This window comes from Polyodon spathula, chromosome 18 (assembly GCF_017654505.1).
Source record: "Polyodon spathula isolate WHYD16114869_AA chromosome 18, ASM1765450v1, whole genome shotgun sequence".
Taxonomy (NCBI): Eukaryota; Metazoa; Chordata; class Actinopteri; order Acipenseriformes; family Polyodontidae; genus Polyodon; species Polyodon spathula.
This window is the reverse complement of record NC_054551.1, coordinates 22216303-22497749: the sequence shown is the minus strand read 5'-3', so window position 1 is coordinate 22497749 and position 281447 is coordinate 22216303. Positions and strand designations below refer to the sequence as shown.

The 281447-nt window shown below is 37.7% G+C and overlaps 11 protein-coding genes across 25 annotated transcripts; 5 read left to right on the top strand and 6 right to left on the bottom strand.

Annotated features, from left to right (window-relative positions):
- The first annotated feature begins 14851 nt into the window (after positions 1-14851).
- LOC121331107 (oxysterol-binding protein-related protein 9-like) lies at positions 14852-74892 on the top strand. Of its 8 annotated transcripts, XM_041278303.1 has the most exons (24): positions 14852-14965; positions 18687-18737; positions 27120-27198; positions 37841-37917; positions 49640-49735; positions 50496-50543; positions 52810-52839; positions 52952-53002; positions 55622-55660; positions 57532-57625; positions 58502-58606; positions 59708-59867; positions 61459-61571; positions 62793-62911; positions 65656-65741; positions 67048-67219; positions 68166-68250; positions 68763-68873; positions 69185-69248; positions 69550-69690; positions 70049-70127; positions 70443-70534; positions 73113-73248; positions 73688-74892. In XM_041278303.1, the coding sequence occupies exons 1-24, from the start codon at positions 14855-14857 to the stop codon at positions 73760-73762; spliced, it is 2214 nt and encodes a 737-aa protein (XP_041134237.1). In that variant the 5' UTR covers positions 14852-14854; the 3' UTR covers positions 73763-74892. The 8 variants fall into 8 exon arrangements, with proteins under 8 accessions (XP_041134237.1, XP_041134238.1, XP_041134239.1 ...); XM_041278304.1 differs by lacking the exon at positions 55622-55660; XM_041278305.1 differs by lacking the exons at positions 52810-52839; positions 52952-53002.
- Positions 74893-79446: 4554 nt separating this feature from the next.
- On the bottom strand, positions 79447-101484 carry LOC121330705 (nardilysin-like). Its single transcript, XM_041277430.1, has 27 exons — positions 101324-101484; positions 100598-100789; positions 99130-99391; positions 98185-98266; positions 97191-97344; positions 96449-96522; positions 95989-96084; positions 95298-95420; positions 94746-94803; positions 94360-94472; positions 92528-92600; positions 91636-91756; positions 91264-91321; positions 88086-88172; positions 87628-87747; positions 86477-86528; positions 86039-86189; positions 85495-85622; positions 84979-85141; positions 84398-84429; positions 83924-84062; positions 83647-83694; positions 83127-83178; positions 81891-81975; positions 81596-81686; positions 81040-81156; positions 79447-80438 (listed from the first exon to the last, which is right to left on the bottom strand). The coding sequence occupies exons 2-27, from the start codon at positions 100786-100788 to the stop codon at positions 80214-80216; spliced, it is 2895 nt and encodes a 964-aa protein (XP_041133364.1). The 5' UTR covers position 100789; positions 101324-101484; the 3' UTR covers positions 79447-80213.
- A 9109-nt stretch (positions 101485-110593) lies between these two features.
- On the bottom strand, positions 110594-144562 carry LOC121331047 (ras-related protein Rab-3B-like). Its single transcript, XM_041278171.1, has 5 exons — positions 144280-144562; positions 143051-143275; positions 123057-123175; positions 117802-117926; positions 110594-113051 (listed from the first exon to the last, which is right to left on the bottom strand). The coding sequence occupies exons 2-5, from the start codon at positions 143273-143275 to the stop codon at positions 112864-112866; spliced, it is 657 nt and encodes a 218-aa protein (XP_041134105.1). The 5' UTR covers positions 144280-144562; the 3' UTR covers positions 110594-112863.
- A 1557-nt stretch (positions 144563-146119) lies between these two features.
- Positions 146120-160595, top strand: LOC121330944 (hippocampus abundant transcript 1 protein-like). Its single transcript, XM_041277943.1, has 12 exons — positions 146120-146364; positions 147810-147905; positions 150324-150386; positions 151076-151203; positions 151466-151580; positions 153009-153227; positions 156191-156304; positions 157094-157165; positions 157391-157503; positions 158145-158242; positions 158642-158814; positions 159785-160595. Exons 1-12 carry the CDS (start codon positions 146284-146286, stop codon positions 159989-159991), a joined length of 1479 nt encoding a protein of 492 aa, XP_041133877.1. The 5' UTR covers positions 146120-146283; the 3' UTR covers positions 159992-160595.
- A 1416-nt stretch (positions 160596-162011) lies between these two features.
- On the bottom strand, positions 162012-174153 carry LOC121330562 (spindle assembly abnormal protein 6 homolog). 3 transcript variants are annotated; one of them, XM_041277169.1, is made up of 17 exons: positions 173936-174153; positions 172229-172289; positions 171613-171692; positions 171286-171390; positions 170337-170508; positions 170144-170221; positions 169536-169655; positions 168766-168957; positions 167771-167965; positions 166619-166708; positions 166255-166434; positions 166057-166138; positions 165548-165684; positions 164679-164744; positions 164202-164305; positions 163059-163141; positions 162012-162707 (listed from the first exon to the last, which is right to left on the bottom strand). In XM_041277169.1, exons 1-17 carry the CDS (start codon positions 173998-174000, stop codon positions 162628-162630), a joined length of 1890 nt encoding a protein of 629 aa, XP_041133103.1. In that variant the 5' UTR covers positions 174001-174153; the 3' UTR covers positions 162012-162627. The 3 variants fall into 3 exon arrangements, with proteins under 3 accessions (XP_041133103.1, XP_041133104.1, XP_041133101.1); XM_041277167.1 differs by having other exon boundaries at positions 162015-162707; positions 164679-164831; XM_041277170.1 differs by lacking the exon at positions 164679-164744.
- Positions 174154-175059: 906 nt separating this feature from the next.
- Positions 175060-181350, top strand: trmt13 (tRNA methyltransferase 13 homolog). Its single transcript, XM_041278328.1, has 11 exons — positions 175060-175206; positions 176120-176166; positions 177085-177151; positions 177417-177479; positions 177579-177648; positions 178251-178357; positions 178898-179065; positions 179376-179448; positions 179537-179611; positions 180164-180575; positions 181174-181350. Exons 1-11 carry the CDS (start codon positions 175060-175062, stop codon positions 181346-181348), a joined length of 1404 nt encoding a protein of 467 aa, XP_041134262.1. The 3' UTR covers positions 181349-181350.
- Positions 181351-181627: 277 nt separating this feature from the next.
- On the bottom strand, positions 181628-188273 carry lrrc39 (leucine rich repeat containing 39). 5 transcript variants are annotated; one of them, XM_041278331.1, is made up of 9 exons: positions 187316-188273; positions 186381-186608; positions 185132-185237; positions 184039-184195; positions 183039-183175; positions 182739-182884; positions 182123-182275; positions 181898-182034; positions 181628-181720 (listed from the first exon to the last, which is right to left on the bottom strand). In XM_041278331.1, exons 2-9 carry the CDS (start codon positions 186506-186508, stop codon positions 181656-181658), a joined length of 1029 nt encoding a protein of 342 aa, XP_041134265.1. In that variant the 5' UTR covers positions 186509-186608; positions 187316-188273; the 3' UTR covers positions 181628-181655. The 5 variants fall into 5 exon arrangements, with proteins under 5 accessions (XP_041134265.1, XP_041134264.1, XP_041134266.1 ...); XM_041278330.1 differs by having other exon boundaries at positions 186381-186590; XM_041278332.1 differs by having other exon boundaries at positions 186381-186584.
- A 105-nt stretch (positions 188274-188378) lies between these two features.
- LOC121331266 (dynein light chain Tctex-type 5-B) lies at positions 188379-190152 on the bottom strand. Its single transcript, XM_041278544.1, has 2 exons — positions 190057-190152; positions 188379-189653 (listed from the first exon to the last, which is right to left on the bottom strand). The coding sequence occupies exon 2, from the start codon at positions 189628-189630 to the stop codon at positions 189028-189030; it is 603 nt and encodes a 200-aa protein (XP_041134478.1). The 5' UTR covers positions 189631-189653; positions 190057-190152; the 3' UTR covers positions 188379-189027.
- Positions 190153-191486: 1334 nt separating this feature from the next.
- Positions 191487-200748, bottom strand: dbt (dihydrolipoamide branched chain transacylase E2). The gene is made up of 11 exons (XM_041217662.1): positions 200675-200748; positions 199538-199655; positions 199144-199219; positions 198254-198435; positions 195403-195530; positions 194118-194361; positions 193546-193712; positions 193252-193329; positions 192759-192950; positions 192364-192435; positions 191487-192183 (listed from the first exon to the last, which is right to left on the bottom strand). Exons 1-11 carry the CDS (start codon positions 200723-200725, stop codon positions 192016-192018), a joined length of 1476 nt encoding a protein of 491 aa, XP_041073596.1. The 5' UTR covers positions 200726-200748; the 3' UTR covers positions 191487-192015.
- A 1294-nt stretch (positions 200749-202042) lies between these two features.
- rtca (RNA 3'-terminal phosphate cyclase) lies at positions 202043-214086 on the top strand. The gene is made up of 11 exons (XM_041217724.1): positions 202043-202497; positions 202597-202697; positions 203478-203621; positions 206740-206863; positions 207331-207389; positions 207669-207810; positions 209865-209989; positions 211372-211430; positions 212821-212915; positions 213265-213369; positions 213661-214086. Exons 1-11 carry the CDS (start codon positions 202453-202455, stop codon positions 213757-213759), a joined length of 1098 nt encoding a protein of 365 aa, XP_041073658.1. The 5' UTR covers positions 202043-202452; the 3' UTR covers positions 213760-214086.
- A 7756-nt stretch (positions 214087-221842) lies between these two features.
- On the top strand, positions 221843-279969 carry LOC121330913 (dual specificity protein phosphatase CDC14AB-like). Of its 2 annotated transcripts, none has more exons than XM_041277878.1 (16): positions 221843-222004; positions 227765-227855; positions 228528-228603; positions 234815-234907; positions 242343-242422; positions 255826-255892; positions 258636-258698; positions 259658-259745; positions 261007-261237; positions 267297-267435; positions 269561-269720; positions 274842-274942; positions 275908-275955; positions 276944-277069; positions 277823-278207; positions 279587-279969. In XM_041277878.1, exons 1-16 carry the CDS (start codon positions 221887-221889, stop codon positions 279614-279616), a joined length of 1896 nt encoding a protein of 631 aa, XP_041133812.1. In that variant the 5' UTR covers positions 221843-221886; the 3' UTR covers positions 279617-279969. The 2 variants fall into 2 exon arrangements, with proteins under 2 accessions (XP_041133812.1, XP_041133813.1); XM_041277879.1 differs by lacking the exon at positions 221843-222004 and adding an exon at positions 226354-226802.
- Positions 279970-281447: the final 1478 nt, after the last annotated feature.

The following is a 281447-nucleotide window of genomic DNA, read 5'->3' as shown; positions in this document are numbered from 1 at the left end:
AAATGCAACCACAATAGAAAGGTCTTGGGTATTTAACATTAACCAACTGTGTGTATGATCTGTTACATTAGAGAAAACTCAGCGTCTTTGAAATGGTTAGGTGAGCTCATCCAAGCAAGGCTGGCAGGTGAGAGAAGGTTGCAGTGGAATACCACAGAAAGTTTTTGTTCTCACACTGATTGGGTCACAGTAAAGCTTCCAAGGAATCTTCTCCAAAGTGTTTAAGCAACAAGTTGGTAATGGTTGATTTCAGGGTCAAAGAATTTTACTGATCCTCATTTACCCTAATTGAACAATTGTAATTTGATATTTTCCAACTCAAAGGCTGCACAAGAAAGCAGTAACAGAAATTAAAATCAAAACATATTTAAACTACATAAGGCACTGGTATAAGGCATTTCTTATACCATATTTATGACAAACATGCATTAAAAACAAACCTCATTCATAAAACATTCAAGGCACATTTTATTGAGATACTTTACTTGTTTTGATGAATAAGGTTTGGTGTCAATGACTGCTTTTATTAAATGTGATTTTGGTTTATATATCTAATTTCACAGAATCATGAAGGCAGGGACAGCACACTTTTAGTAGATTTTTCTTTTAACTCGGGAGCAACTCAACTCATTGGCTTCATGTCCGCTACAGGATTCGGAGCCATTTGATGTACGTAGGTATAGTTCTGTGGTTCTCTAGTCTGGGTTCCAGCTGTTGCTTTGTTGAGATCCTCTCACTACAAAGTGGTTTAGTAGGCAGATAGACTGGCTACGCTGGACTATCGTTAATACAGCCAGAGAAAGCAAAAATAACTAAGAAAAAAGAGGTATATTTTATATTTCTATTTCATCACTAAAAATATATACAATAAAACTTGACAGGCTAATGCATAAGGTGTCATTTAATGTGTGTCATTTAAACTTGACAGGCTAATGCATAAGGTGTCATTCAAGGTACCATCTGGTAATATCAGCAGCTGATTAGAGACTAAGGCAGTACAAGGGTAGAAAAGCAATAATTAAATCAGGAGTTTGGCACACAGATCAAAGAAACTGTTAAGGGTGTAGTGTCCTACAGTTTTGTTCAGGTTTCCACTACAACACATTGGGGTCTGCTCAATATTCCACCATTCCATAGTTTACCCTTCTGTGCCCTAAGACTCTCGCGTGCCTCCCTGTAACTGAGTTAAAAAGGCATCTGCTAATAATGCAGCAGCATGAGGTGTTTGATGTAGCTCAGGGGTGGAAAAAATATATATATTTTTTTTTTTTTTTATGAAATATCTCAAACTATTTTTTAAATCTGTATATGGTACAGATTTATGATTGTTACACTGCAGCTTTAACCCTTTAAGTTACAAGGCACATGTATGTCCCAAAAATAAAATGATCTTTGTTATTTTTGCAATGAGGTGCACGAAGCAGGGTTCAAAATGTACCGACAGGTTGGATCTGGTCATCCAAATTTTCAGTTTCCTTGTGATACTTTGTGTCAACTCCTTGTGTACCTCAAGGGGTTAATAAAACCCAACATTTACAGACAGAGTGGCAGCAGATCAGTGACAGGCCTGTTACGAGGAGCAACGCTGTGCTCTTGAGATCTGAGGACAACATCATAAAATAACTATGCAATCAGCTGAGGACATCAGCTGGGAAATACAGCAGATGACAGCAAATCAACTGAGTGCTGTTTTAAGGGCAAGAAAGATGGATTTCATTTTATAATTTAATAAGACTTAAGGTTTTATTTCATAATTCTGCAGCTGAGCCCAAGGCAAGGTGGACCAAAGGATACTGTGGGGCTGAACAAACTCCCCAGATTCAATGTGAAGTGAAAGTCTACAAAACAAGTTTACAGAAAAAAAGAAAAGTTGTTATGGTAACAGGAGATAAGATGTTTTAAAAGTCCGTGGAACAATTACATACCTCACATGACAGGGCACTAACCGTCCCAAGACCCCAGGGCAACAAACTATTCCTGCAATGTTAAAAGGCATGATAAAAAATAAGGCTGAAAATCAATCTGATAGTCAGGGCAGGCACCTGCAGTTTAAAAGTTTACTACAGAAAATGAATTGCAAATAGCTTTCTCATTATTCATCTTCTGAAACATCATTACTGCAGATGTTTCTGCTGTATGAATAATGAGCTGTATGAATAATGAAGGCTACTGAACAGTCCTCTGAATTTATGGCTGAGATTGGCACTGATATTTCAATTACCTAGCCAATTCCCTTTCATTATCATTCACTGTCCTATTACCAGTGTACTGTATTTTATTAAAAAGAGGGCCTTTTCTTTGTGATATACTGTATGTATTACAGACGTGTTCCCATAAAACAGAACGTGTTATATGTATAACACATAACCCCGTGTTTAAAATATACAACTTGTGGGACTCACGGAATAATCAAATAAAATACCTTTTGGCTTACACAAGAACCTTGTGTAAAACTGAATCTGGGCAATACAAAAACTGGGTTAACTGACAAACTTTATGGTGTGGTTTTGTTAAAGCAATTATTATATTTATTTGTAACACGTGTGTTTGACTGTGCACGCCAATTTAGCAAATCAACATAGTTATGTAAATCACGAGCACGAATACATCCAATTTTTCTAAAAAAAATTATAAAAAGAATGACAGTGTGTTTACCGCATAAAATGAGTTGAACATCTGAACTGCATGCTGTTCATTAAGGGTTAGCTACAAACAGTGTGTTTTTTCCAACTAATTTGTACATGGATAGGCAAAGTATACAAGGCTGAGTAATACTATAGTCTGCAGAATTTTAACCCTGTCATCAAAGCATTTCACATAGCAGACAGTAGCGAAATCATTTCATTTGCACCTTACACAGTAGCTACTTGAACACACTTGTAAAATAGACTACAACAGGAAATGCAATCATTTTTAAAATGGGTACGGTTATTTTTATCACCTGGACTGCAAAGGTAGAACGGACAGACATAATTAGACATTACCTAATGAATTGCTATAGTTGCTGTGGTTAGAATCCAATATTTGAATAGCTGCAAATGTTCCAATGTATTGTGTAGCTGCTTTGCGAGTTACAGTCCGGTATAACGATACTGTGTTTGCTTCTGAATCCATAAAGTTGATTGTTAAGAACTGCTCAAGTGACAGCAGAGTTGTAATTTGTCACTGCATCTGCTAATAAAATACATGAGAAATTATCTTGTCAGAGTTTGTCCAGTTATTAGAGAGACATACGTCTATGGTATGAGCTTCCCTCCAGTCGTGTGGTTGTTTCAGATAATTTTCAGTTATTTGTTGACCGTGCAAAACATGCACTTGTTCCAACGGTATTTCTTTGTATTTCAAGTTTCTGCACAGTTTACCACCCGTCGCCACCATACCGTCCTCTTCGGTTTCACTGCTAAATTTGGGATTATAGAAAGCCCAAAACATTGCACAGAAATAAATGAAGAATGCAGCCATCACGATGATCATCAAAGTGTAAGATTCCATCATTACTTGAGTTACCACAGGAGTCATGATTAAGATAAGGGATTACGGGAAAAAAAGGTTGCTTTTTTGTTTTATGTTGTTATTATTCGGTAATTTTAAGCATAAAAGTGAACAACACTAAGAAGAGGGACTCCTTTTCAATTGACATTTTAGCCAAAGCGTACAGTACCGTTGCTCTTTTCAGTACAAACGAATCCATAAACTAACTTTGTCCAGTACTGTTCTAACAGACCAAACCAAAATGATGTGTGAGTGTGCGCGTACGCGTGTGCTCGAGCTGTCAGCAACCACGCTCCAGGCGTAGTGCGAAAAGGCATTGTTCCGCATAATACTGTAATCACTTACATACCGTATTCTTTTCTGCTGCATATGTAAAAGTTTAGAAAAATAAAAAGTCCTGTCAATTACACTGCCGATAAGGTGTAGTGCTGTATCTAGCACTGTGATTTAATGTGTTGATCTTAACTTGTCCTGTGCGGATATTTATAGTTCCCCAGTGATTAAGCGTATCTCCTATGTGTTGTGAAAATCTGAAAGGATGTTCTTCGGATTCAGCACTTTTCACACAGCACCAGCCAATTGCGGTTAAGTGCCCATCAACCCTCTGGAGTGTCAGTCTGTAAGGTCTGCAGGCACTCCAAATGACTCAAACTGAATTGCTGCACAGAGATGCTGCTTTTATAGTGCTAAGTACGTACATGGATTTAATTTGCTTGACAAATTAATCCGTTCTTTAAATTTCTTCTGGGTCTTCCACGAAAATATGTTATGTATTACATAAATTACATGGATGTGAATGGGTTGTATTTGGTTGCGCAGTAATGCACGTGCCATTAAAACGTTTCCCAATAGTTTATTTGACAGGATTTGGAGGTGATATTTCTTGCTGATGGCCAAAACCAGTCTGACACTAAAATAAATTATTTGTAGTTTTCCGAACAATTAGTTTATATTTTATGAGTTCCCTGCAGAGTGCTCATTAAATCTGACTTTTAAACAACAAAGAATACATTTCCCTACTGCCAATATTTTTTTAAAAGTGTTTAATTACTAACAAAATGCAAAACTAAGATACAAAAGTAAGAATGCTTTCAAAAATAGACACATTAATAGTTTATATTTATCAATTAACAAAATGCAAAGTGAGTGAACAGAAGAAAAATCTACATCAAATCAATATTTGGTGTGACCAACCTTTGCCTTCAAAACAGCATCAGTTCTTCTAGGTACACTTGCACACAGTTTTTGAAGGAACTCGGCAGGTAGGTTGGCCCAAACTTCTTGGAGAACTAACCACAGTTCTTCTGTGGATTTAGACAGCCTCAGTTGCTTCTCTCTCTTCATGTAATCCCAGACACACTCGATGATGTTGAGATCGGGGCTCTGTGGGGGCCATACCATCACTTCCAGGACTCCTTGTTCCTCTATACGCTGAAGATAGTTCTTAATGACTTTCGCTGTATGTTTGGTTGTTGTCATGCTGCAGAATAAATTTGGGGCCAATCAGATGCCTCCCTGATGGTATTGCATGATGGATAAGTATCTGCCTGTACTTCTCAGCATTTAGGAGACCATTAATTCTGACCAAATCCCCAACTCCATTTGCAGAAATGCAGCCCCAAACTTGCAAAGAACCTCCACCATGCTTCACTGTTGCCTGCAGACATTCATTCGTGTACCGCTCTCCAGCCCTTCGTCGAACAAATTGCCTTCTGCTACAGCCAAATATTTCAAATTTTGACTCATCTGTCCAGAGCACCTGCTGCCATTTTTCTGCACCCCAGTTCTTGTGTTTTCATGCATAGTTGAGTCGCTTGGTCTTGTTTCCACATCGGAGATATGGCTTTTTGGCCGCAAGTCTTCCATGAAAGCCACTTCTGACCAGACTTCTCCAGACAGTAGATGGGTGTACCAGGGTCCCACTGTTTTCTGCCAATTCTGAGCTGATGGCATTGCTGAACATCTTCTGGTTGTGAAGGGAAGTAAACATGATGTGTCTTTCATCTGCTACAGTAAGTTTCCTTGGCCGACCACTGCGTCTACGGTCCTCAACATTGCCCGTTTCTTTGTGCTTCTTTAAAAGAGCTTGGACAGCACATCTGGAAACCCCTGTCTGCCTTGAAATTTCTGTGGGAGAGACCTTGCTGATGCAGTATAACTTCCTTGTGTCTTGTTGCTGTGCTCAGTCTTGCCATGGTGTATGAATTTTGACAGTAAACTGTCTTCAGCAACCTCACCTTGTTAGCTGAGTTTGGCTGTTCCTCACCCAGTTTTATTCCTCCTACACAGCTGTTTCTGTTTCAGTTAATGATTGTGTTTCAACCTACATATTGAATTGATGATCATTAGCACCTGTTTGGTATAAATGTTTAATCATACACCTGACTATATGCCTACAAAATCCCTGACTTTGTGCAAGTGTACCTAGAAGAATTGATGCTGTTTTGAAGGCAAAGGGTGGTCACACCAAATATGGATTTGATTTAGATTTTTCTTCTGTTCACTCACTTTGTATTTAGTTAATTGATAAATATAATCTATTAGCATGTCTATTTTTGAAAGCATTCTTACTTTACAGCATTTTTTCACACCTGCCTAAAACTTTTGCACAGTACTGTATATATGCATGTCCACTTTAAAATGGTATTCCTCGGTGTGACATTTGCAACGATCCTTTACTAATTGGTTACTGTACTTTTACATAACGTGTATAGTTCATTTGCGCCACCTACTGGGGTTGTAGTCTGTGGGCGGTGAGCTGTGTAGACATGGGTTAACTAGTGGGCTAAATAAGAAAAGTTGCTGATTCTGTGACAGGTATGTTATAGAATGGAACTGTGGAACGAGGCTATACATGGTCTGAAGTGTCATCGACAGCAACATACCATCACAACATTAATACAAAGACACATTAAGAGGAATTATAGCCAAGTAGGGCCTATTGGTTTATGATTGATAGGAAGGGTGGAGTTAGTCCTAATAATGTCTTAACTTGATGCATGATGTCTGTATAGGACTAACCAACTTTGTGTAACTTTTTTTTTTTGTAGAAATCACATCTTTATACAATAAATCATTTTCTATTAGTTTTCAGTCCTTTTTTCATAACTTTGTTATAGACTGGTCCCTTTATTAGAATTTGGCAGCTTTTGTAGCCCTGAAATGTTTGAATTGGATTAAATAAACCAAGGACTTTGCTTGTTGTTTGTTTGACCGTGTATCCTTTAAACAGACATTACTGGGTAGGCGGGTACATGACTTGAAACAAGACTGTATCCAAACTTAACCCTAAACTAAATACACCTGCAAATACAAGTGATGGGTGGGAAGTTTAGTTTGGGAAGTGTTAGTTTAAGACAGAGGTATGGGGTATCACCGCTATCTTTTCAATAGCAAAGTGTTTTATATTGATCTGATGTAGCGTTACTGGTAAGTGTATTTACAAGTGCACTGTGTTATTCAACAAGTTGCTAATACTTTTCAATTTCTGGTATAGCGAAACAGAAATCCCAGTAGATAACGGGATTGCCTTCAAATGCTGTAGCCTATGAAACACATCGCATACTGTAGCAGGTAAAGTGTACAGTACATAGTGGCAGTACTTACCTGAAGTTACACACAGCCTCTTCGGGAACCCCTCATCATTTTGGGCCAGACAGTTTTCCGCCCAAACCCACAGAAGCGCAATGCCAGTGCAGCCCTTTTTATGGGCTCAATGCAATAGTTATTTTACCCAGAAAGCCACTGGGAACCCAAGTCGTGCTAATCGCTTGATTTTTTTTGAGAATTGCAAAGCATGTAACATGGTTTATTTAGATTTCCAGAAAGCTTTTGACAAAGTCCTTCATAAAAAATTAATTCTCAAACTGAAAGCAGTAGGGATTCAAGGAAATGCATGTACAAATGGATTAGGGAGTGGTTAACATGTAAAAAAGTACTGATTAGAGGAGAAACCTGAAAATGGAGCGAGGTAACCAGTGGAGTGCCACAGGGATTAGTATTTGATCCCCTGCTCTTCTTAATGTACATTAATGACTTAGATTCTGGTATAGTAAGCAAATTGGTAAATTTGCAGACAACACAAAAATAGGAGGAGTGGCAAACACCGTTGCAGCAGCAAAGGTCATTCAAAATGATATAGACAGAACATTCAGAACTTGGCAGACACATGGCAAATTACATTTAATATAGAAAAGTGTGCTGGGATGCTTCAAGAAGCTGTTTGATGAGATTTTGGGATCAATAAGCTACTAACAACCAAACAAGCAAAATGGGCCGAATGACCTCTTCTCGTTTGTAACCTTTCTTATGTTCTTATTTTCTTATAATGCTAGACACAAAAAGCTAAGCATAACTGTGGGACACTGCAGCTTTAAAAGTACTGTGCCTCTTTTTTTGTTTTGTTTTGTTTGTTTTTGTTGAATTAACGCCAGCGTTAACAAGCATGAACAGTTCTGTACTTTTCAACCAGCATGACCAACAAAACCTGTTTGTTTGCCATTTTGTTTACAATTTTGCAAAATAATATAAACACTTTGCTTTCTACAACTGGCTACAGCTTTCTTAAATGTGGCTGATAAAGGGTTTTATTATGTCCTGTTACATTATGTGAATTTTTACCTTAACGGTCCATGTACATTCTGGCCAATCGTTTTTGAAATCAGAAAGCGGAAAACCAGAAAATTACTTGTTTTTCATTTTTCAATTTCTGAGTTTAAAATACAAAAATGGATTCAGGCTTGTTTTCCCATTTCTCATATTGGTTTTTGGAACAAAATATTTGAAACTGAATAATCTGTAATATAAAAATAAATAATAGACTGTAGGGACGAAAAATGAAATCAATCTCCAAGAGTTGGTGATAAAGAAGGTAGTCTTTATTCAAGCAGATACTGTAAAGCTACATCTTAGTTGGTATTTATCTTGGCAAGAGATCAGCATGAAGTTTTAACATCTACTCTCATGTAATGGAAATCATGAAGATCCAGAGACTGCTGTGAATAGTGCAGCTGGCAACAAGGGAAAGACCATGCAACAGCATGGCAAGACAGCTGACAGGAGGAAAGAGACCCCATTTGGGCTGGCAAAGGTTAGCTACCCTTGTCAGCAGTATCCAGCTCTATGTTTTCAAAGATAAACAGGATGCTGGAGACATCCGCCCAAGGCTTCTAAGAAATTAAAGAGAAAAATACCACTAGAGTCTGCGAGAGTGGGGGCGGAAGGTGACTCAGCATTGGATAACACAGTTAACGACTTAGGAATGGAAAAGAAACGCATATGAGAATGGAGAGTACTTCACAAAAGACTAGTTCAAGATCTGCAGTTAGCAAAGACATGGCACTCCAGGTTTTTGTCTGAGACTGGAGCAAGGAGACAGTGATCAGAGGTTTGAAGATTCATCAAGGGAGAATGAAATGCTTGAGGGTGAAAGGACAAAGGCCTCGCATTGATCAGTACTTCTTACGAAGTCTGTCAAGTCAGTCGAATGAAATCCAGAGACAGGAAGCAAACCACAGTTCACAGGATATCAGTACCTTTGTCATAGATGTGAGGAGGACTTGCGTGAATATAACTAGTGATGAACCTAATGATCCTTGTGAACTCGGTCAGATGAACTAGCTTAAGAGAGAAAAGAACCTCAACGGGCACAAGCCTGGAGTTAAATGGCCAAGAGCTTGTGAGAAAACTGCGTGGGACACAGTAAACAAGGATCTCTGTTTTACTTTGGAAAGGTTAAGTGGAACAGTTGAAAAGAAGCTGGATACATTTGGGGACATCATCTGCGCATATGGAAGCAAGAGATTTGGAGTTGGAAAAAAAAGGAAGGAGAAAGTACAAACTATTTCTGGAAAGTCTAGACAGCAGCAAGAGATTGAACGCTTAGAGAAAGGAGGCAGTTGAGGAAGCAATGGAGAAGAGCAGAACAAAGTCAGAAGGAGGGACTCAATCTGTTACAAAGGATCATAAAAGATAAACTTGCAACACTGTGCAGAGCTGAGCACCTATGGAAACGCTACAAAAAGAAAGAGCGTGAGAGAACTAACTTTTATAAAGATCCATTCAAATTTGTAAAGAAGATATTTACCAATGAGAAAAATGGCACACTAAAATCATCTAAATTTTAGATTAGACACATACAGATTAAAAAAGACATGAGCCTATGTCAATTCCTTCAGACATCCCACCTATCAATCCACCTGAATACCAAATGAAGGACTGTGTACCTAAGTGGAAAGAAGTAGAGCAAGCTGTGAAAAAAGCAAGAGCATCATCATCTCCAGGGCCTAATGATGTTCCGTACAAAGGGTACAAGAGTGCTTCTGGAGTTCTACAAATCCTGTGGAAATTGATTAAATTGGCATGGGAAAAACAGGTTATACCAAGAGCATGGTGCCGAGCAGGTGGAGTCTTTATGCCAAAAGAAAAAGATTGTACAAGCATCAGTCAGTTTGGTCCTATTTCCTATTAAATGTAGAAGGCAATATTTTCTTCAGCATTATTGCTCAGGGATTGTCAACCTACCTATTAAAGAACTGCTTCATTGACACATTGACACATTGACACACGTACAAAAAGCGAGCATTCCAGGTTTCCCAGGATACTTAGAACACATTAGCATAATCTGGCAACAAATTCAATCAGCTTCAAGTGATGTTCTTGGATTTGGCTAATGCATATGATTCAGTGCCACATGAACTTCTTTGGGCAGCATTTGATTTTTTTAGCGTACTGATGGCAATAACAAATTTAGTTAAAAGCCTACTTTGGAGATTTGCACTACATGGCAATGCCTAGAAGTTGGAATAATGGCAGGATGTACCATTTCTCCACTGGCTTTTACCATGGCAACGGAAGTAATTATTAGGGCATCAAAATGGGTAATGGGAGGAGAGCACTTGGCTTTTGGAATGCGACTACCACCAATTTGAGCATGCATGGATGATATGACAACCATGTCTACAACAGTAGCCTGCACTAATCTGTTACTGGGTAAATTAACTAATAACATTGTATGGGCATGAATGCAATTCAAGCCCACAAAATCAAGGAGCATCTATCTCTATAATTAAAGGTAAAGCACTAGATAAAAGGTTCTACATTAATGGTGAGGCAATACCAACAGTGAAAAGTCTTGGGAGATAGTACGATAGAGATCTAAAGGACACAGTTTGTGTGGGAGAAGTTAGTCAACAAGCAATAGAAGGGTTGAAGAGCATAGATACCAGCGCTTCACCGGGCAAACTGAAACTCTGATACTTTCAGTTTGGTCTACTGCCAGGACTGCTGTGGCCACTGACTGTGTACGAGGGTTCCTTGACAACAGTTGAGAAGCTGGAAGCTTTAATCAGTTAATATGTCAGGAAATGGTTGGGAGTTCCACGCTGCCTCAGCAGAGTGGGACTTTATGGTGAAGGAATACTGCAGCTACCAGTCTCATCTCTAAGCGCGCCAAGGTCCGACTGGAAATAACATTAGTAGATTCACGTGACAGATGCATAAGGGAGGCAGCACCAATGTTGAAAACTGGAAGAAAGTGAGTGGCAAAGAAAGCTGTGGAAGATGCTAAGGCTGCCCTTTGAATCAGAGATATTATAGGGCAAGTTCAGCATGGAAGAGTGGGTCTTGGTCTCAGTTCAGCTGCTCCTACATGGCACAAGGCAATCCCAGCTCAACGGAGGAAGCTTGTAGTCAGCGAGGTGCAAAAGCAAGAGGAGAGGATCAGGCGTGTAAAGGCCATTTCCTAACCCAAGCAGGGAGAATGGATGAGGTGGGAAAGTGTGGAACAACGCAAGATCGGCTGGCAAGTCCTATGGACAATTGAACAGAGCAGGAGCAGTTTCCTCATCAGATCAACATATGATGTTCTCCCATCACCACAGAACCTAAACCTCTGGATGGGTGAGGATCCCTCATGTCCTTTGTATTCATCACCTTCAACATTAAGGCACATATTGACAGGATGTAAGATGGGTCTTAGCCAAGGGCGGTTTACTTGGTGCCATGACCAGGTGCTGCAGTGTTTGGCTTTAGCATTGGCAGACAAGTGTAACCTGACCAATAAGTTGCCACCAGTTCCATCAAAGCATTACATGCAAAAGACAATATTCCTCTGTCCAGGAGAGCAACCACCGAAAGGTGTTAAAACCAAGCCTCGCTCAGGACAACTGGAAGCTGCTAGAGACTGGAGAATGCTGGCCGATGTTGGTCAATAGCTTATTTTTCCACATAAGATTGCCACTGCTATCCTTCGACCAGACATTGTCTTGTGGTCTGGATCAGCACGACTTCTTCACATGGTAGAGTTAACCGTGCCATGGGAGGATGCTGTGGATGAGGTGTATGAGAGGAAGAAACTTTGGTATGCTCAACTAGCTGCTGAAGTGGAACAGCGAGGATAGAGTGTCCGGGTTTACCCAGTGGAGGTGGGTTGTCAAGGATTTGTGGCACATTCTACAACCTGGTTTCTCAGAGATGTCGGGTTCAGTGCCCAAGAGTTGCGTTGCACAGTGAAGAACTTATCTGAAGCAGCAGAAAGGAGCAGCAACTGACTGTGGTTGAGACGGAAAGATTCTGGCTGGGAATCTCAAGCACAATAGGAAAAAAGCAACGCTGATGTACTAGTAAGTAAGCTGGGTTGAACTGCGTGGGGGACAGAAGGGGGTGATGCTGGGACGCCAGAATCACTGTCGAGCACTTCTGTGGTGTTGTGGGCTAGTCGCCGAAACACAGAGGATGGAAGGTGCCCACTTGACCCCAGAGATGTACCCTACTTAACTAAATCCAGATGGTTGTCATGCTGATGCGCTGGGGAGACCGCACTGTGGTTGATCCCCGGAGCCAGCATTGCAGCCGTTGTGTGGCTGAGACCGCATGTGGTTGATCCCTGGAGCCCGCATTACACTTCAGCTATCAACAACAGAGAGAAGGATATCTACATCATCAGATGAAAAGCAACGCAAATGGATGGAGATGCAGATGGATCAAGCTGATCCCTGCTACCAGCATTGCTTACTTCAGCAATCATTATATATATTGTAAGGTACCAGGGAGGGGGTTAAAATCCTTCCCTGCTAAAAACCTTGTGAGAATGCACATTTGGGTGTTATGGGGTTTAATTGTAATTGTTTTAATGATTTAGTTAATCCTCGGCACCTGATCGTAATTATAAATTAGAGACAGGTGCAGGGTATTTGCAGCCAGACTGATCGGGGCTTAGTGAAGAGCCCGACTGCGTGTGTGTCCAGTCGTATTGAAGAGAGTTGAGAGAAGCCCAGTTTGGTGTCAGCAGGTAAACGGCTTAGCCGTCCTGTGGTTTAGTGAGGAACCAGTCTATGTTTAGTCAGAGCTCCAAGAGGGAGCTAGGCGTTTGTTTTGTTTTCATTTCTGTGTTTATTAAAAAGTGCGCGTCATAAAAAATCAATTTTTGTGTCCTGGGTCTATCTTAAAGGGGCAACGAACTCCGTGAGTGCGATATATATATATATATATATATATATATATATATAGATATATAGAACTCTATATATATATATATATATATATATATATATATATATATATATATATATATATATATATATATATATATATATAATCATCTTTATGCTAGCCATAGTCTGTGGTCAGATACTCATTTCTAGTACCAAATCAGAGTATTAAATGTGTCCCCTGCACTACTCAATTTTCTACCAGCTGAGCTATATCATCCCAACAGGCTTGTTCTCAAAAAAGTCTTCTGACCCAAAGAAGGATTTCCTGGTCCTGAAAAGCTCAACTGATCTCCAGGTGAACTGCATCAATAGTTAACCTGGCAGGGTGGAATCAAACCAAGCATTTTGCTCAGATAAATCTGTAGTGTATAAAACTAAATGAAGGGGCACAAATTATCCAGTCACATTGTAATATCAGTTAATTTATAAATGTGCATTATAATGTCATCTGTATTCATAAATTAGTTTTGCAGGAAGGTAAGACTGTTGGGTTCACTGTGGGCTTGTTTGGGTTCAGTTGAGAATCACTTATAAGTGAAGAAAGTGGTAAATAAAGGGTCCGCGAGTAAATACTGTGTCAGTTTGATTAACAGCACCACTGGACACATAAAAAGACCAAAGGAATGGACTCTAAATGCCTGCTTTTTTATGTTAATACACATCGGCAATTCTCCGCTTTGCCACCTAATACGCAAAGCCTCAACCATTATAAGCACAGCTGTTAAATGTCTTCCACAATTGCACAAATAATACATGATTTGACTTTTTTTCAATGCAACAAAGATTGTTTATTCACTTGCACCAAATATAGCCTTTACAAATTTTACATATTCACAAAATGGTGTTCTGTTTCAATTTTTCATTCTAAATGTATCATCCAATATCCCCTCTTCCTATTGATATGATTCACAGGAACAGCGAATTATTGAATTGCTATACGCACGTTAGAGACGAAACTTTGTTTCTAGTTTTATCATCGTCATGTTTTGAGATATTAATAATAGCTTGCTTATGCAGTACCACTCAAATAGTCGTGTGCTGAAGCTTGAAACAAGGAAACCCCCTGTCCTGGATGACGGATGACACTACTGTGGAAAGACAAAGAGCTCTTTCTTCTACCACAAGGGTGTTATATTACATTACATATAACTTTGGCTGGTTTGTCTACCATACAGATACCACTCCAATATGACTAAGAGATTTGTTTTGCATTTTTTAGAATTCATAAATTCCTTTACCTACTCACTGGAACACAAAAATAGAGTTTGACGGTGTTAGTACTTTACATTTAGTGAAATGGCATTGGTATATATGTGTTATATCTCAAGGCCACATAACCAACAACAAAAACAACTGCAGTACATATCTCACTTGTATTAGTATTTTACAGAAGTAAGTTATTGTGAGAAGATTCTCTAGTTCCCTGCACCAAGGGGTGTCCATACATTCCGGCCAATCGTTTTTACATTATAAATCGGAAATCGGAAATCTGAAAGCCATGTACATAGCACGTATGATAGCACATTTGTCCAGGGCGCTCGCATATGTTTAGCCCTTTTCACGGTTACCAATTTTTCCCTAGGGGTGCATCCATAGACATCGATATCAATGTATTGATGCAGAAAACGTCATAACACCGGGACACATTCGATACGAGTAAAGCACGCTTCAGTACTTTTTTTAATGGTCTATTATTTATTTTTGTATGACAGATTATTCCATTACGAATACTTCGTTGCAAAAAGCAATATGAAATATTCTCCCTATATGTCTCCCTTTGACACGCCCTCTCCAAGATGCACTCAGTGACGTTTGCCATGCACGTCTCCTAATCCGCCCCGCCCCCTGCTGCCTCGAACTGAAGTTTAAAGATGGCGTCCATCATGGAAGGGCCACTCAGTAAATGGACTAACGTCATGAAAGGTTGGCAGTATCGTTGGTTCGTTTTAGATTATAACGCCGGTCTGCTATCTTACTATACGGTAAGAATGCTGAGCAAATATAGAGAATCGGTATTGGCCCGGCCTGTTGAGCTGTCCTTTATAGCTTTTTTGTAAGTGTGTTACATAACTGCTTGACCTAGGGGAGGCCTGTTGCCAGGAGTTGGGAATCAGCTGGGGGGGGGAAAGGGGGCGGGGATTGAGATCGACGACAAATCTAGCCACTGGTCGCATAAGTTTGTCTTGGGGTAGCCAATAGGAATATAGAGAGGGCGGGTCTTCGTGATAGAATTTGGGATGCAGCAGGTCCAAGGCATGAGCTAGTGTTCTGGCTAAATGTTTGCTGATGTTAGAGGATTTTGTTTGATGTCGTGCAAATGGTTTGAATTGTAATGCAGTGGTAAACGCCTTTCTCCAATATTACCTGTACCGCATTTTTTTTAACTGCAATAGTAGCCGGCAACTATCGCAGGCAGTTTTGTTTTTCTAGACTAATCGCAACAAATTCAGTACCAGCCATGGTTAATTTGGTTTTATGTGTTATGTAAAATAATAATAATAATAATAATAATGTGATGGTTCTGTTGCACAAGAGACCCGTAAATGAGTCACTACTACTACCGTAGACGATTCAATATACAGAAAAGTGGAGTTTATTGCAAACAAAAACAGATACACAAAGTGCAGGCAAACTTGTGTTATCGGTGATATTAACGGTGAACTGATATTCAAATACTATTCGCTTATAGTTACAGCATTACATGACCCAAGTACTATAGCCCCTCTGTGGCATATATTGTATATTTAAACATTTGTATCCCAGCATTCTACAGGCTTGTTGGCAAGGGAAACACCAATGAGCCCTGTGCAGGACATTGATTGATTGAGTATGCAAGGCCCATACTTGAGAAAAGACTTTACCCTGAAGTTTATCTCCTGAACATTTTCAACACCTGACAAACTGAATCTGTGTACTAAATTGTTATGTCAGAGGTCTCTAATTTTTCCAGTGCCAATGACAAACTGCTTAACTGTATTAGTGAGGTCTAACAGCCCTTCTCTCATTGCAGGAATGTTTTCATGGTTGGTTGTTGTAGGGTAGATCAGTTGGGTTTTATTTTGTTTTCAAGCTTATCCAGTTGTGACTGTAACTTGGTAGGACATTCTTTAGCAATAGTTTAAAACTATTGTTGCTTAAAAGTATCAGTCAATAGGGATACTGTATAAGGAGGTGTCTGCCACTCTAGAATAATTAATAAAATTGGTAAGGACATTCTTTAGCATGTATTGACAGTTACTGACGTGCTTGTTTTTTCTAAACAACTAGTGGTGTTTGCTGTGCTTTGTTCAGTAAGTTGCCAGCATCAAAGGTTTATGTATCTTGTATGTCCAAATCAACCAGGATCACCTATCATTAGAGACATTGTAATTTTTATAATGATAAAATAAATTGACAGTGTTAGCCATCTGTACAGCTTGTAGCTACTAAGTGATGTCAATTATTTATGTTCTCCAGTTTAACAATTTGGCGATTGAGAATTTTGAGTTATGGATGTTTTTCCATAACACAGTTATTCTATACTACTGCAATTTCCAGACCTATGGACAGGCTGAGGCAACAAGCCTGTCATTTATCAGTAATTCTAGTTCTCAAAAGAATTTCAAATTCTGGGCTAGTCTACCGACCTTCAGTAACTGCAGCATTTGCAGTTGTCATGTGGTGGTCATGAGCAGAGTAAAGCCTTGCCAAGCCATGCTGTTGGTGGCTGAGTTAGCAACTATGCTCTGTATCAATACCAGGGAAAACTAAATGTTTATGCTGTGTAATTTTGTTTTAGTTCCCTGTCATAATGATCGGGGTCTGCATATTTTTGTTTGCCAAAATGCCTTTGTGCATTATTTTCAGAGGTCAGAAGTTTAAGCTTGCTGTGACTGTAACTGATTGATCTGTGATTGTGAGATCTCTGTACCAGTTATGTATGGTTTATTATCGAAGCATCAACCCCCAGTTGTCACTGAGGTGTGTGCCAGGCTTTTCTGCCCTGCTGTCCTGTTCTAGCCCTCGATCTCTGGTATTCTTTAGCACAAGTTATCGAGAGAATCAGTATCTGGAGATCTATAAAGGCATTCCCCAGCACCACAGTCCAGTAGTCAAAGTATTGACGTGGCTCGGAAAAAACACAGATCTAGCTGCACTATAAATTCCCCACCACCACCTGCAGCACTGCTAATCCCTATTGCTTGTATGGAATACACTTCCATACTGTCATGATCATTTGGTGAATCGGAGGAGTTATCCTTTAATAAATAAATGTATTGCACTTTTGATTTTTCATGCTACAATTTGTGCCATTTCCTCTCTTAGTGGCTGGGTGAAAAATCTTAGTTAAAAACTATTTACTGTGTGAGTAAAATATTAAAAGCTTAAATTCAAGCACAGAAACACCCTGGGGTGGGTTATAAGCTTGTTCAAAAACAAAAAGTTGCAGTTGGACATTTTGAGCGTATCAAGTTGTTCCTTGGTGCAAAAGTCCAATTGGTCTGGACTCAATCTTCCAGTACTTTCCATGACTGCAAAGCCTGACAACAGCTGAAACAGGTATCGGTTATTGGATTATGAGATTCCACGCGCAGCATTTGTGGAATTTTTTATCAAAGAATGGTGTGTTTTTTGTTTGTTTTTTGTCAACATTTGATTGCCTAGATATGTTTGTGTGTACAGCATGTGTGTACCGGTACTGCATATGGAAAAGACTGAATATAAAAATGACTTGCTGTGAGTAATACTAACATATAGGGTATTTGAGTTGCATGTTTAATGATTAAATTATTCTTGGGAAAACATAACTAGATTTAAATACTAAACTGTTACCATCCCTAGTAAATACACTCAGCAAGAATTGCACAAGGACTTCGAGATGCTTGTATAAATGTAAGTGTTAAGATCTGATTACACAGGGAGTAGTAGTGGTAAGCAGTAAACCGTGCGGTTTTCATATTACACTGGTGGCGGGAAACCTTGCGGTATATGTAAATTCATTATCACATGTTACTGTTGAGAAAAAATGAATAATTGATAAAGGAAGTCAAGAAATAAAGATTAAATATATTTGTGTACGTGTCTATTAAAAAAAAAAAAAAAGCAGTGTTTCACCTATGTAGCATTCTCCAGAGTGACCATTATATGTATACATTACATTATATACAGGTCCAGCGGGAGGTAATGTTACTTTAGTTGAATGGAATGCAATTAATATTTGCTTTGAATACAGATAACTTATCTTTATTTTTATACAGCGCCTTTCATATTGGACCACCATCACAAAGCGTTTTACAAGATACAAGGCTAGGGCTTGTTAACTACGCATCAGCTGCAGAGTCACTTACAACAACGTTTCACCCGAAAGACAGAGCACAAGGAGGTTAAGTGACTTGGCTGAGCTGGGGATCTCTTGGTTATAAGCCCGTTTGTTTAACCACTAGACCACATAGCCACTTGTTTTACTTATCTAATGCAGATTTACTTACTAGAAATGCAGATTGATAAGTACTTGTGAATAGCTGCTTGAGGAAAGAAAATGGACAGGTCATCAGCTGGCTGACCAGATTTCACTAACAGGTCTTGCTAGGGGGGGGGATTGTTTATCTATCAGCGGCCTTGTGTCTTATATGGAGCCCTGAGCCTCGCACTACTATATTGTATATCCCAGTTATCTCTGGTGGAATGGTCCTGATTTTTTTTTTTCTTCTGTTTCCTTTCTAGTCCAAGGACAAAATGATGAGGGGTTCCCGAAGAGGCTGTGTGCGACTTCAGGTAAGTAATTAGGTACTGTACACTTTACCTGCTGCAGTATGTGATGTGTTTCATAGGCTACAGCATTTGAAGGCAATCCCGTTATCTACTGTGATTTCTGTTTTGCTGTACCGGAAATTGAAAAGTATTAGCAACTTGCACAGTGCACTTGTAAATACACTTACCAGTAACGCTACATCAGATCAATATAAAACACTTTGCTATTGAAAAGATAGCGGTGATACCCCATACCTCTGTCTTAAACTACTGTGTGGTAGTTAAACTCTTGATTGAGGATCTTGAATAAATGCAGATCATCCCTGTTCTGTTTTAAGTAAGCATCTGTCTTTCTAAAAGACTTTGCCCTCTAATTTAGCGTGTTGTACTTCAGTCTTAACCAGCTGTAAAAGTGGGTGTAGCTTTAAAAAACAAAACAACCCCCCCCCCCCCCCCCCCCCGCATATATAAAACATGATAAAGCAGAAATTGTTGGGTTTTTTTTAACCTGTGTTTGAGACGTTAATAATGTACATTTAATTAAATCCTCTTATGTTTTTAGTTTTGTATTTATTAAAAATGCACATTCATTTTAACTTCCAGCATTGAATTACAATGGTTTAATGCATAAAGATTCCATAAGTGATGAAGTGGTTATGATTTTTATATTTGCTTACCTTTTCCAATTATTGGTTAACATGCTTTGATAATTGGCTTCTATTGTAGCCCAGTCCTAAACAGAATCCTAAAATTCCTTTCAGTTTGGAGCAACCCCTTCCCATGAAGAACAAACAAATCAAAAAGATTGATGTGCCCAGTGTATAAAAACCATGGTGTAACATGTAAATGTGTTACCATGGAAACAGGCTTGTTCAGACCTTGGCCACACAGCTTCAGTAGGGAATAGGAGGTACTTTGTTAGCCTTTGACGTGACCTGGACAACCTGAAGTGTATGATGCTTCAAAACTACCTACTTTTCACAAATACCACCAAGAGACAAAAAACAAGCTGTGGTGTGCACGTGCACAGTAATTGAATTCCACAGAGTGTAAATAAAGTGTTTCGAGCTGGTGTGGGTGAAAGGTACGGTTTTTAAAGTTAGATTCCAGTAATGCGCCTCTGTGAGTGATTTTATAATTTATGAGGCACTGCAAAGTGTTCAGAAATCAGGGAAGTGACCCCTGTTCTAGTGTATCATATTTTTAAGCTTTAAAAAAAAAAAAAAACCTTTTTTCTGCCTCACATAAGTAAACTGTTTTGGTTCACATTGTCATTTAATTCAGTATTCTACTGATTTGAATGAAGGCTGTATTTAGAGCAGTTGACCACAAACAGTGATCATGTTTATGTACGGTAGCTTGTGATGTTGACTTCTGCAGTTTGGATTTTCCTTTCACACAATTTAAGCCCAGACATTAAGGCTCCTCCGGACTTGTCCATCAGTCTTGGCGTGTCCTCTGATGGGTTTATGCAAGATCCACAGCCTCGCCCTGTGGGGCTTGTGTAACTTGCAGGAATTGCAGAGTCATTGTACCAGCGGAAAAAAGGAAGGAAACCACAAGTGACACTTATTTCTGCTACTGTCAGTCGAGCGTTCTTGAGGTCTCTCAAAAATAAAAATAAAAACACAGTTGTCTGGAACAGCAGCCATCTCAAGTGAGTAGCCATTTTAATGTACCAAATTAACAGATTGCTTATGAAATAAAGGGGAAGTTAATTTAGCCAGTAAGTTTCATCCTTAATTATTAAACACTTCAGTGTTGAATTTAGAAACAGCAAGTACAGTTAATACATTCAAGACAATGGGTCATGTGTTGAAGTTATTGCTTTAACAGTATTTAACTACAGTATGTACAGTGCAGTTACTTAGCTGTGCTAATTTGTTTACTTGAATGATTGTATTCTGTACCAATCCCATGTATGTCTAATAGATTGTTATTTACTCTGGGTAACTGAGTATGGGACAGCTGAATATTCCTTTACTGTGAAAGGTGGTTTTGCACCAGTCAACCAGTTATCAAGACCCATTATAAAATATCTGTAAAATAAATATATAAATTGTATTTGTACAACAATAACCAAAGGCAACGTTTGATATTTGGTGTAATGATTTGTTAAACTTTCCAAGCTGAGTCTGCTAGTCTGAGATCCAGAGTAAATGGCTTGCTTTTTAATTAAGGAATTGGCAGATGTTATTTTAACAGACAGAATAGGCCAGCCAGGTGTGTGTGTGACAAGATGTCCTTGGCTGTTGAGTCCTAGTTTAACTTTATAAATTAACTTTGTCCTCTGTAAATCATTGGGATGCTTTTCATGCAAGGCGCTTTACAATAATAATAATAATAATAATCCATAGTTACGGTGTTACAATGTGATTACCTGATTGGATACTTGATGTGTATGATGTGTTATGAGATCAAATGGTCATTTAGTGCGTTTCCAAACCTACCGTAAAAGACACTTTGTGCTTCTGGTCTTGTCACACGATACATACAGTGCTTCCCTTGTATAATACAGCCGTAGTTGTTATAGCTACAATATTGACCTTATTGTGGATACAGGTTCGTCAGTCTCTATACTGCCTTAGGACTTATATCAGCAATACTTTCCCGAATGACCTTTTAAATGAACCCAAAGTGAGACTGGTAACATAATCCAAAGAGGATTTACCTGTTCTTGGATGGTTATCAGCTCGCGTCCTGTACGATTGTATGACTGCCTTTGCTACCTTTTACATCGTTAGATCTGGATCTCATTTACTGGGCTTTAATCATTTACTTGATTAAAGCTTTACGGTGCCGCAGAGTTGACAACACAGTTTTGACCTCTGAAAACTTATCTGTGCTAGAAACGTCTGCTGGGACAACTGTGGGATGCGCTAAAGGATTCGTACACAAGATTAAAATTCAAGACAGCATTGCTTCTGTAGAACAAAAATTACGACAGTTGCCGTTCTCGGTTAGAAATGCTGTCTCGGACGAATTACAAAGTATACTAGAGACAGGCATAATTGAAAAAATTCGATGCATCACCAGGGGTTTCTCCGATTTGTGGTCATTCAGAAGAAAACGGGAATTTGCATGTGTGTGGACTTGCAGGAACCTAATAAACCTGTAGTAGTTGATAGCCATCCCTTACCACACATAGAAGAACTCTTTACTGAGTTAGGAGGCGCTACGGTCTTCTCTACAATAGACCTTGCCAGCGCTTACCATCGGGTTGTTCTGCATGAAGACAGCCGAGATTTAACAGCATTCATAACACATGATTTCGATATTGGATTAACATCAGCGCCTGCTGTATTTCAAAAAATGATGGCAACAATCTTGCATGACTTGCCAGGTGTACAAAATTACCTGGACAACATCATTGTTTACGGTCGCTCCGCCGCTGAACACAGTGTTAATCTGCGTACAGTTTTACATGGTTTACAAAATGTTTGATTACAATTGAATACAAACAACTACAAATTTAATCAGACAAGCCTGCACTTCTTGCGACATATCATTTCAAAAGACGGTCTACTTCTTGATACCGACCATGTCACTGCTATAACTGATGCATCTGCTTTTGCCGTTGGTTACTAAAGGTATTGGTCGTGCTGGAATGCGGATTGCTGGATGGAAGGCTCGTTTTTTGTTTCACTTGTGATGTGACATACCGACCAGGATCACAAAATTGTACTGCTGATTGTTGGTCTAGCAACCTATAGCATTGAGAACTAGGCTTGTTCATTTAGCTCATGAAAGTCACCAGGGCATGGTGCGCAGTAAACAGCGCTTCCGAGATTTCTACTTGTGGCCAAAGATGGACATGCTTGTTCAGTCAATTATGTCGCCTTGCCTATCCTGCCAGCTAAACAACAGAACAGCAAAAACATCTGCCGCTCCGCTTCAGCCAGTCCAACGACCAGACGGAGCTTGGCATAAAGATGCTATCGATATAGTGGGACCTTTTGAATGTGGAACCTGTGATTGCCACTGTGCAATAACCTTAGTGGATTATTACACATGATGGCTTGATGTAACATTTACTTCACGCATTAGCACTTCGTTCCTGACTTCAGTTTTTAGCCAAAAAGGAAACCCTCACCATACTGTTACTGATATTGTTTTTCTGAAAGAGAGAGAGATTCAAAACATTCGCTAAAGTGTTTACTACCTACAATCAAACGGAACCCTGGAGAGATGTAATAGGGTACTTAAGGAATGATTACTGAATACAGAGAGAGAACGTAAATCTTGGAAGCCAGTTGTGACTGAATTTCTACACAATTACGGAGATACACCGTACACAACGACTGCTACATCTCCTTTTGAAGTACTATACGGTCGGAAAATGCGAACCAAGTTGAACATCTTGCCGATTTGTGAATGATTCCGACATGAATCAGCGTGTACAGGCACTGTAGTTAAGAACCAAGAAAATAGTAAGGCTTACACGGATGCGAGGAGGAGAACTGAAGGTCTTCAAGCAGGGTGATTGTGTACGAGTTAGGAAACCTGAACATGTCAACAAGAGAACTACTAAATTCAGCGATCCTGTGAGAGTACAGAGAAAGATCAGACCAAACACTTACGTCTGGGTGATGGCAAAACATAGAACGCATCGCACTTGACTCTGTATACGAAGACGGCTCTGGATCGCAAACCGAGGTAACCAGAGCAACAGAACAACTTGACGCCGCTCTTACTAGTCCAGATAAAAGCAAGTGCATACGGAGAATACCGGCGTGGCAAAATGACTTTGTTAAATAGTATAGACTTTCAGCATAAGTTTTAAAAAGAAAAAAAAATTACATTGCATTTTATGTTTTCATGATTTCATTATTTGAATGCAGCGTGCAAGCCTTTTTCAACAGAAGGGGAAATAGTGTTATATGATAATTCATTATTTAGTTTCAACAGTAGATGGCGCAGTTAAGGATATGTGTAGGCATGCTTAAAAAATACTGAGACGAGTTGAATAAGAAGGCGCAGCAATAAAGACGTTAGAATTATACTGCTTGCTTCCTGCTTTAATCTTCTGCTGAACACCACACTACCTCTAAGCCAAATAGGCGTGTTTCTGCTTCTTACACATATTATCGGAGAGTAAATGACATCTTCAAGCAGCTGTAGCGACTTATTTCCAAAATGTAGTTTTGTTATACTGCTGTCATTTTACAGGAAGCCTGATGAGCTGATGTTTTCATCACTGGGGTGGTTATTTGTTATGACGAGTTCCTCATACATTCCACACGGGGGCAGCAAAATGCTGCCTTGAACAGTGTTTTTTTTTATATAATAAACGTACCAATGTGGAGGACTGACAGATTTTTTTTTTTTTAAATGTACTGTACTGAATTGCAAAAACAATTCCAATAAGTTTAGCCATTTTTATCAAGTGCTTATTCCCGGAACTGAAATATCTCACTTAAAACATTACCAGCATTGATATTATGAAGACCAAGCTAAACGAAGCTTTTCAGCCTTGGGTGTGATTCTGAATTATTTATTTCAGTGAATGAATCTGTGATTCTTCTGTAGCCGAGTAAAACAACTGATTCCTAGTTCTCTTATTTATAATCGCCTACCCCTCAAACTGCAGATACAAGAAGCTATAAACACTGGTAATGTACACTATTAAAATCAGACATAATGGAATAACAACGTTGATGTAGATGAACTTAATAAGTGTCAATACTATAATCGCACACTACACCCTTTCTTTGGAGGGAGATCAGTTGTCCCTTTGTCACACTCATGGAGATCTCCAGTAGTTTTATCTGACAAACAATTTTCCATTCTGATAGAGAGATGCTTGGTTTTTACCCAGCACGTTTTGAATGTCAGAATGAAGATAAAGCTTTGCCTGTATGTGACAGTATGGCCTTGGCTACAATCCCTGTCTGTAAATTTCTAAAACATCTTGCACGGTATCAAATTGTATCAGCTCACCGGAATTAGTTTTTCCAAAGGGTTTTGCAGAACAATGATATGAAATATAAATAGCTGACTTAATAAAGACAAGCTTTTAGTCTGCATGAAAGATGGCGTACTAGAGGCAATCCACCACCACACCCTGTACTTTTAAAGGGTTTAGTGCACACATTCTGTTGTCTTTTTACTCCAGCAAATTCAAACTAATTTGAAATGATCAGATAACAGATTTCATACATTTTCTTTCTATAATGAGCAGTATGAAAAGCACATAGAGAAGTTTACACCCCCCTGGTAATTATTTCCAATTACTGCAATTGTTTAGGTGTTTGTATACAGGTAACATTAATTAAAAAAAAAAAAACTTGCTGTGCTATGCTTTATACAGCTGCATGCAGGGTAGTGCTCGTGTGACAACCTTATAGAACCAGGTGCCAGGTAACTAAAATAACCAAATGCATTACCATCCCAAGTTGTCTGTTGCTAGTTTAATGTAATGCTTTGTTTGTGAACAACCAAGTCTAATACAGTTGAAACCCAGCAGCAAGCAGTGTAAAGTATACCATTTAAAACTACTGTTCAAATCTCAACCCTGAGATTTCCTGAAGGGCATTTTCTTTGTTTACTGAAGTTTTTTTTTTTCTTAAGGTGTTGCTTGATTGCCTCTGTCCATGATTTGTAGCTGCCATTTTATTCATGCTGGTGTAGGAAAAATTGTGTTTACAAAGCATGCTGGTCAAGTGTTTATTGTAGAACAATGAGAACCACCGTAATTAGACCATGGCAAATCTAAATACTGCCACCATTTAAATAATAAACCATATATTTTGCATATTTTTAAAGACAAAAAAGATGTTGTATTAGAAATGTGACCTTGGAAATTTCACTGAGCTGTCTTAGAGTTGAAAGCAAAGCCTGCTATTTTCTACAGATGTGAAAAACAGTAGAATTTGGTTAAATCAATTCCATCTTTTTTGATTGTACATTGCTGAACAACTACTGAAAGAGAAACTCCCCTATCTGCTATCTTGCCTTTCCGGATGCACAGGAGCTTTCGAAAAGGTTGTGAAATCTTAATTGTAGCACAGCACGCCTTGTAATACTGTATGTGGTTGAGGAGCAGCAGAAATCTGCGCTTTTACAGGAGAAATGACATCATCACTCATCATGTTTGAGCAAAGGTTGAACTTGCATAACCACTAACAAATGTTTTGTTTAAATTCACAGAGTAGTTCTGTATCCCACAGCTAAACCTACTTCAATAAGCCAGGTGGACCGGCAGCAAAGTCTGCTATCTGATAAAGTAATGTGTGCATTTCTAAAAAAAACGGAAATTAAATGGGGAAAGGGTTTCCGTGAAACGGAAAATGACAGCTTTTAAAATGGAAAGCGCTTTTTTACCGGCCATTAAACCTAATTGTGGAAGTTGTTTCTTCTCATACAGTATCACACTTCCACTTATCGAATGCTTTTAGAATGACCACTGTAGCTATTGCTGTTTTGGGATCGTTATCCTCTCTGCTAGGTATGATTGTTATAACTGATGTGGGATTGAACACTCCTGTGTTACTACTCAAATCAAAAATGTTCTGGTAGATGTTAGTGAGTTCTAGTCAATGAGGAACTCCCCCAGAGTTATGACTCGCTATTGACTAGCAGATTTCTGATGTTAATCCAGCTATAACTCATCTTGAAATAAGAAGCATGTAAAATGGACTGAGCAAAGAGTCTAAAAGGAAATTAGTCATGTGTCGAATTTCTTTCCATTGTGCTTTAATATTGGTTTTCAGAATGGCGCATTCTTGACTTTGGGGAAATTATTTTTGGTCGTTAACACTGATAAGGGCAGCTGCAGCAGCAATAGGATGTCTAGCTGTTAAACACAAAGCCATTTAGTTAAGGCTGTAAATCTGCGTTTCAACCTGCTTTACCATTTAAACTAATCAAATACTTGTTCAATCTATATAAAAAGATCTAGCTATTTTTAGCAAATGCTATAACAGTATGTAATCTTGGTAGATTTACACCACTGTACTTTTGAATGTAAAAATAAATGCGTACAGTATTACAAATTTTAAATCAACAGTTTCAACTTTTTTTTTTTTTGCTTTGATTTTGACATTAACAATATATGCCCTAAGCCTGTACACTCTGTTTTCCTAATAGGATTTGTAGCATGGGATTTATTTTTTAAAAGGTGCAATGTCAATATTAAATGCTTGTTAAAATATATTTTGTAAAATGTTAAAGGCACAGTAAGTGGCTGAATGCTTTCTTCTCTTCCCTTGATCTTTCTTTCACTTGGTTTTCTTCTCTCTTCCCCTTTCATCAGGAGCTGCCTTGATTCTTAGGGTGGCTGGCTCTGCAGTGTTTTTCTCCTGCCTCTGTTACTTTCAGTCCATTACCTTGCCCCCCCTCCCCCCTTCCTGTGTGTGTGCTGATGACGTTTCAGTCTCTGCTCAGGCTCTCTCCTCTCTTTCTCAGGGAGCTGTGATTGGTATAGATGACGAGGACGACAGTACCTTCACCATCACAGTGGACCAGAAGACCTTCCATTTTCAAGGTGAGCTCACCACCGCTTCTTCCTTAGCTGCCACTTGGAGTGTCTGCATCCATCAATCGGTTAGACCGGTACTCTGATGCACACGCACTGCTTCTCTCTCCCTCTCCCCCCGACCTTTGCAAAAAGGAATTATCCATCTGTTTGCGTATGCCTCTCTGTGCACATCCCGTTATGTATATGTGTAGGCATATGCTGTATCTGTAAACTGCACAGGGCAGGGGACAGTATTCTGGATGCAGACTGCAGGTTTGTGCTGTGTATAAGTGTGTGTGTTTATGGATGCAGCAAAGCTTGTGGATCAACAGGAGATTTTTTAATTAAGAAGGAACAGGACTGGGAGGCACGTTGCCTTTCTGCTGCAGACAGCTGGGCACGATCGTTTTTGCTTTTGATTTCTGAACTTTGGGAGATGCGCCCTGCTGCCTGAAGCTTCACTGCAGTACTGGCAGTGAAAGAGGGTTCCCTCAGCTACCCGGCGACGCTGGACTCGGAGGCAGCCGGATCCCATTGCCTGGCTCTCCACTGGAGCAATGCTTCAGGGACTCTTCTTCAGGTGTCTGAGCTCCATCCCCTCGCCCAGTCTTCCTCTCTCAATCACCTGTCTCTTCATTGTCATCCTGTCCATACGCCGCTCATGCCATCTCCTATTGCTATGTTTCGGCATTGCATGCTGTGGTTCTACGGTAGGAAGGGTAAGCCCTTTTTTTTCCCATTCTTGGCTTTTTCTCAACGACCCTCTCCACCACCACACCCCACCCTGCTACAGGAAAGAAGAGTCATCCCCTACCGTCAAACAGATTTTAGTAGCCTTTTTTTTTTTTTTTTTTTTTTTAGCTGTCAATATTTCTGTAATATGAAATGTAAAGCTTTCGAAGTTATTTATCTTTCAATAGAGGGTGTCCTGATGATAGCTAGCAAGCAAAAATTGACACTTTATAGCTCAGGTTTATTGAGTTTCAGAATCTTCTAACAGACCTTGGATTCGTATTTCTTAATGTCTGCTTTGCTGTCCCGAATATTCAACTTCTTAATATTGTTATGGCTTTAAACTGTTACAGCCAGTAAATGGTGTTGCTATAAAGATGCAACCAAATGGAGAAATGCTTTAATCACTGTTTCTGTTTGTTTAGCATACTCTGTCTATGCTAGCATGTTTAGAACTGTTTTTGTTTTTAAATACTAATTTGCTCTGTATGAAACCTTGGAACCAAAGCCTCTATATTGAATTTGCTGCCAGGAATCCTAGTGCACAATTATCTGTATGCAGCTTGCTGATTCTTCAGTCATTAAGGTACTGGATTGAGTCCACTGGATTATAGATTCTGGCATTTGATTTTCCAACTTTAGTTGTGGTCTTATTTTGTAATAATGAAAAAATCCTTCCTGCAGTGCAAGGGGGCTTATCTTTCTTTTCTTAATTTTGTTTGTGCTGTGGTATTAGACAGAACAATTAAGATTTGTTATTAATGTAAAATGATATGAAGGATAATTAAAGGCAATTCGCATATCGAGTATTTCATTAATTGACAGAGCTGGGATTTGCACTTATGAGAGCGTTGGTTTGACACACGCTGGGTAATGATGAATTTTGATGGGAAGAAAACCTGTGTGGGGGCAAAGTATACTTCAGCATCATAAGGAAGTTACAGGGGCCCAACACCCAGGCCTGGGTTTCCAAACTATTCTGCTCTCATTTGAAAATTTAATTTGAACTCCTACCAGTTTTCAGCAATTCTGTTTCTAATCTGATCTGGTTAAATGGCTTCCCTAGAATTACCAGGCCAGAACTCTCAACAACTATTAACTACAGACTCAGGTGGATCTTTTTGTTTGTTTAATTTGGGAATTCAATTAAAAAAGTACAGCTGTGGTATTTCACTGTTCTTTGGCAACATTCAATCAAATTTCTAGTGGTGCTATGTTTGTGTTTTTAAATTGAATAGGGCCCTAAAAACAGGTAAACAGCATGAAGAACTGCTCTTTGTTTTGATTAAATCTACCCCTAAGTTCTATAGGTTCATAGTGCATCACTCTACTAATTTGCTTAGACTGTTGCAATTTAGTTTCTCGCAAGATGAAGGGGATGTACTTAATACTAACAGAAAGGAGAAGGCTGCATTTTAGTCTTGTCTAAGGCTCTGTTTTAATAGATTACATCATTTTGTATGTATATTGTCAATAAAAAAAATAAACTTGATTTTAGTATTCCTAAAAAAAATCTAAACAAGAAACTTGTAAAATTTTATTTTATTTGTAAAATATTGCCTTTTTTTGTTTTACCTTTTTTAAAAAAAAAAAAAAAAAAAAACATTTTTAGTTAGTACACCATTTAAAAGGTCAGTTATATTGGAACAAGCCCTGCCTTTATGTTCTGTCTCTTAAAAACACCAGGCTAACTGGAATAACATCTGCGGTCCAAACTTTTCCTCAGCTTCATTACCCTGCCACTTATTTGAATTCAAATGTTGACCCATCGCATGTCTTCTAATAAGAAAGAAGAAACAATTCACCTCATCACAGGATGAAATAAAGATACGGGGTGCATCTGAAAGGACCCTAGTTGGATAGCTAACTGGAGGAGTTCTGTTGAATCGTTATTTCAGGGATATAAGCAGTTGAGTAGCTCGGAGATTAAAGCACTATCTGGATTGAACTGGATCCAAGATGTTTTCTTTAGCACAAGTTTTGATTGCTTGCATGCATTTTAAATGAAAGGTCTGTGTTGACAGGCTGGCTATATTCGCTAAAGGAAATGTTGTTTTGTACTTTGTACCAGAGGGAGCGATCCTGGATAGATTTGTTTGTTTGTATTATGCTGCATAAAAATTTATGGTGTCTGCAGTTTGCATGGCAGTTTTGCAGCTAAGAACATTTCTCGCTGTTGTACTACAAAGACCTTTTTAGCACACGTAAGTAATCTTTCATAGAATATATTCGCCATGGCTGCTTATGTAGTACACAGTTGCGTATTATTGATTAGGGTGAATTACAGTACTATGGAATACATATTTTCACCTTTGCAGGGTTTGTAAATAGTATTTTTTTATAAGCAATGGGAAAAAAAAACTTCCAGTAAGAAAGTTATTGTACTACGTTTGTAATTGGATCCAACCTTTTGTAAGTGTGTGTGTGAGACTCAGTCTGGAAACAATAAGATCAGCAGCAAAGTCAATATGTTGCACACTGTCCTGTAGATTTGTATTTGGTATTTAAATTATAACTTGCACAACATACAGAAACGCAAACACTGCAGATTTAAAGGGATGACCTGCTTGTATTTGTTTTGCCGCTGTGTTCCAGGGAAGATGGCTCCTAACCCTTTCCATTACCTTTCTGGAAATATATGTTTCCAGCAGCAGATCATTTAAGTAATCGTGCAGAGATCTGTATGATTTTGCGATTTGCAAACAGTGTTCTCTTTCCTTTTGGGTCATTTTATAAGCTGTGGAAAATGGGGAAGCAGTCTGCACGCTGCCTCAAATTAGGAAGCAATTCACAGGACCCTGTTCAATAAATACCTCGATACCTGGAAGGTCTAACCATTGACTACTGCAGGGTGTGAAAATGACCCTAACACAAGTGTCTGTCTATCGCATTGTACATGGTGAGTGGGAACTGCTTTTATATATTTTCACATCTTCTCCAAACTTTTATCGCAGACTTTTTATCTTTATCATCAGTTTTTACTATATTTTTAAATACAATTTTGAACCTGTAGATTAATGTTCAAGAGTACGTGTGCACGTAAATGTGTGCACTGTTTTTTTTTTTATATTTTTTTTGTTATATTGTATAATTTGTTCACAGTGGCTAAATGTAACTCTTATTATGAAACAACAAATACTAATGCAAAGCGCAGCATTCTAATGAAGCTTGACATAGAAAGTAGGAGTAATCTGATATTAATGTGCAGGAAATCATTTTTGTTGGACCTGCTTATCAGGAAGGGATAATGCTCTATCTTTCCCTGGTTACCAGATTCCTGTCTTCTCAGTTTTCTTTTACACAACAATTTTCACAGGAGAATACTTTCTCAGTGCTATAAAGGGTAGAGCGCTATCTCCAGGGCAAAAGTGCAGCATGACTTTCTATGAATAGAGGCAGCAATAAGGTGTAATGTGTTTTCTGAATAGGCCAGTTCAATTTGAATGGGAGCTTTGTATCACATCCTTGCTTCAAGAATGTCAAGGACAGATGGCTTCAGATTTAAAAAAAAAAAAAGCCGGGGACAGCTTATTTCCTCTGCGAAGGCAGGTCTCTTAGGAGCTGTGAAACCCTGCTCTTCCCTTAATAAAGGGTACACTGGAATGGGGGCAAAGCAGTGCAGTAGAGAGATTTGCAATTGCAGTTTAGAATTTACTGTGACCTCAGATGTCCTCTTATTTGGACCACTCCTGCAGGTCTCTGATTAAACTTATTTCTACCCCACAGGGTAGATTAAAATGTTCCCTGTTGCCCTGATCTTTATAAAATCTGAATAAAATACAAAAGTGTCTGGTCACAGATTCTCTGATTTAGTCTGGCGCCCTGTCATTTAAAACACGGAAATATGTGCATTCAGTTGACTCAAAATATTTTTATTTTGTAAGTTGTGATTGTAATTTTTTCTCAGTTTCTATTTTAAAGAGTAGATCCTATCTTGCTCCCGAATAACCAGATTCGCTGTGGTTAATACTGTACCCCCCCCCCTTGGACACTGGGTGGCTGAAAAACCATTCTCGGAATCGAATATCACTTAAGCTTTGACAATCTAATGTCTTGCTTTGTGTCTGACAGAACCTTCCAGCAGAGCAGCTTGCAAAGTGTCACTTCCTATCATTCACTGAGAGCCAGAGAGATGCTGAGAGTCCCAGGCTGTGAAGTGTGTTAAGCACATTGTAGGGGTAGAGCAGTGGATAGGTATAGCATGCTGTCTATTTCGTAATCTCCTGCCCTTGTTGTGCATTCTGATTTATGTTTCGATGAATAAAACTGAGGACAAAATATTTTTAGTAGGCTGAGATTTCCTTTCAGGAAATATATATACACACACACACACACAGTGGCTTGCAAAAGTATTCAGACCCCTGACCAATTCTCTCATATTACCGAATTACAAATGGTACATTAAAATTTAGTTCTGTTTGATATTTTATTTTTAAACATTGAAACTCAGAATCAATTATTGTAAGGTGACATTGGTTTTATGTTGGGAAATATTTTAAAGAAAAATAAAAAACTAAAATATCTTGCTTGCATAAGTATTCAACCCCTGTGCTGTGGAAGCTCCCAGTTTGCACCGATGAAAGAAATTGCCCTAACGAGGACACAATTACCTTACCATTGGCCTCCACCTGTGAACCATGAAAGTTCCTGTCACATTTTCTGGATAAAAACCCCACTGTTAAAGGATCAATGGTAAGGCTGTGACTCTGAAGAAAAATTAAGACCAAAGAGCATTCAACATAAGTTAGAGATAAAGTAATACAAATGCATAGATTAGGGAAAGGGTACAAAATAATATCCAAGTGTTTGGATATCCCAGTGAGCACAGTTGGATCAATAATCAGGAAGCGGAAGCTGCATCACACCACTCAGGCACTGCCAAGAAAAGGCCGTCCCTCAAAACTCAGCGCTCAAACAAGGAGACTTGTGAGAGAAGCCACAGAGAGGCCAACAATTACTTTGAAGGAGCTACAGAGTTCAGTGGCTGGGAGTGGAGTAATGGTCCACCATTCAACCATATCAAAAGCTCTGCATAACACTGGCCTGTATGGGAGGGTGGCAAGAAAGAAGCCATTACTCAAAAAGTACCATCTGAAAGCACGTCTGGAGTTTGCCAGAAAGCATGAGAGTGACCCAGCTGCGATGTGGGAAAAGGTTTTGTGGTCAGATGAGACCAAGATAGAGCTTTTTGGCCAAAACTCAAAGCGCTACGTTTGGCGCAAACCCAACGCTGCCCATGCCTCAAGACACACCATCCCTACAGTGAAGTATGGTGGTGGCAACATCATGCTGTGGGGATGCTTCTCATCAGCAGGGACTGGGCATCTTGTTACAGTTGAAGGAAGAATGGATGGAGCAAAATACAGGAAAATACTGCAAGAGTATCTTCAGTCTGCTAAAAAACTGAAGCTTGGGAGGAAATTCACCATCCAGCAGGATAATGATACCAAGCACAAGGTTAAAGCAACATTGGAGTGGCTCAAGAACAAAAAGGTGAATTTACTACAGTGGCCCAGTTGAGAATCTGTGGTACTAGTTGAAAATTGCGGTCCACAAGCATTGTCCAACCAACCTGAACAACCTGGAGCAAATCTGCCAAGAAGAATGGGCCAAAATCACTCCGACACTGTGTGCAAAGCTGGTACATACTTACCCCAAAAGACTTAAAGCTGTTATTGCAGCGAAAGGTGGCTCTACCAAATATTAATATGTGGGGGTTGAATTCTTATGCAAGCAACATATTTCAGTTTTTTTATTTTTCTTAAAAATCTTTCCCAACATAAAACCAATGTCACCTTACAAGAATTGCTTTTGAGTTTCAGTGTTTGAAAATAAAATATCGAACAGAACGAAATTTCAATGTACCATTTGTAATTCAGTAATATGAGAGAATTGGTCAGGGGTCTGAATACTTTTGCGTGTGTGTGTGTGTCCTACAAGGGCGGTAATCCTGTGTAAAGGATTTGTGCACATTTGATTAAATGCTGGTCAGCCTTTGCTAAGGGCGTGCAGAAAACAGGAAGGTATGTTAAGCTTTTCATTGTCTCGTTAGTGCAGTACATCGACACTGTGCAGTCAGTTCAAGTGTCTTACAAGTGGGATGGCCAAACTTTTGTTCATGGGGGGAGAGGGAGGGAGGGGGTTAAACCCGCAAGGGTTGGTAAATTATTTGACACAACTAAATACCACTGCTTTTGACCATGCTTTTGAAAACCAAAATCCTCTAACCTTGTATTGGAGTATCTTTTAGTTTAGCCCTTTTAAAACCAATAACTAAGTGTAATGTAAATAACAATAGTCCTAAGTAGCCTTATATCATAATTGAAGTTGAGTTTAGGAGTCAGTGGGCTGGATTCAAAGCTAGCTCTATATTTTCCTTAATCCATACATGCCATTGCTAGAAACATGTAGGCAGAAGAGTGTTACTGTCACATATGCCTACAATGCCAGGATTATATAGTGGACATCCTGTGCCATCCAGAAATCTGTTTTTTGGGTTTGTGAAAATTTGTATTTGTCCTCATTTCCTCCCAGGGGAGGATAATAGAGAGAAATAGGTACAGCAAGTCATGGTTATCTACATTTTATAATGATCTTGATCACAGTCATTTTACAGCCATGGTGGCTGACATACCTGTCTTTTACTTTTGAATAGTGTTGCTATCATTATGAGCTTGGGGGGAAAATGCAAGCCACTTCTGTTTATACATCATTTAAAATTCAAAACCAGGGGACTAGTGTAAAACAAATGATAAATATTCCCAAAGGATCTTTCAGCAGACGCATTCTGGAAGCTGTAAATAGTGCTTTAAACTGTAACATAATGCTCATAGCTGCCTGCCACTCTCCCACACTGCTCTCTTCTGTGCAAACACCAAGGAGAATACAACTGCCAGTTAAAACGTTACAGTAGGTCACTGATTTTAACATGCTTTACATTTTGTTTCTCGAGAAAAATCTCTTTACTGCTCACTGAAGGAAATGCCTCCCATGAATCTTAAGGATTGCAGAATTATATTTGCATTGCTGGTTTTAACACCCCATATGAAATCCTCTGAGAGGATGGTGATGCTGTGTTGGTAGAATTGTACAGCTGTTCAGAGAGGGCATGTAGCCTCCAAAGAAATACTGGTAACAGCAGAAGAATTGTTGCGTCTTCAAAAAACACTCCAAATCTCATTCCAGCTCTTGCTGTGTGCTCTTTGTAGGTGGTTATGCTTTTAAACTTCTGAGTTTCAAAAAGTCACCAGGCTCTGACAATTAAAATGAAAAATTAGTCAAAATGAATCTTAAACAACAAATACACTAGTTAATGCTTTACATCTGGTACATGAGCTAAAGTCCCACTTGAAGTCCAAGTCCACTGTATACAGTAGCTGATAATTGACCTAGCCCACTTTATCTTGTTTTGTCACCATTTCCATAGCAAACAAGCAATGTATTATGATATCATATAAGTCTGGAGGTACCTGTGTGAGCTTGTTTGCTTTAATTGCAGGGCGGATATTTAGGGAGTGTCTTAAAGGGCTAGATAAACACACACACACACACACACACACAATACGGTATGGAGGTCCGGTATACGGTGAGGTATGGAACAGAAACATTCCTAATAATTTCAATCAAGCTGGCCATACCTGCACAGTATGGTAGGGACATGTTGGAGAGGGTATTTAATCTATTTTAGAACTGTCTTGTGGTATTGTAACTGTCTCCTATTTTTAAGTCAGTTTTATTACAGTTTTATCTGGAATCGCAGGGAGGAGTAACTTGTTAGCAGTAGGAGGATCTGGAAATTCTACTACAGTGTCTACACCAAGAGTTTGTTACTTCTTGTGTGTAAATGGCTTTAATCCTGGATTGTGTTTGTCTGGTATTTGCAATACTAGTAAGGATAGCATTGAATTTGTGTTTTTTTTTTTTTTGTTTTTGTTTTTTTTTTTTTTTCACATGCGGTACATCTCTGGGAATAAGCTGCAAAGCTTGTGGGCTTTTCTTGATTAAAACAAATATGAAATAGTGTACTCATGATAAAAAGATTTTGATCTTTGGCTGCTTAGTTTGGCGGCACTTTATGTGGACAAGTTGCTTAACATGCGCAGTTGCGAACACAAGTTTTGTTATATGTGTTGTGTAATGCTGAAAAATGATCCTACTTTAACATCGCTAGCAGTATGAAGAGTGGACTACATTCTGGGCCAGTGTTGCATATTGGGTTCTGTATATGTAATAACAAAATGCACAGTTCTGTGGTATATTTTTTTTCTTGCCCATTGGGATTTATGATTGGTAGTTGCTTGGTGTATGCTGTTTTATATAAACTTTTATGCAATGTATAATTTTTCTTATTTCTGGATGGTGAGGAGGTAAATGCTTTGATCTGGAGGGGTCTACATTTTAAAACTACACTGCAGTTTTGCTGCTATTTTTATACTTTTGAGATTTTATCTCAATAGCCAGAACAGATACTGAGTTTGCTGAGAAAACCGCTTGTCTAATTTTGATGAAACTTGGTAAGGGCATTGTTTTAGCACAACTTTTTGAGAGTATCATAATTTGGGAATATGTGCACATCGCTGTCTGTCTGTACAAATGTGTGTCATGTGTTTACATGTACAGGTACATACTGTGGATGGCTTTTAACTTGGGATATGCTGTGTTGCTTTAAATGTCAAGTCCTTTCCCCACCCCATGCAGAAGGCACACAAGGCAGGCACTGTTTGAGGCATGAGACCATGCTGCTTCTCAGCAGGGGTATAACCTTGTGATGATGAGGTTGTCCCGAGATGATGTTTATCACTCTGTGGAAAGGTGTCATCTTCCTGGAGGATGTTAAAGTGGAAGGAGAGACTGTTTCTAATGAATCGGTACATTTTCAGGAGACTGCAAATTGGACCATTGTCAAATGCTTCCCATTTCCAAACTAGTATCAGTCTTCACAAGAAATAAGTTGTTGTACTGTAAGCAGTTACTATGAGTATCGGTAATTATTCCCTATTTTAACATCAGACATTTAGATCTGTTTTCTGTACAATGGATCTCCAGATCATTCTGCAAAAATCTGAAATTCATTTTTGATTACAGGGTGTGCCACATCTCAATTACAGTACATAGACGAGATCATATTAAAATAATAAGGAACATATTGTAGACTTATATATTTGAAAGCAGTTACATTACACTTGTGAGAGATATATATATATATAATATATATATATATATATATATATATATATATATATATATATATATATATATATATATATAATATATATCTCTTTATATATATTAGAAATCTCCTCCAGTGAGAAATCCCATCGAAGGAGAAATGAAGACAGCAACTCCCGTTTCAATTAAGTCCACAGCGCAAAGGAATTCTTAATAAAAGCAAGTCTTTACTTAAACATATTAAAAACCACAACAACGGCTTACGCGTTTTGACCCGTAGGTCTTCCTCAGAGCACAATAGCTATCTTAAAAAATTTGTTGTTTGTTTTTTGTTTTTTTTGGGGCTAAAATAATGTGTCCAAGATTGGCATGGCGTAAGGGATAATTTCATTGTACCATAAATGATGAACGGGTACATTAACAAATATGAGCCACAGTAATCTCATATGACAGCAGCACGATTATCTGTTATTTATTGTACATGTTACAGAGATGAGGAGATAAATGACGCAGCTTTGTCCTGGCATTACAAGAGCAACAACCTTGGCGCTTGAGTTCGTTCTCCTGCTCACTGCTTGTGGCGTGTCTGTATAGCCAGCATACTGTGTTGGATGGGGGCAATGAGGTTAGAAACGCACAAACATGCTTGGCTTTTACTGCATGGGATCTGAGCTGCACAGCTCGGGGCATGAGGACTGTGCAGCTTACACTGAAGCAGTCCAATTCTTCTGTATTGATTCCACCTCTAATTTCATTTATTTTCCTGCAGCTCGTGATGCAGACGAGAGAGAAAAGTGGATCCATGCCTTAGAGGGCACTATTCTCCGGCACACACTTCAGCTGCGGGTAAGGGCCTGTGTTTACCATTCCTGCATCCTGCTGCTTCAACAATGAAGCCTGTTGCCTCGCAGGTACAGTTGTTTTAGAGTCTTTAATATCTGTACTGTAATGTGCGTGTATTTGTGGAGGCTTGTAGCTGAACAACATGTTCCATATATAGATTCACCTAAGCCTGTACCAATCTAATTTGGTATAGTTTGCTATCTGCTGTCTGTTATTGGCATTGGCTAGGTTTTGAAGATTCAGATTCTCGGGTAGCATGAGGAAATATATCCTGTGCTGTAGTATTGTCCTTGAGATTTGGACGGCTTTAGACAAAGATTGATATCTACATTGTGGTGTTTATCATTATGTTATTTAAAAAAACAAATTGTACAACAAAAAAGAAACACAAGTGTTGGAAGCCATTGTAAAGTATTGTACACCACGCCTGACTGATGTATACACTGACTGCCTTTCAGAGGAGTTATCCAGATTTGGTGTCTGTTTTATGCAAGTACAGTAGCATATGAAACAGTTACATTAAAATTGTTACCTTTTTTAAAATTGTGTAACCCAATTACACCACTGTGCAAATAGAGTAAGTCTTGCATCAGTTACAAAGGAACTGTCTTCCATTTGGAGAGTTGCGTTCTTTTTCATATGCTGTATCTACTCTGTAACGTGTTTTTAAATCTCACTAGTTGCACATTACACAAAGTGAAACCTTTTCGAATAAAATCACTTCAAAGCATAGCTGTAATGCTGGCGCTGCAGTTTCAACAAGCAGTCGGACCCCGTCCTATTGCTCAGGATCACACCTGCAGTAACGGCTTTCAGAATGAAGGGCAGTGAATGGCTGATGCTGTTATACCTTTATATAGTTTCAGAGGTTGTGTTTTTTTTTTCTGAAGGAGCATGGTATTAGAGATGACTCATGCCCTTCTACATGCGGCAGAAAGGTTTCTTTCAGTTTTTCTGCCATTATACTGGCACAGAGAGCTGTGAGTTGTGTAGTTGTAGGGAGGGGATATTCAGCTGCACTCCAGAGAATGGATAGGAAACCACTGCAGGATCAGCTTGATGCATCTCTGAAGTCCCAGGTACACTTACTGTTCTGTGTGGCTAATGGGTTAAGTTAGTGGATTGTTCAAAAACTGCTATTTTTAAAGTTGCTTAAGGTGTAATGATACAGACCAGGGCTTGTTGGATGTGAACGGTACAGATCTTTGGAACTGCTCATTGAAGAGACCGGGCTGTTCGGGTGAACAACAGCTACACAGTTCAGAAAAACAAGGTGAACTGGTTCAACAAATTAGATTGTTTTAAATCGTTTTGGCCTCGCAAAAGAATTATTTTTAATTGTCCTGTATTAATTCTAGATCATACACATTAAAATAACAAAATAATTGTGCTAGTTTAAATATTTCTGCAAGTATAACAAGTGTTTTATAATAATAGATGATCGATCATGGATTTAATGTTTAAGACATTAAATCCATATTAGTAACCAGAACTGACACTTTACCGAGGTCACACCTAAGCCTTCAAGCACTCTGTGTTTATATACATTTAAAAGGACTTTTCAAATGCCTCATTTTTTAAAGATGAAGCACAACTGTTGGAACAAGAAGTGGTGTGATCTTGGTGAGTATTCTTGTCAGCTTTGTAGTTCTTTTTTTGAACGATTTGTTACTGCTCGGCGCCATATTTGTTCTTCAGCATTTCCAATGCCCAAAAAACACTGAATACGACCTCGGTGTCCTCCTAGTTAGTTATAGCCATGTGTGCAGCCCAATCTAAACTTTACAGGATCTGCTCTCTGGCTTTCTGTAAATAAGGCAAAGTTACACAAATTCTTCACTCCTATAGGTTTATGTTATCTAAACCTTAAACAAGACTCTATTCAGACTGACATGCCCCTCTCTATCATTTAATAAATACAAACTTGGGAACTTCTCGCCCTTTTAAAATCCCTTTTAAAAGCAAAAAAATAATCACAAGTCTGCCGTTTTCTTCTGTTAAAGATCTTTTGGTTCAGTTTATAATAAGTATAGCACAGTGGATGAAAAGTTGCTGCTGTTTCCTGATGCCTAATCACTTCACGTATTGCAGTCCGATGGCAAAGTTACCAGGATGCAGCAGTTTAAGGTATCTATAGCATTGTATTTGCAATTCACGTGAAGAACCAAAATATTCTCTGTGAAAGGGAGGACCAGTAATAATGTTAATAAAGCTAATAACAGGCAACAAGAAAATTGATTTTGAAATGTTAGTAATAAAAATGTAATTTTTAATGTTCTTGCATTTCAACTACATTGGACCCATTTGCTCTGTATAGAAAGGTAGTTTAGCAGCTTATTGAATTTGACGTGTTGATGTGCGGTTCGACCATATTTAGAGAATTTAGTTTTGGTGCATGTTGAAACAGTGAGTGGTTCTAGTGTGTTCGGGCACATTTCTGTTGTAGTTATACACACAGTAACATATGACATTGAAAAACACGAGTAACCAACTGTACAGTATAACTAACTGTTTCAAGTCATGCAGATAAAATAGCATGTGGGTGTCAACAAGCTCCTTAATGCCCAGAATAAAGCAGGAGTTAATGAAAAGTGAAGGATTGATTCTTGCTTTTTGTCTGCAGGCGTGTTTGATTTTTTAATAAACACCTTTTAAACTAGAAAAGCCATTCAGTAGTGTAAATGTACTGTAATAAAGCATTGATGTGTATATGGAGAACAAACAGTGAATATAAAAGCAAGTAATCTATGGATACTAATGCCATTGTCTCTTTGTTTTGTTGGCCTGTGAATTTCAACAGTTGTAAAATTATAAAGCAAACATTTGAAGATTTTAGCATATGGCTGTGTTACTGTAAAAGCTCCATCAATACTGATGCATTTGTTTGCAATTAGATTTACTGTTCCTCAGAAAATGTAAGCGTAAAAATTTGAAGCTCACACCACGTTACCCGTGCTGCCTTGTATAATGGTGCTTGAAGGCTTGTATCTTGGTGTCATTCAGTAAAACTGAAACAGTTGAGTTAAGAAACGCAACATGGACTTTGCATAATTATCAAACTCCTGTTCTACAAGGGAGCTGGGCATTGTTATATAAACTTGATTCTTGAACCAGGTACAATCCTTAACAAAGAGGCGTAGAAATAGATTTAAAATCAAATGGTGCGGTGACTGGATTACATGCTGTTTTTATAACCGTGCGTAGTAATGCACACTTTTGTCTCGCAGCTTTCTTTGGTAAAATTGTGAAGCATTTTTTCCTGTTTGATATGTTATGGTATTTAATAAAGAGATTGGTTTTTAATGAGCATTTGTGGCAGGTATTGAACTTTTATCAATTCCCCTTACTGTAACTGAAAGTAACAACATGGAAAGTGCTTCCTCTTTCCAAGAACAATCTGTCCTGTACTGTGTGTTTAGTCTTGGCAGCAGGTGATACAAGATATGTTCTAATTGGTGGAACACTTAGAGGCGCAGTAACCTCCTGTTTTAAAAATGTTTTTTTTTTTATATATTATTATTATTATTATTATTATTATTATTTTTGCATAACAAATTATGTTATGTAAAATAAATAAATAAAGCAATCTCCATTTAAAAAATGCTAATCCTCTTTTTTTGTGTTTTGTGTTTTGCTTCCTGGCCTATATTAGCCTACCAGATTTGAACTTGTGTGGAAGATCTTATTCTTAAAAATAAAACGTATTTTAGGTGAAATGTTAGAAATCTTTGAACAAGGTTTGCTAAACTGAGGTTTTGTTGATGAAAGAAACATGTAGTAAATTAGGAATATTTGGGTGGTAAGGCAGTTTTATGAAGGTATGCTTTAAAATGCAGCAGGAAAAACGGAGAATGAATACAGCCAAGATTATAGGCTAAGCAGAAACATTCGGTGAACAGTAAACTGCACACGTGACTGTTATTACTGCTACAAACCTCTTAAAATGTGTAGAGCTTTTCACCAAGTCAGATCTCTTACTGCAAGTGTAGGCAAGCTGTAGTCAAAAGCATTTTGGCATCATGTACGCACTGGGAAATCCACTACAGGAAATAGGCAGTCTCATGACGTCAAACTTGAGCCAATCAGGGCGGGGATTGCTTTTCTCCTTTGTGTTCTGCACACACAGCTTGGCCAATGAGGTGATCTGATGACATATGTTTCTGCTCCGTGCAATCTTTTTTTTTTTTTTTTTTTTTTTAAATAAGGGAAGTGTTGGCTTCCTTTTAATAGGCTCTACAGTGTTGTTTTCATTTAGTATTTTGCTGTTAATTGCTCAGTATTTGGGTTGAGAAAGGAGAGCAGTGACTTGCTGTTGTCACTTTCGGAGGAGCTAGGAAGCAGAGGTTTAATCTTGCCTGTAATTCTTGGAGAGGCATGTCCCACAAAGATGTACGTCCCGTGAGTACCACGTCGGTGCAGGCATTAAACAAGGGGATGCAGGGGAAAATGGGTCTGCTCAGAACTAGGGGTCTAGTTTAAAATATTGATTTGAGGCAGTGCCAGGGAAAGTAAATAGCTTGTAAAGGGAGCCTTTTGTTTTGTAGAGCATTTGTGACATTTCTTAGACTGCATAGCTTCTGTTAGAAGTTTGCTGAGGCAGAAACATCACCACTGTGCACTAAGAGAGAGGGAGAGAGAAAGAAAGACAGAGAATAGGCCAGGGGTCTGCGTAATGGCCAGGTTTCTTTTTGTCCTTTTGAACTTTTGACATTGCTTTTGTACATATAGGGGGCTCCACAAAGGGTCATGGTTTTGAAGATCCTGGTCCATTACAGAACAATATTATTAGAGGTCCTGAATAATTTCTTTCTTTTTTGGTTATCGCTGTATGTATTCATGTCTTTGATTTTCTGTAGATTTGCTGCTGTGGAAAGTGTTCAGCTCAGTTACTGGACAGTTGAGGTCAGCGCAGAGATCTGTTGCACAAAGTGCTTCTGACACAGAGTAGCTGTGAGCCTTGCAGTTACTATTTTTTGCAACTGTGTCTTCTGTAAACATTCTTCATGGTGTGGAAATCAGGAGTTGAAATTGATTATAGATTATTTGTAGTAGGGCACACTTTGGTCAACTGGTGACTGCCAGTCTGCATTTTGTTATAATTAGTGCAATTCATAATAAGAACATTTTGCAGTCAATAACCAAATGCCAGTATGACTGTTTCTAATTGAAATTCTTAAGAGTAATGCAGCTGTTATTTTCAGAACCATAGGATATGTAGACCTGAGGAGTTTCTGTAACCAGCAAATATGCAAAGTGTTGGTGACTGTGACCTCCAATAATTTGGGGAACTTGTTGTGGAGTCTTGCGTATTTTTGGTTTCTGGGTGAAAGACAATATCCTAAGATTTTATTCACTTTGTAGGATTAGGAGAAATGCTACTGTGATTTATAACAGCAATAAATCATACATTTTAATAGCATATTAAATATAAAATCAGCAAGTATTAATATGTTACTATTTACATGGAACAGTTTTGCACAAAATGTATTTTATTTTCACTCCCAAGAGTGTCTTTGGAGATGGTCAGTGGCACAATTTTAAAGGGGGTCCGAGGACACACAAGTTAATTCAGTTACCGATTTTTAATAGTCCACACAATGTTCTCACAATCATACAATAAGCAAAATCAAAGCTATTGTATTTTTGCCTTTAGGGCGTGTCTGGAAACGAGAGGTTACTGACCTGGTCTGTTAATAAACCACAATGTATACACATTGTGTACAGTGTTTCCGTGGCTGATGTGACTATAGGCATGTACAATAGACTAGATGCATGCAACTTTAAAACTATACTTTTATTAGTGATCATAAAAAATACACTGGCAAAAGTGGAGGTAAACAGATATCTGTAATATTGTACAATACATTGACAGATTGTAACGACTTAACAGCAGGACTAAAGGAGCTCAGGGGATCAAACAGGCCACTTCAGCTTTTAAAGATTAGTCCAACTATACAGTAATCGTCCGTCTGTCTGTATGTCACGCATCAAGAGAAGTGCTGATCCAATTCTTTAGCGCATGTTATTGAGTATCAGAATCTAGGGAGATGCAATATAGTTTTGTGTACAACCTTGTAGAGCCACACTTTTCATATGGATTTGTGGCACAGCAGTCTGTCTGTAGTTTTGTCAGATTTTGCTGTACTTCTTCTGTTGGTCTGAGCACACTCTTAAACTCAGGGGAGACGTTTAAGGATAACAGAGATGTTTTGGACTCCTGTGTGGATTGTTTGTGCACTGGGCTTGCAGTGTTTGCAGAGAACTTTTAATTATCAAGCAAATCACACACTCATTTAATTTGAAGTTTTAATGACTCAGAGCAGTAGTAGTGCTCCTTATGTTTATTAAATGCTTAATAATGGATCCAGCGGTTGCAAGCCACTTTGGATCCTTGCTAATAGGCAGTCTGGATGATTCCAGTGCCTTTTACAGGTTTAACAGCATTAATACCTCAATACAGTAATACAGGTATGGTTATCACATACCCAGCCCTTAGGCTAGACATGCAAACAGCTAAAGTGCCCACTGCTAAATCCTAAAACATCCAATATATCACTCTGCAAAGCTAAAATGTAAATCCTGTATCTTATAGGAATGCATCACTATAAATGAGATATGAATTCAAAATTGTTCTTACCTTCCAATGTATGGAAGTGTAGTTGTAGAATACAACATAAAAACAAGAGCTATCTTTAAAGGTAGACTTCTGAATACGACCAAACAGCAACCAGCTTTTTCAGAGATCCTCAGAGCATGGACCACCACCACCACCAACTTGTAAGATCACGTCACGTGACACTTGACTGGGGTTTTACCTCTGCTTTTATAGTTTTTTCTCCATTTAATATGGCAGAAGACCCAGTTAAATCTAATTATTTGCCCTGTTTTGATAGCTTATCTTTAAGTGAACAATATATCTAAAAAATACCAGTGACTCCGTTTTCAAAATTATTAGAATGTGAGCTCATGGTTCACTATCTTCCATCCCTCCTTTCTCTAAAAATTAGGTGAACTGGAGTCCACAGGGTCCTTGCTACCAAATACAGTACAAGTATATGTGTATACTATATATATAGAGAGATGTTTTATAATATGTAACACCAGCTCTATTTGATTATATTAACCTTCGACCTTTGATTATATATCCCTCTTAGCAGCATATTATGTTACCTGTTCAGTGTGTTGTCAGTGGGCCAGATTAACTTCATATACATATTAACAAAATATTGGACAAAGACTGTAGGGGATTATCATAAGCCTTTGAATACAACTGCTAAGCATACAGTGGCCAGTCCAGTTATTTTCATTTAAATGTACGCTATAATGAACATGTTAAATATAATAGCCTCATATTAACTGTACCATGCTTGGACAAAGCCTGACCTCTCTCTGTTTCTAAAACATCCCCTGCACAAGCAGGTATTAGACACCCTGTTTACCTGCAAGGCTAGTTTTTTTAATTAATATGAAACGCTACTGCAAGCTCTTTTCCAAATTCACTGCATTTAGTCATTTTTGGTTGGATTCAAGAGACGCCTCTGGCTTTTCAGATAATAAAAAAGCTTACATCCTAATTCTTTATATTCTTTTCTTAATATAATGAAGTAAATACTCCTGTCTTTCTTAAAGTACCTTCCATTGGTTATCAAATATTGGTTGGCAAATCCCGCTTTTAAGAGCCAACACTGAATCCTGCTTTGAGGTGCCAAAGACTAAGCCTTATCCTTTGAAGGTCTAATGCCCTTCCAGAATTATACTGTGTATACCAAAAGGTATTTCGGTAGTTAATTTTGCACATTATAGAAAGGCCTTGGATTCAGAACTGCTGATTTATCAGCAAGTCTCGCTTTGGCTTTCCATGCCCTGCACTGCTCTGCTACAAGCAGGTAAAGAAGGGGTCACAAGTTACTTTCCTTCAGTAGGAAACTGAAGTTATTAATTACAGTTCATACTGTATTGTCTTGCTTCTTTTTTTAGAACATAATAATTGTACTATTTCAGTCTTTTTAGAATATCTGTTTTTATCTCAAGGACTATTTGTAGATCAAGTCTTAGTACTTAATCCAAACATAACTGTAAATCCATTAAACTATAAGGCTTGTTAATGTTGAGAAATATAACGGCATTATTAAGACTTCTGTTGTTATTACTGTTTTTGTTACACTAAAGCCCCAAACAGGCAAAAACACTTGTTAGTTTGTTTATTTACTTCAAATATATTATTTCTCTTCAGTGTTTTTCATTCTGTTTGTTCCTTATTAGATCAAAATACTTTTTAGAACCTCTGTGCTGAGTTGCAATAAAATCAAATAGGTATACATCGCTTTTTTTTTCAGTTTTAAACATTGTTTTGTCTATAGGGGTTACTTTTTTCTTTTTGTTATGATCTTCAAGTTAATTAAATGAAATGCCTGCTTTTGCCAAGGTTAACACAGACTACCGTGCGCGATAGTGCTTATTAATTAAGATCGGGGACATGGTCAAGCTTTTATTTCTAACATTTACACTTGTTCAGTTATTTCAGATCCTTGTAACCTGTTCATAATTTGCTGCAGTATTATTTATGTTGGTTATATATTCTTTTAAAACACAATTACAGTATTCTTCACTTGTTAATATAAGAATAAACAGGAGTATGGAGTTCCACAATAGTCTCATAGACTAACACAGAGTACATTATAACAATTTTTTTTTCTGAATTGTGTGTTTTAACAATTTGTTTATTATTATTTCTGCTGACTTTATATTGTTTTAAATACATTACAGTCATTACAATATTTGTTGCAGTTTCACAAATGTTCAAGGTGTATCCCAAAGATAAGCCTGCTTCCAGTAGCTGTGACAGTCTTGGGTCAGTTTCTGCTCTCAGTGAGTCTGTCAAAACCACCACAGGTGCGGGTGACAGTCTTTAAAAGCCCGATACCTACAAAAACTTAAATCTTATTAGCTGGGCTCCCATCTCTACATTCTCATTCCCATCATTAGTTGGAAGGCTTCAAATAAATTTAAACCATCCATCTCTGCCACATACACCTTTCACTCAAAAAAGGTGCTTGCACCTTGCACAAGGGAAGACAGGTTTTAGGGTCACTCCATGACAGTTTAAAGGCAGAAAGGGTGCTGCACACTAATGATAAAATGACCCCATGGCTTGTTATCGCGTCAGACGAACATGGAACACGGATTAGGCCTAATTCTTAATGCTGATGATCACAGAGAGCCGAGTCATGCCATTACATTACACAAGGCATAATAATACGATACTAGCACTAGCGGTAAAGAGGCATTAAATACACACTAGGAGGGTTGGAGTTGCCTCCACCAGACAGGTGGACTCTTTTGAACTGTGGTTCAGGAATAGTATACTGTAAGCAGCTGCATACTGTAGGTCAGCTTTTCTACACTGCGGCAGACCCACCAGTGTTCTGCAGTCCTGACCGTTAAATGTGCATGTCAGCTGATCAGTGTGAGCACTGCAGCAAATTGAGTTTGAAGTCACAGGGTATCAGCTGGGAGTGATGCATTCACCTTGGTGTCCTGTTACAGAGTGCTCTCAATGGAATTTGCTAGTGCTTTATAATTAGTCTGTCTTCCCTGTAACTGCGGTCTCTGTAATACTTCACTGATGGTTTTGATGTTTCACTTCTGGTATTGAAGTTTTCCATTTGCACTTTTCAGATACAAAGTACTATATTGGTGTGTTTGATTGTATAATACATACACACACACACACACACACACACACACACACTTTTTTCTTTTTTAAATATAAATTTGGCGCTTGCAATGTTGTTTGCTCTGTTCCTTCTTGGGTGTAGCTGATCTAAACTGCTTGTTTGAGGTTTCGGTAAAGATGCCATGGTTTCTCCAGTGTGCTTCAACTAGGAGGTAATTGAGTGGTTGCTGTTATTTTTGGCAACCGTAGCAAATGTGTTGCTTGTCACAATGCATTGGTCAGCGCAACCGCTGTATTGAATGATAAGCTGGTTGTACTGGCACCATCTGCCATGCCCCTTGTGAAGTCACCGGGATCCTTCTGCTTCCCTATTACTGTTGCTGAGTAGTTTATATTTGTGTTAATTAATGGTACATTAACTGTTAATGAAACCACATTAATCCGTTGCGTATCGTCCCGACCAGGGTAAGGTATATGTAAAGTTGGATAAATGACTCCTGTTTTAAGTACCATTATACACAGCTGTAACAATTACTATATTAACACAACTATTGTTTTGAGATTCAGCTTTTAAGGGAGCTCCCCTAACTCCCTTGTTTGTAAAGAGACAGGGTATTAATGCTTGTGACAGAGTAGCCGTGTGAGTGTGTGAATTCTGAGTGACAGGCAGGGGGTCGAGACTGAGGTTGAAGTTGATACGCCCCGCAGGCGAACAGAATTTATTTACATATCAACAGACTGAACAGCTCCCGTGACACTATCAGCACGGAGTTCATACAACACAGTATACGAAAACTTTGGTGGGATCTGCAGTCTCTGAACTAATCTTCTGAGTTCAATAATAAACGAACTCCGGTCACTAGCCCTGGCTGTCGGCGGTTTCGACTTGCTTTCTCACTCTTCGGTATCCAACCCTGGCTGGTTCTCTCTCACGCTCGCTCGTTCACACACACACACACACACACACACACACACACACACACACACACTGTGCTGAAGAGCTTGATCATGGCAGATAAACAGTTAGGGCAGATTTGTGACTGACGTGTACACTGCGGCTTACTATAATTTGTTTAAATTGCAGACAAGGGGGCTCCCGAGTGGCGCATCCTCCACTCCGCGTGGAGTGCAGGATGCGCATTATAGCCTGGACGCCGTCGGTTCGAGTCCAGGCTATTCCACAGCCGACTGTGGATGGGAGATCCCAGGAGGCGACGCGCAATTGGCCAAGCACCGCCTGGGAGGAGGGAGGGTAGGTCGGCCAGGGTGTCCTCGGCTCATCGCGCACCAGGGACCTCTGTAGTCTGGCCGGGTGTCTGTGGGCTTGCTTGTAAACTGTCCAGAGCTGCATTGCCCTTCGACGCTGTAGCTCTGAGTTGGCTGCATGGTGAGTCTGCAGTGTGAAAAGAAGTGGTCGGCTGACGACATACACTTCGAAGGACAACATGTGTTCGTCTTCTCCATTCCCGAGTCAGCGCAAGCCTAAAAATAAAATAATAGGGTATGCCAAATTGGGAGAAAATAATAAGATAATTGGCGACCTACTAAATTTTATATTAAAAAAATTAATAAATAAATAAAAATTGCAGACAAGGGCATTTTCTAATTTTTACATGCTACTTTTTTTTTCTTCTAAGTTCTACATAATTTCAGCAGTTTGTGTGCCAATCCATACAGTCTATACAATTGTAAATTTGCGGTGTCCAAAATTGAATTCCCATGGACTAATGCTTGTTTAGCAGCCCTTGCTGCTATCCCCATTATGTGTTTTGTATGTGCATGTGTATTTACAGTATAGATAACAAGCTGAAGCGTGTGTTAATTAAGCTCAGCGTGAAACGGACATGGCTCAGAATGCTATACAGTAAGACTCTTATTTCCACACTGCAGTGTTTTTTAAACCATGTCTGTTTTTTAAATCCTGTCTGTTATCCCTATAGAGTAGAGGAAGCCAGTGAAGTACCTGAGGAGTAAAGGGATAAATGCAGTGGAACGCTTGTCATCTCTCTGAATGGAGTTTGATGCCTGCCTCTTTGTTTCTTTTTGCAGGAGGCTGAAACAGAATTTGTTCCCAGCGTTCAAGATTTTGACAAGAAGCTCGCTGAAGCGGATGCCTACTTGCAGATTCTGATCGACCAGTTAAAAGTAAGTATGTTTTACACGTTTCATTGTTTAAAACTGGATAAAGAGAATGTCCACAAAGGGAGGCCCCACCCAAGACTCACTGAAGCAATCAGTAGCATATGTTATACAATAATAACATTGTATAAATATATCTATTTTATACATTAAACATTGTAAACAGTGTTTAATGTAATTACTGGAATCTTGATCTTAATTGCAACATAACTTATATAACTGACATTGTACTGAAATAGATACTTGATTATTTTTACATTTTACTTGATTTATTTTACTACAGTTAACCATATTTGAAGAACATGACTGAAAAAATGTAAGACAATGCAATATTTGTGACCACCATTGTGCACGCACTTATATCGGAAAATATATTGTCATTTTGAAGGTTGTGTTTTATTAATTTTACAGTTACCTGCAGTACGTTACATTTAAGTATTAAAATAGCAATTGATAATATAAAACCTGAGTGCATGTGTTGCAGACAAGAGACACACTACAATGCACACAAGCGCAGCGATGCGCAAACAAGCCTATGGACATGCGCAGTACGCATTCTAATCCATAGAGGTTAAAAACTGCACACGTTCGTAGCTGAATCAGCTGAGGTTCCATGTGGGTTGCTGACCACACAGTTGACAATGCAGACGTGCACTCTCCCTCATTGCACACTGTATCTGATTTGGAATGCCTGTGGGTATTCTGTGCTTGAGTTCTGCATCCAGCTAAAAGTCTAAAACAGCCAACCTCCTTTTTTCACTTCCAGTTGTTTGATGAAAAGATCAGCAACAGCAAAGAAGATGAGCAGAGAAGAGTAAGTCGAACTAACTTCTTTCTCGTGGCTTAAACTTTTTTTTTTAAATTGGCCTTGTTCTTTCTTTTGCTTACTGAACAATATCATTTGAATGTGACCTTGCATTGTAAACATTAACTTCTGTCTTAAGTGTTTGTTAGTAATTTAAATTGCTTCGCATAGCCTGCATGCAAAATACTAAGACTGAGTAGGTGCACAGATAAGACTGAGCAGTAGACCATTACATTTTAGGGTTAAAGAAACTGGTTAGTGAATTGGCAATGGGGACGTTAACCTATTCAGTGCTAAGTGTCTTTATAGAAAGAGTACCCCTAGGATAACTAACTAAATAGGTTCAGTGTCTTGCACTGAAAAAAGTTATAAAAACGAACTTGGCTATACAGTCAGTTGGTTTCACATATCCTGATTAACACGAATCTTGGCTTCTCCAATGTTATTGCAGCTAAGGTAGACCCTGATTAGCACTAATCTTGGTTTAACCAATGTTACTGTAGGTAAGTTTAGTGGTAATCAGGATCTGTGAAACCAGCTGAATATGTTTTGGATAGTTTTACTGAGCTGCTGTTGGAGTTTTACTTCCTATACTACTAGATTGGTCTTCAGTTTTGGCGTTAGTCGGCCTTTTACCTGTTATTTTGGCATCTAATTACAGTAGTGATTCAGTGTAGTGACCCGATGGCTCCCCAAGAGTGGTTTTTCAAGGGCAGTCAGGCATTTCAGATTCACATTTTATAATTTGCATGGATTGGGTACTGGTCTTCCTGCGGTGATGGTCAATAAACAACTATAAGATGTCCCGTTGATGTCCCATTGCTGCACAGACTGAACACTTCCTATTGAAGTGGTGCGAGCAGAAATATTTAAACTGCTTGAACATCTGCAACATCAACTGATCACATCGCTTGGCTCCAACAACGCATCAGTTCTTTCCTCAGGATGCTCTTTTTTAATCAAACTAAATATTCACTTCACCTAATGTTAGCAATATTAATATAATGGCCTGTTTCCCTTTCTCAGTGTCTCACTCAGTGTGAATGGGATAACCAAGGAAAGCCAGTTGGATATCAGTGTGAAAACACCAAGTGAGACTTCTAGTCAGAGCATTAGTCAAAGAAATTCTTAGTTATTACCTCAATCTTATCCAACATCCGCCTTGCCTAACTTACTTACCCACGAATCAGCAAGACAATCATTCTAAATTCTCAATCATTCTAAAAGTTCTGTTTTAAAACGCCATTTAAAATTAAGAAGCAAATTTAAACTTCTTACCACAAAAAGAGAGTCAATTTCTAACCCAAACAAAACCCAGTTCTACCTCGTGCACCATGCAAATGGCTAAACAGCAACAACAAAACCAAAAGCTAAAGCCATGCATTGTTCTCCAGAGACTGGTAGCTTGCTGACATCCACTCTCGAGTTTCTGGGTGTAAAAAAGAAGCTGGCTCGGTCGTGGGATTGGAGGACGCCCACTGAACCTTTAGTTCTCCTGAGATGTGTGAGAAATTGCTGCGGTGTGAGTAAAAAATGATTGGGCATTCCAAATTGGGGAGAAAAAAAAAAAAAAGCTAAAACCATGTAAATTTTATGTGTAAAAGTAATGTAGCCATCGAGTTTTTTTTTCACCATATAAATTGACAACCTGTGCTTGTAGCTTCCAATCCTTAAGGCAGCAGAGAAAATGATTTCTGTGGTTGTAGCTGGCAGTAATTTCTGTTAATACTATGGAATAATGAGTCTTGACAATCATTGCATTTGGATGGCTCTTAACACAAACAACTAACATTTCTTAGCTATTCTTTGGAAACATTTGGCTGAGGGAGATGTAAGCAGCTGGTCGCATTTTCCATATATGAGTCACACCTTTTTCGAGGTGCATCGTCTCCATTTGACTGCTGTGTGGCACCAAGATTTGTCACAGTTATACCGTAAACAACAGTGCAAACAAAATATACAGACTGAAAATACATTCTGTTTCAAGGTGGTTTTCAAATACAACGCTTACTGAGAAAAGCATGTGGCTGTAGGTTCTCCTGTATTTATATTCTTAAGTTTGTTCCTTAAAAGGATTGTACTGAAATGTGCATGAAGCCATCACCCATTTTCCTGCCAGCTTTGAATAGCCTGCCTTTCAGAATTTACAACTAATGCAAACTAACAGGTGTTGAGATAACCCTGAAGTCATGCGTCTGGTTGAACAGCGTAATAAAGCCTAGTCGATTTTCATCGTAATACCTGTGATGTATTGCTCTCTCTTCATGTTTTACAGAAAATTGAAAACCTAAAGGAAACCACTTGTGTGAGTATCCACTGAAGCAAGCTATTAATTTCCCACCCGTGTATTTATTTATTTATTTTAAAACTGTCAGTGCTATTTTTTAAAGTAACATGCCATTTCCTATATTTTTCAGGGCATGGTAGAGTCAGTCAAACACTGTATAGTGTTGCTGCAGATTGCCAAGGTAACTTTATTATTATTATTTTAAAACCTGTCAGTTATGTCTGCAGAAGGGATACGACCAGCACAACTAGTTTCGAGAGAACGGGTTTCAAAATGTTGCTCAAATGTTGAAACTTTAATGTTAAATGGAAATTAACATTATCCCTCACATTGCCCATTATTCCAATTCCGAGATCCAAAGGGCTTCCCCAGAGCTAATTTAATTCAGTTTCTACAAGAAATTGACTGGGGATCCTTATAACACTCTGGGTTCATTGTGGATGCACAACTATGTTGCTCCAATACCGAGATCCATCCAGTTTTTCTACTTCAGCTGTCTCTACCTTGTCTGTTGGCCCCACCTGCTGTCACTATAGTCTTTTAATTCTGTTTAATTTGAAAGGAGGAGATTCCAGTTTAATGTTACAAAATGAGAAGGGAAGCAGAAGGGCGCTTGAATAATTTTGTTGCTTGATTGTTTTCTAGTTTTTCTTGTTTCTTCTCTTTCAAACCGGATAAGTTAAAGACTGTTATCTGCTTTGAGAGCATGCCCAGTCATACGATTTCTCTGAAATCAGGAGCCACAAGCAACAAAGCCTTCTGCATGCATGACCAAAGGCAGTCGGGCAGTTTGAGACAGCTGGAGAGTAAACATGACTCTGTAGATCTTGATATTTGAAGCCACAGAAATCAGAACTTCTCAGAATGATAGTAAACCGAAAAAAAGAGAATGGGGTGGTGGGCTTTAAAAAATACACTATACACACTGAATGTGCATAACAGTACTGGGTTTGATACCTGAATTCAAGGTGTTATGGTAGTGCTATAACATTTACAAAGGGGAATATGATTGAGCATCAGGTAAATGGTAGATAAAAATTCACAGCAAATATATAAAAGCAAATGAAGAATTATAAACATTTAAAGTACACAACTAATTAATCAAATAACACAACACATAGCAACACAGAAATACCCCAGAAGAGCCCCAAAACAGCCAGCGTCCTTTCCTGATGTCCTGACATGATTGCCGCACATGGCTCACACCAGCAGGGAAGATGAATATATATAAAAAGATGTGTAGATATAAAATATGAATCAATATTATATTGATACCAAAAGGGCATTTCAGCCTGATAATAGAAGCAGAGTAACACATTCTAAAACAAAATGGACTGAGAAGGAAGTTTGATACAGCACAACAGCAGAGACTGTGGGTGAAGCATGTGTTGCCAAAAACAAAGCAGGCTTGTGACAGTAAACAAAAGAAACTCCTGCATATTCAGGCAATAGGTCTGTTGGGTCAAACTCTTTTCTCTTCCCTGATCTGATATTGCAACAAACAACCCTCACTTTGCTTTTAACTTTTAAATAACTGAACAAGATGGGCAGTGGATATTGTCTGTGCAAATTAAGGCGTGGGTCTGGGAAGGTGTGACATTCACTGAAAGGGCTTTGTTTTATTTTTATGGATTACTTAATTTTACAAGATGCTTGATTTTTACGACGTTTTCTTTGTTGAACAGGAGCCATAAATAATGCCACTGCACTGAATGCAAAATTCCAGTTTGGGATTTAAATTTTTGCTGAAAATGTATGAATTGCTCTGCTTTTATATGATTTGAGGAGGGTGGTTGTCCATTTGTTTGAGGTGTGTTGTGATGGGGGAGTTGGCCTGGGCATGCGGTGCACAAAGCTGTTGACTGATAGGCCTGCAGAGAAGCTTGTATTTGCAGCGGCAAAACTGTGCAGCTAATGTGTTTTTTTTTTTTTCTTGCACTAAACAAATCTTGTTTATTCCTTGTGTGTCAAAGTCCTTCTGTTGTTGTTGCTAAGCCACCAGATGTACTGTAAATGTTTTTGCTTGATGTGACTTTGTCTGTTTGCGAGTGCACTAACTAGCCACCAGCTCTTCCTGTTAACCAGACTTGGCATAACCCTGCTGTATGGTACAAGTTTGTTTTTGGATGTGTTGAGGTATTTCTGCTCTTGCTATTTCAGAAAAGCTGCTGTCCCTGCTGCACAGACATGTCTGCAATCCTGCTGAGTCATTGTTTGTTTTTTCCAGACATGTGCCAAGTATCAATACACAATCAATCATTATTTATTTTATGTAGCGCCTTTCATAAGAACATAAAGTTTACAAATGAGAGGATGCCATTCGGCCTATCTTGCTCGTTTTGTTGTTAGTGGCTTATTGATCGCAGAATCTCATCAAGCAGCTTTGTGAAGGATCCCAGGGTGTCAGCTGTTTGTGATTTGATAGTGAGGAACAAGTATACAATTTCCTTGCCAAGATATTTTTGCAAGGCAGAATCCCCATATGAAATGAGTGTTTCTCGGAGGGTCCTTGCACCTTGAAATCAAATGCCACTAAAAGGAAATAAGTTGTTAGACTAACTCCTTGAGTGTTTCAGTCCACCCAGTCAAGCAACCACGAATAAAACCTACGTATTTAACTTGATTAATTTTTAGCCAAGAGAAGAAATATTCCTTTTTGATTGTTAACACTGCAAGATATTTCCAAGTAATGAAGTCAAAAGCAAACAAATAAAAATGAAACTCTAATATTTTGACTTCCTCAACTGAATTAAAATCTGGATAACAACGTAAAATAATCTTTTTCTTTCCAAAATTAAAGGACCAAAGTAATGATCAGAAGCACCCAAATGGATTTATAGTAAGTTTGATATTCTGTAAACATTAAACACACTCTCTCTCCTCTCTCCTTCCTCTTGTCTAACAATTCGTTTGACTTGGAGGCACAAAGCTGTCTTCAGTGATTTGCAATCCAGCTCCTTTTCTTTGCTTTGAAGTCTGCAGTCATCTCCTTGTCCCATGTCCAGGTTTCATTTCCTTCTTCCTTGGGTTTCAAGTTGTATGGGTGCTGGGCTACTTGGTTCTGTTTTGGTCTTTGCTGAGCTCTTCTGTCTTCTGTTTTTGGGGAAAAGTAGTTTTTATAGTCTGGTATGGGTTGTGGTTGTACCTGGTTTTAATGAAGGGGAGGTACAAAGTGAATGCATATGTGATTTCCAGTTCCTATTCTCCCTCATAGTGCCATGCTATTTTCTTTCTCTGCTGTCTCCACTAGGCCACACTGCCTCACAGTCCTTGGCTTTAACCTTTAGGCCGCACCTTCTCTCAGCCACTATTGCTGCTGTTACAGAATCACACTGCATGCATGTTCTGTTCTAACCACTAGGCCACACTGACCCCCATCACTCAACTCTGAGAAAAATGTGTTTTTTTTTTTTTAATTTTGGTTACAAGAGGGGGTAAGTTGGGAGAGGGACTTGCCTGGAGATGCTGTATACCCACTCCACAGAGCTTTGCAGGTGTACATCATGTAACCCTGAAATAACAAATAGTATGTAGATATTAAGAAGTTTAATGCCTTAGTTAGAACACAACCCACAGAAACATGCAAGCAGTCTTGGAGATTGGATTTCTGCCTCAGGACTTTCACAGCCAACTTTCAACAGAAAGTAACATATGCTTGCTCTTGCGTGTGTCACTCATTGTAGCACAGAATCCAGGTTGAGCTGCAGCACTCTGCTGCTTTGCAGTTTCCTGATTTAAATGTTTCTGCTGAAGCGCTGTGGCTAGCTACAGGATGAAATCTCTCCTACTGATATTTTTCCCGGTGCATTCCTTGTTCAAAACGAAGGAATTGATGGCTGCCAGGTCCAGTAGAGATTACAACAGGCTTGTATATAAATAGAATACTGCAGGTTGTATTCAAAATAAAAACATACATTGTGAAAGGCTTTCAAAATGACTGCTTTGGCGGTTTTAGGTGGGTTGGATTATAACTTCCTTATTTTCGTGATCCTGCCTTTCAAATCCTGTCTGAGTATTTTGATACACGTATTTAGAAAAAGCCAGAAACCAACAACTGCATAGCTTTCAGACACGCAAAGTAATTTAAACCTAAAACCGTCAAAATGACTGCCATAGCGGTTCTAGTGTTAAACAACTAAACATTTTGCTTTAAATAAATCTAAAAAAGAAAGATCCAATTTGGGTTTTTGTTCATTAAACATAGAGCGGGTTTAAGTGATTATTTGGCAAACAGGGGACTTGTAAAATTATGTTAGTAAATTGCAATGTTTAATAATGACGACTTTAGCAAGCTGCTTCAAAGTACGGTAAGCGGAATAAAAAAGCACCTGTAGTACCTGTTTAAAAATGATCACAAACTATAAACTTCAAGTTTTTATTTGTGTCAAGACAACATTTGGTAATTTACTGGAGGAATAACTGGGCGTTTTCATGAGATTCCATTTCCTGAAAAGCATCTTAACACAATAATCCTGGAAGTGGTGCTGGACGTTAACAGGACTGGGGTAGCTCCTGAGCTTCAGTGTCCCTCCTACTCTGTCTTTTAGAGATCATGCCGTCGCTGTGTGGTGATCACGTTGGTCACATGGCAGTCCTCCCCTCTTGTCACATTTCTGGAGGGTGTCACGTCACTGGTGCTGACTGTCCTTCTTCTCTGCTGTTTCTATCCTTGTGTTTGCAGATCTGACTGTTTTGTGTTTTTGTTTCTAGAGTACCATTAACCCAGTGGATGGAATATATCAGCCTAGTCCTCTTGATTCTTCAGTAATCAGTACGATGCCTACCCAGACTGTCCTACCGCCAGGTACCACAACTATTATTTGTTAGCACTAAATTGTCCATGGAAATTTGACCCATGTGTAGCTGGTGAAAATGTTTTGTGTTAAATTTTTTTCAAACATTCTTCATTTCACTACCACATTATAAGAGGGTAAAACTCGGGTTAAGTTTGCACAGGCAAATTAATGATCAAAGGCAACCTGACCACATTTCCAGTATTCTGTCTGACGGAGCGGCTTTGTAAAAGCCAAGTAATCTAAAAACTCTACCGATTAAAGCAGCAGGAGTGTCTGGGTCCAGAAATGTAGGTCGGTGTATAATTAACAGCATCAGAGAAATAGATGATAAATGGATACTGTGGGGTGATGTTAGGAGGGTTGAGAAAGCAGGGAAGAATCACTACACAGGACTGAACATTAACCTCTGGAACCCTGTCAGCTCAGAGGCAGACAGCAGCTTGTTAACACTACAGGCCCCAAGCTTCACTGGAGCTGTATCATATGCAGGGCCTTCTGGGGATACACTGAAAAACATATACATGTGGTAAAGTGAAACTTCATTAAACAGCCTCCTCGGTACAAAGACGTTCGACATTTTGTAAGTGTAAGGCTAAATTATTTAATCACAATCACAACTGAATTAATATTAACCCTGAACATACTGTAACTGCCACACATTTTTAAAGTGCATTTAAAAAAATGAACGCTCCAGTACCTGTAGCCATTAGCAGTGGTAATTGCAAGTGCATCTCTGTCATAGTCTCTCCCACAGTGCATATAGGACAAAACAAAGCTGTCATTCTAAATAATGCAGGACGCAAAAAAGAAAACCCAAGATCTTGATATTTTACTTTAGTTCAGTTTGGACGGAAAGCTGCAGTGATGTCTGCAATCTCTTTCAGATGGTTCCCAGGTGGGCAAAGGGGAGCCGCGTCCCACCTCCCTGGCGGTTGGTTCTCTGGAGACTGTGATGGGAAACCACCAGACTCCCACCCCCAACAGCACAGGTGAGTCCAATAGCAAGAAGCTGACACAATTTAAAAGCATTTAGCTTCCCATTTTCCCTCCATCCGTTCCTAATTAATTACTGTTTATTCTTCACTAATTCATTCATACCCTTACTCACCCACCAGGGGATTGTGATCATCATAATAGTAATATGCCCATTTTACAGATTATGGAACAGAGGATCGTGCATCACTACTTACCAGTATTAATAAACAGAGCTCTCAATCAGTTTACGTGAGCATAACAATTCCGATTTTTTTTGGAAAACTAAGTTTTCAGAAAACTAATTCCGATATCAAGTGTCATGTAAACACAGTTTTCGGAAATGTATCGGAATATCCTGAAAGTCAGTTTTCGGAAAACAGCACCTAGAAATTTCCGGTTAAATTCCGAAAACTAACAAAATGTATAGCATGTAAACACATTTTTTGGAAAACTGATTCAGCTTACTGCACATGTGCAAACTTTGACCTTCATTCCTGCACGTGATTTTTAGAAAACAGGGAAAATAATAATAATCTGTAGCCAGTCTGCATGCATCCATTTGTCTAGTTAGGGATAAAATAATACATTTGTTAAAGTCTGTATGTATTTGTTAATAGCCCATAGTGAATAAGCAAATGTTTTCCAGTTTTAAAATTGGGTGATATTTTAAAATAATGTCTGCAAAAGAAACTGGTAATATAGAACAGAATGAGCTGTTGGAAAGGCTGATTGCACATTGTGAGGAATTGGAATAGACGTATAGGAATCTTTGCATTTAAGACCTGACACTTCGGTAAAGCACTATATTGGATTGGTCTCCATTCTATCGTAGAAATGTTCTGTCTAAATCGTAATTAGGCTACTACAGTATTTTTTGCATGCAAAAATATCCTGCGTTTTCCAAAAACTTCAATCCACGTATACAGTTGAATTCTAATTTGATTTTCTATCTTTAATCATGTAAACAGATTCAGTTTTCCGAAAATATTAGTTTTCGGAAAACGCTTTGTCATGTAAACGTACTCCATTGTCGTCATCATGGTGGCTGTTGTGGCGTGGCCCAGTTGAATCTCTAAGACAGATGTTTCTCACTGTTCCTGTGTGGTTTCTTAAAGGGAGTGGCCTGTCCGCACCGAGCAGCAGCGTCACCTCCCCCAGTCACGTCAACCTGTCCTCCAACACGGTCCCTGACTTCTCCTACTCCAGCAGTGAGGACGAGTTCTACGATGCAGATGAGTTCTACCAGACCAGCACCTCCCCAAAACGCTGCATAGAGTGAGTACTGCCCTGGAACACTGTCTAAAGAGGTGTGTGTGTATTACTCGGATATTGTTATCCATTTTTGAAAACGTCTGCAGCAAGCATTCCTCATTCAACCCTGTCTGTCACATTCTGCACGATGAACACAATAACTGCCTTCATTTTCCATCAATCTTTTTCAAACTTTTATCATACACTTCTTATTTTGTATGTGGAATTGTTTTATTGATTTTCAAATGAAGTACCAATTTATATACTTCCAGCTTCCTATAGACATTTCGATTTGTGTTTTGGCTATAATCTGATAAACTCGATTTTGAGACGCTTTGTGATTTTATTAGGCGATTGAGTGCCTTTCTGTATGCGTTGCACTGGTTTTGTTACATAAATAAATAAACAGCTAAACAAAACAGATATGTTTTGTCCATGGCACAGTTAAGAGGAATATTTATTGGTGTTGGTGGCCACTGATGGAGAATGTAAGTGAGGTTCCAGACAGAATTGGGAGTAAATAAGAGGCAAATAAAGATTGTGGCCGTCAAATTAATTGTCCTGGGCTTTGACACTCCTAGAACAGCGTGGTGTCTTAAAACAGTGTTGTTGAAATAAATAGTAGGCCTTTAAAACTTCCTATAAAAAGAACTATACTGTACTTCTAAACATTACCAATATGAATCACTATTCTTTAACTACATACCAATTTATGACCTCAAGAAGAAGTTTAAAATTGGAAACATATATCTGACGTTTCTTTAATTCAAGAAAGCCAGTATTTGGTTTGGAAAGGCCATTAAGTATTTCAGTAATTAAAGGTACTGCATTCATGCAAGAGAGTGCTTCATTTAGGCGTGTCTTTGCTTTTAGAATGGATGGTTGGAAGTTTGTATGTCTATTCCCACATTTTTTACATTTTAGTAAATCGCATGAGACGAATTTGGGCAGGGGTTTGCCTCAAATTACAAATGGGTGTGCTTTTATTTGCCAAGTTAGAAAAACATTGCCTGCTTTTCCTGTTCCAACCCCTCGTGAGGCACAGGCGGAGCCTTCTGCTTTAATCAGCGCAGTTCCTCAGGTTTTTAGTAGCAGCACAGAGATTGCAGGAGAATGTCAGGATTGCAGTGATGCTCTGTGGCTGCTTAGAAAGTAAAGTTTAGCAGCAAATGACCCTGGCTTCAGGTCTCAGTGTTTTGGGAAGGAAGGACAGAGGAGGGGTGGCAGTGGAGAATGGGTAAGATTAATATTTACTTACTAAAACTCATTTCATCCAAACTTTAGTACAATACATATATACATGAACCAGACAGATGATCACGTGTGTGTGTGTGTGTGTCTATCTATCTATCGATCTATCGATCTATATATATGTGTGTATAATATATATATATATATAAATATATATATATATTTTTTTTTTTTTTTAAATGTATTAACTTTAGCTACTAGGTAACCAAACTGTCTTATTTACAGAGCTACATTTAGTAAAGTATGTCAAGTATCAGTACATGGAAATCCCCACACAGGCCTGAATTCCAGTGCAGGGTGAAGAGGGAACTGCTGTGCTACAAAGTGGTGAATCGGTTATGTTTTTTCTTCTTTTTCTGCATAGTCCGTCTATGACCCCAGCAGTGCTGGCCCACAGCAGCACAGGGAGCAGTCTGAAACGTCCAGACACCAACGAGTCTCTCAACTCCTCCATGTCGAATGGCACCACTGATGCAGGTAAACCCAGGGGGGCAGGGTTGTGAAGCAGAGAAACTCCCTGGAAACGGCAACCTGATTTGAATAGATCAAGCTAGGTTTATTTTGTTAGCCTTTGCAGTGTTGATAATGAGTCGTTTAACAATAGATCCTCGCCAAACCGTACACATGCAAATTCGCATTAGCTTCTCGACTTGTTAGCTCATGCATGTCAAAGAAAAGATTTACATCAAGAGCTGACGGAAATAGAAGGCTGGAGAAGATGTATAAAATAAATTAAAGTTTGTTTTTCAGACACTAATACTGGTGCGTGTCTAGCCCATTGTGTTCACGAATTGGGCAAGTCTGTCCGACGCCCAAATGTGCTTGGTTTGTTATATCCTGATAGGGGAAAGGTGAAAAGGTCATTACTGATTTGTAAGCAGATATACTTACTTATGTATATATCATTTGAGGCTTCATGTTTGGCTAGCAGTAATAACATTTGTTTAACTCCTGGTTTTAATTCTGTTTCTCAAAAAGGCAGCTCTTAGCCGAGTCATGAGAAAAAGAACAAGTCTGAAGTAAATTTCTGAAAAGGCGGGGTGGGAAACCATTTATTTAATCACTGGAGTGAAACAATTCCTCATCTTGAATGTCCTGTTGTTTATTAACGTAATACATTCCTTTATATTCAGGAGTCTATGATGTTTGAAACTGATTTTTGTTTTATGTTTATTTTATGGGGGGTGTTCTACTTTACCAAACATTTAATGGTAACATTAAAAGATAAACAGGTAAAGATAAAACTGTCCCAAACCTTTCTTAGTGTACAAAGTACAGGGAAAACGGTGAACGATGAGAGAACATAACTCTGTACAGTATGAGAATATACAGTGGCTGAACCTCCAAGTCTTTCAGGAAAAGTCCAGTGCAGTTCAGGACAGAAATAAGATAATTGTTTAAAATATTTAAATGTCTTTGCTAAAGCACACAAGACATGCATTTTACATTTTAGGGGTATTTCCATGCATACAAGAACTTAAAGCAGAATGACGGATACCAGAAGCAATGATACCAGAGATCACAAAACATTTTTTTGTCAAAGAACACACGCCTACACATTTACATTTATAGCATGACTAGGACCTTGCTTGGACTCCCTGCATAGTTTTAATTATAATCCCTGATGCCATCCCACAACAAACCCACATTGACAGTTAGAAAGCAGGATGTTAAGAGTCTTGTTGCTGTTGTTGACAGATCAGTTTGACAGCCATGATGACCGGGATGACGAAGGGGAGGGAGAGTCTGTGGAGGAGCACAAGAGTGTCATCATGCACCTGCTGTCCCAGGTCAGACTGGGGATGGACTTGACCAAGGTGAGAGACCAGCTGTCTGTCAGTACTGCGGGTCTGGAGATGCTGTTTCAGAGCCTGGGATCATTGGAGCTGTCCATCGGATAGCTGAGCCCCACAATGTGGCTCTTTTCAGTGGCGTGTCCTATCCAAGCTATTAATAATAGGTTTGAAAAGACTACAATGGTAATTTAAGGTTGCACCTTTTTTTGTCTTTTTCAGCAGCTTGCAAAATGTCGTAATAAATCATTCACCTTTTTGACTGGGGTTCTTCATTGGACAAGCATAAAAGCTATTAATAATTATAGAACAAGTTTCTCTCCTTTTAGTTTGTTGTTTCCGACCAGCCCTGATTTTGAGTGGGGTGGAGATGCTACTATCCAAAGTAAACAGTAGGAAAGCATCAGGTGTGATTTGACACCTGCTTTATTTGCTGTGATTTTTATTAGCTTGGAAATCTCCAACCCGGACTCATTTGGTCAAATGCTGGTCACAAGCAAAGAGTACTTTGAAAATGATTGCATTAAGTAGCGTCATGTTTCAATTAATAACTCAAGTAAAAAATGAATACATTCCTCTAAAAAGGGAAGTGGTTAAAAATCAACTAGTTCTAATAAATAAGTGTGTGTTTTAATGAGGACTAGCATACTGTCTTTTGCAGTCAGGTTACACCTTATCTGTCTATCGAGGCTCTTTTAATACGTTTTATAAATAGACGTGAGCTCCAGCGTTGATACTGTACTCGCCTTACAGGAATGAAACCCGACCGGTTGAACCCTGCTTGATTATGGAAGAATGTAGCAAAACAGACAACGAGGAATTCTGTCTTGGTGTAAAATTGAACTTGATTTGTAATTTGTTCATTTGAGGAATGCTTTCATTCTTCGCCAAAAAAAAAAAAAAATCAAAATGCAGCATTTAGGGCTCTAATCTTTTACTTTGTTTTCCAACAGCAGCAGCACCACCTACCTTTTTAATATGTTGAATTTATGTAACTGTTCACTGTATAAGGCTCCCCCCCATATTCCCAGTGGTGTTCATTCCAGCTCCAGTCTCTTCAACAGATAGAAAATTGCATGAGTGTTGTAGGAGTATCTATGTACTATGTATAGATGGAAATGGCTACTCCGCAAGGCTCCCACACATTGCCTGTGCCTAAGGGAGCAGCACTCAACTTCAACCTCCCGTTCGGATATGACCTCCAGCAATATCCAGGCAGGCATATCTCCAGATGTACTAGATTCAGAGATTAAACCTTTTACATATGTTTACCATTTAAACTTGCATATACATTTCTCAATAAAAGGTCGACTTGATTAGGTATTTAGTCATATTTAATGTTTCCAATTTTACCACAGTATTCACTTGTAATGAACTGCTAAGAAGGAGAACGCTTTTCGAAACTGCTTAAGCATTTAGTAAATACAATGCTGGGTAAGGTGTGTTATTTTTGTTTTACTGTTGTAAATTTTAACCCTTTCAGGTGTATTTTTGTAACATCAATTGTGTAATATCCATACCCTTACAAAAGCTTTCCTTTTGTCATGTAAAAGCATAGCAATGTGCAATAAAGCATAGTGAATACATGGTAAAGCATCGGTAAACACTGTAAAGAATTGCAAGGTATGGTAAAGCATGTTAAACTATGGTAAATGCATAGTGTAACCATAGAAAAATCTTGTGAAAACTGCAAAAACACCACGCAGGAAAGGCAGACGCTGTGCTGGCGCAGACAGGGACTGGGCTTGCTCATTACAAAACCCTTCTAGAACTTCTCTGTCTGCTGGTACAAATGTGCTCATAAACGATTTGTACCTGAGATAGAGGCTCTTCACAGAGTGCTTTTAAAGGAAGAGGCAGGAAAGTGATCAATGTCAGCATGTACACAGAGTCTCAGACTAGACAGTGCATCGTTTAAATACAAAAAACAAAAAAACATTTACTTTGCCGTTGATAGCAAGGGTCAGAACCAAACAAATAAAAAAGCAATATAATAAATATCAACCAAATAAGCCCTCACTGTCCTCCAGAAGAAAGCTTAGTAAGTTACCTGTAAAAGCATTGGCTGAGACTTTTCTACTCTGGGCAAGTTGCCCATGTCAATATTTTTACTGTGAAGTCTGAAATTTACCACAGTGAAAGCTATAGGCCAATGTGTACAAAGGGCACATGCAAGTCACACTTTGGAAACTTTTCGTAAGAACATAAGAACGTTTACAAATGAGAGGAGGCCATTCGTTTGGTTGTTAGTAGCTTATTGATCCCAGAATCTCATGAAGCAGCTTCTTGAAGGATCCCAGGGTATCAGTAAGTTTCTTGCCTGGTAAGTTTGTGTTTGTTTGGAGTTAGAAAGAGGTATGGCAGGAGGTTTACAAACCACTAAAAAGACTAATTGCATTGCAGTTTGATCCATTCCTGATTTCACCATGAGTTTAAGAAGACACACCTGAGCTTGTCACCTGTATGCTGGCCAAGCATGTATTAATCGAGCAAGTTTTAAAACTCCTGTAATTTACCAGGATTTGGTTCTCAGACAAGCCTTTCTGCGTGGAAACTCATTGTATTAGTCATAGATGAGCAGTTAAGCTGTTTTGGTTACCGAGGGGGGAAAAAACAATTTTAGGGATGAGATGAGGTAAACCTTTTTAAAGTCAAATAGACACACATTTCAACGAGAAGTCTTTCCATGTTTTCATTTTGACAGTTCAAATTTAGGAGAATTTTATTTTGTGTCAATTAGCGTCTCATTTTCCTGTTTGTTGTGGCAGGTGGTTCTTCCTACGTTTATCCTGGAGAGGAGGTCATTGCTGGAAATGTACGCCGACTTCTTTGCACATCCTGATCTGTTTGTCAGGTAAATATATACTAAACCTAAGAAGGCCAAATCAATAAGTGAGAACCCCCTTTATAGTTTCCCGAAATCCTGCTATCCATAGATCTAAAACTAGGGTTTATTTACTGGTTGTCAGATCTGACTGTTGGGTTTCATTGACCCTCCTGTGTTCTCTAAAGATTATGTTCTTGCTAACTGCATGCCTATAGCAGGTTAAAGATGCAGCTTTCGTTTTGCTGTGTCTGACTCCTCCTGCTCTTCATCTCATCAGCTGACCTGGGGTGTTGGGCAGTTTTCTAGAATTGCATCATAGATTTTGCAGTGCTTTAACCAGACAGATAATAGGTAGGATGTTTTGGCAAGTGTTTTTAAAAGGGCCAATTGCTTTGTAGTGTAGCCTGTGCCAATAAACTTGATTCAGAGTTTTAAAGTCTGCGAGGGCTTTTCTGATTACAGTGCTATTATGTTAGATTATACTGCAAGACAAGCAGTTTGAAACATTTTAAAGGTATTTTTAGGTCCAGCAAGAACGTGATTGTCCTCAAGCTTGGGTTTATCCCATCAAGATCACGCTAAAGGCTGAACCTGCTGTGCAATGGGATTTACTGTTCATTTATAATCCCATCCAATCAGGATTCACTTCCAGACCTTGCACGGTTATCCTTCCCCCCCTTTTAACAGAACATCCAAACCGTTATGATGAATTATCTCATTTACAAAAAGCTGCAAACTTTTATATGTTTAGACCCCACTACAACTACAGACCCATATAAATGACTCGCTTTTTGTACTTAAATGGTTTTATAGATCTTGTGAGTGTCCTTTTCAAATAATGTATACTATGTCGTGTCAATCAATCCATCTTTATTTAGTATAGCGCCCTTCACAATTGTAGAATAGAATTGTCACAGGTTGATTAAAAAAAACAAAACAAAAAAAAAACAGTATTGTCAATTTTAAAACAGAACCCAGCAGGCAACAGGAATAAAAAGTTTGGGTTAGAGTTACAATAGAAAAAAACAATAAAAGGTGCAGACAAGTCATTTTAAGATCAAGGCTAGTCTATAAAAATGTGTTTTTAGTCTTGTTTTAAAAAGAGCAGTGGTTGGTGCTTCCTTTGTGGAAAAGGCAGTTCCCCATGCAACAACTTTTACTCTCGACTCCTTCCGACACTAAACAGTCACTGAATGACAAATGCACAGATGTATTCATAGACAGATATGATGAATGTGGATGCTGATACAAATGCATAGAAGGACTGATTGATGGGTACATCTTTTTTTAGGATATTTGTCTACAGCATCTGTCTAATGCATTTTTGTGATAGTATTGCAGATCAAACGGATCCCAGGGACCGCATGGTGCAGGTTCTGAAATGGTACCTCTCTGCCTTTCACGCAGGACGGAAGGGCTCGGTGGCCAAGAAACCCTACAACCCCATTCTGGGAGAGATCTTCCAGTGTTACTGGGACCTGCCTTCAGACAGCGAGGAGAATGCAGTGAGTTCAGAGTGTGTGTGTGTGTGGCTGACTAATCAGAAACCCACAGAAAGTACTGAAATGCCTCAATTACTTTTTTGTTTACCTGTTTTTTGTTTACCTGTTTTTTCACCTGCTTCAGAATGGTGCAGCTTGTTATGTGTTTGCTGGCATTTTCAGAGAGAGCAATTACATTTTAAGTGCATCAATTTATTTTTTCTTGTATAATGCAAATGAGAAACCTATCCTTTTTAAATTTATGCGTACGGTTAGCTTTAACCTAGCTGACCTTTTTTACTTAATCTTCGAAAGTTATGGATTTTAATATCAACAACCCTTTGTAGGCCGGATTTTAAAACTGTTTCCAGCAGCCTACCCAATAGGCTGGTTATAAAGAACTACAAACCGAAAGCCTGATTGAACGGATGTGTGCATTTGCAGTGCTAGAAAGTTTATATGGAATGGCCCAAAGCCCTGTGCATTTTTTTTTTTTTTGTTAATGTATTTGACCAAAATATACCATGGCACCCAGTGAAATTCAAAATTGACTTCTCTTGCATATGGCAACCAGTGGTCAGGCCCCTGTCTACAAATCCAAATTCCTTCTTCCTTATAAGCCTCAGGGTTGATTTGCACAACCGGTACCATTTTAGCCAGAGCTGGACTTATTACAATACCAAGCAATCCATCTGAATTGCGGCAACTGTTTCTCCTTGGTGGTACTCCCAGGATAACCACAGGTAGGTTCTTGATGCAGTCCTAATAGTCTGATCAAATCAACCCCTTATCCAATCTGCTCTGGGCTAGTTCTGTGTTGCTGTAAAATAGGTTTCATAATCAGGGAGTTTGGGCTCACAATTGCTTTGCCACACTAAATTGTATCTTTGGACCCACTTGTTTGATTTTGGCTGTAGTTGTTGATGAGCATTGTGACACGAACATGATCGAGCCCCTTGTTTCTCCCCAGGAGCCTGTTTCAGAGGGGCCTGCTCCTTGGTGCAGTAAGAACGACGTGTCCTTTGTTGCAGAGCAGGTCTCACATCATCCACCCAGTACGCCCTGTCTTTATTAAAAATCGGTTATGAGTGGATTTACAAGTGATCATGAGCGAGTTCCAGCCATGAATTGGCCACATTTGAATCACAATTTATTGATGATAATTTGATAGTAACATCTGTCCCTATGTCACACTTGATTTAATCTTGATGATCGCTTATCAGATTGTGACTAAACTTTGCATTGCTATTTCTGCTCTTATACTGTACTGTTCTGTAACCTTGTTGATGAAGAGCATGATCATCAATGTTTTCATCATACCGATGGCTCTAGTGTAAAATTTACAGTCGTGGTGAGGGATGTATGTTACTAACCCTAACCATTTACACTTTGAACCTTTAGTCTTAATGTCACATAGGGAATGAACAGGATTTCTCTGGGGTGAATGGATGTTACTTATTTAATAGCACAGTAATAAATACTTTACCAGGGAGAAGCCACAGTGGTGCACTATAACCACTTGTTTATGGCAATTGATTTTCCTCCTTGTCTTGTTTCTGCTTTGCAGTTTCTGCGTTTTATGCTGAGTGTTACAGCAAGAAGATTCAGTTCAATGCTCATATCTGGACAAAGTCCAAATTTTTAGGAATGTCCATTGGGGTCCATAATATTGGACAAGGTGAGTGTTTCCTCATTTTTTTTTTTTTTTTAAGTTTCTTTTGATTTCGCTAAGAACAAGGATTTGTGTAGATCAACAGCAAGGAGCGAACTTATTTAAATCAGCACAATCTGTGTTGGTTTGTTCCCATGATCTAGATAGCTGACTAAATATTCCAGCTCTAGTGTGAAGACTAAACACTGTGTGACTAAGACTATGTTTGTAATGTGATTTCCTCCTGGTCTGAAATGCATCTGATGTTACATCTGAATACTACAGATATTATAGGAATGTGTTTTTGTAAAGTGTTTTTTTTTGTTTTTTTTCAAAAGGGTGTGTATCGTGTCTGGAGTACGATGAACACTATATTCTCACTTTCCCCAATGGCTATGGAAGGTATGTATTCTGCTCATTTGTATGTCATTGTCAGGCTTTTAAAATGACTAGAAGCTAAGAAATTACATTGTTGAATCTTAAATGGATGTTATTCACAACATTTCGCAAAATTGTTTAATTTAGTTAGTAGCATGGTGTTGACAAATAATGAGAAGACATTCTTAATCTTAATGTCCTTTCAAATATGCAGAAAGGTAACTACGTTCAATGTTATGTAAGACACAGAAACTATTTAGACAGGTAAGATGTATCCTACACAGTACTGGCAAGCCCAGTGAGTTTTGTGTTTTTCTCTTGTCAGGTCCATTCTCACAGTTCCTTGGGTAGAGCTGGGTGGGGAGTGCACAATATCTTGCTCCCAGACTGGATACAGTGCCAGCGTCAGCTTCCACACAAAACCTTTTTATGGCGGGAAGAAGCACAGAATCACAGCCGAGATCTTGTAAGTGCTTTTAGAAACTTATTTTAAAAGCCCTTGGACAGCTTACAGTTCATGTAATGATCTAACATTTCTGTAGATATACACATAGATTGCATTAGTCGTTTATGATATGAAATTATAATTTATAGTAGACCCAAGTATTAAAGTGCTACATTTCAGATGGCTTGTATCAAATGATGTTGCGTTTAATCTATGTTTATATAAATAATTAGTATAGAGTGCAGTGACCTCTTGTGGTGTGGACAGGTCAGCACAGTGGTAGTAAGGGTACACCATCAAACATTCAGTTTAAAGCACAGTAATTGGTGTTTCTTTCCCAGGTTAAATGATTCTTTTGTACCTTTCCCTGTCCTTGCAGCCCCCCCAATGATAAGAAGGCATTCTGTTCCATTGAGGGCGAGTGGAATGGTGTCATGTATGCAAAGTGGGCATCAGGGGTAAGTCTGCACCTCTCTCTCTTTGAACCAAAAATAGACTTTCTGAAATGTTACTGCGTAATGGGAGGGGGCCCTTCTTGTGATGCACTAGAAACTATGGGGCTTTAAGAAGGCAGGTTTAGAGTTTTTGATCAACTGGTTTCAAACATATATAGCCAGTTTGTTATTATGGGGGCTGGTCCCTAGTTTCACTGCTACCACCGGCAAGTGTTTGTTTTATGTCTTTGTTAATCAGAGTTGTTTCATCAGCCTGCCAATGTGACCGCTAATGGATGTAAGCAGAGACCATGTTCAACTGTTAGGCTTGTCTTGTAGGAGAGCAACGTGTTTGTCGACACCAAGAAGATCAGCACGATCAAGAAGAAAGTGAGGAAGCTGGAAGACCAGTTGGAGTACGAGTCCCGGAGGTGAGGAGTTGCTTACCTTTCCCTTTCCCTTTTCATATATATATCTTTTGTAGCAAAAGTTTGCTTTTATGGATGAGGGAAAAAGTTATAAGAAATAGATGTCTACAATTATATATTTCAGCAATTTTTTTGCAACACTACAAAAAATGCTAATTCCAAAGTATTCATACCCTTTGATGCAATGTTAGTATTGTCTACAAAGTGCTAGAAATTTCAATATGATAATGCAGAACCTAATTCTAGAAAAATCTGGATTGTAGGTGAACATTGTTAGAGAGTATAAAAGAGGCTAGGCATAGGATGATTGCTGTCATTACCAATAAGTCAGTACAGAAAAAAGTAAAGAGTTGTCTGAAGACCTTAGGCAGAAAATAATTTATTGTCATAAAGCTGGAGAAGGATACAAGAAGATTTCCAAGTATTTGAGTATCCCAATTTCAACTGTTGTTCTATTATCAAGAAGTACAAGACTCATTATACTGTCACAATGATCCTTCAGTCTGGAAGAAAGAAGGTTCTTTCCCCAAGAACAAGTGGAAGAATTGTGAGGAAGGTTAATAACAATCTGATACTGACTGCCAAAGATATTTAAAGTGAATAGGCTGCAAGTGGAACCGGGGTTTCCATTTCAACCATAAGTCGAGTATTGCATGGTCGCAGACCAAGGAAAAAGTCACAAGGACAATCGCTTTAAGTTTGCAAAATGACATTTGAATGATGGATATGAGTTCTGGTCAAACGTTTTGTGGAGTGATTAGACAAAAATCGAGCTATATGGTCAGGCTGATAGTCGTTATGTTTGGAGAAAGTCTGAGGCATACAAAGAAAAGAACACCATACCTACTGTCAAGCATGGATGTGGTAATATCCTTCAATGGTGCTGTTTTTCCTCTAATAGCACAGGATGTTTAGTTCCAATACATGGTAAAATGGATTCTATAGCATACCAAAAGATATTGGCCAATCATCTAAAACCCTCCGCTACAGATTGGTTTAAAGTGCAACTGGACGTTCCAACACGACAACGATCCAAAGCACACAACAAAATCTACTTCAGAATGTTTAAAGAAAAATACAATCAAGGTTCTGGAATGGTCTAGTCAAAGTCCCGATCTAAATCCGATTGAGAATCGTTGGTATGAGTTGAAGAAGGCTATGCACAAAAGAAGTCTTTGGACTTTGAATGAACGGAAACAATTTTGTGTTGAAGAATGGAAAAAATAAAAACATTGAAAAATCACAAAAGAATCATGGCAAAAGCTTATTATCAAATATTCTAATCATTTAAAAGAGGTTAATATTGCTAAAGGTGCCTCAACTAGCTATTAATTACATTTTTCTTGTCAAGGGTATTAATACTTTTGAATTGGCAATTTTAAGAACATAAAGTTTACAAATGAGAGGAGGCCATTCGGCCCATTTTGCTCGTTTGGTTGTTAGTAGCTTATTGATCCCAGAATCTAATCGAGCAGCTTCGTGAAGGATCCCTGGGAGTCAGCTTCAACATTACTGGGGAGTTGATTCCAGACCCTTATGATTCTCTGTGTAAAAAAAAGTGCCTCCTATTTTCTGTTCTGAATGCCCCTTTGTCTAATCTCCATTTGTGACCACTGGTCCTTGTTTCTTTTTTTGGGTTGAAAAAGTCCCTTGGGTCGACATTGTCAATACCTTTTAGAATTTTGAATGTTTGAATTAGGTCGCCACATAGTCATCTTTGTTCAAGGCTGAATAGATTCAATTATTTTAGCCTGTCTGCATATGACATGCGTATGTTATGCAAAAAAAATGTTGAAATAAATAATTGTAGATCAGTTTCTTGTAACTTTTTTCTCCCCTCATCCACAAAAGCAAAACATTTGCTACAAAAGCTGTTTCCTGTAGTTTAGTTTTTAAGAAATTTCTAGAAATTATACATTTCAATTACGGTATGTAAACATTTTACACTACAACTGGATGTGTGTGTATAATATCATTTTTTTGTTTGTTTTTAAACAACAACTGGAGGATACATTCTGTTTGGATCTGACAGAATTGATGGCTGACTGGCTGATTTATAAAGACAATCTGCCACTGCACATCTGTTGTGAGATAAACACTCACCACAAATCAATAGAACTTTGCAGATGCACACATTCTCTAAAAACAATGTCCAGTTAAAATAAGTGATAAAGCTGTTTGGTTGATATTTTTATAATGCCCTCTAAATGAAATAGATCACTGCATTGTGCTAAAATTGATACAGTACCTGGGGAATATGGTACCTGAGACCATTGTACACCTGGCGCACTGCAGTATGATTATGACAGTTAGTTGCTAGAAATGCAACCCTAATGCTGATGTGTTTTCACTTTATCTGCCAGCGTCTGGTGATGGATTAAAACAACATTAACTGATTCGGCAGGAACTTCCCTTGCTACAAATGTGGCAGCCATGAAGTATTCTGCGTATGTCACTGAAACAAATTAGGGAATATTACATAGACACAAGTAACAAACATAAGGGTACTAATCTAGCACTGCATTACCTAAAGCTGCACAATCACGCTGTCCTTTTTGAAACAAGTCTCCTCTCATTTCAGCCTGTGGAAGGACGTGACGGTTAATTTAAAATTGAGACACATTGATGCTGCAACGGAAGCAAAGCACAGCCTTGAAGAGAAGCAGAGAGCGGAAGCCCGAGAGAGGAAGGAGAAGGATATGCAGTGGGAAACACGGGTGAATACACTGTTCTGCTGGCTGTTCATATGTTTAGTTTGTGAATGCACTGTGAACCATGGTCCTCAAGAATATAAAATTGCATTTCAGTGTGGTGATAAACAGACTCCGGTACAATCAACGTAGCTGCACGCTGTTTTTAAAGTAAATATCTAATTCCTTGTTGAAATAAAAACCTGGAGCTTAGGAGACCAGGGCTAAAAAACATTTCCAAAACTAAACTGCGCAATATAACTACAAGCAGATATCTAGTGCAATGTTTTGGCATCAGAAGATATCCTGTGATCAATTTTTAATTGTGCCAAATGTTATTCACTAGGATGTTATCTTTGTTTTTTTTTTTGTTTTGTTTTTTTTGTTCAGATAAAGTATCTAGTTACTAGTTAACAAGGGTCAGTTAGCATTGTTGCACTCAGTAACTCATGTTTCTGCTTTGCAGTTATTCCATGAAGATGGGGAATGCTGGGTCTATGATGAACCCCTTTTAAAACGTATGGCTGCCAACAAACAATGAGAATAGGTGGGAATAGTCTTCAAAAGAACTCTTTAGAAAACCACTTCTCATTAAAGGCTTTGAATGACAGAATATGTACTCTGCTTCAGAAGTGAAGATTTCTCTCAAGGTCTGCTCAGTGAGCCAACGCCATCAAAAATTTGTAAGCACGAATTCTGAAGCATCTTACGGTTTTTTTGGGGGGGGCGGGGGGCGGGTTGATCATCTTTCTCAGGGAAACTGATGATTTGAGGAAGAAAAAAAATACCATTTCAGAAACCTTTTGTGGAGGAGGAGGAGGAGGAGAGAGAACATTGCTTGCTAAAGTAGCCAGCAATGGCTGTTTTTCCTTTTTCCTCCCTGTTGATATTGGCTATGTGAGATATGAGCACCATCTAACCTGGTGGTGTTATGGATATTCTAGAGAGCTTTGTCCAATTTTCCTAAACTATCTCTCCCTCTCTCAATCACTGTACAAATGTATATTGAAAAGAAGTCTGCTCAGTCAGTAGAACAAGTTACAGAAACTGTTTTCAAACCAGTGCATTAACACTGGATCAGGCTAGAGTTATAGATGAACAGACCAATTCCTTGTGCACTTTACATTAAGGGGCCAGGTAACAACAGCAAGCTTATTTAGCACAACCAAGAATAAGGCTTGCCCATTTAGTACACATGAACCAATCACATCTAGTTACATAAAGAAAACAAATCTGTGCTTTGTCAGAAATAAAAGCACTTCATTACAAGCTTGCAGGCTCTGTAAAAGTTCCTCTGCGTTAAGGCTGCAGAAAATCTTGGCTGGATCCTGTGTTAGTGTAAATCTGCTTAGCATACCTTCTACAGACATGTAAAACACAGCAAGAACTCAATTTAATTTCTTTTTGGATCTGTTTAGTAAAATATATAATTCTCAAAGCCATTTTTTTGTGTGTGTTTGTGTTAAAACAAATTGAGGCCTTGCTGTTCTTGCAGTATCTCTCGCTTGAAGAAAAATATCAGTATTTTTATTTTAAAAAGACTTGTTTCTAAACTTAACCAATGATTGTACCAGATTCTCCTGTTTATTGATGCAGATATTAAACCTTTTTGTTTTGCATATGTTTCATGTATTTGTATTTAGTTCATAATAAAGCTGTAGCATAATGGAATTGTTTTTGAAGGGTGTTTTTTTTTTTTTTTTGCCACATTGATGCTCCCAAGGGAAAACATACAACAGGTATGTCGCCTGTAACATTTTATTCTACTGCTTTCAAACATTTGTACAGAGTTAACAGGCACCATTCCTTTGAAGGGATAGGGTATACAATGAAATCACATCAGCACAATAGCAAGTTCACAACCAGTTTAAGTACAGTAAATTGATGCCATGGTTTATAAAAGCAGTCTCTATACACTGCATCTCTCAATAACAGTATTGTTTTAGGCAATCCTAAAAGTGCTTGTTTTGAAGATGATGCAACATTCTGAAAGTGTTCCTTAGAATCATATGTCCACCTCTCCCACAAGATAGCCTTAGCCAAAGTCAAGTAGTCACCCATGTGCACAACGTACGGCTTTGTCCTTGCCACCTCTACCGCGCACTAAGATTGTCAAGTTATGATTGGCAAAGGAAGTGGAATAAATACTTCTATTGGAATACACTGTATAGAAAATTGATGCAGTAAGAAAAGCTAAAAGTATCTAATATCAATGTGAAGAGACCACTCGTCAATCAGCTCAAAGCAGGTGCAAATGAGACAGATGGCATGCAGTAACTGGGCAGGCTTTTTTATACAGACTGATTTTAAAAAAAGGTCTTACTTCCCCTAGTTACTAGGCATCAGATTATTATGACAACAATCATTTAAAATTATGATCAAGTGTCCCAAATTAGTGCCCTGCTCTTTCAAAATTATTTAAAGGGTGATTTTCAATAAACAAAAAAATTAAGTACAGTTTAATCCACTCACTTGCAATGCATGTTTGTGACTGGTGAATGATCGTCAGGATTTCTTTGTGTGTCGTCTTTGTCCCCTTCAAGTTAACCTACCAGTTTCACTTGTCAACCGAATTTGTGGAAGGTAAATCTATAATACGTCTTTATTCTATTACCACGTTTCTGTACAGTAGTTAAAAGTAACATTAGTTAAAATGTAAGGCTGTAGTTAATGCATACTCTAAGTTAGCATTACAGTATGTACTATAATTACTTGAAGTACTCATGACTTCAAGGTTATGTTGCATTTCACTCGCATAAAATACATTTTACACCCATTGACCCAAAACCTTATCTGGAGTGCTGGTTATATTAATAACTTTAATACCATCTTTTCAAGCCAACAAACACAACATCTAAACATTGCTATTTCATTAACAGTAGAACATACTGTAAAAATGTGTGTCGGTAAATCTTAATTTACTGCTCTATTAATACTGCATGTATATGCCTCTAAATATTACATTTTAATTGCTGTTCCTAAGGTAGAATTAAGTTTAGGCCTTGCACTGTTTGTTTTTAACTGATAACCACCTTATCAAACCACAAGGTGCAAAAGCAAAAAAACAAAAATGTTGCAAAGCTCTTTCAATCCCAGACTGGAAGTTGGTACACCCAATGATGAAGAAAAAATGAAAATATATATCAATGTGTGCCTAGCAAGGTAACGGAGGAATAAAGAACAGTACCTTTCCATGCTCAAACCTTCTGCTGTCCTAGCTCTTAACAGGGTATCTGAGCAGATTTCAAGGTATTGACTGCAATGCAATTGTAAATGTTAAAGTCAGAATAAATACCAAGAGACACCAACAAGACACCTGCAGCTATCCTACTGCAAGAAACCTGTTTCAGCTAATTGCAATCATCATTTTTTTTTAGCTATCGTATTGTATATACCAACCAATGACAAGTATACAAAAACATGCTCTCCAAAAAAAGGACCTTGCATTTCAGGGGGGATGGCGTTAACTAGGATTTTTTTTATTGATTAAAAACAAGTGGTGATAGCCTTAAAGTCTTTGCATTAACAACCAGCAAGAGAACTGTAAGAAACTTAAAACCAGCTTTGATGAACGCCTTGATAAACTGAAGCACAAAGCATTTAACACAGCAAAGGTGTTTTCCTTAATTCTGGTTTCGAAGAGACAGTCAGCATTTAAGTGGGGTTGAAAACCATAGATTCTTCAGCAGCTTCAGGAGGTGGTTCAATCCCGGCAACTTCAGCACAAGCCTATCGTGTCTAATGAATGTGCACTGGTATTGCACAGATACTGACCAATGCTTATTCACTTGAAACAATCGCACAAAACAAAAAACTTCAACACCACCCTTATTTAATGTAGTATCAGTCAATATCGAAATACTGCCGCATGTCAAATCTGCTCCTTGTTTATCATATATAAATTTTGAACACCCCTTTGGATCAACCCTGACCTTCTACTTGAGGATCTTCTGGTAGACGTGCAGGGTGGAGGTGAAGGCATAGATGTCGGTAATTGCGGTCACATTTGCCATGATTGGGGAGACAGGAAGGAATCTTAGCTGGGACACCTCTCCGTACAAGGAGCTCTGTGAGTCTGGAGGACTGGAGCTGCTAGCAGTGTCCTTCTCCTCCTCCCCATAACCAACCACCTGGGAAGGAAAAAATAAATAAAAAATGCAATAATTTTCTACCCAGTAATCACTTGGTCAGTTTGGTCTTAAACTATGAGAAAGTAATACTGATAACAATTTGCATACAATAAAAAGAGCAATAGAACTGCACTAATATGGCAACAACCTAATATTTAGAAATATTCTTTCTGAACTGAGACTATATAAATAAAATCAGTCACTGACCACTTGGTAAAGGGGTTAAGTAGCAGTCATGTATTTATGCACAGTTAATTCGCAGACACTTTATGTACATTATAGAGGAGTTATTTTGTATTTCAGTCAGATGTGTGAATGTCCCACGGCGCCCCCCCACCCCCTGCCCCGTTTATAATGCTCTTCGGTTATAACACTGATATTTGCATCCCTTGCTACCCGCGTTATAGCAAGGGAATGCTGTATATTAGACAGAAGCACAATAGTTCAGTGTACAGTACTGTTATTTCTTTCCTCAAATGTGGTGGTCTTGTGCAGGGATAGTTGTAACAAAATTTATATAGTTGTTTTATATATATATATATATATATATATATATATATATATATATATATATATAAAAAAAATGTCTCCCTTCTCCGAAGCAGGCTTCATGGTGTTGGGCCCGGAGAAATTTCCCTGTCCTCTCGGTGGACCTGGAAACAAGTGAATGACTTGACAGATCTTAGAATGGATCTGGCAGCTGATGAAATTTGGCTTCAAAATTGCACTTTTGTCTACACCTAGCTGAGAGAAATGTTTTCCTACACTTGTCATTAATATGTTGGCTTTGCCACACAGTACTGCAGAATTTGAACAAGTTTTCTCACATGAACCTTGTAAAAACAGACATAAGAAATCAACTGTCTATAGACATTCTGAATGGAATTCTGACTATGAAGACTGCTGTTAAACAGCACCAGCTTCAGACCACTGCAAATGCATCCATGTATGGCCAGTAGTAGTAAATATGACCTAAAGAAATGCAAGTACACAAAACTAGCCTATTTTATAATGTATCTTACTGTTTCTTTTTTTTGTAAATGCGAGAAAAAGCGTCAACTGTAAATCTGTCAGTAACAATACGACAATGGATAGAAATATAGAGAGATAGAAAGATAGGGGACCTACAGTTTGTGGAAAAAGGTTTGAGCACCAACCTACAGTGCCGAGAAAAAGTTTGTGAACCCCTTAGATTAAAATCTAATAACATTTCAGGTTTTGAAATATGTGAAAATCCTAAGTCCTAATAATAGATAAAGATAACCTGATTAAATAAATGACACAAAATCCTTATCCTATCCTTCCATGAACACCATTCTTGTTCAGTCTTCTTCTGATAGTTGAGTCATGAACACTCACATTATCCAAGGCAAGAGTGGTCTGCAGATACTTGGATGTACTATGAGGTTCATTGTGAATTCCGCGATGACTGTCCGGTTTGTTCTTGGAGAGATTTTGGTAGGACGACCACTCCTGGGTAGAGTGACTGTGGTCTTGAACTTTCTCCATTTGTAGACTGTCTGTCTGACAGTGGATTGGTGGAGCCCCAATCCTTAGAAATTGTTTTGTAACCTTCAGAGTAACTCTTTCTTTTGATCGTGGCATGACACGTTTCCACACACCTGTATAGTCAAGACCAAACTCAAAGTTTCTGATTTTTATGTAAGGTGTGGCCTCCCAAACTCACCCCTGAAGATCTACCTATTATTTAAAATATCTGATTCTAAATATTCCCCTTACATTAAGCTGATAAAACCAGGGGTTCACTTTTTCACATACCCCGAATCTTAATTACTCATTGTTTGTCTAATTCATACATCATTTTGTTTCAAGTCATGGAATTGGTTAATATAAACCCTATTGGATATCAAGAAAAGATTCCTTGATTCAAGAAGGCTATCATGGTAAAACTATGGAATTTCCATTGGGGCTCACAAACTTTCTCGGCACTGTATATAGTGTATGTTTTTTTTTTGTTTTTTTTTTTAATTGGATAACAATCAACATATGGTGTTCTTGTTCATATTCAAACTGTGTATTTTTATTGAATAAAAAAAAAAAAAAAAAAAAAAAAAAAAAAAAAAAAAAAAATGGCGATTATCAAGCTCCGCTATGGAATTTGACGTAGGCTTCAGGTTTTTCCGAATTTATTTTGCAATGTATTTAGGACACCCACTGCCTTCAATTAAACTTTCTGTCAGATTCGGTCAGTCATTCAGTTCTAAGCTGTGCATAAAACTTTTGTCAATTAATAACTAGAATTCGGCATAACTGACCGTTTCTGATCAAAACCAAGTATAATAACTTGTATATATGTAAATTGGCTATTTGTTGTTATTCATACAAGGTGGTAGGGGCCCACAAGTATGTTAGCCTTGGGCCCTGTGATGGGTTAATATGGCCTTACCCACTGCTTTTTGTTTTTGTTGGGGAGGGTATTGACATTATATACAAAATCACCAACACAGTAAGAGTAATCAAAATATTGTTTTACATGACATTAACTGAAATTACTTGTATCTTGAAAACCAATTTCTTTCTACAGCCTACACAAACATATATATTGAAAAGCTCTTTTGCTTTTTGATTTTAATCTTCATTATGTTAAATGCATTAAACCCATTCTTGGTTTTAATAAGCGCATGCTGTACTTCTTGCTGTGGTAGTCTTGGTTTTTATCCCATTTGTCTCTTTTAAAAGGTACAATCACCACACCATCTTCTGATTTAGTCGGAACATTTTATTTATTAAAATGGAATCTGGCAAAAAAAAAAAGAGAATCAATGGACCTGGACAAGTTACAATTTTCCTCAGCTGTTCTCAGGTCAGCACTGTAAATGAGAATCTGTTCTTAAAAGGATTTTATTGCATATTCTTCACTGTACAATGCAAACTTGAGAACACTTGGATACTGTAGTCCTGATTAATTCTGACTCTGAACAATAAAACACCCTCGCCCCTTGCCTCCTGCCCCCTGCCATGCTGTGGGGTACTCATATGCATACTCAGCTTCTTGCTGCCAGCCCCGCGGTGCTCCATGAACCAGGACACCAGCTCAGACTTTATGATCAACCTGAGGGCCTCGATCTTCAGGGGAGACAAGACCAGCAGTGTTAGTCATACAGCACAACAGCTCTGCAGGGGCATCACCAAAGGACTCTGCAGGATAACTAAAACACTGTTCAAGTAAACACAACCGTTTGCAACACTTGGCTCTGTATATTGACCTTCACAAAAGCAAAAAGGAAAAATGGGAAATATGCCATCGGTTTTCAGATAATACCATGCAAAAATACATAAAGCTACCCCTTGAACATAGTTGCTGTTTACCGAAATACACAGAAGCAATTATGTACTACTTTTTTCTACAGTTAGGTGTAACTTTTTTTTATAGTCAGTGTAACTCATTTCATTCACAATCCATTTGGTTCACATGCCAAATGTTTGTTTTAGCTGTAGGGACACAAACTTCCTCACCCCCTTGAAATCGGTTTGCGATCATGCAATATGGTCATTTTAATAGGTATGATCCCATAACATATGTTACAGCATTCCCACGAGGAAGGAGTAGGAAATATGCCCAGGGGCATCTACACCTGTACTTAGTGCACCCAGTTGTTGAATACTGTATTTGTTGTAAGGATCCTGAAAGAGAAAGTAAGAGTCAGACAGTGAGCTATGCGCTTACCTCACAGTTCAACCGGTCAAACACATACTGCTGGGTGACTACTTCATACCAGTTCCTGTCAACCTCCTCGCCCAGGTGAGTGTCTTCACACTCCTTCAGCTTAATCAGGGCAACCACCTGTTCAGAAACACCAAAAACACCAGTAAAGGCCATGCATTGTCTCAAGAAAACACCAGACTCAGACACAGCCCTTAGCAGGGGAGCCAATGACGTGTCAGGAGGACCAATTAGCAGGGCAGCCTGACGTTTGTTCATCACATTATGAGAAATAGTCAATTGTAACCACCATCTGTGCAAAGTTTCAGAAAATTCATGAAAGCAACATTTAAGATAGACATTAATTTCAATAATCTAAAAACAGTGGCAGATCTTGTTAGTGCAGCCCTAAAACAACCCCCTTTATTGTCAGTAAAAAGAATGGAAAGCGGTAGTTGAAGATCCTTAAAAGTAGTCAAGTATGCAGAAAGTCCATTGTCAGCTCGTCAGCAAGATCACTCTTCATCTGCATGAACACCTTTATATAGTGGGGCTGAAGGTGGCAGTGAACTGATTTTACCTGTCCTTTGAATGCTTCATCTGTGATGCTCGCCATCTTCTCTCCGAAGATCGTGAGAAATTCTTCGATTTTTATATCAACTTCCTCGGTGCTGTGGAATACAGTGCAGGCCATCATCAGTTTATTATAACAGATACTGAAGGAGGAACATGAACTGGTGCTACTCGATCAAACCTAGTCGTTCCTTCTGCCAAAGTGCCAACACAATATGAAAAAGATAACTTATCTGCCAGCTCCCCAGAATGTTTTATAAACATACGTGAAATAAAAATAACCACCAAGTAGCAAAACTCACTTGAATTTGGTTGCCTGGGTTTCCACGGTAACAGAGAATCCCAAAACCCCTGAAGTATTTCTGCAGGTGGGGTAGACATGGTACCTAAACAAAGATTCAAAACAATAGGTTTTCAGTCACCTTCAGTGGACAGCTCTACCAGTGTATGCTAACAACATGTTAGTTTTATTCCAACACAGCCTTTACACTACCAGTCTCTGCTCTCACCCAGTTTGACACCAGGAGAACTGGGGTTTTAAAATTGCTTTCCATTAGGGCTGCAACGAAGGGTACATTTTGACCTTCAAAGGTTCGGAACACATTACCGAAGGAAGGTTCGAACCTTCGATGGTACTCATTTGCATAATTTATTGGTGACTTCCTATTTTACATGCAATCCATACATTATATAGAACAGTAATCATGTTTTTATAATTTCAATAAAAATGCACATTGGTTATTTACACGTAACTGAGCCTGCTTGCGATATATACAGTAAGCTTGCATTGCAGCAGCACCAACTGCAGCAGACAAAGCTTTATTTAACAGTCACCATTCCAAGCAGGTTGTGTCACATTTTACTGCTACTAAAAATATTAATACTACTAATAATATGAACTTGCGCTTGTCACATGACCCCAGAGATTAGTTAAGCCTCTATGATACGAGTCACTTGCAAAGTTTGCATTCAACCTTTTTTTTTTTTGGTTGTCTAGGCATTTAACAAAAAAATCCCAAACAGCAGAAGGGTTTCAAGACATTTCTTTAAATACAGCTTACGCTATACAACAACGCTTTGCTGTCAAGATGGCCAATGAAGAAATTAAACATCTGGCTCTGGATAACATGAGGTGGAGCAGGGAGGGATGGACGGTACTCAGCTTTTCGAAATGAAAATGATGTGTGTTAGCGTGTATTTTGTATGTTTCAAACATATTCTATCACAGCACTTCTTAGACTGTCTTGCACTCTAGATATTCAGTACATATTTTACAGAAGCACTACAACCACTAGAGGTACGAGCCCACTGCTTTGGATACTGTACCCTGCTCCAGTTGTACGTAATGTAAAAAGATTTTGTAGTGGATTTTATTAACAACTTCTGTTTACATAATATCCATGATAAAGTCTGACAAACCTTCTAAAGTATGTCACTGAATAATATCAAAAGTCAAATAAAACATTTAAAAAGTATTAAAATTAACAAATAACCCAAACAGTTATCATCATCATCATTATTATCCCAACTTGCTTATCCAAGAGTCTCCTTTGTTCTCAGGAAGTCAAAGCAAGGCTCCTCCACGTGCATCTGAAACACGGACAAACTTGTTTTGACGATTACTGCTGCAGTTACCTCTGCCATGTACACATATTTCAAAAAGCCAGAGTCAATTACAGATTTCAGTGCAACAATTGCATTCAAATGTAGTAGTCGATAAATGAAATGGTAGCCGTATTAGTCCAAAGTGTATAGACAAAGAGAAGGAGGTGTGACCCCTTTTATTGGACTTAATTAATCACAAGCTTGCAAGACCTCAAGGTCTCTTCTTCAGGTGAAAGTAGGTTAATTACTTTTCCTACTTATACCTGAAGAAGAGACCCTTGAGGTCTTGAAATCTTGTGATTAATTACTGTTTAGTTAGTCCAACAAAAGGTATCAGATAGCAGATGCATTAGCGTGACTCAGAGAAGAGAGACCTCCTCCAAGCCTGCCCACTGTTCCCCAGCCAGCCCAGTGAAGCCCCCAGTCCCTTCTCTGGATATCACACACACTCACCACAAGCAGCCCCATCAATGTGTGCTCCCTCAGGTTCCTGGGGCCCGACTTAAAACAGACAAAGATTCAGGTCAGATAATGGTGCTCATCAGTAAAGATGTAGCACGACAGTGCTGGAGAGCCGAGGACAGGGTTAACTAGTGCTCACTATTAAAAGGTGCTGGGCAACAATGCTTTGTATAAAATATACGATTGTGCATTGTAAAATCGAGGTGTACCTAGTGCAAATCAATGTTATCTAAAGAAAGAAAGACATACAAATGAAAGGTGAATTTACCTGATAGTAAACAGTGACCTCAGAGTTGGCATCCCCCTTGTTCAAAGACTTCACTTTACACAGGTGGGGCACCTTTGGTAACTCCACCACTCTGAAGTGAACAGGGACCTCTACAGATAAGCGCTGAAACTGCAGTTTCCTGGGACAAAAACAAAAGACCATTAATTGTTAGACTTGCACCCAAATCATGGTAATCCAAACCCTCACCCATATTGACGGCACAATCAATCTACCCAAAGGCTACAGACTAACTGAGCAAACACCAAAATGTGCCAGACTTTCAAAATGTTTCTGTTACATAGACCACATAGCCCAGGCCAGAGCTGGGATTAGAAAAAGCACTGCTACTGTGACCAAACAGATGGCTTTAAATACTGAAGTGAAAAAACAGGGTGCTCTCAATCTGCATCACACGCTACACAAGCACTCCTTGTATTCTTTTATTTTACAAAAAACACAAAATGCAACACTTACTGTATAACAGAGTGCAGGAACTCCATTGCTTCCTAGGGGTGAACAGAAAGGCAGTTTCCATGAAAGGATGTATTCTTGCAGCACAGGGTATTTGGAAAAAGATGTATTGAACAAATCAGACATAGTTAAAGCAGCAGAAAGCACAGTAATGTCATCTCTGCTATCAGCCCAGGAGTGACATTTAAATCCAGATCACCAAGGAGTACTGTATAGTTCACACTCATCTTTAATAGATCTACAGTACTGCAAAGTAAGCAAACAAGGAAAAGGCAGCAATAGTAAATAAACATTGCATAAACTCACAATTTGAAGACAAGCACTTTAATTTCGTCTGCACTGGTGAAGTGTGTGTACACACACATTTCATACTTACCACAAATACATACACACTACACACACATGTTATACTATTACATATATATACACACACCCATATATATATATATATATATTATATTATATATATATAGATATATATATATATATATAATATAATAAATATATATATGGGTGTGTGAATGTATGTATTTGTAACCATCGTAGGGAGCGGTGGCAGCAAGGTGGCAGCATGGCACCCTCACTCTGCTGGTGAAGTTCCCCTGCACCATCCCCTCTGCGTAGAGCTGAGACTTGAGCTTGCTGACAAAGGACATGAGTGACTCCATGTTGAGGCCCTTCATGATGGCCTGGTACTTCTGGATGATGGACCAGCGCGAGTGCTCCAGGATCAGCAGCCGGGCATCCCTGCCATGAGAAGGCGGGGGGGCAATCAGAGAGCATTCAAATACAGAGCACCACAGCAGCAGAAAGCCTACAGATTACTGTGAGGTTTATAGTAGCCTTATATGATACATATGTACAGTTGCTGCAGTTCTACCAAGATTTACAGTGTTGTCATGCAAGTACTGCCCTGTGTACACTGCTTAAGACAACCTCTGTCATCATGAATACTGTACCACAGGCAATTGGAGGAGAGCAATACATTTAATAATAAAATTATAGAAGGAAGTCTCTAAACTAGCATGAATAATATAGTAGGCTATAGCTAGCATGGATAATATAGTAGACTAACTTTAGACACTGGCCTAGTTACTCACTTGCCCAGTTTATCTGGTTTGATGAGGATGTTGAAGTAAGTTTTCTTCAGTTGCTCAGCGATCACTGAGAAAACATCAGGGGCAGCAGTAAAATCAGCCAGATAGTCAATAATCAGATTAAACAACAGCTGGAAGACAGAAAAGCATTCAATTAAAATCAACATTTACCTGGCAGTCCTCAACGCTAGCAGAGTCACACTGTACTGTGTATTTTGCACTATTTAATCCAAATTGATAGCCAAGTGGGAAGTTGGAAAACAGCAACTAACTTGTGTATATCACTGTAGATCAGACAAGCAATTTGTCAAAGAAGCTGCACTTCCAAATTAACTGTGTAGATGAGGCTTAAGGTAATTTTATACACAAGGCAACTTTCCAGGCACTGGACACTTTCCATAGGCAGCATCCTGCTATGGTAAGAAGTTTCCAGCTGCACACAGCTACACCAGGTACTGTCCAGCTATTGGATGCAACTAGTTGAAATTGTAAGTGTTTGGGGCCGTCTTAATCAAATATCTCTCCTCTCGGATTGCAGGTTACTTACAGGTAGTTTATGGCTAAATCCCTTGACTTTAATGACAAATCCATGCTGTCCAGCAACTAATTTGTACTCCAGCTGTGCAACATCAGCTTCATAGGCAGGCTCTGCCAGGTTGTGTGCCACAATATTGACAAAGATGTCAAATAAAACCAGGCTGTGGAATAGCAATGAAGAAATGCATCACATTTATCAAGATTAATAAACCATTTCACATACAAATCCTAAAGCAGTGCTTGTCAAACAGGGTCAACAGCTGGTACGTGAATATATCTGTGTCACATCATGCAATACTTCAAGCTACCAATTATAAAGTAAAACTAATACACAGAGGTACTAAAATAAACCTCTTCATGAGAAAGACTTTGTCAAAACATTCGCTAGTGTTGAGATCTGAAAGCCTGGGCTGCATGTGAACAGCTCAGATTAGTAACCAGTACTTACTTCTCTGGAGATTTCTGGATCACTGGGGAGATTAGGTTGAATCGAATATAAGCTGCCAAAGGATAAAGAAAAAACATGTAATGTAAAAATGAGAGAGAGGTTTAAAAAAAGTACACAAATATTTAAGAGTTTTAGAAAGCTGGTTCCAGCACCTCATTGACTAGAGAGCTTGAATTCAAGAACAGAATGCTGTGGATTCATCTACTGATTGAGCCCTAAACTGCAACCCAGCCATTGCAGTGAGGCTGACCAACAGCACTGGAAGTGATCAGTAAGGTAAGTGTTTTGCACAAACTGCTAAAATTAGCCTTTTTTCATAAATAAAGAAATCTGCATTTCTGATTTGCATTCCATTTTCTGAAGTTTTGTACTTTCCAGTTTAGCATTCCATTTGTTCTTCAGATATTTTTTAAATCCTTAACTCTTTTCAGTCCATTTATTCAGCACTTGTCAGGTCCAATTTATTTTCACACGCGCGGCTTAAATTCCCCCCCCCCCCCCCCCAGAGTAAAACAGGTTTAAAAAGCATTGCATGGCAAAACGACAAGTACTGTATCTCCTGCCAAGCCCCACCCCTTGTTCGTTTTATTTTTCATATACCCCTTTTAGACATGCATACCAATAAATCCTCTCCCAGTCACTTGATTTATCACCAAACTCCTCAATAATGTGATCCAAGTCATTATTATATTACTATAACAACATCTCAAAAAGCTCTGCAAATGTCTGATATTCTTTGCGGAAGCAGCTATCTCCTTTGTTTGTATCCATTTTATCTGATGGAGCCGCTAGCTCTATTGCTCACACCCCCCCACCCCTTTTTTTTTCAGCTTCTCATTCGGCTCCTATCGGTCTCACGGTTGAATGGTTTTCTCTGCTTTTTTCCGAAGAGAAAAAACGACCAGAGTCCTGTGCTTTACGTCTTTTTTGATGATGTTGGACAGGGTTATGACATCGGACTGGAAAGTGGAAATCGTAATGTTGGACTTGGTCCGATAAAGGACCAAAAAGGGTTAAAATTGGACTGTTTTCCACAAGACCACCATTTGCTTTTATAGACTTGCAATTCACTATTATTTCTCTTTCTCTTTTCTGCAGTACTGTGAGAAAGGAAAGGCTGTGTGAAGTCATGAAACCCTTTTGCAACTCACCCTTTGGAATCTTAAACTTGTTGTCCTTCTTGTACCACAAGCAGCCTTTCTCGCTGTTGACGATTCTGACCGGATACTCTGTGTCTGGGCAATCAGATGTCTTAAGGATGAAATCCGTGGCTAATACAGGGGAGAAGAGAAAGAACTTAAGCTCTAAATGGTGCTGAACCTTCTCAGTACTGTTACAAGTTTACTTAGGTAACAAACCATCATATTTTACCTCTACCCTTTAAATTCCTGCTTTCTGAGCAAGAGTCTCAATTTAGTATCTCATTTTGCCTAAAAAAAAAATATATATTATATTTATTTTTTTTTTTAAACTTGAACTACAGTTTACATTCTAATAATCAAGAACTTTCTCTTCTATTTTAAATGTAACGTTTGTCCTATGCACTGTTCTTGGGAAGGAACGTCTGTCTCATGAACTCTCCCAAGTTTTGCAAACTGTTAACGCTCACCAATAAACTTGTTCTCGGCTGGCAAGTGCAGGTCAGGGTTCAGTTCGAAGTCTCCAGACCACCGCTCACTCCACTCCTTCTCTATCTCTGTATGGAGGGATGGATGAGGGAGAGATATGTTCACGCTTTACAGTAGAGAGATTTGTACTGATGAATCCGTGATACTTTCTTTACTTGATATATTGTGTCATATTTGAGGTATCGATCATTTGTATAGGGATACATGACCAAAAGAACAACATAACTCATAGTAGCTCACCAAATGGTTCTTGAATGAAGATTAAGTGTGTTCTATAGTTAGTATGAATGCATACTCTCCATTTATCTTTTGGCTTAAAATGGTCTATTTGACCTTATTCTTCATCATACAAGAAGCCATTCGGGACTATAACATGTACTGCGATACAAATCTCATCGCAACCTACTGTATCGTATCGTGACATTAATGCATCATTATACCCCTAGTAGCATCACTGATGGAAATACAATACAATCATTTTTAGGCTCTTGGGCTGTTTCTCTTATTATAATTTAAAAGAAACTGTATACAGCAGACATCTAGCCTACATATGTTGACAAAAATCTACCTTGCACACTGTACTGAGTGCCAAACCATTCCACATACAGTATATGCAGGCATGTAAGCATCTGTTTTCATGTTATAACACATGTATGTTATAAAACATGAAAACATGTTATGTTTTAATATTATATATATATATATATATATATATATATATATATATATATATATATATATATATATATATATATAATATATAATATAAATAAACAACCTGGACTTGCACTATGGACTGGACTAAAAACTTAATTTCTTGACTGATTCATAAAAACACATGGACTGCAGACTTTGGCTCATGGTAAACTACAGGCCCCCCGGGAAGAAGTAGCACATATTCAAGAACTAGGACAAGATTCATTTTATATATATATATTTATATATATATATATATATATATTTATATATATATATATATATAATATATATATATATATTACTATTAACGATTTTTCAAAAACCACTCGCCATGCACCACAGAGAAATCTGAGAAATTACCTCTCTTAATATCATCTCACAAACCCGCTTATTGTCAAGTTTTGTGCAGCCTGTCAAATGCTGTGTGGCCGGGCTTTACTAAGTAACCACAGGATACAATTAATTTTCAGCGCAACTAACAACCAATAATCATCTCACCTGATAAACTGACATTTTGTGCAGCCTGCCAAACGCTGTATGGGCGGTCTTAACGGGGATACAGTTCACTTACAAAACACCAATGTCACCAAACTTTTCTTTAAGTCTTCACAAAAAAGCCCACAAAGTGCAGCATTGAACTGATAGCTCTCATCAGTCAACAATTCACGCCTTTTTTTAGATAATGATACAATGTTTCGTTCCAATTAATGATACAAATGTATTTGTCCTGTAGTAAACTATATGCATTTGTTGAAGAACGATGATGTACAGTATTAAAACACTGCTTTTTAATTCAGTTACTTTTCTTTATACTTTTACCTCACACATAACATGCTGTTATAGGCAAACGTGAAACCAGGTTTACATCACGATCTGCTTTATATCACGAATAATGCCTGCACGGCAAACCATGACATAAGGAGAGTTCATCTGTGTATAAGACTAGTAGATAACTCAACACTGTCGTTTCACGTGACTGACCTCTGACTGGAAACTGATCGTTCAATCGCTACCAAGTACCAACTACCAAGTGCAGCTGGTTAGTGACAGTTCATAATGAGTGAGAAGCGAAAAATTAGTTCTCATTCAGTTAGATTTAAAGCTCAGGTTATTGGGGCTAGCAAGCATGTGCAAAGCCTATATTTTTGTATGCAAAAAAAAAAAATCATCAATATTTGATTTCTGTATGAAACCAGGTTGTTTATTATTGTTTTTGTTCACCGTGTCAATTCATGTGCACCCGTGGTGAACTCGACACGTTGGATAAGGCAACACTAAATGGCATCCGAGAGTATATTTACAAACTTCAAATTGATAGCCACATTTTTATTCTTAATGAAAACACAAATAGGCATGAATTACATTACTTATAATGAAACCTAAAAAAAAAAAAAAATTATAAAAAATGCATTTTGTTTTTTTTAATAGTTACCTCAGGTTTATACTCAAACATTAGCTGGCCTCCAGTCAAAATATCTGGCTTAGGAAAGAGCTGCATATTCTCACAAACATTCTCTGCATAATCAATGGGATCAGTCTGACAGAAAAAAAGAAAAGAAATACAAGTCAATGTCGCATTTCTACAGCATGTACTGCATGATAAAGCATTATTCTGTAGTATACATACACATTCATACCCACATATGTAGTACCATGTTACTGTACACAAAAATAACAAGCCTCATACTTAAAGGACGGAATAGGGGGCATGAAATACCTGTTCCTGGTAATGGAATTCATTGTCCTGAATCTTCTGAATTTCATCATAGATTCTACAGAACAATACAGTGTGTTTGAGATTAGACCATGGATATCCCATTAAATATGAGCATACGCTTCTCTTATCTGTAGTTCTGAAAAAACAAGAAAATTCAAGTAGCGTTTTTCTGTTTGATTTGCTTTTTGTACCCAGTTGGGTTTTACTGTGCTGAAACGAATACATGCCAACATGACCTTTCTAAATTATGGATTATGAAAACCCAAAAGAATTTGTGCTAAAAGAATGCTCATATCACATTTATTCACAATAGGCATCTATTCAAGATATATGGGTGCTTCTACTCTGTTGACTGGGCCATTTATCCCTCTCAGGAAATTATAGTCTAACAGTGCATTGAGTGGCACATCTGTATTTACAATCTCTTTCAAGTCAGAGAGAAGCACAGCACTGTGCCTGCCTGTTGATAAACAGGCTTTGTGCTCCAGCTGTTAAACCCTTATATTAGCTTTGTCAGTCACCTGTCTATGCTAAACCTGGAATGAAAATAAGACTCCCAATGCATAGCAGTTTGATCCATTTGTGGTTTCACTAAGTTTAAAAAGACACACCTGAACTTGTTACCTATACACTGTGGCTAACCAAGCTTGCAGTAAAAACTGGAACGGGTGAAACTTCTATACAATAGGAGTCCTATTACCATCTCTGGACCATCTCAAATTCAATAACAGAATGAATCTTACCTCTACAAAAACCACTCTTCTGAAGCATTTTCAGATACTGGAACACTAAGTCAGCAATCTTTTATAAAAAAAAAAAATAAAAAAAAATTATATCTCAAAAGAAAAATGTAGTCTCACAGTGCTTAGCACTGGAAGCCAACATATTCCTTGGCTGACTGATGAGCCAAGATATGTGAATAGAAACAAATCAGTTATATTGAAAGAGATACTGCAGAAATACTAATTTACCCAAGAGGCAGAAAAGGTAAGCAATTCGTTTTGTAGTTACTATTGAAGCCTATACGGCAACTCATTCCACCACTAATGTAAATTATAATGCAAGACCATTAGCTTTGCACTGGGACACCACAGACAGCATATAGCAAGTTATACCTGGTAGTAATTCCGGTAGCCTTCATCAGTCAGAGTGATGGAGATGCTGAAGATAGAGTAGGTTGAGTTCTGATCAAAACCAGTCTCACTGTTCCCTCCATACAAAGCAAGAGCCCAGCACCTGACAAGAGTATAAAGGGGCTCCAGTGAACCTGATGTTGTGGATTTATTCTCCGCTATCCAGAGAGACTCAGGTTTATTGTCAGTTCTAGATATTTGAATCAATGTATACAAGGGAAGAGTCTACAAGAGACTGTTAACCCAAGTGGGGCTGCAGTTGATAGTTACACAGTTTGTACAAGCTTGAAAATATGATGTGTCTGGTGTCTGTGTTACCAGAAAGTTTCAGTAGGACAATAAAATAGGGTGTAGCACAAGTAAGTTCAAAACAGATCCAGTGTTAAAGGGCCTAGGAATGAGGTAATGTTGTCCAGAAGCTCAAGGGTTAACTGATACCCATAGCTTATGTAATCATTGTCTGTTGTAGACAAAGGCATTTCATATTCAGTTTATATATATATATATATACACACACACACACACACTATATTTATATATATATATATATATATATATATATATAATCGTCAGAAATTCAATATTCACAACATACTTTGGGGAGAGGGCAGTAGAAATAGATTTACTGGTGTTCGCTAAAAGGGAAGTTTACATAGAAATGACATTGCTGTAACATTTCTAAAAGCACTGAAATCTAACAAAATAAACCAAACTACAGCAAGCTGTTATTCCACTGTTTTATACTTTACATTAAGTGTGGTTAGTGGTAAAAAGCAGAGACGTGTTTCTCAGTTTAGATATAGTTTACACCGTCCACATTATTTGCATTGTCTATATTATATTAACATAGCTTATGCTCACTGGCATCATTCACTTTTTCCTGAGCAAGGACAGAATGCTGCCTGTACCCTCATGACCAATCAGCCAGGAAGTGCAGCGGCTTGACCCTAGAAATGAAACAGAGACACTTAGTATTCACAAGGACTCAAGGTTTCAAGCTCATCTTCACATAGCATACAGAACCCCTGCTGGGAAGGTGAGAAGCTACAAGGTCAGCAGTCAATGCAGTTGAGCAGCTCAGCATGCTGTCCACCTTTATTCCGACGCCAAATTCAAGCAAAGGATTTCACTTCTTGATGCAATGACAGCATGATTCAACACATTGCTTTGTCATGGAGATCCAATTGCGATTGAAGGAAGCTGGATACCAAAACCAAGAGATAATACTACTTTCTTTCGAGCCTGCAAATGTTGGAACCAAATTTCAAAATACCTTGAGAATGATACCACGGCCTTGCGCAGCCTTAAACTGTGGGTTTGAATTTATATAGAATTGTTCAAAATAAATAAAACAACTTAATTATTTAGACTGAGCTAATATCTGCAAAACTACTCCGATCTCTCTTTAACCCTTTGCAGTCACACATGTTGTTTATTTTACATGCACAGTTTAATTCTTTTTTTCCCCCCAGTGTAAAACAGGTTTAAAAGGCATTGAATCACAAAAGGACACTCAGTACTGTATCTCCAGCCAAGCCCCACCCCTTGTTCGCTGTATTTTTCACATACCTCTTTATAGACATGCATACTGATAAATCCTCTCCTGATCACTCATTTTATCACCAAACTCCTCAATAATGCTATCCAAGTCATAGTTTTATTACCGTAACATCTCAAAAAGTTCACATCTGACAAATACAAAATAAAATAACCCCCTCTCTAGAATGCACAAAGTGAAACAAAAATGTAACTTTCCGTGAATTAACCATGCATAAAGCACCATGTAATCAACGCCATATTTTTTACAAAAAATAATTAAAAAAAAAAAAAAAAAAAGGTAACATTCCCACTCGTGGATCATTTTAATTGGCAGTTTTTAAACTATAAAACAGCCTGGCTAAAACGGTGGTCGGGAGTTCAGCTCGATGCACCAGACAACCAAGCAAAGTGTGAGAAGGACAGTGGGTTGGGTAGAGGGGAAGAGGGAATGGGCTCGCCTCAGGCTTGGCTGCCAGAGCGGGGCTGAAGCGTCTCATCTCCCGGAGAAAGTTAATACATTAGGAAAGATAACCAAGTAATAAGCCTAATATTTACTTTAGTTATAAAATTAACACTGAATAAGATGTCTTTGTTATAAAATGCCAGCACAGCTTTTCTTCAGTTCAGATACTGTATCAAAAGGGAGAGACAGAAACGGAAGTTAGACTGAAAAGTTGGTTATAGTTTGAACAACACCAGTACTGTACTTAGTGTAGAAATACTGCATGAGTCATTAGTATAGGGAATTGGTGGACATGCTGTAGGAGCGTTACATCCGAGGGGTGTTATAACCAAGAGTCTTAACCAAGTTTCGTATCCTGTAAAGCGCTTTGTGATGGTGGTCCACTATGAAAGGCACTATATAAAAATAAAGATTATTATTATTGTAGCGAAGGAGCAGTGTATATCTTTTTGCAAAACATTAAAAACACAGCTTGCTAACCAGCAGTCTGACATATGAAGGTGATGTATGAAACTGTTGTAGTTTCTATGACAAAGCAATAAAAAAAAAAGATATATAATTAATAAATCCATCTTTCATGGTGGCCTACTAAAGGTAACACTAATAACAAAGATTTATTTGGCAAATTTTACAGATGCCCAAATGTCTTCAACTTCCAAAAATGTGAAAGCTGCTAGTTCAGTAGGCAGCTTGACTATACCTACCTGTAATGATGTTCCTGGGGAAGGAGTGCCCAGGTGATAATGAGGAAATGAATCTTTTGGACAGGTACAACTGGAAGACAAATGCAGCGAAAAGGTCAGGGCTCGTCCATGTCCTACAGAGTAAAATAAAACAAAGTCTGCTGTACACAGTAAAAAAGATAAGCTATGAAACAACTATCCTCGCATGTATACAAAATACAGTACATTATTCTAAGAGAGTACTTATAAAAAACAGTAAAGCCTGTAAATGAGTGAAGAGAATGAGGTACCTAGCTCATTTTGAAAAAAGCTACCACATTTACCACAGCCCAGTACACCCAACTATATACAAGACATTTCATGATTACTGATATTACCAACAATGTTTTAATGGAGGTCAGACTCACTTATTTGGAATCTTGCTGAAGATCTCTCTCATCCACTCTTCCAGTGTATCCAGAGTCTCTACAACCCAGAACAGAGAGAAGCCATCAATACCAAAGCAATTTTGAAACACAGCTAATGTTCAACCCCTTAACCCCTTCAGGAAGGACCAGTGTTTTTGTAAAGAATTTCCCACCCATGGAAAATGTAGTGCGTTTTGTTTAGTCTCAACACAAGACAAGTCCCTAAAAACTACACTCCAGAAATGTATATACACAGGGGGTCCTTAAAGGATTAAATGAGGCTTTCTAAACCATTTTCTTTACTGTGAAAAACAATTTACCTGTGTGAACAACTGACTGATCTGGACAAACTTTTTAGGACTAGTGCTTTCATCAATGTAATTATACTATTATGAATTTATTTACGATCGGCCAGCAAATTCAGTAATTTTTATCCAAAAAAAATAATAAAATGAATGGATGGCCTTGGAGCTCCTTTCCTCCCTACCCCAAAGAGGGTGATCCCTCCAGGGCAGCTTTGACTGGTTGGCACTGTAAGAGAGGGATCTCTACCTTTAGACTGCACAGCCAGGGTCATGTAGTGGGCAGAGTAGTGCTGCTCCCAAAACTCTCTCAGCCGAGCGTAGGTGTCGATGTTCTTCTCCTTTGGCTCGTGTTTCAGAGTCTGTGTGTTCCCTGCGAGAACAAAGAGACCAACACACTAAACATGGCTTTGTCAAGATATGGTCAAATCAGCATCTAAAAATCAAGATCTCGAAAAACAGTTCTCTCATATCAGGCTAATTGAGCTCCACAACATCGCTCTAATGTAGTTTTTGGCAGAATTCAGAATGCAAAAAACAAATGTTGCACGTATATTAACGTGAAACATTTTTAATGAGCACAAAAATAATGAAGTGCCGTGTCTTATGTGATTTGTTGTTCTGATTGCTCTTTATGAACTCCCTGATGCTCTGTAACCATCTTTTATCCAAAAAGGCTGGACAGCCCTGATACAGCTGGTACTCCCTGCATGCAGACCACACCTTTTCAGAAGGGATGTTGTGTATTTCTTTCTGTTGTCAAGTTTAAAATGGAAACAGTGAACATTCAAGGATATTTGTGCTGCCATAAATAAAATAAAACAAATGCATCATTTTTGTGAACAGTACAATGCAAAAGAACACAAAGAAAAGCAATCGGAGAGAGGGAAAGTTACATTTTTTCGATTTAAATAAAGCATTTTTAAAAATGGTATTCTTACCCCAGCAAAACTTGCCCATAGTGTGCCCAGGCTTGGCTAGACTTCCAAAGAGCATCTCTTTCCTATGGCTATCAGACGGTCTGGCAAGCTGGTACTCTGCAGAAAGCAGAAGAATCAACATTATTTATTATATAGCTGTTCAATATGCAATTAAAATATTTTATATACTATATTAGACAGCAAACTGCTCAGGCAATGTCTTTGATTATCTCATTCCAGAAAGTCATGAAACACTGTGACCTTTCAAAACCGCTGCTCCATCTGCTCTGTAGAGACAGCAAGCAGACAATACACAGTCTTCCAGAGGCAACAGTTAAAAATGCCCTTGGATTATTTTGGTCTGGAATTACTGTTTGTCAAACTAAACATTTATCACTTTTTATTAAATGCCCTATCAGAATGGTTAGATTTGCAAGAACATTATCTTAGTCTTCAGTCCTTGCAGTATAAAGGCTCTCACCACTGTCCACAGCCTCCACCTCCCTGCTAATGGCATCCTTGATCATCAGCGGAGAGATGAAAAACTGAGCCCACCTCCAAACAAAGAAACCCCCCCCACAAAGTTGCATTAACTTTTTTTTTTTTTTTTTTTTTAACACCGACATTATGACCAAACTTGTCATCTTAATGTGAGTGGTAATAAAATATTTGAAAATAGACCCTCAAAATAAAACTGAATTAAGAAGCATCATTTTGCTTAGGGACAGAACACAGTACACAGGTGAGTGTGTCTGTGTGTCTGTGTGTGTGTGTGTGTGTGTGTGTGTGTGTGTGTGTGTATAAGCAAAATAACAGAACTACGGTTGCTAGGAAGTTAATATTGCAATCATTAAGGTTATCAGCGCCATGGTCCAGAATAAATAAGTTGTTGTTTGGTTTTTTTTTTTTTTTTTTTTTTTTTTTTTTTTATTTAAACAGTACAAATATGAACAGCTGTTTGTTGACACCCCCCCCCCCCCCCCCAATCTCTGTATTTTTAATGAACATTAAAACCAAATTGCTCAATACAGTGCAAACTACAAGTTGTACATTTGTAAATGTCTTCAAAAGGGACACGTTTTTCAGGGTGTGATCACACTCCTGGAGTGCGAAAAATCACTGGCATGCTCTTTTTTTTTTTTTAAATATGAAGGGCTGGTTTAAGAGTGGAGCGTATGTCTTTGTATTGTCAGATACACTGTGCACAGATTCAAAGCCCCTACCTGTCCAGTGCCTCCCTGAAATATTTCCTCAGCACATCAAACTGGAACACTGTTCTCTCACAGTCTGTGGAGGCGTTGTCACTGCCGCCGTGCTTCTTCAGGAAAGCGTCAAAACCGTTCTCAGCAGGGTACTTCTCACTGCCCATGAACACCACTGCAAGAACAGCACACCGGACCCCTTTACAACAGCTTCAAAACAAGGCATTTCTCTTTCTTATCACCCCCTGAACAGACTCACCATTCTCCTCCATTACCAAACACTAATTTTATAAATATGTACAACTATGTGCATTGCAACATATGCTGTGCAGTAAGATTCTTACTTATCTGTAAAGACAACTTATCACCACATTTGGTTGATCTCCTTTCTAATATGTACTGAATAAAACTATTATTATTATTATTATTATTATTATTATTATTATTATTATTATTATTATTATTATTATTATTATTATTATTATCATCATCATCATCTAAAAAATTATTTGATTTTTAAACATGCATCTAATTGCTTCAGTGGTTTTTGGACCCCGACTTCAAACCTTTCATACATTTGACATACCGTAACTTGAGCTGACAAGAATGGAACACTAAAGCTATTTAATCCAACGAAATAATGATACATTTATAATTGACAAAATCTGTAGGTAAGGCTTAATATTTCTATTTCACTTCAAATCTAAGAAGAGAATTGATTAAGTGTGCAAAAAACTACGAACTGAAAAACTCTGCAGTTTAATTTATAGATTTGAAATTTGGTAGGATTATACAACTAACTATTTAAAAACAACAACAAAAATGATATTCCGCAGCCCTGCCACTCCTGAATCTCTCCTGCAGCTTCATCTCAGTTTTATAAGCAATTTACCATATTTAAAATTATACTAACAAAAAAGAAAGATTTGATGAAAGATCTTAAAACTTGCACAGAGCAGATGGGAGCTCAATGTTTTAAATGAAGCTGTGATTATTATTAAAAAAAATATTTTACTGTGTTCAAGAAAATGTGCCAGCCCCGGCAGGTCATCTGGATCACTGAAACTTCCGACTCCAATGCACAGGGCAGCTGCAGACTGAATTAACATAACAGCATTAGATGCCATATGCACTATATTAGTCGAGAAGTCTAGAACACATATCAGCAAGAACAGATTTTTAAGTAACACCTAACATTTAATTGTATGGATTTTCTAGCGCTTGATTTATCATGTAAGCCAGCATTTGTTGTTTGCCCACAAATAGGCATGGATAGACAGCAGAAGATCCAGTCCTGCATCTGCAAGCAGACATCATAAATAGAAAGTGTACAAAGCAAAAAAGAGTTAATGGAATGCATTGCATTTTATATTTATGTGGAGGGTCTAGTGCTGTTGATTTGACTGTGGGTGGTGATCACTGTTCCCTAGATGTTATCTCTGCTTCACAGAATAATCCAGAACAGCTCCCTTCATTAAATAAAAAGTGTATACCGTACATATAGGGGTCTTTATTTTGGGCAAGAAAATGAAAACGTTCTTCTATTAAGTATGCTAGTGAAATATAGCATAAACAACATTGAAATGAGTATGTTTAAAGCTTTCCAGTGTTTTTTTTTTTTTTTTTTTTTTTTTTTTTTACTTATTTCATTACGCTGCATACATGTACAGTACAGAAGACTAATGAAAAGCAATAGAATTGACAAACTATGTAGTATTCAACTTAATATCAAGTTCTACCTGCTACAGCAAAACAGCGTATTTGTTGTCTCAACACTGTGTTTTTAATGTTCGTTTGCCAGGTTAATCGTTAACTCCTGAGAAAGTCAACTCCACGTATTGACACAATTTTTACTCAATGCCTTTAAAGGAATATTAAAAGACTGTCTGTATTAGCCTTTTGGACTGTCAGACAGATAAGTGACAATTCATTTTAACAACTGGGTGTGGGTTATTTTCACCTGTTTTTCAAAACAGCTCTTTTCCTTCACATCACTCTCATCCTCCAGCTCTTCAAAGTCACTGTCCTGCTCATCACGTCCGTGCTCCGATTCTTCTTCAGTTCCCTCTCCAGAGTCACCGTCCTCTTCGGCCACATCCTCCTCCCCGCTGCCGTCTTCCTCTGAGTCGCCCTCTTCCTCCTCAGAGTCCAACAGCTTCCATTCTGTGCTGCTCATGTCTGAGATCAGGAGAGCTTGCACGCCATTGTCTAATTTAATACACCTGGATCACAAACAGAGTGGTACTGTACAATTTACAATGGTCCCTCAACGCCAACCATCAGGGACAACTTCCCTTTCTGTTTTTAAGCAGGACCAATTTGTTTAAAATAGAGGTAAATAAATACCTCTGCAGTGCTTTCCAGTGCATGTAAAACAGAACATTCTGGAAATGTAATGGACAAAAGTGAAACCCCGCTTTTTGTCCATCAAGTATGTTTACATGCACAAGGAATAAATCAATCATTCTGTAATGCTTATTTTGAATCCGAAAACAAATGTGCTGCAAAACTCAAACCGGGTTCAGAGGAATAAATGCTTCGGAACCTTTACACTTGAATCTGATTAAATTCACAACCAGATTATTTGGCACAAATTACATATCATATTATAATCTATGGAGGCTGTTTGTCTGGACTTCCAACTGTCTGTAGGTCACACATTTTAACACACATGACGAACTCAGTTTACTTTTTTTTTTTTTTTTTTTTTTATCTTGCGAGCTGCTTTTCCAATAGGGTGGAACTGAACTGTCCTTCACTGACGTGGTTGTTTTAGCCTTTGTGTCAAAAGGAAATGTGGAATTAAAAGTCGATTTGCATACACCCGCAGTTCTTGCATGTACATGGCTTCATAAACCATTATTATAGGAAGTGAGAGTGTTAGTTTAAATTGACAAGAGAAAAACGTGACAACTAAAAACACGGTTTGAGTTACCTGTATTGTGAGAGTAACTGCTATATCAACACTTTACACTTTGTAACTTGTCACTTTAGTGCCAACTTCACTTCAAGGAGCTAGAATTACACAAACGTAACTTGAACCTCTGCTATGATGAATTCTGACTATATGTACTTAATTCAGCCGTGCGAATTTGGTATATTTTCTATGAATATTTAAATAGAACATTTCAAGAGAACTACATTTATGAAAGAAACAGGCACAATTATATTAAAAATAACAATATTTCAAACCACAGGCATTAATTGATCAGACAAACAACAACATATACCACAGAGACCCTACTCCTGCTCTGAAATAATATGACGTCAGTTCTACCAGCTGGACCACAAACTCAAGTATTGAGGTGTCAATAATTAAAGTTTGAACATGGCAATTGTTTAAGCCTTTGCAAACCGGAGACACAAAATGACCCTCCAACAAAATGTAACATGTCGGCACACCTTTCTGAAGGATGTATCCTTATTACCTGTAATGTTTGGGATCACTCGGCGATTTGACAATCTCCGAGTCCCCAGGGCTTTCGCCGCCACCTCCATCCCCAGACGCCCCTTCGTCTTTCGCTTGAGCCGGGGGCTGCACTGGATCATCTTTGGGCTCCGGTTGCGATGGCTGCGCAGACTCAGCGCAGGTGCCCATGTATTTGTTGGTCACCAGCATGCTGTTGGTTAAGACCCGAGCAGGGATGTGGATTAAACCACTGCTTAACGTAAACTCTAACTAGTTTGTGACGTGCTAACCTGTACAATGACGTTTAACTTGCAATTTAACTATGATAATTGAACTAGTACTGAATGTGCATCTAGCACAGAGCCACGACTGAAACTAATGCAAATCACCAATGAAATGTTTAAGTGATTAACTTATCTTTAAAAGCAGGTTGAAGTCCAGCTTATAGCTCAAAATATGTTTAGTCTGAGAAGGTGCAATATTCTAAACTTGCCCAGACTGAGGCAATACAGTTGAAAAAAATATATTCTCAAGTTAATTTTTCTTTAAAAGTTTGCACAGAGCGTTAACTTTAAAATTTACTGACAACTTTTTAAACCAGACAGAACAAAAAAGGGTTTAAAAGCATAAACATATATTTCAGTTAAAAAGCAGCGCACATATGTACTATTTTGTAGAAACACGTATTTATTTACTGGCATCCCGAACACAGGCCACCAGCAAAACCAACAATATCGGAACTAACCCTCTCCCGGCAGGTCCGCATGAACTTGTGAACGTGGCTAAAATAAATTATTTCAAGCCCAATGGTTTAACAATAATTGAAATTAATTCCTTTCTAAAGCCTTGTATTTAAAAAGTATGAAAGATGTCGATGTTTTCTTGCTCCAGCAAAAAAAAAAAAAAACTCACTCTCATCCAAGCCAACAGCTCATCCTGCCATGCTGACTGCACAAACCCTGCCCAAAACCGGGAAGCTCCTCACTGTTTGGAGCTGCGAGCAGTCATGGGCCAGCTGTTCACCATCTGATTGGGTGATTGCTGCTGTCACGCCCGAGGAATCAGGGAGGGGGAGTGATAGATAGGAGAGCACCTAAACATGTGCAGGTGTCGTTTTAGTTAGATTGATTTTGTTATTTCAGATATGTGCTTTTTAAAGTGTAACGGGGGAAATAATATACCGGTAAAAGATAAGGGGTTACCTTGCCTAATACTAATACTTTCGACACAACTGCACAGTTCCACGCTCTGTTGTATTTCATACTCGGTGCTGCTAGAAAATGCAAGTCGCCAGCAGGTTTTTTTGAAATGTAGTGTACAGCCACACCCGCCTATTTCGCCTTGGAAAGTAGTACTTTAGGATGCAGTGCACTATACAGTGTTTTACCTATGTAAATTAGTTGTTGCGTTATCTATGTTAAAATCCTCCGCCCAGTTGGTCTTCCCTGTAAAATGTTATTACACAAACACAAAATTATGTTCCCTTAACAATTCTGTTACAAACTACATTTGGGAATGTAAACAAACTGGACTGTCAACTGTGCACTGACGGAAAAGCTATGTAAGAATGTAGTCTGATCGTGGAATACCGCAGTGTTAGAATGCATATATCATGATGTGTTTTTAATGTACAAGTAAAAAATCAAGCTTTATTACAATGCTTATGCCATGCTGATCTAGAATGTACCCTTCAGTGTTGTCATTCAAGTCATCACTGCTAATAATAACTAACTAACATGCCTCTTATTAAAAAAAAAAAAAAAAAAACTGCCATATGCTGATTAAGTGGATGCTGTATGGTGAATGAAGTGGAATAATTGCTTCATTCTCTACCACAAGAAATGACGTTATTGACAATGCAATCTGTTTATATTCCCCAGAGGTAGTTTGTGCAAAAGGGAATAAAGGGAAAAAAGGGCAAAGAGGTCTTACATTTGGCATTCATATATAATTAAGTACTACAGCATAAATGATATACCTGCTGCTGCAGGAGGGATGGCTGTTTTGTTCACAGTGACCAGAATGCTTGTGAGTCTGCATAGAAAACTACCTTAGCTAATGTAAAACAAACTGGTAAGCCAACAGCATGTGGTTTCTAGTGAAGCAGAGAGCACAGAAGGCTGAAGGAAGAATATAGTAAACATTCACCCAGGAATCATATTAAATTGAACAATATTGTGAGACACTGCAGCTTTAAGTGCTACCTCTGTTTCTATTTTTACTACAGACCACAGACTCTACAGATAGAACTTCATTTTTCAGCCAATCTAAAATATAACAAATGAAAATGTTACGAAGCACCTTTAGGAAGGATTGTGTAATGTTTTCAAGAGCTAGTTATAATCATTATAAAATGTACATTTACAGTTCCCAAATTGTAAGTTAGTGTTCTGAATTCCACTGAAATCTATCTATATATAACTGTATGTTAACGTCCACTGCTGCACCATTATGATAAGCATGCTGTGATCCAAGTGCTAGCAACAAACCAGTACAACAACTCATGGTAACCAGAAAAGCAGCTGTTTAGATCATGTTTATCTCCCAGGCTAACACCAAAAGCATTTTCTCTGGAATCATCCAGAACTTTCAAATCACCTACATCTTCCATGAGTAATGCACCACACCCATGAAGCAGCTGCTCACGACTGATCTTGCTTTTGCTAATAAGCAACAATGACAGGGTACAGACAGAGAGAAATGTCCTGGATGTGTGACGTTGCCGTTCTTTGCTGGGGACTAGCTCTGTCGCTCCTGCAGGCTTACCTCACTGTGCTACAAGCCTCTTACTAGCCAAATGGCTGCAGGCTTGGCTTTTGCCCACCAGGGGGCAGTAGCTCACCAGTATCCACAGTAGAGCCTCAGCGTGTGAAGAACTGATTGGAGGATAACGCATGTGCCACATAACCAAGCAGGGTCTGGGAAAGATTAACCATGGTAAACGATGGCAGTGTTAGGGTTCACCATGTTATTAGTAGCAATGTGGTTTAAACATAGCACATTATAATATCACCCTACATTTCTCCAGCTATTCGTTCTGGTCAGATGAATACCAATATAAACCAATGTTGTGTCTGCCACAGCACCTAGGCAAACAAATGCATGCAGATCACTGCAGTCTCCCTCACTCTACCACCAGTGAGATACTCATAGCAAATTAAATAGCAGGAAATAACCGCTTACTCTTTGGCACGTTATCCTCCATGTTGTTTTACTGAAGTGAACACACTGGTGTCAGAACTGGGTATGGCTAGATTACAGCAAGAAAATGCTAACTCTGTACTCTGTCATGTTTAGTAGTCTTGTGTAAAATTATGAGCAAAAAAAAAACACTTTTACAATGCTGTCCGTGTTTAGGACTGGTTTGAGAAAAGATAGTTGTAGTATCTTAAAGGGACCACTATATTACTATATCTACATTTTGCTAATATTTCCTTTCTTACCTGTTTTATATCCGACAATGTCTGTTTTTCATTGTTTCAGCAATGCTTACTAGCTATTCCAGCAGAAACTACTTCTGTAAAGGCTCCTCAAGGCTGATTGTCAGGAAGTGAGGTGAGGAAGCACACTACGGTTGTTTACTTAAGCCCATAAGTGAAGCATGGTGCACTGAAGCCTGTGCAACACTGAAATGCTTCCCCCCACCTCACGTCAGTCTCAAAGAGTTTCTAAAAATGATCAAAGAAGAAACAAGAAGACATAACAACATATTAATACAGATATGCCAAGGTCAGATTAATGCAATTAAAAATATTAAATTAGTGGTATTCCATTAAAATGCATTGTCATTTCCTTTATTTAAGGAGTGGGACTGCTCAAATCGAAACCGAAAAGTACCATTGAACTGCAGCTACCCTCCACAATGACAAGAACAATCACTGACCAAAGAGATTAGAAGTGGGTTAAAGGTGAACGCTTCCCAAATGCCAATAATGCTCCCCGTCCATAGAAAGTAGTTAGTGGCTTGCTTGGGCACTAACTACTTTGGGCTTTTCAGTTCGGCAGTGGTGGAGTCTTGTGTCACTGTGAAGAAAGATCCAAAGACATGAGAAAGCTAAGTTTTGAGGGAAGCTCTCCCCATGTGCTCATGATGAACTCTCATAAAGTTTGAAGTTAGACTGTGCCTCATTTTCAAAGCATGGTACTCTGCTTTGTCTACTTTAAGTAAATCGCTATTAAAGAGTAGCTTCAAAACATTTTAACCAACGCCAACAATCCAACTGAACTGGAGTCTGTGATCCAGCAAATTTGATGTACCGAATCTTTAAAACTTCCAGGGTGTGTCAGTACTTAGGAAGGCCTCTGTATATCTCTTTGTAGAGCGGTTCAATTGTAGGGTTTATGAAACTCATGTTTATTCTGGCAGTGGTGTTTGTTTTTGTTCCAATGTTAAGTGTACACTCCAAACAGAACATTCCTGAAAGGGATCATGTGGCTATTGTGTAATGGCTCTAAACGGAAGCATTTCATTTAATTTCTGTTACCTCTTGGATTACAGAGGTAAATGCATACTAAACCATGAGGTATGGTGGTGTGCATGAAGAGTTGTGCCACTCATGCCCCACCTGGTTAGAAAGTGTCTGAAAGCCTTACAAAAATGTACCATGGTATTTTTGCAGTTTCCCCATGGTTATACTATACATTCCCATAGTTTATCTGGGTTTGCCTTGTTTATTAATATGTTTTACCATACCTTGTTTTTCTTTACAATGCTTACCTATGCTTTGCCATGCTTCCACTATGTTTATTGCATTTTGTTATGCTTTTACTATGAGAAACTTTTATAAGAGAAGTGGTAAAAATGCCCACCTTGATGAACATTTTGACCAGTTTTCTTTCTCCACATGACCAATAACCTTAGTTTTATTTTATTTCATTTTATAGCTTGTTTCAAGGCCTTTTCCAAAAAGTATATATTTATCACTGAGTAGAGTAACCCAACTTGGTCTCTCTATCTTAAATTCTTAATAAAGAATACAAAAAAAGACACAGGAAACTGACTTTCATCAGCATATTTCACTTGATTTTATTATCATTGATCATTACTGTCATTTTGTAAAGGTACAAGTTCTTCAATCTCTAAAATGCACAAAGTAACTCTAGCACTGAAACACTGACCCGTCGTTTCAACTGTTACACTTCACAAGAAAAAAAGAGCAATTTGCCAACATTGTACTCTAGCAAAGCTTTATGAAGAGTCTGAGATACACATACATACACACACTCTCACCCCACTTTCTCAAACACAGACACAAGAAGCTGGGCTGTAGAAGCAGCACAAACAGAAGTGACTTTAAAATAATTTCTATTAATATCTGAACAGGTATTGCTAACACAGTGTGTGTGTGTGTGTGTGTGTGTGTGTGTGTGTGTATATATATATATATATATATATATATATATATATATATATATATATATATATATTAAAAAGGGAACAGAACTAATGTTCACAAGTAAGTATCGTTAAACGACCTGTTGGTTGGAACATGGACATTTCTCAAATTCCACAGCTTGATCATGAAAAAGGCTTCAACCATTAATGTAAACCATAACCATTAATGCTTTATTTGAATTGGGACAATACGTAGCATTCAAGTCAACATGCAGAGAAGTATTTCTTTTTTGTCAAATGTATTGTAATGATGTTTTTTTAATATAATGCTAGCAAACAATACTATTGAATAAATCTCAATAATGACAGTACCAGTGTAAATGGATTAGCATGCCAGGCATGCACTTGAAAGGCTGCAATTTCAATGACAGTACATTTGGTTTGTAGCAAAGTGTATGACAATGTGTTATGAATACTTATGTGGATGTTTTGTGGAGTGTCAGAGTGATTATGAAGGCTCATAGATATTTAGTGTTATGTCACTTTTATGAACTTGTTAAGAATGCTACATCAGCCAAATAAAGCGTTACTGATAGTTTTTGGTCTTTCAGGACTGAAAATACATTTTTTAAAATAAATATACTAGCTTGATTTAATTTAACAACATTTCCTATACATTACAAATAATCACCATTACAATGTTATGACATCACCTCTATAACAACAGAATCTTATATTCCAGATACCAATGTTATGTTTTTTTTGTTTTTCAGAGGATAAACTGACCTGTAAGAAGAACTTTCTTTACCAGTTCTTTGTCAAGTTCTCACCTCAAAATGGAAACTTTGTGGCATTGAAAGGTAGTGTGTATATACAGGGGGATTAGGAAGAAAGTTTACCACATCAATGATATGGTCCTATTAATAGGTATCACAAAAAAAAAAAAAAAAAAAACTTTTTTGTACAGTTTTAGTGCCTACCTCACTGTTCTGTTAATACCAGTGTGAAATCTGGAAAAGAAAGTAGGTCAGCACTTGTCAGTTGTTTTTGCAGTATATATTTCTTAAAGATTAGCCTAGAATCGTGGATGAGCAGGGCTGGGCTACACAATGTTTCTAAGTGGGTAAGTTATTATTGCATTAAATCGAATGTTATTTCTGAGTTAACCACAAAGAACCTGTATGTTCTATTTTATTTTTTATTTATCCCACATGTCATTAACCAATTTTTTATAACGATTTAAACTGATTTATTTTTTATTCAAAATTGCTGTTGCTGTGGGGAACTCAGAACTCAAAGGCTGACGAAGTAGGAATGCAGAAGTTGATACAATTTTTCTCATTAAAAAATGAATGCACATGAAATATAACCTCCCCCCACACCCTAAGTATGCACACAAACATACAAACATATATAACTAAAATATAAAAAAAATACCAGCATTAAGAACAGGATGCTTTCACTGCTAGAACCAGGATCATGGTGAATAGGGTCATGGAAATGAATGATAAAGAAGATTAATCTTTACGAATACCCTACCCTTTTAGACTAGCTCTTCCTTAATGTGACATGTACATGATACTGTATATATCAGCCATACCACCATACCAAGTCTATTCAATTACTCATAGCCCAGCCCTGTTCTATAAAGCATACAACCAGCCTTACACATCTAGAAAGCTAAAATTGTAGTTTTCTCTATCAGAGAAACCCTCTAAGTGATTGCAAAGTAAGAGCACAAACCAGTTATCTGTTTGCTGCAACAATTCACAAAGTACAATGTCAGCCTAAGTAAAACAATCTAAAATAAGCTGACAACCTGCATTAAACACCACTGCCAATTGTGTTTTCTAAAAAAAAAAAAAAAAAAAACTGTTTTTTTTTTTTTTTTTTTTTTTTTTTCTCATTTTGAATCTATCTTACATTCATTCAAATCCAACAACAGAATGCCAAATCAACAGTGAATCACGCGGTTCCAAGTTATGCTGCATCAACAAGCTAATTTAGGATTAAGTATAACCTATTTTCAATACATTGCACTTGTTTTATTGTACTTGTTATTTCAACTGAATACTCCATGGATTGTAGGTCATTTTGCCATCCCGATTTCTGGGGTAACTGCAGTGTCCATATTTCATGGACTATTCCTGACGATTGGTCATGAGTGGGTATCTAAAACTGAAACAGTTCCTTCAGTGGGGTTATGTCTCGCCTCAGTTTTTTTCTGTGTTTTGCCGATATTACAATTAAAAACTAGAAAAGGTCAGTTCTGTGATTTACAGAACCGTACTTGATGCCTTGTTCCATGAAACAGGTGGCTTACTCTTCGACTCCTCCTTTGCAATCTTCTTAGTATAGTTGTGTTCCCAACGGCATACAAAGTTTCCTGAGTCGTTTATTTACTAGGAGCTAGTGACATTCTAAATGGAAGGTGCAATGTGTTTTAGAAGTAATAGTGGAATGTGCCACAAGTTTAATAACAAGAAACACCCACCCAGTCAATACAGCATGTGTGTCCCCCAAAGGAGCTAGCATAGATGCTTTCTTTTGGGTCGTCATGTAGTTGTATTTTTTGCTGGGCTTCACAAGGTCCTGGATGTCCAATCTCCCTAAATCTCTAATACTATAGATAAAATTTAATGGTTGAGGATATTAAGTACCTGTTCAAAGCAAATGTAATAATAAAGGATGTGGCTGGAACAAGGGAGTGAAAAGGCCATGTTGACCTTTCTCCACACATTTTTTTGAAAATCAGGCTCACTGTTGATACTCTACGGCCTTTTCACAAGCACTGACAGATAGCCCAACATCATATTTCTTTTAAAATTTACATAAAGGGATGGTTAGTAGGTACATTACCTTTGAATTTGGATATCTGAGTCTCATATTTAAAACAGAGAGCACAGTACTGGGGAACCTAGAGCCAGTACATGGTATATAGACAGTACAGTACTGACTATGTTGAACAGGAAATTCAATAAACTACATTTTTAATACCTCAGAGCATTAGTCGATCAAATTAAGCAGGGAGTAGTGGATCCCAGTAGTATTAACAAATGATATCATACTTAAACCACACTATATAAATATGACTTATTGGTCACTGTTGTACTACTTAACTACCACTAATAAATAAATTACTACTCGGTTTCAGACTGTTAGACAGTAGTTAATGCAGCAGTAATTTTTAGTATCATAGTACTTTATAAATGGAAGTCTTTCACTGTGACTAATGGCTCTGTAGTTCAGCTATAGGACTGACTTTTTGTGTTCGAAGAGAGTTCAGTATATACAGTGCTGTAATTTTGCGGCACTTGGAAAGAAAAGCTAATGGCATCGTTGTTTTAAGGCAGATAAACCTTTTCCAGCTCAAGTGGCAAACACCAATGATTGCAATGAAAACCCATAAATTCACCCAAAATTAGGACCTCTACGTAGCACCCCCAGTGACTGCCTTAAGCAAGTAAGTAGGGTTAGATATCTATCTTGAAGCCTCTTTTCATGACAGCAGGCATTTTCAACAAGAGAAAAGGGGTTTTAATAACACACAAGTCGGTGAGCCCTGAGCCAAACAGACAAAGAAAGAGGCTTGAAAATATATATATATATATATATATATATATATATTATATATATTATATATCATAATAATTTATATATATATATATACTCTGCTCCCCGATATTAATAATAAACTTATAATTAAATTTTGACCGAACCCAAAAAAATTAGGCCCCGGATTAGACGGCGATTTAAGGACGACTTGGTAAATGGCAGGGGAGATATTAAAAACCCATAAATCAAATGAAATTGAGCACACACTGAGCACAAGATGAACTACTATCCTATTCACAGGCATGTGAACGCACACACACACACAATAATATTGCACATATTGGCCCATTTAAGTCCCTCTGGTAAGAGGTCATTTGTTTTGGAATTAGCAGACATGACACAAATCCTTTTAATTCTCCTGCCAGGAGTTTGGTTATTCATATGTATATCAACTAACCATGCTACACTTTTAATAAACTCCCCTTCTTTTATAAACCCTTTGAAATATTACCCATTCCCCAATGAAAACCCCCCCAGCACCACCCTGAGTCTGAGAAGTATACACTACAGTATTCCTATTAGTGTGAACATAATCCCACAATATACACACAGACACACATCCAAGGATGAAACTTGAGACCAGATATTCAAAAACAGCTAATTAGGAAATAAAGTTGCAGGTTTCACAAAAAAGAAGTATATACAAAAGTTTTGCGAAAGGCTGGTGGTATAGCTATTAGAAAAAGGACTGTGCCAGACTCCAGCTCTCCCTATACCCACATCAAACGATCTTCAATGGCAATGCAGATGGCACCACAATGGCAATGCAATGGTTCTGTACTAAGGGGTGCCACAAGGGCAGCTGCAGTGGTATGAGTGGTATTACATTTTGACACACCAATGGCATCACAATGGAATAAACAAACAATAAATATGCCAGGTCCATGGTACACTATCAGTACCTGACAGTATGCTAGTCCATCAGGAACACTGTGCAATACTTGTTACAAATGCATTGTGTTGCTATTGCTGGTAAAGATGTGGTCTGCTGTGGTACTGCTAGTGTTTTTTCAGATTAATACACTGGTATTATATTAGTATCCTAATGGTATGTTTCCAACTGTTCTTCCTCTAACCAAGGTGTTTAAACATATGATTTTAATAGATCTGAATTGGTCTAAATTACATACGATTATTTGTTAGCCCTGACCATGACTACTGGCAGAATGGTCCAGGGTTTTTAGTCTGGTAGACTCAAAGAGCATGTTTTGAGATAAAATTCAATAGTTCTGATAACAAATGTATTTGTCTTCTTGCTTAGAGTCAATTTGTATATACTTTCTTTTTCAGTCATTTTAAAAGCACCCCTGAGGCCTCAAAAGAGCTCTTAAACATTCACTCTTCCCTCTAAGCTGGTACACCAGAGTGTAACATGCTGCTGTACAAGGATGTATGAAACACATCAGTGAGAAATGCCACATAGAACAAATGTGGTACTTCTTACATTCACCGGGTGTTGCAGGGGGACAGGTTGATGGTTACACTCCGGTGTACAAGATGTACTTAGAGAGGAGACATGTTCGAGAGCTCTATAGAGGCCACAGAGGCACTTTTAACTTATGAGTTTTTTTTAAAAAAGTCACCAGGACGTGATGACTGAAACAGAAATTATATACAAAGTGATTCTAAACCAGAAGAAGAATACCTATGTTTCACACCTATATCAAGTTGCTCTTAAAGAGAGATCATTTTCTTTTATAAAATTTAGTTGTAAGCTGATTAGTCCCTCTGTCTAATAACAAAAAGACATTGAACAATAACCAAGGACTATTGTATGCATTCAAAAGCATACATTTCATGTATCTGAGAAGACACATTACAACCTGCAGACTTTGAATACGAATAGTTAGTCCTATCATAAGTGGCAGTGTTTAACGCTTTAAAATATAGACAGTTTTAAGAAACCAGAAACATCTTTGTGACCGATGCTCAATTATGTTTTCACTGTATCTTTGGGTCCCTCAAATAACTTTATTTAGATATTTTTTGTTTTTCTTTTGATGAATTAAAAACAGTTCATGAAAGTGTTCTACGGCATTCTAAATGTCATTTCAACAGATTGTTATTTTTGGGATGAGGAAGTCAGTGTTCACTGTCAGTAGTTAACACTCCCACGCAAGCTCAAAGAAAGATAACAAACAAATTGATAGCAAGACTGAGAAGGAGAGGAAACATCAAAGCAAAATGTCACAATTTGACACCACTTACTGTTTCATTCAACAAAACATGTGTTAAAGCTTTTTGAATAGGAATCTTTATCGTCTGCTTTCACAGACCCTGATAGCACTGATCTTGCACTACCATACCTGAGGTAACATTAGATCGTCTGAGATTAGTGCTCATCAGGGTATGTGCAACCAGCAGTGTATCACAGGCACACAGCCTTCAATAGATTTGATTGATAAATAAATAAATAAATAAATCCTTTTTTTTTAACAATGCCGTAAGAATTCAAGTGACAAAAACCTCAGCACACGTTTGCTTTAAGAGCCCTTTATGAAAGAGGGGCATGCTGCATTGCACTGCAAATGAACCACTAGGTGATTAAAAGATGGGGACTAATTAACACAGCGTTGTGGAAAGGCATCATTTCGCTTCGCTACGCCTCATCAGGAGATACTAATTGTGTGACAGATGATGGCGGAAGTGCGATGAGAAGGGAACGTTTCTATTCTGGGTAATTATTAGAAGCTAATACAACCCTTTGGTTTCCGAAGACTTTTGTGCTTCTCCAGTTAGCCGATTCTGTTTTTGTGCTTAAATCTGGATTTGAAATGAAAATCCCTTCCCCACCATCCCCTGACAACTTCCTGCTAATCAAAAACACAATATCTCATGTGGAATTTAATTAAGGGATCGCTGTAGCATGGCAATGCAATGGTTCTATGGGATAAGCCATTGGTAGAAGGGTACCACAGTGGTAACATGTTCATATATATATATACAGTACCACTGGTGTCACAGAGGTATCAATAAGCAAAACCAGTAATCTATTGCAGTACTATGGTACCATTTTTTTTTTAAAGTTAATACACAGGTACATGATATCCTAATGGGATTTTACAAACTCTACTGTAAGGGTGGATGCAAAGAGGTTAATTACACATAAACATAGTCCAGGTGACTAACCATGGATAAATATCTTAGAGAAGCAAGATTCTGTGTATAAGGAGTCATATTTTTGTATATTTTATAAATCTTTTATAAAGGACTCTTTAGATAAAGTGTGATTTTTTTTCTCTTTGAACTATCAGAAATGTCCCAATCACTCCTTCCCCCAAAAAAAGGTAAACAACATTGTTACGGGTCAGAGGTTAAAGGTTGGGGAGAGGTGACTAGCAGGAGCAGTTCTGCTGCAGGGGTGGAGGGTTGTCGGTCAGCCTGGTGTTCTTGGCTCCACTGACCATCGAAGGGTCCGTGTCCACGCTCTCGGACATCTTCACACAGATGATGTCCACTAGCCTCTCGAACACCTGCTTCACATTGATGTTCTCTCTGGCACTGGCCTCAAAATACTCAAACCCTGGGGAGAGGAACAGGGACATTTTTTGTATCATATAATAATTATAAGCATCTGATACCGGCTGTATCACTTGAATAATACCAATAAAGTTCCAACAACATCCAACGACTTTGCCAGCTTTAATATGGCTAAAACCAAGAAAAATAAGCTGAGATTTTTGTTCTACTTGCATTTATATTTTGCATAATGAAATATATATATATATATATATATATATATATATATATATATATATATATATATATATATATATATATATATATATATATATATATATATATACACACACACATACACCTCCAAAATGATTGCCACCCTTGATAAAGATGAAAAAAGGTATTGAGCTATATTGTAATTTTCCAACATCTGGAATATATATTGTACTTTATTAATGATTCAAGGGAATCAACCAAAATTACACATTTCACAAATTATAAATTTATTTCCAAAAAAATTAAGTGTCGCATTTACTGGCACCCTTGTTTTCAGTACTTTGTGCACCCTCCCCTTGCAAGGAAAATGGCACTGAGCAAAAGCTCATTAGCCACCCCACCTTTCTTACATTACCTGCATAGAGGGTAAGGCTATGAAAGACAGTACTTAGAATTGAGACCACCAAAGAAAGATTTGTAAAATATCTTTACAATACCATAATAGTATTGCACTGAGGAAACCCCAGCAAAACCATAAGCAAACCACAACATTACCAGAAATGGCAACACAATGGATATTTAAACAAATGTGGTCCCGTGTCCTTATAAGACAACACACCGATATGGTAATGAATGGGGTTATCTGTGTATATGTTAGCAATACCACAGGTAAGTCAAAACATGAAAATATTTACTCAGTGGTATTATTCTACCAACAACTCATATCACAGTAACTGCTCTTATGTTATCATTGCCCAAAGGTACAGAACCATTCAAGTGCTACTGTAGTGCCAATGTTAGCTCACTAGGGGGAGCTCTTCTGTCCCAGACACAATCTGAACCCAGCAAGTCCTGTGTGAGTGGGCTGGGGCTGGGCAGAAGAAGATACATGTAAAAATGTAAGTGAGACAAACAGATGGACTGGTGTACTGATTGAGAGACGACTTCATGCATACCCACAATCTCCTACTCCCAATAACCTATGCTTAACAAATTATTCACCCTTATATTTATTTTTCACAATTAAATGCATGATTGGAACAAACCTCTGAACTGATCAGTTCAACAAATGAGGCTGGTATAAGGACTGGGCTGACTAAGATAAGCGAGTACCACTGTGTTAGGGGGAAGAGATTCTAAAATACTTGACCTAGAAAGAAGAAGTACGGTCTTGACCAGTGGTAAGCTGGTCAAGACAGTGTTCAAAACAGAAGAAGGTTGTTGCTTGTTTGGACTAGTACAGTGTGTGTACAGACAGACGTGTGCGTTTACTAATTTGGCTGAGAGCTCGACTGTCTCCAGTGCTGTCATAGCAACCTGTCAGATGAAAGTATCCAGCCTGCTTGCTTTAGTGCAGTCTGTCAAGCTGATGAAGGAGGCAGGGGAAAGCTGATGCTGGATAAATTTGGGGAGAAAAAAAGATGTGCAGAAAGTTCAGATAACAGTCCAGCTACACTGTATGAACACTGTGTTCTTTTTTAAGAATACAATTAGAAATCAATACAGGCAGTTAAGCCTAGTGGTTGGAGTTGAGAGACTGGGAAGCAGTAAATGGCATAATTGATAGAGATGATGAACTGGGAGCCAGTGTGAGCTACCAGTTAGAACTAAGGGACTGGGAAGCAGTGTGGGTTAGTGGTTACAGAGAAGGGACTGGGAGGCAGTGTGGGTTAGTGGTTACAGAGGAGGGACTGGGAGGCAGTGTGGGTTAGTGGTTACAGAGGAGGGACTGGGAGGCAGTGTGGGTTAGTGGTTAGACATGAGTAGAGCCCTGTGGAATTTTTTTTTTTTTTTTTTTTTTTTTAATAAGTTTTTGTTTTATTTTTCATAAATTTAGTTTTATTTGGTTTTATTACAAATACACATGAATAAAACAACTCAAATTGATGAATGATCAACAATAGTATACATCGTGTTTTAACTACATACATATTTTTTATTATACACTATACACTTATTTTACAGTAAATGCTGCCCATGCCCGCTATAAAAATACAAGATGATACAAAAAAATGTATATATTTTACACTACTGTGTGGGGCTGGTCATAATAACTGCACATACGGCAATCTACCCATTAAAAAAAACGATAGGAACCGTATTTCAATCCCATTGCACTGCAGCAGGGCTCCATACAAAACAAGCTTGGGGTTTCTCAGTATTTAAACACGAAGCAAAGCAGATTCATGCATTCAAATGTATTCAAAACCAAAACAGAGTTTGCACCACTTGATATAAAACAAAGAATTAGCATACAGATACAAAATATAAACAAACAAGCCATATTTTCTCCGTTAGCTGCATACACCCCCTGTTTGTCATGTGCAGTTTTGGTATTTTAGAAACAAACGTCTCTTCTTATTCATCACAATTTGAATTCCCAAACGATTCACTCCAAATTATACATCTGCGCAAGTGCTAGTCAGAACTTCCGTTTCTCTTCAAACCGTATCTATGGTAACGACTGAGCCTTGACAACCACTATTGCAATTACTAATGTATATTTTGTAATTTAAAAATGTCATTTTATGTTTGTTTTATAATGATTTTTCCTTTTATTTTGTTTTATATTTGCACTTCGTTTTATATGTTGCATTTCGTTTTATTTCGTATTTGCGAAAAACATAGAGTGATTGAGTCAATGGGCCTAGTAGTTAGAGCAGAGCAATTGGGGGCCTATTAAAGAATGCTTAGTCACTTTACAACAGCTACTAAGGTGAGTTTATGCAGAGATTTTAACAGGAAACAAGATCTTGTGGCTCGCACAAAAAAGCTTTCTACTCCACTGGATACTCAACAGTAGAGTTCTACAAAGTGGGGGCTATCTCTAACAGCGCTTAATAAACAGGGAACTAAACCATTGCATTAACAGGCTGGTCACAGTTTTACGGACCAGGCAAGGTAATATGAAGGACTAACTGACTCTACATCTACCACCTCTCCCCCTCCAAACACATACATATTAGAGCTAACTAGATTACATTTTACATTCTAAAGCCCTTCTCCAGAGTTCACTTTGTGCCTGCTTTACATCGTCTGTGATGTGAGAGGTAGATAAGCCCTAAGATAGCCGATCAGTAATACCTGCTTTGAAGGTCACAAACTGATCTCTCAAGGTCACTGTGATAGAGAAACAATGAATCTTGGTTATAAATCTCCCTCCCAACCTGTGAGGTTGCTACGTAAAGGGAACAGAATACCCCGGACTGGATGGTCAGACAATTCATTCTAAGGGTTAGGTGGAAGTCGGTCATCTAGAAAGGGGAAGGAGCTATGGTACACCAAGTCATTGCTCCAGAGGGAAAGCTATGTACAACCGCAGATTGGAGGAGAAACGGATGCACTCACTAACCAAGGGGGTGTGACTGACGGTACAAACGGGGAAGTGGCTAGATGATCTGTTCCTTTTTGTTATGGTTAAGATTAACCAAGAAAGGAGTACCACGAGTTGCCATGAGTGTTTTGTTTGTTACTGTCATCTAAAATCTACTTGTTTGTTCTTAATAGATGGCTAACATGCTCCGGAGCTGTCGTTAAAAGCCAGCACTAAACTCGGACACTTCACAATTGTGCACGAATAAATTATATTTACCAGGAGCACTTTAGCAATCACGTCGTGAGTGTGCCCATCATGTGTGTGCCTTTGTGTGTGTTCTACTGTGTTTATTCTTTCAAACTGTGCATATTATTTCGGAACTGCAACCTGTTGTTTAGAAAGTGCAGTACATATTGCTGTGTATTGCCTGGGATTATTATTTGTGGTCACCAGACCAGGATTATAAATAAACATATTGTTTGGACAGTGAACTTTGTTGTCTGTCTTCTGTTTCGTAATCACATCACCACTACACCTGCTCACTGCAACCACTTTGCCAAAGTCACCTAAACACAACACCATCAACAAAGTACCATTAGTTAGGTGTACGGTATTCAGATTAACAGTATTTCTTCACTTTTATTGTATCAAAGTCAAATATAGAGACGTTGTGTTTACAATTGCCAGCCACAGCTGAAACTGAGGTTTGTGTTGACTATATTATCAGTTTGTTTGTTTGCTTAGACTAGCAACCTTCACCACCCCGCATAGCCATTTTAATAGATTTAAATTTCAAGTGCTCTCTGTTTAGTCTATCAGACAATCAATTCTTTGTCATAGTGGTGCATATAAGTATACATTAAGTGTTAGGTCACTCCAGGGTTCTAGAGCTGTCAGCTGTCAAACACTATTGACTTTCAACGTGTTATTTGACAGGTTGATTTCTGAGGTTGATTACATAAAGCATGTTTAACAACAGCACTTGAAATGATACAGTGCTTTAATCTGAGGTGCGTGAATCCTGATTTTACACTCTCTAAAGAACAGACACGAAAAAACTGGGAGCACCTTTCAAAGTGCCATGATGATAATGTTTAGAACTGTCACCCTTGGTAACAGGGTCTGCGAGGAAGGAAGATTAGCTGTGCCCCAAACTCCCCCATCTTCCTCCTCTAGATGAACTCACCCAGCTGCCCCCGATACACCCCCCTCTTCCTCCTCTCGATAGACTCACCCAGCTGCCCCTCACACACCCCTCTTTTCCTCCTCTCGATTGACTCACCCAGCTGGTCTGCAAGGCATCTCCCCTTCTCAGCTGGGACCAGCCTCTCATCTTCCATGTCACATTTGTTTCCCACCAGGATCACCTGTGCGTTATCCCAGGAGTATGTCTTGATCTGGGTCGCCCTGGGAGAAGCAGGGGAAGAGCATAGCTTAAATATTTACATTACGAGACTGTGAAAGGCGTACTAAGAATATTATGACTGGTTTTGAAGATCTTTTGGTCCCTTGTGTGTATTTTCGAATTACATTTGGAACATGGGGTCATTTCAAAGACAACCATATGTAATTAAGAAATGTTGCTGCTGCTCCCAGGTGCCAAATCCCTTCCTGTGTTACAGCTCAGTCTCACTCCAATTATCTAGCTACAGTCAGGCTTATATATATTTTTCTCAGTAAAAAATGTGCTTAGTTCACTGTCTACAATGAGGTATTTCAAGATATTACATGATTAAATATGTATTCAAAGCAGGAAAAAATACATTGTCGCATTCGAAATGTATAATTTTCTCTAGCATTATTATACAACAAATGTTCCTAAATATTTAAATGCTTACCTGAAAAACAGTAATGTTAAATTGTAGAATAAAAATACTCTACTTTCACCATCAGTGAATTATCAAACAAAAAATTATAATTCAATGTAAAAATAATACATAGACATTGATACTGATGTGGAAATGTTTTTGTATCTGATAGTTTGTATCAGATGCACACGACTTCATATTAAGATTAGCTATGTTGTTTTTCTTAATGTCTTCAAGTGTCGGGTGCTGTAAGACAGCCGCTGATTGCCACCCCACAAGAAGTCAGATTTCTATCACAAAGCATGATGTATTACTTCCTAAGTCATTTCATCTCAGCAGTGTCTTTGGAGTAAAAACACTGGCTGTAAACCATTCTGAAGGGTAAGCTGGGTGTATGTGATGTGATGGGACAATTTACGGTGATTCACTGGAGGACATGGGGGGAAAAAAATCTAAAAACATGATGTCTAGATCCTCAGCTAATTTACCTCATTCAAGCAATTATATGTCATAAATGGATATATTATTAATGGGATATTAATTCAATCAGAGTGCTGACTTTCATCTCTGTGTAAAGGTGCTCTGACACGACGCTGTACAAACCACACAAGTCCTATCTAGTTAGCCAAGCAGCGGTTTCAACACACTGAACTGTACAGCAGTTCAAACTTAATGCATCCTAGAGAGGCTGTGGTTCTATGGTGCACAAAATTTTAATACACTGTAGATATCAACGTTTGATTTGTTTCAAACTTTACAGGCAAAAATGTATCCAAACCTTGTAACCCCTTCATGCATAAAATATTAGATCTGATTTGCTGTGTACAATTTTTGTAAGTGTGGATGCTGTGGTTGTTCTTTGGTTCAGATATTGTTTTGCCATCAGTACAGATAATAACTCAGCATACCTCTGTTGTACAAACAAACGTATAACCTTGTTTTAAGCACTGCTGGCCTTTCACTATAGTGTATTGCTTGTAAACATATACCCATAGTTGAGCAGTATGAAAAATACATGTAATTAAAACATGTATTTTCATTACATTTGTATTTTATAATTTGTAATGCAAATGCCAATTTTTTGTATCGAAAATACATTTCCTAAGTATTTTGTTAATTTCAAATACTCCAAAATACATTGTCAGCAGTAGCATAAATTGTAACTTGCATCTGTATAAAATTGAATTATAGGGATTAATTTAATTATGCTTATAAAATTCAATAAAAAAAATAAAAATTAAAAATGCACACGCATGTGCCAGTTCATCGTGCGAGTAACTTTAAATCAACAGTGATGCGCTGGCTACCACACTGTCTTTCTGGAGACACCATCACCTAATGCTTCAGGCTGCTGAAGAGCTGGGTCTTGTATCAGAATATTCTAGTGGGACACCCCTTGAAGAGGAAGCAGATGACTTCTTTGTTTTTATGGATAGCAAAGATGTTTCCCGGATAAGTACTCCCTCGACAACAAGCTGAGCTGGAGATGCTTCATTTTATTGAAATCCCAAGGAAGGATGTGGCATCTTTAGAGCAATACCCTTTCATAAAGAAGCTGTTTATACAGTTTAATACCATTCTTCCTTCCTCTGCTCCTGTTGAGCGTCTCTTCTCTTTTGCTGGCATGATTTTCAGCCCCCAAAGAAATTGGCTGTTGGACGACCTCTTCCAGAAACTTGCTTTGCTGAAGGAGAACTGATAGGGAACTATACAGCGCCACACATCAGTCTAGTACATCAATGTGTACTGAAAACTACACTAATGTTAGGCATTAAATAAATACTGTTTTTACTTGCTATAGAATTACTCCCCCTACCCCCCCTACCCCTCCCACAAAAAAAAAAAGTTCTAAAACTTGCTGGTGTTGAAAATTGTTATTTATTTTAAAACTGCATCTTCACAGCAAAAAAACAAAAGGTGTTTGAAACAGTAATTGCCTCTGAAGAGTCCTTTATCAAAATGCTAAAAACCCCACTGTGACAGGCTGGCGAGTGGATAGAGGCCCAGACACAGACTGCAGTTCAAAAAAATAATATTTTTATCATAAATAAACACAAAATAAAAGGGCACAAGGGCCAAAACAAAGATATTCAAACACATGTAACAAAGCAAAACTTACAAAATAAAGGTTTCCAGGCTGGGCGAAGCCTTCACTGCACCAGAAGATTTACAAAACAGCAAACAAAAAACAAAACAAAAAAAAACAAAAAAACAAAAAAAAAATAGCAAGCACAACCATCCACTTGCTTCCTCAGCTCCCTCCTCCCCCTAATGGGACGCTGAGGCCTCCTTTTATGTCAGATGGCTGGGTGCTGATTGATCGTTAATTACTCCAATCAACCTCCAGCCACCTGAACACAATAAACCCAGGCAGGTAGGGGAATTTAACCCCATCCCTGCCAATCTATATAGGGCAGAGCTCTGCTCTGGCACACCCACATATTTGCTAAAGAGCAACTTTGAAGGGTTACACTTATAACAACTATCCAAAACATTCCAAAATGTTCAGGTTCAGGCCTTATTATCTAAAATATCCTTTTTTTTTTTTTTTTTTTTTGGGGGGGGGGGGGGGGGGGGGGGTGAACTATATATATAAAAAAATAATCTGTTTTGTTTATTAAATGTATTTTGTAATTTCAAATTGTATTTTCCAAATACAATTGTATTTTGTATTGAAATACAGTGATTCCAGAGTAATTTGCATTTTGTATTTTGATACATTGTTTTCTGAGTATTTTGTAATGAAAATACATTTGCTGAGTATTTTGCCCAACCCTGCATATACCTCAAGTAATATGTGTGACTTGTGAGACTCAAGCATTTGCATCTTGTGTCATACTCTGATGCTTGCACTATACAAAGCATCCATTCCATTCAGGCAGTGGCATCAGCATACTGAACTCTATACCAATTAAAACTCAGTTCAACCCAGAGAGGCCACCAGAATGACAATGTACATGACACAGCAGAAATAGTATATGCAAGGAGTCTAGATAATCCTATTAATATAGACTACAGGGCTGTAATGTTCACATTATGAGGCAGTACTACTAAAGTGAATGTGAAACAGGGAACTGGTTTATGAGCAGCAGCTACTGAGGACTTTGCTGATAAACTGTATTGATCTGGAGTTGTGACAACATATGTCACCTGCCTGTCTAAAATCTAGCATATTTTTTTTATTATTCTTGTCTGTATTTATTTATTTATGTATTAATTTATTTATTGTGAATTACCAATACACTTTTCTGTCGCTGTTCAATGCTTCTGTTTGTATCTGTTTAACTATAATTAGTACAGAATGGGTGCTCCCTATCCAACAGTGATGACACATATAAGTGTTCTTGTAATCTCACGCATTACAACTTTTACAAACTGAGATCTCTGACATATAGAAGGACTACAATAGGTAGAAAGATGAGACAGACAGACAGTGGAGGAGAGGAGATCAGAGAGAGGTACAATTGATTTATTTATTGGCTAAGTCCCACTCCAGGTGCAAGAAGTGATTGTGTACAAGAGGGATTATCTGTTGCTGCAATTGTGAACACATTGAAAAATAATCTTATTAAACCAGATTGCTTTCTCGAAACCTGCAGCTATAGAGCACGGTGGCAGCTTGAGGGCAGTCCGGGCCAGAGCATTACTGAGAGGCAAGCCATGGACACCGGCTGCACAAGTGATTGCGACAATGTGGTCCTGTGGTTATAACTGAGGACTGCTGGGGCACATGACCTGGAGCAGGGAAATTGAGGGAGTGTAGCCTAGTATTTCGAGCTAAGAGACTGGGAGTCATTGTGACATAGTGGTTAGATCTGAGGAACTGGGAAGCAGTGAGGCTTAATGATTAGAGCTAAGGAACTGGGAGTAGATGTAGCGTAATGGTTAGAGCTGAGGGACTGAGATGCAGTGTGACCTAGTGGTTACAGCTGAGGAACTGGGAGGCAGTGTGACCTTGTGGATATAGCTGAGAGACCAGCCTGGTGGAGAGAGCTAAGGGACTGAAGTGATTGGCTAAGTCCCCCCACCTTTTGAAGCTTTCTGTCCACTCTGTAATGCTGTAAACTAACAGCTACCCTCCCCTGCCTACTGGGGTTATGTTATGAATGCCATATGGAAGCTCATTTTTAGCTCAGGGAAACAAAAACAGAATTGTATCAAATATGTGTGTACACTGATATCATTTTACAAGAAATTCCTGGTAATATTTTCAAATTTGGCTTCTGAGGCGATAGCCTCACATATGGAGAGGTGATTTTCCTACCAATCTGAAATATCCATTATTTTTTTAGGCTCAGCTCAGCGCTATCACCCCTGTGCTGACTCAGCAGCGGCGAAGAAGAACACCGCTTCATTTCACTCTGCAGACCCGCAATGCAGCCAACCCAGAGCTACAGCGTCAAAGGACAACGCAGTGATGGGCAGCTTACAGGCAAGCCCGTGGGTGCCCAGCCAGTCTAAAGAGGTAGCTAGTGTGCAGTGAGCCTAAGCCCATCCCCCTACCCCCGCCCCTGCGGGCGGCGCTCGGCCAATTGTGCGCCGCTCCCTGGAAACTCCCGTCCACGGCATTGGAATAGCCTGGACTCCAACCAGCCGTATCCAGACTATAGGGCGCATCCTGTACTCCACGTGGAGCGCCTTTATCAAATGCACTACTCGGAAGCTCCATTGAAAGGTGATTTTGAACTGGACAGTGTGCACTGAACAGCTCTCTGCAAGCGCTACTCACCAGTCTTGCACAGCGTTGAAAGACTCCTCATTGCAGATGTCATACATGAGAATGAAGCCCATAGCGCCCCGGTAGTAGGCAGTGGTGATGGTCCTGTAGCGCTCCTGTCCAGCAGTGTCCTGTAGAGCAGAAAGAGAGAGGCGACACACACACACATAACTAGAAATACAAGCTAAATCCAAGGTATGCATGTGTACAAATGTGTGACATAGACATACATCCTCCATATACCCCCAGATTACAATTCTCTCAAGAATGTCTTTTGAAAGTTTAATTAGAAGTCAGCAAAATTCTAGTTACATGAGAATGTGACAGACAGACAGACAGACAGACAGACTGCCCCAGTTTACCTTCAAAGTGTGATACACTCAAAAGCTTGTTCTAAATTACCGTGTTGCATCACAATTGGACAAGTGGTTCTCTTCATGTACTGTATGTAAAACCACAACCTCAATATACCCCTAGATTATGATACATTCAAACTTGTGCTAAAGTTGCATCACATTTGGACAGATGGTTCTTCGATATTAAGCAAAATTCTAACAAGAATTTTAAAATTAAAATTAATTTCTCATTATCAGTTACAACATTATCAACATAAAAATGTAAAGATTTTCATCCAAATACCTTTTTTTGACTAAGTATTAAAATGATTAGATATTGTGTGAAAGATCAATAGTATTGCACCATTCTAAACTTCCAGTGATTAATTCATTGTCATATTGAAGCCTTACCCTTTGAATTTGCATGTCGTACATTTAATATCTCCCATATGCCTGGTTCTGTGTGTGACTTCAGTTAGTCTGTTAAGGGTGTAATATGCAGTACAAAAAAATGCCATGCACAACCTTTTTTTTTATCTTGAATCTGTGTGCTGTCACTTTTACCAAAAGCAGAAAGCAACAGCGAATGGAGTTAAGAGACAGAAATTAACTGTGTGTCTACTGCTGTGTAAAGCAGATAGCATCTGTATAAAGCACTCTGTGTGCATTAGATGAAATCCATTTTGAGGGAAGTGCCATTTCAATCTGATTGCCTTCAACAACTAGGATATATTCTATCAGTACAAACTGCAGGGTGGGGACCTTATTTAAACACGTATTCATAAACTATAACATGTAAGCAGCTTTTTACATTTGCAACAATTTCATATTCTCCTTATGAATTGTGGTTAAAATGTTAGTGTTAAATGTGAATATATAGTGTCTGTATACAACATTCTCCCTTTAATACAGATTATGATGATAATTCAGTTTGTTTAACATTCTTCAAAGGTTATTTATAGTCACTACTACTGCCCCACTCCCACACACACAAACATGGTTGCCACTATCTCACATGTCAGACAAATAAGCATGTTCCTGTTACTAGTTACATCAGTAAGAGGTTGTAAATGCTAATCTTTAAACTGCTGGAAGCAAACCAGAAATAAAAATAAAAAATAATTTTTATTTATTGTGTAAAAATGAGCTAGGAGACATTATTTAGGCAGCATTTCCCTAGAAGAAATTCTTAATGAGACAGTATCAAATAATACATTCTAACTATATTGTAGAGTGCACGGGGGAAGGCAGCAGCAGGGCTGCTAGGTGATATAATCATACACAGAGACATAACCCCGATATACGCTCCTTGTAAAGGAGCCAGCTTTCGTTCAGCGGTATAGGCGCTATGCTTTAGTGCGAGAGGTCCAGGGTTTGCGCCTGCCCTCTGCCTGTGTGTGGGTTGCCTCGCCCTGTGTGATGCGTTTGAGGATTTAATTGTTTAAATATATAATAAAATCATACTGCTGCATTGGTAAACAGCTTTATAATCTTTGAGCCTGTCCTTGTTAATTAAATGGCCTGCTGCCACTTGCTCAGAGGCACTTATATTTGGTATCTCCTAGATTCCCACAAAGTGCACCCTGGTTGCCATGGAGACCATTCTTTCCCCATGGCTGAGCAGGAATACATTCGTCAATGGGGCTATTTACATGATCACGTCAGTGGCAATGCATCATTGCATGATAAAAGGGTTATTGCATTTTATCTTTCTTTAAACGATCATGTCTCAATGTCATATCGTATTTGTTCAAATAACAAAACTTTAATATAATATATACACTGCAAAGCCACACTCGGCTAAATGTCGAATGCTATTCTTATCTCCAAAATTACATCTAAATACATTCTGCTTTTCTCATTAGATAAATAACTTACATTTTCTGAACACAGTTCAAGATCCTGTGCTGCTTTTATAATTCTGATTAGATCCTTATTTACAAAGTTTATTAACTAATATTTTCTTTCCAACCGCTGGGTCGGCCTCTGAAAAGATTCCTAAAATCAGGCTTTTAAAATGAGCACTAGGGGTGTTCAACCTCAGGAGGTGGGTCAACATGCTTTGACCTGGGCTGAGCGAGACAAAATTGTAAGTTGACGAAATATCAAAACAGCCACGTCTGCGTGAAGGTTTCACTTCTGGAAGGAACATTTCTGTTTATTCTGTTTAACCATATTTGTCGATTGAGACACACCATGAGCCAGATTGCAGCAGGGATGAAGATACATTTGCTCTAATCAACATTTGGGCTGACAGCATCTCTAACAAGTTGCTTCCAGGGCATTGATATGCACATTGTGTACTTGCGTCTGTCACCCAGGTCAACCCTGCTTCATCAAAAGCAGTGTGAAATCATGTAGATGACCTGCATGACACCAGATCCCAACCCGGGTAGGTTCTGACCCGAGTAGAGCATGCGAGTATGAAAGGGGCTTTAGTAACTGAAAAAATCTCCACACAAAAAAAAATTACAGATGTGACCTAAAGTACAGAAGCACGCCCCTAGTGGTCAATCTTCAAACCGCCTACCTTAATTAATTCAGCTTAATGGAGGTGTTTTCAGAAAGAGAGGGCACGTTGTTTTATTCCCCGCTGCAAAGAAACTGGTGAGGAGGAAGTACATGCACCAGTGACTGGATTAAAACAGTTTGGTGACATCAATATTGGGACTAATAGGCAGAGAAAACTTTGTGCTGCGGTGGCAGGCATGGCTGTAACAGACTTGCTGTGGTCAGAAAGAAAGACATTTTTTAGGATGCCAGTCACATTGCACATAGCAACTGGCAATTCCCAGCAGTGTGGCCACAGGCTTCACAAATCCATCACACAGTTTTCTCCATCGGGCTTTACATTCTCTCTAGTCTTTTCTATTTTTTTCTAAATAATACACACCAGTGCTGTTTCTATTATCTGGCCATCTCTATATTCTTGAACTGAGAGGTTATATAAAAGTGGATGTTTACAAACTTCTTCTATTAAAAAACTATTTAATTGTTTTTTGTGCAGATAATAACTTGCTAAATTAATTGAATAGTAAAGTTATACAAACATTCAGAGTTTTTATTTTATATATTTCTTATTATGCTAATCGATACTCTTTTTATGACTAATTGCTATGACATTAAACTCCAAGGTTAGATAATACAAATAGTCATCATTACAAACTCCTTCAAATTAAATTCAAATGTCTTTGCTTTTGGATTTGACTACTTAAATGGAAGGCAAAAGATCATAAATGAATGGGATTCGGTACGACTTCTATTATTTACCATTTCCTAAACAGTTTTAATTTGGTCTGCCCACACTCCACATTGACAGTCTCCATGGCGACGTCTATGTTGTTTTTAGTGAATCTCACCAGCTTTCTACCCAGGTGAGTCCGGTGGCTCAGACCTGTTGACTTTAACAACAGTTCGGTGACCACAGGTGAGCAAACAGTGGATAAAACAATGCACCCAGAGCCAGTGGTTGCATTTTTTCTGGAATAGTTTTATCTCGATAAATTAATTAACCTGTACACATTTGCTAGTGCTTTAGTTGGTAACTTATTTAAAAGTGAGGCTCAGAATCCCATTTTCATACACCTCATTACAACCTTTCTCATGTTCAGTCCAGTTTATCCTGCCACCACAACATACATTCACTTCCCGTGTAGCGGAGAATTTAGTCCCCCTTGGAGCCAACACTAATCTAGTCCTGGGTTCAGATGAGGTCCAAATACCAACTGCTCAGGAAGTAACATATTGTAAAGTGTGGTGGCAGGATTGATTCCCTTCAGATAAGACAAAGTGTCTTGAAAACAAATCAACCATTAGCAAGACGGAAAGAGAAGCTGTGCTAGTGACATTTGGGGATGTTTATGATATGCGTTAACCGACTATCTTATTTATTTACCATGCTACATTAAGCTTTGACAATGGTGCACTGCAGTAAACGTTTCCATGGACTATCATTACTGCCTTGCCTTTTCCTTATTGAAAAGGGAGAAGCTGGGCGTGTCTGCATAGGACAATCTGAACAGGACCCACTCAATACCTACTCACTGAAACAGGTGCTCTTTTAAACAGAGTAGGCTGGGACAGGTTATATTGCTATAGCAAGGCAATCAATAATGAATACAATATTATCATTTCTTTATTTGCATTAGTGCAGTGTTGCTACAGTTTTTTGTATATAGTATGTGCATGCAGGCGTTTTGTTAAGTATATTCCATCTGTTTATTTGCTTCACAGTCATATTATTAAATAAAGCAAATAATAATAATAGTTTTTGTTTTTTATTGTAAGACCAAGTTTTTGTACAGTAATTCAAAGTAACATTACAGTTAAAATGTAAGTCTGTAGTTAATGCATACCCCATAAGTTAGCATTAAAGTATGTACAGTATTTATTGAAAGCACTCAGGACTTCAATATAATGTTGCATTTTACTCACCCAAAATACATTTCTAAATGCATAATTTAAATTGGAGAGTAAATTACCCAAAACCTTACCAGGAGTGCTGGATAGCATTGCTAATGATGCTATAAGTAAAAAAAAATAGGTTTAAAAACCCTTTTGTTAGTACTCTTTTAAGACCCCTTGCACCTCAGGGTTACCAGTGTGATTGTGTGATTACTGTGCACCTCCAGGATCTCAGAGATTGTCCAGCTGTAAAAACCAGGGGAAAAACTGTGTACCTCCAGGGTAGAAAAGCTTTCAAAGAAAATAAAAACCTTGGCAATGGCTGTGTGAGCTGCGCTTATAGAAGGACGGCCCCGTGGCTTGGATAAGCTGGCTGGCAGCTGTTTCGTTATTCAGCGATGGAAATGTGTTTCAAGGGCTCTGTGCAGCATTGCCACATCAGGCATGAGAGCTTGGGCCCCACTGCGTTCTGTCTAAAGCTAGTTTGGCGTCCCACTGCGTTCTGTCTGAAGCTAGCTTGGGCCCCACTGCGTTCTGTCTGAAGCTAGCTTGGGCCCCACTGCATTCTGTCTGAAGCTAGCTTGTCTGAAGCTAGCTTGGGCCCACTGCATTCTGTCTGAAGCTAGCTTGGGGTCCCACTGCCCCACTGCGTTCTGTCTGAAGCTAGCTTGGGCCCCACTGCGTTCTGTCTGAAGCTAGCTTGGGCCCCACTGCGTTCTGTCTGAAGCTAGCTTGGGCCCCACTGCGTTCTGTCTGAAGCTAGCTTGGGGTCCCACTGCGTTCTGTCTGAAGCTAGCTTGGGCCCCACTGCGTTCTGTCTGAAGCTAGCTTGGGGTCCCACTGCATTCTGTCTGAAGCCCACTGCGTTCTGTCTGAAGCTAGCTTGGGCCCCACTGCGTTCTGTCTGAAGCTAGCTTGGGCCCCACTGCGTTCTGTCTGAAGCCCCCACTGCGTTCTGCGTTCTGTCTGAAGCTAGCTTGGGTCCCACTTGCGTTCTGTCTGAAGCTAGCTTGGGTCCCATTGCGTTCTGTCTGAAGCTAGCTTGCCCACTGCGTTCTGTCTGAAGCTAGCTTGGGCCCCACTGCGTTCTGTCTGAAGCTAGCTTGGGCCCCACTGCGTTCTGTCTGAAGCTAGCTTGGGCCCCACTGCGTTCTGTCTGAAGCTAGCTTGGGCCCCACTGCGTTCTGTCTGAAGCTAGCTTGGGCCCCACTGCGTTCTGTCTGAAGCTGCTTGGGCCCCACTGCGTGTCTGAAGCTAGCTTGGGCCCCACTGCTGCGCGTTCTGTCTGAAGCTTCTGTCTGAAGCTAGCTTGGGCCCCACTGCGTTCTGTCTGAAGCTAGCTTGGGGTCCCACTGCATTCTGTCTGAAGCTAGCTTGGCGTCCCATTGCGTTCTGTCTGAAGCTAGCTTGGGCCCCACTGCGTTCTGTCTGAAGCTAGCTTGGGCCCCACTGCGTTCTGTCTGAAGCTAGCTTGGGCCCCACTGGTCGATGATCACCCGGGGCCACTGCTGAACAGTGTCATAAATATGGATGGAGAATGTGTTTGATCTGTAACCATTAATACATGATCCTGGGGGATTAAAGCAGACACATATACTGTATAGGCAGATGCATGCATGTGTGCGCGTATCGCATCGTTACAGCTATGTATACTATAGTATATCATTATAAATGATGTCCACGGATCTCTTGCAGTTTTCTCTTTGATCAGGCTGAATGAGAGGCCTCTCTGTGAAATAGGCTAAGGGGGTGACTTATAATCACAAATCATATGCTCTGTCACACTCTTGCTCCAATCAAAGCAATTTTTCAAATTTTCATTACAACATCCTCACCCTTTACAAGCTCCTACCATATATTTAATGGCAAAGTTCCACTACAGTTATGAATGTTTGGTACCAAGGGGCAATTTGAGTGCAAGGGCAGCTACAATGGGATGTGGCTGCCAGTGATAGAATGTGTAGTGACTTGGCATCTCAGCCCGTTGAATTGAATGGAAATGTAAGATCTTGTAATACAATGGGTAACCATTGCAGGTTTGTGGTACCATGTCAGTACTAGACAGGACAAAACAAATCAGGACCAAAACCATTGCCATTGCTGGTAATGCTACGGTCTGCTTCAAACACTTCAAAATAGAGCTACAGTACTTTACTTAAACTATAGTTTTGTTACATTATTTAATACATGCACTCAAAATAAAGATATATAAACTGGAAATACCAGTTTTTAATGTACATTCCATTCTCACAATTACAGAATTGTGTGCCAAGTGCATATAGTAAATATGAGTTAATGTTAACTACTGTGTAACCACATAAAGTTAACACACCTGTATTTTGAAGTGTCAGATAACAGTAATACGGTATATTTTGAAGGCAATGGAACATTTGTGGACAAGAATAAAATGTTAACGCCGTACTACGACTCAGAACAATACTATATAGTGTTTCTTGCAATTTTAATAAGATTACAATTGTACAACACAAACATTTTGAAAATGTTTTTATAGTGCCTCTTATACTGGCTTACCAATATCATTTTCCAAAGAAGTAAAACTAAAATTGACATTCAGAAATGGAAGAGTTCTAACCTTAAAGGGTATATAAAGACTTGTTTTATTTTATTGTGTTACAGGTTCCCATGTGTTGCTGCAACTGTTTACGTAAGGTGTGTGTATTGTTTTATTTTTATTTTTTTATTTTTTTTTTACATTTTGACTGCTTTTTTAAACTTTCCCATCTTTCCATCAGAACATTTCCCATCATCCTCCTGCTCATATATGTAACTGAGATGGATTTACCAGTTAGCAGGAGGATGATGGGAAATGTAGTTCTGAGAAATACATGCACGGCCATCTTGGAGCTATAATAGAAACAGCCAGAGAGCACTGCAATTTAAAAGTGAACAAAAGTGGTCAACATTTTTTCAAAAATTACAATTAAAGCAACATACATACCTTACTTAAACAGCTGTAGCAACACATGGGAACATAAAATAAAAAGATCCTTATATACCCTTAAAGTAAACTGGAATACCAGCGGCTTATCAACAGTCCCAAATACTCATTGCAAGTGAGTGATTTCAACTTCACGTTTTTGTCTTTTTTCAATTGGAAACCCGGACTTATTGGTGACGTGTTTTGGGCAATTCCCAGGAAGGCTCAATTGACCATTTTGATGCTGGGAACCAACGCAGTGCAATAAGCTGTGCAGCCAATTTGCTATGCATGTTCTTCACGCATTACAGTTAAATATCATAAGTAATTAATATTTTTTCAATGCATAAAAACACCTAGTACTCAGCGTGGCTGCTATCATTGTCTTTCTTTCAATTCTGTTGAAGATATTTTGATTGTTTGTTTGCACACATGACAACTGTAGTATATCAGTGTTGCCAGGGAACAGGTTAATTGTTACACTCTCTGGTGTAGCAGCTGTACTAAGAGACAGGACATGTTGGAGAGCTCTATTCCAGGCCACAGGGGAACTTTTCACTTCTGGGTTTCCAAATGTCTCCAGGATGTGATGACTGACATAGAAAAATGACAATGTGATCCAAACAACAAGAAAAATACATTAGGTAAGATAGCTGTGACATTTCATAACTATATGAAGTTGCTTTTCAACACTGCACCCATTTCCAACAGTTTGTTTTATAATTTGACCACCAAATGACCAACTACATGCCCTTGTCTAGTTAACATTTTACATGTCATTCATCAGTTTTTTCTGGAATGAAACACAAATTTCTAAAAGTAAAATTACTCCAAGGTTTCCAAGAACCCTCGATAAACTGCATAGGTTTACAAAACCTAACGTGAAGCTAGCCATCATCTCTAGAAAGCTAATTGTGAGTGACTTTGCAAGCCTGCCACAATCACCTCTTAACCTTGATAAGTAGCACTGAAGTAAACGTTTCTAATCTCTTATAATATGTGACTCATAAGATAACATGACACACTGCCGCACTGTTGAGTCCTGCAGAATATTCCTAACTAGCACCACATGTTTAGGATCAGTCTGGTTCAGCCAAATACTAGGGCGTCTGAATTTCAATCTCCTCTACCCTCAGTACCTGCAATGACACCAATTGACCTTGAACTTTTATTTGGATTCAGAATGCATCCAAGAATTGAAATGTTGTTGGATTCAGTGCAGGTCCAGGAAAGCAGCAGCAGTATTGAATCAACCCTTCTTGAACGTTCTTTTTAATAAACAAATGCCTGTTTTTATACACTTCCAGAGATCACGAGAACCTCAATCACAACATTAAAGTGGTTGTAGCTGACAAAACAATCCCCAAAACCTTACTTTCATTCGCTACCAGATACTGCACTGGATAAAAGAAAGTTCTCGGTTTGCTTGCCCGATTTTCAGGAAGCCCAGTATTGCTTCACTTCCTACAGGTAGGCCATTTCACCCTCGCAGTGTCTTCAGCTGGTTGGTTAATGACATGAAAAGAAGACTTTGAACGGGTGAGGACAATTTCACTCTCTGTGGGATTACCATGGAAGTGCAAACAGATATTTTTGTACCTAGTGAACCATCCCATATAAAAGTAAATTATCATTGTAATTTTGCAGGTTTCCCATGGATATCTACTGTGTATTTACCATAATTTACTATGGTTTGCCATGTTGTTTAAATGTGCTTTACCATACCTCCCTGGGCTTTACAATGCTTACCTATGCTTTACTTACACTTTGTTATGCTTTTACAGTGGTAAACTTTTATAAGGGATCAGATGCTGCACCTTGCTTTAAATTTAAATATTTATTTGCACAGTTGGGACCTTGTGACGGGGTGCCTGCCCCTTTTATTATTTATGTATAATAATTATTTTCATTGTGTTCTCATTATTATCAAAGTATTAGTATGGTTTGAATGTATTTTGTGTTTAATTAAAAGCACGTTGTTCTGTTTGCTTTGTTCCTCTCCCGTCTCACTCTCTCGCTCCAAAACACTCCACCCTGAAACAGGGAAAACTGTAGGATTTTATAAAGGTGACCATCTCCTGACTAGTGACAAATTAATCAGTTAATTAACTCGGGAGATGCCCACCTTCTACACACGGTTTTGTTGGGATGGAGCTTCCCCATCTCTGCTGCCAGTCATTAAACAAACAAACAGAAGGGTGTTTTTTTTTTTAAATAAATACAAATCATACTAACACAATGATAACAATGATAACACAATGAAAAGAATAATCATACACAAATAATACAAGGGGCAGGCACCCCGTCACAAACCTATATAGCTAACGGAAGTGCACAAAAAAACGATTTATGGAATTATTTTGTTAGCTATAACCATTTTTAAAAAAGTATCCCTCTGAAGCATTGACAAACTTGACATTAATATGGGTTTCACCAAAATTGCAAAAACTAAAGACAACCTCCTGTGATTTTAATCTCCTATACAGTAGGTTTTTTTCTTCAATGCATTAAAGCAGACCACCACATAATTCATCACAGCTGACAGTTTCATCCGAGTGGCCCAGAGCTGAATGACAAGGTGATGATGTCAGGATTGATGTGCACTCTCTCTATCTCGCTTGTAGAGCTGTGAGGGGCATGACTAGCATAGACCCTTGTGTCTCATCTGTTAATATTAATTATTACCTAAATGCATGATGCTTCTGGAAAAGAGGAATGACATCATTGATGTCATTTAATCATCGAATGACAGTAGTTCAAACATTCCTTTGTCATTTAAACACATTTTATTAGCTCAAGCAGCTGGCACTGCAATTGTTGCATGGTTTGTAACAGGCATGAGACATGTTGGGTTGGGATTTAAGAAAAATGTGTTGAGATGGCTGCTGTTTGCTACACTACAAAATGTCTAGAAGTCCTCCAGAAATGCAAACATCAATCTTTTTGGCTTTCCCCTAGACTGTTATGGGGAAAGGTTCTGTGGGGAAAAACACAAATGGTAATGCAACAAGCTGTTAATGGGTTTATAATTTACAATAAGTAATTTTTTTTTTTAATATATAAAATTCAAAGAATAAGCAAAATAATAAACATCCTCCAGCCCGGAACTCAGAAATGTTTAATCAGTGCTGCATATTCAACTACTGGGCAATCTTTTTATTCAGTGTTTCATGTTTTTTCATTTAAATTTGCATACCCACGTAAAAATATTTTTCTAAAAAAACCATTGCTTAAATCTTACTTTTACTCTATGAAACCAACAGTGAACCAGGATTTGGATTTTAAATACTTACAGTGCTTCTAATCGCCATCTGTGAAACCTTAGGAAGCATATTTCATACTTCATTTATTCCTATTATTTGTTCTTCCTGATTTAAATTCCATCATTATTTTGCAGGTTCATATCTCATTAATTGATGTCTAGTTTCACAGACCCTGATATTGAACTAATATTGGACTACCCAATGTTGCTGTAGGTAAGGTAGTCCAGGATTAGTGCTAATCAGAGTCTGTAAAACCAGCCTCATGTGTGAAGCCATTGGAAGAGATTACCACTGTGGTACCTGCAGTATGCTTTTACCAAAAGAGCATACCAACCTTAGTGCAGAACTATTGTATTGTAGTGCCACTGCATTATCAGTGAAGATAATTTGGTAAGGGCTACAGTATAATCATGGGCTGCATATAGTGTGCAAAGAATGAGTGATGCATTTGAGAGATGACAATATGTAGCCTGGCTTTATCCCGTTCTTTTCCCACAGAACCAATGGGAAACCCAGGTTGCTGTATAGCTAAGTTTCAAATGCAAGGCTACTGAAAAGATCTGGAGACTAGTGTAATAAGGTGTAGGCTGTGCACAAGCTGGTGACTGTACACACAGGTGGTGAAAGGGTTAACCACTATGGAAAAGTGCCGGGCTCTGAAGAATTACTCAATATTGATTCTTTACAATGGTTATCTTTTATATGGCTCTCTAACAAGTTGGGGTAACACTTCATTTTAATTGGACACTATGTAGAATTCATAAAATCTTCATAAACACTGTATAACTATGTGTATAATCCTTCAAGATCATATTAAAAACAACATAAGATGCACATAAATATTCATAACATGTTGCTATAACATTTATTACTATAGTTCTGCAATAATTGTGTATTAAAGGCTACCAGAACCAACGGCATTGAATTTTTAATTCCAGTACTTTTGGTATAGTTTATTCACTTTGTGCCCACAGGGCCAGCACAGGTACGTGTCAATAGTGCAACACTAATACAAAGAGAGACCTAAGTAGACCATACTCAATAATAAACAATATAACAATTATTATACATCCAAGCAATATCAATAAAAAAACACACATATATACATGCATATATATGCAATACACACAAATATTAAAAGATAAATAAATTTCAATTTCATTACAACTAAAACAAGTTCACCTCAAACACAGATGACGTGAACAGCAGTTTTAAACCTGGAGAGGCTTGGCAATGACACAATGGAATTCCGGGGGGAATTCCATAACCCCAAGGCTGTACCACGGAAAGAATAACGACACAACTGAAGAGATAAGGACTGATGGGAAGGGCAGCTCTGTGGAGGCCTCTCAGCCCAGGTCTATTACGAGCACAGACCAACATAGAGGTAGAACAGTGAATGCAGAACCTTCTAGAAATGAAGAAGAATGGAATAGGACCTTCTGCCACTTAATGGCTTAAGAGAAGAGCGACTAAGAAGATTATCATGAGTAGAATACAATCCTGCAAACACATTTTTGCACAGACTCAAGCTTCTTCGTATTGTATTTTTGAAATGGGTCCCAGACAAAACAATGGTACTCTAAAGTAGGTCTCACCAAACTCTTGTAAAGATGTCAAATAACATTTGGAGGGGCCTCTCTAAAGGAATAAAAAATAACCCCCTAATTTTTTCTCGTTTTACATGCATATATCTGTAACCTGGTCTCTCCCATTAAAAACAGGGTATCCCAAAAGAAACACCAACCTGGGTCTGACTCCCAGATGAATCACTGTGCATTGAGCAAAGTGTGGCTACCATGACAACCAGTTCTCAGGCCCGGTGAGTGCCTTGCCAGCAACACAGTACCTACATGGAGGATTACTGGTGGTGTAAAGCTGTGCAATGAAACAAGAGCTCTGATACAGTATTTGCTAAAAATAATAATCATAATCTGATTATATCTAGGCTCCGAGCCAGGCCTGCATCCCTTTTTCCAAAGGGGCAAAGCACAGGAAGGACACCTCTTAGCTCGACTTGTAATCACAGCTGTCCTGGTAACCTAGGCTACTCCAGCTGAAATGGTCCCTCCCATTTTATTTCACATTGGCCTAAATGAGTGAATGCTGTCGCTTCAACTCACAATGTAACAGGGTTTTTTTTGCTTGTTTTTTTAACGCTTTATTTTAACTAGATTAACTAACAATCAAATGAATCGTTAACAAGTCTGTATTATGTTAATTAGTTTTAGTTTGAAGCGTTTTGATTCACAGTAGGAGTTTTTTTTAAATTTTATTTTAGAATGTCTTACAACACGTTGAACTTGTCTTAACTAACATTCTGGTATAAGGATTCATGTTCATTAAAATGTAAATGTCGATAAGAAATATTTATGGAATTTAAAGAGATGTGGAATCAGTAATGGAACAAACGGGATATTCAATAACAATTCAACACACCTACAATATATTCTAGTGTAATATAAAATCTGCTCAATCAGTATGCATTTAAAATTATCCCAGTGTGCTTCAACCTAAAATTATAGACACTTATTGACAATTTATCTGTTTTTTAATTTACTATCAATTATAACATATGAATTAAGACCATCTATCTATTACACTGGTTGTTTATTAACTTGTAAAGTGAACTGCAATAAATGGGTAATTGCAAACAGAAACGTATTTGTGCCAGGCAAAATAAAGTTTCCATTTTTTGTTTTCATCATTTCATCTCTGTTCTATTGTTCCTATACTGAGATGCTGCTGTCTGGACTGGAAGTGACCATCCAGAGACTCATTTTCTCCTGTTATGGCGGAAAATTACAAAGAACCATTTGACATACTGAAATGGGAAAAGGTCAACTGTAAAAATAAATTCAAAGGCAAGAAATATGTTTTGTTTAACAATGGTTGGTAAACTTATAAAAGTTGCATTTGTCTTGGGTGGATCTCTCCTTAATGAAACATGAAAAGGAACCCTTCCCCGGTTTACTTTAGAAGCCTGGTACAGTTACTTAGACCTCTTTGTTTCACTGCTGCATTGAAGGAGGAGCTGGTTCTGCTTCTCTAAAACAGATATGGGAGATCACCCCTTATAAAAGTTCCCCATAGTAAAAGCATAGCAACGTGTAATAAAGCAAAGTGAAAGCATGGTAAAGCATAGGTAAGCATTGTAAAGAATAGCAAGGTATGGTAAAGCATATTAATAAGCATGGCAAATCATGGTAAAAAACGATGACAAATGCCTAGTGTAACCATGGAAAAAGCATGGGAAAACTGAAAAAAATACCATGCAAAAATACTGTGGCAAACTTTTATAAGGGACAGGACACATCATGTAAACACATATAATCTGATCTATTATTTGTTCTCTAATCTGGTGGCAAGTCAAGAAGATACTATACATCTGTGTTTTCTGTCTTTCTCAACCAAGATGCCTTGATGAAGAACTGTTAAGAGATCAAAAAAAATAAGCTTCTGCTTCTGTGCCCTTTTATTTTATAAAGGACTAAAAAAAAAAATTTTTTTTTGTACTTCCTATGAGCATGAGCGACCTTACAAATGTTGTGTAAGTTACTGAAATCCTCCCTGAAGTTATATTAAAGAGCGATTTGCTGTGGTTCTTAAATATCAAATCTGCCATGCACATGCGCAGTAGCAGCCAGCCGTCAGCCAGGACTGGCAATGAATGGTTAGCTTAAAAATGTCTGGATGGAGCACCGCTGGTTAGCGAACACGGTGATCAGACGAGCAGCGTGCATGTGCCAAGACAACAAAAGCTATAAATATGAGCAGCACTGCATCGTCTCTTCTCAGTCTTGCATAGCGTGTTACTTTGCGGAAAAACAGAAAATGTTTAAGATGTTTAAATATTAAAATAAAATTTGCAAGTCTAACTTCATATAACTTTAATGTTTATGAATAATCATTTGTTCAACTTCGTTCTTTTCAGTTTTGCCTTTAACCATGTTAGCGATTGAAAAAGACAAGATGGCTGACATTCCTGCCTTTAATAACAAAGTAATCGAAAAATTTGCCACGACAAGACATCGCAGAGCAAAATTTTTGTATGGCTTCCAATAAGAAACAAAAAGAGATGGTGGTGTATGGTTTTTCTTTGCCACAGGAGGTTGTCCCAAAAATCGTATATATTAGGAACTATCATTATTATGTTATTTTTTTTATTTTGTTTTAATAAATAGCAATAAAATGTGTACAGTTTTTATATTAAATCAATTCAGGGATTGTTTTACTTGGCAGATCTTTACTTTCATTTTCGACAGACTAAGCATCAACGAGGATTAATTTCAAACCCTGTTCATGGCCTCTTCGCAACCATCTTTTTAGAGAAATAAAACGCAGATCAGTACTGGCATAAAATAAATACTTTCTGTATTTCTCTACATTACTGTTAAAATAAAAGACCTCTGCTCGTGTATCTTTAGAGAAAATAAAACGCAGATGTAACTGCGTTAAATAAATTACTGTTATTTCTGGACATCCCACTGTCACCACACGTGTACCACTGCTCACACCACGTGTGAGGCGAGAGTGTATTAAATGGAATGTCCAGACAGTAATTTATGTGTACAGAAATAAAATAATTTATTTTTATTATCTATACACAACAAAATAATTAAATAACAAAAGAAAACAAAATGGTGTGAGGGAAGGAGTGCAGGGGTGAAATCCAAAACAAACCGTGATGACTCGTCTTTAATTGTCTTCGTGGCGAACCATACATAAACAAAAAAGACAAAAGAAATGTTAGTGTTTTTTGTTTTAAAAATCCCACTGCACCAAACCAGTCTCTCCCTCCACCCGTTACTCCTCCTATTTTACTTTCGGACCAACCCCGAACACAGTAGTACGTTCCCTTTAGTATGTAATGTCCCGCCTCTGTAGTCAGTGGAACACCAATCCCCAACTGACAAGTGTCCTTATCCTTCACTTGACTCCAGTGGCTGGAATTTACATACTCGTACTTCCGCCCCTCACCAAGGTGCCGCCCCTCAAAAGATGACTTTTGCCATGGTCACGAGATCTTGGTAAGGGAAGTCCCGAGTTGGTTTGATGCCATCTACTGTCGGGAGGCTGAATCACAGACCGAAATCCCTTTGACTCATCACAAACCCATTCTCAAATCAAAACAGCAATAGAAATCTGAAATTATTTCAGACATTTTAAAGTTGTTAGAAAACATGCACCGGTGGCAGTATTGTTCGAAGCACAGATCCGTCTTGAATTTCAACAGTGCACATCTGGATAGGAATGTAAGCAAAGACACATTCGAAAAGCATGTTGTTCCCGTCGTGTTATTCCACTGAAGTGGATCGCTTACCACGCTTGTGGTACAAATGGTTTTCTGGTTCACTCGTTACAGAAGTTAGAATGCATATTTCCCCTTTAAGATGCTGTAGTATTGCTTGTGAAAAGAAAATAGACTAGTCTTGGCTTGCATGTAACGTCTATTTATTCTCTGAACACAGGTCCCACACCTCCTAGCGCCCCTAGTGGAAATGCCTATCGAACACCTCCCACAAACCCCTCTAACAGTACCATATTCTACAGATGCCCTGGTATTGGTCCACCCTGATCTGCCTTTGCCAAACTTTTATTCGTATTATAGCACTGTGCTCTGTGTTCTATTTTTAGTTTGCAGTCAGCTGCTTGTCTGTGGCTGAATGCCTTCAAGTGCCTTAGGAGAGGTTGGACCAGCAGGTTATTACTGGCTATCATTCTTTCATTTGCTTCAGATATTATCGGCTTGAATCCTTCCTTTCTCTTATCACATGTGTAATTGGTTTCCACTGCCGTTAGGTTAAATCAGAAAATATTTGTAGTCCTTTATTTAAATCTTTTTTGTTCGCCGCGAAACCAATATTGTTTCATGTGCTTGAAACATTTCTGTGACGTCACCTTTTGATTGATTCATTCTATGAATCTTCTAACTAAAAGTGGAGATGTGGCTTTGAGCAGCAGTGGTGTGGGGCAGATATACTGTTGATTAAGGAATTCACAGTTCCTGCTACAAATCCACAGCTGAATTCAACAGAAAAGTGAACACCATTTTGCTACGCAACAATCATTTAATTTGTATTATAAATTTCAAACGCAAGAAAAGAGCTTGCGATTTCAGTTCAGCATTTAACAATTTAGGCCCGATATATCGTTTGGATTTCTTTCGTTTAACCATTGTTAATTAAGCTTACAGCCCTCACTTACATTTTGCCTGAGTAGGCCTACTTCTTGAAAGCCGAGCAGTGTGAGAGACAAACATTTTAACTGTTTGACCCAGGCTTGAATTGAGTGGTGTTCCCCTTGTTAAATGAAAAAAAACGTGTTCCCTTTGTTATAGGCAGTCATTTAATTGTATGAGGATGAGAATGACATTGTATCTGTCAAGATATATTAAATATTGCTCCCCTCTTAGGCTGAAATACTTAACCAACTGGTTTAGCACAGTCAAATCTCCTTTTTTCATAAAATTAACAGCAGTAACTGCTCATGTATTTGCCTTTCTACACTTGCAGGGCCAGGTGTCTGATTGATGCAATTCAAATGTGTCTATATTCATTTAATGGACAAACTTGAGAGGCAGTCAAAATACAATACAAGGCGACCTCACTCTACTCACACGGTGCTGTATTTCTGCAACACTTAACAAAATGTCAAGTAGGAAGAGAAAAATGTATACAAGGAATAGACTGTAAAGACCTCAGAAGCATTTTTGCTGTGCAAAAGAAAAAATCCAAAGGGAGTATTAATGAAAGCAAGAAGACATCCAACTAAAAAAACAGGTATGAAAATCAATCCTGTATTCATAGTTCTTCATTATTATTTGTAAACACAATTAACAATATAATAACGGTGCACCTGCTAATCTTTTTTGGACATTATTAGAACTGTAAAAGGATATCTTACATTAAACATGTCAACACCAATTTTAAGCATTGGTTTAAAACGTCCGTTAAATACACAAATCGATACTGCCAGGTCTGGGATACTACATTTAAATCTCTTAAGAACTTATTTAATTGAAAACAATAATTTCACAAAATCCACAGACAGCATACTAGCTGGATTGAGTTTAAATGGACACTGCCACTACCCCACAGTCAAATGCCTGATTATAATAAGTGCATGCACTTATCCCACAGATAAGGATTTGTGAAGCAGCCAGCTAGGCACACGCTCTGTTACAGAACCAGAGGCGCAACTAGCCACCTCCATCACACAAGGTGTAACATATTAGTACTTAACACATTACAGGAGCTTTATAGTTTACAAAATGTATTTCAAAATGTTTCAAAATATATTATATGACAAGTGGAATCGATTAATCACTGCCATTCATTAAGAGTGTCCAGCATTAAAATGACACAGTACAGTTTGGACAAACAAACGCCATAAAAAGTCTACTGACATTATAGCAGCCTCTTGCCGTGTTGAAAGACTGTTTACTACATGTTGTCATACTCTAGGCTTTTACTGTGACATACAGCAACTCATCACAGTGGGGGGACTTAAATCAGACATAATTTCGATCTTTTATTTAACATCATGTAATCAAAAGACTCTACAAAATTATATCGCAAAAGTCTAACTGAAGCTATAATAGTAGTACAGTATTTCATTTTAGATTTCGAAATGTCACATTTTTCAATTTTTGTTAGTTTTTCGTTTGGTATATGGAAAACTACAAAGAGGTATCTAATTCAATATGTTTATGTCACATTATTCAGCAGGTTTCATTTGACTTTGTGAAGCATAATTAGTTAATTCTGTAGGGAAATACAAAACTTTTGGACCGTCTCTTTATCGTGCTCGTGATAGCAAACGTTTATGTTATAAAAATCAATAATGTTTTTATTCGGTGGAAGCACCGGCGCTGATATAACACCTAAGCTAAAAAATAGTCATCCAATTGTCAAGAAACTGCATCTGTATGGATACCTCCACTCTTTATATGCTATTGTGGTTGTGTTAGGGATAATAACACCCTAAATGTCAGTATATGTGTGTGACAACTGATGCTGTGGTGATCCAGTGCAAACATGTTACATATGTACAAGATGTATAGGAAAGAGCATATCACACATTTTTTCCATTTTTACAGATTCATGGGTGATTGTCCTCAGTCGGGATGCCTAATGTCATGAGGGTCCTTTAGCCAAGACAGTTTGGCACCCCCTGTGCTATCTTTGCTCTGTTATATCTATTTCTACAGCTATATGATGGCGTGCAAGATCAAGACAAGCTGTGATTAGGTTGTGTTTGAGATACGGCTGGGAACATGAAGCACTCATTTAAAAACAAAAAGAATCCTGTGGCGAGCCACCTAGTTTAACCTAACTCCTGGTATTCTGTCTGTCATGCCCGATGGTATCAGATTGGAGCAGCAGAGAGTTAATGCGTTTCAGCACAAGGTTAAAGCTATTAATTTGATCACAAAAATGGTGGGGTTCTTGTGACCCTGATTCCCAAAGCATTATTTTAAAAAATGGGTGAATATTTTGTGTTATAAAATGGTTAAATCACTGGCATGCATGACAAAAGGGTCTTGTGATATCCAGGCTGAATTCAGGTTGAATGCAAACATGTAAGTTATCTTGAAATAAGCTTTTTGAATCTGTGACATATGTTAAATTCTAAGACATTTCAATTGAAGAACAACATCACGAGTAATTTATTTTTTATTAAATGTTGTTCTATTTCTGCAATGCCATGAGGCATCCTCCAATCCCAATGCCAAGCCAATCGCTTCCTTATACCCAGGAACTTAAGCTACCAGCCCCTGGATGACAAAGCCAATCCTGCAGGTGTCCGCTTTGAGCTAACCAGGCACCAGGCCAGTAGGGTTCTCTGTAGTGCAGCGAGGAGAATCAGTCCCTGGCGATTCGCCTCCCTAACACACAGGCACACCAGAACCAACACAAGTCAAGAAAGAAGAACTTCACTCCCGTGACTCTGTGACTCACCCTGCACTCTAGACGGACATGCCTTCATCGGGACAGCCAGCCGGGGACACCCAGATCATTCTTGTTTTGACAACATTATGAATCTTTTGAATGGCACACTCACCCAGATCTGCAGCTTGACCCTCTTGTCGTTGCGGTACACGGTCTTCACCTTGAAGTCAATGCCCACGGTGCTGACGAAGGAGTTGCTGAAGGAGTCGTCAGCGTAGCGGAACAGGAAGCTGGTCTTCCCCACGCTGCTGTTCCCAATGATCAGCAGCTTGAACATGTAGTCAAAGTTCTGATCCGACGTGTCCTTGTGGCCAAACCGCGAGTCCACTGTAGCCATCTGAGAACCAGGGGCGAGCACAACTTCAGAACCAATTTGGATCGAATAATGACACACAGTGGCAGGGAGGTTTGGGGGGGGGGGGGGGGGGGGGGAGCTTGCCTCCCTCCTACCCCTTTGGTGGAATGTCAGCAAACTAGGCAGCAATGTCTACTCTCATATTTTATTCAAATGACTTGGAATACATTGAAGTGTTGGTATGTTTTCTTCCCTAGTGATATACGTTATGAATTCTACCTGTCTGGTGGTGGCAAACCTGTATGTGTGATGTGATTAACCAGATGTGTCTTCTTGAAATCTCTCTTGTGATTAACTGTTAAAATAATAATCCCTTGCTGGTAAAAATGCATTCTTAGCGATAGCTGGAAGGCACTCCTAAGCGCGTGCCAGCTACCCAGCTACACAGTCTCGTGGCATTATTTGCTTATTATAAGCTACCCCCTACTGTCAGGTAATTAGATTTGAAAAACGATACTAAATTATCCCCTTTTTATTTTTATAGACGCCTAAGGTTATTATGACAACGCTCGTCCCCCGGCGAGTCGTTCAAAGTGGAGATGCAAAGCAGAAAACATGTTTTGCCAATTTGCATCGCTGCACTGTTAAACCCCCGTGACCACAAAGCTGCACGCTCATCTTCAAAAAATTTTCGGAGGACGTTGACAGTAAAAGGAAAATAAGACCTCTCAATGGAAAGAGTGTTCCAGGTCACGTTTTGAATGCACCGGTTTTTAAATAATGAACATTGTTTGCAAACACAAGAACATACACTATAGGGATAAACACACTAGAGATATCAATCTACATTCTGATCAGTGTGAAAAAAAAATATTTGCAAACATATTAATATCATTGTGAATAGTAATAACAATCGTAATACAATCAATTATTTTGGAAACTCTATGTGTAAAACAAGATCAATTTAAAAAAAAAAAGTGCAAATGCATTTTCCCCAGGTATAACTCCCTTTAAACATTTTTAAAATACATTTTAAAAATCCTGACCTTTGTTTGCGACGTTTTGACGTCAAAATCCTTTTGCAAACCAAGCAGAAGATCAAAGTAGCGCCCGGACCCGGACAGCAGCGGATGGGATGTGTACTGTTAAGCTAAAGGTCTTCTTGACAGTTACGTTGTTGTTTTTTCTTGTATTCGCACCATAAACAATATCCAGTGTCTGTTGCTCGCAGTTTAATACAATGAATTTGTCAGATGCGCTGTTTTTCACAAGGCTCCCTCTCGAGCTCAAAGCTTACGTTTACCAAACTGATGACATTAAGGTGGAGCCACAGCTGGGATTTCAAAATGTTTCACCTCCCCCTTTAAAACACACACAAACACATTCTCCAACGCATATGTTATAAAACAGGACATACAGTGCTGAATAGTGCCTAATTCACATACATATGATTTAGTATACCGTAGCCTACCCTCTGGTTTTATTTAAGAATTAAAATTAATATTGCATAACGTAATTGCATAAACGTATGTTTAATAATAATGGATAATGTATGGCCAGGGTCACAATGCATTTAGGACAACCGCATAGCTTACCTGCATTCAGAATCTTACTTCAAAATAACACAATGCTGGTGGTTTTCTTGAAATAGCATAACTAACAGAATAAACTGTACTAATGAGTGTACCAATGCATTTCACTGCAAACAACTAGAATGTTACAGAGAAAGGGACGTAATGTTTTTAACTAGCTTAGCCAGCACTGTAAATTCGCCTCCGCCCTGATCAGATGTTCTGTGGAGAAACAGGTGTAACCATCCTTCGTCCGTTTTGACAATAATAAGCACATAGCGCCCTCTTCTGGTAATCTTAGCTAATTACATGGAATTACATTCATTCATAAATTGGTTGAAGACAGGGCTGTGTCAATGACAACTTGAAATAACTGTAGTCTTTGGTAGAAGTGGGTACTGTCACAATACAGCACATTTATGTTGTGTATAAACAACAATGAGCACACAATACTGAAGCCCTGTCCTTGTGTGCTCCTGTTAAATCGTATGTGCCTGTCAAACAGAACAGTATAATTCTATAAGAACCATTTGTATTAGCCAATCTCTGGTGTCACATTTTCAAGTTAAAAAGGAAAAAAGTATCGCCTTTTGCCTTGCTGGAAATAACAATTCAGCAACGGCGGAGAAATTGGTTACAGAGCACTGGAATTTGGTAAGTAGAGTTATCAGCGATGTGCTGCACATTGTCATAATTTCCATTGGGACCCCTAGGGGGTGCTGCTTGCCGTGATTCTGGTTTCACTCTATAAACTTGTCATTTCTTTAATGACACCGTCCATTCTGTAATAGGATAACAACAATGTATGCAAAGCCCTAAAATGACATGCAGAAAAAATCGGAAGAGAGACAATCAGTTTCCACACCCACTCAGATTATGATATGCTCATGTTAAAAATGTCCTTGCAAATGTCATCCCAATTAGACAAGCAGTTTATCTAGGTCCTGTACATGTTAAAATGTAAATAACATACAGTCAGACAGTCAGTCAGACTGACAGACTCCATATACCCCAAAATGACGATTCACTTATCAATGTGTGTTAAACAAGGTCCTTAGCAAATTTCATCACAATTCTGGTTGTCTAGTACAACTGTGGTCTATCCTGTCTGGATATAGGTTGATCAAAATACCTGGCTATCTGTAATTCCTATAGTAATGTAAAATATGTAAATACATATTTTCTATTAGAATAAACAGATATTTACATATGTACTTTAGTAACCCCACAACAAAAAGATTTCAGAGAGCTATGCGGTATTTAAGTCACGTGACGTCACAATGTCCGGCCCCTAAATCGTGCCATTTGACGTCAGCGTGCCTCGCTGGTGTTGTTGTCCTAAGATGGTGGCGTTGAGATGATTGAATAGCCTGAGAACCTTTACGAGGTTAACGGCATTTCTATCGCTCTCCCTTTCTTTAGTTATTTTTCTTATTATTTGATAGTTAGTTCAATAAAAAGAAAGCTTAGGATGGTAATATGACACAGGGGAAGAAGAAGAAGCGGGCAAACCGTAGTATTATGCTGGCGAAGAAGATTATTATTAAGGATGGTGGCACGGTGAGTTGGGAGAGGGAAGTGTATGCATTTGTGGGGCGGGCACATCACGATTCATTGTTTAAATCGGTTGAGTTTGCTGTACCAGCTGTCGGCGTCTATTGTATTGTTGAAATTAATATATTGAGTGAGTCGTTTAATCGAAGCAAAAATGACTTCCTGTATTATCGTTTCTGCAGCAAACCCATCTGGAACGTCACGCTGTACTACTACGCCTTATTGTAGTGCGTTTACCACAAGTGCAAAAATACTTTGCCTTACCAACAATATATAATTCGTTTCTAAGTGCTTTTTACCATCTCTATGAGCATGTAAACACGCCATGTTCTGGTTATTAAATTACACGTGTCGGTGAGTGCAAGTAAGGGTTAGGGTTGCAGATGTTTTAATTCAATTCTGTATCTCTTAATACTAGCACACGACAACGTGTCATCTAAGTTTGCCCGTTGTATTTAAAATTACACGATATTCTACATTTTAAAAATGCAGCGATTTCAATGTGTTTTATTACACATACTTCACCTGGAGCAAACATATGAGTCTGCTGTACTGCGGTGATGTCATTTCGAGTAGTGTAGCAGCACCAAAATGTCAGTTGAAACGGTCGAATGGCGGAAGGTATTGAAATTATAAAGCGGAACTTGATTACCATTACAATCAAAGGCGAGGTATAACGGACAGCAGGCCAGACAATGCGCGGCCTGGTGTGAAGATGCGCATTCATTTTTGCAGTTTGCTGAAGACCATCTGTACACTGACGACATAAGTCGCTGGTTCTGCTGCAGCAACTTACTGACGTTGGCAACTAGACGACTCAAGTGCTTTGTATAGTTGGGGTTAGCATCAGGTCGTCTATTCTGAGCAGTTATCACATTTACGACTTTTTAATGATGGAAGTTTCAAAGAGGACACAGAAGAGCTGGTGGGTAAGTGCTGAAAAAAAAACAAAAAAAACGTCCAATGTGATTGTTACCGGTGTAAAGTGATGGGGGTATAAAATACAGTCTCAGTTAAATTTGGAAAGTGTTGCTAGAGAACAGTAAATATACAGTGTGCAAGGTGCATGATTTTAACCGGCCAATCGCATACATGTTTGCACTGATTTGAGTCCACATGTATTGGAAAATTCCTGAGTGTAGGGATTTAAATTCAGACCCCATTTTTTTCAATCGACATGCAAGTGGAGTGTAATATTCCTAACATCAGCTTTTTACCTGAAAAAGACATCTTTACATAGAAGTTGCCCTGGCCATGTGTTCACCAGAGATAAAGCATCCAGCACTGAACAGTAGTTTATTATCACAATTGTTTTTTTGTTTTTTTCTATGGGCTTAGTTAATCACACACTAGCTAACTTAGACAAACCATAGCAGTCATTAGCTCAAATGTGTCTTAGGAAGCTCATTCTTTTTATTTACTTTTCAAATGGTCTTTGCTTTTTTCCCCAGCCACAAGGAATAGGAGCACCCAGTGTGTACCATGCAGTGATTGTCATCTTCTTGGAGTTTTTTGCATGGGGTCTTCTGACAGCACCCACGCTGGTGGTAAGAGATGAGAACCTGTATTTGTGGAGTAGAAATGTAATTGAAGTGATTGGTGAGGTGCCCTGTCTGTTTTGTACCTGCATCCACCTATCTGCATGTCACACTTGTATTACGGAAAGAAACATAATAAATTCAGTGGCAAACTATATTTATTTATTTATTTAATAAATACATTGAAAGACAAATCAACATGTTCATCATTTAATTTGATCATGTTTCTATTAATAGTTCTAGATGGTGGTCATGACAGTTTACTTTTTTGTGTTACTGATAAATCTAATTTAGGCGTGTTTTTTTTTAATTTGTCATCTACACAATTGTGATACCACTATCTCTCGAATACAATTTTTAAACAATCTGGGATTCATTTTATTTAGAAAAACTGGCAAATTGCCCATTTATTCACTTTCAGAGACTTGACTTTTGGCTGATTTCAGATGTTTTCTGTTGCTATGTAAATTTGGCTTTTACTAAATATTTTGGTTAATAATTTCCTTCCAAAATTGGTGTTGCTCCTAAATGACCTCCTGCCCAACAATATGTAAACTGCAGTGCATGAAGTTTTCATTTTGCATTCGGAAAAATCTTTAGATAGACATTAGATGTAATTTTTACTTGCACATCTTTGTATATTAATACATTAAATTAATACAGTATTTTATAGAACTGCAATAATTTGTTAGCATGTTTATTTGAACGCTCTTTGATATGTTATATTTATAGCTAGTCTTCCCATCATGCCACCTAATACATTGCATAACAAAAGAAGGCTATTGTCTCATTTAGATCAAAGCTTATATGATAATATCGCTCTTTTGCCAGCCTTAATTTTTTATATAGCAGATTGAAATGACATCTACTGACTGCTCTGTACAACAATACACAAGTAGTGTTTTACTGTGGAGGATCTAATGGAAAAAGGCTGACTATATGCATATATTTTTTAGCCCCGTTTATACGTTGTATATTCATCTCATTTTAATTGCTTGATGAAATTAAACTGTTGAGAGACTTCTGTCCCAGTTCAGCAATGGGCAGCAAACAATGGCCCAACTGTCCTTGGCGTTTAAAACAAAATTCTTCGGAGCATATTTGCAAATATGTTTGTTTATTTAATCTACTGCAGCTGTGAAGCTTGCTCTTGTAAACAGAACAGAATAGCCAGCTTTAGTTGATGTTTAAGCAGGATTTTAAAGGTGTAGTAAAGTTTAAAAGATTCATTAAACATTGGGATTGACTTCAGATTTGTCCATTTCTATCAGCAGCCGGTCAAGATCAAATTGATTTCAATTGAGACTCTGTCAACTAAATTAGGATTGCTGGTGGGAAGAACTCGATCTCTCAGATTTACGCAGATTGTGGAAGTTACTTAATGAGGCTGGTTTTAAATCTTGAACTGCGTGAACATAATGGCTGTGAATACGTGCACAATTGTCAAGGAAATTGCAGATTGAACAGACAGCAGCCACAGTTTTGAGTTTTAAAGACTGGTTTCATGGTGCAGATGGAAAGTTTTAATTATGAAAAAACAACCAACTTATAACCAGTAAATTGTTGGAATGTTACATGCCTGTTTTTTTTGACCTTCAAAGCATCAATTACCAAAACAGCTTAAACAGTAATAATGTATTCATCTATGGTTTGATTATTGTAAACTTGTTAGTATTTCAAGCTATAACAAAAAAATATTAAATCTGGGAGAAAGGGGGGAAACTTGGTAATGAGAAACTTGCACAGAATTACACTGGCTCATGAAACACAAAAGAAAATGTGTCCACATCAAAAGAAAATTGTCAGGATCTGTTTTAGTTTAGGGTCTGCTAAACGAGAATACAGGCTAAACCTGCTCAAGCTAACATTTCCTTTACAGAAATGTGGTCTTCAAGCAGATGGTCTTTATTAGTGATTGGACTGAGTAGTGCAGTCTTTAGTCAGTTGCATGCACATTTTACATTTAAAATGAATGTTTTAAAGTGTTTTGCCTGAATCACACAAGTTTTAAAATGTACATAGTGGATTAATTCACATTGTTGGCCAGATTTGTTGCAATTTAGAAAACATAGTTTTGCAGGACTAACAGTAAAGCTGTTTATTGCATAGTATGTAGTGCATTGTCATTAGCTGCCATATATATTGGCACTCTGAATGAATTTGGTTAAAATAATTACTTGCTATTTAACTTGTCTAGTATTCAGTTGGGATGAAACATGGTTAGAGTATTCTGTGACACAAGCTGCTGTATTGAGAGTGTCGGAATGTCCTGGTATATGGAGGAACCTATCCTGTACATTTTCACATGTATATTCAGTGGTTTCTAAACCAAATAATTTTTTTTTCAAAGCAATGACGCATAAAGGGTAAACAGATTTTCTTTTCTGTTTTTCATTGGCGACATTTGTTTTTTTCCCTATATTGTAGGTTTTGCATGAGACATTCCCGAAGCATACATTTTTGATGAATGGCTTAATCCAAGGAGTAAAGGTAAGATTGCATACAGTATGCTTGTAAACTCATCTAAAAAAAAGAGCATACAATAATCGCTGCTTCACTGCTATGCAGGATGATGTGATTTGGCTTGTTTCTAATATGAACAGAACTTTATAGATCCCTTTTAAGGGTTTCTCTGCATCCTTGGGTGGGGTGAATCAGGACTGAGGGGGCTAGATTGCGGCTAGATTGCCACATATACTTGTCACATATAAATGTTTTTGGTATTGAACATCTTGCGAAAGATTTTGCTGAGCAATTGGACTCAAGTGCAGTGGTATCCTATATGTTATCTATTTGCCATAGCTAGACCCACGGAACAACTTTTTCATTTTACTCCTATAAGGGATAACTTTTCATGTTTACATTTCATTTCACAAAAGAACATTTTTATAAAAGAAATCCTTAAAATATTTTAAGATGTCTGTCCCTTCTGTATAGCAATATTTGTAGTAGCTCATATTTGATTATTCTTGTTTCATATGGAGTGAAGTATAATGAGCGATCCTTAGATTTGTACTTTAATTTAGCGCAATCAATCCTGGTCCAGTTTGGTTTAGTGCAATTAGTGGAAATGTTTGTAGATGTCATGGTCCTGTTGGTCTGTAAGGAACGTGTATGATATTGCATAGTGCTGATTCCATTTCTGTGCACTAAGAGTTAAATTCATGTGTGTTTTTCAGGGGTTGTTATCATTCCTGAGCGCTCCCCTGATCGGAGCCCTTTCAGATGTGTGGGGAAGGAAGTCTTTTCTGCTGCTAACCGTGTTCTTCACCTGTGCGCCCATTCCACTCATGAAGATAAGCCCTTGGTTTGTGAATCTTTCTGCCGCTCGATCGTATAAGATGCAGTCTCTTTAGGGTTAAGCGTTAAATTACCGGTACACTAATTTCTTATTATATGTAGGTAGTTAGCCATTCCAAAGGAAAACTATCCCTGTGGAACTGTAATAGTTGTGAACGTTTACTCTTTTTGAAGAAAGATTTACAGTCTTAAGCAGTACTTTTGTGTATTATTTTAAAGGGTAGAGTTGTGTGCTTGAAGATATTGAATGTACCTGGTTCTCTTTTCAGGTGGTATTTTGCTGTTATTTCAGTGTCTGGAGTTTTTGCAGTCACCTTCTCTGTGGTGTTTGCTTATGTAGCTGACATAACCCAGGAACATGAAAGGAGTATGGCCTATGGACTGGTAAGTACTTCACCACAGCTCATGTTTTGACATTTTAGTGTTTCTACAGCTCATCGATATTTCCAAACGCATTGAGCCTCGTTACAGGAAAGCACGACTGACTTTTTGAATTCCTTGTGTATTCTATTCCTGTTAAACTCAAGGCTAAAATATATGGACTTCTCCACTGTAGTACAAGCCTAGTTTTGTTAGACTAACAGGCAGTCTGTTGTTTTATATATTGTGCAACAAGTCTGAGACTGATAACAGAGTAATGGGATTTGCCATCCTTTCATAGATGTGCATGTTCTTAGCACACAATGGACTCAATTCACTAACTTATAATACCACTTCATTTAAAGCTGCAGTGATCCACAACTGAGTTCTGTAAATGTTTTGTAAATATTAGGGCTGTCAAACGATTAAAAAAAATTAATTGCAATTTAAAAAAATAAATAAAATCTTTAATTTCATATTAAATTGATACAGTTACTACATCCATCTAATTTATTATTTATGTGTTTAAGTAGGAAATATACCCAGTGGGACCGTCACCAAAATTTACTAGGGGCTCTAATTTAGAAATTAGATTCAACCAACACAATAAAATGTGCGGTTCAGGTTTGATCAGCATAGCAGGCTTCTCATACTTCGGTTTGATTCATGGGCATGCAGCGATACTGAATTTTTGTCGAAACTGGTGGGTTTAATTTGTTGTATTGTTATTGTCTGTAGCAGAAGCACTGCTAGTGTATTTTGAGACGTGAAGGCATGTTCAGCACACAAATGACTAGATGTGTGTGATACTGTAGCTCACTTTAACAGTAGCCAGTAAACGTCTTTTACTGTCCATTGAGCTGTCGAACATAAAATAAAAAAAAAAAAACTCCCAATAATTTTTTGTGCTTTGCGCCATTACTTGGTTCAGTGATTTAACTTTCTGTTTAAACAGTAACTGCACTCAGATACTCAATCCAATGTTGCCGAGGCCGGTATTGAAGTACGGTATGCCGGAAGGCTCAAGTCACAGCAGTGGTGTTAACGTGTTAAAATAATAACTCCAAAAAATTTAGTCAATTGACAGCCCTAATATATATTAATCTTTATTTAATTAGTCACTTGGGGTAATGGGGTTAATTATTAAATATCTTGGTGACTACATATCACAGCTCCTCTTCTCAGGATTGAGCAGTATTATGCAGCAGCAGGCATGACTGTCAGCTGACCAGCTTATCGGCATTCATTGTGTACCAGGCAGTACGCATATCTTAAACTCTATTGTAATGTCTTGTGGTTGTAACTGGTTTCCACTCTTGGAAAGATGCCCATTGTAAACGAGCCCAGCTAAGAATATGCTGTATTTATATCCTGAAAAGTAAAATACTGTGGATTCTTTTTTTTTTTTTTTAAATATATTAGATTTAATATATTTTTGTATTTGAATTTTAGGTATCTGCCACTTTTGCTGCCAGTCTGGTGACAAGCCCAGCTATCGGTGCCTACCTTGGCAGAGTATATGGGGACAGCCTGGTGGTAGTGCTGGCCACAGCCATAGCGCTGCTGGATATCTGCTTCATCCTAGTGGCGGTCCCGGAATCCCTGCCGGAGAAAATGAGGCCAGCATCCTGGGGAGCCCCTATCTCCTGGGAACAGGCTGATCCATTCGCAGTGAGTGCAGTCAAAGCTTTTACAGTAGTTTATCATGGCATTTCCGAGTCACCTTTTATTTAAATATTTGATCAGTATTTTTTTCACAGTTTGATAAAGCAGTGTCAACATTGGATAATTGCAAAGCATATGACATGGTTTATTTAGCTTTCCAAAAAGCTTTTGACAAAGTCCTGCGTAAAAGATTCATTCTCAAACTGAACGCAGTAGGGATTCAAGGAAATGCATGCATATGGATTGAGGGAGTGGTTAACATGTAGAAAACAGAAAGTACTGATTAGAGGAGAAACCTCAAAATGGAGCAAGGTAACCAGGAGAATACCACAGGGAGCAGTATTAGGTCATCTGCTCTTCCTAATCTACATTAATGGCTTCGATTCTGGTATAGTAAGCAAACTTGTTAAATTTGCAGATGAGACAAAAATAGCAGTGGCAAACACTGTTGCAGCAGTAAAGATTATTAGCAAATGATATAGACAGCATTCAGAAGTGGGCACACACATAACAAATTACATTTAATATAGAAAAGTGTAAGGTACTACATACAGGCAATAAAAATGTCCATTATAAATACCATATGGGAGATAATGAAATTGAAGAAGGAATCTTTGAAAAAGATCTAGTTAGTTTGTTGACTCAGAAATGTCTTCATCTGGACAATGTGGGGAATGAATTTAAATCAAGGGAAGTAATCTTAAAATTTTACAATGTATTAGTAAGACCTCATCTAGAATATTGTGTTCAGTTCTGGTCACCTCGCTACAAAAAGGATATTCCTGCTCTAGAAAGAGTGCAAAGAAGAGTGACCAGAATTATTCCGTGTTTAAAAGGCATGTCATATGCAGACAGGCTAAAATAATTTAATCTATTCAGTCTTGAACAAAGAAAAAGCGGTGATCTGATTCAAGCATTCAAAATTCTGAAAGGTATTGACAATGTGGACAAACTCAAGGGACTTTTTCAACCTGAAAAAAGAAACAAGGACCAGGGGTCACAGATGGAGATTAGATAAAGGAGCATTCAGAACAGAAAATAGGAGGCACTTTCTTACACAATTGTGGGAGTCTGGAACCAACTCCCCAGTAATGTTGCTGAAGCTAACATCCTGGGATCCTTCAAGAAGCTGCTTGATGAGATTCTGGGATCAAATAGCTACTAACAACCAAACGAGCAAGATGGGCCAGATGCCTTCCTCGTTTGTAAACTTTCTGTTGTTCTAATGTAGCATTTTCCCCCGTCCTATGAATTATAATTTTCCCATTTCATTTTTTTATAGATAGGATGTTATAGTATATATAGCCGTGGTCAGTACTGTACCGTTCCGTTAGCCAGAAAAATGAAAGAATGAATGAAAGATAATAGAATAGGGATGGTCCTATGTCAGTGTCTTGGGGTGGCATTGATGGGCCACTGTTTAGACAGTTAAAAAAGGAATACACAGGACAGCCATTCAGTGCATTTACGTGGCTAGTAATATTCTACTAGTATTCAAAATACTGAATAATCTGAATATATATTCCAACATAAACAGCATATTCGGAATATGAAGAGGAATATTCCATGTCTGCATATTCAGAGTATTGGAGGTGGCATATTACACTAATGTGCAGAATACCAATGGAATATAAAGCCATGTAAACTGCATATTCCGACTGTGAAGCATAACCCAAAACACACAAGCAATAACAAATACTCACAGCAGTGAAGAGAAGAGACGAAAACAGGGGTGCATCAATCAATTCTTACTTCAGTCTTACACTGACCCGGTGTAGCATGCGAAAGTGCATCCCGTGAGATAGTGCACCCCTTCAGCGCAGCAGTGTTCCTTAACGTGCACGCTATGCGATGTAAGAGGAGACGATGGAAACAACCTTGAGTTTAACATTTTAAAACTAGAAGAAACAAGCACATATTTTACAGTTTACTCTTTGCAAGCTTTTCTGACAACTGTACTTGTGCTGTATGTTTGTATATTTCCACAACTTTTTACTTGTATTACAGAATTGACAGTAAGTGTATTATCTTAAGTGCAGTGCTGTATATAACTAGTAAGTAGTAAAAATTACATGACAAAAAGGAGCTGCACTATCTCGCGGGGTGCACTTTCAATTTGAGTACAAAAGAATTGACATAAAACAAATATCAGTACATGCCAGATCTGCAAATATACAACTAAATTTAAAGACAGCATACATTTATTTATTTATTTACTATGATTTTTATTTCTACTGTACATTTGTTGACTGTAGGCTCTGTTGACGATATGCTTGGCTAAAAGGGGCAACTCCTCTTCAGTCTGAATTAGACCCACAAGCATCTACACAATCTCAAAATATAAGATTCCATATCTGAAAAAAACAAATAACAGAAATATAAATCCACACCACCAGCTCTCTACAATAAAAAACAAACTATTCTACTACAATCAGCACTCTTTTGGTTTGCAGTGGGAAGCAAGGTACACTTGCATTAATGGCATAAAAGGAATATTCCGTTAATGGCATAAAAGGAATATTCCATGTACCATATAAATGCAGAACAGGAAAGGAATAAGAGAATTCCGCCTGTGTATATACAGAGCATTCGGAATATTCTAGTATTCTGATACTTAATATTCTGAATACTTGTGCCATGTAAACGTACTGAATGCTTCACAAAGGCAAAAACCTCACCTAAGCCTGATTGGCCCTGAAAGGGATAAAACAAGCATGTTTTATGTATTAAACATATACATACATTTTAAAATTGAAAAAAATGAAACCGATGACCCAAGCTTAGTGATGAATTTCAGTAAGCAATTTGTGAAATGCCAACAAGTTAATAACTGTGCTGGTATCAACTGACAAGATAAATGTCTGCCTTTCAATTTGAAATTCAAAGTTGTTTTTAATACAGTATTGCAGTTAGGCATATGTAACTGTCAAGCTGTTGAATTGACTGTGATTCTTCATATTTGTTCCTAGTCTCTTAAAAAAGTGGGTCAGGATTCAACAGTGCTGCTGATCTGCATAACCGTGTTCCTTTCCTACCTCCCTGAAGCAGGCCAGTACTCCAGCTTCTTTCTGTATCTCAGACAGGTGAGTTCAGTGCTAGTGATAAGAGAACCACTGTCACACTTAAACCATCTTTAAATGCTTTTAATAAAACATTTAGACATTTACTGTTCAGATGTTTTATTAATTTACACATAGTGTATTAGATTGCAGTCGTGTTCAATATATCAAAATGCATATGAAATTTCAGTGAATTTTCAGTGAGATCAGTGAACGCACCAGCTGAAATGTGTATCTACTTGATTTAGGGGTTGAGTTGACCAACCTATACACTGCCAGAATTTGCAACAGCTGGATTACTGTAGAACATTATAGAGTACCAGATAGTCCACCTGGATTGCATCATGCACTTCTTTTTAGTGTTAATCCCACAGATCCAGGGTAGATACCCCAATGCTATAAATCCAGTAGTGTTGATTTCATCAACCAATACCCTAAGTTTCAAATTCAGACTCGGGTCAAGTATGAGTCTGGTCAGAGGGTTAACTTTTCACTAATTTAGTAATTTTGAAGCCAGTTGAACTGCAGAGACAGTTGTTTAGGTGTGGCTAGACTGCACTGTATCAGTGATCTAAAAAAACAATAACATCTCTCATTTGTTTAATATCAGAAGGTCTCAAAGCATTTTTTATCTCTCAAACCGTTCTAAAGCTGGGATGAGAGCTCTTGAGTGTTTGCAGAGAGTGAATTTTGAGAGAGACTCCTCTTGAAGTGACGTTTCCCACACTAGAAGTGCTTACTAGCAGAATTAAGTGTCTGTGTACCTGTAATTCTGCAGAACAATAATAAATGGATGTGTCCATTTCTGTTTAGATCATGGGGTTTTCACCAGAAAGTGTTGCTGCTTTTATAGCGGTCTTGGGCTTACTCTCCATCGTCGCACAAGTAAGTATTTACTGTTTAAGCATTTGAAATTGACTGTTATGTCATTGTTGATATTAGAAAAGTGCATATAGTTGAGTATACACTTTAATATACAATTCAACAGTAATGATAACCCAAATATGGCTTTTTGCATGATGTGTGATTAAAAAGTGTTTAATGCATGTTGGAATGTGGTTGTACCAACAAAGCCACATTTTTATGATTTTTACCATTTTTCTGTTTCAGACTGTAGTGCTGAGTTTGCTGATGCGCTCCATTGGGAACAAGAACACTATTTTACTGGGTTTGGGATTCCAGATCCTGCAGCTTGCCTGGTATGGCTTTGGATCTGAACCCTGGTATGTAATGCACCGTCTTACTGTGCTGTTGGGTCTTGCTGGTCATGTTTAAAAGCTGCATGGTTCTTAATTAGACTTTATTGAAATTGGAAGCTTTCAGCTGTAATGCATGAACATCATCTCTTTTTGGTTGGTCTGTGTTCTGGGCTGCAGGGAGTTTCTAAATGTCTGCATTTATTGGTAAAAGATATTAATACAGCTAGACTGCTGATATGGAATGGGTATCAACAGGCGTTGGGGCTCTGTAAAATTCATCTGTTTTCCAGCAGATTCTTTATTGGATGCTAAAGATCACTAGTATGCTGAACAAAAAGAAAACCAAAAATGTGCATATTGTAGTTGGTGTGATCAGACTTGCATGTTTTATATTGAAGGAGATAACACTTTAAAGAAAACAAACTAACCACAGCTCAAGTTCATTATTTCTCAATTGCTGTGTACCTGTTCACATTGACAGTATACATCTTAAATGTAGAGGTATTAAAAAGCAAATGGATAAACACTTTACCTCAAACGTTTGTCTTAAGATTTCTTCTTGTGCTTCTGTAAATCTCATTAATGGCTGTAAATGTAAATTATGTACCTGTGCATTGACCATGAGATGGAGCCGTCTCTCAGTACTGTCTTTCTTTCTCTAATAGGATGATGTGGGCAGCAGGAGCCGTTGCAGCAATGTCTAGTATCACCTTCCCTGCAGTCAGTGCTTTGGTGTCAAGGACAGCAGACCCAGATCAGCAAGGTAAGCTGTACTAAAAAGAATGGCCTTCTCTCTGAGCATCTTTCTTTAACAGGGTTGAGATGTGTACCTAAGGTTATAGAGAAGGATAGCTGCGATTTTATATAGTTGTACACTTTTTTACATTGCATAGACATGTACTAGCATTGGCTTTCTTAGGTGGCTTGTGAAAGAAACAAACAATTCAAGTTACCGTAGTTTGTAAAATCTGGGTATTATGAAGTGCCATCAGTTAAATGTGTGATAACTTTTAAAGTATAAAAAATGAACTAATCAAAAGGTCTTCATCACAGAAAAAGGGAACTTTACAATTTTGGTAATACTAGTATGGGTTTTAAATTTTCCCTGTTAACCTGAGATTCTAAAAATACATTTTTTTTATGCATCTTGCTGTGTTTCCAGGTGTCGTCCAAGGAATGATCACTGGAATTCGAGGGCTTTGCAATGGCCTGGGACCGGCACTCTATGGGTTTATTTTCTATATATTTCATGTAGAACTTGATGAACTACCAGTGAGTGGTCATGATTCAGGGGACAGTGTGGCTGTACCGCACCATAATGCACATAATCAGCAGGTAAGGAGTGTTTTCCACCTCATCTGTTTAAAAGCACATACAGTGGACTCCAGCTAAGACAACACTCCTCTGGAAGCAAGCAAAGTGTTACCTAAGACGGAGTTGACCATCAGACACAATATGAATCGATACATAAATATTTATTTGTTATTTTTTCATGACACACATGCATCAACATATTAAATTAACAGAATAAGAGAAAAGTAATAAGCAAGTGTATATTAATAAACTATAATGCTAAAGTAACAGACAACTAACATTAATTAACTGGTCATCTAAATTAATACACCACCCCTACACACATTACATGTAGCAGCAGCTCTAGATTCATCATGAATACATGTACAGGAACAATATTCAAGACACAATTATTTAACAGGATGGGAAACAAATTGCTCAGTGACTTGAGTCTGACTTAAGTTTTTTTTTTTTTCAAGAGCTCAAACAATTTCCAACTTTGTAAAAAGAGAAACAGCGGCGCATTTTGCCATTTGGTTACATGCCTATGGTAGTTTTGAATTTAAGAATGTGGGGTTTCTAGTGGGGATAGCTTCTAAATAAGACTTTAGACCAGTCCACGCTAAATATGTGTAGGATATTTTGTAACTGCTAAATTGACTTGGGTCACAGAGAGATGATATAATTCCCCTTATTCCACACTTATTTGAGATTGCAGTTTTTCATTTTCCTATACATACAACGCTCTACCCAAGCAGTCATGCATGTCCCAAAGGATTCTGATTTCTATGGGGGAAGTACAGATGTGATCTAAATAATCAGAATGGGCTTTTTTTAAAACAGTTCCCAAAGTTTGTGATATGGCCTTACATTTTGTTTTAAGTAGAATATGTCTGTCTTAATATGATCATTCTGTATTGTTGTGCTGTTTTTTTGTTTTGAGTTGTAAGGTGGTGTAATCTGCTGTTCCCATCTGTTAATCCCTTTTTCTTCCCCCCCCCCTTCCCCCAAGAGTTCAATTATCCCTGGCCCTCCCTTCCTCTTTGGAGCATGTGCTGTGCTACTGGCTCTGCTTGTTGCCTTGTTTATTCCTGAACACACAAATATGGCAGTAAGAAGCAGCAACTGGAAGAAGCACTTGGCAAACCACGGCCACCCTCACAGTCCGCCGGCACCTGGAGAAGCTAAAGAACCTTTATTACAGGACACAAATGTATGAGGTCATTTATAGCCTGTTTAATAGTAAAAGCAGATGGGGATTCACGTTCCTCTTTTTATCTATTTATGAAGATGTCAGACATGTACATTTCAAATTAGTGTAAGGAGTTTGAATAAATTGTACCATTTGTAAAGAGATCAGTCCAAAGGCACTATTTGCAATAGTTTTATTTATTTCATTTTTGATTCTGGAGGAAGTTAGTGTTTTTGTTTTTTTTGTTTTTTTTTTATTCTATATTGGCATGGCTTATTGTAGTACTTGTGCCATATAGAACTGGAATGTTACTAAACACAATGTGTTTGATTCAGTCATTCTGCTTTGATGAAGTGGGGAAAAAATTAATAAAACAAAAAACACAAAAGCAATTCCTCAGCAAACACAATTATTTCCTAGAGTAAAACTGTATACAGACCCAAGCGTAATAAAAAGGTAAAGTGTGGATAACTTGCATAATTATATAGTATCTTGACAAAAAGCCGCCTTAAATTGTATTTGTTCTTTAAGTCAAAGTGAGACCTCATTAAGGTTGAAAAGTTGAATGAACTTGGTACTACAAAAAAAAGTGGTCGTTTTTTTTGTTTTTCTTTTTTTTTTTTTTTTTTTTTTTTTAAAAGTCGCACTCCAGAGGCAGACTGCCTCATTTATTTGTATATTTCTATGCATGAGGTGGCAGCCTGTCTCTGGATAGGGTGCAATATACAGTTTTTTTGTATATATATAATCCATTAGTGGATTATATATATATATATATATATATATATATATATATATATATATATATATATATATATATATATATATATATATATATATATATATTTAATCCATTAGTGGATTTCAAGTAAAGCTATGTGAAGTATTGACAGGCAAAATAAACATTTGTTAACTTACAATAGTGCTTTGTAAACTTTTTTTTGCACTGTTAAATGCAGTATTAACAATTTAATGTTGACTGTAGTAACAAGTTTATGAACTAGAAAGTTTTAATGTTGTGCAACTCTGCCTTTAAACATAACCACATACTGACTTGTAATGGACCTCAAACTTGTCTTATCAAACAAAATCTATAGCCTTGAAGTGTAAGATTTTTGTTTTTATAGTGGCCTTCTCCAGTGTTCTGATTGTCACACATAAAAACAGATGCTAATCTACCAAATAACCGATCACATATATGAAAAGATACAACAGCTTTTAATTTCTCTGAAATTGTATATTTGAGTTCTCTTGTTATATTTGAATATGATTTTGTGTAAGATATGATTAGTGTAAAATACTGTACGCTTATACAGCTTTTCATCATGTTCTGTCGTTGTTATATTGTTTTACTGCCATGTTTTATTTTCAACTTCAAACTGAAGCAGTTGACAAAGTCCTAAAAGTTGTAAATATTAAAAAGGTTAAGTTCAATAAAGTGACATATTTTATTGTACTGTGTGTGACTTGTTTTATGTGAATTGCTGACAGCTAGACATGTATTTCAAATTGCAAGGTTTTTTCATTTGCTTTTCTGACATCGCCACCTGACCCATGAAACAAACAGAAATCTGAGCACTGTAAGTAGGATACAGATTGATTCAACATGACAAAACCTTTCTGAAGACTGTGTAGCCTTTCTTCAAAGAAGCTGAGGAAAAGTTTGTTCTCCAGCATGGCTTGGCCATCACTTTGAGATGGTGACTTATGAAACACTTACAGCTGGTTTCGCAGGTCTTGGACAACCTCATCTCGTCTCCACTGGTTCACTAAGGACGAGCCTTGATGTGTTCTCAAACTTTTCTTCTGTTCTTATGATTAATACCCATCTCATGAAGACTTTTACAATTGCAAATATTCATTAAAACAGTATGGTCTACTAGCTATAAGGTACAATTACCCATAAACATTGTGAAGTTTAACCTTTCATCTATAAAAAAATGTAGTACTGCAATAAATTAAACTTCAAAATCATGCAGACTTAAACATTGCTTTAATTAAACATCACATAAATCTCTGAAAGAAAATATATACATTGCAATTTTTCTATAAAACATTACTAGTTAATGTTTTTGAAACAGCACTCATGATTGAAAATAAAACTTTACAATTTGTACACAGCAAAACAATTTTTTAAATAAATCAATGATTTTTTAAAAAAGGTTGTCCAAGAGAGGTAGAGTAATAATTTGCTTTCCAAACCACAAATGAGTAAACTATTGTTTTTACACCTGTTACGGTTTTGTAAATTTAAACCAGTTACAGTACTAACTTTGACATTCATTTTTTTTCTTTCCTTTTTATATACATTTGGAAGAGTTTGATTTTTAAATCCAAGCATTTAAATTCAATTTCCACTTATTTTAATATCTTTGTGGTATGAATTTATGAAGAACTTGTCTAGGACTAGTTATGTTTACATTTTTGAATAATCAGATTCAGGATCTACCGTTAACTACTCAGATGTAACTTTGAAACAGTCCCATATATGTCCCAAATATTCCTTAGTGCATATGGATCACTTTTTACATTTGCTTTAAAATTACTGAAAAGGGAACTAAAACCTCACATTCTTCAGTTTACTATACAGTTGCTTTCTGTAAAATGTAGAGTAAGTTCAGGTGAGGGTTCGAAGTACTGAGTGCAACATTTAATATTCCTGGCTATTGTCCAGGGAAGTAGGCAGATGCTGCAGAATAGGGTCCTGGTTTAGAAGATGGATGTGCAGCACCCACTTGGAGTTCTGGAAATCAAGGGAGAGCGGGGAGGGAGGGAGGGAGGGGGAATACAAACATTATCTCACAAATCTCATACTGTACATCAGGTATTGCAGCTGTAGTATTTTAGGACACATTTGAAGAAACAAACAAGAGGGAAGTAAAACATTTAACCACATTTCTATAAAACAGAAAGTCTAAAAAACTCTACATTAAAGACTGTAAATCAACTTTTAGATTTTTCACTGTACAAGGAGTCTTGTAGCAGCTCACCCTCATGAACAATGTTTTAGTGTTTCAGACAATGCAGCCCTTTGAAGGTTGCAAACAGCCCTTAACTCATTTGTCTTGACTCCCATCATTTATTGTACACATACCTTTGTTTGGTACAATTCCACGCAGAGGAATGCTGTCCTCGCGTTTTTGAAAATACTTCGATTCCAGACCAAAAGGTTCACCACTGAAAAGAAATGCACATCATCATGAAATAGATGTAGTCTTTATTCAGAGAGAGAAAAAGAAAACTTGTATTATTACCAGGGATCCTAGGAATCCGTTTCCTGTGGAAAAACACAGCTTTTTGACACTGAGAATTTTTTGTTTTCACTTGGGGCATGGCAAAAAAACATGCAAGGCTTTTTTGGTTTGTTTGATAACCAAATCAATGCACTTATCATATATAATCATCAACACAGAAAAATTTGCTTTACATTTACGTAAACATACTTGTTCAATAAAACTGCTTCTGGTGTACAGAAGGTCAAGGTTGAACGATGTGCACTGTCACATTCATGTTGAAATATAAGCTACAGTTTACCTCAGTATCCAGTGCATTGTTACTACTGAACAAGCTGCTTAAAGATGCCAAAAACAATAAAAGTCACCCCTAAAGACTGGGTCAATGAGTTTGGCATCATCGGAGACAAACTAATAGAAATACAATTTTTTGCTTTTAATATAACTACACAGAAGTATTTGTAATGTTTAAAAGTAAAATGGTAAGTCTATTTATATTACTGATTGATGGCACTAGTGAAGTGTAACTACCTTAGAATTTAGAAGTGTACCAATAAATACTTCCTGTGTTAACTGTTATTCAATAGTACTGTTTGGGTATCTTATATGAAATGGGGGAGTCAATTTTACCATTTTATTTTAATTGTGGAAGAACACAGATTTCTATTTACTTTTTTTATCTTGGAAAACTAGGATCCCTGGTTATTTCACATCAGCGCTTTTAAAATTTTTAACATTAATAATAAACACATTAACATATTTGGAACACTTATTACCAAATCATAAAATCCATCAGCCCTCAAATATATTTTTAATACAGTGTAATGTGTTTAAGACTACACTTAAATTGCTTAAAAAAAAAAAAAAAAAAAGTACATTGCGCACAAACTCACACAACCTTATACATAAAGCATCTACACAACTAAATTCCCATTTACACGCACATACAACGCGTGTTGTATCACAAATTCTAAACATTAAACACACCTCTACAGTATACATACTTTTCTTTATTTGAGAAGGCATGTGCATTTTGTACTGTAGGAGCCCCTGGTTTCATGTCGACAGGAGACACACTGGGTTTAGACATCAGAGGATTAAACTGGACCTATGTGGTAAAAAATGATCTGTTAACACTGGTGCAGAGAAAGGATACAAAGAGCATGCCATGAAAAAGCCATTAGTGCAAGTGCAGGTCACCACGACTTAACAAGTGAGGCAAAGAACTGAAGTTTAAATGCCTACACAAAAAAAGGTTTCCTGCAGTATTCATCAAAAACACCTATTAACTAATTGTATGATCATTGCCAGTCAGAAAATGCATGTTGGTTTCAAAAGCCGTGCTTAATTCTTGCATGGAGGGCTTCAATTGATGAAAATTATTTTATAGAATTGCACTAAAAATATGTCTAATACATTTAAATTTAGTACTAAAAATAGGCTACAATTGGTTAGTACAGTATATGACAAAATATGCCTGCCTTTGGTCCATAGCCCTGATTGTGGAGTGCTAAGGATGGACGGCTGCCAGTGCTAACAGCAAAGGACTGTGGGAAGAAGGAATGCTTTGAATTTAAAGTAGAGGTAACAGGACAGTTTGTTCCCGAGGCAGAGTGAAGGGGTCGATTTTCAAACTGGAAAGAAGAGAGAAAGGGAGGAACACAAGGAAGATGTTTATCAAAAAGAAGCTTTAAAAAAGGAAAACTGATTAATTTTCATTCAGTATTTCATTTTTTTAATTAGTTTCCACTTCATTAAAAATACAACAATTTGAACTCTCATCATATAAAAGGTATGACTGAGTATCCTTGGCAATTAATACTGCTGAAAAATACATGATTACAAAATGTAGCTAAAAGAAAACTCTAAGTGGCATGGTTGAAGAATGCTAATCAGCAGAACCAAAACAATTACTACAGTAAAACTGGTTTGATTCAGCATCTTTTGGGACCGGAAAATTGTGCCGGATTTGAGGTAATACTGTACTCAAAAGTACAACTTTTATTTAACTTGTTTCATTATGTGAACATGGATTTTACAGTAAATGTACCATATAGAATAAATAGCGTATATTGTAGATGGTATCATATCATTAATTTCAATAGAGACTGATGAAGTCAATTATACAGAATGACTGTTCATAGAAGGGCTGGATTAGACTGGTTTTACTGTACTTATAATCTATTTTATGTAATGAGCTATTGATCAACCATAAAAGATAATATGAATCAACTAATCAATAGGCTAAAATGGGAAGCAGTAGCAGCATCTTAAAATCCCCGAAATCTTTCTAGTACTGGAACTGCCCAAATATCGAAGAATTTGGGGTTACTAATAATGTCCGTCTTACCACCATATTCTGAGCTAAAGTTCCAGTTCTGAAACCTCCATTAGAAGAAATACCAGGCGGCGTTTCAAACATTCCTAATGTTTCTTGCTTCCTCGTCACCTGGTTTTCATTAAGTTGTTTGTTAAGCCATGTGATCACTGAAAAGAAAAAACAAATAATTGAGTTTTTCCACAAAGTAATTTACAACCCATGTAGCACCAATTTGAATGCTAGGGTAAAGAATCAAATCAAATCAATCAATCAGTAAAAACAGCCCCTGCTTTATTTACCTATACTTGTAGAAAATGTAGTTACTTGTACCAGAGGGCCAGTTTTGAACAAAAGTTATGTAAATTTGGCCCTGACATACCTCTTATCAAGTTAATAGCTTTTTGTTTGGGGAAGAAGGCCACAAAGACCAAGATGAGCTTTCTCCTGTGGTAGAATTTGGTAGATGATTTTTTTCTGCACACAATTGTTCTATAATGTCTGAGTCACAAAATGCTACTTTATAAACTGGAACTACAAACCATTTTCATTAGTTTTAAGCAGCTGCTTGCTTTCCTCTAATTTTTGAACAGTAGCTTCCAGTTGCTCTTGCAGTTTTGATGCCTACAAGTGAAAAGAAAAGAATCAGTTACAAGCATTTTTTCTATGAAAGACTAAGAAATGGGTAAGATCCTCAGAAGTGAGCGAGATGACGGCACATCTCACACATTGTCCCTCACCACCTCCTCTTTCAGTCGAAGAGCCTGCTGAACATCATGCAACTCTTTCTGTTCCTTCTTCAATTTTTCTTCTTTCTCAGATAACAGTTTTTCTTGCTGAATGGTAACCGTATTCTTTAGTTTTAGTTTTCCTGCCAGAGTTTTCACACCTCCTTGTAGTTTTTTAATAATTTCATTTGCCTGAGGTACAAAAAAAAATAAAAAATAAAAACAATAAATAATATAAAATATAATATATATATATATATATATATATATATATATATATATATAATTCTCAAAGGATAACCAGAATTTCCCATTTGTTTCTATTACAAACTATAGAAACACAACAATAAATTCCACTCTGCCTTCTTTACCATACCTTAATCAACTCCTCCGATAAAGACTGAACTGTTGTCTCAAGTTTTCCAATATGAAGTTGTCTTCTCTCTGCATTTTCTTCGATAGTCAGCTGAAAATCCCAAAACAATTATATTTTAAACAAACCACTGCAACTTTCATTCCAAACCTGTAAAGATAATTAATGGTGCTACATCCAACAGTCCTTTAAACGTTAGCCACAAAACTGGTGTTTTTATATTTGTAAACATAATAAATACTTTCTATGATGGCTAAATCCACATCATAAGGGGTTCAAGTCAGCCTCATAATTCATGTTATACACATGCACTATATATACATTGGAATACATGGTTTTGCATAATCTGCCCCATATTTTACACAGCTATGCTTGTGAGGATTAACATACTGGATCATCCAACAAATAATCTTATTAATAAAGTTAATATGCTACAATTTGTTCAGAACTCGGCTGCTTGAGTCCTAACAAGTTCTAAATCTTTTGTACACATTACATCTGTCCTGGCATCTCTGCATTGGCTTCCTGTTAAGTTCAGGATTGAATTTAAATTACTACTGTTAACATATAACGCCTTGAATGGTCTGGCTCCTAGCTATATCTCTGATTTGTTAACTGTAAATTCTCCTGTGCGAAACCTGAGATCTGCAGATGCTGGGCTCTTAACAGTGCCAAAATCTAGGCTTCGATCTATGGGAATTAGGGCCTTCAGTTGCTATGCACCCAAGCTCTGGAATGCACTCCTAAAGAAAATAAAAGATTCAAATACTGTTGATATTTTTAAAAAGCAACTAAAAACACATTTTTTTAAAATGGCATTTGAGTCAGTGTAGAGATGGCTATTTATGTGTTGTATAGTACTGGTGCTGTGTGTCCTCTGTTTCTGGGCTAAACTTGTTGTGTGTCCTTGTTTCAATGTGTAACCTGCTTCGTGTCCACTTTTAATATCAGTTTGTATTGTTTTAAACTGTAAAGCCCTTTGAGATGTGCTGTATGAATTGTGATATAAAAATAAAAAGATTATTATTATTATTATTATTATTATGCATTGATATCCATGGCCAAATCATTGCTATTCATGTACTACTCTCACATAGCCCTCGTCTATGTACTATTTGTTCCCTCAATTATCATCTTGCAAAGCTGTTCAGCTACCTTTTGTTCCTGAGTGGCATCCAATACTTCTTTTGATCTGATCACCAGCTGATCTTTGTCTTTGATCTCTTGCTCTAGCACAGCCACTCGAGTTTGCAGCTGATTGATGTGCTTTTCCTTTTCATGGCATTCCACATCCAGGGTGGAGTTTTCCCGGCGCAGTGACAGGACCTCTTGCTTTGCTCTGTGCAACTCCTAAAATAAATAGTAACAAAATCAGGTAAACTATCGAAAGGGAACAGAACATAATGTATGAAGAAGACTGAGTAGTGCAATATTAAATGTTAAAATTAAAGAATAAGTAGCCAAGAGATTCAGGCACAGACAAACATTCAGATATGAATACAATCATTGTAACAGCACAACACTCACAAGAATACAAAATAATTAACAGCTCTTTCCAACAACCAAGTTGTCTCATAGTTATAGTTGTTTTATTCATGTCTGCCTTTGCAATAAAATGTTCTTAAAGATGGAGGACCCCATTAGTTCTGAGGTACTGCATCTTCGTTCTAGGTAAAACAGAAAATATTGTGGTACTCTACTGAAATCATGAATTTATAGTATCTACTATAAAATAAAACTGTAAAAAGCAAACATCTAGAAATATGTATACATTTGCTTTCACAGAAAAAAAAAAACAGCTTGGTGGCACAGTGGGTAATGCATAAGCATGTCATGTCTGAAGGCCAATTCTAACTTTGAAGTGAACTGTTCCCTTGCCCCGCGAGGGCAATGCCTCCAGGGTCTGCCTGAACGACAATGTGGGGAACCTCACACTGCAACTAAGTGTGCAAAGCCTGCCATGTTTATAAATTGAAAGCCTCTAACATTTAACACAAACATATCTGATTTAGCCATTTCATTCTTGTGTAAGTAATAATGTGCAAGTCCAGCCCATTACTGACAAATACACAGTTAAAATGAAAACACATTTGCATTATGTAAGATTTTGCAATCCTATATTGGCCAATGAAACACAACAATGCCCTTACATCTTCAAGGCCCACAAGTTTAGCCGCATGCTCCCGGATGATTGATTCGGATTTGTATTTCCGTTCTGTCAGTTCTTTGTTGCATGTCTCCAGCTCGACTAGTCTGGTCTGTATTAGCTCTATGTTTTTCTGATGCAGACTTTCCAACTCTCTCCGCTGCTGCTCAGACTGCTGCTGATATTTTGTCTGGACCTGTAAACAGAAGACATGCTTTATTATTGCCAATATATTTAATAAACATTAAGGAAAAGTGATTTCTGGGATCTGATTTCTAATTTCTCATACCTAGTATTTATTAATGTAATATTATACAGTAAATAGAGTTAATAAAGTTATATTACTTTAGCATATCTTTATAGATTACAAGCAGTATTAACTACCTGCTTAACTGTAGATGGCTTTATACATATTTTTTTGGATTGTGTTACATTGTTACATTACTTGTTTGAACACAAATAAGGTGTAACACACCCAAGAATATTTTTTTTTGTTTTTAAAGGAAAATATATAGGATTGAAGTTTGGCCCTCAAAAGGAAAGCAACATAAACGGTTTACAAGAAAGACAACACCATTACTGCTAGCCATGTGAGACAGTAAAAGTCTGGAGCAGGCAAAATATGTTAATAAAATCACAACTACTTTTCATGGTAATTTACAAACTTTGATTGGCAGACACTCCTGCTACCTCTGCAATGCTTCCTACTAGTTTACATCTTAACTACGCACCTGTATAGTGACAACATAGCTCAAGGGTTCATTTCAACTATACCTCAAGTGCCCTTTCCCTCTCTGAAGTTAGCTCCTGAGAATGCTTGTTTGACAGGGCAGTAGTTTGGGATGTCCATTCAGATCTCAATCTGTCAAGTTCTCTGCTCTTTTCTGACAGAGTCTATTCATTGATTTGGGAAAAAAACACATTTATCCAATTAAATAGGCATTATGAAAGTACAAATACACTCATCTCTTATTAGAAAGAAAACAACATATGGGGTTTAATTCTGCCCACATGGAAGATTACAATGGCCCCAAAAAACCTCAAACTTCATAATTTAAACAAACTATTTCTCCCCTAAGACCCATCTCTACAGGTCTGTGTTATTCAGTTTAGGCAACATAATAAATGCTACATGTTTATGTTTACTTTGAGCCTCAATTAACTCAAAGGGTTGCATCATCAAGATTAAAAACAGCAGCATTGAGAGATAAAATACAAAGCAGGTAGCATCTTTCAAATGGATTTGGGATGTGTTTTTTTTCAGCAGCATATCATGATTGCTTGTATAGTGGCTATTTCTGCATGAATGCAAAATACTAAATAGTCATATTGATAATATACAGTAGATTCAATATTCAACCCCTTTACAGAGAAATCTTTACCTGTTGTGTGCAGCTTAACTGCCTGGAGAGATCTTCCTCTGTTTTCTGAAGCTTCTGTTCCAACAACAATCTTTCATCCTATTGCCATAAGGAAACGTTATACTTAATGATCTTTCTTTACTGAAAGGCAGTGCCACTTAAGGATGCTCCAAAAATATATTACAGGAAAACTGCAATGAAAATAATGACTTACCTTTACACATGCTAAACAGATTGCCAAATACTTCTTTATTTCCACATCTGTACCGTGTAGGAGTTTGAGGGAAAGGTGTGTAAGGTGTTTGAAGGCATTTGTCTCTACTATGTTTAAATGGGCAGGAGTGTGGTCTAATACTGGTGTTGATGAAAGGAACTGCAGTAGAAACCTAATGTACAAGACAAACAGAAATGATATACTTTATTTGTATTACATTTTTTAATAACATATATGCAATCTTATAATACAAACATTCTCAAATACATTATGAAAAACAGATTAGAGAAATGTAATATTCTGCAAAACTTAAAAGAAAATAAATTTAAACAAAAACTATTATAATATAAAGTTGTAACAGTACATGAAATGTTGAAAGGCAAATTAATAACTCAAAGTACAGTTTGTTTCTAAATATATTTTGTATGTAAAAGAGCAGTGCCCCCACAAGGTTGCACCTTATAATATCAGCTTTATAGTGTTTCCCTTAAAACATTATCAGTATAACAAGAACAGTTTGGGGCAAGACAATCTGATTGTACATTTTCTGTATTGATTCTTGTGCAGTAATAGAGCTTATTATTCATAACCTCCTGTTGCTGCAGGTTGTATGCATATTTAGCACAAAAAGTGATGAGTCATCTAACTACAATTCAAAACAACCTAAAACAAAAAATCAAAGTCTGTTTGCTGATAATGTAGAGAAAACTGAACTATGCAAGAATGTAGCTGACATGAATGACATTTTAGTGTAACATGTAACCTGCAGTTTTCAATACTGATGATTAGCAAATGTATACAATTTTCACTGTGTTGTAATTTTAGTATTATGTTTAGTTGCACTTTTTTTAATTGCATGTAAGCAAAGTAAAAAGTAATGTAAATAGTAAATAGTCAGAAAACAAGGAAAGTGGTCTGTCAGCTGTCAAAACTGGATTCAGTCACTCACCTTGGGTTGTCTTTGTCTTGCTCTTGGATACATTGGTGCAAGAGGTCTATGAATTTTTGTGGAAATGCTGAAAAGTCTACAAGGAGACCCTGTTGGACCTTTAAGCTGTAGAAATATAAAAAAAAGCACTAAATGACAAATACTAATTATTTTGAAGTTAAAACAATTTTTTTTTTTTCTAGAGAAATATTTCTAATGTTTTTAAAACAGAACTGCGCAATTTTATAGTAAATTGATTAAATGTAAAACATGATTTGCAGAGTCTCTTGACACTTTTATAAGAGATTTGAAAGAAACTGCAATACTTTCAGTCAAAGAGTAACATACCTTTGGAAATCCTCTTCTGATATAACAAGTTTGTAAAGAAAATACAGATCTATGTCATCTGTTATCCGCACTACCAAATCCTGTAAATCAAACAAAAAAATGTTGACTACATAAGCTATCCATATTCTCCTTGCACAGATCTTGAACAAAATACATTTAGGTTCAAACTGAATACAAATTAGAAATAATACAGTACTATTAAATTACATTTTGTGTTGCACATATTAAGATGATTTACGTGGTTTAATTGCACATATACAATAAGTATATATATATATAGATCCAAGGGGGGGTAGAAAATAGGCATATATATATATATATATATATATATATATATATATATATATATATATATATATATATATATATATATATATATATATATTTTTATATATTTATTTTTTTTTTTTTTTTTTTTTTTTTAAATCTGAAAGTTTCTGCTTTTTTTTTTTAGACTTCAGGACAGCTGTTGCTAAAAAGGTATGCAGGACCAACAATTGACATCCAGGATTCTTATTAATGCAAACAGTCTTAATCAAAACTATTAAGCTTATGGATCTTGGAATGTCTTGTAATACACCACTGCTGTAACTTCAATGCCATGCATTAAACTCACTTTTTTGTGGACTGGATTTGATGTGGACTGAAGTTCAATGCTGACTCGAATATTGGCCCTCCTGCAGAAAAAATAATGATAAAAAAATAACAGGGTCATTCCGTGTGAACACAACCAGTCATGTCACCAGGCATCTCAGATGTACATGAACCTTGGTAAATAGGATTTTTATTTACAAAATGGCTCTTTCCCATAATTGGAACAGATTATGACCTGACAATGCAATTCTGCCTGTCAAAAAAAAAGCTTTTTTGGGATAATCCTTAGTAACTCAGAAACAGGAAATTCTGGACAAAGTCAGACCCCTATTAAGTCTCCACTTGTGTGTCAAACCCAACTTGACGCCACATCTTCATTTTTGCACATTTGTGGGACAACATGACTGCCGAAAAAAAATGATTCCTTGATGACCATTCGAAATCAATTTAGCCATGAAATGCATAACTTACATAGGAAAAGTTTCACCCCTTTCATGAATATTTCAAAAGTCACTGGCTTTTTACAGTACTATAGGTCGCTTTTTCACAACCTCTGGAAGACACAAATGACAACCCCCCGGGCCCCAAGTTATGGCCTGCCATATCTTCTGAAAACTATTTTTTAGTTAAGAGGTTTTTTTTGTTCATAATTTATCATTATCTAACTATTATAAAAATCTGAGATGTATGGTGTCATTTATGCAAAATGTGGTTGATTTGACACAGAATGAACCAATAACAAATGAATGACATTTAAAACAAAATATTTTTTATATATATTATATAGAGATATATTGTAGTTTTTGAAAAATGTGTGGCACCCAATTTATTAGGCTACTTGGTCAAATTGCAGTGAAAGCCACTATCCTTACCCTTCTATCCCATCAGCTGTATGTGGTTATGCAATGTATAACCTCAGATAACAATACTTCAGAAGGCTACATAAATACCTTCCCATTAAAACTTATACCACCTAGGTCTTACTGGAAAAACCAACTAAATCATCAACTGAAAATTCACTTTTTATAGTGATGTAATTCAAATTTCTATACATATCAATAGCACCATGCACAAATTATCACAGTATGCATGCAACATTAGGGACTTTTGCAATTCATATGAAAACAAACATTTTAAATCAAGCCACAGCCCGAGATATTTAAGGGTGGTGCACAAGTTCAGTTTCATTTAGGTTCAAAATCTAGGCTACATACATTGTAAGATACGCATATCTTGTGCTAATAAAAACCCTTTGTTGATATAAGAGTCATCTGGTTGTTGGAAAAAAATTGTACACACTAAGACGCTAGGAATGGTGAATGATTGCTACTGACAGTGGTATACACTGAAATATACTGATCCGTGCATCTGCTTTCCAAGTAATCAGTTAATAATACCTAGTCTGTCGAAGCACACGATCTGCATATTTTACTTCAACAACCAATTACAACTTTTAATACTAGCCAGGTCATACAGTCTGCCAGTCTCCCTGCCTGTCCTTATCTAGTAGATGCAAGTATGTGTGTGTGAGAGACAGATGCAGGAAAACATGGATTTCTACAGCATTTTAAAGTATCTGGAATATTTTTACGGAGATATTAAGTTGTCTTGTCAACTTCCATTGCCCGTGCCCGAATTAAACGTTTTCAAAATACATCTATTACAACTACTAGTACATGTAGGTCTGGCCCCCGAACGACAATGCAGATTATTCATAACTTTTTCTTACCTATCTTCGCAGTCTTTACACCTGACTTGGGCCTGCAGAATCTGGTTGAAAAGGGTTTCTGTCATGGTAGGCTCATATTCCTGATATTGATGGTGAAATGTTGGTGACTTTACAGTATCCCGTTTACTTTATTTTTAATATTTTCTTTCCAACTTTCCTTTTTTGAGTTTGCCGCTTCACTCCCGCGGACGGCCGTTGCTCTAAAAGGCGGAAACCGGAACCTGTTGATTCTTAAAAGGGAGGTTCTGACTTCCTGTGTTGGCACAGTCACCTTGACAACTTCACGTTTTTGGACTGATGAAATGTTGAAACTGTATGCAACTGCACTGTGGCAGGTAGCCACGCCAACGTCTCTCAATGCACCAATACAATACTGTACAAAGAAAACGTATTTTTGCAGGCTTTTGTCGTGTGTGTGTGTTTTATTTTCTATTTAAACAAATTTTCTACATTGCAGAGCACCCCGTTAGTTCCCAGAATGTTTATGCTTTTTATTTTTTACTTTGCTATTACCATGGCATTTTATCAGATTTCAGTTTGATTATGTAAAGACTTGAAGTGACACCAAAACAAAATATTAACTAATATTATATTTGTTATATTCTTCAAATCAGCGTCATAATCGCATCGACACAGTCGCCAGTAATGTGCTGAGAGAGTCTCTCTCTCTCTCTCTCTCTCTCTCTCTCTCTCTCTCTCTCTCTATCTATATCTATATCTATATCTCTATATATATATATATATATATATATATATATATATATATATATATATATATATAAGCAGAGACTGACTGCAACACTGCACCATAAATAGTGGAAACCACATTTTCATTAAAAAAAAAGAAAAAGCTTGACACGCCTATGGAACTTCTGTTGCCGTTTCATAGTATCTTTGGTGGGCAATACCATGCTGATAATATATGGGGGAGGGGGAGTTTCACAGTTTACTAGTTTGGCACTTAAAAAACAAACAAATAATTATATTTATACAGTTTTTCGGTTTTGTAAATAAAACTGCGATCGGCCATTCTGTGTTACAAATACCTGTGATGTTAAATCAATAGTGTCTACCCCTCGTTTCTTAACGTGATACTGGATTCTGGTTTGTACAGTGCTGGTAACATGGCGGAAACTAGTGCAGATGGTGTGAATGGACCTTTGCCGGGGAGATGTGGATACTTTGTGGAGAGAAAGAAGCGTTACTGCAAAATGATTGTTGCAGAACGGAAAACATTCTGCGGAGAACACGCAAACGCAGACAAAAATGCAGTATGTTGAAATCTAGCTACCAATACGTGGCGAATTGAGGTTTTGTGGGAAACATTGTCAGGCAGTATCCTAAATAAGAACGTCACAGTTTAGGACAAATACAAATAATGTACTAATCTTGGACTGCCTAAACTAAAGTAGTCCCAGATTAGTGCTAATCGAGGTCTGTGAAATCAACACTACATTCTGCATGTAATCTGTTAGCATAACCTTCATTTGTAACTTGCCAAGTCTCCTAGGAGAACTTGATTGGTGTTATGTATTACATTTTCAACTTGTTTTCTACTAATAAGCCAGCCAGCCTCATTGTCTCAGTTATACAAAATAGCACGTTTTATAATGCTACCTTTACACTCCGCTCTTCAGAACACGTTTAAGTACACTAGAAATACAGTGAAACGTGCAGTTCCGTCTAACCCGGGGTATTGTACCATTGCCTTCTTGCAGTCTTATTGCATACCTTTCTAAAGCATTTACAGGTTTACCAGTTTAAAGGCTCCAGTATTTACTGCTGTATTATAATAGACCCTACGATGAGCCAGGTGTTTCAAACGCTTAAAATGACCCTTCTGGCGTCATGTAATGGGGTTCCAGTTTCCCCATTAGTGTTGGCTAGATTTTGAAAATGACAATCTACATAAATTGTACAGATATGTCTTTCACAGATTTCCTCTTGTACACATTTATTTTAACAACAGAATTCCATATTAAGTTGTTTGTCATCTTCTGTAAACAGTTTGATAAACTTAATAAGGTGCTGTATCATCACAAGAGTGTCAGCACAGCTCAGGCACAAACATACCATGTGGAATATATAGCTGATAATATGAACAATTCTTCTAGAATAGGAAGTGCCTGTTTGCCAGCCATTGACATGTTTCTATTGGTAAGGAAATCGTTTCTGTTCTTTTAGAAAGAAGATGATGTAAAAAGAATACCATGTCCTTTGGATCCCAAACAGTGAGTTTTTTTTTTTATTATTATTGATAACATCATTCTTTTATCACTGTTCATGGGATTGTGTGCTTCAGGTCTACTGTTTGGCTATAATATGCTTTATGGCCTAATTTCCCAGCACATTCTATAGGACATTATAAGGACATTATATAGGCATTGGCTAGCAAGCATCCATTTACTAAAAGTCTCACTCACCACAGAAGCATGTTCAGTTTTATCATTACATATTAACCTGGGAATAGTTTTGTTCATTTATTAAAGGGGAACTGTAATGCAAATGAATATATAACAATTTCAATAGAAAACATGTTAACTAAAGCTTTTGAGGCACTCTCCTTGAGCACTATATCATAAAAATCATTAAAACAAGTTTGTGTATTGTATTGGAATGTACTGGAGCTCTCTTCCGTCGCGCTTTGTGTGCCGTCCTGTCGTTGACTCGTTCTATACTCACACATAGTATTCTATTGAGCGTATGACCCGTTCCTATATGATGTAGCCATTGTTTTGTTATGGCTGCCCTTTGTTGGTTTAAAGGCTAAGGCACACAAAATACTTTTGGTTACTGTTTTTTCTTTTGTTATTTTATCACCCGAATGCTTTGCATTCTGATATAATTCACCCTGCCGGCATTCACTGGTGTCGGTGACTGTCAACGATATGACGTAACAGCGGCACCAGAAAGGTACCAATATGGCGGCTGACTGCATTTCCAGCTGACCCAGAAAGCTGACAAAATTGAAATACTGGCCAAACCCTTCACTAACAAAATTGGCGCAGCAAGACGCATTTGTTGTGAATACAGAGCAATTATAGAGCCTTGTTCTTTTGAGTAGAGTTTCCCTTTAACCGTACCAATGAAATACAGGCTCTCCAATTGCAGAGTATATTAATCATGCCATTCTGTTTTGTCTTTTCCAGCACAGTGTTTGAAAATAAACTTGAAAAGCATCTTAAAAAGTGCAACTCGAGGGAGAAGCCTAAACCTGTAAGTGTTTGTTGAAAAGTATCTAATAAGACAGCAAGAAGGTAGTACAATATGTTCCATGTTCTTTTGGAGATTATGCATCTAGTCATACAGTTGTGTTTAGGTTATTTTTTATTATTTAAAATTAAATACCATTTAATTTAGGGGTGTAATATAATGCCTCCTTACTTTAATTTCATGTGATTCGTGTTACTCAATTCACCTCCTCTGATGGAAGACGGATTGATCAATGGTTCTTTTTTTTATCTTGTTTATGCTTTTCTAGGTGTATTATGTTAAAGATATCAATGCGGGGCTAGAAGAAGACCCACACACCAGTAAAGAACAGGTATGTTCTAGTTTTATGGTAAAGAAGATGCATTATTTGCATTCTTCTGACAACTTGATACAGAAAAGTATCTAATATTTTTTTCCATAAATCTTTCAGATTACACTGTCCTCTCACTCTAAGGAAGAACTGGGTGCATTCATTAAAAAGCTGAAACATGCAGCAGCTGGTAAGATTGTATAAATGGAGATGGCTATTTCAGTTGCTTTAATTTTTTTTTTCTCCTACATTTATTGTGATAATAGACCAGGCTAAGGCTTTAATCATGGTCTACCTATTACATCCTTCTTCAGATGTGCCCATTCACTTTTAATGAGGTACAATGCACTGATAAAAGCATTTGAAGAAATGTGTGTCTGCTTCACTTTTATAGTCACCTGTGAATGTAAGAACACTGTTTAATATTTAGATAAGAGAATCAATTGATGAAAGAAAAGTCAGTATCCCTGGATCTTAAGTAGTCCAAAAACCTTCCAGTAGGACCTCTTACTGGTATTTCATTTATGATGCAGCTGTAAACAGCCCACTCGGGGGCTAGTGGGTTATTCGGCTATCCTCATTCATGAACTGCCTACAGTACTCTGTGAACATTCATGGTGTTAAATTACTGATATATTAAAACAACTGGCGGAAATGTTGTTGGTGACAATTTAATCTGCCACGTTTGGAACCTCAGCTTCTTGATGTGTGTGTGTGTAGGCTTGTATTAATATAGCACAACCCTTTCTAGAGTATTTGATCCCTGGTTTAATAAAGGTGTTTTTTTCATAGGATTGAATCATAAGCATGAACAAAAAATACTGTCACATTCTGCTTTACAAGAAACCTTAAACGATCCAAAGAATGGGGATTTTGCCTTCAAACATCTGAAACAACAGGTAATGTTTTTACAAGTAGTTACATAGGCTGTGGAACAGAATTGTCAAGGGGCATAATGAAGCTCTATAACTTACTTTGTTTTAGGCATTAAAAATACATAAAGTTTTATTTGCTGGCTGAGGGACAGAACATTGGAACTACACAATTCTCAAAAATGAAGGAACCCCTGATGACTGAATTATTTTTAAAATATTAAAGTTCTTATTGCTAGCGATTACAATTTTAAGTTTCTGCCTTATGTAAACTGAATTGAGCTGTCTACATATGGATATGGATAATACATCCATTGCTTAAAAAATAGGTAAAGCTTTGGACTTAGGGGTCAATTCCATCAACCTATACCCCATCGGGTTGCACTCATATACGGTGTGGGTTTGGAGTGGCTGCCTGATGGTCATAATGCTTTAATATTCTACATATAATTCTACTGTGAATCACTGAGCAAACCAAAAACATCAATAACATTTACTGTATGACACAGGCAAGATTTACACAATGGTAAATATGTTATAAATAAGTACTGTATTACTGTTTTGCAGGCATCCCTTCTTGGTAACATGGAAGCATTGGGCTTGCTGGGTCCCGACAGGTGTTTTGTGGAGTTTGGTGCAGGAAGAGGAAAGCTCTCGCACTGGGTAGACATTGCCTTGCAAGGATCAAGAAACATCCATTTCCTACTGGTGGAAAGAGCAACCACTCGCTTTAAGGTTAAAGACTATTCTTCTGGGTTTTTTTTTTTTTTTTTAAAGTGTTTGCCTCAGCGCTGCCCTATAGGGACCACCCTCTTAGGGGGTGAGTTCATTCTTCATGTCCATCCAGATGGAAGTGTAGTGACCCAGCACCCTAGGTAAGATCACTAATACATGCTTGAACTAGTCTTTCTAAGCATGGAGTAAAGTCTTTAACCTTGTATGTTAAACCCACTTCAGATTTGAATTAATCAGGCATTGGTTGTAATGAACTTCAATCAAACAAAGAGTGTATTTGTTGACAATTTCTGTTCATTTTGTTTTATAGGTAGATGGTAAACATAAAAGTAGCCAGTCTGTGTTTGAAAGGCTGCACGTTGACATTCAGCACTTGTGTTTAAGTAAGTAAGACTTTGCAAAGTTGTCTAGCTGTTTTTAATATTTTCTTTGCCTGATAATTGGGTAACATAATTATTTCTCCGTTTACAGGCAAAGTTCCCCTCCTGATTAAAGAGAAAATGCCTGTAGTGGGAATTGGCAAACATCTGTGTGGAGCCGCTACAGGTAATTCATTCGTTACTGCTGCATATTATTGAAACTGTGAAACGACAGGAAACAGTGGTTAGCAAGAAACCAGAAATTCTTCATAGGAATGCTGAAGACATTGCTACAAAACATATTCTGGAGCCTTAAGCTTTGTAGCTGTTTAAAAGCACTAACTTCCATGTAAGTGTACAATACTTTATTCATTTTGTGTTTTTTTTTATTTTATATTTTTATATAAAGAGAGTAGTTAGTTGTTTTCAGGTGTCAATTTTGCTGTTCTGCAAATCGTCAGGTAATTTTGAACTTCATCAGTAGGTGGTTCCTTTACTCTTACAATAATGCCTTGTTTCCATCTACTGTGTTAAAATTAAATTGAAACTGAATCTATTATTTTCCATTGACATCAGAGCGATATCAATGTGACCTTTGCTGTAAACACTCGGGAGCAGAAGGAATTCTTGATGGAATGAAGTTGATCAACTTGATCATGGCAACATATTGAAACAAAACATGAGTAAGTGATATGGAGTTTTTCGTACAAAATTCTTTCTTGGGTTTATTTTCTCTTAGATCTTGCTTTGAGATGCTTGTTAGACAGATCAAGCGAAGAGGTTACAGACAGAGAGCCACCACGGAAACGCTTGAAGTCGGATCCAGCTCACACAGAGACTGGTGTAGATGAGGGCCAGCCTGCCAGTGAAACCGTGGCAGAGAAGAGGCTGAAGGTGGCTGGAATCTCCATAGCGCTGTGCTGTCATCACAGGTGTGACTGGAAGCACTATGTCGGGAGGGAGTTTTTCAGGTCTCTAGGGCTTGGGCCACAAGAGTTCGGCGTCTTTCAGCGCATGTCGAGCTGGGCTACCTGTGGCATGAGAAAACCAGCCAGTGATGCAGCGATGCCAGAGGGTAGCAACGACGAGCAAGAAGAGGATTTTGAGGAACACGACCAAGATGGGGATACTTTACCAGACAATTTAGAAGGGTAAGTATTTAACCCTTGTACCTCTGGGATGGACTATTCCTACACTTTTAATGTGAAGGTCTTGTAACAAAGCCTAATGTACATGGCTAGGCTGTTACCCCTTTAACCTGGAATTTAGTCGATGGACATGACTGTAGCTGCCAGGAGGTGTGCAACTTTGCCTCTTGCAAATAAAGCAATTCATTTGAGAATGTGTGCGAGTGACTGCTTTGACAGGTGAAGTATAGCCGTGGTGGCTCTGTGACGTTTGGTTTAATTCAGACCTCAGTGCCATCACAGAGCACTTTACATCACAAATGACCTGCCTCAGCAGTAAATAGCATTTTGCATGCTAGCTTGTAAAACAAACTGGTTGATTCAAACCTGCTTTAAAAAATATGTTTATTGATTGCAACACACATTGGTTTTTCATTTTTAATTGGTTGTCTTTCTGTTCATTGGGGGGAGAGTGGTTATTCAGTAATCTGATCAGTCTACACCCACCACTGGGTTAATTGTAGTATGTGGGGTATTTTTTGATCAGTACCTTCAAACATCTGTTTCTGGTATAGTACAGGATGTATAAGTGTATTTATTTATTACATTTTTTGTCTCTTAGGATGCCTGCTGTTGAAGAGCGGGAGACGGTAGGCCGTCTGTGCAAGCTGTTGATAGATCAAGGCAGGATTTATTACTTGCAACAGAAAGGATACGCAGCCACTTTACAGTATTACACCAGCCCTTCGATATCCTTGGAGAACGTTCTTCTTACAGCTGTACCAGCCAAAGGCTGATGACAGCTGCACTGCGCCTCATCAACCAACATGCCCCTGACAGAATCACAGTGAACTTTATTAACTCCTTCTTCTAGACCAGCGACCGTGTTGGTGTTTCAATTCTTCATAAACCTTCCCTTTTCAGCAAGACCAGCGGTGACCTCCTCATGCATCCCTCAATGAGATAAACCCTCCTCATTCAACAGCACAAGCGGTGACCTCCTCACGCATCCCTCAGTGAGCAGTGGTTTACCTTTGATAGTCAAAAACTGTTCTTGCAGGTTGGAATTGCTTTAAAGAAAGCAATAATCCCAAATTGCAAATGTCAGGTGCAAATCTTCTGTTCCACTGCATCAATCATCAGAGTTAATACAGAAGTGTAACTGATTTCTGAAAAACAAAAAACGGCACCTTATTTTATTCCTTTTCTTTAAAAACAGTTTAAAATTTGAAGTACAGGCATCTGCTTACTCAAATCCAATGCCGTTGTAATGCTAGACCTCTTTAATTGGTAGTACTGATAACAGATAACTTTTCAATAAAAGAATGGTTATTTCTGCTGGTCACCTCTCTTTTTTGACTCCTGGATGTAAGCTTTCATGAATTCCTTTCCAAACATTTCTCTGTCCTCGTCCTCTGCAGGGTTGTCACATGGCGGTAGAGTTATTTGCAGTGGCAGTGGATTATCTCTGAAGTTTACAAACCTGCAGGTATCAAATACGTTATTGAATCTTTTCTCACTTATCACAGTGACATGAACTGGTATTTAAGGGAACTCGAGAGCAACGCTACCTGAGGTTTTCCATCTCTTCCATACAAGCTGGGATATCCTGGAGTTTGTTGTTACTTAGCACAAGGGTGCCCAGGTTTTTCATTTTACTGATTGTTTCTGGCAAGCAAGTAATCTCATTCCTCTGCAGCCACAGGGTGTGTAGATTTTCCATTCTGTTGGTTAAAAACAATCGAACTGTTAGTGTTCAGAGATTAGAATTCAGTGTAGTAGTTTACAATGCATGTTACTCAGTGTTCCTTTTCAACAGTCCACGCTCAGTCTTAAAAATATGTAGAGTAAATATCTTTAAATGAAAAAAAAAATTCTCATATCTTTTATTATGATTGCGATCATGCCGAGTGATTGTTATTGCAGTAATTCAAATATTGTATTTCATTTTTTAAGTAAGTCTGCGTTCAGGTGCTTTTGACTATGTAGCTGCATGCTTTCTAACTGACATCCAGTTAATGAAAGTTCTAATACGTCAGTAATTTTCAGTTAATAGATAATGAGTTTTATTTAAATTAGAAATGTAAGTGGCATATCGTCCCTCTATCACAGTCTAAAGTCCGCTGTTTTGACTGATATACTACCTCACGAGTTACATTAAAATTCAGACACAAATTTAAAAAGCACCTGTGAATGTCTTCAGGGAGCTTTTGGATTTTGTTAGCTCCCATATCCAACCATTCCAGTGCTGGCATGCTGAGAACTGTGTCTGGGATTGTAGTAAACTGGTTTAGTGACAGATCCAGGTGGTAAAGGTTTTTCAGTCTGCTTAACTTGAGTAAAAAAAAAAAAATAAATTGTATGCATATACCAAGCAGAAGAAAATGACAATGGCACACCATGACAATGTAGGTTGTGACCTGGGCCTGACTGCTGTATGACAGGGGCCTTTCCTATCCTTGGTTAACCGGTTCTAGAAATTCATACCTGGGGAGGGAGGTCGCTCAGGTCCCTGTTAACAGCAATCTCCAGTTTCTCCAGGCTCTCACAGTCACTCAGCTCCTCCGGGACTCTTCTCACTTTGTTGTAGCTGATTAGCAGCTCTCTCAGTTTGGTCAGCTGGCCTGTATAGTTACATAAAGCACAAGTAATGAGTGTTGCTGTCTAGCCAAGCTCAGTAGAGATTATAGGTGATTTTCCTTTTTTCAGAGACCTCCCTTTAGTAAGGGTCTTAGGAGAAGATTTGATCAGCCTATACCCCACAGATATAAACTCTGGATTTTATCCCAGGATTAGCCATAGAAACAATGCAATCCACTGGGATGCAAAGGTGGTGTAAAATGTTCTAATAAAATCCAGGAGTAGTTTATGTTCGCTGGGTATAAATTAATGAAATCAAACTTTTAGGCCCCTGTTGTCAAATTTCAGCTGAATTCAAAAGTCAGGTCAAGGTTTTGACCATCCCAACATAGCTGGCTAAGACAGTAAGCTTTAAAATAATGTGTAAACGATCTGCAGTAAAATGCTAATGAGAGGTGAGAACATGCTATTAAAGGCTTGGCTATTTCCTCCCTTTATTGAATCATCATACACTGCTTGGCCATTTTATTAGGACTTGTACCTAATATTGAGTTGGGCCATAGTTTGCCCTGATCACAGCCTTGACACAAAGTGACATAAACTCCACAAGGGATGTTAATCCATTCAGTCATTAATATTTCATCCAATTGGTGCAGTGAGGTAGGTAGAGGGCTGTGATGACTGACGTGCCATTCATCCCAGATTGTGATCCAGTTGTTGTTGTGGTCATGGAACAGCATTATTCTATGATTTGATCTGAAACAATGTTTAATGAAGGGACCTACCGGGAGAACGTGCCTCAAACCAAGACAAAGCCAAATCCAATCAGGTAGACAGGTCCTAATAAAGTGGCCAGGCTGTGTATTTAATGTACTGTATATGTATTGTAAAAGGTTTAGTATCTGACCTATTTCCTTGGGAATCTCAGTGATGGAGTTTCTTGACAGATCCAGCACAAGAAGGTTGTCAAATTTCCCTACAAATCTGGGGATTTTCAGCAGTCCAGTTCTGTGAAGCTGCCACTCCTGCAGGTTAGTCATGTGTACCAGGGCAGAGGGCAGAGACTGTGAAAGAAAACAGTGTTACAGTACCCCTCGAGAGATTAAATACAGAGCTCTCAAACTACACCTTAGGAACACTGGCACTTTTATAAACATCAGAATGGAAAGGCATCGTTTAATAATCTTTCCAGGGTGCTGCTTGAAAATGTGAAAATATGAATATGCATCAAGCGTGATAAAGATTGAAAATAAAAAGCACAATGCTGTAATGTGGAAGTTATGGATAAAGATAGATATAATGTTAGTATTAAAATTTGAATGGGTATGATTATTTTTAAACACATCCTCAGCTGTATTACTTGTACACTCCTTGCATTAATAGAAAAACAACATGTCTGAATTAAATGATAATACCTACACGATAGACGTATATAACAGTGCTGGGGTGCCTTTATAAAAGTTTACCACAGTACGTTTGCAGAATAGTTTTGCAGTTTTCCCTACGGTTGTACTATGCATTTACCATGCATTTACATACTAGTAAGTACATATGCTTTACCATGCCTATCTGGGCTTTACAAAGCTTACCTATGTCTTACCATGTTTTCGCTATGCTTTCTTGCACTTTGCTATGCTTTTACTGTGGGAAACTTTTATAAGGGTGAACAGATTTTTCTTTATCAAATGAGTATTTGAATAGTCATTCTGAATTAGTTGAAAAAGTTTCCAATTGAATTACAGTACAGTAAAGAGATCTCTTAGGAGTTAATTAACCTGGTACCCCATCAGATTACCATAGTCACAAAGGAGAGAAACTTATTAATTACAGACCTCATTAATGCACCTTCCTTTGCCTGATATCCTTTTGATATAGTCATGTATAAATTCTATTATTGAAACAAATATGAAACCGCCCCTTTTCACCTCTAAATACATTTCAGGCAAGATTTTTTTTTTTTAAATAAATGTCCAGTAAAATGAAACTCTGTTGAACAGTACCTTCCATTCTTCCTTCTCGATCCTTAAAACGATCCTCCCCTCCTCAGTTACAACCTTCTCTTTCAGCTTCGCCAGGGCTATCCTGTCTTCCCACGCGTTCGCCAGCCTAACAGCACATGAAGTGAGACGTGTATTAGGGGGCACTTGTTTAATTAATTCACATTGGTACATGCACGTATTAATGCTGGAGCTAAATGCCGTTTTAAAGTATTGTTATACAGCTGCCAATTCATTTCACCCACTCTTAAATCTTTAAAAGCGACCCGAGCATAAAAACGTTAACCTTTTTTTATTGTTTATTGGTTGCTAAATAACACACGGTAAAAAAAACAGCGGTTTTCAGTTCTCAGTGAACTTATCTTTTTCAGACCTGTATACAAGTCCGCAGTGTAGAAAACGTTATGGTTTTAAAAACCCTCTATAGAAATGAAAAAGGGCTGCGTTTCCTGTGATATGTAAATGCTTTAGTAAACCCTTTGTGCTGTTGCCATCAGTGTTTGATATGAAAATGTTGGAGACAGATGAAACAAAACATTTTCCTCATGCTTACTGATACAATCTTTGATCTATATTCAACTATCCTTGCGTCTTTTCTAATACGTTGGGCATTCTGCCATCTTACTATAACTATTAATTAATTTGGATTTATATAATTTCCCTTAAGCAGTGGTAATCCACTCCAGGGTTACCTGTGCTAACCCTAGTGGATAATATCCTTTTAAAATCTAAATTTAAAAAAATGTATGTCTTCTTTTTATTCAGTGACCTCCCCTACTAATTAGAGTAATGTTAACGGGGTCATTGATGCCTAGGAGAGGGATCTGGGTGGATCTCCTGAAAAGGAGGGCTGGGCAGAGGCTTGGCCTGCTGTGGGGCTGACATTTGTAAATACAGTATAATTGTAAATCTTGAAAAACTACTCACTTCTAAATCTTTTGTGGTCATCTTTGTATTACTTTAGTATAAATACATGTTAATTTGGATTCATATGTTGTTTTTTTCTGACTTTATGTGAACGAAAAGACACACATTTGCCCATTTTCCCATTGGAAATAGTGATATTTTTAAATATCACTGTCCTGGTCACAAAAGCAAAGTTTGTGGGAAATAATAGCCATGTTCTATACTTTTGAGGCATAAACAATTAGGAAATAACACTTACTACCCAGGAACAAAAAAAAATAATAATAATTTTGTTACACAGTGTAATCCATAAGAAAATTTAAAACAGATTTAAAAAGTGACTTACCTGCCCACCGACCCTCTGTCATGCAGTGCTCGATCTTTCTGTAAATCTTCTTGATGCTTCCGTATCCTGACTTCCCATAGCGCTTTGACAGAGGCTACCGCTCCTGAACACACTGCTACCCCCGCCATGGTTCCGAACACACAGAGGCACACAATCTCTCCCACTGGCTGAAGACGTGCATCACACCTTTTTACAACATAATCCCTGATGCTTGGAGGGAAACAATACCTGAAGTGCAGTAGTAGACTTATACTATCAAATAAATCCTACAAAGTGCCCGTGCTATATACATGCAACACTATAATACAATGAACGTATTTGAGTCATATGCTAAAGCGTTAACGCTCGAGTTACTCAAAGAATGTCTGTCAAAATGTGGTATGCGCTCTTAGTGAATATGGAACAGAATAATAAATAACTCGTTGCTAGATCTGTGCCCAAGTCACTGCAATGTATTTTAGTAACCCAAAGCAGGGTTAAGCTGTTTTTGCCCTTATAAAAATTCCCCATAGTAAATGCATAGCAAAGTGTAATGAAGCACAGTCAAAGGATGGTAAAGTACAGAGAGATATGGCAAAGCATATTTAAAAACATGGCAAACAAGGGTAGCCTATGCTAAACGCACTTCTAAACGAAAACAACATACAATAATGTTATGCATATGCCACATCCTTACATTTATTGATATTATTTACACTTTCCCATAACATTTCCTAAGCCTATCTGGAGATTTCACAAATAAAACTATATTTAAAAAAGACAGATTTACAAATACTTGTTCTACAATAGTATTCACTGATCTCCCTATGTCAGCTGTCCTTGACCCCCCTCCCCGCCCCCCATGAGTGTGTCGCTGGAATTGAGGACCTGACTTCAATCTACTTCAAGCCATTACACAATACACTTCCACACACTAAAAGAAACAGCTTTCTTACCTAAATTATCCCTTCTTTAAAAAATGAGGGGAAATGGAAACATAGCCATTCAAGTTGTTGCTTTGCTCCTCAATGTCAAATTAATGCGCCTGCATTAGCACATATGCCACTGCTAACCTGACTCGGGGTGGCACGGGAGAGGACGGGAGTGCGTCTAATTTTAACTGGCAAAGCTGGGAATAGAAGCGATCACATGGGGCCTGTGTCTGGCTCAGACACAGCTGTCAGCAATCAAGTAAGTCGATTAAATCCTAAATTTAGTAATGCAACCTTGTTCTAATTTAAATATGGGCCTATGTATTTTTTAGATTTGAGTTATAACTAAAACTTTTTAAAATAACCTACGCAATACACATTCGTCTCAATCGTTAAAATCATAACAGTGTGACAAAACATATTCATTGGGGATACCCATGTTCAAAGTGTTTTGTTCTGGAAATGATTAATTTATTTATTTTGGCTAGGCGGGAAAGAGATTTGTTTAATTACATACTGTGCATAAATATTTGGTTGCTTTTATTGTTGTTGACATAATTGACATAAAATGTTATCTGAAGCGTGTGTGTGTTTATTTTATTATCTTTTGCTGATCTATGTTCAAATTGTAATTGGGAAGGTTCCAGCTTTGCAATAAGATTTGCAACACCACCATCAACGAAAAAAAACACAGAATAGCCCAAACTGTGTAAACGGCACTTACCGGCTATTCATTTATACAATTCTGGTTCACATTACATTGATGATAATGTATTTCGTATGCTTAAACTGCAACAAACTGCTAATTTCTAGTTTTGTGATATTACGTTTGAAAGTATTGTACAGCACTACAACACCATAAAGAGGGAAACGGGGTCCGTGTAACGCTTATCTGCTCAATTTTTACAACGTTTCCTGAAAATAAAAAAATAAAAAAAATAAATAAAAAATCAAATATGGTCTCGTGTTACCATAACTTCCTTTTTTTTTTTTTTTTTTTTTAAAACTGTGGTTCGAAATTACACCTCTTAAAAAAAAAAAAAAAAAAAACGGCGGGGGAGATCTGCAGACGTGACAAACAAAAAAAAAGTACACTTTTTTTTGTTCTGTTGTTATTGCTGTTATTATTATTTCAAGTATTATTTTAATTATCGTTTATTATTTAGGCCTAAATATTTAAAACGGTACACATATGTGCAAACACCTTACTGTACAGTACAGCATCTTTCCGGACGCAGAACCCACATTTAAATTAAATTTAATAACAAAAAAACAGAAAAATAAAACGAGACCATATTAATTTTTCATTTTCAGAAAACGTTGTTAAAAATGTAACTGATAAGCGTTATAACACAGTATACCAGGATAACCAGGTGGTTCATGAAATCCAGTGTGATGCTGGCTTCGGATTAGTAGATGACATAAGTAACAATAACACTATTTCTGATTTTATTCAAAACTGTCGTCTGACAATTTTTAAGATGGTCAAATTTATCATTGTCTTGGTAATGTCTTAATGAATCCAGAAGAGAGCAGCAAAGAGCTAGCATCCTCACTTCATGGGTAACGTACGAATTGTAAGAGACTCAGATAAATTACAAACAGATTTGTTTTTCATCCAGTGGGCTGTTTCTTAATGCACTCTGTATGTTGTCCTCACAGAGTTGTTCTTTATAAATGCATTTTGGTTGTTTAATTTATGGTTGAAACATTGCAGCAGCTGAAGATTGAGTTATTTATTCAGAATACACGGCGTAGAGAACGCAGAGGGCAAATAGCGAGTGGTTTTTGAAACAGTATTCTGCGTATGTGTCTGCAGACGGACACCACACGCTCCGACTACAACAGCACAAGTCCGACTGCTTGACAGGTCCCAAAACCACGAAACAGATTATTTTATATCTCTCGAAAAACAGCAGCTCCTTCACCGCGTGTTTAACACAGTCTGCGAGCTCCCGTGCCAGCGCGGAACAAGCGTTTCCATCGTACTCCGCATTCCTCAGTCGCTCCTCTATAACTGCTTTCATCACCTGCCGAGCCTCTTCCGCTGAAAACGTTTTCTCCGGTTGCGGCTGGTAGCAGTTATCCACGTTTTTTTTGTATAACAACTTATTTGCTGCGACGCTTTTGGAATTGATAGTGCGCACGTTCTGGCCGCTGAGCTCCCTCGACTTGGCAGTCCAGGTGTCCTTGCCCCGTTTCCTGTGGCTTTCCTTCTTCGCAACGTTTGCTGTGTAGAGCCTCTGGGGGTCTCTCGGTTTTGCCCCAGTGCCTGCTGTGCTGCACACCGATTTCACGGCATCACAGCTGCCAGGTTTTCTTTGTTTTTCCGTTTCCATTGCAAGTTCCTACTCGGTGCAACCTGGCAGGTATATATGTATAGAAAATAATCGGTGAAGGTATACGGTTGTTTACGCACAGATTACATTCAATTTGTTGTCGCCTGGTCGTGTATCCCAAGCATTTGCAATCCCACAAAATATTTTCATTATGAATTCTTCTGTCTGCCCTACAAGTTCTGTCAACTAAATCTCAGAAAAATCTTTTTTTTTTTTTTTTAATGCAACCCCCCCCCACACACACATCATTTCAATATTATATATAAATCAAGCCGATTTAGAAATCATTCACTCTTTCAATTGTCCAAAAAAAAAAAAAAAAAAAAACATTTAGTAAGGTTTGCACATTCAAGTGGCAAACAGTTAAAACGAGTAAATCTCCAGTAAAGAATGAGCACGTTTATTTAATACATGATCATTACTTACCACTTTCTGTTTAATTAACAAGTAAAGTTCTCCGTTCTACAATTGCAGGTTATTTGTACTCTCCAGACTGCTTGTCTCGTAGGTCAGACTACACTTAGCTAGTGATGTATTGTACCACTTGTTTTTTAGATTAGAAAGGGAACGCTCCTGCCAGCGTTCCAGTGACGTCACTAACATACTTCCAGACCCCCCTCACCAACGGGGTGAAAGAAGGCTTTTCATTATTATTGCACAGCTGGCTGTCAGTCACTTTTAGAGTTGATATTAACTCACATCAAAGTTGCTCTGTTCGAAATGTTTGATAACAATCAAATATCCACGTTGGTAACTAAAGAACTGACCCGGAGCATTTAATAAGCTATTAACATTTTAGGTAAGGAAAAGGTCAGTGTCATTCAAGCTTTTGAAGGTCAATAGCGACAATAGACTTTGGAGCTAAATGGCTTTTCTTTGTGGTACCAGATTGTCACACGTACGGTGGTTTGCACTTGCCGGGTCTCACTCACATATGCTCAAAGAGTTTGTCTGTCATCAGTATTCAGGTTTGTATTCTATACGTGTTTTGTATCTAGCCTTTAGTATTATAGTATTGTGTATTTAGCATTTCTCAAAGCCTGCTCTATTACCAGTTTAAAAAAAAAACAGGTTTTAACTTTAATTGTAAAGCCTATGGCACATAAAGATTGATTTCTACCAACAAAACAGCTTTGCATTCCTCTGAGTTAGATTATCATCAATACCAGCCCGTGCCATTTAGTAAGGGAAATGTAAAAAATAATTTAATGGCATTTGATGTTTCCTCAATGGAGGTAAACCACCCACAGTCATTTGCATGATTCAATGGTCCACAATTGCAAGGCAGGTCATTTCCAATGTACATCTTAGTTTTATTTCTAGATTACCGTGAAATCTAGCTAATAAGCCCAGTCAAAGGGCAACAAAATGTAGCCTTACTGCTGATGGTATGTAATCAGAATATTTGTCAATTATCTTGACAAAGATGTTGTTTATTTTAGTTTTCTAGTTTACTGTTTTATAGGGTTTTATTTTATTTTTTTTTAAATCAAATGTGCAAAGGAGTAACACTGTTGCATCCAGGTTTTCAGGTGGTTAGGTTTTTTTTTTTTTTTTTTACCATTACTCGAGATGTAATTGAAGACTTTGGTGCATCTGGAACTGCTGATGGTGGCCTTAACTCTAAACACTTGCCTGAATATTGAAGCAGGCTTTATATTGCTGTCAATGGGAGCAAATAGGGACTGTTAATTGCGAGGTGGACCTGAGGCAAATAATCACAATGATACAATTGTATATCATGTAAGTCTCATTGCTGCCCAAAACTGGTCCCTAATCACTAGTACTGCCCCTCCCGTGCTGAGGATTTCTGTGTAAATAGTCTAATGGGAAAAAATTAGGAGCAGGACAAGTCATTCACACACTAAAACTTTATTGAAACCTTTCCATTAAGATTACAACAACAATCTGTTAAAATGTTGAATTACCATCTAGGTACTTAACATGATCTTCCCATTTATGTTTTGTGGTCTTTGAAATTCAGACTTGTGCCTTTTAACTGTACTATATACCCATTGTCCCGTAAAAGCATATATATGTATGTGTGTGTATATATATATATATATATATATATATATATATATATATATATATATATACACACACACACACACACACATGATCCCATCGAAAACATATAGAAAAGACACAGCAACAACTCATAACTGTACAGTAACCATGACAAGTACCATCAGTAACACTCAAAGAAGACTGTCACTACATGTTAGTTCAGAGTCAGTTGGAATATTTTTTAGCAGAACCGTATGTTTGTATACTACAGACTGTATTAATACAAGTGGATAGCAGAGGGCAGAAACATAGTATACATTATAATCTGGTAACAGTTTATCCATTGTTACAAAGAGGCAAGAGTTCTGGTGCCTTTCATTTCAGATCCATGAGCATAGAGGCTGGATTCTCCAAGTAGGACTTCCATAAATTAGAGAAACGGGACATTGTGGCTCCGTCAATAATCCTGTGATCAGCTGACCAGCTGACATTCATGACGTGAGCTTTTACAACTTCACCTTTAGCATTGAATCTGGGCAGGGCCTGGAAACGGACACAGAGCAAGCATGTGTTAAATGTATTCACCTTTATCATTTGGAAACTAACAAGTAGCTGTATTTCACGAGCTGAGGCAGAATTATTAACACTTATATAAAAGCACTCTATGGAGAATGCATAATAATTTAATAAGCACTGAATTACATTGTAACATTTAAAACAAACCTGTATCTTTCCCAGAGCTCCGATAGCCACCTCAGGAGGCAGAATGACAGGTTTAGCGTACGTTCCACCAATCTAGGAAGACAACAGTCAGTGCATTAAGAGTATACTGTCTCCAGATTTATGAATCACATGTCTCTTGTTGTCTTTGTGGACTGTGTAACTAGGTCTTTACAACCCTACATGGATGCACTTGAAAACAACTCGAATGAACAAAAAATTACAATCTGGTTTTCATTTATTTTGAATAAATCTCCATACCTGATAATTTAATACATTTATAACACACCTGTCACTAAATTGATTTATTAGCATATATGAAAACCAATAAAATAAACAATACAAAAAAAATTATATTAAAAAATGCAGTCTTAGAAAGAATCTGTGAAGCGTCTTACTGATCCAATATTGGAAATGGTGAATGTTCCCCCAGTCAGCTCACTGGTTCCAAGCTGTCTTGTTGCTCCCAAAGTCTGCAGGCGATTCAGCTCGGCAGCGATGTCAAAAATACTCAGCATCTGAACGTTCTTCACATTGGGGACGATCAGACCCTGTTGTGTGTCCATAGCAAGGCCGATGTTGTGAGAAGCCTGGTACCAAAAAAAAAATAAAAAATGAATCTCACAGTAATCGTTTATTGTGCAAGGGTCGTTTCACAGGCTCTTCAAATCAAAGCAAGATGAAACCTTTGAAAGGGTTTCGTATTAAAGCCGCAGAGCTGAATGGTGCCTTTCCCTTGTAAAGCTTTGAGTCTGTATTTACCTTGCCATGTATTTACTGCAGGCTTTCTTTAAAAAAAAAAAAAAAAAAAAAAAAAAAAAAAAAATGGTGCCAAACATTTTTACAATAAAAAATGAAATCATAGACCTAATAAGAACTGTGCTCATTTACCTTATAGGTGATGTTTTGACAGCTGTCATCCAGGGAAGCATTGAGGATCGGGTAGTGCAGCAGTCCCAGGGAAGCAGCCTGTTGGAAACAATTATTATTTCATACATGTTACTTGAGTTGTTAAACGTAGTTAATCCACTGCACCGTTAGACGGCATGACAAAAACAGTTTAAAGAGTGTAGTATGATTTATACAAGGGTATTATTGCAATTAGCAATATACATGGGATTCACTGCATATGTGTGATTGCTCAAGCCAGCTCTCTCATGACAAACCTCAAAATATCAGCTTTACCTTAATAAAGAAGGGCATGTAACTGAGTCGCACACCCCTCGATTCAGCCATGGGCTTTAGCTCTTCTCGCAGTTTAACCAGCTGTGTCAGCTCGATCTCATCGCAGTAGCCAAAGTGAGGGATTTTTAAGGCAGCAGACATGGTTTTTACCATTGCCTTGTGGAAGCCTGCAATGGAGTGACTGCACTGAGGACACGGGGATGCCAAGCATGCATTTCTCACACACAAAGCACAAATGTAGAACTAGTTTGATAATATCAGTGCAATTACTTCAGAAGTCCCAGTTTTGGAAACCCTGAAAAACACTTCAGAATTATTTTCCAGGCTGTTCAACAGGTGGTTGCTCCATTAACCCCAAATGGTGCTCAGAGGGGGTTTGATAACTTAAAACTTAATGACAAATTAAAAACTTAATTTTTAGCAGTTAGTAATTTTACAGAAAGACTATCCTAGGATAACTAATTAAATAGTTCCAATGTGCTGACAAATACAAATACGAACACATATCAGTATATCAGGTTAGTTTATTGCCTGCTGTTTTGAGTGATCCTCCCTTCACTATTACGATTTACCTTTCAGTGGCTCTGTCCTGTCTTTGCCGGTAAACACGGGTTTGGCGACAGCAGGTTTAGGCACGGGCAGCGTCTTGTCTTTCGGTTTCGGGGGAGCAGTGCCAGCCTGTGGTGGCGGTGGCACGATCTCTGGGGTTGGAGAGAGAGGTAGAATAGCCCCGGTCTGCTTGGACAGGTAGTTGAGAATGTCTTCTTTAAGAATCCGACCATCTCTCCCGGTCCCCACAACCTCACTCAGCTTGATCTGTTCAAGTATCACAGAAGAATGAACCCTCAAACAGTTACTAAAATACAACCATCAACAAATTCCCACAAAATAACATACAAATAAAGTATACTTTTATTATGAATGGTACAGCAGAAGAATACTTGTAGATAAACAAATATAATGACTCCATATTTATTGAAATGGACATTATTGTGAATGGACACCAAATCATTTTGTACCGTATATTAAAAAAAAGGTGTTGTTATACTTTGTATAGTCTTCTACAATATTGGCAAAGCACATGACAAAGGCTTTCCAAAATACAAATAAATAAAAAAAAAAACTGATGGAAACACTTATGAAATTGTAACACTTCGGCGACTATTGCCTGGTTTAGCCACGTCGCTTAGAATCATCCAGTTTACGATCTCTCCAGCATCCATAGCAACCCTGTTACCCGGCTAACTAATGATCTTTTAATATATTTTTTTTTTCTTTTTAAAAGCCATCTGTTTCGCACACAAGACAAAGGATTCACGACTGCCAGTAAAAGGACATCGCTGCCACGCAGCTGAAAAGCAGCATCACTATCTATCACGACTCATTGCTGTAGCCTAGCAACTCCGAAGCGCTATACAGAGATTCCAGTTTTATGGTGGGACTGGAGCAGTTATTGCTAAAATGTAGCTCTTTGAGCTTTTTACAAGTTTAACCATGTATTGAAGTTCTTCCTTAGTCAGGGTACTGATTTCTTCTCTCTTTCTGTAAACATCAAGAAAACCTGGCTGTTTTATTCTGCATTGCATCAATCTTTACATGTATACATCTTTACATGTATACACCTTATATTTAATTTCTTACCCGTTAAATGTTCTATATAATGCATGTTCTCTGTTTTTCTCTATTGTTCCTTAAAATAAAAAAATACGTATTTGCCTTAAAAAAGGACCTTAGAACGATTAGTACCCCCATTTTATTTGTTTTGTTATTCGGCCATTGTAAAAGATATAGTTTTGTGTATTCTGGATAACAAATAAACTGAACGGCAATAACCCTGGCTGTCAGGTCTGAACCTACATTATTCTCCATGGCGAGTTTGCGCACAGCAGGGGTGGCCATCGTTTTCTGTCCCTTGATCTCCTGGTGTGTGTGTTCATCATGGGACACTGCTGGGGCCTCCAGCACATCCTCCTCCAGAGCACCCACTGCACAAAGAGAGGACACACCGTCAGCTTGCACAGGAACACTTACAATTCAAAAAACAGAAGATAATGGTAAAAACTGTATTTGGGCATAACAACCACAACGGTTATGCCTTTAACTTTACAAGTTGTTGGTTTCTAGTTTGATAAGACTTAAAACCTTTGCTTTTCTTAATCAAAAAATGGGAGCAAATTGGTATGAAGAGCTTGATGATGTCTTCTCACCAAAGCGAAATGGGAACCATTTTTTTTGTGAACAGTATTGTATTAATAAACCAGTAGCCAGCTATTTTATTAACTTTGTAGTGTTGTGTGTGAAACCTCCATCTTTTGAGCTAACACGAATCTCGCCAGCATGACCAGGGCGCTTGGTTTCCATTTCTCCCAAGGTTTATGATCTCATGCTCGTTCAGCTTTCCCGGCTATGTCTGGAAAGCAGTTTTGTTCCAGTATGCTGCGGACGGCTCTTTTAATTATTGATGGAGGGTCGCTGGATGGAATTGTACACAGCGCATTACAGACTCCCAGTGGGGTATTTAATAAACTCTCCAGTAACAGCTCTTTGTTAGGCTGTGATTGCAGGTAGAAGTTTCCTCTTGGGGCCCAGGTCTCGGCCCCCTGCTGAGCTCAAGCTTTTGAACGCAGACTTCAAGGTCAGCGGGCAACTCAACAACTTAATCCCTTCTTCAAAGAATACAGAAAAGCACTGCTATAACAGGCTTGTTCCCCGAATCTTGGAGGATGCAATTCTCTGTTCATCCTGTCCTCCTAAAATTAACTCAAATGGGACAGTTCCCCTTATGTTATTCACGCCACTGTAATTAATGAGATTTATGAGGCTGTTATATTTCATTTGTTTTTACTTTGTGCAACAGTTTGGAGAAGCCCTTTGCCATTTAATTTCTTAGTGGTTGATTTTATTAGTCTAATGCATGCAGTGCACTTTCTGCACCAATCTACAATCTGTTCAAATACAGATGAAGAATGGGAAGTAATCATACATTTTATTTAAACATTGTACACAGAGACAATTGCAAAATAATTGTATTTTTATGTATTCTGTTTAGAATGTCTTTGGATTTCTTTCAATTTGCTGTGCAGTATATAGCTGCTTCCCAGCAGGTTTGCTCGTAAAAAAATAAATGAATCACTGAACTACGAAGGGGTTTTGTTTTTAAAAAATGATGCGGAACAAGCTCACACTTGGCTGGTCTGTGCTTCGAGAGTCCAGCCTGATGAGTGGAAAAGGAGAGACAATGGGGGACAATTAAAGCTGAGGGTGCTCCAGACAGATAAGACCTAGGTGAGAGCACAGGGGGAGGGGGCAGGGTCTTCACACTGCTTCTCTCCCCACTTAACATGCAGAGCACTCTGTTCCAAAGACTGCATTCTTAAAGCCAACGTGTGTTTCAGCAACGTGCTGCGATATTATAGTATAGGTTGTGTAGGGTGAAACATTGCACAGTTTTAATGGTCACAGTAAAGTTAAAGCTGCCTTTGAGCAGGACTTGTCTGATATCAGAAGTTTATTCATTTATCTTTGTAGCTTTGCATATTGGTCTCTTTTTATTAACACATGAAATTAACAGCAAGGTCAGGTAATCAAGAGTCATCCATACATTCAAGGCAAAAGCTCCAGGAACGGCTAAGCTTCAAAAGCATCTACATATAAAACCTAATCTGAACCATAAACCACAATTTTACCCAAACCTTTAATTCTAACCTTAATCACTATCCAATTTGAAAGCTGCTACTCAGTCCCTCAGCAGGACAAAAATATTATTCCCTATTATTCACTGATGCGATTCACAGAGTGGATAATCCCTGTGCATTTAGTTACAGACGAATCAATAACCTGCGATAGCAGGAAAATGCTACTCTCAAAAGCCTAAAAATATATACTATGTTTCTGCTATTATTCAAGTAGCTGCATAACTGGAGATACAATTCAAATACGCATCATTTGTATTATTATTCACGGAAACGTGGTTCACTGCAGTTAGTTATGCTAACCATTTTGGGCAAGACACATCATAGATACTTGGACAGTGTAAGATAATGGCAGCAGATACCATAACACATTTGTATTTTTTCTTATTTTATGGTTTTACAGACACTGATCAGCCCTAATTTTGGACAACCTTAACTAAGGTAACATTAGATAGTCCAAGACCAGTGCTAATCAGGGTCTGTTAAAGCAGATATTTGTTGCTTTGGTAAGTTCGTGGCATGTGGAAGTCACCTCATGGACTTGCAAAACAAACACAGGGCTGACAAACTCCAGATTAAACATTTCAGATTCTAGTTATCGTTAACCTAAATATACTTATAATAAAACGATCATTAACTGTAGAGTGATCTACATGAGGAAGCCAAGGAAAGAACTCCAGGGCAGCAAATTCAAAAACAATGACAGAAGATCTACAATGGACTTACAAAGCACACACAAAGAATTGAGAAGTGTACTTAAAAAATAAAAATAATAATAATAAATACACTTGTATTAATAAATCATCCATAACTATTAAAACTATTAAACATTTATTATAATTATTTTAGTATTTCAGTACTGCTGAACATCTTATGACGATGTGTAAATAATAATAAACATTAAAAAATTGGCAAAAACGACTTAACCAGGCAATAAAACACCGACGTGCTCTTCTGCTGCACACATTAAATAAAATCTTGCCTGAAATGCCTTCACTGCAGTATGTGATTCTTACCTTTCACAGCCTCTGTTTCTATATCCACGAGAGGCTTGCCCACAATGGCCGTATCGTCTACATTGTAATACAGTTTGCTGATGACACCGTCGTAGCGGCTGGTGATGGTAACAGATGCTTTGTCACTCTGAACTTCACAAATGCTGTCGAACTGAGAGACCGTGTCTCCTTCCTTCACATACCTGTGTGTAGCAAGGGGAACAGAGAGTATCACAGGCCAAGGCATTCAAATTGGTGCTGGGAAAAATACTCAAAACAAACACAGGTCAGATAAAATGACTGCATATTTTTACCATAACATAAATGACTGGATACTGTGCAGTTGAAACCCATGTACGAGGCTTGATAACTAACATTCTACTGTAGAATATTGATTAGGTCATTGGATGGGTAGCAAGGTTTATTTCACTCCTGAGAGATATCTTTAATTTAATATAGTGCTAATCACACATTTTAAAGTTACTAAAGTATTTTCCTAAATAACATATTTAAAAGCAATGAAACCTGAATTAACCAACAATTATCAAAGAAAAAAACATCTAATTGTTCAAAACAAATTAGACTCACTCCATTATTTATGGTTATAGCCCCACCTAGTGGCTAAAATACTGTACAACCCAAGGACAAACTACCATTTCATTTAGTGGAATCCCTGACCAGTGTCTCTATATTGAACAGGTTTTAAAAAAAAAAAAAAAAATGTCTTGGTGTTTTTCCTTATTCACTAAAAGTAATGGCAGATTTTGTGAGCTTAAAAACCAAAACATGCACATGGACACAAAAGCTGTTATTTCCTTATTTAAAAGGAATGACAGATTATACTTTTTGTTCCACTACAGTCCCATGGGCTCTGTTTTTTTAAATTATTTTTAAACAATGTTTCAGCTTACCATTCCTTTACAGTTACCTCTGTAATCCCTTCTCCAATATCTGACAGCTTAAACTGCAGAACCTGTCCAGCAGCAACTGTAAAAAGTAGCGTTAAACGTTTTGAATTTTGCCTAGAACTTTAACCTTTGTCCAAAATATGCAGGTCAAATATAGGTCTACGCTTTAGTGTTTTATATAGTAATAAGTGCACAAAATAGCCACGTTTATTTCATATTCAATAAATCTTCTAAATCTTTTCCCTATGCAACTGAATGCTGTAGAAAGTGTTATACACAAATTCATGATACAAACAGCACCAATACGTTAACGTTTAGAGGTTTAAATGTAATACTAAATTTCAATTGTTCAGGTGATTAAACAGAACATAGTCATTTCAACTGCAAAGCTGCTTACCAGGGGTGTTTCTGAAAAACCTTCTCTGCTGGCCAATCTTTAGAGAGGGTTTATTTAGGATATATTCAGATCTAATGAACCGTCCTCTACTGCAGGATTTATATTGGGGTGCACAGATCTGCAGATGAAAAAAAAAACAAACAGATTACTGTTATAGTCTTTAAAACAGGAAGAGAAATTGAATTGCAATTGATAGGTACAGTATGCTAGTCTATGTTAATAATCACCATATATAAATGTACTTTGTGTGTATGTGTGTGTGTGTGTATATATATATCAAACTCTGCTTGACATAACCTATATCTAATTTGCAGGGTTAAAAACTACAATATAAAACACCAACCACTTTAACATCGATCGGTTCTTTAGAAAACATACTACAATGTTGGTGTTCTCTCGGGAGCAGAAGGAATATCTTTCTACCACTATGTGCATCTATCTGGTTTGACGCATAATACAATCCTGCCAACTATTATTTTTGCAATGACTGAGTTATGCAAAGGAAGTGTATAAAATCGACCAATGCGTTGTGCCTTTCTCCTTTGTACACAGCATGTGGTGCCTGGTGCAAACCAAGGACATCGCAAACGAAGCATTTACCACGCCTACGTATACATGAGTTTACTATTTTTTAACAATGCATAGCTGCGGTGCAATGAAATATTCACAAGAAAAACAAATCAGCTGTAGGCATAATGTCCAATCACACCAGTCCCGTCGTCGTCTGGAACACACACACACACACACACACACACACACACACACACACACACACACACACACACACACACACACACACACACACACACACACACACATATATATATATATATATATATATATACACACACATACATATACACACACACACACACATATATATATATATATAAAACATTGCACTGTATCACATATTTTATTTAGTAGTCACAGATCTTGCATTTTGCTTTTTATACAGGTAGGACTGACTACTTAACCTCTACGACTAGTGCTACTCAGCTGAGTAAGAACTCTGGTCTGCATGTACAATATAACCTCATGCATTTTGCATTTTATGACTATGCGCCGTGTCTTTGGCGCGATTTCCCGCTGTCTTCCCCACGATCACACAAAACCCCGTTTTCAATTTAACCTTACCAAGCGTCCCATAAACCTGATTGAACACCTCAGTACAGTCACTGTCGCCATCTTAATCCGGAACTGACGACAGATAGACGCACCTTACTCAAAGACCAATCACAAACCGAGAGACAGTGGTTAAGGAAAGCAAGAGTCTTTTCTTTTGTTTACAGTATCATAAAACTAGATGCGGTTTGTGTGGCTGAGAAAGCCTTGGTGAAAGTTCCAGCCATTGATGCTGAGCTGGTAACCTAGCTAGAGTTGTGACTTGGAACATAAACTTATAGTGAGTGCAGATAGCAGGCAATTGAATGTATTGCTACAATAAAGGGTATTATAATTTTCATCTTATTATTATTATTGATTGATCTTGTAATTTCAGTATTGCCTACATAGTTGTAGAATTTACAGCATTAGCAATTAACGTTTTACCACAGTGAAAATATATACACAAAACCAGCATTCACTACTTTTGCTATTAGAATAACTATGAAAAACACGTCTATGTGGTGCTATATTTATACAACTATTACAATCCCGAAGCTCAAACTGGAAAACACATGCTGTACCGATATTAATCTGCTGTTGACAATAGGCTTTTAAATATTTAATGAACAGGTGATGTCTTCTGCCTCATGCATGTGTTGTAAATTATGCAACTATAGGGGTAGTTATCACTCATGTAAAAACTGCTATACTTGCATGAGGTGTTTGAACAAGACAAGAGATTGAGATTGTTTAGAGGTTAATATTCAAAAAGTATTATTTAACTTTGTTTGATATGATGACATGTTGGGGCACAAGTATCATGCATTTACAGCTAATAGACTGAATTGTGATGCAGAAGCTTGTCTTTGTAATAAGATTCAAGTTCTGACGTTACAGTCAAGGTGTAATAACTCCTCCCCTTGTAAACCCCCAAAAGTTTTTTTTTTGTTTTTTTTTTTTTGTTTTGTTTTTTTGTTTTGTTTTTTACTATGAGTTGTTGACCATCTCCTCTGTTTTAAGAAGGCACTCAAGGCTGCATTCAAGCCATGGCATATCAATGCAACACCTTGTTTGCACCAAATTTATTGGCTATGTGGCTTGTGAGTAATACAGGACAGCTATTAGATCACAGTTGGATCTATTACCATATATAAAACTATTTGCTAAAACCCAATTTGGGGATATAATAAAATGGAACCGGATTTGATGCTAAATTATGGAAGAACTTAACATTGTTATGGGAGATTGCAGCTTTAAGGGAAAACATCAACACATTGTATATAGTTCACGGGAAGACAAGGGAGATGGCCTGGTTGTTATGAAGTGCAGGTGACAACACAAAGACTGTAACTATACTACTACCACTACCCAAACACTTCTTTGTGCAGGAGCCGGAACTCGCTCTGCTCTAGTGCGCAGGTCTCGTTGTATTAATATGGCGCAGTCCATTTAACTACCTCTGATGCGGATCTGAGTAGCTGTCTACTGCGAACAAAAGTGAATAACTCGCACAAGAAAGTAAAACTACACAAAGAAGTTGGGTAAAGTCCCAACTTTTTTTCTATATCAATTCGAGGCAAAGAGCGAAACCGTGGAAGAAGGAGGCCAAAACGATAGGTGGGTTTGCAAGCAGTTCGTAAGCATTGTTCATTGATTCTGCAACCCGGCGATCAACTCGTGCTGTGACTCGATGAGTGAGTGACTGACAACAATATAGTTCTGTCTTGAGTCATCACTGCAAAAGAGTTCTGAACTGCGTTTGGAAAAAACATTTAAAGTTCGTTGGACATTTTATTTTTCTTAAGAAAATGGCCGCAACAACGTTTGAAATTGATGGAAGCGTAATGGAGGGGGTAAGCTTTGCACAGAATATATGTATTTTAAACAGTCAGTTTTGTTAATTTCAATTAACGGTTTATAACATAATTTCATGATAATCATTGCTTGTTCAGGGAGGGCAGATCCTTCGTGTGTCGGCAGCACTAAGTTGCATCCAAGGCGCATCTATCAAAATCAACAATGTGAGGGCTGGAAGGAGTACCCCAGGTTTGAGGTAAATTATGCATTTATAACTATTTCATAAATCATTTGACAATATCTAATTGTCTGTTTACGTACGGTTAGTAATGTTTATAACCATACAATATCCGGATAACAACATCATTCATATACCAAGGTTGGAATGACTGTACATCCGTTTGCCTAAACGGAGAAACCGCAGGGCTGTGTGAATGAGATGACAAAGAGGATAGGCCAACTTTTGTAAATGTAGATTTACCTGCTGTTCTACCCACTATATTCACAGTCTGTAACCGCAGCGGGCTGAAAGTTTGTTTGTCAAGTTCAGAAACAAAAACGTATAATTTTTTTTTGTGTAATATAGTATATATTACATTAATTGATTTTTTTCTTTCTCTCCATCTGGTCCTTTGTTAACTCCCACGCACATGGCATGTTGAAAACATAACCCATTTTCAACGTTTTTTTTTTTGTTTTTTTTTCCAAAAATTCTTACAGCCCTCATATTGACAGAAATGTCGATCAAAATTTTTGGTTATGCTGTATTGGGTTTTTGCTTTTTATTTTTTTAAGCTGCGGAGCACATAAACCTGAAATATATTTTATTTAAATTGTTTTCTAAAAATGTTTTTATCTGCAAGTCAAACTTAAACAACGTCATGAAGAATTTGACATAATATCTGACTTTGAGTTTGGTGATTGTTTTTCATAGGTTAACTATGCAAATGTAACATTAATAAGATCTTAGTAATTTTCTAATTCGTTGACATGTGTGCTGTGTTCAGGTAAATGGATTTGATTGATTTTGTTTTAGGCCTCAACATCTCTCAGGGCTTGAGTTGGTCCGAGATCTGTGTGCTGGGCAGCTTGAAGGGGGAGAAGTGGGATCCACGCAAATAACCTTAACAACTGGTAAAATCAAGGGAGGTGACTACACAGCAGACACCAAAACTGCAGGGTAAGGCTCAGCTGTAGTATGAAAACATTGCAAATACTACACAGAAGTAACAATAATACAAGTCGATAATACAATCTCAGGTACCTTACACGCTTAAGTCCACATACATGCAGACGCTACCATTGCATAAGGATCCACGTTTTGTAAAAGTTTTTGTTGAAGAAACTCGGTTACAGGACAAGTGTCACTCGTCTTCAAGCAATGACAGACGCCCTAGAAGACCACTTCTAATTGGTCGGAAGCAAATGACCACTGATGGGAGGAAGATAATGGCTTCAGAGGACACTTGAAAGGCATCAAATGCATAACCCAACTCTCAGCGTGAGACTCTATACTATCGACATGGACTGTGTACAGCAAGTTACATAGGATTCCAAGCAGTATTCCTAATAATGACCAAACTCCATGCCTTAATTATGAACATCTCGGCATGTCTCATTTGTATCATGTTGCAACAGTTCTTTACTTCAGTTCTCCCTGTGCAGAGACAGCTGACGCAGAGTCTTTTCCGTTTTGCTGTTTGTTATAAATTTCTCTTTATATACTGGCAAGCAAGCAGGTGTGAAATAATTATTTATTGTGAATTAAATAATACTACTTCCTTACATGATTAAAATGAATACATACAGTGCCGTGGAAAAGTATTTGCCCCCTGTCTGATTTTTTGTATTTTTTTATATTTCTGACACTGAATGTTATCAGATTTTCAACCAAAATCTAATATTGGATAAAAAGGACCCTGAGTGAAGAAATAACACAAATTGATACTTATTTAATTTATTTATTAAAGAAAGTTCTAAAACACCCAGTGCCCCTATGTGAAAAAGTAATTGCCCCCTTAGAATCAATAACTGGTTACGCCACCTTTAGCAGCAATAACCTCAACCAAACGCTTCTTGTAGTTATTGATCGGTCTCTCACAGCGCCGTGGAGGAATTTTGGCCCACTCCTTCATGTCAATGGGGTTTAGGTCTGGACTTTGACTAGGCCATTCCAAAACTTAAAATTTCTTGTTCTTCAACCGTTCTGATGTAGACTTGCTTGTGTGTTTCGGATCATTGTCTTGCTGCATGACCCAGCTGCGCTTCAGCTTCAGCTCACAGATGGATGGCCTAACATTCTCCTGTAGAATTGTCTGATACAGAGCAGAATTCATGGTTCCTTCAATGATGGCAAGTCGTCCAGGTCCTGATGCAGCAAAGCAGACCAGACTGATGGGCATCAACAACTTTTTTCCAGAGGTCTTCAGGAATTTCTTTTAATCGTGACATGATGTGCCTCTAGAACCTGTGTGCTGATAACTTCACTCTGGTGGTAAAGGCCAAAGTTAGTTAGATGTATTTTGGGCAGGGCTGGTCTGAATCAGGCCTGATTAACCAAGGTATTCAAACAGCTGACCCTAATTATCCATTTAATTGTGGTGAGTTAACTGGGGGGGGGCAATAACTTTTTCACACCTGAAGATTGCACATTTCGTTACCTGGTGCACCAAACAAATGAAAGAAGCACCAAACTTTGGTGTCATTTTTTCTTTCAGACTCCCTTTATATACTACTACAACCCACAACAAGATCTGACCAAATTCAATGTGAAAAATGTGCAAAAATGCAGAAAATCCGACAGGGGGCAAATACTTTTTCACGGCACTGTAGTTACTTGCACTCTACCAAATAGCTCTTTTAAAAAAAAAAAAAAAAAAAAAAGAAAAAGAACACAACAACTCAAGATATAACAAAATAGACCACCATAAATAATGTCTTTTCACATCCGGACCATGAGAACTATTGTATTGTGACCTGTATATGGTGATAGGTTTTGTATACTTGTTTTGGCTAACATGCTTTGTTTGACATGAGTGAATAAAAAAAAAAAAAAAAAAAAAAGCTTACATGTAGAATATTGTGCAGCGCGTGCACCTGCTGGTGCCCTGGATGCCTCACTGCAGGGGTATGCTGCTCAAACTTTTCTGTTTTGTTTTTTTCTGGTATCAAGAACACATTTTTGCTTTATTCTTCGAATGCTGGATAAAGGGCGTTGTTGTAGCCTCCAATAGATGATGAAACACTTAGCAGTAGTAATCATATTATTTTTCATTTCTAATGTCTAAATTATGTTAAATAGCAAAGCAAATCTTGGTGGCTAACTACTGTAAGATGTTAATTAAATGACCACACCAATAACGAGTTACATGGCTTGTGAAGTGCATTGTGAAAACAACCAAAACCACCTTCAATGCCTCGGCCAATGAACTGGAGTCTCTCACAGAAGCCTGTTTCATTTTGACTGGTGGTGTCGGGTTTAGTTCAGTTGTTCATCAAAGATAACACAGTGTAACAATTTTTTTTTCTTTTTTTTTTTTGTTCCTGGGTAGTAAGTGTTATTTCCTAATTGCTTATGCCTCAAAAGTATAGAAAATGTCTGTTATTCCCCACAAACTTTGCTTTTGTGACCAGGACAGTGATATTTCAAAATATCACAATTTCCAATAGGAAAACGGGCAAATATGTGTCTTTTCGTTCACTAAAGTCAGAAAAAAAACATATGAATCCAAATTAACATGTATTTGTACTAAAGTAATGACAAAAATGACTACAAAAGATTTAGAAGTGTAAATTTTGACTGTAAATACAGTATAATCATAAATCCCGAAAAACTACTCGCTTCTAAATCTTTTGTAATCATTTTTGTATTACTTTAGTATAAATACATGTTAATTTGGATTCATATGTTGTTTTTTTCTGACTTTATGTGAACGAAAAGACACACATTTTCCCATTGGAAATAGTGATATTTTGAAATATCACTGTCCTGGTCACAAAAGCAAAGTTTGTGGGGAATAATAGACATTTTCTATACTTCTGAGGCATAAGCAATTAGGAAATAACACTTACTACCCAGGAACAAAAATTTTGTTACATAGTGTAATTTCAGCTATATGGACTTTGAACACATTTAACGTGAACAAAATATTAGTCTTGCACAGTACATGTATGTGTGTATGTATTGCACACACTCTTAACCAGGGCTAAAACCTATATTTCACATATGCAAAGTTAATAACTTAAGAACATTCTTAATATTAAACATTTTATAAATGCAAATTGTTGTTTTTTCTTAGGAGTGTAGTTCTGCTGATGCAAGTGTCCCTGCCGTGTGTGCTGTTTGCAGACTCTCCTTCTGTGCTCTGTTTGAAAGGAGGAACCAATGCAGAGATGGCACCCCAGATAGATTACACTTTAACGGTAAGGGCTGTACACGTGCTGTCGTCCCTGCAGAACTGGAGACTTGGATCTCTGGTATTATGAATCTAGTTACCACTTGTTGAGAGCGTAGCTTGCTTTTTTGTTCTATGTGTAAATAATGATTAGGAAGCTGCCTATTTTTGTTTCGGGTAACTCAAAGAAACTGGACAAACATTCACTGTATAGCAGCAGAAAAGCTAACAATGAACTAAAAACTGCTTGTGTTCTGTGCTGCACTTGAGTTTTGGAATAGATAAAGTGCTTGTAGCACAGGAAGTGAATGCAGACTACAGTAGATAGATTAATTTATTTTCATGATTGTACAGAGCTGTGGGATGTTTTAGGTTCTTACAGGGTGGTTCACAGTACTGTTTCATTCTTGAAATGTGCAGGTAATGTGTCATAAACTATGCTGTATGCAGTGAGGTGAACATTGTTAAATGACTGACATTGCCTTTGTCTCTTAGGTGTTCAAGCCAATGGCGGAAAGATTTGGTGTAAATTTTGACTGTGATTTGAAGATGAGGTACGTGTTGATGCTGCTATGACAGCTGCAAACATGCGGTAACGTTTAAGGAACATATATATTATAATTTCCTGAATTTGCAATAAAAGACGACTGAAGCCATCATTGAATTGAGATGTAGAGGCCAAGGACTGTTACTGCAGATATACTGTTGGTGTTGCTATCATAGCTAGATAAGCTATATAATATATGAACTGAGAATGTACAGTACTGACACGACGGAAAGCCTCGCAGCAGAATTAGGATGTGTTTCATGCTTTCATATTTCTTTTATCACAGAGGTTACTATCCCAAGGGAGGTGGAGAAATTATTGTGAAAACAAACCCAGTGAAACAGCTTACTCCTGTTACCCTAACAGAGCGTGGCACCATCACAAAGATCTATGGAAGAGCATTTGTTGCAGGGGTACTGCCTCACAAGGTAAGGAGTCAGGGTTGCGCAGGGCACACACCTGACACTGATCCCATGATGAACAGGCTGGGTTTTCATGGGTTATTGCACTGCTAGCCTTATTCATGGTTTGGTGCTTGGACTGAGTATTCTGGTCTCAAACAGGGTGCACTGGGTATCTAGGACTGAATGGACATAGGCACTGCAGGGCTCCCTCAACCCCTAAGAAGGTGGTCCATCCAAACAAGGGCACGATTAAAAACACATTGTGTTGCTTTTGCTCTGTGTACATGACTTCAATCATTTATAAACTATTATAAAATATTACTATTTATATAAAACGTAATATGATACTGAGTACTGAGTCTCCACTGCTGGGGTGTCTGTCCCCAGTGACTGGGATATACTGTATGATTGAGGTGGCTGTACATACAGACTGTTCTTTAGCACAAGCTGACTGTCAGAGTCTGGAGGAATATGGAGGCAGTGTGTCTTCAGAGTGAAATTCTTTATCCCTTTTTAAAATGTACATGTTTGCATGTGCGTACAACAATCAAGGTGTTTTCTAGCCCAGGGTACTTCATATAGTGCGAACAGTGTTTAATTCTGGCGCCTGTAGAAAAGTTTCATTTGTTTAAAAAAATATATATGTGTGTGTGTGTATATATATATATATATATATATATATATATATATATATATATATATATATATATATATATATATATATATATATATATATATATATAATATATATACACACACACACACACACACATAGATGGTGATGATGATAGTTTCTCATTGGGTCTGGAGCAGTCAAATAACCCACCCATACCCACACTTTTAGGATCAAAGGCTTCAGTGGTCATATTGCACGTATTAATATGCATCAGAGCAGAAAGGTGTAAGACAGATAGGCGGGATTGAAATGTTTTTTTTTTTTTAAATGTTGACATGTGAAAACCCACACTCACAAGCAGCATTGCTTAATGGCAGTGCAGAGTCAACGACAGTAGTCTATGAATGTTTTAAGTAAGAGTCCAGATATTACAGTTTAATAAATCATCACGCCTTCTCAGTATTTCAATAGCTATCATCAAATTCCAGCCCTGGGGATACAAAAGCAAAAAACAAAACACTTCTTCACTTTATTAGTGTTGTTGAACACTTCAGCTCGACAGCACAACAGTATTTATAGAAGGTTATAACTAAGGGGGAAAAATGTATTTTTTTTAGTAAAATGCTAAAGTAAACTGGCGCTTAAATGCAGTGGCTCTCAAACATTGACACTGCACTTTGGGAAGCAATGCTTCGGCGAGCTTTCACAATGCCACTCCCTGTAACTACATCCTTTTTCTCTGAATGGACAGCTCAGTCGAAATCCCTGCTATCATTTGATTGTTTCAAGTGTCCATTAAAACAAAATGATTGTTATGAACTGGAGTGATTCCACTTATCGCTCTCCATTTATTTATTATTATTTTAAATAAAACCTTGAAGCAGCCACTGATAGCACTAGGAGGAATGGACTTTTTAGTGAAATAGAACCCTCTGGCCTTAAGTGAAATATGGAGACTGGTATTTAATTTTGGTCAGCGATAATACAGTTTCCCGGAGATCGTTGACAGATCCCAGAGCCCTTGAGACGCAATAGAAAATCATGAGGTTAGGCAGGTATGGGTCACAGTAACACAATATGCTTGACATTTTAAGCGTGTGCACCCTCGCTGCCTATATATGAAATGCATTCCTCATAAAAATGTACTGACAGTATGCATTTGCACCTTAAAAACAATATGGAAGTCATCAATTTTTTATTTTTTGGTGCACATGAGTACCTGTGTACCAGTTATGTTAAGGATACAGTAAATGTGTATTTTTTTTGTACAATATCAAATAAACACATTTTACGAATATCCGTATATGGAATTCATTGTTTACACAGTATATTTTTTTGTGGATGTATTATTGTTTTTCTTAACTTACCCATCTGCCTAAAGAACTCCGCTAAGTATACATTTAGATACGGGGAACCCATGCTCTCCAAATGATGAGTCCTCGTTGTTCTTTTAATTGTTTAGCTTGCAAAAGACATGTCTGCAGCAGCTGTACGATACATCAGGAAAGAGATCAAAGACCTTTACATTAATATCCAGGCTGTAAGGGAGAAGAAAGACGAGTCTTTTGGGAATGGGAATGGAATCATGTAAGTAGTAAATCCTGATATTTTAATAGCCGCAGTCCAGACCCACAATATCCTGTAATGGCAATGCAGCACGCCTGGGTTTCAGAACTACCCTCAATTATGGGGTATTGTTTTTTTAAATGATCAGGAGACAGCTGTTGAAGCAAACAAGTCCCTGTCCCTGATACTTACTCCTGCTGTGATAAGTGCAGTCTGTTCAGAGCGTGTTAAGCAGGAGCCTGGTTGCACACGTTCCTGGCAGCTGGTCAGTTTAAATAATACATTGGTTAAGTCATTTTATAACCCGGTAAGACAGTGTTGCCTTGTTTGTGCCTTTGATAATTTTCAGAACGGCTGACAGTGCTAAATTCTGTGGAATAACTGTCTGGTAGAAGACCGTCGTCTTCCTTACTTTTGGGGGTGACGGAACAGTTCAGCTGGTGCTTTTTGATCCTTTTATCCAAGTGCAACTATATACAGTACACCCTTGCTATAACACCCTTCATTATGACAGACCTTCGGCTATAATGGACCTGGCCCCTGGACCCCAAATTAAAAAAAGATTGTATAAACACACGCTGTCAACATCCCCGTTTGTACACACGGCATGCTGCCTCCGCAGTGAGGTCAACTCTTGTGTTCAGTAAAATAATACACGTTGTGTAACTGCATCCGAAATGAAAATAATTATGTGCAACAAAGCTGGAAACTATATTGATTGAAGAAAGGAGTCATCTCTCTGTCGTGAATATTGGTTGTCAAAAAGCACTTTTTTTTTTTTTGGCTTGTTCAACAATCGGCAATGAAAAATTGATCAAAGAAAAAAGAACAACAAAGAAATTGAGGATCTGAACTTTTCATGTCTGGTTGATCTGTAATAAAAGCTTGGTTTGGGATACTTGTACGTAGGATTTAGATTTGGTGCACTTTGAAAAGATTAGTGTCAGATTGATTTTGAATATAAAAGCTTCAGTTCGGGATTTTTGCTTTTTGTACTGCGTTTTAATTCTTTAACGAATAAGATAAAGCAAAGGCAGAAAACTGCATGCATGAGACAATCAGGTACATGTAATTCTACTTTTAGTCACAATCTCATCTCATTAACTTACTCCCAACAGTTTATCGTTCATTTTGATTGTTCTTTCGCTATAACAAACCCTTCAATATAATGAACAAAACGCTTGGACCCCAACAGGTTCATTATAAACAGGGTGTACTGTACCATAGACAGGATTTATCTGTGTTTGAAGTTATACATATTATTCATATTGTATGAGACTATGTAGCCATTATGCTTCAGAGCTACAAGCATGAGATGAAAAAAATATTTAATTTCTTCTTTACCTATTTCAAAAATAGTTTCAGTAACCAGAACATGTTTCTCCCCCCCCAACCCATTATAGCCTGATTGCAGAGTCTTCCACAGGCTGTGTTTTTGCTGCTTCTGCACTAGGGAAAAAGGGTGAGTTTCATAAGCAGTTTTTTAATCATGTTTTGCACTCTCTCACTTGAATTCACATAACCAAAATACTGCTAAGTATTAACCCTTTAAGGACTAGGATCTTGTTAAAACGATCATGCTGAAGTGGGCTTCTAGGATCGAGATCGTGTAAACGAGATAAAAAAAAAGCACTGTGTTTTGATGACTTACAGGGCCACTGTACTTTGCAGTACAGGCTTGAAACATGCATCATTGGATAGGGAAGGGACTGATGTTCACTTCATGTTAGTTTTTTTATTCGTGTGATGTCACTGAGAGGAGCATTTAGTGTCTAAAGGGCAGTGACTGTTTACAGCAGCCAGAAAGAGTCAAAAGCAGAAACAAAACGTAACAAACTTGTTTAGAGATAACAAAAAAGGGGAAACGCTGTCAATCTGATGTATTTGACTTATAATTCTATTAGAACATTTGTTCTGTCTCGTGTTTTAATATTTATGTTTTTACAACATTTATAATTATCAAGAAACGAGTGGCTATAAGCATATACTGTTTCATGAACTAAATGTATGAGGTACGTTTTTTTTCCTGTATTACTGATAATGAAATGACTAACTACTTTATCAATATTTATTTTGAGAAAATAAATCGAGTAGTGTCCATTACTGCTTGTAAAGACCCTGAGAATAAACGTGTGTTGTGTCATTGCAATCACTATGGTGAAACAATCCACCCAAACATCAATATTCAACAGAACTTACAGGAAGTATTGTAAGGTCCCTCGGGTCATAGAACAACATGTATCTCTAAGCAGAATACATAACAAATTTTGATATGGTTTCTAAATACTTTAAAATGTTGCCCAGAGTGCTCTGAAAAAAAGCATGCCATTTGCAAGATGCTACTGTATAAACATTGATTTTTAGTGAATTTTTGTAGGAAGAGAGTCTACTTCAGCCAAAAAACAACTGGTCCTCGGGGAGCATCTTGCTGAAAAATGCTTTGTCCTGAAAGGGTTAAAACTGTAAAAGGTGTACTTGAACTTGAATATAAGGCTGAAAGCTGAACTAAAGCAGATGGCCAAATAAGAGTGTGGAAGCTGTAGAAAATGGATTAACACCTTACTACACCTTTTGGGGTTTCTCCAAATAGTTAACATTACTGTTATGCCATGCAATTGTTCAGGAGTAAGGAAGTGGAACAGGTTGGCCACAATGCCTATACGTTTATAGGGTTTGAAGGAAATCTTTTGCCTGTAGAGGGCAGTATTAGGGGTGTGTGTGTGTGTGTTTGTTTTTTTTTGTTTGTTTTTTTTTAACTTCCTTTATCATCTACCAGACTCCTATCCTGTGTTTCCTCATCGATTTTTTAATTTAAAGTAAAAAAAAAATAATTTATTTGTTCTTCTTTTCAGGTGTCTATGCCGATAAGGTTGGGTGCGAGGCAGCCGAGATGCTACTGAGGAATACAAGACACAACGGTTGTGTAGATGAATACATGCAGGACCAAGTAAGAGATTTATTGAATTCACAACCAAGCTAATGTTGTATATTATTGCTTCAACTATACTGGACATTATGTATTACAGCAATACCAAAAATCAGTGTCCAGATTAATCTGCTCAAAACCAACTAGGGCCATTCTGTACCTAGAAGGGTGTCCACAAAAAATGTTCTTTATCTCATAATTTTACATCCTCAGATGTTTCAACATTATTCATAGTTAAAGTGTTTGGACAGATAAATCGTATCTTCATGTTATTTGGATGGGTTTTGACGTTTTTTCATTTTACTGCTTTGTTTGCATGTACAATATCTTAATGTATGCAATGTGTTTTTTTTTTTTTTCCTACTAATAGATGATTATCTTCATGGCATTAGCAAATGGTACGTCACGAATAAGGACAGGTCCTCTAACACTCCACACCCAGACTGCCATTCATGTTGCAGAGCAGTTAACAAAGGTGAGTGTGTGGAGGAGCGTGCCTGGCTGAGGATTCCTTTCTCTGTCATTTTGAACTGCAATCTGGATCTATCCAGGAGAAAATGTATATAGTAGACCCTGATATTGTGGGCAAACCTGAAACGGGGTCAGTGCTGCATGTGGCTTCATTAATTCAAATGGGAGGATGGAGTTGTCACAAACTTTAAGTCAAAAGTGGGCATTGAAAGAATGGTTTTCTTTCCTCGTGTTGTACTAGTGCTCATAAGATTGTGTGTTTTTTTTTTTTTTTCATCCCCCCCCCCCCCCCCAGGCTAAATTTACAGTTACCAAGGCAGAGGATCAGGACTCTAATGAAGACACCCACATAATTGAGTGCCAAGGAATTGGGATGACCAATGCAAGTTTGTAGAGGATTTCTAGAATACTACAATACTACTTTGAGTTGCGACAAAGCTTTCTTCCAAAGTCCATTTGGAAATGGACTAAAGTAGACGTTTAGGATGTTTAAAAATATAAATAAAATAAAGTTATTTGAAGGATCTTACACATAGTAGATCTTCATTTCCTGCCTTGTCTGTTTGCATGAAATGGATTGAGAAGTGCAGGCAGCTGCAGTTGTATAGTAAACCCTGTTTTTGTTCACTGATCTTTTCCACACACATCAACACTGAACAGTGGACTACTGTGTGTGAGTTGCTCAGGTGTTCGCCTTACAATAAAATCATGCTTTGAAACATGTTCATTGTATGCGTGTTTTTGTTACAACCCCTCCTTTAGAAAGGCATACGGTGTGGGCAGTCAAATACAACTGCCCACTTGTAGTGCGACTACACATTATTCAACAACTTTAACTGGACACATTAATCTGAGAACAGTCCTACGAAACCATAGCTCTTTTGAGGTGACCAGGGCATAGTGTAGGGCAAGGCTATATAAATAAGCTCATGAACAGTACAGGCTGAGTAACTGTAAAAAATCAAGTTTACTTTTTATTGGCAAGTGTGTACTTTCCATTCTGCTGTTCATTCACCTTGAAGAAAATGCTACAAACACTTGTGGTGCCACGTTATCCTGTGTTCAGTTTTTTTGTAGCAATTTTTTTTTTTTTTCCCCAAAGCCTGTGTCAAAAATGATTTGTCTAGTATTCATTGCAGAAAAGTTATGTCCTACAAAGAATGGCTATGCTAATTTTCAATTTCCTAAACCAGTAATCCATTGAAATAAAAATTACAGCAATCCAGGTCACTTACGAAACTGATTGTCACACTCTGTCATAAATAAATAAAGAGGAAATGTAGGGCATACAATTCAGGAGATCCTATTTAATGGATTACAGTCAGATACATTTATGTTTTACAGAAATACACCCTCCCATATTTTCTTCTGCACAGATATTTAGAGAAAGATATTGTCAAAATACATTAAAATAAATCCTGAGCTCTTAAATATTACCTACTGGCTAACAATGTTTAACTCTTGGATAACATTTGAACTAAAAACAATTAAATGTTTAGAACTTTAGCGAAATGTTTAACCACTGTCAGAAATATGCAGGCAAAACATGTTCGCCTTAGTGTTTACATAGTGCTTAGTTTACACAAAGCCAATTCATGTCATATTCAGTAGTCCACTGTCTCTTCCATTTACAATTAAAGACTACAAACGCAGGAGACAAATAGACACAGCAGTTTATTAAATACTGATGGAGGGATGTCTTACGAATGTGTTTGTTTGCAAACAAAATGGTATCAGACCTTCTGATTAAGGAAGTGGAACAATATTTTGGTTTATAGACCTAATGTACTGATCTTGGTTTCCAGTAGCTTCCATACATGCTTCACCTTCTCATCTGCTCATTGGTTTTGTGCTGCCTTGGTGGTGTTGGTAACTGCATGCTGTCTAGTCTAGTCCTGTTTTAACAATCTTCAGGTCTGAACAATACCAGTGGCGGGCGGATTAATGACAAACAGACAAGCGCTAGTTTGGGTTTTCATACAGTTCGTTATTTGCAAACTATAGTTCTCCCCTGTCAGACAAAAAGGTACTGGATCTGAATAGTTAAGCTGAGATTTTAGGGTTAGTGTCTGGATGAATGATACACTTTAATTACTGATTGTAAAGTTACAGGAAAGTGTAATAGGGTGCCTTCTGGTTAGCAACATTAAGAGGATGAAAAAGGATTAGACAGTAGCATTTAGCATTGCATAACTGTGACCTTATGCTTCATCCTTGTTTGAGTTTCACTCTGTTTTATTTGTAAACAGTTTAATGTGTAGAACAGCTCAATATACCAAAGCTCACAGTCAAACTGATTTTAATCTGTGTGATTCACAGCTGGCTCCTCAGAAAATCTGTATTCATCCAATACTGTAAGGAGCATCCTACACTGGCTACTACTGCTGGCAACAGTGAGCAACTGGCAGTGAGAAGCATAGTGTATACTAGCAAGCTGCAAAAATAGAAACATTTCTATTTCCAAGTTTTGTTGCTGAACTTGAAGTTCCCTTAGTTACCACAATAGTTTGTACAGATAAATGTACTTGACAATCATATTTGTATTGGTCTATATTCAAGGCCATTTCATTTTAAAGATTTTTACTGACATTGTCTGGGTTTTACAAAAACTATGGCTATGGTTCTCATTGTCTTTACAACACTGGTGTTTAGTACGGTTTAGCTCAATCTAGGTACTGCTTTCCAGTCCAGTAGACTGAAACACTTTCTGATTATAGTACTCTGAAGAACAACCGAATACTGGTTGTGTTATTAGTGTGCAGCAGTATTTGAAAACAGCCAACAGACATCCAGCACTCCCTTCATCTCTTACACCTTCAGGAGGATGCATGTCTCAGAGAAGAGCTAACAGAATTGCAATGAAACTTGGCACAGACATTCTCGACCACAAATCCTTGAGTTTTTTTTTTTTTTTTTTTTTTTTTTTTTTTAATTTCTTTTTTTACAAAAGGTAGTTCTGAATGGATTTACTGTATCTTTCCTATACTACCTTAACGGTCTGCAGTTTTAAGTCAAGTTGTATTTCCTAGACTTGTGTGCAAGTCTGCAGTGTTGAAAGAGTTCATGCTATGTTACAGTAAAAAAAATACCTGTACCCTGTATTATTAGCAACTACAGTTGAAGAAGTGAAGTATTGTACCTAAACATAATGTATCTACAGTAGTCCTTCCTGTTTCTTGCTATTTTTCTGAGAAATTTGCTTTTGCAATTGAGCTTCAAATTCATACCCAATATACATGGAAAGAATTACATAAAGAAATATATTTTTTATTTCAGTAGCTAGACCTGGAGAGCGTTTAGTCACCTAATCATCAGGAGTACTATATTACTTATAGTCCAGTTAGAGCCAACATAAGATGCAAAACATATGTCTGACTGTCATAATAGAGATTGTAAAGGTGTTAATGAACTATTCACTTCCCTTTGAAACCCTGACCTATACCTATCTGCTAATCTGTGGGATTGCTTAGTGAAGAAAATGAGGAGTCGCGAATGGAGAGATGTAAAATGTAATGCTGGGTTTGACCCAAACAATCTAGTGTTACTCAGCATGCCACACAATCCTGCACAAAACCCCTGGCAAAATATACTTGGAGGTCATCTGTGTAAGGTAGTGTTGCAGAAAAATGACTGTTGTATAGTTTTATACAGTAAACAATAGTTCAATTCAATAAGACACAAATAATACTGGAGTTGATAATGTTGCCCGGTTTTGTAAATGTAAGTGGACTATTGTAATGCAGTCACTTTTTCAACCCAAGGGGAGCAGCTCTTCAGGTGAAAACTGTTGTCAATATCGGTTTTGTTCAACCCTTATTAAAATTGATTCTGTGACGCTGTGGCTGAATGCCATTTTGTTTCTTGTGGCATGGCGTCAAAAGCCACTAGTAACCACTTTTCCCATTTTTTGGGAAACAACTCAAACTCTTTGGTGACCTTTCATTAGCCAAGTGGGAGCTTCAATCGCACGCTTTAATAATTAAAGATACAAATGTTTTGTTCCAGACAGCAGCTTTCTGCAAACAGTGTTCTATTACAAACACTTGTTGTAGAAGTGGAACCGTGGACAATGTCACTCTCCAAATGAAATGAAGAGCAAAAGAGAGGTATCAAACAGAGATGTATTGTACAGTGCACCTAGTACCAGAGATCTCCTTTTCCAGGAGGTTGAGGATTAGGAACCACTGCACTACAACCCCCTCACAAGTTCAATTTGCTGCTTATATTTTACTTTTTCAGAATTTAATTTTGTCTTAAGTCAAGCACAAAAAATGCCCTTCCTGGTCAACAGGTATTATGTGTACCATAACCATTAATATATAACACACACCCTGTTACAAATTGTAACATTGTGGTCTGCCATATACAGGAAATGCTTTATACAGGAGGCACGTGAGTACATTTCACATGTTTATCATTAGTCACAAACTACTCGAATACTAACCTTATTTTATATTTTGTACAGCTTGTGCTTAATAGATACACTGAGAATATAGTATATATAAACACAGTTTAAAGTAGGATTGATCCTACTTTGTATTATTCTTTGCTTAACCCATCTGCACGTTTTAGTGATGGGAGTTATACAGGAATGCATGATGCATTCTGATAATTGTGATTCCACCAACTCCTCCCTTGAATCCATAGACTGGGAGTTTGAAAAGTGCTAATACAAAAGGAAGAAATGAGTTGTATAGAGGCAATATCAGCTGGGCTTCTTCCATGTCAAAATTAAACACTAAAACGAAAATACTATTGTAATGCTAATAAGAGCTAAGAGCATGGGTTTTAAAGCATTGTTTATTTCCATTTCAACTGACAGCCTGAGTCAGACGCTGTTGAGAACAATAATACCATACACTTTATACAGAGTCATTTTCTAGACAGGCCACCTGGACAAGCTGTGTCTGCCCGGGGAAATGAGGTAACTCAGTTGCTATCTGTCAAGGTCACAGTAGTTGTTTAGTTTCCTGCAGTCGTAGTTCTGTTGCTGTCTGTTCCTCCGCTCCGCCAGCCTGCTGAGTTATTTTAAACCTTCACTGCTCTTTATCAGTCTATATTGAGCATGCCACCTGGGAAGGGGTGGGTGGTTGATGTACAGTTGGAAAAGCTATGAATTTACTGCATGTTTCTGTCAATTTCTCAGAACTCAAGTTCGACTGCAATAAGTCATTTCTATCATTGAAACTGGAACTTTAAGACATTTTGTCAACACAAATGATCCCCCACTGGCAAGATAAAAACGGACAGATATCTGCATTCTCCCTGGGTAATTTTTGTGCTGAGACATAATTTGTGGTAAATGGATAGAATATGTATAGTGTATAATCTTGACTGAACATCAAATGTACCACTGTCAACTTTTTTTAAATTATAATTTTGAACCTTGCTATATTTAGATATGTTTACTGTATACATACTGTATTTGCATCTCCTTAACAAAGTATCCACTAATTGTTTGAAATTCAAATTTGAATCAACGCTATGAAGAAATTTTCCATTGTATACAAGACCAATACACTACAAGATTTATCATTTATGTATTTTTCTATGACAATAATGTGATGACTGTTGGGACGGCCTTTCACTGGGTAACATCACTTTTCATGCAAACCTTGTTCATTTATTTGGTTTTGTTTTTTCTTTCTGTGCCGGAATATCGCATATTTTAAACATTCTTAACAAACCCTACCCCCAAAATAAGGTGGAATAACAACTTTTGTACACTGAATATACAACATGGGAGAATAACAATATAATTCAATACACGTGCCTTCCAAGGCAAGAATTATTTGAACTTGCTTCTTTGATGAGGGTGGACATCTGATATGAGGGAGAGATACTAAATTCAGAAATCCATGAAACACATCCAGACTTCTCTCTCTGACTCTTTTTGAGGGTTTTAAAGCATTCCTGTTCATGTGAGGTATTGTTCTCCTGTTCAAAAGCCTGAGACTCTGAACGGGTCAGTCAAGAATATCTGGCTGGAAAACAAGATGTGATAGAAGATGAGTCACACTCTGTCTCCTTCATCTACCCTATTAAAGACTGCCTCATTGTCATATTTTTTTATTACTGCTGTAAAAATTGTGAAACCCCTTGAATACACACAACTTTCACAGTACGGCTTTATGGTCCTTAAGACTTGTGGAGTTTGAAAGTGATTTTACTGTGTATTTTCGGTTGGAGGTAAGGAACGGGATAAAAAATATTGTTGAAATGGGTTGCACTTGCATACACACAGGGATACTGAATTATAGTCTGGTTCACAATGTCAGCTGGAGATTTCCAGGTCAGAACCCTCAAGCAGTTTGTTCATACGAAAGGTGAAAAAGTGAACATGTCGGATGCAAAAAATATTGTTTGTTACTTTTTTTAAATAAAATGTTATTAAATGTATGGTTCACAAACTGATTGTGGTAACATCAGAAGTTAACTATGCTATTCTCCAGTGCTTAAACATCAATTTTACTTAAACATATAAGTAATCTGTAACATAATTTACATAAAAAAAAAAAAAAGTTTTTTGTAAATGCTTACTAATCACTCATCATGCAGCTTTTCCAGAAATTGGATTTTGACCCTTGACATCATTTCTTGTTTTGAACCATGTGTGCTCACTCAACCTGCCCTGAGAATGCCTTACTAACCATTCTTGTTCATATCTGAATGAACTTGTTTGCAGAGGGAGGGGAGAGCAATCTTTGGACCAGTATGCTCATGGAGAATGGAGTTCAGAATGGGTTTGTGGATGTGGAAACACAGCTTTATCTGACAGGCAAAGAGGGCCAGAATCCACAAAATTACCTTTGCTCACTAAAGGGTGACATTACTAAGAGAACAGGTAACAATTGCATTACATCTGAGGGCTAATTTATGGAAAAAAAAAATCAGCACAATAAATGAATGTTCCAACCATATCTATAGCAATACCAACATTATCACTGGATAAAAGTAAAACAAACTAGGCATTTTGTTTTATAGATTAAAGATGATGGCTTCTTCCAGGTACCTCTCTGCAATCAAAACATGTGACCAACAGCACAGGAAGTGGTTACCAGGAAGCTACAGTTTAGCTGTTCTCAAGCATTTTATTTCAAAAGCCTGCACATCCTGATAAAAGGTAAAAAAAATGAACTAATTTGATCTTCAGTGCAATAATAAAAGGGGGCAGTGATGACATTGCTGATGCTAATAAGATTGAAGAAAATGGATTTTCAATACTTGCAATGGCTGAGAGACTGGAAGTGTGCCTGTGAAGTGTAGCCTTTGCAGCCAGCCTCTTTCATAATGGGGAAGATGAGAGCAAGCTTTCCATGATGTCATCATGTCCATATCAAATTCACACACTCACACTAAACTCTTTGGGTGGACAGTTAAGACTAGTAACTAATACATGAGAATCTGGTGTGCTCGACTGTCAAAACACTGTTTGCATTATTATTTTCTTAGGTCACACATGGTTTTAATTTATAACCCATTAAGAAATATATACTAAATAGGGTTAGATTTATTTAAAGGCACTTTCTAGATGTTTTTAAAATGAGATTTGGTTTTATTTTATTACACATTTTTTTAAATTTATTTTATAAATAGATTAATGTAGTACAACTTGAACAAGAGTTGTTAACAATTTATAAACTGCACGTTACAATAATCCATATAGTTTTAACAATGTACATTTCGTCAAGCCCACTTATTATGACTCCTGATAATGTCAACCTTCCCTTATTATCACCAGCCAGAATCAGTATATCAAAACAAACAAAAAGACTGCAGACTGTCATTATAATATGAGTAACTAAAATGTTAAAATATTACTGTAGACAAAAAAAAAGGAAAAAAACACACATCATGGGATTTTACAACATCATGGAACCTGTTCATAAAACTGTAAGAGCTGTTTGAAGGTATGTTTGTTGCAGTCCATTTTAAATAAATGTTTTCAACTCACCCTTTAGCTTTCTGAGCTACTTCAAGTAATAGCAAGAGCATGCTTTTTTGGCCTGCCCATATGATCTAGTGGAAAGCAACTTTACAGAGAGGATGAAGCTTGTAGCCTGCAAATTAAACTAGTTTTGAGAAATGTAAACAAACTGGACTTTCAGCAGAGTCTGTTAAAGTACACAACAGGTGAAACTATAGAAGAAGTGTTTGTAGCGTGTGTCTTACCCTGCTAAAAATACATTTAAAGCAGACTTGATTGTGAGATTTTGTAGCTTCACTGAACAAAACCCTTGTAATTCACACCACCAGCAACTACACTGAGCAGAGGAGCCCAGCCTCATGCTGTAACATGACTACACTGAACCCGACTTCAAACACATCACGGGTTTGTTTCCCTTCCCTGGATGAATGGTGATTCTTGTTTTTGTTTTATTAAGCAGAACGTTGTGCTTTGCGTTTTTTAGCAGTTGGACTGGACATTATTTATTGGAAAAATGAAGATAAAAGCAGGCATGACGTTTGTGTGCTCTCACGATTAAACACCAGTTCCTGCACATCCTTTTCCCATCAAGACATGTCAAACATTTCCACCTGGAAGAATGACGGCCAAAATGACAGGATGTCTTGTTACGGGCCGGCCGTTGGTCAAGCTGCAGTCTCGCACCGTGTATGGATCTCTGTGATACTAGCAGGTAGGGTCTGATAACATCGGACTGACCATTTCTTATTAGCATGTTTTATTTGACAGGACACTTGTATTGCATAATAATTTACATTAACAACTCAGACTTAAGCTAAAGGTGTAGGGGGGGATGTTCGTCATTTTATTTAAGTGTAGATGCTCAGAAGTCATATCAGCCCAAGAATCTCTGCACAGCCAGTTTGTTATCATTTTGATCAGCTTAGTGTGCTTTTGTATAGCTTTCAAAAACATTACATCATCACCTGGAATAGATGACTCCTCTGTACTACTGCTACCACTAACAGAGACAGTTAAGGTTTAAAAATAACATAGATCGATTTTTTGTATTTTCTCACTAATTATTATTTAAGATGTGTAAAGTAAATTACCAACTATTAATTAAGATTGGGCCATTTTATATGCATTCTGAGACCAAAAAAGGTCAAAGGTCAAATTTCAGGGTAATGCATTTTAAAAATACCAGTATCTATTTACATATTTGTTCTTAACCAGTTTTTTTTTTTGTCTGAGAAAGATGACTATAAATTGAATTTTATTTTGTGAACTTTAGCAAAAACACACACACACACACACACACACACACACACACACACACACACATATATATATATATATATATATATATATATATATATATATATATATATATATATATATAGTATATCAGCCTTCTATGGCATACAGGGAAAAAAAAGTAATATGATGACCTTTCAATATTATAGCTTTAAAACAATTCTTTACAAATACTATTTGAAACAAAACGTACTGAAAAAAGCTATTATTTCTGTCAAAATAAAGATAGAATAAATTATGCCTATATGCAGTAAAAAGCACTGGTAAGGGTCAGTCAGCGCACGGATTTCCTACAATCACGTTCTATATGTCTGTCTGCCTCATAGTTACTCTGTGTTTTAGAAGCGGTGTTAGCCCTTTCAGTCCATCATTTTTTACCACTTTTTACACACAGGCGGGACATTTCGTGTTGACATCGTAGCATGATTTCTGATAACTGCTTGCTGTAGTGGTGTTTTTTTTAATGTGTGTCATATACGGGATATGATCGTTCGTTGTTGAACTTCCTGTGCTTGTACATGTGTGATCGAGGGCGTTTTTTCTAAACGGAATGAGGTTTAAAATACATTTGTAAGCAAACTTTCTTTTCACTGTGGATGCTGGCGTTTTCTCCAAGAGCGCTGTCAGAACTGCGGTAAATGATACAAAACACGAAACAAAATGTATGCAAAATAGCAAAATTAATGATTTGTCACGTACACGTGACCTTTCCTTAGCCCTACCTTAAATTAACATACCGTAGTATCACCAGTCGTTTACTTGCCAGCATCTGTGTTTTTGTCTTGTTCAGCTGCAACTTCCCTTTTTAAATGACCCTGAGCGCAGTTTAATGTGTTTTGGTTTCTGAATTAAAACAGAGAAACTGTTAATTTTGAAATTAATTCGTAAAGGAGAGTCGAAAAGTCGGAAGACAACACCAAAAAGCCAAAAGCCCCAGTGTGTGTGTGTAACTCGTCTTGACACGTAAGAGGTAAAATGTATCGGAGAAAATTAGAGAACGGCTGTTTTTATTTGTTTATTTAAAAAACAAACAAACAAAAAAACTTAACTGAATATACATTTAACAAATGCTACACAGATGCAACGGTCGGTCTATACATTTTTCTGAAAAACACTACAACTATTTTTTTTTTTTTTTTTTATGTAAATTCAGATTCCTATCAGCGTGCGCCCATCTGTGTTAGTTGTTTGGCGTTAACTGGACAAGCACCCCATACAATTGCAGTGCTTCACCTCAGTGTACTGAAATATGCAGGTGGAGGCATCGAATAATGAGAAACCAGCACCCCGGAGCAGTGTGGATGAGTTCAAAAACCTTTGCTTTACTTTAGTCGGGAAATGCAATGCAATGGATGAACTGCTGCTTTACCTGATACTCAGCCATTTCATGTGCAGTACTGTATATTCAAGGTCTGATTGCAGCTGAACTGCACTAACTCCAGACTGCTCTGTCAGGCTGCTCTTCAGCATAGTATTTAAATAGGAGCAGTAGCAATATAGCAGTAGTCTAATTATTTAATTATTTTAGTGTTTTACTTAGAAAATCCATTGAAAAAATGTCATAATGATAATGCAGGTTAGCAGTGATTACTGTGTTAGCGCTATGTTCTCTAAGCAGGTTCATGCTTCTAAAACAGCTACATAATCTACCACGAGCTGTTATCCTGGTAGCCTGGGCTTCACTGGCAACAGATAGCTCTAGTAATTGAAGAAGCGCTGGACTTTCATTTTTTAAGGCAGTCAATGAGAATGCCTGAGAATTATTTTATGCGAGAAGGATATTTCACGTACATTATTGCGAGTTTCCTGACAGACTACAGAGGTACCTAATTTAGACTCCCGCTCTGTACTTTCTGCCCCAAGTCAGCAGGACCTGAAATCACTGGTCTGGCTAAATGAGAAGATTTGATCCGACTTGGAGTGCCCACAACGTGTGCAGCCCTGAAAGCGATTGTTTCATAATCTGAAGTTACACATCTTTAAAGCACATGGAAGGCTAAGACACTGATGTATTGCAATGAACGTAGACAGCTAGTCCCTGAAAAGAGGACACACTTTGCCACATCAGTCATATCAGAACCCGCCAAGGCCACCTGTTACTTTTCCTATAGGTAAAACTAATATTTGTGGCACATATTATTCAGGAAGAAGCTGGCAACTTAAATGCTATCAATATCTCTGCATTTCTTTCATGTGACTTCTCTGAGGTACAGGACTGATATCCAACAAATACGCTCAGCTATTTATTGTACACATTGCTAAAACAATAACAAAAAATACCATTTAAAAATAAAATAATGTCTGCGTCTTTCATATAGGAAAATGTGAGACCTACTAATTGACGATAATACATACTATCTAAGAACTACTGGAAATATTTTGGTGTTACCTCTATATCCTTTATGATTTAGACCCCCCCATCAGTTAGTTATTAAATATCCAGCATCCGCGATGTACTGAAGTGTCTGGTAGCATTATTTGTCAAGGGCAAGATAGCAAATAGTAATACTGAGGTGGCAGCAGGACCAATACAATCAAGATGATCATTGAGGTTCTGAATCAGTTCTGCATCCTGTTATCACCCAAATGTGGAGCGAGCAACCTATTCTCTGTGCAGTCTAGCACTGTTCAAGAAAGCCTATTCTGTGTGCAGTCTAGCATTGTTCAAGCAACCTATTCTGTGTTCAGTCTAGCACTGTTCAGACCCTGGGTCTCATAAAGGTGACCTTCCTTCAGTTTCACCCCCTCCAGCACTGCAGAAACGAGGCTGTGCTGTCACTCACAGTACAGGTTATGGCCCCACCCGCTTGACACCTCTGGTAAGCAGGCTTGCAGCACAGTGACACAACTGCACCCAACACAGAGTGGAAGCGTCTGCAAAGGCAAAGGCACGTTTTCTGAGAACAGTACAATTATTTTAATGGTATACAACTATCGAAAAACTAAAGTTTTTCCAAACATCTTTTTAACTTGAAACTAGAACTATAAAGTTATGTTTTTACAAAACTAAAAATAATAATCAGCTTAGTAAATTTATTTGACAAAAGTTATACAGCGGATTATAGAGAGAAGCTGCTTTATTGGACCGAAGAGATTATTTTCTATTGGTGATGTTGAACTATAATCTGAAGTTTACAACATATGTTATACAATATCTATATGTACTGTAAGTAAGAAATGTTAATCACTTGGTTAGATCCCTGTTTCAAATCATCTTATTGTTTAAATATATATATATCTATATTATATATATATATATATATATATATATATTATATATATAATTATATATCTAATTATAGGACGATTAAATAGATTAATTTGCTATTTAATTTCAGTATTTAAGTATATCGAATGAATAAATAAACAAGCAAATAAATACATAGATAATCAAATACATAAAAAAACAAACAAACAAACGCATATATAAATAAACAAATACATAAATAAATACAAAACTGGAGCCTTTTTGTCTCACGACAGATTAAAATCTCTGCGTACTCTCGATTTTGAGACTACTATGCATTAAACAGGTTTCTCCGTTAATATTTCGGCTCAATTTAAGTTTAACTTGCTTTCAACCTGTGTAAGATTACCAGCGGAATCCCAAACTCCCGAAGTTTATTCTGGTACTGCAGTGCTTCTTGCTCAATGTTTTCACCGTGTTCTGATTGGCCGGCGGAGACCAAGCCTTAGTAACGTCCCTTTGTGTGGTGATTGGTGCTTGGTAACCATGTGATAACGCTTTAAGATGTTGCTTGGAGTAACTTGTGTTTGCAGACATGGAGGAGAGGTGATTTGTGCTGAAGATTGGTCTCACACGCAGAAGCGAAAGTCTCCGGAGGACGAATACACATCCACTTATAGAAACTACTTTACAAACTGCGCTTTCTTCCACTTTGGGACGTTTTTTAGTGTTTGACTGAAGAATTGGAACTTGTTTTGGACCGTGTATTGACGTTTCAGTGATTATTCTACCACGAGCAAATCTGCAGAACTCTTGCGAAGAAGTTCGGTCTCGGTTTGTGGCCACCGGGAATATCCTATTCTTTCTTTCTTTTTTTTTTTTTTTTTTTTTTTTTTTTTTTTTGTTGTGGTCTGTCTCTTGCGAGTGTCGATGAATCTTGATAGCATCCCACATTCTACTATTCTTTCGACTTTGTTTAAAATGGCAGATGATAATGAACTTTTCGGGGCTTCAGAATTTATTAAAGGTAAGGCAGACTGTGTCTCGATCGTCTTCTTAGCAGTAGATTACAGTGATGTATTTAAACAATTGTCCAGAGACGCCACACTTAGTTTATGTTACTAGGGGGGTGAGGAGGGGGTGTCTGCGTCTCGGATCCATAATAAATGCATTGGTTGCTGGGGGCTCACGTCTTATTGGGACCACCTTTGATCCAATGGAAAAAAAGGGTACGCCACTAACAATTCGCGTAGTTTATTTATGGACACCATAAAAACTGTATTTGTTCCCGTATTGTAATTATAGAGGGATAGTGAAGAATGCTACTACAGATTACAATTTTCATATTTTAATACATTGGTGATAGTTGCATGCATTTACTGCCTTTAAACAAAGTAGCCTCTAAATTCACTAATTGTATTTCTTTTTATATTATTTTGTTATGTTTGTATCCATTATTTTAAAATACAAAGTTGAAGGCAGCGGTCGGGCGATAGATTCTGACAATATTTAAATACTTAAAATACATTTACGTTGGTAGCTAGTGTGTTGAAATAAACATTTGCAACCCATGGGAATGTTATGCAAGTGTAAGTCAATAGAAAGACAAATTGATCCTTAGAAGTGACAGTAGGTAGGCCTGCCGTGTTTGTAGATGCGGTAAGCTACTGACGTCACTGAAAAAGTACAAATCAAAGCTGCGGCATATGGGTGGAATCCTGTAAATTATTACAATGTGATTTACACAGCAAACAACTTTCTGCAGAAATTAATTTGTTTTTTTTAATGCCCAATGTATCAATTCCTTGTTTGTAGCGAGCCGAACTGTCAGAGTTTGGATTGTACGTATTGCATGTGAATGTTATTGACTTGTACACTATTTCTTGCTGATTTGCGTTTCTAATGATGCATATAAAAAGTAAGTATCAATAATGCTGCGCATGATGTAGCCGTTACTGTTTCTGAATTTTAACGTTTTGTTATTTCCAGATCGATTGTATTTTGCAACCCTAAGGAACAAGCCAAAAAGCACAGTAAACACGCATTATCTCTGCACAGATGACGAATTTGTCTATGAAAAGTAAGTTGCCCTTTTTTTTTGCACCTGTCTCACAAATTTCAACTGTACAGTACTTTTGCAAAATTGATATTTCGCTAAACACTTGACTTGTTCTGATTTAAAATCCCAATCAAATAAACATGGACATCTTCCTAAATATAACTGCTTCAGTTATTTGTCTCATCTTTTTTTGAAGGAATCTTAAATGTAGTTTTCCCAATGTGAACGTATATCGTGTTATTGTACTCAGGAATCTAGTTGGATTAGAATTCGTAAAGGAAGCTCTGTATTTAGAAACTGTTTAGTTCTGTAATTTGCCTTTTATAAAAGAACTTAAGTGTTAAGTTGCTTTGACTATGTTTTTGGAGCTGCTCTTCCCCTCTAGTTGCCTGTCATAGACATCTGTTACCTAGGCTAGAGCCACCAAAAAAACGATCTTTAGAAAGTAGGAGCCAACGCCATCTAGTGCACAACTCAGTTGAGCCAGGGTTACAGATGCTGGCAACCAGAACAGAACAACTTCTACCATGGAAATTGTAATTTGAAGCCACTTACTCCTTTAATAAAAGGGACCTTAATAAAAAAGTTCTAGTCTTGGTGAGCAATGGCCTAGTGAAACCAGTTAACCATTCAGCAATGAAAAAGATCAACCATCTCCTCTCCATTCTTATTGAGTGTTGGATTTTGTTTCAGCTTTTATGCAGACTTTGGACCCCTCAACTTGGCAATGTTATACAGATACTGCTGTAAACTCAACAAGAAACTCAAAGTAAGTTCATGAAAATACAACAAAGTGAAATAAACATGCTGTATGTTGTAAAAAAAAAAAAAAAAAAACACTGCTTTCTGAACACGTTGAAACCATCATTATGGTTTTAGGAATAGTCTAATGTGAACAGTCTGTCCTGTTGTGTACAGTGTTATTCTGTAGAAAATGTGCATTACTGTCTATTTAAGGATACGTTGGGGTTGTATTATAATTATTAATGGAGGTTTTCTTGATTGCACATGTGACATGTCATATCACCAGTTTTACAGTAGTAATTCAGATGATCATAAATAGATCAACACTGTAGTGGGTTTTCAAAGTGTAACTGATCAGGGGTTTGCTGCAAGATTCGAATACTCACAATTCATCAGTGACTTTTTATTTATTTATTTTTAAATAAGCCCTGCAGGCCAGGAACAGGACTGGTTTATCCACAGTGGATAGACAGCGGATTGTATGAGCCCTAGTGTACCCAGCTGAACTTAAGCGTGGGAACGTCATCCAGTGCGATAACGATCAGTTAGGTTTTAGGATTGTTAAATTGGGTGTTTGTTTTGCCAGCAGTTGTCATGAGTTTGAATTGAGAAGCTGGATCATTTCTATTTTTTGTCTGGGGATTGTGAAAGCTTTTCTGGCTTCTGGGTGAGAGGACAGGATTAAGTTGCTGTCTAGTGTGACTCTGTGCAAACAGCTGTTTCGTGCACACAAGAGCATTTTAGTGCAGTTATCTGTGCAAATGCAGATATCTTACTGTAAATCAATTCACAGAAGTGCTCAGTTGTAGCAAACTTGCTGGTGCACCATTATTTCATACTTATTTTATTATTATTTAATGTAGTTGTATTTTAATTCCGAGAAAGATGGTGCCCCAGCATAATTTGAAATTTCTTTGACTGCTACCGTGTTCTTCAGTGGTTTTGCCTGCTGTGTAATCATGTTAGTACTGCAGACCATGTTTACATTCCACATTGTTTACATTGTCCAAAGGTAGTTTTAACAACATGAGTTTTCTTCCCATCTTGAGTTGGATGTGCACACTTCTGCTGCTGCTGCTTCTGCTGCTGCTGCTGTTTCTAGCAGTGTGGTGTGTACCTAACAATCTCAGAAAACACGCCAGGAGAGAGGGGGTGTATTTGTTGAGATAAAAACCTGTATTTAATGGGACACAGCAAACAAGCTGGACTAGAAGAACATTGCATGCCCTGTTGCATTCTTATTTTGGATAGTGGCGGATAATTAGGTAAAGTAGCCACATACTAGGTTTCTGAAGTTCTGTTGACTCCTTTTAGATGTATAAGTTTACTGTACAACCTACTGTATGTATTTTGTCTTTTCTTGAACAGAAGATGTATAGTTCCTTGGCTTGTACTGTATTAAGAATGCTGAAGGTAAAGATGCAAAGCACTGTTTTTTTTTTTTTTTTTTCATTTGTGACCAACATACAGAACATCTTATTGCCTTTGCATTGTTTTTTTGTATTGGAGGTTGCTATATGGAGTGCAGTCTTGTGAAATGCTTTTGGTTGGCATGTCAAAAGTTGCATAATAAAATAAGCAGCAACCTCAATGACTAATGGCTTATTGGTTTTAACACCAAAATCATTGCTTTAAGCTGCTTTATGACTTATGATTTACTAAAGCTGGCTTGCAGTGGGGACTCGTGAACAACGCTTTACTCAACCAGAACTAAGCAAACACGGTAATTGTGCTTCTGCTTGTAGATCTCGCTTTTGCAATGTGCTTGTGTACTAAATGCACACATGCAGTAGTTATGGTTGCATGGCATTTTTTACGTATTATGCTGCGATTAAAGATGTCTGCTTTGGCCTTGACTTTTAACCCACAAATGTTAGAACCTCAGAAAAAAAACACAAACTGAGCGAATGAGGAATGAATGTATTTAATTGATATGAGAATGAATTGCAACTCGCTAAGGAAGCAAGCAGTTTCTACTAGCATCCATTTATATCGGGTGGTTTTGAGGTATGGATGTCCCTCTTTTCTTGGACATCAGACTCTGTCGCATTAAGCCTATTGCACAGGAGTTCTGGCCTCTACTTCATTGGGCTTATGGTCAGAATGTATTGCCCTGAATGTCATTACAAAAAGGCTTGGTTATTGAAAGCTGTGTCCTGGGAACCACTCGTCTGAATTTCATTAAACATTTTTGTTCCATGCAGTTGTTACAAAGTCGCCTTTGGATGCCAGTTAATGCCAGGAGAGTACCACCTCCCAGTCTTAATGTGAACATCTATTGCAAATTTAGTTGTATTGTTTGTCTATGTATCTCTCTCTGACACTCTCGGAAATGTATGTTATGTTATTAGGAACCCACTTGATTACAGAGGTTCTTTAATATGCAGTAGCTCATGTTTGAAACGCTTCGGGTAAATTGATTTGACATAATGTAACGTGTATTTTGGAAACCAGACTGTTTTCTTTTTAGTACATCAAATATCTATTTTGCACACTGTGGCTTTGCTGCCAGGCTTTGAGCTTTGTGCATACTGAGCATCTTGGTGGGAACATTTCTGATGCCCCTGGATTGATTAGTCATGTATATTTTATATCATCTGTGGAATGGGTTAGTTGCACATTCTGCAGTTGGCACAGAATCAATATTTGTTTTATTAGAACTACACACAGTATTACTTGTTTCATTTGTTTGTATACAAAAAGAGCATACATTTAGAAGTGGCATTTAAACTGAGAATTGTTTTAAATGACTACATTTGTCTTCTGTAGTATCTTTTGTCCAGATACTGTTGATGAAGTCATATAGATTGTTATTTTCCAACTGAACAGAGATATCTTTATTCAAAGCTAGATTTGAGCAAATAGGAATGTCAAATAAGGTGCTCTGTGTACACATGTGAAAAATGAGAGGTTTGCTCACCCCTTACAGTACAGATTTCTCCTAAATGATCATAATGACACTCTTTTAAGATTTTAACAAACACTATTTCAATTATAGCATTAACTGCTCTATTGCACACAGGCCTGAAGTCAATCATTGGCAATTAAATGTCAAACTATTTCTCTGGATTTTGCAAATGTGTAGTACTTAGAAAATATTGTGATACATCCCGCTGCATCTTCCGTGAGCCAGCCTTTGACATGTTTAAGAAGAGTAAAGCTGTACAGTGCGTTTTAAAGTACGTCAATCTTGTTGTAAACTACAGAAATACTGACTGTCTGTGATAGAGGGGAGAGAGACTGAATTAAAGAAATACATTAAATGGAACTTCTTTGTCAAGCAGTACTGTAGCATGCACACAGGAAGAGAGAGGAACAAAGCATTTTAGTGCTAATGCTGCATATCCTTAGCTTTAGACTAGCAACGATTGTTAAAACATGAATGCCGGAAACTGGATTGTTCATACAGTATACAAAAGAAGGTTAAGTGGAAAATTTAAATATATTTGACTGGCTTTGACCTTGTCCTAATGAACCGTGAAAGGAGGAGTTACCTTTCCTATTCCAGGTTTTCCATTATTTGGTAATGTGAATCTGTCTGTACGAATTATATTGTACAACATGTATTTAGGAAAGGGTAAGGTAGTACAGTTGGAATGAGCGGCTTGTTTTTATATCGATATAAAGACATATTCTAAAAAGTCTGGATGTTTTTAGTGTGTGTGTGTTTTTTTTAATTCTAAGGGAATTGAGTAATTGGTTTTACAGATAACAACATCGTACATTTGTTTGCCTCACTTTAATGGAGGAGTCTGTGCCGAACAGCAATGCAATTCGAAAGGTCAGAGGCTAAGGCCTTGCCTTCACTATGCAGTTCAACGTTATAAGTTGGTTTTAAACTGCTATATATGGTTAGAATCCACACCGCATAGTGTTTCTAATAAAGAATCAAACTCGAGACTGGTTTTAAATCAGATTGCATCAGTTAGTGTAGTTTGCCAGAAGTGTGGACGGTGTAATACCAAACAGCATTTTTTGTGCATCCTCCACTATCCCACAATGCTCTTTTAATATGTTTGGTCCATGGACATTGGAAGTACTGAGAACAGGCACCTGAAGGAGTCGATCAATACAGCTTCATTGTATACAGTTTTGTGGCTTATGGTGGATCGACATGGTAAGATGCTGAAATCAAGACAATTGGCTGATATCTGGAGCTATAAAATCGTTCAAAACGAAATCCACACATTTATGATAAAGTGCCTACTTGTATGCAAGAAGCAAGCTCACCGGTGCATGAGCTCCATTTTGCTGCTAGTAACTGTAGCCAAAATATTTGAATAGTGTTTGCACTGTACGCATTGACTTCAACCTAAACATGAAATGGTACTTCAGAGTTGGATTAATTAGAACGTTTTCAGCTGCGGTCCTCGAGATCGATTATGCAGTGTGGACATAGCCGAAGAGTCTATTTAAAGGAGGTGATGGTGAAAATTCAGAGCATGTTTACATGATCAGTGAATAAGGGTCCACTCTAATAGAAAACTGACAGAAAAAAACAAGATTAAACAGTACACTTTAAAACTGAGATCATGCATGTTCCACTTTTGCAAAAGCCATTGCTAAGATTTTGTATTAAGTATTACCACTGTTTATTTTGTAGATTGTAAATTAATCCGTTTGTAGCTTTAAACTGACTTAGCAGTTTCCCCCAAACCATCGGAACAATGAAACTCTGTGTTTGTGTTTGCGTTTCTTTTGTATAAAGTGCTTTCCACCTGCCTCAGATTTCATGTTTGCACACATGGCTTCATACCTACCATGTTTACCTTTTTAATTCCGCCTCGCTATTCTCTGTAACCAAGATAAGCAGTTTATCTGCCTTCAGCTTCTTCATCTCTTCAATCACGTCATAGTAACCCCCAACCATTTATAGCCAACCTGCACAGGTGTATGCACATTTCAATAGAAGTTTTCACTTGTCATTTATGTCATTTGTAACGTGGGTCATTTTTGTATATATTTCTGAAGATACTATGATTTGAGAGTTAATATGTATGATTGGAATGCAACTCGTTCCACTGACAGGCAAACACACTTTTGAAATGGATTGCTTGAATTGTAATAAGAGGTTGCCGGAGAACAAAGCTATACATTTTTGTTGGTTTTGTAAAATGCTCTTGAAAGACGGCTCTCCGGAGACGACTGATTGCAGTCTTTGCGCTGAATAGCGAAAGCTAACTAGACATACTCTAATGCCCTAAAAAGCCATTTAAGCCTGACCGAAACTATTGCATTTTTATGAATTTCACACCGCTCGGTCACCTGGGAGGTATAAATAAATAGCGTCAATTTTGGTGATGACAAATGATAAAATTGTACACTTTGCAGATGAAATGGTTCTGGTGAAAGAAATCAACAGATGCATTAAATGCGCGATGCTGTAGTCTTACAAGTTGCTGTTGCTTTCATGTACCTAATAATTTCCTGTACTGCAGGTCAAATGTTCTAACTGATCCAATCACGTGACCTTCAGCAAAGAAAATGATTAACTGCAAGCAAACAGTAAAGCATTTGTATCTGTGTTTAACTAAAAACCAAACTAAAATGTGTATCCTGATGAAAGGGGAACCAATGATAAGATTGAGCACACAAATAAGATGTAGGAAATATGGTTTTTATTCCATGCAATTTACAGGGCAGAAAGTCTTTTTAATTGAATGGATTCTTAACATGCCTCCGGGATATGACAAAGATTAATTGATATGCTTTACATTAGCTTGCTGTCAAACATTTAATACGGACTTGTTTGGGCTTGGTGTATTAGATTTTTCTCTGATAGGTATGCTGTACACGCGAATGGTTAATCATTTTTAATCTTTTAATTTCCTGTGTTGTGGTATATTACTATTTGTAACTGTATTAGTACAGGTAATGGGCATGTAACTTCTCCTAGATAACCAACCCAACAACTGTTTCTTGTATGGTAAAGCACTACAGTAGTTACTCAGTTCATTGCTGCATAGCCCTATTTTTTTTTGAAGAACAGTAGAGCATGTAGTTTGTAAAATTCAGGGGCTTCCCATTTAAGAGATGTCTTTTATATCTTCTCATGCTGGCCCATTTTCTCTTAGACTGCATTGTTCTCTAATACAAATGCTAAAAAAAGAAACTCCCAAGCACACAACTGGGTCCCTCAGTGCTTTAAAAAAAATACTTTTTATGATTTCTGTATGATTTGCAATGTATGATCTGCATTTTAAGTCTAACCTTTGTTTTGTGTTTGTTTTTTTAAGTCTTTTACGTTGTCCAGAAAGAGGATTGTCCATTACACTAGCTTCGACCAACGCAAAAGAGTGAACGCTGCAGTTTTAATTGGTGCCTATGCTGTAAGTACGCTTCATTGCCCTTTCAATTATATCGCCTTGATTGCACTGTGCAGATCTTGTGTTGCTTTTTGAATTTACCTTTGAATAGAAATGATCACTGGATTAATGTTGCATGACAACCACTTCTGAAGAGCAGCATCTTACCAATCACAAGTACTCGGGTTTTCAGGTTAGAAGATGCTACGGTACATTGGTACAGTGTGCAGATAAACAAAAGTTAATGTTTTTTAATTTTATACTACTGAAGCATCTCAAATCCCTTTTGTGGCAAGAGTCCTGCATGCAGTATCAGTGGATTGTTCGAACTGCAACATAACTGTATAGTCCTGGACTGCGTTTCTTAATTTGTGCTACATATAATTTAACCACTTACATAAGAATGTAATATGTCTGCCCCACCCTTTTCTGACTAGCGTTTTCTTTGTCACTTGGGGGTGCATGAATTTGTAATAGTTCTAAAGAGACTGTGTAATAGGTCTTGATATATTGGATGGGGGGGAAACAACAATAGAAAACATAACCACCCAGGGATAAAATTCATGATTTTCTTGTTGTGTTTATTTCTTTTTTGGGTGTGTACAGTAGGGAAAGGTAAGGGTGGGGTCACACCATTCCTTATTTGCGGATACATCAGCATATTAAATTCCAATCAGTAGGTGGCGCTGAAAGATTAGAAGGTTTCATGTGATTGGATGTAAAAAGCATATTTACATAAGCATTGCAAAACGTGATATAGCTATATATTGTGTAGCACCAAGTGAATCCTGTAACTGGAAATGTGATGAAAGATGACTTGCATTACAATTAAGTTGGCACATTCATTTTCACATTAACCATTCAACAAGGCTTTCTAGGTTTCTATTAGGATTTGTTTTGGATTGCTCCAAGCTGCTTGAAATTCTCAAGGTTGGATTGTTAGTGCGTCCTTATCTGGTTGTTCCACCCGTGTAAAAAGATGGATGTATTTACGTAAGTGCCTGTTTACCTGCACTAGCGCACTGTGCGAAATATTGTTTGGATTTTTCAGATATTACAAAACAGGTTTTCTAGTTTCTCATAGTCCATTTTCCATGAACTGGAAGGACCGTTTTAATATGTCCTATATCTGTAGTATTTGGATTTAAAGCTGTATTACAGTTAAGATATGGAGGATTTAGAACACAATTGTGGCGAAATGTACAGCAATGCCTCCACACAAGAACCCCAGAAGAATGAGCACGTGACCATAGGGATTTCGTTATGGAAGACAGCAGAGGAAAGAAGGTTCTTAAGTGTGCAAGTATTGTCGAGTTGCTACTATTTTGACAGAAAACGATCAAAGCATTTTGGAAAGTAACCAAAAACACTAATTTCATACAGTATATCAACAACGAAAGCCCTGGAAAAAAACGATTTAAATAAACCTCGAAACTAGCTAAAAATAAGCACCGAAAAATACAATTAATAAAACCCGAAAAAGCCCTAAGTATATTGTACAGTGTTTCTTATACAGTGGCATGCTGGCACCAATGTAATTGCCATTGCGTAGTGTTATGTTAACTGCTATGCAATAATAGTTCTACATGTTTGACAGTGTTGCAAAGTTCAATCGCAGTACTGTACATGAATCAACTTGAGTTGATTAATTAAGGCATAAGTATGTTTATTTCAGGCTTTAAGATATGGCTTACTGTAGGTGTTTCTGAATTGTCATTGTTTCTATGAAAGGATAAGTTTCCTAATTATTTTAAGCCCTCTCTGTGTTAACACAGAAAGTGCCTAATAGGCAGTTATTCATCATAAACGCACCATGTATTGATGTGGTAAGCTTACTTTCTAATCGCCCTGTATAAATGATTGTGAAAGCCACTTGTTGCTTTGCAGCAACATGATATTGCCATCAGCAAATGGAGAGGCAGGATTTGTTGGCTACTAGACAGTGGCATTAAGTGAAATCATGTAAATGTCATCTCTGGTCGAGTGAAGGTTCTGCAATCTAGCTCGCCAGAAAGCACTGTGGTAAACCCCCTTTTGTTTGTGCTTACTGTTTTATTTTTCCCTTTTAAAAAAAGAATACGTACAATAAACAGATTTATACTTTATGTTCCTGCAACGGTACTTGTTTCTCAGTTTTTAAAAAATGATTTGATTTAAAATTGTGTGCATAAAAATAAATAAATAAATAATAGTAATCAGATTGAATTGGTTTAACCTAGAAAAGGTACAAAGATTACTATTCTCTGTCCTGTGAATACAAATTGAACTTCTCTCCTGTGGTATTTTTCATTCATAGTCTTGCTACAGTAGGTCAGTTTGGGATTAGCTGAGGTGGGGTTTAACTCCTGTAAAACTGCTTTGCCAGTGTCTAATAGACCACCAGCATGTTAAGAGGATGCAGTGGAACTGGCTATTAAGTTCAGGACATTTTACATAGTTTATTTTAAACTGAGTAATGCAGCGCAATATCCACAGAATGAATTGCTGTATCTACAGTAAGTATAGTTTCACTTTGCCAGAGTTCTGTTAAACTGAATGTATGCAAGTAAAAGAGGAAAATATAAATTAATAAGCCCATTTGTTGTGTGCTTTCCTATTAAAGATCAAATAAAATGGTATTAGATACAGTATTTCTGGTATACATTATGAAGTGCAGAAATGTGTGTTTATAGAGATACATGTATAGAATATTTATAGGGTAATATAGATTCTAAAATGTAGTGATGTACAGTATAAAACCAAAAATAAGGCAAAATGTTCAGACTTGGCTAAGCCCATCACTTCCCTGGTGTTGATATAGGAATCCACCCCCTTGCTCTAACCTTGCTGAATGTAGGAATCTGATCTGATTGATTGCGTGCTGTATACACTCGGGGACGTCTCTGGCCTCTCTTATTTCATTACAGATGCCGGCGTCTACAGACTGCAGTATTTGTTTTGGCTTTCAATACAAATGCCGTGGTTTTTAGGAAGCGATTATACAAGTTTTATTAAACAGCTGGCAGCAGATTCTGCATTTCATTCAATCATGTGCAGGGTGGGCAAGCTGTACAGCGCCATTGAAATCTGTGAACAGAATTGAATCCAGCACTGTTAAGCAGGATCCAGTATTGCTGGCATAAATAATTTATGACCGGGACAGAAATAACAAAGCTCTCTTTCTGAGTGAGGACATTCTTTCTGCACGGTTTGATGCATTTTGCGTTGACTTTAAGGAAAGTGATGAAACAGGAGTGCAGTAGTTCAATAACTTAAAAAAAAAAAAAATTACATTAAGTTTTTTACATTACATCTACTGTATGCTTAGGTTTGATATGCACTTGATCCTTCATATATAAAAAAAAAAAAAAAAAAAAATTATTGTAAATATAAATATGGGTAGAATGCGTAACCTATGTACAGTTGGCATGGTGACTGACTCGACTGCACTAGTTCTGGCTTGTGATCCGTTGGGCAGAAGAAGGCTATATCTTGAGAACCACTCGTCAGTTTTTTTTTTTTTTTACAGTGTCTGCAATCTAGCACGTCAGTAAGTACAGTAGTAAACTCCCCTTTTAATCATTGCAAGCCTGTATGTATGCTTTGGACAAAGGTCACAATATGAATTTGCTTGTTTTATGATGGGATAAGATTTGTGCCCTGCCATGCCTTGTTATATTGTTATGAATGAGGGCAAAAGGAAATGTAATCTTATGGCGTATATATACAGATATGACCTTTTCAAAACCTTGTAGATCACACAGGACTTGGTGATTTTAGGTGGCATTGAAAGGATAGTACATTTTCAGCTGCCAATCTCTTTCTGCCATGCAATGCTTATTCTCTACAGTGGTGGTTCTCCTGACTGCCCTGCTGGTTTTTGTTCCAACCAAGCTCTCAATTACTGAATTGAATCCTTAATGAGGCTGTGTGGTCCAGTGGTTAAAGAAACAGGCTTGTAACCAGCAGGTACCGGATTCAAATCCCAGTGCAGCCACTGACTCATTGTGAGACCCCGAGCAAATCACTTAACCTCCTTGTGCTCCGTCTTTCTGGGGTGAGAAGTTGTAAGTGACTCTGCAGCTGATGCATAGTTCACACACCCTAGTCCCGTATCTTGTAAAGTGCTTTGTGATGGTGGTTCACTATGAAAGGCGCTATATAAAAATAAAGGTTATTATTATTTATTATTATTATTATTATTATTATTATTATTATTATTAATTGAACTAATAATTAGCTTAATTTGACTTTTTAAATAGTGTAGCTTATAAAATGTTGGAGAATTTTAAGTTCCTTATACAATTTTATACCTAAATTGAAATCTCCATCTGTCTAAAATAATTAAAGTGCAGATTAGGCAAATTATTAGTTCAATTAGGCGTTCAATTATGTAATTGAGTGCTTGGTTGGAACAAAACCCAGCAGGGCAGTGTTTCCCCAGGACCAGGATTGAGAAGCACTGCTCTACAGTATGTCGCCAAATTAAATAAATAATCTATATCTGTAATGTTTGCACATCGGCATTAAATTCTTTCTGAAACTTAGCTCCGAAAAAGGCCCATAGCTGCTGATGCATCTTAAGTTAACGTGGAGATATGGCCATAATAGTGACGTTCATCTCATTACCTTTTGATTGATTACAGCAATTGTGTCAAGGAACACGGAGGACTAGCAGAATCTCACGACTTATCATATACAGTAACTTTATTGCCATTGTTTTGGCTGTTGCTGTAGAAATGCTGGAGTTGCTTACTGTAGGAAACATGTTATTGATCACTGGTGCACAGCATGATTTAAAAAAAAAAAAAAAAAAAAAAATGTATACAATACACCCTCAAGGGGTTCATTATAGCAAAAGGACAATGGAAATGAAAGATAAACTGTTGGAGTAAGTTAGTGAGATTGTGAATACAAGTAGAATTGCTACCTGTTCATCTCATGTAAGCAGTATTCTGCCTTTGCTTTATACTATTTGTTAAAGAATTAAAATGCAGTACAGAAAGCACAAATCCTGAATTGAAGCTTTTTATATTCAAAATCAATATGACACAAATTGTTTCAAAGTGCACCAAATCTTAATCCAACATGCAAGAATCCCAAACTGAGTTTTTATTCCAAATCAACCCGACATGAAAAGTTAATCAGATATCAGTTTTGCTTTGCCGTATGGTTGACAGCCTATATTCATGACAGAGAAATGCCTGCGTTACTCCTTTTTTCAAACGATTAATGTAGTTTCCAGCTTTGTGCAACATGAAAATGATTTTCACTTCGGAGGCATAGTTATACAGCGCACGCTTTTTATCAAGACAAAATAGTTGACTTCCCTGCGGAGGTGGCATCCCGTTCGTACAGACGGGAATGTTGACAGTGTGTGTTTTTATATGATCTTTTTTTATTTGGGGTCCACGGGCCAGGTTGGTTATAGCCGAATATTCGTTATAATGAAGGCCGTTCTAGCGAGGGTGTACGCTTTGTGTATATGTGTGTGTGTGTGGATAGATGGACTTCAGTGAGTTACAGGAAAATAACGGTCTCGTAGTTTATGACATCACACACAATGCCGTCTCTGGGTTTAACTGTTACAGTGCCTATAGAAAGTCTACATCCCCTTGAACTTTTTTTCCAATTTTGTTGTGTCAGTGCCTCAGAGTTTCATGCATTTCAATTTTTTTCCACTTATCTACAGACCATGCTCCACACTGTTAAGGGAAAAAAAAAAATTATTGAGAATATATATATATATATATATATATATATATATATATATATATATATATATATATATATATATATATATATATATATATATATATATATATATATATATATATATATATATATATATATATATATATATATATATATATATATATATATATATATATATATATATATATAATATATATAAAAAAAAAATACCAAACTGAAAGATCGTAATTGGATAAGTCTCCACCCCCCTGAGTTAATACTTGGTGGAAGCACCTTTGGCAGCAATTACAGCTGTGAGTCTGTTGGGAAAGGTCTCTACCAACTTTGCACACTTAGATTTGGCAATATTTGACCATTCTTCTTTACAAAACTGTTCAAGCTGTATCAAGTTCCTTGGGGAGCGTTGATGGACAGCAACCTTCAAGTCATGCCATAAATTTGATTGGATTTAGGTCGCAGCTCTGACTGGGCCACTCAAAGACATTTACATGTTTGGTCCTCAGCCACTCCAGTGTGGCTTTGGCTGTGTGCTTTGAGTCGTTGTCATGGTGAAAGGTGAACATCTGTCCCACTTCATTCATTTTCCCTTCTATCCTGACAAGTGCCCCTGTCCCTGCCGATGAGAAACTTCCCCATAACATGATGCTGCCACCACCATGCTTCACAGTAGAGATGGTGTTCTTTGGGTGATGCACTGTGTTGGGTTTGCGCCAAACATAACACTTTGCATTTAGGCCATTTTAGTTTCGTCAGCCCACAAAACTTTTTGCCACATGACTACAGAATCTCCTGAGTTTTTTTTTTATACTTCAAACAGGATTCAAGGTGGGATTTCTTGAGTAATGGCTTCCTTCTTGCCACCGTACCATACAGGCCAGATTTGTGGAGTGCTTGGGATATTGTTCTCTTGGCCATAAAAGCCTGTAGCTCTTGCAAAGTTTCCATTGGCCTCTTGGTAGCCTCTCTGATCAGTCTCCTTCTTGCTCAGTCATCCAGTTTGGAGGGACGGCCTGATCTAGGCAGGGTCTTGGTGATGCCATACACCTTCCACTTAATAATAGTCTTGACCATGCTCCAAGGGATATTCAAGACCTTTTGATATTTTTTTATACCCATCCCCTGATCTGTGCCTTTCAACAACTTTGCCCCAGAGTTCTTTTGAAAGCACCTTGCTGCTCATGGTTGAGTCTTTGCTTTGAAATGCACTACTCCCCAGAGGGAACCTACAAGAACTACTGAATTTATCCTGAAATCATGTGAATCACCACAATTTAACACAGGCGGAGGCCACTTATCTTGGTGTGTAATATTGAAGGCGACTGGTTACACCTGAGCTAATTTAGGGTTGCTATTAGAAGTGGGGTGAACACTTATCCAACCAAGCTATTTCAGTTTTTATTTAATTAATTTTCTACAAATTTCTGGAATATTTTTTTCACTTGGAAGTTGTGGGGTAGGATATGTAGATAAATGAAAAAAAAGCACTATTTGTGCATTTTAATTCCAGACTGGAAGGCAACAAAAGGTGAAAATTTTGAAAGGGGGTGTAGACTTTCTATAGGCACTGTATATGACCAGTGCTTTATTTTTTCTGTTGCCTGCTCTCTATAATACCGTAATAGAGGGATTCCCCTGTAACTCTGTAATGTGGTTGCAGTATGCGCGTCCTCTGAGCTGTAGGATCTGAATTTTTTAAAACGTGCATTTCCTTTGCAAATCATTCCTTGCTTTGTGTTTGTGGTTAAAGCTTATCTCTCAATTTCAGGTTATATATTTAAAGAAGACTCCAGAGGAAGCTTACAGAGCACTGGTCTCCGGATCCAATGCGTCGTATCTGCCATTCAGGTGAGCCCCAAAATAAATGCCCCTGGGTATGCTGTCTGAAAATCAAGGCAAGCATTAGTAATGCATTGAGTGGTGCTACTGTGATCATATGTTGTACAAACATGGTCTGTCTGCATGCTTAACAATCCAAACGATTTTTATTTTGCCACTGTCTAACCCACATCCAAGTCTAGTCACATGATCAGTAAGTCACATGCTCAAAGAATCTCTCCTGTTTGGCCTGTGGCAACTCCAGGAAATATGTTTTGTGGTTTCTGGGCAACTGGACACATCCAGCCTACATTTCCTTGTGTAATTTGGGTTTAACCTAGGTTGCAGAGGTGAAAGGTTGTAGTTGAACTTTAAATGAGCTTGATTGGATCAAGTGAGCTAAGGTTGAATAGGCTAGCACTGATGTCACTTGATCACTGTGGCATGGTAAATATCCCTCTAAATGCCACTCTAGTTATATCTTTGAATATATATATATATAATATATGTAAATATAATTACACAGTGGCTCTCAAGTATTCACCCCCCTTGGACTTCCACATTGTATTGTGTTACAACATGGAATCAGAATGGATTTAATTAGGAGTTTTTGCCACTGATCAACACAAAAAAAGTCCATAATGTCAAAGTGAAAAATAAAATCTACAAATTGTTCTAAATTAATTACAAACACAAAACAGAACATAATTGATTGCATAAGTATTCACCCCTTTGAGTCAATATTTGGTAGAGGCACCTTTGGCAGCAATTACAGCCATGAGTCTATTTGAATGAGTCTCTGTCAGCTTTGCACATCTGGACACTGCAATTTTTGCCCATTCTTCTTTGCAAAATTGCTCAAACTCCGTCAAGTTGGATGGGGACCTTTGGTGAACAGCACTTTTCAACTCTTTCCACATGTTCTCAATTGGATTGAGGTCCGGGCTTTGACCTTTTTGTTTTTAAGCCACTCCAGTGTGGCTTTGACTGTATGTTTGGGGTCATTGTCCTGCTGGAAGATGAATCTTCTCCCAAGTCCCAGGTCTCTTGCAGACTTCAGCAGGTTTTCCTCCAGGATTTCTCTGTACTTTGCTGCATCCATTTTGCCCTCTATCTTCACAAGCTTTCCAGGCCCTGACGCAGAGAAGCATCCCCATAGCATGATGCTGCCACCACCATGCTTCACGGTAGGGATGGTGTTCTCAGGATGATGTGTGGTGTTAGGCTTGCGCCAAACATAGCGCTTAGCGTTGAGGTCAAAAAGCTCTATTCTGGTCTCATCAGACCATAGGATCTTCTTCCACTTGGTCTCAGAGTCTCCCACATGCCTTCTGGCAAACTCTAGCCGTGTTTTGATGTGAGTTTTTTTCAACAATGGCTTTGTTTTTGCCATTCTCCCATAAAGGCCAGTTTTGTGACGCACCCGGGCTCTTGTTGCTGTATGCAGTGTCTCCCAGCTTAGCCGTGGAAGACTGTAACTCCTTTAGAGTTGATAGGCCTCTTTGTGGCCTCCCTGACCAGCTCCCTTCTCGCCCGGATACTCAGTTTTTGAGGACTACCTGTTCTAGACAGATTCACAGTTGTGCCATATTCTCTCCATTTCTTAATAACGGACTTTACTGTGTTCCGGGGTATATTCAGTGCCTTGGAAATGTTCTTCTATCCTACCCCGATTGATACTTTTGAAGAACCTTATTCCAGATCTGCTTTGAATGTTCCTTCGTCTTCATGATGTGGCTTTTGTTAGGAAATGTACTAACCAACTGTGGGGCTTCCCAGAGACAAGGTATTTCACATGATTTCAGGTTAAATACACCTAATTGCACACAGGTGGACTCCATTCAACTAATTATGTGACTTCTAAAAACAATTGGTTGCACCAGAGCTTATTTAGGTGTGTCAGAGCAAAAGGGGTGAATACGTATGCAATCAATTATTTTCTGTTTTGTATTTGTAATTAATGTAGAACAATTTGTAGATTTTATTTTTCAATTTATACATTATGGACTTTTTTGTGTTGATCAACACTGCAATGTTTACAGCTTTCTTGTAGTTTATTTAACTGTTAAATATGTTGTAATAGAATATTGCATATTGAAAATGTACTTTTAATGAACACTACATTGTAATCAATGCAGTAATACCTAGTACAATCATATTTGTTTTATCAACACTTTTCTAAAGCTTATTTTGCCAGGTTATTGCAGAACTCCTGATAAAGTCAACTCCACTTATAATCGGCATTTGTTCTCACTCCCTTTTGAATGGTATTGAAAGGGTTTGACTGAAAAGTGTACAGAAGATTTCATGGAGCATGCTTGTTTGACGGTGGGGGTGCTTCAGGGCTCTGGGTGAAGTTCCTTATTGTTTCAAACAAGAATGTTTGGATAAAGCCCTGTCTTGCCCATCACGTCGTTCTCTGTCTGACTCCCTCTTTCTCCGTCACAGCAGTATCTGTCAATTTTTTAAAAAAAAATTGCTTCCAGAGTACGCAGCTGGTGAAAACACTGTCAAATAGAAGGTTAAAAATGTGTAGCTGCTTTGCAGTAGCCCTTCACTGGACTACACTTTAGTATTTTGATGGCATTCCAAAAAAAAAAAAAAAAAAAAAAAAACATATTGGTACATAAAGCACTGTCCTGCAATTGTTCCTATTTTATTGCTGCTTTCCTGTACTGTAATGACACGTTTGTTCAATCCACAATGTAATATAATAATGGTTATTTTCTGTTGTGCCAGAAGTATAGAAGCCAGTAACTACTACTGTCAAGAACAGCAAGCACGTCCACACAAATGAGAGTGGAGGACAGGTGGGGATTCAAAAGAGCAAAGCCTTGCTTGATGCATGTGCTTGTACTTCGTTGTGCTGGAAAGTGAACAGGTTTCTAAGACGTTAAGGGTTTTCTTTATTTCACTAGTTACTGCAGTTAACACAAGTTGTGCATATACATTCTTTAATGTATATTAGAAGTCACATCCCCATTGGAACCTGTTAGCAGCAGCTACACTTCTAATTCCGCTGAGAGTGTAGATCTCAGAACGCCGGCAACAAAGCATTCTAAACGGTCAAACCACAACCAGTTCTGTGAAGACATGTGAAGTAGGTATATCGGGTTTTTGTCTTTTTTTTGATTAAGGTGTAATGTCTTGTATGTAGTATTGATGCTATTCGATGTTTACTTTTTTTGCCAAATCGACGATTAATAGCAACATTTATTTTAGAAAGAATTTGCTGCTTTTTTTTATATTTTTCCATTCAAGCAGAGAATGGGTGAAATGCTTTTTTAAAAAAAAAAAAAAAAAAAAAAATTAAAGACTTTTTATGCCATTGAGAAACCTAATTTAGCAAACCTCTTTCATCATATTCATAGATATAGATTCTACACACATTTAAAAATGGTCTCAAATAAACTGTAGAAAACTCAGCCTATAAGGTTATTACACAGACTTTTATAGCATAAATTTACTATAAAGCACTGGAAGGTAAGGCAGACAGGCCCGCTTTGTCTTGCCGTGGAGACTTCAGCCATCGGTCAGGGTATTGTGCACAATATTCATTTAAGTGTTTTCCTGTTTTTGAAATCAAACTACTAACTGTCACGGTATACATATAGCAAAAGCCTACCTACACCTTAACCTGATAATTTCAAAGTAGGCGCTTTGAGTGATGGGCACTACGGCTGGCAAATGTAATGAAGGTGCAGGTCTTGATGTCCAGAAAAGTGATACAGCCACACGATGTGTTCATGCTTGTTCAGTTGTTTTATCTTCTAGGTTTTTAACATTCATTTGGTCCCTAAGTTTCATATCATTTTCTTAGTCGGGAGCTGGCATCAGGACGTCTTTTTACAGAACGGAATATTTTTAACAGACATTTCTAATTCTCAAATCATATGTCCTTTACTTGCTGGGTTGAGAGAATGTGTAACATGCCATATATTAAGGTACACTATAAAAAGTCAGAGGATTAAAAATAAATAAATAAATAACCAAAAAACAAAGTAGGAAGCAGATTGATTCAAAAGCCACACAATCATGGTGATTTTTAGCCCTGACCATGCTTTGAGCTCTTTGTATATAACAATTTAAATTGAAGTCTTGGTTATGGCAATTGGCTTTTGTTGGAAATTGTTGACTGGGAGAAGGAGGATGATTAATTTATTGAGATTTCTGTTTTGAAGCTTGCCGTCGCCCTTTTTTCTTTTTTTTTTTTTTTTTTGTAAATGTCTCGTTTTACTTTGACCGTCTTCCGCATTATTATGAGTGACCCTGCCGTGAACAGGCACTATGTTTTTGTTTTGTTTTCAGCTGCTGAGAATAAGGATCACTCCTTTTTTTAAAAATTAATCTTGGCTTCCACAGGCTTCAGCGATCCAGAAAACCCTGAGCAGATTTGCCAAAGGGTGTGGGAGTGTGGAGCTACAGGTCATTCGGCAGATTGACATCCAGTTTGTGAAATGCAGCTTGCAGACGATATGTCTATGCCTTCATTGTGTAAGCATTTTAGAAAGCAATTGTTGATAATGGCTGTGGCTTGTCTGCCTATTTTTTGTGTTGTTTGTTTCTTAAACCCATTCATTAAAATACCAGTGTGCATCTGTTTATTACAGATTACTTAACATTTCTTCTAGTTCTGTTCTCTTTCTGCTTAAAGCATATTTAATATGCTGCAATGTTTTTTTTTTTTTTATTGTATGAAGCTAATTAAGAACAATTAATACATTCAGAAATAAAACGAACATTCTGATTGATTACATATATACAGTACTTAGGTAAGAAATGTATTGAAAGACTGTGCTACCACTGTGTGTGACAAACTATTTGTACCAACAAGATAATTGTTTTAAAACTTGAACGGACAGAATTTTCCAATGCCAGCATGCTGGAAACTTGGGGTAGATATTTTCTTTGAAGAATACTGCAAGTAGCTTCCAAGCATCTTTTTTCTAAAGCTTTGCAAGTAGTGGAAACTGCAGTTTAAGCAAAGCTAATGGAGCCTCTGGTTTTCTGGTGCAACACCCACATACAGTAATCTTTTACTTTCCAGGTACCTGATTAAGAAAGAGATTCCTGCTTTTTCTTCTCTGGGATGTTGCACTAAGCCTAGAGGTTTTGCCCTTTAAGTAACGGATGTGGAAAGATTATTCAGTGATACAGAGATAAAGCAAGCTTCAGGAAGGTTTGCTACTGTTTATGCTTAGGGGGTTGCGGGGTAGGTATGTTTTAATTGCTAAAGTTGATCCAGGTTTCCAAATCTTTTACTGCTGAGCAGCCTCAAATTTTTAATGTAAAGGAAGATTCAGTTTTTCTTGTAGCAGTTTAAGCCAGGTGAATGGATCAAGTTGATTTGACCAAGCTAAACCTGGCTGAGAACTTTACAGCACTGTGGAATCACCCTGGATTGCAGCAACCACCTGTCCTGGTTACCCCTAAAAATCAGGATTCTCTGGTACTATCAAATATTTAAAACTTCTAGCTGTGGTTTATAGCTGTGGATGTTTGGTTGATCAAATCAACCCCTTTTAAACCGTATCCTAAGTTACTTTGACCTAATCACATTCACATAAATAACTAAAAAGCACTAAAGGCCAATCACTTAATTATGTTGTACTGCAGCCAATCTCTGTGTTGAGATTCACTGCGAATAACATTTTGTGATTTGCAATGTACCTCTGCACCACAAGCCCATAAGCGTAGTTTAAATGTCAGGGCAAGTCCAAACTTGTCATCCATTTACAACCATTAAACAGAAGGACATTCTTCAGTAAAAGGATGTAGAAATGCTTAAAGCCTTGATTGTAAGAAGTAAAGAGCAATGTTTCATTTTAACCACTTCTAAACTGTCAGTTCTTATTCCAACAATAAGACATCAACACTGGATTTCTTATTTGGCAGATAGTGTCATTATTAAAAGGGAAAGTTTGTTTCTCATGTGGTAGTTGTTCTTGCAGGTTTGCAGTGCTGTAATTTAAAGGTTTCTTTTTTTATAAGAAATTGAATTTTGATTGAATAAATAAGTATAAGAAGGCATGTGCGGTTATACTGAGAGAATCACCAGCTTTAGGTGTGTGTTACTTCCACCACCTGGGAAGCGTTTATCATGTAAAATGGCTCATTGTTGCTTTAAAATGTGTTAAAAGGGCCTTTTGTTTTTACATTTGTGTGAATAGCCAGCCTGTTCCAAACCATGTGGTCGTGCTGACATATTGACATTGTTACTAGGAGTTGGAGCACTTTGTTTACCCCAGCCATTTTATAATACATTATTTTGCTATGCTTTTGGCAAGTATTATGAGTGTGATGAACACAAAGGACCAATTGATTGTGTTCTACAAACAGTATGATCATTTTGATGCAAATTCCACAACATTTCCATAAAAGTGCAACAATGTAATTTCTATTATTTCGTCAGTTTACAATACTGCAAAACAGTCACAGCCTGTTGGTTACGCAGCTGACTTTTCAGTAATTCTTTATTTAACCACTTAGGGTCATGAGAACAATTAAAGCATTTACTGACAAGTAATCTGGATCTGCATGCTGTTTATATGTCAAATGCTGCAGTAAAGCTGTAGCCCTTGGGCATCTAAACCCATTGCTTTTTAAATATTCAAAATGTACACTGTAGTCATCATTCTGTTCGGTGGCCTTTCATCTTATAAAACCTTTCTGCCCAATTGCGTTAATCCACAAGGGCTTGGCCGTTTTCACTCGGCTGTTTTAGGTATTTTAATTGGAATTCCAGGCTGATGATTTTAATCTAGAAAGATAAGGACAATATAATCTCTTGTCTCTTCAATGAATAAAGTTACCGTGAAAAGCCTGCACTTTGTGTTGTTTTAGAAGAGGTTCTGCATTGTTCCTGCTTGACGTGAAGGGGGTGGTCCTTGAAACTCTGAGACCACAGTGTAATGGAGACTGTCGCGCTGTGTCTTAATTCTCATATGCTCACCTTTTTTCTCCCTCATGGAGCCATGGGTGTATGCATTTATTTATCTGGTAGTGAGTAGTGGAATCGCCCATACTATGCATTCATATGTACGTACTTCATGATCACATTTTTTTTTTTTTTATCTTGTGATTTTCAAATGCATATTCTGGTTTTCCATGATTGATACTTATCCATGACTACCTGATATTACCTTAAAGGTTGCCCAAGATTATTATTAATCCAGATCTGTGAACCAAACTGCTAAAATACCCAATGGTCATCCCTTCCAGCCTTATTTGCATTTGCATATTCCAGAGTGTCAGACAGGTTTATAACCTTACCATTATCTGCCAGTGCTGCCTCCTGTGTAGCATTGAATACAAGCAAAATCTTTTATTATCTCAAAATGATCACATATATCTTCATGCTGAGATTTCCTTCTGATTTTTGTGCAGCTCTTTGAGAAGACCTAGCCTTGAAAGGTGCTATATTAGTGCAATGTTGTTGTATTTATTTAGTGGTTCCTTATCTCTCACACACATATGTTCTGTTGCTGTTCTGTCTCTAGGGTCTATTTATCTTTCTGGTTTAAATAAATTGAATACTGCAATGCTTATTAAGCTTCAAAGCAACCTCTAAGCATTTCGCACCGTCGTATTTACTGAAGATCCCATTTCCTTGAAGTTGTTGTGTTTTTTTTTTTTTTTTTTTTTTTTTTTTTTTTTTTTTTTTTTTTTTTTTTAAGACTTTATCTCTTTTAGCCTCATCCTAGGAAAGATTCGAGCACTGGGAAATACCTACAGTGGTTTCAGTGCTACGCTATTTTAGCATTATGTGCACCCATAGTTACAGGAAATACAGCAGACTAATTCTTACCTACTGTAACTAATCTGAACTGTTCTATCATAATGAAACCCATGCTGATAGCAGCTTTAGAAAAAAAAACTGCAGTATCATTCTTATTGCTGTGGCCGTGTGTGAGATTTTCACAAGTCCTGTCTATTTTGTTACTATTGGTTGTTGATTAAAAAATCTTAACCTAAAACAAAGCACAGACAAGGCACTAACCCAGGTTAGTATGGCACAGGTGGTACGCATCAGGTCTCACTAATCACTAATCCTGCCTGGTTGGGAATAGTAGGTGTACTGTAGATAAGCAGCATAGAATGAAGAAATGAGCATGTACTGCATGCTTACACAGAAAAACAAGGTGACGCACTTTAATGAATCCATTTGATTTTCCCTTTGAAACTGTTGAAATGCCAGTGATGTTTTGTTCGTTCGTTCTTTCTTTCTTTCTTTCTTTCTTTCTTTCTTTCTTTCTTTCTTTCTTTAGGCTATTTTCTTTAACTACCCTTTAGCAGATTTAAGTATTACCTGCTATAGCAATCCTCACTTGAGCGTCTTTGTATTGGAAAGTTTTTCAAAAAGCTGTGTAGAAGTTGCAGAAAATGATTGTTTTACACTGCAGTGTTTTATCTGCAGCTTGCCCTGGACACAGTGTGATCTGTGGTACAGAGTTGGGTGAGGAGACTAAAGCCTCTTTCACACTGGCATGATCTACCCAGGTCAGAACCTACCCGGGCAGGACCCGTTGTATGCAGGTTGGGTATGTGATTTCACAATGCTTCTTATAAAGCAGGGTTGACCTGGGTGACAGACATGAGTAAACGGTGCCCCAGAAGCAGCTTGTTACAGACGCTTCCATCCAAGCTTCTCTGGATTGAACCTTCTGCCCAAATGTTGATCAGTGAAAATGTTTCGTCATCCCTGCTGCAATCTGGCGTGTCTCAAGCAACAAAAATGTAGCTAAATAGAATAAACAGAAACGTTCCTTGTGGAAGTGAAACTTTCACGCAGGTGTAGCATTTAGTCACGCGTGTCAACCCTCATCCTGAGGTGGGTCACTGCGACTAACGTGTCAACCCACATCCTGAGGTGGGTCACTGCGACTAACGTGTCAACCCACATCCTGAGGTGGGTCACTGCGACTAACGTGTCAACCCACATCCTGAGGTGGGTCACTGCGACTCTGGTTAACCCTGGTCCTACCCAGATACGTGGTGTCACACTGCACAGGATTGTGACTCGGTTAGCCAGGACCCGGGTCTAGACCCAGGTAAGAGTGATGGTGTGAAAGGAGCTTTGGTGACACTGTGCTGTGCTTTGCCTCATGTGATCTGTGCTCTAATCGGAGGTTGGGGAGATTAAAGAAGTATTGCCTTTCTGGACTGTTGTGTAAATCAGGTACACTAATCTTTTGTTCAGAATCCTTAAGACAAGAACAAGGTTGCTGTTATTCCCGTTTTAGCTATTAATGCAGCTTTTGTTAAGTGGCCAGGATTTCTGTATTGGTCCTTGCAGTGATTGATGCTGTTCTGATTAGTTCCAGTGTTTTATTTAACCAGGACTGAAGCCCCTTTTCAAAGTAACTGCAAACGTTTGCCCACATTTTTTTCACTGAAAAAAATCAAAATAAAATTACCATATATTTGTATGAAACCTTGGGTGCTATTTATTGTGTTGCAAGTGCCCCATTTATTAGTTTTTAAAAGACATTTTTAAAGTACAGTGACATGAAAATAAGTGTAATCAGACTAACTTTTTTTTTTTTTTTTTTTTTTTTTTTTTTTTTAATACCTTTATGATTTACAGCACAGGGACCATGATGCTGCTTCTACCTACACTCAAACTCTTTTGGAGAATAGTTAGTTGCAGATGTAACCACAAGCATTAAAGGCATTTTTACTCCCTTCTGGTTGTAGATAATCCTTACCTTTTAACACTGCCTCCCAACTCAACTAGTGTGAGGCTGAATTTGATCACTTGCATAACACAGATTTACCTAAACAGACACCCAGCTGAACTCTTAAAGAAAAATCTGAAAACCCAATTCCTGTGTGACGCTGTGTAGTTCCCCTGCCGTGACATAAAGCTCTTCCTATGAATTCTGAGTGCTCCACTCTTCTCCAGTGAGAGACAATACCATGCAGATACAGTAGTTGCCTGGATTCCCCTAGTTGGTTTTTGAGGATGAGCTTTGTGTTTCTGAGACGGGTGTATTGAAGACTGATGCTGTTTCACTGTTAAATGTTAGTTGGCCATAAGCCGGAAGAGGACCTTTTAAAAAATGAGACTCTCCTGCCTTGATTTTGGCATAGATATATCATCATTTTATGAAGTCAACTGAGAATTTCTGTTTGGATATTGGTTATTCATTTACTTGAAATGTTTACTCTGTGCTGTTATTTAAGAAGAGTTATTTTTTTATATATGTAAAGGAATGGGCTAAACAGATGTTTTGTTGTCAATAGTCCTTATAATTGGTAGGAGCAGCAGAGTGGTGCAGTGCATAGAGGTAAAAGGGTTCTGAAGGCAGATTGAATAAATGCATATAATGTGATGAAAGCCTGCTTTATTATGCTTATCAACATTTTCTATGTTCTTTATTTTTTGCTGATTTGCTTTGGATAGCTAAATGGAGTGTTACAGATTTTAAAAGCGCATCCCCTGACTGTACAGTAGGTGTGCACCACTAAAGTGCAGGGCACCCTCTGTTTTTACCTAGAAAGAATATTCAACCCCCAGTTGCCCTGAATACATTACTGTAGATGGTTATTGCCACAAATCCCTTTCCTTGTGTTGAAGACAAATTGAATACAAATGGTGTGGTTTTAAACTGCTGTGTTGGACCAGCCAGCTGCAGTAGTCTAACCTCTTGATTACAGAATATTGAGCTTTCATAGTTTAATTTTGAGGGACTCCTGTCTTAGATTGACTTGGTAGTACTAGCATACCAGAGTATCGCACCAGATTTATTACCCTTGATAACATGGTAAAGGTCGCAAGTAAACCACCCACTGGAAATGTGTACAAGCTCTGCTTTCCCCACGCCAATACTGGGATTAGCAATTGCTTGTTTCATCTTTAATTGTTCTGCTCTGATTGCAGCCTACTTCATAAAGTGTGAAGCGGGTGTAAATTTAATGTTATGGTGACTCCAGATTTGACATAGAAATGTGATGCTCCATCTCCAAGGGTGTAGTTGGGGGAGGGGAACGGGAGGAATGAACAACATTAAAACGAAATGATTAATTTGAGCTCCTGTAAACTGTGGGAGCCATTTTGGCTGGGGAGTGAGAGCTGAAGGTTTGAATCCCAGCTTGTCCCTGGTCTATAACCTAACATTGGTTTAAAAAAAAAAAAAAAAAAAACATTTTTCCATAAACAGAGTACTCCATGAATTTATATTTAAATAAATAATATTGCACCTCCCCGTTTTATATATCCTTCGGTGGTACAATATTCATATTCTAGATTCTGTAGTGTGCTGGAGGAGGATAAGCTGTTTGACCTGTTTCTATAGAGCATATATCTATATGCTTTTAGGTATGTGTCCATGAGCACTCCAGTAGGGTGTTGCTTTACTTCAGAGAAAGACTGAATTGTCATTGCTGTTTCACTTCTGTGCTGCAAGCCCCTACATTACCAAATGCAGGAAACAAGAAGCGTGTTCTTACTCCCCTTACAGGAAAGTTTCAACTGGATGCTGTCGTGCCTTTCCTTGACATGTTTTTACAGTGCCCAATGGGACAGATGACAGCATGGGCGGTTTCATGGAACTTTATGTAGATAAAACCAGAAGAAAACTATACCCCCCCCCAAGAGTAGAAAAGGCTACACAATGACAGTACTGTAAATCCCATGATGCATTCATTTTAAATATTTCAAATTTTCTCCAATCTAATATGGATACAGTAGGTACACTCTTGTCTCCAAAGCCATTTTACCTTAAGCGCTTTTTAGAAACATCGGTACCTTCCATTTTAGAGTGGGAACATAATGAATAATACAAGCTCTTTAAATAAGAGATGGTAAAGACAGCACAGTTATGTTTTAACTAATGTGTTCATATTCATATGATTGTTAATCTAACTTGAGCTTGTTTGCTTTATCGATGCTTGTGTGTTTACTGAATACTTATTAAAATATTCATTAGATCATCTGAAACAACCACAGCAGCTCCATCAGTTCCTTCCGGTCACCACTTCACTGATAAATAATAAAGTAAAACACAGTTGTGATTATGTGAGTCACTGTTATTTTTGCAGTGGTGCGCTCGTTTCATAATTACAGTATATCAATCCTTCCTCCCACAGAATGCCAAACAGTCGGCATACAAACAAGCTTGTGTTTACTATATGTGTTGTGGGTTACAATGAATGGACAGAATAAAAGCTTTTGTTTTGTTATGTATTACTGAAAAAATGTGATATTTAAACAGCTGGGGTCTGTGACTGTCTTTTAGAGAAGCGAAACACATTTCAACAGAAACTAATGACTCCATGATAATATTTACAATCTAGTTCACTCTGTAACCTTTTCAGAGGGTTAGAGAATGGAATAACAGTAGTTTCCTGTTGTGGTCTGTAGTAATTGGAAGCCCTGTCGTCTACGTTATTTTTATTCAGTGCTCCTCATAATTGGGGATATCTCATAGAAGTACATCCGCACAATAACCTAAACAATAAAAACAGATGTTTGGCAAGCGGCATCGACCAAAGCGCAGAGTGGGGTACTGAGAGGCACACTAAGCTTGATGTAAATACCACCGTCCTTGAAGTCGAATTAACCCCACGGGTGTTTACAGGTGATTTTCACTGACCAAGGTTTGGGGAGGTGATATTAAGATCTGCCATTATTTATTTATTTTTATGTATGTATTTTTTTTGTTTGTTTTTATTGATTTTTCAGGTGGTACAAAAGATGGATTTATGAAAACATCACAAAGAAAATACAAAAATAAATAAAAGTAATTAAATAAAAGTTGTTTATGGTTCAAAGGAAGTTCACAGAGGTTGTGGAGAGGTTACAGACACTGCTGGGAATTACCAAACAATGGAATAAGGGGTGGGGGGTCAATAGATACCTGGGTAATTTGTGAAAAGCTCTTAGAAATTGAGACCCAGAAAGGACTAAAATCTGGGGTATGACCAACACATGTGAATGATAGAGGCTGGAGCCTGTTTTCTACTGTCACAGGCTGGGTCAGTGTCTGGGAAGATCTTGACTAGTCTAACCTTGCACATGTGGATGCGGTGTACAATTTTATACTGTGTAAGTCCATGTCTGGTACAGATAGAGGCAGACTGTCCCCTTGGTAGAATGCAATTCCACACATGTTCTGAGAGTATAATGCTCAGATCTTGTTCCCACTGTTTTTTTTTTTTTTTTTTTTTTTAAGTGGGTCTAATGAGGGGAAGTGTATAGTGGAAATAATGCTGTATATTAAGGATATTGCTATCCCTTGCAAGTGGGATTTATTTTCAATATGCTATCAATAAAGGATTCAGGTGGACGTGCCACCATTTTTAGGTTATAAAAATAGACCCACACATATATTGGCTTTGTTTTGGATCTCATCCTCGAAGCCTGTTGTGGTTCCCCTTTTAACATTAACATCTTGGCTTACCATAGTATCTAACATGCGTCTCTCTTTTAGGGATGCTTCCTTCGGAAATTGCACGTACAACTTGACCCTTCTTGATTGTTTACAAGGAGTCAGAAAGGTAAGAATACTAACATGTTTAGTCTGGCTGGCTAAGAATGTGTTTGAACATAAAGTAATTTCATATAGTGTATCTGTAGATTTCTTTTTTCTTCTTTGTTGCTTATTTAGATGTAGGAGGTTGAACAAAATAGGATGTAATTTGCATTGCCTTTTCTAGCTATTGTTTGCTTTATATTTTCAAGTAATGGAGGGGAAAAGTATGGATGTACTCATTAAACAACACGGGCAAACTGCCAAAATAGCTAGGGTCAGCTTAAGGGTGAATCTCCCAGCCCCAGTGCTGGACTAATTGAAGTTTTGGGGATTTGATTGCAATCGTACTTCCCTCTTTGACATGTTAGATGACAGTGGTGGACATTTTTTTAACTGGAAAAAAAAATATTTTTAGAGTCCTCGATGTTAATGTTTATTGTTGGCCGATATGTTACCATGACTTAGCTATGTTGTTCAACAAGTGCAAAAATGCCTCCAAGCTCCAGGACATTGTTCTGAAGCATTCCTAAACAGTCACACACCTTCCTTTGTTGATATTCTGTTAAATACCATTGGGTAATTACATGTGACATCTGTTCTAATGTACTAATTTTAAAGACAAACTAAAAATGCCTATCAGCATGATAATTAGCATAGCTTTGGAATATGTACTTTTTAAATGGGCAATATGTGGAGGAAAAAAACTCATGTTTTGTGATTATGAGATTGTGAATGAAGTTTTTATAGTGCATTGCATGGCCCCAAGGCAAAGGGGCAGTGAAAAAGATTTGAAAACTACAAGGAATCACTTAAGCGCAGATCAGATCTAGTGTCTGAGGTCAGGGCTTATCGATAATATTTTTTCCACTTGGACAATGTTAAGCATTCCCAACCTACACTCCTGTAAATCCCTGAAGAACAAGCCAAGAACTGTAATCAATGTATCTTGCAGTTCACCTCCGGTTAGTGAAGATCTGTGAACTGTAAATCAGGTGCCTGATCATGAAGGATGAGCAGGGGTTAGCTAATGAGCCATATATAGAAAGAACTAAGAGTAGAATCTGAGAGAGATTTTTAAAGGGAAATCTCTTAGGCCAGTTAGCAGGGCAATGGCTTACAATAGTATGCAAAGGTGAAGTGTTAATAAAGAATAACAAGCTTCTGTGGATTTATACCTTCATGGCAGAATCAGCCTGTTTTTCTTAGATATGTTTTTAGGTTCTTTTTTCTAGTACTCTGAATGTAGTACTCCTCCCCCAGCCATCAAAAAAATATATATTATAAATAAATAAATATTTTATATAAATATAAAAAAAAATCAAAATTAGATTGTATAAACAGGAATTGTATGAATAGTAAAGCAACAAAAAAAAAAGTACTATTCATAATCTTAGTTTAAAAAAATGCCTGCACTGTAGCTACTATGGTACAGCATGTACAGCAAGGCTGTTTCGCAACCCTCACTTTGAAAACCCTTGAGTGTTGGGGCTCACTTAAGTTAATAGTTTTTTGTAATTACATTTTTTTATATTACAAATATGTCAATTTTTTACCACCTCTGTGATATAAAGCGATCCGGAATACATACTGTATGGTGAATGGGCCGCTTTCAGGCTCATGAGAGAGTGTGTTCACCACCTTCCTTCTTATCAGACTTCTAAAGCTGCCGATGGATCAGGTTTCAGGGGCCCTAAAAATAACCTGTCTTGAGTAATGCACCTGAAGCAGGCTTGTGTTTACTAGTGAAGAGCTCAGAATCTGAGTGATGCATCTCCAGGGTAGTATAACGTTTCTGCTCTCCCAAAGACTCTGAAACAATAAGGTGACCTTTTAAAAGGCTCCTTCTTTTCCAGACTTTCTTAGATGATCACTTTTTGCTGGTATTGTAATGGCCTGCTGATGCATTAACTGAGGGGAAAAAAAAAATTAAAAAGTACAGAAACCTGTATTTATGAAATTGAAAATCTGAAAATGCTTTTTTCGTGCTCCATTTTTTTTTCTTTAACTTTAGTATCTTTATTGTGGGTAACACTTTAAAATAATGGCTGCAAATTTGTAATGTATTCTGGCTGAATGCCACTGGAATAACACCTGAATATCTGAGGCACTTCCTCTGACTTCTGAATTAATTTTGAAATCAGCGCTATAATTCATCATGATTTAAAAACATTTAGGTTCCCCTTTCCAATCCATCCGTTCCTAATGAATTCACTGTTTATTCTTCACTAATTCATACCCTCTTACTCGCCCACCAGGGGATTGTGAGAAGTGTTCATTCATGCATGAATGCATGCCTTATACATGTGATCAACATCATTTGTTACAAAGGAACATGGAATGAATACAGGTAATTAAATCCACATGAATTTAGAGGGCTGAATTCAAAATGAATTACTTCAGGCCTGAGAGATTCAGATGTTGTTCATGTGGAATTCATTATGAATTCGCGGCCGTTATTTTAAGGTGTTACCTTATTAAATACCCATATTCAATTTCAAATATTAAAGTAATCTTTTTCAATCTGTTTAATTTCCAAATGTGATCTTTATTTATCGACCATTGTCTGCTTTTATACACGTTTTTAACACCCGTTTTCTGCGTCTCTGATTTGGAAAGTACTGGCCGCGGGAATATTACGTTTCTTAATTTAACCATGTTTCCGTATTTAAGAGACACTGGTTTCTATTTCATTTTGGCTCAGTTCTGTAAATGTTTTGCCATAACCACATGTGTACTTTTAACTGCTCCTCCTGTCCCCTGTTTTTCAGGCTCTGCAGCACGGCTTCTTTGATTTTGAAACATTTGATGTGGATGAATATGAGCATTATGAAGTAAGTATCTTTAACTGAAGACAGTCAGCCCAAATCACACAGCAGTGCTTTTAAAAGGGACGTTGGATTCCATTTGATTTCCTTTAGGATTAAACATTTGAAACTTCAACTTACTGGAGTATTTTTGTAACCAATCAAAAAAGCCTTGATGAATAGCCCGCCACTGTGCATGTCCTCTTGCATGAACACCACAGCTGACCTCTGTATTTCACATTTGACATGTCTTTTAAACGTTGACCACTTGAAAAACATTTAAACTCCAAACAGTTAACACCTTAGCATTGGCAGCCTGTGGTTTCAGCTGCAATTAATAGTTAGTAGCGTCAAAGTGCATCTTCCCCTTATCTTTTTATGATGTTCCTGGCACTATACAGCAGTGCTCTAGATGGGGCTGGCACTTACTAATATAAAGCCTTTTTGGATGAATTGTATCTGTGTTACATATGTCTATGGGATAGCACTGACGCCCAAAGCACTGTTTCAAAAATACAACTAACACAATATTGCAATGAGAACCACTTATAAAAGCAATTATAAAAGTTCCTAAATGTAAGGGGGGAAATGTAATTTGAGTTTGAATTTGAACATGGTAAAGCATAGGTAAACATTATAAATCAGACTGGTATGCTAAAGCGCATTGAAAAACATGGCAAACTATGGTAAAGGCGCAGTATTACCATGTATCTAATATTCTGAAAAATATTGCCCTTGTTGGAATTGATTTTATTAGAGCATTTTACAGCGCTGGGGAATCACCTTTTGATTTGCATCAACCACCATTCCTGGATTGCCTCTAAAAATAAGCAGTTGATGCAATCTGGGTCTGTTCCTTGGTGCTGTATAAAATCACAGCAGGATGCAAGCTGATCAGATCAGCCCCTTTTAATTAAATGGGATTCAGCACTGCTGAAGTTTTTCTTTAGTTAACTGTATCTTATTCTTACTCCTTTTCTCTGCAGCGTGTAGAAAATGGAGATTTCAACTGGATTGTACCAGGGAAGTTCTTGGCTTTTAGTGGACCTCACCCCAAAAGCAAAGTTGAACATGGTAAGAAGGCAGCAGTACTCGTGATATCCCAGACCTCCTAACCCTTAACATATCACCAGCAAATTCACACAAGGCAGACTCTTTTATTTTCACTAATGTGACACCCAGTTGCTACAAGCCAGATGGAAGTGCTTCCACCATTCGTCAGCTGTGCTACAGTTAATAGAACCCTCCCTGATTCTCCCTGACCCTCTTCTACAAGGTTCAGGTGGAATCTATTACCTGTGGAACAGGAATTCAATTTCTAGAAACCCCTTCCCCACCCAAAGAAGCTGGATTTCTGTTATATTAATTTATTTATTAATATCAGAATGGCTTATAGCTGTGCTTGGCTTTGCTGTCGTCTTGCTAATAGATCCTGTAGATGGATTGCTGTTGAATAGGAGTGGTAATGATGTGAGGAGCTGAAAGAAACGTCCTCTCTCTCAATATACCGAGCCTGTGCTATTCAACGAGGCACCATTCCTTATAGGGGCGTTTCCTTTATTTGCCTCGGCTATAGCATACTCTGATGTTATAAATAACTATTTCAAAATATTTTCACAGTGGCTGCCTGAACTAGCCCATCACACATAATTTATAAATTCCTCTACTCTTTGTTAAAGTAAAAGTAAAACCTTTTTTTTTTTTTTTTAAATGTCACAGAAGTGGTAACTTATTAACCTTTTTGAGTTTGTCGTTTAATACTTTTGTCTCTCTTTATATGTTAATATTTGTAATTATTATTATTTTTTTATGTACATGTCTAATGCTTCTCTGTGTGGAATGTTTATTCTAGACTTGCAATTTCCAGAGTTGACAGTAGGCAGCGCTGTTGCATGCTCTATAAATTAGGTCAAGTGCGCTATTTCTTCAATCGTACTCTTAGACCTTTATAAAAAAATAAAAAAAAACTGTGAAATAATAAATATATCTTGAGTTATAACACATCTTTTTAAATGTGTAATTTGTAAGAACCTACTGCTTCAAGTAATGAATGTGCTCCTGAATCGATAGCCCTGGAACGAATTACAGATTTTGATCCAGCTTTGGGGAGGATACCAGGACCAGACTGAGTGTTGGTGTGTGAGGGTGGAAAGATGTGTTATACTTGATTTTAATATATCAGCACAGACTTATTAAATAGTCTTCAACCAACAGACTTGAAGTTTTGTGAACAGTTACCACCTTAGCAGTTCCTTAGTGTGGCCGATCTTGTTCCTGTGTTTTAATTCTCCCTATGGGTTGTGTGTGTTCATCTTTGTCTCTTGTCTCTCTACAGGGTACCCCCTCCATGCTCCTGAAGCCTACTTTCCCTACTTTCGAAAGCATAATGTCACCACCATCATCCGGCTGAACAAGAAGATTTATGATGCCAGTCGTTTTACAGATGCGGGGTTTGACCACTATGACCTGTTCTTCATTGATGGGAGTACGCCCAGCGATGTCATCGTGAGAAGGTTTTTACACATCTGTGAAAGTACAGATGGTGCTATTGCAGTACATTGTAAAGGTATGGCATCTTTTAATATGCTTGAGTGGTGATCCGGATGGAAGAGATAAATGGTTAGATATGTATATTGAAGTAGTTAAACAAGAAATAATAGTGGGACTAAAGAAGAAATGTAAACTTCATTTAACCAATACTGAAGAACAAGCTGTGGTAGTTTTAGAAAACAGTTATTTTACATTTGTTAAGAATTACAAACAAAACAATGGTACAGCAATAGGATCTAAATTAGGATTGCATTTTGCCAGTACATACATGAGGAAATGGGAAGAACAATAACTTAGAAATCAGAAAGAAAACCTTTTTAGAATAGATTGTTTGTAGATTATATTTTTGGGGTTTGGACACATGGAGAATAATATATTTTCCAGTTTCATAAAATGGCAAATGAAATACACAATAATATTAAGTTGGACAAGAAAATAAATATAATTTTTAGATATCATAGTAAAACTTGAAGGTTCAATTGAGACTGACCACTTCTGTAACCCTACTGACATGCACCAGTATTTACACATGTCCTCTGCACATCCAATGCACACTGAAAGGGCAATCCCAAAGGGTCTAGGAATAAGAATACGAAGAATATGCTCAAGAGAAAGTGACAATGTAAAACAAAGAAATGTATTAAAAAGTCGTCTTAAAAAAAATGGTACATGTAAAGTGTGTAAATACATGGACAAAAGTAAAAATATAATTACACATAAGAACAACACATATCCACTAAAAACTAATACCTACTGTAAAAATAGCAATGTTTATGGAATAGCCTGTGAAAAATGTGATGAAGTAAAATATGTTGCAGAGACTGGAACAACTTTATATAAATAATTCAGAACTACCTTTCGTTAATTAGAAATAATAATTTAAAAAATCAACCAATAGTACAGCACTTCACCAGTCAAGGACATGACAAATGATGTAAAGTTTTAGTGTTATAACAGCTGAAATTAGATAATGCGACAAGACTCGATGGAAAAGAATGAACTCATTAACTCCAACAAATATACAACATTTAAATAAATAAATAAACAAAATTAATTCAAAAGTTGTGCATGTTGATGCGCTGGGGAAGCCAAATCAAGGCTGATCCTCAGAGCCAGCATTGTATGATAATATAAATAAAAGTTTATATAAAATAATGTTAATTAGAATTAATACAGATTTAAAGATTGAAGTAGAAATGATGTCACAATAGATATAACACCATTACATCATGTAAGAATAAATCATGGATTTGAATAAAAACAATAACAAGTAGTTGTGATGCTGGCAAAAACCTGCAAATAGCTCCAATGTTTTGATTCAAACACATGCTCCCTTGAGAAAGATATGCACAACATATCGAAACGTTGGGCAGCTGGATCTTTGAGCTAATGTGTGTGTATGTGTGTCTGTATATACAGTACTGTGCAAAAGTTTTAGCCAGGTGTGAAAAAATGCTGTAAAGTAAGAATGCTTTCAAAAATAGACATGTTAATAGTTTATATTTATCAATTAACAAAATGCAGAGTGAGTGAACAGAAGAAAAATCTACATCAAATCAATATTTGGTGTGACCACCCTTTGCCTTCAAAACAGCATCAATTCTTCTATGTACACTTGCACACAGTTTTTGAAGGAACTCGGCAGGTAGGTTGGCGCAAACATCTTGAAGAACTAACCACAGTTCTTCTGTGGATTTAGGCAGCCTCAGTTGCTTCTCTCTCTTCATGTAATCCCAGACAGACTCGATGATGTTGAGATCAGGGCTCTGCGGGGGCCATACCTTCACTTCCAGGACTCCTTGTTCTTATTTACGCTGAAGATAGTTCTTGATGACTTTCGCTGTATGTTTGGGGTGGTTGTCATGCTGCAGAATACATTTGGGGCCAATCAGATGCCTCCCTGATGGTATTGCATGATGGATAAGTATCTGCCTGTACTTCTCAGCATTGAGGAGACCATTAATTCTGACCAAATCCCCAACTCCAGTTGCAGAAATGCAGCCCCAAACTTGCAAGGAACATCCACCGTGCTTCACTGTTGCCTGCAGACACTCATTCGTGTACCGCTCTCCAGCCCTTCGGCGAACAAACTGCCTTCTGCTACAGCCAAATATTTCAAATTTTGACTCATCAGTCCAGATCACCTGGTGCCATTTTTCTGCACCCCAGTCCCTGTGTTTTCGTGCATAGTTGAGTCGCTTGGCCTTGTTTCCACGTCGGAGGTATGGCTTTTTGGCCGCAAGTCTTCCATGAAGGCCACTTCTGACCAGACTTTCCGGACAGTAGATGGGTGTACCAGGGTCCCACTGTTTTCTGCCAATTCTGAGCTGATGGCATTGCTGGACATCTTCCAATTGAAAAGGGAATTAAGCATGATGTGTCTTTCATCTGCTGCTGTAAGTTTCCTTGGCCGACCACTGCGTCTACGGTCCTCAACGTTGCCCGTTTCTTTGTGCTTCTTCAAAAGAGCTTGGACAGCACATCTGGAAACCCCTGTCTGCCTTGAAATTTCTGCCTGGGAGAGACCTTGCTGATACAGTATAACTACCTTGTGTCTTGTTGCTGTGCTTTTGACAGTAAACTGTCTTCAGCAACCTCACCTTGTTAGCTGAGTTTGGCTGTTCCTCACCCAGTTTTATTCCTCCTACACAGCTGTTTCTTTTTCAGGTAATGATTGTGTTTCAACCTACATATTGAATTGATGATCATTAGCACCTGTTTGGTATAAATGTTTAATCATACACCTGACTATATGCCTACAAAATCCCTGACTTTGTGCAAGTGTAACTAGAAGAATTGATGCTGTTTTGAAGGCAAAGGGTGGTCACACCAAGTATGGATTTGATTTAGATTCTTCTTCTGTTCACTCACTTTGCATTTAGTTAATTGATAAATATAAACTATTAACATGTCTATTTTGGAAAGCATTCTTACTTTACAGCATTTTTTCACACCTGCCTAAAACTTTTGCATAATACTATATGTATGTATTTATATGTATATGTGTGCATAATACTGTATGTGTATATATATATATATATATATATATATATATATATATATATATATATATATATATATATATATATATATATATATATACACACACACACACACACACACACACACACACACACACACACACACACACACACACACACACACATGGCTTGGAAAATAACCTTTGATTGGTTAAACAGCATCACATGACCGTGCGTATACATAGCGTATAGCACGACTTGCATACTAATGAGCCTCTTCACACTGAATAAGTCACTACCCACCACTACATTTTAAATTCCATGACAAACTGCCATCTTATTTGTTATTCGTTACAAAACCACTGCCGAAAATGAGTGACGTTCCACCTATTTCCTTTAATGTATTTGGGGATGAAACTCCACATAACTGGTTCAACAACTTTCTGAGTGAAGACAGCAATCTACCTGAAAAAAAAGTAAAAAATAAAAAATAAAAATAAGTGCACCAGCAAGAGTGGACACATAACAGTAGATGAGGAACAGCTAAATGAAATAGAAGACAGCACAAAAAAGCAGCATGAGCTGGTAAATGTACTTAAAGAAAAAATATGGACATTCATTTTATGGAAGTAAGTCCAAAAAATCTCAACAACATTAAGGGAATTTTATGCCAGTGCAAGAAGTTCAACTGGGGACCAGTGTTCATTCTCCAGTTTTGTAACACTGAGCTGGACTAAATAGATACTTTAACAGTAGAAGTAATAAAATGTATGATGTATACGCAATAAAAGTTTCTGGTTTTGTCTTAATTTAAATGTTTAATTATTTTTCTTACCACAAATGACAGGTAGCTGTGTTATAAACTGTATAAACCACTTCGGGCGTAGTACATATCATGGGAACCGCACGGCCCGTTGTGGTGTATACCTTCATACATACATACATACATACATACATACATACATGAATTTATTTGTTGGTATTGACTATTGTTAAAAAATAAGCCACACATGTATAATTTAGTTCATTGCAATTCGTTTCTTATGATTTCCAATACTGTTAATATGAAGACTGTAATTGCACAAATTGTCCACTTGGTGGAGATATTTGCTTAAAAATAAGATGCTGTTTTAGTATGAGCCCTGTTCACGAAGTATTAAATGTTTTTTATAAAAAGGTTGCAATAAAAAAATAAGGCACCACTATTTTATTCATAATAATAATTTTAAAAAAAACAGACTGAAAAAACATTCTTGAAATAACATAAGTAAAGCTTTGAGAATAGGGCCCCACGTCCTGTTTAATGGAAAAGTGATTTTCGACTTAATTACATAATGTGTAATAAGCTAACAGGAACATATTCAAAAGAACCCAGAATGCCTATGAATCTAGGGCAGAACCGTGTGCATGTATGAAATGCTTATATAAAATGATTTCCATTACATGAGAGTAGGTGTTAAAACTTCATGCTGATATTGGACTCCGCTCTTGCCAAGGTAATCACCAACTAAGACATAGCTTCTTTTACGGTAAACTGATGTGATCCATCTGCATTTCCTTCCATCTGATGATGTAGATATCCTTCTGCATGGTGTTGATGGCTGACGTGTAATGCTGGCTTCAGGGATCAGCCTATTTTGCCTCCCTGGCACATCAGCACACACAATGGCTGCAATGCTGGCTCCAGGGATCAATCACTACGTGTCCTCCCTAGCGCATCAGCTTGACAACCGTCTGGAGTGAGATGAGTAGGGTACTTCTTTGGGGTCTTCATGTGGGCACCTTCCATCCTTTTGGTGTTTTGTCGACTAGCACACGACACCTTAAGGGGGCCGACAGTGATTCAGGTGTTCCAGCTTTACCCCCCTCCGTCAACCACTCAGCTAAGCACAGCTTACTTACTTTCTTTTACATCAACTGTTTTTTTTTTTGTCCTACTGTGCTTGAGGTTCCCATCCAGAATCTTTCTGTCTCAACCACAGCCAGTTGCTGCTCCTTTCTGCTGCTTCAGATAAGTTCTTCACTGTGCGACGCAACTCCTGGCCACTGAACCTGACGTCTCTGAGAAACCAGGTTGTAGAGTGTGCCACAAATCCTTGACAACCCACCTCCACTGGGTAAACCTGGACTCTCTATCCTCGCTGTTCCACTTCAGCAGCTAGTGGAGCATACCGAAGTTTGTTCCTTTCTTACACCTCATCCACAGTATCCTCCCATGGCACTGTTAACCAGTGAACAAGGCATGCTGATCCAGACCACAAGACCATCAGGTCGAGGGTTAGTGGTGGCAATCTCAGGTGGTAAAATAAGTCATTGTCCAACATCTGCTAGCATTTTCCAGTCTCTAGCAGCTTCCAGTTGTCCTAGATGAGTTTTGGTTTTAATACGTTTTCTTGGTGGTTGCTCTCCTGGATGGAGGAATGTTGTTCTTTGTGTGTCTTATATTGCTGGCGTTGGTGGCAACCTGTTGGTCGTGCTGCGCTTGTCTTCCAATTCCAAGGCCAAACATCGCTGCACCTGGTCATGCCAAATAAACTGTCCTTGGCTAAGACCCACCTTACCCCTGTCAAAATGTGTCTTAATGCAGCTGGCGATAAACACAAAGGACACCACGGATCCTCTCCTACCCATACATTTAAGGTTCTGTAGTGATGTGAAACATCATATTTTGTACCTGATGAGGAAACTGATCCTGCTGTATTCCTTTTTCCATAGATCTCGCCAGCCGATCTTGCATTGTTCCACACTCTCCCATCTCGTCCATTTCCCTGCTTCTCCTGGGAGTTGCTTCCTCAGCTGCTTCCTTTCTGTAACTAAGCGCTCAATCTCCTGCTACCACCTAGACTTTACAGGAATAGTTTGTACTTTCTCCTTTTCTTTTTTCAACTCCAATCTCTCGCTTCCATATGCATAGATGGTATCTCCAAATATATCCAGTATATATTAAGCAGTATGTTGGAGTTTTGGATTCTGTTTGGTGATTTATAATTGACCACCTGTAAATTCAATGCAGTTTGAACAATTTAACACCACTTCTTATAAAGAAGTACTGTAGATATAGAAACTGATTTAAAATGTACTGTTTCCCTTCCAGCTGGCTTGGGGAGAACAGGGACATTAATAGCTTGCTATCTAATGAAGCACTACAAGTTCACAGCTGCAGAGACCATTGCATGGATCAGGATCTGTCGACCCGGGTCTGTCATTGGACCACAGCAGCACTTTCTAGAGGAGTAAGTACATTTTAAACATGCAGTAAAATAGCCATACTTTGTGTAAATGCAGTGTGTTTAACCATTGAGACCTCCAACACACATTATGTTTTTATACATTTCCTAGCTTGTTTCTGTAAAGCCCGCTAAAAAATGTCTGGGAATTCTGGAGCGCGTTTTACGGTATTCAAATATTCTTTCATTTTGAATGAGGTATAATTCGTACCGTATTACAGCAACTCAATCTCTTAGGAGTTCCCCGTACCACATCAACTTGCCTGTTAACGGAATGAGAGAAACACACTTCTGTTCGGCAGTGTTTGTGTGTTCTTTATTTCAGGCCTTATTTTATGCATTGGTTTCCTTTGCCTGATATCTTTTTGATGATCATTTAAAAATATGCTCTTTTGTCGATGAATGCATCTCAGCATATTTAGGAAATGTGTTGTAAACATGTTGTATTGCTTCATAAATGTATTGTTACCTGTTAGATTGCTTTAATACCAGTGATCCTTATGAACATCTTCTATTACAGCATTGTCATTAACAGAGGCACTGCAGAAACACACTAAGGGCAGACCGGGGTCATGTGCTATTGAACTAGAATGTAGTGTTCCTCCTGGGAAAGCATTCTGTTTGGTAATTTTCTTTCATAAAGATTGCACTTTATCAGTATGGGATGGGCCTAAACAGAAGCCCTATCTTGCACATGATAATTTGAATGAATGGAAATTAGTTTACAGTATGTCTCTGATACTGAGAGAAAGAAAGTCTAGCCTGGAGTCATTGAGGTGCATTATAAATCTTTGTTAGGGTGTGAGTTTGGGTTGTGTAAAATATATTGGCATTTGGCTGAAGAATGGGAAGTTTTAGTTAAACGCGGAGTACCGGTTTAGTTTATTTTATGTTATGCAACCAGGGGAGATATATTTGTGTGTGTGGGTGGGTGGGTGTATGTCAGCCAACTGGGATTCAGAGCAGCTGACAAATATCTTGCTTTTGGGGAGGAGGGAGAAGAGAGCAGTAGGTGATTAGAAATGCAAATTCAGGGAATTTCAGAGAAACTTTAATCGTGCCTTTTGGAAATTCCTGCAGACATGTAAGGCTCTCTAGAGAAAAACAGCATTGTTTGTTATTTGTGTAGGATTACAGCATTTCTGTGCTTCAGACTTTTTATCGCCACTGAACAGGATGTTGATGTTGTTAGAAACCTTTGTTTGTTTATGAAGACATTTTTAAAATGTTTTTTGGTAAGATTTTGTATTGAATTGAAGGTTCTTGAATTTTAAGTCACTGTTTTAAAAGTGAGTTTAAGTCTGGTCAGTTTTAAGGGGCATCTACCATCACATAATGTCTGCAATACTGTGAACAATCCATGAGGGTTATGAGAAAGCAGTAACACATGACGGCCTGTTCAAATATGGTCTAATATCTGCACACCTGGGAGGTGAAACAAAGTGCTGTGAAACAGATTTGGACTGCTTTTTTGAACACCCTGGAGTGTGCTATTGGGCTTAGAAAATGGCACCGCACCACCCCACCACAAGTGAGTGGTTGTCAATGGAAACGAGTAGAATGGTTCTGAAAGTTCCAAGCTCTGTCTGTATGCTGACATATCTGCAAAGGTTGGAACACTTGTTAGCCAATGATATTGCTCCCTCTATTCAAGCCGTTTTCTAATATATACAATGGAGAAGAGCAGAGAATTTTATCATACAGTGGTATTCCACTATTACTGAAGGGACCTTGTGAAATAGTCTTAGTAGAGAGCTGGTCCTAATAGAGGGAGGTCTTCAGTGTTGTACTAAGATGAGTCTTGTATATTGTGCTGGCCACAAAAAGGGAAATGTTGAATAGAAATTCATTTATTTTTATCTATAATTTGCTCTTGATTGTCTCAGTAACTAAGTTATCATTGCTTTGAGGGTGAATTATAAATACAGCATGCTTTTAGAAAAAAAATTGTGATTGACTATATGTGCTGTGGCTTCGGAAGATGTTTTTTTTTTTTTATTTTATTTTTTTAAATGTTTGACACATTTTGCACCCTGTTGTAAATTCTGCCTTGGTTTTTCATTGCATTAATGTGGCATGCTATTGTACATAAAAACTATTTTTCTTATGTTATTCAAATCTTTTCGCCCAGGAAACAAGCCAGCCTCTGCGTCCAGGGAGACATCCACAGGTCTAAGCAGAAGCAGAGGCAGCTGGATGCGGGCAGGGTCAACCACATCATCTCCAGCATGGACGACATCTCCATCAGCGGGAGCCTTCACAAAACACAGAGCATGGACCGGGTGCAAGAGGTGAGGACACTTTTATTATTGCAGGGCAGAGCCCCACCACACAGAATTTGGAAGCAGTGGTATTTATGTGATGATTGTAGAGTGTGTCACAAACTGAAGTACTTATCATCTTATCCAAATGGATTTGAGGGTTATGACCCCCTATGGAGGGGTAATTGAAAAAAGGTGAGGATTTAGGGAGGTTGAGGGATAGGAATCCATTCAACAGAAAAGAGGGATGAGTGACAGGTTAGTTGTATTTTTTTTTTGTAATTTCTTTTTTGATTGATCCTACCTTTTCATGTAGTAAAAGGAAGCAACTAGTTCTCTTTGCATTTATTTACGCATGTGGTTTCTTTTGGGTTAGTGTTCGTATAGTTCTTTACAGCAGCAATGGAGAGGAAGGTCTTTTATTGCTGGAGCCCTTCTTGGGCAGCTCTTACAAGCAAACTTTCAATTGTAAACATCCTAACCCACTGGTGATTTTAGAGTTGTTATTTCATGCTGGAACACCTACGGTTTGTTTAAAACAAAATAAAAATAAAAAATGTTTACAGTAATAGTGTTTTCCGTTCAGCACCTTAGGTTAGCAGTTGGCTAAACTTGGTTGCTTTTAAAAGATTAGTTGGAAACAGTACATGACCCTGTAAATTATGCTTTACCAGTGCCGCTATGAATTTAAGCATGAATTAGACGATTCTTGGCTTTCGGTGTACTCTGGTGATAAACTTTTAAACCTTGTTTCCTGGAAATCAGCATTTTTATAGCATGAGAGATCTCCACTGCCCCCAGCAGCACGTTTTGATCATCTGTTTTCATCTTAACACTTCAAGTTCAGTGTCTGTTGTGCACATCTGAGGATGATTTCAAAGCTTAATAACTTTTGTCTTGCCACTTTGCTTCATAAAATCAGCTTGAGGGAATACAGAGCAGGTAACAGGCTACTCAACATCAAAATGTATCTGTGAAATGAAGCACTGTTTCAGTCTTTTATTTAACAAATGTCTGCCATTTACAAATAATGTTATGGCTTTAGCACACTTTGAGTAGCATCTTGTTTCTAAATGCAGGCAAGTGAACTGGCAGTCATGTATCTAACGAACAATGTGCACTTATGCAGATTTAGTTTTTATAATGTTAATTAGATTATGTGCCCTTTCGATATTTACATTAAGGAGTTTAACCATCCTCAAAATGAAAAGCACATTTGCATGCATATTGTTGAAAGGCAGTGTTTGTTTATTTAAAAAAAAAAAAAAGTTGTCCTGCCAGCTTCTTTTATTTATTATTAGCGTCATTATTGAAGTTAAAAAACAAAGAACATGCTTTGCCAGTGTTCTAAGATGCCTCATGCCGCACTAATTAGACCAAACACTTTGCTGTGATGAATCAGAGAGAGCTGATTGGTACCATGTATTTTAAAATGGTGTAATTTTATTTTGCGTATCTTTTTAAACAAGCAGCTCAAAACCGATCTAATTGAAACTTCGATGGTTGTACGCGGAGTCGCACTGCGCTTGTTCAGCAGTGCTGCGGGCCTGCATACAGGTCTAGAATTGAGAACTCCACTTTATAACTGCAGGCTGAAAAGGATTATGGGAAAGACCCATCTTCAAAAACACTCAACTTAACCTTTTTTGGCTAGTGGCTTCATCATTCACTTGGTGTTATTAATGTAGGGGCTATGGACACTTAACTTTCATAAGGATATAATACTATTGCATTACTATTGCACTTTTTAATGGCACTGGCTGAAACGTTTGTCTGTTTTACTTTGTTTCTTTTAAGTTTTAAAGTATAGGAAAGATAAACACATTTTTTGTATTGAAAACAAGGTAGCAATCGTGACCCCTTCATAAATTCTACATATGTGCACAATACTTCATAGAGCAACATTGAAAAATGATTTTTAGGACAGTTTTTGGTGTTGCTATTAGAGTATAGTATAGACCAACGTGTCTCATTGAGTGTACTGTACATTGCAGTATATTGAGATACAGTAAAGTGTTGCTGTGAAAGTGAACAGGGGCTTTTACAAAATGTCTTCTCAGTCATAAGGAGTGCAAATGTGGCTTTACTGTCCGGTGGGGGGGGGGGGGAGTATTGTGTTTTTTTAAATGTGGGGCTTTCCTTTCTTGGTCCTTGTTGTTTCTTCATGTGTATACAGAATGTGACTGGAGTACCAGTTTAATATTGAGAAGCAGTCCTTCTGGATCACATCCAGGAAAGTTTTTCAGGAGAATAGCAGGATGCGATCAAACATGTCCCTGTTGGATTTATATTAACAATTTTGTAAGTGAAACTACTTTCATGGTGGAATCCATTGTTTAGATCTTTAGGGAGCCGACTTTCAGTCGCCTAGAATTAAATAATTTAATCAACCCTGGTGTATTACTTAAACTGCCCTTTTGATTCACTTGTATTAACCTTCCAATGTGTTGTCACAGCAAATGAAGGGACTACATGTACTAGAGGCCTATATTGTCCATGGTGGGAAAACTGCAGGTGAACTGCTCACTCCCAGTAAATGTATGATGCTGGCAATTTGTCCACAGTGGACAATTGGATCCCATATGTGTATTAAATCTGAAAGAAAAACACATTGGAAGTGTGAAAAAACGCCAAGTAATCAAAGTGCCAGCCATTTAAAGCAGAGATATCAAAAACACAAGCCAAGTTTCAAGAAAGCATTGGGGCCCGATTTTGTTTCTTCTAACTCTTTCATGCATTTGATCTGCATTTTTTTGTGCCTGAAAAACAAGCCAAGTTTAGTAGAAATAATTGGGGTAACCTTGACCCCCACCATTTTTTACAGTTGTGCCTATTTGCTTGGTGCTGGCCAAGGTTGCCCCAGTGGTTTCTTGAAACTTGGCTTGCATTTTTGATATCTCTACTTTTAAATGACTTTTGATAACTAACTATGCGTTTTTTCACATTTCCAATGTGTTTTTGTTTCAGATATCACTTCATTTTTTACTTTATAACACACACATTATGGGAATAGCAAAATTGTTCAACCTATATTGAGGCAATGTATTGCTGTTTGGATAGGGTAAATGTAAATAGTAGCCTAGTCTGTTGAAAGGGTTAAGATGTGAATCTGTGTAGCATAGCGGTTATGTAGTTGGAGTGAAAATATGACTAGTTAAGACTCAAATCTTGCCATATATTGAAAAAAGTCTCAAAAAAGATCCATTGCTGGCAAAGGCTGGTAGCTTGATAGTAGACCTTGTGAAGACGTCTTTGTTGCACACTCATTGTAAAACTTATTTTTTTATAAGAACATGACCACTACAATTTATTTATTAAAACTTGTATTATTATTATTATTATTATTATTAAAAGCAGCACGCAAACAGATAGCTGTATACCACATCGCGTTTCGTTAGGCGGATAGTGTTTTCTATTTTAGAAACAACCTCCGTTTATCTTTCTTAATTAAATGATTATTCAATTAGTAGATTCAATTACACAAGCTTAAAGTTGTATACATAAATAGCAATGCATCAATTACAAAACACAATAAACTTATAATACAAGAAAGTCAGTCATGCAAATTGAATAATTAAAAACATTGATTATACAGCAAAGTGTGCTTATTTAATCATATACATGAAAAATACACAATAATAACACTTCATTTATCTTTTTTACGCAATCAAAGTACTTCATTTATAATTTGTTTTACAAACATCTAGATGACTTCAATAAAGAAACTTCGATCGCCGCAATACCTCAAAGCATGATTTCCTGTCTGACAGCAGTTAAGACAGTTTGTCTGAAAACTTGATTTTTATATAAAAATAAAACAAACAAAAAAAAAAACAACAACACTTATTATTTTCACTAACTAGATCTTGACAGCTGTCAATCCACAAGTTTGATAAATAGGCCCTTGTACTGGAAGCTCCAAAGTCCATTACAGCTGAAAAGGGTGTGTATTTTATTTATTTTCTTCTGGCTTCTTATTGGGAGGGCTAATGAAGGGTTGGGTCTGTTTGAATGATCAGTGTCCAGTCTTAACACTGTTTTCAGTGGGCCAGTAAATCACATGTGGGTTACATTAATAACACCAGCAGGATTGTTAAAGATAGTTAAAGAACTGTCACTGTTCATATACTGTAGACCCCAGGATTTGCCGACCCGTTCACCTGAATTTGATTGAATGAACTTCTGTAACCGTAATTAATATTTCACACACTTTTTCAGTGTACGTCTTTGGGCTTCTGTTTGCCCGAGCAGCTGAGAGCGATCTCCTATTTTATATCTTGATATTTCCACCAGCAATATATGGCTTATATCCTTGGATGAGTATAAAACATTTTTTAAATACATATGTGTCTTTTCATTCAGTGAAAACTGTCTCTGGTTTAGATAAGCATGTATTATGGGAAATGCAGCAGCCTGATTCAATATTAATCCATCAGCTTTTTCTATGTATGTTTGCCCTAGATTACGGTAAATATTGTTTGAAGTGCATCCAATTTTCAAAAGAAATAAAAGCAATTTGCAGTTGCTATTTTACTATTTGATCATAGGATTAAGAAAGCATTTCCTTTGCTGCATACTGCTGATTCTAAAGCCTATGGCACGTTGCTGTTGCTCTTGCTCTATGTGCACATGTAGATAGTGCCATGCTTCATAAGCTGTCGTTGAGTTCACTCAGCAGCTGTGATGAATGGCACCTCCAGACATGTGATGCTACAGTTGTTGCCAGATCTACATTAAGTTCTGAGGCAGCCGTCTTCAAGTCGTTGGAGCTTTTGATCCTGTATGTGCTGAATGCTCCTGCATGTGGTTAAAACGGATGTTAAAAAAAAAAAAAAAATGATATGAGAAGTCCCTGTTAGGGATTTGTCAAACCCCATCTTGTGTATAGATGTCGTTCCCGTGTGTTGCACTCAGAACGCATTTCTTCATGTTAAGCACCTGTAGCAGTTCCTTCATTTTGGTGATTTTTATAAGAAGTCAGAAATCATTGTGCACACTTTAAGCAAATAGAACCTCTCTGCTTCACTTTGTGATCCTCTTGACTAAACTGCACAAAATGGCTTATCTTATAACAATAAGAAACACTATGCAGTGAAGTGAACTTCTAGCGCATGCACAGAAAGTGAAAATCTCCTTCCTGTTTCGTTGTAGAATGAATATGCCGAGGACAGGGTTTCAATGACCCAAGGAGACGAACTTCGTGCCTTAAAAAGTAGAAGACAACCCCGGTCAGCCACAACTGGTGCACTAAGGTAAGGTTTCCTGAACTATTGCGGGGTGATGCATGAATGTTAAGTGGATTTCAAACCAGAAATGGGCTCTGTTTGGCATTAGCTATTGAACTATTAGGGAAGCGCTGAATTTGTACTAAAGCTAATAAAGGATCTCACTGGCTTCATCTTACTCGTATATTCATGCTGTATTATAAGGCAGTTAAAGGCATGCTTTAGTATATTGAGATAGCTATGTTTCTAGCGTGTTATTGCTTACATAGCCTCTGCTCTGTGGTGCGTATTTTTCCCCATAAATCTCATTGAATTAGTCGGATTTTGTGACCCTTTTTGAACCACCCTCTATACATTATCTGAAAACACAATTTCTCAGATATTTTTATCAAAAAGAATGTTCAACAGATTTTGTTAATGTCAGTGTGTTTTCTGAAATCTCATCTCCCCTGGCTTTGTTACTGCAAAGCAATTGCACAGCACAACTTGACTAACAGACCTTTTTCTGATTGAACTATTTTTTCAATTTTTCACCGCTTTTGTATATTTACAGAGTGCACTAAAAAGTATTCTTGAAGTAGAGAGTTAGCTGCAGGACGAGAAAGAATGTGTTTCTTGATAAGGAAACGAACAGTCATTCATAGACTTGTTTATCTTATGGACATTAATTTCTTTTTTAGTTTTATTTATATTTTATTTCAAATTATTAATGTTACTATGTAACTGTGTTACTCACTGTATAACCCATTAAATAAACCAAGATCATCTGCTTTGTCTTTGAGTAGATCTTTGTGCAAAACAGGCTTGCTCTGGCCACTACTTGCAGCGATAGAACGTTATAAATTATCTCTTTAATATCTGTTACAGCTGAAGAAGCAAAAGCACTTTGTTTTTTCCCCAAAAATGTAGCAACCAATTTAAATCGTATAAAAACACATGAAGAAAGAGAATTCAGTTTTTGCCTAACCACAGTGAAATGCTCTGTCTTTCAGGTTAGACGAGATGAAGATGCATGCTCGGTCTCCCTCACAGCCCTTCAGGTATTGTCTATTTCTTTACACTGATCATTTTTAAATGCTTTTTAGTGTGTCATGCTCAATTCTTACACACTGTTTTGATGGGTTGACCTCAGAAAAGTGCTATAAAACAAGCTAACAAATTGTCTTTCCAAATCACAAAAACCCTTTTTAAATGTGATCCTTGTAACAACAAAACAGTATTTGCTTTTCCTCAGAAGGGATATTGGAGTTGAGTTGACACCAGCTTTTACAAATGCTCTTCAATTTTGTATGGAATTAGAACAGTGACTGTTACAAGGCGACACCAGTAGGGATGCAAACAGTTAACGAACAAGCAATGAGTAGTAGATTACTTGTTTTTGAATTAGTACCATGAATATAAAGAGACAGGTGTCTCTCAGCATGAAGAGTCTGCCTGCGAGTGTAGATTGTTTTATCACAAGTGGAATATGCTGATTGTAGAAATTGCTCTTGCTTTGAGTGTATCTTGCTAATTATCTAGAGAACCTCATAATAAAAAGACTGGTCTCCTTCTGAGCAGGTCTCCTTCTTCCTGTCAACACTTCAGCACAGATGATTTATTTTGAGGAGCAGAGAGCATGCTCTAATTAAATCTTGTATATTTTTAACACAAGCACAACATGAGACAGGGAGGCCAGTAAAGTGTTTCACAAAGGGATTCCAGATCTACATCTGCAAGTAAAAAAGATATAACACAAATACTATGGGCCATAATCACATAGAGTTTACTCCAGTCTTTTTAGTTGGAAATGTCATGTTTATTTAAAGGTTCCATTTAAGTTTTATTTCTCATCTTATAAAAAATAAGAGTAAATTAAAGACTGGAGCACAAGCTAATAAAATCCATCCTCCTATCTGTGTGGTTCTGAGATGCTATCCTACACGCTGGGAAGAAATCCTGGTGATCTACATTTTCATGACATGGACTGTGTTGCTTGGCTGTGTTTCTATGTTACTGACGCACCCAGATGTTTGACTGTTCATACAGACTCAATACCTCCACGAGTGCCCTGGGTTCCCCGTCTCCTCTCAAGTCTTCGAAAGTCCCAGCCTCCAGCTCAGCCACCGCAAAGAGAATAAGCAGAAGCACGACTGCACGGTCCAACCTGAAAAGGTGCAGCTATTTAAATTAAAGTGGTTTATGGAAATGCAGCCAGCTGTTTTGTGCAATTACTGTGTCTGGTATGTCAGAAAGTGAGGAGGAAAAAAACATGAATCATATATGATGGCAACCTGATTAAAAAAAAAAGAGTTTAAAGCCTTATACATTTGTTTCCCATTCTACATCCACGTATTGTTAAGTATAGTGCATCTCCCCTGAGGACATAGTCTTAGTAATACTGGTTTGCTCCTTGCCAGGCTTCTGAGAAACATCTGCGCTAAACTGTCAATACAATAGCTTTCCCTGCATGTTTGAAAGCACATGTATTTTTCTCTTTACTTTTAATTGTTTTAAAATTGTGCTTTCAGGCACTACTCCAGTGAAGTTCTTTTTGGCATATGTGTATATCAAGCACACACTACTATGTCATGCCTCTGTTGGTTTCTTTGGGATGGACGATTGGAGCCCCTTTCCATGCATAGGCCTGTCATTTTGGGAATATACTTATTGCCATTACCAGAGCCCTTACCTGTTTCCCGTTGTCTATTTTTAAATGACTCAGCAGTGGTGATGGGCATTATTTCAGCACAGGATTTTACAGCAGTTATTATACACAGCCACGCATTCCCAGTGTCCCTGTGTTCATTGTGATCTTGCAGCATGAATTACCCCAGCCATGTACATTGTGTTTATGTCTGTATTCTTGTGTACATGTGCATTTTTATATTTATTTTTTTATTTCCCCAATGTTTGTATCCAATTCAGCATCTCCATGAACTCCAGGCTAGCCAGTTCCCTAGGTAACATCTATGCTGCTGACGATGACTCTGGGAGTAAGATGACAGCGTCCACTTCCTCTTCTTCATCACCATCTTCCGCTACTAGGACAGGTTTCCCCGCTAGCCCTTCCAGTTATTTAAATGGCAGCTCCCAGCCGGCTCCTAGACATTATCACGAGCTGAACAACAACTATTACAATCGTTCCACCACCAGCAACTCCCACTCCAGCAGCACCAGCAAAAGTGGCCTCGACTACAATGGCCAGCACCATTACCCCTCCAGCAGGCAGCTAGACGAATACGGAAACTACCGCTCCACAAACATTGGCCTCAGTTCTCCTACAGCCCGATACTTGAGTCGCTCGATCCCTGTAAGTTTTTTTTTTTTTTTTTTTTTTTTTTTTTTTTTTTTTTTTAAGGCTGTCCAACTCATCCTTCCTTTTTTATTTCTTTGCCAAGCAAGGCTGCTACATTTCCCCCCTTATTAATACTCTCTTTTTCTAACACTTTTTCAGGGTCTATTCAATTGTGTTAAACAGTGGCGGATTCGAAATGCAGCTGCTGCATTTTGGTTTTTACAGAAATATTTGCAGTAGGCTATATACAGTACATGTATATATTGTTTTTAATGAAACGGGTAGGGTTAGATTCTGGTAATAGCAGAAGTCTACCCACAGGTTGGGTTCATCACCTCGGAGATTGTTCACAGCCTCTTCCTCTAAGGGGATTGCATGCAGAAGGTACATAGAAGTAGCTCTTTCAGAGAGCAGACTTGCCATCCTAAGGTATTTTTAAGTTACTGTCTTATATCCGACTTTTTGAGCCAACTGTCCTTAAATATTTACGGATTGGGTTGTACCCCTCCCGTTAGCTTGCCAATGTTTCAGTTTCAGTTTATATTGCTTTCCTGTGTGTGTGTGCATGTGCGTGTGTGTGTATTGTGTCTTGTGTTTTTTTTTTTTTTTTTTATTTTGTCGTTGCCAATGATTTTTTTACCCCAGTTTTCTCCCCAATTTGGAATCGGCAATTGTGTTATTATTAATCCCTGTTCACTGCTGCAACTCCCCCAGCAACTCGGGGAAATGGAGGATGAAACACATGTCCTCCGAAACATGTTCATGCCAAGCCGTCATTTGTCACACTGCGAATCCATGGTGAGCCTATAGTGCCACATCTGAATGGCACCCTGTCAGCTGCAGGGGTCAAAGGTGCGCGGTGAACCATGATTTGCCCTGCTGACGTAAGCCCTCCCTACTAGGGCGGCGCTCGGCCACTTGTGCGCCGACCCCTGGGAACCGCCGGTCACGGTTGGCAATGCCAGAGCCTGGATTCAAACCTGCGATCTCCAGTGCGTGCGTGCGTGCGTGCGTGCGTGCGTGCATACATTAGATATCATTACTAATTAATCATTATTACCATTTGATTTATCACACAAGATTAACCTTTTTCTCCCCACTAGGAATAAAAAAAATAACGGACAATGTTATTGTTGTTGTTGCCAGTGCCGAAGCTCTCCACTAGTTCTGTCCAGTCAGTAGCTCTAGGACTGCTTTCACATCATGCTGTTTTCTTGTTTGTTACAGATTTCTTTGTTTTTTAATGAGTGCATCCTTTTCAGTTTTCAAAGGCGCCCCTCTTGTGCCTACACTGTCATCATGCAAGTAATTCTTTTCTTTTGGTCTGTTTTTAGTTCTGGCGAGGAAAGTGTGCTTATTGTATTTTTTTTTTCCTCTTTTTCCTCCCCATGCAGTCCCTTCAGTCTGAATATGTTCAATACTAAAGCTTCTCTACTGCGCTGAAGTCAAAGCAAATGACATTCGAGAAGCATAGTTGCCGGATTCCTGCGACTTCAGAAAAGTATTCCCCCAATATCGTTTTATTCAACCCTTCCAAGAGAATAAAAGGACTGCTCCACATATGGATGATTTTCCTTTCCAGCCTTGAGGGCGGAAATGGCACTGAATAAAACAGCTGCCATACTTTGTGTATTCCTGGTGTGCACAGGGTAGCCTTGATAAGGCAGTACTGTCATGGTTTGTGCAATAGCAACATCTTCAGCAAACCTGCAGTGTACATCACAGTGCTGCTATAATCAACTGAGAGTGCAAACGTGACGTAATGACTTTATTTGAACACATGGTCTTGATAAACAGAGATATATTACCGATTATTTTATAGTATATTATATATCTCATAAGTATAGATGATGGAGTATATATATATAGAGGTATATTAGAAGTTAAAAGAAGAGTAGATATATTATTTACTTACCGTACTTTTGACAAAGTGTCACCTTGACAATATATATATGTAAGCTTGAGTATATTCATTTAAAAAAAAAAAAAAAAAAAATACCAAAAATATTTTTATGATATATTAGAATGTGTATATATGATATATTAGAATTGTTTTAACTTTGTATAAATTGAATGGAAGAATTAGAAAAGAAGAAAAACGAGAATTGTAGATCTGTTTTTAATCTTTTACATTTTTGTGGGAATCTAACTAATATTTTTGCTGTTTTAGATTTGCTTTGAAATTAACATATTCAACTATTAAAATGTTTAAATTTAGGTAACTCCAAAAAAGGGAATGTATGAATTGCAGGCGCTATTTGGGAATTTGTCCCAATGAGCTTTATTAAGCTCTTGAGACCTGTACAAGTGGCTAATGTTACATGTAAATACAGCTTCTTACTTTTGTGTGAAATACTGGCACAGTATACTTTTCATTCATTTAAATCCAAAACAGTGGTTCTTTCTTAACAATAATAATAATTGGCCGAATTTGTTTTATAAAAAAAGGAAGTGCTCAATTGTGTATTCAGTTGAGCTAAACAGTGGCGGATCTAAACACCACAGCTTAAATCATTAAAAGAAGGGGAGGACTTTGACATAAACAAAAGCGCAAATAGTGTCCCAAGTTTATGTTTGTCTTTTAAAATTAGGTACAGTTTTGCCCTGATTTTAATATTAGAATAGTGGCCGTTTTTAGATCTGTTACAGTTTGGCCAATTGAGTAGACCCCCATGTGAGTGTCTTACTGTGTTAAGGGATCATGCAAACTTGTGCAGAAGACAAAAAAAATAAGAGATATATATGTATGGCTTGTTTAGTAGCCCCTGATTGGCCCTGATCTTGGATTACCTAATGTTACCTTTGTACATAATTAGTGCCAGTCAGGGTCTGTAAAACCCAATAATAGAAACTTAAACTTATCCACTTTGAAATAGTGCACAGCTAAAAAACACAAAGGGCACAGTTTTACATTTATTTTTCTTTAACAATACCCAATAAATGTAGGGCTCATATGTTTGTCTATGTTGGTTAGTATTCGAAGCTCCCTCCCGCCGCTCCCCTCCCCTCTCAGATGACCTTCATACATGTCGATCTGTAGAGGCAGAGTTCCCTTACTGTCAGTGCAGCTAATACACCTCCCTCAAATACAAGGGACATGTTTTGGGTTGTTGGCTTCATTCTTTGACATGCAGAAAAATAATCCTTCCAAACTGTAAAGGAGACTCCCAACCTGCTAGGAAAAGGAGGCTGCAATTGAGGGGTCCTCCTATAACTTCCAGCATTTTTGGATTCATCCCGTTTTTACTCGGATAT

Excerpts from the sequence above, each read along its gene's own strand:
- LOC121331107 (XM_041278303.1), top strand. The coding sequence starts at position 14,855 with ATGGCGTCCATCATGGAAGGGCCACTCAGTAAATGGACTAACGTCATG. Across the intron at positions 27,199-37,840 it reads GAAGACCTTCCATTTTCAAG|CTCGTGATGCAGACGAGAGA; the intron begins GTGAGCTCACCA and ends ATTTTCCTGCAG. Across the intron at positions 70,128-70,442 it reads ATGCAAAGTGGGCATCAGGG|GAGAGCAACGTGTTTGTCGA; the intron begins GTAAGTCTGCAC and ends CTTGTCTTGTAG.
- LOC121330705 (XM_041277430.1), bottom strand. The coding sequence starts at position 100,788 with ATGCTGGTGACCAACAAATACATGGGCACCTGCGCTGAGTCTGCGCAG. Across the intron at positions 97,345-98,184 it reads GGCACATTTTCTTGAACACA|TGGTGTTCATGGGCAGTGAG; the intron begins GTAAAATATTTT and ends CTGTTCTTGCAG. Across the intron at positions 81,157-81,595 it reads ATGAAGCATTCAAAGGACAG|GTGGTTGCCCTGATTAAGCT; the intron begins GTAAAATCAGTT and ends GTTTCTGAACAG.
- LOC121331047 (XM_041278171.1), bottom strand. The coding sequence starts at position 143,275 with ATGGCTACAGTGGACTCGCGGTTTGGCCACAAGGACACGTCGGATCAG. Across the intron at positions 117,927-123,056 it reads TTCAACGCTGTGCAAGACTG|GGCGACCCAGATCAAGACAT; the intron begins GTGAGTAGCGCT and ends TGCTTCTCCCAG. Across the intron at positions 113,052-117,801 it reads ATGCCTTGCAGACCAGCTGG|GGTTTGAGTATTTTGAGGCC; the intron begins GTGAGTCAATCG and ends TCCTCTCCCCAG.
- LOC121330944 (XM_041277943.1), top strand. The coding sequence starts at position 146,284 with ATGACACAGGGGAAGAAGAAGAAGCGGGCAAACCGTAGTATTATGCTG. Across the intron at positions 147,906-150,323 it reads TGACAGCACCCACGCTGGTG|GTTTTGCATGAGACATTCCC; the intron begins GTAAGAGATGAG and ends CCTATATTGTAG. Across the intron at positions 151,204-151,465 it reads CTCATGAAGATAAGCCCTTG|GTGGTATTTTGCTGTTATTT; the intron begins GTTTGTGAATCT and ends TTCTCTTTTCAG.
- LOC121330562 (XM_041277167.1), bottom strand. The coding sequence starts at position 174,000 with ATGACAGAAACCCTTTTCAACCAGATTCTGCAGGCCCAAGTCAGGTGT. Across the intron at positions 172,290-173,935 it reads TGTAAAGACTGCGAAGATAG|GAGGGCCAATATTCGAGTCA; the intron begins GTAAGAAAAAGT and ends TTTTTTCTGCAG. Across the intron at positions 167,966-168,765 it reads AACTTGTGGGCCTTGAAGAT|GAGTTGCACAGAGCAAAGCA; the intron begins GTAAGGGCATTG and ends TATTTATTTTAG.
- trmt13 (XM_041278328.1), top strand. The coding sequence starts at position 175,060 with ATGGCGGAAACTAGTGCAGATGGTGTGAATGGACCTTTGCCGGGGAGA. Across the intron at positions 179,066-179,375 it reads GAGCAACCACTCGCTTTAAG|GTAGATGGTAAACATAAAAG; the intron begins GTTAAAGACTAT and ends TTTGTTTTATAG. Across the intron at positions 179,612-180,163 it reads TCTGTGTGGAGCCGCTACAG|ATCTTGCTTTGAGATGCTTG; the intron begins GTAATTCATTCG and ends ATTTTCTCTTAG.
- lrrc39 (XM_041278331.1), bottom strand. The coding sequence starts at position 186,508 with ATGGCGGGGGTAGCAGTGTGTTCAGGAGCGGTAGCCTCTGTCAAAGCG. Across the intron at positions 182,885-183,038 it reads TGAGCGACCTCCCTCCCCAG|TTAAGCAGACTGAAAAACCT; the intron begins GTATGAATTTCT and ends TTTTTACTCAAG. Across the intron at positions 182,276-182,738 it reads CTCCCTGAAGACATTCACAG|AATGGAAAATCTACACACCC; the intron begins GTGCTTTTTAAA and ends TTTAACCAACAG.
- LOC121331266 (XM_041278544.1), bottom strand. The coding sequence starts at position 189,630 with ATGGAAACGGAAAAACAAAGAAAACCTGGCAGCTGTGATGCCGTGAAA.
- dbt (XM_041217662.1), bottom strand. The coding sequence starts at position 200,725 with ATGGCGACAGTGACTGTACTGAGGTGTTCAATCAGGTTTATGGGACGC. Across the intron at positions 195,531-198,253 it reads AGAAACAGAGGCTGTGAAAG|TGGGTGCTCTGGAGGAGGAT; the intron begins GTAAGAATCACA and ends CTCTTTGTGCAG. Across the intron at positions 193,713-194,117 it reads CAGGACAGAGCCACTGAAAG|GCTTCCACAAGGCAATGGTA; the intron begins GTAAATCGTAAT and ends ACTCCATTGCAG.
- rtca (XM_041217724.1), top strand. The coding sequence starts at position 202,453 with ATGGCCGCAACAACGTTTGAAATTGATGGAAGCGTAATGGAGGGG. Across the intron at positions 209,990-211,371 it reads GGGAATGGGAATGGAATCAT|CCTGATTGCAGAGTCTTCCA; the intron begins GTAAGTAGTAAA and ends AACCCATTATAG. Across the intron at positions 212,916-213,264 it reads ATGAATACATGCAGGACCAA|ATGATTATCTTCATGGCATT; the intron begins GTAAGAGATTTA and ends TCCTACTAATAG.
- LOC121330913 (XM_041277878.1), top strand. The coding sequence starts at position 221,887 with ATGTCAAACATTTCCACCTGGAAGAATGACGGCCAAAATGACAGGATG. Across the intron at positions 228,604-234,814 it reads AACTCAACAAGAAACTCAAA|TCTTTTACGTTGTCCAGAAA; the intron begins GTAAGTTCATGA and ends TGTTTTTTTAAG. Across the intron at positions 267,436-269,560 it reads CAGCAGCACTTTCTAGAGGA|GAAACAAGCCAGCCTCTGCG; the intron begins GTAAGTACATTT and ends CTTTTCGCCCAG.